General features: G+C 38.4%; 3 protein-coding genes, 1 non-coding gene and 1 pseudogene across 10 annotated transcripts; 3 read left to right on the forward strand and 2 right to left on the reverse strand.

The window, feature by feature from the left end:
• Positions 1-4,518: 4,518 nt before the first annotated feature.
• Positions 4,519-20,993, forward strand: LOC100967624 (pentatricopeptide repeat-containing protein 2, mitochondrial-like; annotated as a pseudogene).
• Positions 20,994-23,642: 2,649 nt separating this feature from the next.
• Positions 23,643-66,942, forward strand: STAMBPL1 (STAM binding protein like 1). 4 transcript variants are annotated; one of them, XM_055093113.1, is made up of 12 exons: positions 24,127-24,340; positions 25,922-26,082; positions 45,105-45,187; positions 48,897-49,114; positions 52,152-52,227; positions 54,372-54,467; positions 56,558-56,915; positions 57,992-58,116; positions 60,148-60,285; positions 64,745-64,857; positions 65,792-65,891; positions 66,623-66,942. In XM_055093113.1, the coding sequence occupies exons 3-12, from the start codon at positions 45,158-45,160 to the stop codon at positions 66,677-66,679; spliced, it is 1,311 nt and encodes a 436-aa protein (XP_054949088.1). In that variant the 5' UTR covers positions 24,127-24,340; positions 25,922-26,082; positions 45,105-45,157; the 3' UTR covers positions 66,680-66,942. The 4 variants fall into 4 exon arrangements, with proteins under 4 accessions (XP_003810563.1, XP_054949087.1, XP_054949088.1 ...); XM_008962854.4 differs by having other exon boundaries at positions 24,192-25,596; XM_003810515.5 differs by lacking the exons at positions 24,127-24,340; positions 25,922-26,082 and adding an exon at positions 23,643-24,099.
• Positions 66,943-78,650: 11,708 nt separating this feature from the next.
• On the reverse strand, positions 78,651-133,563 carry ACTA2 (actin alpha 2, smooth muscle). 2 transcript variants are annotated; one of them, XM_063607793.1, is made up of 9 exons: positions 133,154-133,563; positions 92,375-92,526; positions 90,834-90,962; positions 87,374-87,484; positions 85,358-85,442; positions 84,805-84,966; positions 83,084-83,275; positions 81,638-81,819; positions 78,651-78,943 (listed from the first exon to the last, which is right to left on the reverse strand). In XM_063607793.1, exons 2-9 carry the CDS (start codon positions 92,501-92,503, stop codon positions 78,800-78,802), a joined length of 1,134 nt encoding a protein of 377 aa, XP_063463863.1. In that variant the 5' UTR covers positions 92,504-92,526; positions 133,154-133,563; the 3' UTR covers positions 78,651-78,799. The 2 variants fall into 2 exon arrangements, with proteins under 2 accessions (XP_063463863.1, XP_003810561.1); XM_003810513.6 differs by lacking the exon at positions 133,154-133,563 and adding an exon at positions 96,309-98,836.
• FAS (Fas cell surface death receptor) lies at positions 112,952-157,956 on the forward strand. Of its 3 annotated transcripts, XM_055093114.2 has the most exons (11): positions 125,156-125,247; positions 131,681-131,791; positions 132,421-133,121; positions 145,253-145,418; positions 149,912-150,049; positions 151,101-151,209; positions 152,752-152,813; positions 152,966-153,028; positions 154,193-154,275; positions 155,520-155,544; positions 156,297-157,274. In XM_055093114.2, exons 3-11 carry the CDS (start codon positions 133,092-133,094, stop codon positions 156,626-156,628), a joined length of 1,008 nt encoding a protein of 335 aa, XP_054949089.1. In that variant the 5' UTR covers positions 125,156-125,247; positions 131,681-131,791; positions 132,421-133,091; the 3' UTR covers positions 156,629-157,274. The 3 variants fall into 3 exon arrangements, with proteins under 3 accessions (XP_034786954.1, XP_054949089.1, XP_063463864.1); XM_034931063.3 differs by lacking the exon at positions 132,421-133,121 and having other exon boundaries at positions 112,952-125,247; positions 156,297-157,956; XM_063607794.1 differs by lacking the exons at positions 125,156-125,247; positions 131,681-131,791 and having other exon boundaries at positions 133,113-133,427; positions 156,297-157,956.
• Positions 157,957-203,162: 45,206 nt separating this feature from the next.
• On the reverse strand, positions 203,163-203,263 carry LOC112441104 (small nucleolar RNA U13). The gene has a single exon (XR_003029080.1). It is a non-coding gene; the product is annotated as a small nucleolar RNA U13 (small nucleolar RNA).
• Positions 203,264-288,358: the final 85,095 nt, after the last annotated feature.

The following is a 288,358-nucleotide window of genomic DNA, read 5'->3' on the forward strand; positions in this document are numbered from 1 at the left end:
GATTACAGCGCTAAAGAGGGAGAAAGAGATCTACTCATTTCTATATGCTTGCAATCCTATCGGCCTCATCCCACCAATAGCTCTTCATCCAAGAAAAAGCAATTGATCGAGCTTATTTTCCACATTCCCAGAACCAGCCTATTTATACCTTTCAGAGGTGCCCAGCACAAATTGTTTCTCTCCCCGAACCCAAATTCATGCAATTCCTTCCTTGCGATTCTGAGGTATGAGCAGCTACCAAGAAATGGCCCCTCCTCAAGGCCTGGGGCCCAGAATTTCAAGGCCCTTTTCTCTCCTAAGTTCTAATAACCCCAACCTCACTCTGTTCCCTCAGTCCAAGGGGTGGTAGCTGCTCCTGCAATTCTATCTCTGTGTTACCTTAATGTTCTCTTTTTACTTTCTAGTCTTCCAATACCTACTTAACCAATTCCAGACATTCAATTCTTTGTGTTTAAATAACTAGGTTGTTTTCTTTACTTAAGTTTGACTGACATAGTACTATGGAGATGTTTAGAAGCTAGAAATAACAGAATTATCCATCTAATATAAGATACATGGGAAATGGCAGAACAAGGATAATATGCATGTATCTGGCTTTGGAAATTTGGTAGATTTTTATCTTTCACAGAAAACTCTGGAAGAGCAAGATTAGGGAAAGGCTGGGAAGAGATGATTAGCTCAGGTATGCACAAATTTTATTTAAGGAACATATTTCTAGCACACTAAGTGGAGATGCCAATAGAAAACTTGCTATATGATTCTGGAGTTTTAGAGTAAGGGTTACACTAGAGATTAAGCTTTTTGAGGGTCATTAGCATTAGATTAATAATCCTCAATGTAAGAAATAGAAGAGTTGGGAAACCTTATTAAAGTTATTTTTTCCCTCTAAAACTTTGTAAAGTCGTTGGTTGTACAGAGTTATTTCTTCTTTAACTCACTCAAGGACATTTTTATTGTATGCCTTTTAATGTTGACAGTTACTATTTAATTAAATAAGTACATTTGCTAATCAGGATGTTTATGTTTCTGAGTTTTAAGCATTGGAACCCTGCTATCTTTTTCTATTTTTCTCTTACTTGTGGAGGCTTTTTGATTTTGAATGTTAACTTTAAGTTAAGTACAGGAGTCAGAGGCCAAATTGCAATAGTAATTATTGCTTTACACTAACATAGGGTCTTTATTCCTTTTAAAAGGTAAACTGAGGCACGATAAAACTCTAAAGAGTTGATTTGAACAAACAACAATTCATGTATTAGGCAGCACCAAACCAGAAGTGGTTTGGGATCTCTTTGGAGGAAATGCAAGGGGAACAAAGATGAACATGGAATTAAAGCAAAGAAAATATTTGATTGATTATAGTAATGCAGTTGCCTTATTTGGTTTATTCTGCTGAAAAGTCCCTAGCCATATGCTAATTAGCTGGTGACTTCTGATTAGCTAACTTTAAGTTTCCTTTTTCTTTAATATAAAGATTTAAAAGAAAAAGCCCAAATAAGTTTTGCTTATGTTTGCAAATCAAGCAAGGTTAAGGTCACTGATGAGGCCTGACTGACTTTGTGTGCTCAGGGATTCTTCAGGCCTGGTCTCTAATTTAATTCACTTTAACTCTCCCAAGACTCAAAAAATCTTGTAAAATTTGGAATCAATTTTGAATTTTCTAGTAACTAAGAAACTTGTTCTAATGGAGGAGGAAATGGTATCAGCCAGTCCTTAAAATACAAATATTGGCATTATAAGTTTAAATTAAAAATAAGCCACTTAATTGTTTACCACTTATGCAACACTTAATTTCTTGCTGTGTTCTATTTCTTTGTCATCCTCTACCATGTACTTGCAGCATTAGTTATTATCATTTGCTTTAATGAAAACACACAGAGTACATGTCATGATCAAGGTCCCATAGTCATTGAAATGTTGTATTTGTGTTTCTTAATTTATGAGATAACTTAATATATCTAAGACAAGGGAGTTTACATTTCTTGGTAAAAATAGAATAAGAAATAACTCTATTACTGTTAAATCCTTACTGAGAAATCCTGTTGTGCTCGATGACTGTTTCCAGAAATAGTCACCTGCTTCTGCAAACTGTCCATTACTCCTCCAGTGACTCAGGAATTGTGTAGTAAAACCAGTTTCACAGTATGAGACAAGCTATACTTTTTATGGTATAAGTCTACTACTCTGACCTAAGATGAAGGGTGCTGCCTACTTTAAACTTTGCACTACATTTTTTTTCTTATTTCACGTACCTTTTCAGGTTGAAAAAGAGATGTTGTATCTCAACTCCCTGGCAGGTCCTTAATGTTCATGCATCACATTCCACTCTGAGTCTATAAAATGTAGTCTCACATTTTCACAAGGTTTTGTCTGTTTATTTGTTTTGTCCTTTTTTATATATAATAAAGGGTTATTTGGACTGTGTTGGAGGGAGAAGGTTTGCTTCTCTTTTTAAATTAAGTTGTTAAGGTCATGGCAGTCTGCCTTTAGGTTGGCCAGATGCCTATCCTTCCTCTCTATAATCCGACCTACTTCCCCACTACTTCTTGGTAATACTCAGACCTTTTACAACCAACCTTTTATCATGAAATAAGGCAGCTATCCAAAGAAATACTATCACGTACCTCATCATCAAATCAAAACATTCTTTGTTTTCCTCTATCACTCACAAATCCACCAAAACAAGTGAACAGAACCCATTCACCAACCTGAAAGAAAACATTCTATTCTGTCGACTTTAAAATTGCTTTGAAAGGACTAAGAATTAAGCATCTAAAAGACTTAAAAACTGTAAGACTAAAACTTCATTCATGGCCAACCATTTTATAAGGCACTTATCATACTACTATAGAGAAGATTTTTTCCATGTTCTTAGCCTCTTTTCTCCTCTACTTTACATTTCTTACCCCCACAATTATGTTTTGAGCCAGGTGTATGATGCAGTATTTAAAAAGACTAATAAAACTGTGACAGAGAGAAATTCGGCTGACATTTAGTGTATAAGAGACATCACACATCTTTATTTTTTAAATCAAATTATAAGTGTCTTGAGCCTTTCCAAAGCTTTGAAGAAATCCAGTACTGAACCAGTTTCCTAGGATTTCCTTTTCCTTGAGATGAGCAAGAATTCTTGGTGTCTGGCACACAGTAATCTCTCTATGTATTTTCTCTATCATTGTCATTAGTATCATCCTCAGCATCATTGTGTAATGTGCCTAAGAATAACTTGGGGGCCACACACGGTGGCTTACGCCTGTAATCCCAGCACTTTGGGAGGCTGAGGTGGGCTGATCACGAGGTCAGGAGTTCGAGACCAGCCTGGCCAACATGGTGAAACCCCATCTCTACTAAAACTACAAAAATTAGCCAGGCGCAGTCGGCACACACCTGTAATCCCAGCTACTTGGGAGGCTGAGGCAGGAGAACTGCTTGGACCCAGGAGGTGGAGGTTTCAGTGAGCAGAGATCCAGCCACTGCACTGCAGCCTAGGTGACAGAGCAAGACTCATCTCAGAAAAAAAAAAAAAAGAAAGAATAACTTGGGGGCTTACTAAAATGTAAATACCCTCCTGCCCCCTACAACATGAGAAGTAATGAATCAGAATCTCTAGGTGAGGATGTGGGAACCTGCATTTGAATAAGCATTCCAATAAGTGATTCAAAAGTTAGGGGTACTGGGCCACTTAGAAAAAAGACAATTTTTGATCTTTCCAACACAAAAGCCTAGAGAGGAAATAGCACAATGGGAAATTTCACATTTTATCTGGCTTCAGGTGCACTTTTGCACTTATATTTAAATGTGTTTGGGTTTCAGATTCTGATAATTCTTTACATAAAATTAATGAAGGTGTATAATGAATAACGTTCCTAATGTTACTCTTTCAACAGCTGTACTCATCTTTTGATGGGCATTTTTGGGGCCAGAACTGCCTGCTCATTTCTATTCCAGGCATGAAACTCAAAACAGCCCTTGTGGTAAATAACCCATGAAATATCAACAGGTTTGTTTGTGTATCTGAAGTGCTACTACCAGGATTTTGACCTACTAAACTTACTAGACACTATAGCTTTCTTCCTTGACTATTAATATGGGGTTGTTTTTTGTATTTTAACTCATACATTCTCAATGAGAGTAATATTGTTTTCCCAGGAAATGAAATTTCTTCTTGAGGGGAAAAAAGTCTATTATCCTTATAAACATAGCACAGATAGAAATATAATATGTAGGGGAGGGGGCAAAAAACTTTCTTCTGCCTTCTTTATGTTTAGCCACCAGGGCCCGTGAATCAGACTAACAAAAAACAGATTAACAGGAGAAAATTACAATGTTTATTCATTCATGCAACATGCGTACATGTGGGAGAGCTTGGTGATGAGTAACTCAAAGGGGTGGTTAGAATTTGGGGCTTATATACCATTTTAATAAGTAAAGGGATAAAGGCACTTATGGGAAACAAATGACTTTTTGGAAAAATAAGTGCATTTGCAGGAGAAAAAACAGGCAATAAGAAAGTTTGTGAAAATGTCTACACAGGACAAAATGGTCTTTCATCTCCTTCAGGGTCATAAAACCCTCCTGGAGAAGAGATTTGGGGTAGGTTTTATTTTCTCTCTCTCTTCTGGGAGTAGACATGCCCTGAAAAGGATTTGTGACAATCTTGTTTCCCAGAAGTTGCTCCTTTTGTCAGAAAAGGGAAGCTTCAAAGTTGCTTTTTCTTTTTCCCCTTTTCTAAATTTGTTCAATCACAAATGTCTTCAACTTAAAATTATCTTTTTACCAATGTAGCATATTTTGGAATGGCATATTCTGGTTCCCTTCAAGTACATAAATGGATATACAGTATATATATATGGTAATAAAATTTATGGAGGAAGGATAATTTAAAAGAAAAAGTCTACAAAGATTCCTTGGCAGGGGACAATGAAAAAAGATTGAGAAATACTGCTTCAACTGATCCCAACTGATTTTCTAGTCTTTAAAATAAAAACTTTGAAATTTGGAAAATAGAAAAGAAAAAAAATTCCAAGAATTCTGCCACATACATATAATACACACACACACAGCATCTTCAAATATATAGATAGTATTTGTTGTACCAGAAAATAGTCTAACCCCTTTACGTATACTAACACTTTTAACAGGGTCAACAATCCTGTGGGGTAGGTACTATTACCATCCCCTTTTAACAGATGAGAAAGCTGAGGCACAGAGACATCAAGTAATTTGTCTAGGGTCACACAGCTAATACATGGTAATACAAGGATTCAAAGCCAGGAGATTTAGCTTCAGTATCTATTACTTTAACCATTAAAGTATATGGCATCTCTTTGGGTATATAACCTAATCTCCTTCATATGGATATGTACCCAATTTATGTATTTGCAAAAAATGAGACTTTGTGCACATTTTACAATCTACACTTGCCTTTTAAAAGTATATGACATCCTTCCATGTTATAAAATAGGCTTCAATATCATTTTTAGTGACTACCTAGCATTTACTTGATACTGATGGTAACAGTCCTCATTTACTTAGCACTCAGCATATGCTGAGCCCTCTGCCACGTGCGTAACACATATTGTCTATTCAGTCGTCATGATAGTCTCTTTAGATAATAATGAAAAATAATGGCTTTTTGGAATAACGTTTGTAAAAAATAGTAATAATGGCTAGTATTCATTGAGTGATTCCTGTTCACTGGACATAGCTCACGAACCTTATCCACATGGCACCCTTTAATGCTCTTTTACAGTAGCCCTAGAAGACTGACACTATTATTATTCCCTTTTTACTGATAAGGAAATTAAGACTCTGAGAGGTAAAATTATCTGCTCAAATGAACAGACATCAGGTAAAATTATCTGCTCAAGATGAACAGACATCATCTCAGACTCAAACTCAGATGTTTGCCTCTAAAGTCCTCCTCCGTACTATTATACACTCCTGCTCCCCCTAGGAACTGTAGTTTATTTCATTTGAATGAGCTTTAGTCCTTAAACGCATGTAGACTTTCTGCTATCATTAATGGTATCTCGGCTTCCAGACCTTGACTCGCTTTTGCCTCTAAGAACCATGGAACCATTGACACTCCATATTGCTAATTGTGATCTTGCACTCCCTGACCTTTCTATTATAAAATACAACTTAACCAGCTATTGTCCTGTTGCATTACAACACTGGTGTTATTAACACTATATATAAATGTCATGGTGGGCAAGTTCACAGTTCTTAATCTTTCCCTCTCAGAGCAAAACCCCTCTGACACTGGCCCAGAGGCAAACAGCATGAGGCTGAATCCTTCACAGGTGTTCCAACAAGAAGGCTGAATTAGCTAGGAGCTGATGTGAGATTTTCTGTACATTTTCCCAGTCCTTCACCTCAGGGCTCCTCTCTCCCATGGCTCCTGATCACATAGAACAGGTGGAAACAATCATTAGTTCACCTCTGCCTCCTGGATCGCCAAGCACATCCAAGGGGCTCAACACTCAGCAGGTCATAACACTCAGATGTGATAATGGGGAGCCCTGCAGGCACGGCCACAGATGCTGAGTTATTTGGGTGAGCCGGAGTGGCAGGTGCTTCTCTGGGGCTTTGGATGTCTAAGACCAATATAGGACTTTGGTTCAAGCTCCTGCTCTGATCCCTGTATGAATTTAAACCTACTTAGGCTTCACTTTTCTCTTCTGGCCCTTGAACTCAAAGTTGTTTAAATTTACACCCAAATTGTATCCTAACCAATACTGCAAAAACGAGAAATGCTGTAGGTAACTAAAAAGAACACCAACTTCTTCGAAAAAAAAAAAAAGAGAGAGAGAGAAGAAGATCCCTTCCCTGGCTTTATCATTACAAGATTGATGACTTTGGGCGTTTATTTGACCTACAGATTTCTGAACATCAGTTTCTTCATCTGAAAAGTGGAAGAATAAGCTGGGCACAGTGGCTTATGCTTGTAATCCAAGCTACTTGGGAGGCTGATGGATGAGGATTGCTTGAACCCTGGAGTTCAAGATTAGCCTAGGCAACATAGCAAGACTTTGTCTTTAAAAAAAAAAAACATCAAATTTGCAGAACAGTGAAATAATAGTCATCAAAATTAGATGAACTAATGATTTGAAATGTCAAGAATATGAAGAGTGTAGGAAATTGTCTGCAAAGGTGGCCATCAACAATTTCTCCCATACCTGTGCCTGCAGACTGCTCTTGCCGTCAATATGGGCTAGTCTTGGGACTTGCTTTGACCACTAGGATGTGCCAGAAGGGATGGTATGCCAGTTCTGCACCTAAGTCTTGAGAGGTCTGCCAGTTTCTTTTCTGCCTTCTTTTGAAATCCAGCCACCACAAAAAGAAACCCAGGTTAGGCTACCAAATGATGAGTGGCCATTATCTTTCCCTGTCCTCCAAATTTTTCCCATATAATCAGAATAGGAGAAAGTAGGGATATGACTCTGGTACATATATTCAAAGTTTCTCAACAGATACAACTTACCCTGGAAACAAAGGGAGAAGCCAACCTGATTAAGTGCACTTAATATGAGTTCTCTGGACTCAAGAGGAGGCTAAACCTGGGATGAACAAGGGACCAGCCTTAGATGAGGTAACTCATTGACCTTGAATGTTTCTTTCAGCTCTTAATTCAGTTGCTTGGACCCACAGCTGGATTACCCATATGGTGTAGTCAGGATATTAAATGCTAGGTCCAACATGCTTGGTTGAAATAACTGCCACTAATGTATTTGCATCAATACATCAGCAATTCAGAGAGCCCAGAAAAACATTTAGATTCTCCTTTTAATGGATCTCCTGTCCTTCCAATCTCCATTCATCTCTTGTCTCAATAGCTCTTTATGTATCTTAATCTTGGTGGAGCCTCATCAATTAGTGTAAAAATTGAATTGAACACTTCTCTTCAATAGTACAGTGTAGAAATTAAAAGCACATGGTCTAAACTCAGAGTTGAGTCCACTTGTTGTAGAACAAATTACTTACTTTTATGTATTAATTCTGTCAATAAATATGTATTGAGTATCTACTTTGTGTGAAGCATGCTGGTCTTCCACATTTAACTTCAGTGCAGGTAGGAGTATAAGTTGCTACAAAACTCTGGATTGTTTGGAAGTATGTACTAAATTTCTACACATGAACATCCTATTACCAAGAAATTTTCCTAGAATCTACCCAATCAAAATATAAACATGCCTGCATCAAGACATACAAAAATGTTCAAGTAGCATTATTTGCAGTAGACAAATGTTAGCTTAACCCCAATTCCATCAATTGTGGAACAGATAAATAAAGTTTGATGCACTCATATAATAAAATACTACATAGCAATAAAATTTTAAAAATTATTACCTGCAAAAGCATAGATAAATTGCACAAATATAATATTGACCAAATAAGCCAGACACAAAAGAAGATGTAATTCCATTTTGATAAGTTTTAGAAGAGGCAAACTAATGCATGATGTTAAAATCAGAGTAGTGGTTACTTTTGAGGAATGAAAAGGGATGATAGTTGGAAAACAGCTTTTAGGGAGTTTCTGGGGTGTTGGCAATGTTCTATTTCTTGATTTGGGTTGTGATTTTGTAGGCATATTCACTGTAGGATAATCGGTTGACTTTATGATCTGTACATGTTTCTATATGTATGTTGCTCTCAAATTTAAAATACACACACACACACACACACACACACACACACACAGAGCTCGAGCAGGACAAATGGGATTAAAATTAGTTCCCAAGAACTGTGATTTTCTAGGACCCTCTCCCCTGAGTGCTGCTTTCCCACTCCCACTAACTCTCCATCCTCTAAGAGAATTCCCATCCTCAGTCTTTCCACCTTCTTGCTGTCCCAGGTAGTAGTGGCTCGGTCCCACCTACGGTTATGTAAGGGCTTGGACACCCTTAGCACATGCCTCATCCAAGCTCTGAATCACCCATGGCACTACTGGAAGCAATCTTATTTAAGAAGCGTGGTAGGAAAAACTGGGATGTATCCCTCTACTTTTCCTACTTTTCCTGGACTCCGATGTGCACTGACTTGCCCTCCCATTAATAGGCTATGGGGGATGAAAACACTTCATTCAATTTAGTTAGAAGAAAACAGAAGTAGAATTACAACTTAGAGTGCCATCTGGTGTATTTTTGCCAAGTGACACAAACAACTCTGCTAAGAGCCATGGACTGTAAGGCCTTTCCCTGAGGGATGTTATAGACCTATATTTGTTATTGTTGTTGGAATGAGCCTTTGACAGAGTCAAATTCCAATTATGTATCAATTAAAAAAATACAGAATGACTGCTAACAGTAGACGTTTTCTATGATTTTGGCTGTGGTCCCAAGCAAGCTATGTTTGGAGAATTTCCTGCCATGGAAATTGTAAAAAAAAAAAAAAAAAAAAAAAAAATAGACTTCTCAGATTCCTTTTCACCTTAGACATATGACTTGGGGTCCAACATTGTAAAACAATTAGAAGTACCTGCCATCTGAGCATGGCATTAGAAACTCGGAAGAGAAGAAGTTGATATTCTGCCATTTCCATTCTAGTGTCTGCCTCTAATCTCTAAAAGCAGTAATGGCAACAATTCTAGCAGAAAGATGCAAAAACTGTGAAGGTTTTGAGATTTTACACTACTCATTGGCTACCAGGTTAATCTGCCATTTTAAGGAATCCTGGTAGAAGACATGAGACCCACGGGTCATAGACAGAAGTCTCTACTACTCAAGGCACATCAAGCCACATGAACATAGCATGTACCCTGTTCCCCCGACCTGCATTTTTTTTAGAGAAGATATGGATGGGCTCACATAGATGCCTGAACAAACAATGGCTGTGTTACAAAAGAGGGACCTGAATCCTTTATAATGGGCAGTAAGCATGTCTGCCCTTTGTTCTGGAGGAAAATACTGTATCTTCCAAGGCTTTCGCTACATGAACATACTTGAAAAGTTAATCTGGAACAAAGGCAAACCAGTGCTTCTGCTTCTGCTTCTGCTTGCAAGATGTGAAGAAATGCAAGATACCAATGAAGAATTGTCTCCTAAGACAGGTTTCAATAACCAGTGTTGGCTCAATGATTAGTGACTCAACCTGACAATGGTGCCAGTGGTATATCCACCAGACCAGTTCTGCCGCATAATTTTCATCATTGGCCCTGGCTGCATTGTCTTCAAACCTGATTCTTGGACCCATCTGGAGTTTGTGAGCTCTAGCCAATATTTTCTGCTTGGTTTCTTTCATTCACAACTATTAACCCTGTCTAAAACACTAAAGAAGTGGTTGCTTCTCCTTAGAAAATGCCTATACACACCCATTTCTTGTCCTTTATTTTGGTTGATTAATTTAGCCTCTTAGACATTGGGTAAATCATCTGCCTTCCCATTTACTAAAGCCAGGTGTAATATCTATCCTAGGTTCAATCTTAAAGAAAAAGGAACTGGGTATTTATATCATCCAGAAGGCCTGGACCTGGGGTAAACTCTTCAAACAATACAATTTCTAAAAGTGTTAAATCCCTGACCTGCAAGTTTCTAGAATCTTAGAGATTTTATCTTAATCTATATGAAAAAACACTTCTTCATGAGGACCACTGATGAGAGTAACTGCTTGTTGGTTGCTTACTCTGCAACAATGCTTCCTAGAATAGTGTTTCTCAGTTCTTGTGAGATACAATTTTTGTTCCTTGATTTATACAAGTACATTTATACTAGTTGGGTAATGATCTAAGTTTAAATATTTCTTGATTAGCGTACACTTCAATGCTGAGATTATAAAATAAAGTGTTATACCTGAAGGATTGCTTCTCGAAAAGTTCACAATATAGACTTTCTGATCTAAAAGTGTTCTGCCTCGTCCTTATAGTAAAACAAAATAATATTTTTCTAGCAATTTTCCAAAGTGAATTGTACATATTATATCATCTTCCTTCTAAGATAAGCTGCTTTGATTATGTTCGCATTTCTATGATTTACATTAATTAAATGTCACATTGCACTCTCCCTTAAAGAATTATAGACTGTTAGAGTCAGAAGGGGCCTTATGGATCATCTTCTGGTTTACTGCTCAATTTAAACAGGAGGAGGGAGTTCCACATGCTACAAATTCTTGTTTGTACTCTTATTTTTTTTTAAACATAACATTTGCTAGATTTTAATCAAAGCAAAAAAGTAACACTTACTTATTTTTTTTAATTGGAAAATAAAGAAACATGATTCTAAAAACTTATTTAGGGAAAATTCACTATCAATATCTATGTGCATTTTTTCCAATCATTTTATTTCTCTCTGTGTATATTTTCACATGCTTTGATTTAAAATGCATATTTTATTTGCATCTTGATTGTTTTACCAAGCTGCATGTCACTTTTTGTTATTTAAGTGCCAATGATTCTAAAGATGCAAAGATGTCCTCCCTCTTTCCCCTAAGTGGTGAGAAAAGTGTATTAGGGTTCTCTTAGAGGGACAGAATTAATAGGAGATACACACACACACACACACACACACACACACACACGTATATGTATATGGGAGTTTATGAAGTATTGACTTACACGATCACAAGTTCCCACAACAGGATGTCTGCAAGCAGAGGAGAAAGGAGAGCCAGTCCGAGTCCCAAAACTGAAGAACTTGGAGTCTGATGTTCGAGGGCAGAAAGCATAGCACGGGAGAAAGATGTAGGCTAGGAGGCTAGGCCCATCTGGTCTCTCCATATTTTTCTGCCTGCTTTATATTCGCTGGAGGCTGATTAGATGGTGCCTACCCAATTAAGGATGGGTCTGCCTTCCCCAGCCCACTGACTCAAATGTTAATCTCCTTTGGCAATACCCTCACAGACACACCCAGGATCCATATTGCACCCTTCAACCCAATCAAGTTGACACTCAATATTAACCATCACAAAAAAGTTAAGTTTTATAAAATGATTGTATGATATTACATTGTTTTCAAATTTATTTTTTGCTTTCATATGAATAGTCTGTTGTTAATTTTTTCCTAACAGTAATTTTGAATTGGGCTTCCTTAGATTTGAATGGAATGGTAGGCATACAGTGTATATGGCTATGAACAAATGTAAAGTTAGATTTTATGTGTCTTTACTGATGTAAATGAAGACTGGGCTGGTTATTTCCAGACCAACACAGTGGCTAATGTGCTGTGAAACTATACAACGCCCCAAGAAGGGAAAAGAAGACAGGAATTTTCACTGGAAAATGGACTACTGGGTCAGGATGATCAACGCCTTTGAAAGATATGGTAGAGACAAGCTCAATAATATTATAAATAATGCTAACAGTGATATTTAATACTGACTGTTTACTACATGCTAGGAACCTTGATCAGCACCTTAAGTGCATCACCTTAATGAATCACCCCACAAACACTGAAGTCAATATAATGTTCATTGCTATTTTAGAGATCTGGAAATTGAGACTTAGAGTCAGTAACTTACCTAAGAATAAAGAGCTTGTAAGTGGCAGAACTGGGACTCCTGTAGCATCTCTCAGTGCTGGACATTTAGAAGTCATCTGGTAACAATTTGTTGAGCTGATGTAATTGGATGTAAAGATTATAAGATTTTTTTTAATGTAGGAAAATGTTCTCCATTTGTTAAAAGAAAAAAGTTATTAAGGAGCATGTATATTCTAATACTAATTTGGTAAAATAAACATAGAGTGACATATGGAGTAGTATGTGTGTTTGTATAAATAGATATATCTAAGAGTAGATAAGCCAAAGTGCTGGATCTTTCTGGGTGGGGAGATCACAAGATGATTTTAATTTTTCTGTTTTTAGATCTCTATTTTAAAAACATTCTAGTTTTATATGAAGAAGAGGTAAATAGTTGGCTGTTTGCCTCAAAGTTTGGTTGGGTAATTCGTTAAATGGCATCCTAAAAGTCTGGGGATAAGAGAGGCGAAATGTTTGTCTGATCAGAAAAGGGGCAGTGTAGGAGGCAGATGTGAGTCCCAGCAGTTTTTCCAGAGCCCCCAGGCTCATCCTAGACCTCCTCTGTCAGGAACACCTAGTTTAAGGCAAGTCCTGAGGGGCATGTCCTAGATCCCCTCATCAGAGGACTCACTGGAGGTCATCAGCTCATGAAAATCCTTTAGAGCAACCAGATTTGTCTCCTGCAGCATTAAATATCTTTATTCTTCAATGATATATATTTTTTCTTTTTTTACAGTGAGCAGGAAGACCAAAATGAGAACACATTGGGGAAAGACCTAAGGTTTTACCATCTTAAGCCCAGATGATTGCTTCGAGTCTGTCTCCTCTCCAAATCATCTTGAACACAGTGGCCTGAAGCCCCTTTCAAAATGGCCTTTTACAGTGGTGTATTAGTTAAGAGAGAAGATGTATTTCTTTTACAACTTTAAAAATTTTTATTATTATACAAATAATAGATTTTTTTCAGAAATATTGGAAAAGTAGAGAAATAATACCATTCAAAAAATAAAGGAAAAAGAAGAAACTGAAGATCACACGTAATTCCATCCCCCATCATCCAAGAGCTTCTGGAATTCAAATCATTCTTCAGGCACTGAGATAATGCTAGAGGAAGTTATTTATGTTGCAAAAGCTTCCTTAGGCTAAGTCAATATAGATTTTAATCAAGCTAGTATCAAATCTTAATGAAACATGTGCTAAGAGATGCATTTTGTTTCCTTTGTCTCCTAGCCTGCATTGCAAATGTCTCTTTTTGGCCCTGACATCAGGGCTGAAACAGAAACTAAATACTTAAGTAAAGTGCATCATTGTCCAGAAAAGTAAGCTTGGATATTTGCATGTTAAATGCCCTGTAAATACAAAGACAGATTTTGCTTCCCCCACCACACACAACTTCCTATTGCTGTGTGTGTGAATTAATGAACTTACAGGATAGCTCAGGGATGTCTCTTCATCTGTTTCAGCCTTAACTACTACTTCCTAATTGAGAATTGTCTTTTACTACTAACCATGATGATGATAATTTATTGGGTATCCACACAGGCTAAGCACTTTAGTAGACCAGCTCACGAATATTTACAAACTTTCTTTAAATTAGGATTATTCTCCCTGTCGTATAGATGAGGAAACAGAAATTAATTTACTGGCTCAAAGGCCACAAAACTGCAAAGTGGCAAACTAAGCTTCCCAGGTCTGTCTGGTTCCAGAGCTTTTTCTCTTAACCATTGGAGTAAATAGCTTCACTTTCTGCCAAAGTGGCTTGTGCTCATGGTTCCAATAATCCAAGTAGAGAAGAACATTTTGGATCAAGAGAGTGTAAAGGGTCATCGACTCAACCTTAATTTTCTAAAGATCACACCTGATGACCTAAAATTCAACTGTCTTGGGGCCAATAATGGCTGTTTTGTTGAACACAGGTGCCTATCGAATTTATTTTTTATATATATACTTTAAGTTCTGGGATACATGTGCAGAACGTGCAAGTTTGTTACATAGATATACACGTGCCATGGTGGTTTGCCGCACCCAACAGCCTGTCATCTACATTAGGTATTTATCCTAATGTTATCCCTCCCCTTGCTCCCCTCCCCCTGTCACGCCCCCGTGTATGATGTTCCCCTTCCTGTGCCCATATGTTCTCATGGTTCAACTCCCACTTATGAGTGAGAACATGTGGTGTTTGGTTTTCCCTTCCTGTGTTAGTTTGCTAAGAATGATGGTTTCCAGCTTCATCCATGTCCCTGCAAAGGACATGAACTCATTTTTTATGGCTGCATAGTATTCCATGCTGTATATATGCTAAGTTTTCTTTATCCAGTCTATCATTGATGGGCATTTGGGTTGGTTCCATGCCTTTGCTATTGTGAATAGTGCTGCAATAAGCATACTTGTACATGTGTCTTTGAAGTAGAATGATTTATTATCCTTTGGATATATACCCAGTAATTAGATTGCCAGGTCAAATGGTATTTCTAGTTCTAGATCCTTGAAGAATTGCCACACTGTCATCCACAATGGTTGAATTAATTTACACTACCACCAACAGTGTAAAAGCATTCCTATTTCTCCAGCATCTATTGTTTCCAGCATCTATTGTTTCCAGACTTTTTAATAATCACCATTCTAACTGGTGTGAGATGGTATCTCATTGTGGTTTTGATTTGAATTTCTTGAATGACCAGTGATGATGAAGTTTTTTTCACGTTTGTTGGCTGCATAAATGTGTTCTTTTGAAAAGTGTCTGTTCATATCCTTTGCCCACTTTTTGATGGGGTTTTTTTTTCTTGTAAATTTGTTTAAGTTCTTTCTAGATTCTGCATATTAGCCCTTTGTCAGTTGGATAGATTGCAAAAATTTTCTCCCATTCTGTAGGTTGTCTGTTCGCTCTGATGATAGTTTCTTTTGCTGTGCAGAAGCTCTCTCTTTAGTTTAATTAGATCCCATTTGTTGCCATTGCCTTTGGTGTTTTAGTCATGAAGTCTTTGCCCATGCCTATGTCCTGAATGGTATTGCCTAGGTTTTCTTCTAGGGTTTTTATGGTTTTAGGTCTTATGTTTAAGTCTTTAATCCATCTTTAAGAAACCTAGGTAGTAGCAAGTTAATCATGTTTCCTGATCAGAATGGAACAGATAACTAGATGTAGTACAGTCTTCAATGACTTGGATAAGTTATTGGCACTTTCAAGATCTGTTTCCTCTTTTATAAAGTAAGGAAATTGGACTAAATGATATTTCTGATACCTTCTGATACTAAAACTCGAAGGTTCTTCTTGCTCAGAGGGCACCGTTTTCCACCTCAAAGAATGATAGCAGTTTCTCTGATTAAAATAAAATTATTAAGTCAAAGAAAGACAGTATCAACAACTTATTAGAAATTCTCCTTCTCTTTTTGGAGAGGGGCATGCATTTCTTTGTGTTCACTCAAGCCTCTGAAAATATAAATAATATATTATGACAGAGTGAATTATGATGACAAAGTTTGGCATTTAATCAGAAAAATTGAATAAATTAATGTATAAAATGACCAATCCATGATTACAACTCCTTTGTAATGCTGTAGTTCCTCAGAGACTGGTATGAAACTATGTGCCTTCATCCAAGGTCTATTTTATACTTACTTTCAAATGGCAAATAACAGGTAACCTACCAAAATTCATATGTGAAAGTTCTAGCCCCCAATGTGACTGTATTTAGAGAAAGGGTTTTTAGGAGGTAATTAAGGTTAAATGAAGTCATACGGGTAGGCACCAATCTGATAGGACTGCTGACCTTACAGAGATCTCGCTCTCAGCCTTATGAGGGCATAGCTAGAAGGCAGCAATCTGCAAGCCGGGAATAGGACCTTTACCAGGACTGAATCAGCAGGTACCTTGACCTTGGACTTCTCTGTCTCCAGAACTGTGAGAAACAGATTTCTGTTGTTTAAACCAATCAGTCTGTGACATTTTGTTATTGCAGCCTGAACAGACTAAGACATAGTGTTACAGCATTATGAGCCTGAGTGTTAAGCCCAGAAGCACATGCCCAAATATGTACTTAGGGATTTGCAATTTTTAATATTTGTCCTTGGAAAGGTCACGTCTTTGCTGATATAGCCATAGATAAATTTAAGAGTTGCATTTTAAGATAGCATTATTTACTCCAGTAAAATATCCAGTGGTCACATTTTTCTTTAAACAGATTTTTTTTTCCTGACCAAAGGAAATTTAAATACTGATACAGTGCCATCTTGTATATCTACCACTTTTCTTTTAAAAGGAAGCTGCTCAAACCTACTGTATAGCTGTTAAATAACAGCAAAAGTCTATGATGGAAGGATTTCTGTTGCACCGGAGCAGCCCCAGGGGAGATGCAATTTTTACAGAGTATATTTATATATTTTGATTGTGGGGATCAGATGCTGTTCTATGACCTCCCGCCAGGTCTCCTTCCACCTTTCTGCCCTTGTAAACATATATTTTACATTTGTAAATCAGCCTGCAAAAAAGGTATTTTAAAAAAATCTAACACCCCAAACACTATTAATATTTGGTCCACATTTACCAATGCCTTATGTACCTAAATCGAAGGGGTTAAATAATATCAGCAGAAAAAAGAATTTACATTTTTCATCAAATGTCTGCCTGTATATTGAAATGCTTACTAGTAGTAAGCCTTATATTAATATCTGCAAAGCACACAATTTTTCAGAATGCTTTTTCACTTCCTTCATAACTACCTTAAGACCAATCCAGAGCCATTATTCCCCATTTTCAAATGGGAAAAAATAAGCTCAGGTAGCTTAGGTCCAGGATAATTTGCAAATGGCAGCAGAGGAAAAGATTCCATGTATTTCCCAAACCTCACTCAGTATCTGGATATGGGGACATAATGGATACAAAATTGTCTTAGTTTAAAGTAACAGGAAGAAAGCACCAAAATAAATCACATGAGTGGAAAAAATTAACTGTGCCTGCCATTTCCAGTTTTGGAGCAATTGAGTTGCTTCCTGCATTTAATGACACGGGCTAAATTACCATAGTTATAATTCCTCAAATAAAAAAATAGGTTATTTGGAACTTACTACTCTTTAATAGCATAGACCAGTGTTTCTCAAACGTTTTGGCCTAAACGTTTCTTTATGTTTTTAAAAACTATCTTTAAAAATGATTGAGGATTCCAGAGAGCTTTTGTTTCTGTGGGTTATATCTACCCATGTTTACTGCATTGAAAAATAAAGCAAAAACTTTAAACATATTTTATTAATTTATTTAAAAATAGTAAATTAATGTCGTTAAACTAAATAAATATTCACATTTTTATTACAATTTATTTCCCAAAATGAAACAAAAATTAGTGAGAAAACTGTCATTGCTTTCTATTTTTACAAATATATTTTGAGTCTGGCTTAAGAGATGACTGGATTCTCCTATCTGCATTTGCATTCTAGTTGTGGTGATATCATACGTGTAGCTGACACACTCCACTGCAAATCCATGAGAATGACAGTGAAAAAGCCAAATAATGTGTTTGTGGTTTTTTTTTTTTTTTAAATAGTTTTGATCTTACAGGCTGTCAGGGATCCCTAAGCCATATTTTGAGAACTACTGGTAAAAACAATAACAAAGCCAGAATTTTAAAAATATGTGTTTTCAGTAATATAACAATTTCTGAGGCACATACTTTAAAGTGCATAATAATCTCTGAGAAGGATATTTTTTTCCAATAGAATCATTTGAGTCTTAGTTCTTTTCTTTCCCTGGATGCTTTGTCTTTAGAGATAATCCAGAGCCAGGAAATTCTAAATTTAAAACAAAGAACAAGGACTCCAGCCTATCTGGTGTCAGCAAGAACAATGAGAACCACCACTTTGTGTGCATACACCAAACGATTCCAGTACAGTATATGAAAATAGTTTTAATCTCCTGATTAAGGTAAATTCAACACTAAATATTCTCTTTTTGTATCATCAGTTCCAAGAAATAAGATCCTAGTAGGGCATTGCCAGATGGGGAGACGAGAGATTACTCCAAGCTCATGGCCTTTGGGGTACCTTAAAGATAGAGTGACAGACCTCCATATTAAGACCAGTCAGAGGCAGGAAAGGTCCTCTTTGTCTTGAATACCAACACTTTGAGGCTATGGCAGCTTCTCAGAACAGATCTAGCTCTGATGTTGTAGAACAGAAAAAAATCTGAGTGCTGGCTCCATATTCCCCTTTCAGTGAGAAAGGCATTAATGTCTTGTCACTTGTCATCAGTTGGGAAATGCTCAAATGCAGCATTAGTTAATGAACCAATTTAGAATGTAATGGCCTATTTCCATGTATGGCATAAACTAAGCAAATGACAGGGGAGACGCAATCACTCAATTCATCACTCTTCTTTATGAAATAATGTGCCTTTCCTTCCTTCCTCTCTTCTTTATTCTTACCTTTGTCCATTTCTCAAATATTTATATTGTACCCATCATGAATGAGAGGTACTGTGGCAGATTCCACTTCATATTTATCTGGCTGCCAAATCTGTTTTCTTTTTTTTTTCAATTTTTTATTTTTGGAGACAGGGTCTCATTCTTTTGCCCAGGCTAGAGCCCAGTGGCAGTATCACAGCTCATGGCAGCCTCAACCTCCCAGGCTCAGGTGATTCCCCTACGTCTGCCTCCTGAGTAGCTGGGACTACAGGTGTGCACCACCATACCTGGCTAATTTTTTGTATTTTTAGTAGAGGCTGGTCTTGAATTCCTGGGCTCACGTGATCCACCCACCTCAGCCACCCAAAGGGCTAGGATTACAGGCATAAGTCACCACGCCAGGACTGTTTATTTTTTAATTACTAAATGTTTTTTCTTCCAAAATAAAAGGAAAGCATGTCCTTTATAGAAAAATTAAAATTATAGTATAAAGAAGTCAACCATAATTGCCCATAACCAATCTCTAGGAGGCCATTTAAATAATTTCTTCTGGATTTCCTCCTGTATTCTTATCTATTTAAGATTTACCTACTTGAGATATATATGCATGCAATTTTGTGTCATTTGCTTAACATTGTATCATAAGCAATTTCAACATCATTAAAAGTCCATCATAAACATAATTTTAATACCCAAAGTTGGTGATAAATATCTCAGTGGAGGAATCTTATTCTTTATTTCAGATTTCCTTAGGATAAATTGCTTCTTAGAAGTGGAATTACTGTAGGCGATGGGAAGAGTACATTTTAGAATGTTCCTTGACACACTGACGAATTCCTTTCCAGCACTGTAACAGAATCACACCACCAGATAAGAGGGCTGATTTCATTGGACCCTCACCAGAAATGAAGAAATGTTTATTGATAAGCAACATTTGTTAATATTACTGGTAAGAGAAAAAAAAATCCTATCTTTTAAAAAAGTCTGGAGTTGGTATAGTCTGAGACAGTATGGCTGCGGCATTTTGGTCCTCCAGATGAGCTCTTCTGCCAGCACTGCAGATTTCAGTGTATCCCGGGATGAGAGGCTCCGGCTCCACCTGCTGCCACTGTCCTCTTGGAGCAAAAAGATATCTACTTACAGATAATATTATGAAATTAAAAGAATTTCAGCATAAGAAGGTGGCTGTTGAATATAATCTTCCTGGCACCAAAGAAATCTATTTTAGAAACTTGGAAGAGAAATTGAACTAGAACAAGCTCATCTTGAAGGGGAAGTTGAGAACCCTACTTCATTTGCGTGAGTCCTGGGACCATGTGGAACTGGCTAAAAACATCACTTGCAAGTACCATACAGAAAACAAAAATGTCACTTTGGCGGAATTTAAGTTTGGACCACTTTTCATAAGACTGTGTTACGACTTGAATCTTGAGGAATCTGCAATGGAGCTCAGGAAAGATGAGTATTTACAACGGTTCTCAGACTCCACACAATTTACTGTTTTGATGGTTATGTTATTTATCAAAAGCAAATATATAAGTGCTTTGGAAATATTGACAGAGATGAAAAACCCAGATGGAAAGTTCACCAGAATACCTATGTTCTTGATTTTGCAATTGGCTACAGACTGAATAGCTCTGAATCTTTCAAAGTCTGTACTACATTAAGAAAAGAAGCCCTAATCAAAGGAGTTCTCTCCAGGAGAGCATCCTGTTTCCTGTGACGTCAGAACCAGGTGGCAAAAGCTATGTCCATTTTTTTCTCACATCATGAATCCAGAAAGCATAAAGTTTACTAATTTAAACACAATCATCCATATCCAGTCAAATATGTTAGCAACTGTGATGGAGATACTGAAGAGCGTTGCAGAAGGAAATGTATCAAGATTCGTTGAAAGACGTGAGTTCTCAGAGGAACTGCTGGCCAAAGTGAGGGAAAAAGGGAAAGATGCGCTTGTCTTTGTGGCCAGATTTCATGAGATGTATGGAAAACTGCACATCGTTGTCCAGGTCACCACTTACACTTTGGATGTTCTGCTCTGCGACATCCCTTTAAAAATGTAAGGGACGGGAAATCCCACATGTTGCCATAAAACAACAGGATGGTCACCTGTTAGACCTTCCAGGCGCTCGGCCAGTCCCTGTTGGCTGAGTAAACCCTAGTTTCAATCCACCTGTGGGTATGAAGACCTGCTTCCAGTGAGTTATTGGCTTCCCTAAGAAGCAGGCATCACACTTCAGCAGACACTAACTACAGTGACACTTGATTTCCTCCCTAAAATCACTGAATGGTGGCATGCTGCTCTCTGAGAAGTTATGTCGTGCCACTGTGAAGATCTAGATACAAGCACAGAAAGCTCAGCTCCCTCAGAAAGCAGGCTTCCCCTGTGCACACTACTGAGGATCCGTGAAGGAACATGGTCACTGTCTCCAGTCCAGCTTCCAGTACTGGAGTGGAACCCAGTAGGCACTATCAGGAATGAATTTCACTACAAGTGTGGTGAACTCTGATTTTCAAGGGAGTAATTACTTGCAAAATTATACCCTTGCTGAATTCAGGAGGTCCGAAACCCTGTTCTACCATATCAGAAAATAGCCCAGGATTTCCTCACTGCTCTGCCTTCATGTATTCTGTAACTTGAGCCCTCATTTTCTCATCTGCAAAATAATAGTGCTTATGTGTATTTGCATATAGATTTGAAATCTTCATTCAAGGTTTAGTAGGGTAAAATTGTCTCAAAAATAAGAGAAACAAAGGTTTTGGAGCAAAAAGAAATCTGGATTTTAAATTACTATTGAGATTGAATCTTTAAAAATGCAAGTAAAACTATAGGTCACTTAAAAATTCTCTAAGATAAAAGTTGTATAAATACACTGGTGCTTGCTCTTCATTAACTCAATTAATAAAAGGGAAATAACTTAAATCACACCTAAAGTTGCTATATCAGAGTTCTTGGTCACGACACTGAAATCATTTCTGGCTGACTGAATCAGAAGAGAAATATATTGGAAAGTCATTAAGTAGCATACCAAAGAGACAGGAAGTTTGGCAAATAAGGCTCCTTACACAGGAAGGGAAGCTTAGCAGCTGAAATTAGAACAGGTGGGTCATCACACCATTCAAATAGCTCACTTAGGACACCACTGACATTGCCGCAGTGTTACCTCTGGCACTACTGTCCCTGAACACAAAACCCACTTCACAGATAATGGAGACATTTCTAAAATGTTTCTTCTTGAAACACATAATCCAGATTCAAATAACTGTACAGGAGTCTCTGAGGCTGATGTTGGGTCACAAAATGGTACTCTAGCCGCCGGGGAGCAGGGGACGATGGGTATTGGGCCATTTTGGCTTTTATGAGAATTTGGATGCTAGATAGCAAGACCATGATCAATGACCACTCTAAATACGTATGTGGAATTTTTTGTTTCATAATGCTTTTTAGGAATCTGGCTAACCTTCTTAATTACCACTGAATTTTAAATTGTCCAGTAGGTCATGAGATTATCTGGTTCAATACTGCAAACTCAAATGCCTACCATATTCTCAAATGTCAGTGAGGTGGGGGTGTATGGGAGTGGTGGGGACTGTGGAAAACTGAAGAGTGTCTTCACAGTCTAAAGGCGACACCTGCTATTCAGCTTCAGCTGATGGTTGCTAGAACTCGCCATGGACCAAATGTCTGATGTTACGATTTTACAGAAAATGTGAAAAGTCTGAATTTCTGTGAAATTTCCTAACTTCAACATTTGGAACCAACTTCAAACTAAGCAAAACAACACTGTTGCTTCTTAAAAATCAAGGCTGCAGGCTGCCTCCAACAATCAAACTCTTCATTTAAAATAAAAAAAAAAGAATCCAGGGAGATGAGGCTTAAGAAGGTGAAATGCCTGAGACCAAATAACTTAGTTGGTGGCTGAGCCAGGGCTAGAATTTTGGTTTCCAGAGGAAAGGCTAACTAAGAAAAGCCAGTGTTTCCCCACCCCACTCTGCAGCCATTTCTCTCACTTGGAAGTAAGCTCCCAACCAAGCTCAAGAAAAGCGACTCTATTTCATCCAGCAGCAGCAGTCTCCATAAAATGTTTATCAGTTAATAGAAACTGTGAAGCCAATAGAAACAGCTTTCAGTGTTGGATCAGAGTTTAAATTTTAGCTTCTACTGCTTTCTAGGTGAGTAACCTGGGATAAATTATTTTACTTCTCTGTCTCTCGTTCATGGAAAAAACAAAAACAAAAACAAAAAAATGAGTCCCTTTTATATACAGGGTTGTGGCAGATGGAGTAAGATTTTGTGTACCGACTGCCTGACACAGTGCCAGAACTGTAGTAAGAACACCACACGTGATAGTAACATAACATCCAGGAGATATTCTAATACTTCGTATTTTCCAAGTACACACAAATTGGGGGTAGGGGGAAGAGCTAAGATGCTTAATAGTGGACGTAGCCAGTTGTGGATAAATATCAAAAAGGGAATCCTAACATGAAGTATAAGTGGGATTTTCACCAAAACCCTATCCTTCCCCAGACTCCAGTGACAGTTTAACGGTCAGCTGCATCCAGGCTTGTGTACTGTGCAGTCTTAAAAGGCACCACTCCTGTCTATCTCGGTGAAATTGATGGTGGAGCAAAAGGGAGTTTAGGTGGTTCCGGTCTGGGGAGAAGACGTGCAGGGTTTCAGATGCGAAAGTCGCACCCAACCGCTTCACTCGGGCTCTAGGCCATCCGCAGGGGCCCTGCTTCCTTCCACCTGCGAGCTTTTTCTGCAGAATGCGGGAAGCCGCCGCCGCCGCCACAGAGGAGGGGGCGGAGGCAGAGGCGGAGGCGGCACCCAGGGGCCGGGGCAGGGGAGGCCGGGACCATCGCAGTGACAATTTATTTTCCTGCAGCAGCGGCAGCAGGGACGGTTGCTGCAGGTTCGGGGTCGGCCGGCCTGCGCGTGGGCTTGCGAGGACGCTGTTCGTCCACTGCGCTGGGGTGTCCGACAGCGAGGAGGAGAACGACGCACGGAGCCCGCGCGACTGGAACCAGCAAAGCTCCATCTGTCGGCAGACGAGAAGGGGGAGGAGGCACGGCCGAGGCAAACGAGCGGACGCCTCGTCGCCGGGTGCCGGTATCACCCCGCTGCAACGCCTTCCAGCAAAAGCCACCGCGGCCCGGGTTGCAGCAGCCGGACGGATGCCAAGGCCACACGGCAGGCACGGGGGCAGCCGTCGCAGTCGCCGTCCCACACGGGCTGCGGACACCGAGGGTTGCTAGTGAGTAGCGGCGCGCGCGCGTGAGTGAGAGCGCGCACCGGACGGGGAAGTGCGCACGGCGGGTGCGTCTGCCTCGTGGCCTGGCGCGCGCCGGCCCTTCCGCTGGCAGCGTCCGGTCCCGGGCTGGCTCTAGGGGAGGAAAAAATGCACTTTGGCGGCTGATCGCTTCCTTCCTGCCAGTCATGCAATCGGCCGCCTCCATCGGCGCCGCCTGCATGCGCCCCTCCGCTGGGCCCTCTGGGTTAGTTTCACCTTGATAGGGAGGCAGGAAGCCCTGGCTGCTGGTGGCAGGGCGGGACTCTGGCCGTGACCTATACGTGGGTGCGCCTGTTTTTTTGGTTCAGCCCTGGGTTGCAGCCTTGGAGATGATGTCGACCTTGGGAGAGACCACTGCACTGTCTCTAGCGGCGCGGTGTGGAGGAGGGAGGGGCGAGGGTTAGAAAAACGGACCTTTACCCCGGCCGAGCAGGTGCCATGCCTTTCCAGATGATGTTATTTTTATGCCGTTTATGAGCGACTAAGACATTGCCCCTCACCTGAATAACTTAAAGCTTTCACCGAAAGCCCCCAGTGAGATGCACAAAGAAATGGAATGTCTCCAAAACATATTTTTTTCAGAACTTTCTCTAAAACAACCCACGCTGCTGATACCCCCAGAGCCTAAGGTGCCATAATTGCTGAAGTTTAAAAGAAAATTTATGTAAGGAATAAGTAATTCAGGAAACGGAACCCAATCTAGAGGTTTGAAAAAAAAATCAAGTGCCTGGGAAGTGGGGTGGGGTGGCTTGCTTCCTGGAAATCAGTGTTCGGTAGTAAGTAAAAAAGACAGCTTTCAAAGTAAGCCCCAGTGAGCACACTGCTTTCAAAACATCTTGCTCATTACTGACAATAACATGAAGTCCTGGATTTTAAGCTATTTCCGAAGACATAATAGATATCACTAGGATGCTTGTTTATGGTCTCATGATTTAAGGCCCTGTCAAGGTCAATAACGTAGATTTGTTCCAGCAGATAAATTATACCTGAATGTTTGATTGTTCGTGTCAATTTTTTTGAGGGTGGGTTTTGACGGTTGTTTTACACAGAAATTAAGCCACCGTGTTTTGTTTTTATCCCGACCTTGTTTCCATTGGAAATTTTGTGTTTTCAGGATGGATGCTACATTGTACTTCAAAAATATACTCTGCCACTGGATTATAGTGGGCATTGTGTAGCTACACTATACATATCTTTATTTTTAATACAAGTTAATGTGTCGCTGAGCAGTAGGCTCTTTTTGTTTACCATTTGCACCATGAGAGCTTCTCCATTCAAAGGCATAAAATGTTATTGGAATCTACCTGGAAAATGAATTGGCTGATTGTTTTCTGTTCAGACACAGATACAGCAAATTGCCACTAAGAATCTGCTTTTGCGTATACTTTGGCTGTAATTTATGTAGCAACTGGTTCTTGGGAATTTCAAGAAGAAACTTGTTTTCTTATCCTCACCTATAAAGTAAGCACCAAAATTTAAATTATAAGGCAGATAACCTAAGTCCTTTACCTCTATCTCAACCTTCAAGGCCTGTTTCTTGGTACTCTTGCCCTGTTTAATAGGATTCTTATGGTTTGTGGGAGGCTTGGAGGGAGTAGTAAGGAACCAGTTTCCTGAGGATGTCCTAAATAGAGAGATTTGCTTCTGGTGGAGAGAGTGTCTTTGGGGTTGATTCCTAAGAAGGACTGATAAAAATAGTTATAAAGAATTGTTAGTAATAGTTCTCTCTTCTTACTTTCAGCACATAGGACTTAATTAACACCGTTTGATCATTTCCTTCCTTTAGGACCCTTCCCAGCTGTAAGAATTTACAGCTACAATCCAAGAAATGAGATTGCATTTTACAAGAAAAGAAAACTGATGATTCTTGCCCAAAACATGAGAAGTAGAAGGAATGTGAGAGAAAATAATGTAGATTCCGTCCAGGAAGTGCTAGGTGCTTTCCTGGTGGGTACATTTACGAATTAGAGACATTTTAATTAATCTACTGGATTTGTGATTCTGTCTACTACTGTCATCTTTTTCTTGACCTTATGAAAGATTTATAGATGGCTTCAACTGAAACTACAGGAAATGACTCATGGTTATCCCTGAAGATATTAGAGCCAGCTTTCCATTCCTTAGGGCTGATGCATAGCAGCTCTTTGATAAATATTTGCTAAATAAATGACAAATTTTAGAATGTCTTTTTATTATTATTGTACTTTAAGTTCTAGGGTACATGTGCACAACTTGCAGGTTTGTTACATATGTATACATGTGCCATGTTGGTGTGCTGCACCCATTAACTCGTCATTTACATTAGGTATATCTCGTAATGCTATCTCTCCGCCCTCCCCCCACCCCACGACAGGCCCGGGTGTGTGATGTTCCCCTTCCTGTGTCCAAGTGTTCTTGTTGTTCAATTCCCACCTATGAGTGAGAACATGCGGTGTTTGGTTTTTTGCCCTTGCGATAGTTTGCTGAGAATGATGGTTTCCAGCTTCATCCGTGTCCCTACAGAGGACATGAACTCATCCTTTTTTACTACATCACCTCTTCTGCTATTTTTTAAATCATAACTTTATATGAATCACCAAACATTTCATCAAATTGAATCCCAGTTCATATAATCAACTAAGAAGGCCAACATCCTCGATTGAAGAAACAGTAACAAAATCAAAACAAAACAAAAACAAAACTCTAAAACAAAACAAAAACCAACAAAAAATACTATTGGTACCTGTTGACTTGCTTATTCCACCTATCTGAACATGTGAACTGTCCAATTGAACGTGTGAATGTACATTCAGAAATCCTGAGTTGACATCAGAATGTTCAACTCAGGAATAATCTGGATGTAGCTACATCTGGATGTGGCTTTTGTCAGAAATTATTTGCATTTCTAAGCAAATCAGATTAACGTCTAGTACAATCTTCCATCTCTGCATGTCAAGTGGACAGGCCAATTTAATATTTGTCATACTGCTGAGTCTTCAAAACACATATTGTTTGATGCTCTAACTTTTAAATTAAATCCGTGTTATTTTTTTCCATTGATGTGGTTGGCTTAGAGACATTAATTTGACTGGTGGTTGCTTAGTAACTTGTGTTTATTAAAAGAAGTCCCTTGATATAAACACCAGTAGTTCTTATGTCTTGATTTGCTGTAGTTAACCTTTCAAGGTACTCTTTTGGAAATGGGTGCATTGTCTTGAATATTAAGGATGTTATGACTCCTTTTTTTTGTTTTTGTTTTAGTTCTGACTTTCCATCTCCTGTCATTAGAAAGTCTCCCAGTTATTCAGGTTCCACTTTCAGGATGACAGATTAGAAAGCTATCTGAAATTTACCTGGATATTAACTTTCTAGTGGGTAATAATAATGCAAATTTTATTCCTGAAATTCTTCCTTTTATGTCCTTCTCTGATCAAGCTTGTTTCATTCTGAATGAAAGTCAAATGAGATTCTCAATTTATTTTAAAAAATTGGGCTATGTCCAAAGATAAATACATAAAAGTAAAATATTATGTAAAATAAAAAACTGCTTATCACTGTTCTGAAGTAGCACAAACACAGCTATTCTCTGCATAATGAAAAGTGGCCATTCCTACCAAGTATTTATTTGACAAGTAGGCTCTTGAGCACTTGAACGGAAGTGAAAAGCGGGTTTCCTCCATGTCATATTAAGGCCCTTGAAAGGTGGGGGTGGAATTTTGATTTGAGGTGGTAGCCAATTGTAGGTTCCTTGAAAGGGAGCAAGTGAGGAAAGCATGTTGTCAGAAGAACACTTTGGCAGTTGGGTGGAGAGTGGATTAGTATTAGGGAGTGAAGGCAATAATCCAGTGTCTGATGATGACAGCCTGATCTCAGATCCCATTGAGATGGAGAAAAGAAAACCTTAGGCAGATATCAGGATTCTTTGTTTTATGTGAAAGAGATTGAAAACCTGTGGCACAAGTGTGATCACTAATACCTTCCACACCCACAGAGACATCACCAGTGGATTACAGCATTCTTTCCTGCGGAGCCCTGGTGTAACCTCAGAATCTTGCAAACATTTGACAAATATTTATTAATAGCTGTTAGTTATTGAAGATGTGCTATATGCCAGGCACTGTACTAAGCCTTAACACAAGTTTATCTCAATGATGATGGAGTGGTTGGAAACAGGATACTTTTTCCCCACGTACTAGTAGTGTATCCTTGGACAAGTTACTAACTTCTGTGAGTCTCAGTTTCCTTGCTTTTCAATTGAAACGTTAGTTTCTATCTCAGAAGGTTTTAGGGAGTATTAAATAAATAGCTGTAAATGCAAAGTGTTTAGAACAATGTCTGGCACAAAATTAAGTGCTATATGTGTTCGTTGTTATTCTTGTTACTATTCTTTAAACAACCTTATGCCTAAGTACCATTTTGCAGATTAAAAAATGTGCAAATGAGCTATGTGAATTGCTCAGCATCATAGGCTGGTAAATGATAGAGCTGGCCGTCAAACCCAGGCAATATGACTCCAACACCTATTTTCCTAACTTGTATGGATCCCTGTCTCCTATACTGCATGCCAGGTGCTGGGGATACTGATTAGAGCAAGAAAAGTAGGGGCTTGTCCTCATGGAGCTTCAGTGTTCCAGTCCTCTCTAATGTAGATCTGCCATCTCCAATGTAGAATTAGTAGCCAGATTATAACTGTTTTTCCTTGATGTTTTCGTATTTTGTAAGTAATGTTTTTATTAAGTTCTTTATTAAGAAGTGCTCCAATTTGTGTTTTCATATATGCTTTAAAAATGGATTATTTTCTGGGTCTTTACCCTAACACAGTTGGCATATACAATACTTATGTCTCTCCTTATACTCAAGGCTTCTTATGCCTCCCTCATATAATATATCAGATTCTGGGGCAAGCTTTAGTATTCTGAAAAACTTCTATGCCATCCACTTCCCTCCATACTCCCAGAGTCTCAGGTATCTCCCATTGTGAGCTGTGGTGGAGTGATAATGACATTTCTAACCACCTTTTAATTCAGCTTATTCAGAATATTTTATAGAGTAATGGCAAAGCAAATTTTAGTTGTTCTTTGACTTGTTGAAGTAATTATGTCTAATTATAAGAAGAAAGATTTTATTTATAGGTGGGAAGACTCCTGTGGCAGTGAAGAATAAGCAATTCTTAACTCCTTCAGAGCTTTAGGATGGAATCTGCCATCACTGATTCCAGTATTTTGACTTTATTGCATTAATTCTTATAAATATATGTTCTCATAACTCTCAGAAATCTATAGCTAGTATTGTGTTGTTCTAAGTAAGTGAAACTTTTCTTGGTCTTGTATAAAGTTGAATTTGCCTCCAGCAAAAAATCATTGAGTAGAAGGAGAGATATATGTGTTGTGTATGTCAACAGTGTTACACAAAACAAAAACAAAATAAACAATTTTTAAAAGCATAGGTGAAAACGCAAATTGGAACACTTCTTAATAAAGAACTTAATAAAAAGCATTACTTACAAAATACCAAAACGTCAAGGAAAACTAGCAATCATCTGGGTACTAATTTTACATTGAAGATGATAGATTTACTTTGGAGATGGTTGGAACCCTGAAGTGCTGTGAGGGCAAGCCCCCACTTTTCTTGCCCCAGTCAGTATCCTTGGTACCCAGCATGCAAGTATAAAACACTAATAATTTTGTTGTGGGAAATTTTGAAATCTCACCCTTAAAAATATACTCTGCATCCTTTGATTTACTTTTTTTGTAAGTTACATATTATATTATTTGGCAAAAGTTCAATTCTTTTTAAAGAAACATTTTAAATTTCATGAGTTTAAATTTGATTAAAGATGAAAGAATTTGAGATTTAGTGAATTTGGCTTTTTTTTTTAAACGGCTGCAATGCTTAGGTATAGTGGCATCACAGTAACTGAACCAGATTCAGCAAAAGCTCGAGCAAGAGATAACTGTTAAGAGGCCCATCAGGAATTATTCATTTTAATTGTGTGATTTGATGCTTCTCTGGGTTAATTTAGAAACAGGAGGCCAGTGGTGACTCATTTTTAACCCTTTTTAGCTCCCTGTGAACACTGCCTGCCTGTTTTGCATTTGGCTGTGTTCAGAGACAGGCTCAGGTGCAGGTTCCCCTTTAGAGTGTTACATTTCAAACTTGCCTGCTAGTGCACTAATCAGCTATGCACCTTTAATTAAAAGTGTAGGGAAAACTATAGCCAGGAATGATGATTATGGCTAAATTTGGCTCATCTGAGGACCCTGTGATTCTATTTATCCTGTCACTACAACTGTATCATTTAACACTAGAAATACAGAGAGGCTGTTCTGCCTTTGGGCTCATGCTTCGGTCTTCTGGTGGGTTGACTCTGGCTTTTTTCCCCCAATCTGTTTTGTCCTTGAAAGGTTGGTTTATAAATTGTTCCACAAGATAAGTTTTCTTTAACTATAGGAACAAATGGACATGGTGGATGGAACGAGATTGGGAAAGAGAGGCCTGAAATATGCCCTTCCTATGCTAATGTTCCTGTTAACCTGGGCAAAGAAACTGCTTACTTAATCTATAAAGTACTTAAGCTAAATAAATAAATTGATAAATAAGATGAAAATCACTCAAAATCATTGGTGGGTGTAGAACTTTGTTTTTTTTCAATTCATGAAAAATTTAATAAATTAAAATGTGGATCTTGAAAGAAATATAACTATCATATTCTTATGGCACACATAGTTATTTTTCTTTTGTCAAGTATAATATTACTGAATAACTTAGGTAACTAGGGCAGTGATTCTCAAACTAGGCTCAAAATAAGAAAATGTCCTCCATCCCACCCCTAGAGATGATTATTCAAAAGGTTTGGGTGGAGCCTGGCAGCCTTCCTTTATATCTTTTTAAAACAAGGGTCGTGGTCTGTCACCCAGGCTGGAATGCAATGGCGTGATCATAGCTCACTGCAGCCTTGACCTCGTGGGTTCAAGCGATTAGCCTTCTAAGTAGCTGGGACTACAGGTGCGTGCTGCCACACCTAGCTATTTTTAATTTTTTTTTTTGGTAGAGACGAGGTTTCACCATGTTGCCCAGGCTGATCTTGAATTTCTGGGCTCAAGTGATCTTTCCACCTCAGCCACTCAGAGTACTGGGATCACAGGCATGAGCCACTGCACCCAGCAGCCTTCCTTTTAACAATCTTCTCAGGAGATTCTGATGCAGGTGCTCAGTAAACCACCCTTTTGAGAAGAATCTGCTTAAGAGCTAAATCTAATCTTATATTCAAATTCTTTCTTCTACATTTATGTTTTGAACATTTATTTCTCCTGATTTCGATAGACAGTTTCATGTAATAACATATATGTCAGTGCTGCCTTGGAGTTCTCATAAAGGTACGATATATTGCCTTTCCTAGTCTTAATATGATCTATTTTTTGATGGGTGGAATCAGGAAACCACAGGGTTGGTGGGAATTTTTAGAGATAATGTACATTCTTCTGAGTGACAGATGTTTGGATAGGGCAGAGATGGATTTGATCAAAGGAAAGTAAGAGAAGACATTAGTGAGTAGTGGAAGACACAGAGAAGGGGAAAGGCTCAGATAACAGAGGGCACTGAAGGGCTGGCGAGGGTTTAGACCTCTTCTGGCAGGCGCTGAGTTACTATGGTGCAGTTTTTGAGCGGGGGACTAACTGGATGCAAACAAGTGCACACCTGAGCTAGAGACACACAGTACCTTGTTCAGAAACAGAGGATCAAGGAACAGGTGGGTGAAGCAGGCTGGTTTGTCACCATAAAGGCAGAAAGAAACAAGGGTGAGGACTTGGGGCCCAGAATTTGGCAGGACTGACTTTCAAGGGTTTATGCAGTAGGGTTCTCCAACTCTGTGTTCCTAAAGGTCTATAGCTTTTTGGTAAATTGCTTTTTTCTACTATTGATGTTATGGTGTATACATGAAGGCCACCCAGCTCAGCTTCAGGCCAGGATTTAGGAAGTCCTTGAATAATTGCTACAACTACCAGTACCTTAATATTGTGAGGCAAGGAAGGCACAATTATTCTTAACTTTGGACGAGAGAAATAGACTCAGAGAGTTAAGTAATTTACCAGAATTTACACATGTAGAAATTGGCAGGGCTAGGATTCAAGTTCAGGGCAACCTATTCAAAACTTGTAGGTTTTATTAAAAAGTATAATTTGTCTGATTACATAAAGTGATACATACTTATAACAAATTGTACAGCAATGAATAAATAAAAAGCGAAAGTCCCTCATGATCCCACCCTTGAGAGAACAGCTGAGAAAAATTCAGTAAATGTTGTTCGAGACTTGTTTCTTAAAAAATTCCAGTATACTTAATGAATACATTTGTATTCATATTACAAGGATGGAGCTATATTTTATATGTTATTCCACAGCTAGCTGTTTTCACTTAATGCTCTAACTTGGATGACATCCTGGTTCAGTACAAATAGATGTAAGTCCTTTCTAACAGTTTCATATGCTATAGAGATTCTTTATTTTAAGTATTCCTCTTTTGATGGCTATTTATTTTAAAACCATGCTGCAGTGTGTGTGTATATATTAAATGGTCAAGGAAATCTATGGGGAGATCTTAGAATTGGAATTGCTTAGTCAACAGGAATGCATATTATTTTAAAAACTGACATTTTTTTCAATCCTCATCCATATTGAGTTGGACCAATCATATACATTTTACCAATCAAATACATTAAATACCTGGCTTAAATTCAGTTTCTTAATTACTAGTGAATTTAGATGTTTATTTCTTGTGACTTAACTGTTTATATTTCTCTTATTACTTGCTCATGTCACTTGCCCATTTTTACTCTTTTTCTTACTGTTATGCAAATGTTTCCTATAGTTTAGAGATAATAGATATTATAGCTGTCAGTGGTGCAAACTTTTTTATTCTTTTACTTGTTGAAAAGATTTTTAAAAGTACTATTCAAGCATTTACAAAATATTTTATTTTAAAATAATTTTAGACTTTCAAAAGATTGTGGAAACAGTACACAAAGTTTTTATACAACCTTTACCCTGATTCCTCAAATATTAACACCTTGCAAAACCACAGTAGTCATCAAAATCAGTAAATTAACACTGACACAGTACTATTGTCTAATCTACAGATCTTATTCAAATTTCACCAAAGTCCTTCTGGGCAAGGATCCTATCTGGGATCATACATTGAATTCATTTGTTATGCCTCCTTAGTCTCTTTTAATCTGCAATAGTTCCTAAGTCTTTCTGTCTTTCATGATCTTGACACTTTTTAAGAGCATTGGCTGATTGTTTCCTAGAAAATCCCTTGATTTGGGTTTATTTGATGTTTCTTCATGAGTATGTAATCAAGAGAGTGACCTAGTCTGATGATGGTCAAAAATAACTTGCCTGAAAAAGAGATGCTTAAGCTAACACCAGAAAAATGGGTAGAAAGTGGAAGTATGAACTGAGGATGGGGTGCCTTTGCATTGACTTTGCATAGTGCATCTAAGCAACTGAAAGAAGCCAGTGGAGGAGGTGGTGTGAAAGAAGGCTCTAAGGAGGCAGTCTGGTCAGACCCAGCTTTGTGGGACTTATTAAGGTTGTAGGATATTAACAGCAATAGAACATCATTCAAGGGCTTTAAGCAAAGGAATGGCAATATCTGAATCAGGTTTTTAAAAGATCACTACAGGTAGATTCTTCACCAGGTAGAATTAATGAAAGGGGAGCAAGATAGAAACAAATACAACAACTAGAAGGCAGTTCTAGCAATGCAGGCAGAGAAAAGGGTGGGATGTACATTAAGGAGCCTCCCCACAAAGACGGTGAAAACCTGCAGTTTTGAGAGATGTTTTGGAGGGTGAATCTGAATCTGCACATGCAGGTGATAGATTGGATGTGGGGTTAAGGGAAGGGGTAGGTGCAGGATTGCTAATATCAGCGTTTGCCAGATTTTGTGTACGTGATTGGATGTTGGTACCATCCATGGAGATGAAAGAGACAATTCTTCACCTCTGATAGTGAAGTCAGAAGCATCACCATCTCCAATTCTTTTAGATGCCAACATTTACAATATATCTGCTTATTTATGCTTCTGTATCTCATTATAGCCACTTAGCTTCCAAGTTCTATGGTTTTTCCTCAGAATCTTTCCCAATAACTGTTAGTCCTTCTCCATTTCTTTCACTGCTCTTCAGTTTGGACAAGGGTTTCCTCATTCCAGTGTTGCATACTTGCTTCCTCTCTGGGCTACCAATTCCTCTATTCTCTGTAACTTTATCCATCGCTTCCAGAGTATGTGCGTTTAATAAATATGTACTAAGTGCCTTGTTTGGGCAGATCACTTTGTTGGGAAGAGTTGGGAATTAAGTAAGTTAAGTATATTTCATGGAACTGGAGTCAATTCCGAGTTATAATTGAGGCAGAAGGAAAAAGGCCATTCTGCCTAGCGGTCCAGAAAGGACCATATTCTTCTTTCACTCCTTACAAAAAATAAATTCCACACAGGTCAAATATATTTATCCAAAAATGACTAACCACAGAAGTACCAGAAGAAAAGATCAGTAGATATATTTTAAAATTGTTTATGATGAGTAAGTTTGAAGACCTTTTAAAGAATGTTGAGAAACCTAGATACCACAAAGAAAATAGGTCCACTTGAAAGCTTAAATTTTAAAAATTCCATGTAAAAATTAAACAGCTTTCAAGCAAGAATGTCAGCTGAACTAATAATTATAGAAGGAAAAATGGAAATAGAAAAATGGCCACTTTCAAACACCACAATAATTGTCTCAGGGAAAAAAATCTTCAAATGCTAAAATTAGTGGGCAATGGTATATTTGCATAGTTTCCCTACAAGATACTTTTCAATTATAAAGAGAAAAATAGTATCGTGGAGAAACCTGACAGATATAACTTAAACAAATATCAAGATTAACATCATTAATAATTGAACAAATCAATAACATATGTCTCCTGATACATCATGGAGGATACACCATCACTTATAAGGTATTTTTTGCCAAAAAAATGCATAACTCTCATTGTTTTCTGTATTTCATCTTTGTCACAGTTACCACAATCTTTATTAGATAATTGTGTAGATAATTGTTTATTATTTTTACACCTCTCTGCCCCATTCCTGGTCCCTAGCAGAATGTAAGGTCCATAAAAGCACAAAGTAGGGGCTTTATAAGTAACATTGAATAAATGAATGAATAAATAAATTTATTTGGAGCTATCAGTTTTTACAGGAAAGATTCATTTAGCCTTGGATTGTATTGAATGAAAAATCACAGTTGGATATCCTGGTGGAAATGGATGGAGGACATTTGAAGGTACAATGCTAAAGCTCAAATTAAGCTGAAGCCATGAAAAAAAAAAGGTGTCTTATAGAATAAAGATATATCAAGAGAAAAAGATGAAATATTAATATTTGAGATGCAGGGTGAGGGAGGAGAAAGGAAACACCTCCACTTCAGAGAGGCCAAGGCAGGAGTTGATTTTAAATAGGGAAAGTTCAGCTGATCAGGGCCAGGTGCTTAGTGGGGGTTTGTAACTGTTTAATGCAGTGAGTCTCAAGTTTTAATGTGCATAAAAACATCCTGGGCTAGAGATCCCTGGGGCACCCTTCCCAGAAATTTTGACTCAGTGGGGCCTAGAAATCTGTGGGGTTTGTGTGTGTGTGTGTGTGTGTGTGTGTGTGCGCGGCCAGCACACCCCTCCTCCACCAAGTCATTGTAATGCAGGCAGGTTATCCAGGAACCACTCCCAGAGGGAACATGGCATCCAAATCAGGGGGATGTCAGCTCTAGGGCAGGAAGGTAGGAAGGGGATGAGTGGTGAGCAAATTTGAGCAGCAGATGACCACTTGCTAACAACTTTGCCAGAATAAGGAGCTCTTCAAGAAAACTCTTTAAAATGGATTGCCAGGGAAAGTTAAGAAGGAAACTTTTTTCTGTTTCTGCCTACTGCATTGAAGAGATTGTCCAGTGCAAAACCAAATGTATGAATACAGCCTCTGCTGCGACATGTTAAACAGTTAAGATTCTTGTGGTTGGAGAACACTGGAGAAGCAGTGGATGAGAAGTACTTCAGGATGGCCCTCTTTTGCTTTTGAATAATAGTGCTGGACTCAGTTCATTTTGTAGAAGTACTGTCCTTAAGAAAGTTATGAAAATTAAATAAAATTGATTAATAATGCCCAAGGACTAACTCCATTTCTGAGCTTTCAGGCAACTGGCAGGCAGGAAAATGATGCTATTTCAAACATTTATTTGTGACTCATTATACTTCATTGAACTAAGTATCTTTTGGATAGTATTTTCTTAAAAGCAAATTCTAATAAAAAAGGAAGTATATTAAAAGGTACATTAAAGTTTAGTGCCTTATGGGTAGCTTATCTTTAGAAATGCATTATTTCCAGGAATGTTTAGTATTTTAGCAGGAGGAGAGCACAGTTAGCAAGTTCATATGAATTTGTGGTGAAAAAATATCTGTGTACAAATATGAATCTCTCTCCAGCACCTCAAATTCATTTGCCAAGTGTTTTATAATGCATATTAATTGAATCATCACATTTAGAAAAGAATCTAAAATTAGCACATTGATGAGCATATGAAATGCCTTTGATATAGCACAAAAATGTAGAATTTATATTAAAAACCAGCAAATATTTTGAATTGAACTGTGTCTAGATAGAATAATTATGGATTTGAATTTCTTAACTAGATATACCATGTAGTCAGTCCACAAACACTGAATCATTCTGCCGATGAAAAAAGTGAAGGGAGCTGGGCACGGTGGCTCACACCTGTAACCCCAGTACTTTGGGAGGCCGAGGCGGGCGGATCACCTGAGGTCAGGAGTTCGAGACCAGCCTGGCCAACATAGTGAAACCCCGTCTCTACTAAAAATACAAAATTAGCCAGGCATAGTAGTGCATGCCTGTAATCCCAGCTACTTAGGACGCTGAAAGAGGAGAATCGCTTGAACCTAGGAAGCGGAGGTTGCAGTGAGCTGAGATTGCACCATTGCACTCCAGCCTGGGCAACAAGAGTGAAATTTCCTCTCCAAAAAAAAAAAAGATGTGAAGGGAATGAATGTCCTTTTATTTCTTTGGCAGGGAGGAGATAATGAATCAGATAGTTGTAATGCTGAACTGAAATCTTCATTTCCACAGTAAATTTTTTCATTCTTGTCCAAGGCCCAAGGATGTGACCTTCTCTTGGATTTTCTTGATTATTATGAGAGGCAAGTCATTAGTGTTGCTGTGTGACTGTGAGTATGAGCCCTGAACTCCTGTGCACCTAGAGTCCCTGCTCTGTCATTTGCTTGAGTTACTTATCTCTTCTAGGCTTTAGTTTTCTTATCTGTAAAATGGAAATCATGGTCGTAATCATTTGTCGAGTGTTTACTGGCACCAAGCATTGTGCTATATGTTTTACAAGCATTATCTCACTTCACCTTCTCAGTACCCCTATTCATTATCAACCTCCTTTGCAGTCTGGGAAGCTGCACTTCTGCGGTTAGTGGTTCCTGGAGCCAGAATTTGAATTCAGATGTTCTAACCCTGGAGACTGCATGTCTAATCCCAAGGCTCAACTACCTCCTATTGGAAAAGGCTAACTGAGATCATGTGTGTTCATGCATCCAGTTAGCCAGGGAACGAAAGCATTCTGTTAATGGTACCTATTGTTTTATACAGTTTTTTTTTTTTTTTGGCTATCTTTTTCTATTGAAGGCGACATAGTACCTTGCCTGCCCAGAATTCAGCTCACTCTTACCTAGAAGGCAGTCTAAAAAAAACAAGTAAGATAAAAGGCTTTTTGAGCAGCAAAATTAGAAATCATGTAGCACATTCACTGTAATCAGCAGGTGGTTCACTCACAGAAGATCTCTCCTGATGCACACCTAGTCTATACTTTCATTCTGTAAATAATCTCAAATAATTTTTATCAATGAGAGAAAATAGATTAAAGGAGGAAAAAGACCAAATTCAAGAAGTTTAGTAAATAAGTTGCCTTTTAAGTGATTTTTTTCTAAATGAATGACAGATTAAACGGAGCAAATTAGAAATGGAGGGAAGCATTGTTAATGTTGAATTATGAAGAAAGGGTTAATGTTTCTATTTTAAGTTAAGGAGTAAATAATATATCTTAGAACTGTTTCCTTCAAAAATATTTAAATCTCACAACATTTTATGATTATTATTTACTATTTTACTATTCAGAATCACCTCTTTTGTCATGGGATTCATATAGCTAAAGATTTTCTTATATTTCCAGAGGAATCCTATGCTAATTAGGGAGCATATTACAGAATCCTAAGAGTGCCTTTTGTAATGGCATTTTAAATCTTATATAATAACAATTTAGAAGAGAACAGTTTTAGGGTAAGATCAGCAGCTCAGCCATGTGAGCAAGGAGCCAGGCTCATTCCACCCTTGGGCTCCGCCATCCTCCAGACACTGGCTGTCCTTGGACTTGACCCTTCTAGGTTGCAAAATGGCTGCTGCCTTGTACAACTTATGTGAAGTCACATGTTCAGCTGATGAAAAGGCATATATTCCCTAGGATGTCTCTTTGTATTAGAGAGGAAAATTTCTCACAGAATCCTCCCAACAGATTTCCCCTCAGGTCTCATTGTCCAATATTTGGTTACTTGCCAACCAGCCAAGTCCTGACTACAAGGGAGACTGAGAAAGTGACTATCTCTAGTGGGACTGGGCCCTGCTGGTGAGGAAGAAGTAGTGGTGGCTAGGGGATAGATGACTGTCTGTCAAAAGCTCATTGCAAAGAAGCAAGTAGTTACACATCAACCAACCATCTGATATCTGTAATAGAAGTCAACTTTTAGCAGAGGTCATTAACCTCACCTCTCCAACATTTGCTGTGAGAAAGAACTGATTTTCTTTGAGTTTCTTCCTGCAAGCTGGGAACTATAATGGAACTTTATTACCTCATTTAAGCTTTAGTTGAATTCTTCTGGAAAGCTATTGTTGTACCTATTTAATAGATGAAGATAAGGTGCACAAAAAGGTTAAATAAGCTGCTGTAGCACTCCCAACTAGTGATAGAAACTGGCCCCTCCTAAAGTAGTATATGGCCCCCAAACCTGAGCTCTTCGTGCTAAGGGCACCGAACCACTTCATCTTGGTGGCTGGATAAAAAGTTTGTATTACACTATGCAAAATAATTATTTTATGGCCCAGTGTGTGACTTTCTTGCACTCACAGTAGCCTAGATCTACCTCAAGGTAATTTAACACATGCATCAGGAGTGGTTTGCTTAATCATCTTTCCTGTAACAACTGCATTCTTGCTCATTGATCTAATATAAACCATTCTGTTGTGACTGGTATATTTAATGTGGAATATACCTCTAGAAGTAACAGACAAGCACCTGGCACCTAGTAAATGATAATATATAGTACCTACAAATATAGGGAAAAAATCCAATAAAAGCTATTTCTAATATTATGATCATTTCGTTTTTATCTTATCAATATTTTAGTAAAGATAATTTATCATCTAGGTCACAGCGTATTTCTGATTGCATATATTACAGAAGATAAGTGTAAAAACAAATCAATGTAATCTTTGCTTTTGATGTCTGAATTTTTAAAATCCTTCAAAAGGGACATGAAGGGTGGGCCTAGATTTATTTATTTTTCCTGAAGTAGGGCCCAATCTGTAAGACTGTGACTCAGGAGATCCTTCTTTGTGTCTCTGTCATTTAAGACATGGGAATGACCCTTTACCTCCCTTTATCTAAATCAGATTAGGTCATTGCAGCCTACAGGCTGAGTTACAATAATTTTCTTTGTCTACCTCCAACTGAGTAAATTGCACCATGTTCTTCCTGGAAAACATGACCACTAACCCAGTGGCTGTTGGTTTGGCCAATTAGAAATGAGACTGCTGGAGGTGGTATAAGGTGCTCTGTCCTCTCTTAACTGCCAGTGGGCCACACCTACTTATCCAGGTCACTAGGGCACTCAAGTCAAAAGAAGTGCCTGGGAGAAAATGGCACATTTGGGTGATGGTCTCGCTGGCTGTTTACTGTATGCTGAGTCTCTTAGGAGGCCGTTCACTGCCTGGTAATCACCTCCTTTCTGAATTCTGGAAAATATTTCTCTGTGGATGAAAATGGGTCAGGATTCTGAACTTTGCCACACACACACAAACACACACATGCACGCAAACACACACACACACACACACACACACTATTTTAAGAAAAAGAAAGAAAGAAAAGAAAAGGAAATTAAGGCTGAAAAAATCACAAAATAAGCACCATGCTAGGTCAGATATTTTCCTCTGTTCATTCTTGCATTGTTTGCTGCTGATTTTAAAGGGCAGAATTGTTGAGACTCTTCCATGTTTCCATGGGGGACTTCAGACTTGGAAACATTGCAGGGACACAAAAGCCAAGAGGATTTTGCTATGGTTATGTAGAGAATAAACTGTTACAAGCTCAGAGCTGTGAAATACCAATTTGGAGAGGATACTTACCCCCTCCCAGGCCACTTATGGATGAGACAGCATTTTGGCCACATCCCCTCTGGGCACAGTCGACTGCTCAGTTGGTTCTGGGAGCTACTTGTTAGCTGAATGTCTGGGACAGGGGTTGGCCTCCACGTGCTCATTGTGAATATGTATGGTTCTGACACCATGATTCCCCACATTCTTGTGAGTCGGATTAACAGAAAGCAGACACTCCCCCACTCCTCTATAAAAGGTCAGATTAAAGAAAAAAATGATGATGTCTTTGGAGGTTATGGTCAGGAAAAGGGGCTAGCAATAAAAGCAAGAAGGCAAGAGCTCTGAAGCAAGAACTCTCAAGAGATATCTTAGAGGTTAAACAGATCACAAGGCTGTAGTTCAGATGTTCAGATGTTATCAAGCCACAAGAATGTGAGGTAGAGGTCAGGGAGTAGGCTGAGATTAAAGCGGGCGTTTCTGATGAATGTTTTCCATTAGTTTTAAGCCACTCTAAAAGCAGCGAAGTGTGGCTGTGACAAGCGCCCTGCCGAATGAGTAAAGTAAACCTTGGAGGGGGCTCAGTAAAGGATATTTAGCAAGCAAATGATAGAGCCTAGACTCAACACCCAGGCTTATCTCACTCCAAAGGCTGTTTGCACCGTGTGCTTTATAGCACTTTGGACCTCCACTTTGGAGGGGGAATTTATTTTATTCTTGCATGATACTGAATACTTCCCATTAGTTAGCATCTGTGGATCTCAAGTACTATGAGGTGAAGTACCTCTTACTGTACCCTCAGTTCAAATTTTCTAATTGTTTTAGTAAGACCACAGTAGCACAAATGGAAAGTGGTACTTGCTGTTAATTTTTCCTGTTTTAGATTCTCCTGGCCCACTTTATTTCTGATTAGATTGAGGTAGCATGGTGAGTTTTTGTTTTGTTTATTCATTTGCATTGTTGATCTAGAGCCGTGGTTTTCAGACTTTATTGGTCTTGGAACCCCTTTACACTCTTAATTACTAAGGACACTAAAAAGCTTTGTTTATGTGAGTTATATCTATTTATATTTACTGTATTAAAAATCAAAACAGACATTTATAAGAGTATGCAAGTAAGCATTCCATTAACTCTTGTACCCTCTGGAAATCTCCACTATACAACTGTGAAAGATTGATATTTAAAAAGTCAAATAATGCTTTAGTAATATTATGAAAGTAATATTGACCTCACAGACTCCCTGACAGGATCGTGGGGAACCTGGACCACATTTTGAGAGCCACTGAACTAGAAAACATACCTGTTTATGTTGATCTTGCAATTGTTTATAATGCAACTGTAAGTGCCAGGACTAGGGGGCAAAAGATAAAGGAACTAAGACAGGACCATCAGCTAATAAATGGTTCAAAAAATAAGTTGACTGACCAGTCTGTGAACTTCTTTCATCTTAGATTTGAGGGGAGTTGGCTTCTATTTCTGAATTATTAATATATTCATATGTGGGAGTGAATAGTTTTTATCTATAGTAATTTAATAAACTCTGATGTTTAAGATATGTTTAAACATTTCATACATATAGAAGCTCATTACAGAGATGTTTGTTTCATTGTTTCTGCTCACACTTAGCATTGTTTTCTGGTCACCCAGCCCTGAATCCACCTTTCCTCTCTTGGCATATCCCACTGCCTCCTACAGGAGGATAAAGTGCTAGATATTTACATCTTCGGCCATCTTTTCAGCCGGGCTGCAGGCATGGGACCCAGACTTTGCCAGTCAAACATCTGCATCTCATGCTTTGAAATAGAAACTAGAGACATGCAGAAGTACATGGCGGCTGCACATCGTTCCCAGGGCAGCAGCTAGTTGCTGGAGTTGCTGGTGTTGGTAGTAGAAGCTGTAGAATCCCCTGTTCATCAAGTAATAGAGATAGCAGAGGTGTTTTCACCAGACCAATGCTGCTGTGTAGTCTGGGGCAGTGTTCTTGGATATGTAGCTTCCAAACCTGATTTCTCTGGCCTTCCTAGAAGTTTGTGTTTTTTTTCATTATCCTTCTATGAATTCAAGAGTCAGACCTTTGCCTGCAGTTAAGAATCCTGCTTAATTCATTCTGAAATGCAGTGTCTCTCAAAGTATTGTTTGGAAACCTCATGTATTGGAATGACTGGGCCATATCTGACAACACCTACTTGTGGGCTTAAAACCGATGGATTCAGAATCCTTAGGGTGGGTCTTAGGAGACTGCATTTTAAACAGATCTCAGGTTTATGTGATTTTAGATGCAGTAAAATGTAAAAACCACTATGCTAATATTTTCAACCTTTTAAATTCTATGCTCTCTCTTTATGGATCTGAGCAATCATCAAAAGAAATAATTCTACTTTTTAAATATTTTATTTTTGAGCTGGAGTCTAGCTCTGTCACCCAGGCTAGAGTGCAGTGGTGCCATCTCAGCTCACTGCATCCTCCGCCCCATGGATTCAAGCAATTCTCCTGCCTCAGCCTCCCTAGTAGCTGGGATTACAGGCGTGCGCTACCACGCCTGGCTAATTTTTGTATTTTCAGTAGAGACGGAGTTTCACCACGTCGCCCAGACTGGTCTTGAACTCCTGACCTCAGGTGATCCGCCGCCTCGGCCTCCCAAAGTGCTGGGATTACAGGTGTGAATCACTGTGTCTGGCCAATTCTACTCTTTTATAAGGCTCTAATAAATGACTTACTAGTGTTTTCTTGTTCCCCTCCCTCCCCGGCTTCACATTCCCCATAAGCCTTTGCTCTGTCTTTTTAACGCTTTTAACGTCTTTTTTTCCTGGTTTATTTCTTCTCACTGAGAAGTATTAATTCCTCAGTTGGGATTGCCTACATTCAGTGGTGCCAAAATTGTTAACTCAGTTTCTAAACTACACTGTGATGAACCATGTTTTTTCTTTCTTGGGCATTTTTTAGCCTGCAGGCTTAGAGCTCAATGTTTACCCCAGGGATTACTGGAGACAATGGAGGGGAAAGACTGGAATACAAGAGTAATTTTTCTTGAAGGGTTCCTCCATGGATTTAGGCCAGAAAATAGCACTGGAGCTGTTGATTGATCTACTTCTGAGATTTCTAGAATCACTGAATATTATAACGGAAAAGAATCCATCTTAACCCCTTGTTTCCTAAGTGAGGAACTGAGGAGAAGATCCATGTTCAAAGTCATCTAAGTGATGAGTGGGGTATAAAGGACAAAATAAATTTAGAAGTGGAAAGTGGTGATACAGAGCTTGACCTAAACTAGCATAAAAAGGATGGGAATTACTAATATTTATTGAAGTAATATTTAAACTTGGGTACATTCACTTGACTTCTCTGAGCCTCAGTTGTCTCAACTATAAAATAAAGATTCTAAAAATAGCTAACATTGATAAAATATTGACTATATGCTAGGAGCTATTGATACTCTAAGGACTTTATGTGCTAACTCATTTGATCCTAGAACAACCACATGATGTAGGAACCACTGTTTCTCCCATTTTGTAGATGCACAGAAAGGCTATATAACTTCCCTGCAGTCACACAGCTAAACATATTTGCTTTCTATTGCTGCTTTACAAATTTTTATGAAATTAAAGGCTTAAATATACATGTATTATCTTGCTGCTTTTTGGTTCAGGAGTCTAGGCACAGCTTATCTAGGTCCTCTGCTCATGGTCTCACAAGGCAGCAATTGACTTGTTGACATGGGCTAGAGTCTCATCAGAGGCTTGCAGTCATCTTCCAAGCTTGTTTGATCGTTGGCAGAATTAATTTCCTTGCAGCTTTGGAACTTGTGGTGGCTGAGTCTTTAAGGCCAGCAGGAGAGAATCTACTTCTTTTAAAGGTCTTACCTGATTAGATCCAGACCACTCAGGATAATTTTTCTTTTAATTAACTTAACATTATTAGGGGGATTCTTATATCTACAATATCTCTTCATCTTTGCCATGTGATTCAACATATTCATGGGAATAATATTCCATGACCTTTGCTGTCTTCTATTGGTTAGAAGCCAACTACAGGTCTTAAACACACTCAAGCAGAGAGGATTACACAAACCTACAGATATCAAGGGGCAGGAATCACAGAGCTATCTTAGAATTCTGCCTGTTATAGTTCTAAGGTTGAGTTTAAATCCAGACTGGCTCTAGATTTAACAGTCCATGCTTCTAATCAATATTCTTTATTCCTTTGAAGAAAGCGAACCTACTTTATAACCTTGCATAGAGTTCTAAGTAAGGTATCCCGCAGCAGATTCATACTGGGTGCCAGTCAAATGTGAATTATTTTCACACCTTCACTTTTAAACATCAGCTTCAGGAAACTATAACCACTTGCAGTTTTGTATTTTCAGGAAGAGATTTCCAACAGTCTCTCTAAACACTCAGGTTATATAGGTTATTTCAATTTGTTCCTGTTTGTCTGAGGCAGAGATAACCCTGGGGTTTGGGATTTCAAACTTGGGTCTCAAAAAATAACTTTAGTTCTGCTTCTTGTTTTTGAAACAGATGAAGTGATTGAGAAGAAACAGTGAACATCCTCATTTCACAGATAAGACAACATGGATCAGCCTTTTACTGTGAATTCTCTGGTAGGTCACACCAGCTGATATCTAACATTTGGTTGGAAAGCCCAAAAAGAAGAACAGAAACATACAAATGTGAAATGAGTCACAATTACTTTAAAAGGTTTAGCACTTGTAGTTTTTCATCCATCTGTGTGGTTGTCTTCTTTGAGGAAGTGACTAATAAAGCTATCTTTGTAAGACTTAAAAATAAATTTTATTTTCCACAAAAGTCTAAAATTTTAGTTTATCTAGCTAGATTCCAGGAGTGTAGTCCTTTGGCAAAACACCGGAGAGAAGAATTTCAGAGTTGATATCTGAGGAGCTACTTAAAGCTCTTTGTGCCTCAGCTTCTTTATGGATAAGAATCGGAGGCTCACCTTGTATGGCGTTAACTGAGAAAAACATACATAACACCTAGGTATTGCTTTGGATCCTCGTGTAAATGTCTTTGTACTGGAAGCTCTTGTTCTTCTCACTTTTCCCCTCACTGCCCAGCACTGTGCACACTTTCTCTAGCTGCATCACATGGGCTTATTCTGTGTCCTAGATCAGTCTCTGAGTGTGAATATAGACACATTATGTAATCTCCATGGCCCTGATTTTGTACTTTTTGCCCAGTGACAATTGGAAACAATATTTTTTGATGGTCCTAGCCTACCAGGATGGTACGATAAATGGAAACTGTCATTCCCATTTTCCTCCTCTTGATGACCCTCCCCAGCCACTCATGGTGACCTTGTAGGAGTAGCCCCATGAGCTGCAGTATACTAAATACCCTGTACACACAAAGACTAGCACCAGGACATAAAGAAAGAGAGGGCCTTGTTCTTGTACTGAAATAGGTTGTGACCTAATGTTTTTTCTTTTTTTTTTTTGAGGCAGAGTCTCGCTCTGTCACTCAGGCTGGAGTGCCAATGGCACGATCTCGGCTCACTGCAAGCCCCGCCTCCCAGGTTCATGCCATTCTCCTGCCTCAGCCTCCTGAGTAGTTGGGACTATAGGCTGCCGCCACCACGCCCAGCTAATTTTTTGTATTTTTAGTAGAGACAGGTTTCACCGTGTTAGCCAAGATGGTCTCCATCTCCTGACCTCGTAATCAGCCCACCTCGGCCTCCCAGATTGCTGGGATTACAGGTGTGAGCCTCCGCACCCGGCCCCTAATGTTTTTTCTTGACCAAGAAAGTCATTCACAAAAATTAGTTGTCTTCAGAGTATATTTGGAAAGGTAGACAATTGCAGAAACATTTTCACTTTCTGTCCCCATGTTGTTGTTCCACTATGGTTAATAAAGACTGACCCATTTCCACCTCTCCAGAGGAAGGAGTCATACTTATGAGATGTCTTCTGTGTTTTTATAGAACATTATATAACAATAATTAAAATTTTATTGTATATGTCACTGTAAAAATGAACACAAAGGCTTTTTATCTGGAAAATTTGTGTTTTCATCCAAGAAGTCTGCATGCAAATGAAATATTATAGATTGATGAAGACTTTAGGTTATTTTCCAGCTTATCTTTGAAATCAGTTTTAAATTTGGGAAGGATGGGACCATTCAGAAGAGGAAAAATCAATCTAATTTTCATTTTCAGGGAAAAAAACTAATTATAATCTCTTGTTGCTTCCTTCTCTCACTTCCATCTGTCTATTATTTGATATACCTATTAATCATCACTTATGTGGCAGGGAATATGCTACATTCTAGGGAACAGAGATAAATGGAAAATGATCCCTTTTAAAACCCCAAGGAGTTCATAAGGGATCAGACACACTTGTACAGAAATAATTATAACTCAGTGTGGACTATATAGTAGTAAAATATGAATACATTACTTTTATACATATGAGAGGCTGGAACCCCCTTTAGAGAACATTCTGATTTTCATAGATTTTTTTTCTAGTCATTTTTCTGATGTCATTGAAGCAATTATCTGTGTCAAATGACAATATTTTCTTTTGGTGCTGTTGAGTTCTATAGCCGAGTGTGGTTAGGGAAAAGTGGATGGATTGCTGTAGGTTTTGAGACATCTCAATTGAAAAGACTATATACTGAAGCCTGAGGCTCAAAGTTCAGAAACTCCAATTTCTGTCTCTGATGTGGGGAAGCCACATAATAAAATGTACAAGGGACATGGTATGGTTCTTACTTAATGAAGCCTTGAGAAACAAGTTTATGGGTCTCTGGTTACATATTAAACCTTTAGGACCAAGAATCATTTCAGATCTCTGGGGTTCTATTGGCTGTAAAATTACCACCAAAGTAGACCAGATGGCATTGGAAGAACTCCAGATATCTAATTCACTATACCCTGTCCCTGAAGGTTGGCTCGGTAATTCATGGCCAGACTAAAAGTATGCTTACCTTGACTTCTTTTATAGCTTTCTACAGACTTGAATGAAGTGCTCCACCCACACAGTAGTCAGACTTGCAACCTACCCTTAACTGACCAAGGAGGCCTTGAGAAGCTAAATTTGCTCTAGACTAACTCTGTTCTGGGAGCATCCAGCAATGGTAGAAGGGGTTGGTCTAAAGCCTTGCTTCTCAAACTGTACAGGCATAAGTACCTCTGGAAAGATGGATTAAAACATTGATTCTCCTGCCTGACTCCAGAGATCCTGACTATAGGTCTGAGGTGAGACCTGTTAGGAATTTGCATTTGTAAGAAACTCCCAGTTGATGCTGATGCTGCCAGTACATGGACCATGCTTTGAAACATGCTGGTCTAAAGCAGGGGTCAGCAAACTATGGTGTAAGGGCCAAACCACCCACTTGCTTTTATAAATAAAAATTTAGGGGACACAGCCAGGGTCATTTTTTTCCATATTGTTTATGGTGACTTTCATGCTGAGAGCTGAATTCAAGTTGCAATGGAAACCATATGGCTAGCAGAGCCTAAGATACTTGCTATGTGGCACTTAACAGAGAAAATTTCCTTTCTGAAGCACCGACTTTTTATTGAATAATTATTCTGAATTGTATATGTTCTATGCTTTACCAAAAGTGTATAGATGCTGTTTTTATTAATAAAATTCAAATTGCTATCACTGACATTTCTTAGTAACATATCATTATTTTCTTAGTCAAGGACTAATTTAACAGTGTAATTACTATTATATGGAGGTCTGAGATTCTTTTTATGTTAAAAAAAATGAGAGGGGCATTCTTGTGCTTGAAAAGGCTTCTCCAGGACTTACTTGTGGGTTGTTTTTTTTTAACTCAATGAAGACGCAGAGACGCCCTGAAAATTTCTTACTAAACAACACTTATTCTGGAATAGAATTGAATCTTTATAGTAACTTGAATCCAAGTTACCTCCTTGGAGACCCTTCAGAGTAGACTGACATGAACCCTACAATGACAGGAATTCATCTTATGACCTGCTTCAGATTATCCCAGATAGAAGCATGCACAGGGATATGAGGAGCAATGATATTTTACCTAAAATGACCTGAAACATTTGCATACCCTGAAACCTAAAGTGAGATCCCACTCCAATAAAACTGTATGTTTACCTTGGAGGTTTGTCTTTTTGTTGTATAAACCATGTATTTTTGTTGTATAAAGCATGTTTAAGCAAAAATGCTTTACTTTGATTATATCATTAACTTATGAAAAGATTTCCTTAGGTAATGGTGTTAGGTTCCTCATAAAGAACATATGTCCATAATATTAGTCATATCCTTTTCTTACTATAATCAACAGTTAATCAGAGATTTAAATTTTGCTTTGCAGAAAAAGTTAGCTGCTATGCCTGACCATACAGATGTTTCCCTAAGCCCAGAAGAGCGAGTCCGTGCCCTAAGCAAGCTTGGTTGTAATATCACCATCAGTGAAGACATCACTCCACGACGTTACTTTAGGTCTGGAGTAGAGATGGAGAGGATGGCGTCTGTGTATTTGGAAGAAGGAAATTTGGAAAATGCCTTTGTTCTTTATAATAAATTTATAACGTAAGTGTTTTAAAGGCCTCTGAAGTGAGAAAATTGGAAAAATATTTACATAGTTATTTTGATGTGGCAGTTTGGGTATCCGTAATGTTTTCATATTCAGACCAATTGCACAGTCTCTAGGAGCATTAAATGTTCAAGTTTTTAAATTACCAACTAATGTACTCACAGGCATCCCAACACCATCTCTGAGGCTTAGGGTCAGGGAGGGCAGGAGGCTCAGGGTTATCAGATTTCCTTTCCAAGGCCAGCATAGTAATCTATTTAATACATGTTTCACTCTTCTTAAATATAATTTATTTTTTCATGCGATTTTCCCCGACAGAAATGGAAGCTTTATGAGAGCAGGAACTACAGTGCAGCTCCATTTATAGCACCTAGAACATGCCATCAACATTTAAAAAATTTGATTTGGTGGGTTGAGTCTAGGGGACAAGTTGGGAGACACAGGAAAGATCTGATTCAGGTTCAGGGATAGGTTCAGGAAACTCATTCAAGTTTCATATAGCACTTATTATTTCTTTTTAAAAAACATTTTATTTGGCTATTAAGAACACTATGTACAAAAGAGCTGTCAAAATGTTGAGTAAAAGTGGCTACATCAAAACAGCCATGTCAAAGTATCATGTTTCCTATTAGACAGATATTTGTTGGTGACATATCCTAGTTTAAGAGTTAACAGAAATGGGACTTCGTCTTTCCTTACTATAAATCTGGTAACTTACTAGTTGAAAAGATGTCCTGTCATCAATAATTATATCTTCTAAGATGAACCTTCTTTTTTTTAATTGAAAGTCACATGCCGATTACTTTTGCTAGCTTATTATTTATTTTATTTAAGTTGACAAATAAAAATTATATGTATTTGTGGTATGCAACATGTTTTGATACATATATGCTTATATTGTGGAATGACCAAGTCAAGACAATTAACATATTTATTACCTCACAGACCTTTTATTGAGACAGGGTCTCCCTGTTGCACAGGCTGAGTACAGTGGCACAATCATAGCTCACTGCAGCCTCGACCTCCCTGGCTCAAGTGATCCTCCCACCTCAGCCTCCCGAGTAGCTGGGACTACAGGCATGTGTCACCATGCTCAGCTAATTTTTTATTTTTGTAGAGATGGGATCTTACTATGTTGCCCAGGCTGATCTCCAACTCCTGGATGCAAGTGATCCTCCTGCTTTGACCTCCCAAAGTCCTGGGATTATAGGCATGAGCTACTGTGCCAGACCCAAGCTGCATAATTATGCAATACATTGTTATTAAGTATAATCATCATATACACTGGACCTCCTGAACTTATTCCTCCTGTCTAACTGAAATTTTGTATCCTTTGACCAACATCTCACCCCCATCCTCAACTGCTGGAACTCTGATAGCTACCAGACTACTCTCTGCCCCCCTGTGAATTCAACTATTTTAGATTCCTTCTACATTATAAGTGAGATCATGCAGTATTTGTGTTTCTGTGCCTGGCTTATTTCACATATAATATCACTAGCTTAGTCAGGGGCTTAGCCTGAGAACATTTAAGAAGTTGAAAGATACAATATTTTAAAAATTTCCTTCCATGATTCTACCGAGGGCAAAATTAAAGGCAGTTTACATGGTGTGCAAAAATTGAGATCTGCATTTTATTCAAGTTACTGAACTTGAAAATTTAGAGAATGGTTGGCAACCTTCACCCTACCTGGGAAAATCACTTGTTTTTAGAAAGTTAAGTAATAAATATGAAATTAGAAGTTATTCTCCACCATTGATAGCCAAACTTTTCCAATAATTTTTGTTTCTGAATAAGTTACCAATTAATAATATTTCTTTTTCACCTTCTGCTCTGATCTTGCATATGTTCCTTTGGAATTGTGAGCCTGGTGAAAAGGAAAAGGCCCCTATATCTCAGAATTACTGTGTAATCAAAATATTTGAATTCTCTTGTATTATTAGTTGTATGGTAATTTGTAATTCACTTATTCTTCCTGGGCCTTAGTTCCTCATCTACAAATGAAAGATTTATGGGAGAAAATCTCTGAGGTCCCCTCTGCTCTAAATGTCTTTGAATTTATTCTATTTATAAAGGCTTAGATAGCTAACAACTTTTAAAGCTTCTTTAAGCCTTAATTTTCTCATTTAAAATGGGAATTATGCTAACATTTCTGTCTAACCTATAGCCTTGTGATCAGATGAAATTAAATGATGAGTATATGTGTGTATGATTTGATTTACAGAATCAGTAAGTATAAGGCATATTGTTTGATCAGAAATAGCATTTACAGCTCATTATGATTTATCAAGGAAGGGTTATTCATTCATTTTGCAAATATTTATTGAGCACTTATTATGAGCTGGATGCTATTCTTCAGGCTGAGGATACGTCAGTGCATAAAAAAGAGAATTCCCTGCCTTTGTGGTAGCAGTTTCTTCACTTTACCTGGAAGCGATGCACCTGGTTTGCTGTAGGAATTTCCTTTCACTGCTGCTGTCTCTTGTTCCTCAAACGGTGACGAAAAATAATGAATTCCTAATTAGCAACTCCTAATTCACTAGGGATTCTGGTTGTCACTTTTCTTAGTTATGAGTTTTCGGTTAAGAGTTTTTTGATACACGATGGCGCTGCTGATTCATCAGTGGTCGTTTGAGTTTTTTTCAAGAGTGAGAAGGGATTTACATCACTCTTTCCATGCTCTGATATTTTTATGTGATTCTCTCTGTTGCCAGCAGTATGCTAAAGTAAGGTGGTGCTCTTTTGGGGTTAAGCATGCAGTACCTGAGAAAGATCAAAGTGACTTGATCTGTTTGGAAAGTACCCTGACCTTAATCTTGTTAGCTTTGGTGCTTAGTTTGTTGAGCTTAACCATTAATACCAAAATAATACTCATGCCAGACTTTAGTGAAAAGGCAGATGGCAAGACTGAAGGTAAATGAATAAGTTATTAAACATGTCATTTTTGAAAAAGGATCCTCATTCCCTTATTAGAAAGCATTATTGAACTTTTGCTGTCACATAATGCTAAGGACATGTTTTCTCTTCCTTAGCTTATTTGTAGAAAAGCTTCCTAACCATCGAGATTACCAGCAATGTGCAGTACCTGAAAAGCAGGATATTATGAAGGTATTGTGGGTTTTCTTCTCCACTGTGGAATCAAATGCTCCATAAGTATCCATTATTGATTCACCCTTCCCCTTCCTCCCCTTTCTCTTTCTCTTGAGAGTTTGAGCGCAAGAAATTCATTCCATTAACTATGATGTTTCGATTTTTTCTTAGACATTTAATGATCATCACTGAGCCAGTGTGGTTTGTCTAATTGATTCTGGGGGAAAAGAAAGAAAGAAAAACGTTACCTAATAGTGTGAGGAAGGAATTATTTTACAATAATCTCTCCCAGAGGTTAAGAGAATGTTGTATATTTCTGCGAACTTCTTTCAGATGGTCATTTTGGCTGCTTTTGATTACTTTATACAGCCCTGAACTCAATAACTGTTTGAAAATTAGTGTTAGTTATTAAGGCAGCCACAAAGTTCTAGCTATTTACATCTTATAGAACTGGAATTATAGATTATAAAGCGTTGTGGGGGAAGCAGGAGGTGGTAGACTAAAATACTATCAAGGAAAAAGAGTGTTGCAATTTATCATCAATTTTTTAATGATTTATCACCAATAATTGCTATATCTATAATTTTGGTTATGTCTAGCTGTGAATATATTCTTTTAAATAAACATTTACAATGTTTCCCATTTATTTGTCTTTAATAGTTTGTGTTGGTCTTATATGAAGGAAGATAAAATCATGTACACAAAGCCAATTGTAGCATGAAATTTTAAATAATTTTTGAAAAACACTTTACCAAATAATGAAATAAAGGCTTTCCTATGAGTATTTTCAGACCTGAGGATGCATAAGCAAAATGCAGATTTTGTCAAATGGTCATCTACATTATTTATTTATTTATTTATTTTGAGTCAGAGTCTTGCTCTGTCACCTAGGCTGGAGTGAAGTGGCGCAATCTCGGCTCACTGCAACGCCCGCCTCCTGGGTTCAAGCAATTCTCTGCCTCAGCTTCCTGAGTAGCTGGGATTACAGGCACCTGCCACCATGCCCAGCTAATTTTTGTATTTTTAATAGAGATGGGGTTTCACCATGTTGGCCAGGCTGGTCTCGAACTCCTGACCTCAAGTGATCCACCTGCCTCTGCCTCCCAAAGTGTTAGGATTACAGGTGTGAGCCACCGCACCCAGCCAACTTTTTTAATGTCTGCAGTCACTTACCTGAAGTATCATTTATTATCATGTCTTTGTGTAACATTTCCCCTCAGTTCTCTTGTTCATTCAACCTCAGAGAGTTCTGTTTGGAAACCAAAGGTACCAGGCTGTCACGGTGACTCGTGTACTATAATTTAGGGTTATGCTTATCTTTTTTGTAGGAGAAAAATTCTCCAAAACCATATACATTTCCCTTGTTTATGCTTATTGAATAGATATATGAATAAATACATAAATGAATGACAAAGGATTAAGAGAATAGAAATTTGGTGAAAGAGCTAGAGTCAGGAGACTTGAGTTCCAGTCCTAAATGGGCCGCTAGCTGGTTGCATAATACCGAACAGGACTTTCAGTCTCTCCAGGCCTTTGTATCCTCACCTCTAAAAAAGAAGAGGTAGTTGGACTATATAAGAATTCCCAGATTTTCCTGCCGTTAACGATCTCTGAGGAAGCTGTTTGAGATCCAGATTCCCAGACCCCTTCTCTACAGGTGTTAATTCAGTAGATCCAGATTAGGCTTGGGGGGATCTGTATTTTTATAAAAAGTGCCCCAGCTATTCTTTTTACAGTCTAGCATGTCTGGAAATCCCTATCCACCATATATTCTCTCACATCCCTTCTAATTCTGATGCTACATGATTTATGTACTATAGAACAAGTCATTGATCTCAAACTCACTGCCTAAAAATGGGGTACCACAAAGGTAGCCACAAAGTTCTAGCTATTTACATTTTATAGCATTGGGCTATAACAAAATGCTTATCTAATCAGTGGGGCCAATAAAGGTCTTACAAAAGGGATAATAGTGTTTCTTTCCTGCTGGAAAGTTATATTTTGGACCCATAAAAAAGAGAGATTTATTTTTCTGCCATCATCTTTGGTTACTCATGACTTTATTTGCAATATACCTACCAGCTGTTTTTCTTTCTCACCTGATGATCTGAAAGAGTGTATTGAAAATCCCACTAATCAATATGTATATATATTTTTAAAAGAAACTGAAGGAGATTGCATTCCCAAGGACAGATGAATTGAAAAACGACCTTTTAAAGAAATATAACGTAGAATACCAAGAATATTTGCAAAGCAAAGTAAGTTCAGTTGGTACATTTATTTCATGACTATTTTATGTACAAGTATTTTTTGAATTTCATTTTTATGTGATGAGTTTTTCAAATGTTTTGTGCATTTAAATTAAAAATTAAAGATGCAGTGATATGAAACCAATAAAAAATTTATGCTGATATCCAGGTTAAGCAGTTGCACCAACAATGTGGTATTTCTATTTCCCTACAATATCTAACAAAGCAATGTGTTAGAAAACAGATTTCCTGCAGCGATTTAAGTAGAACTTTTTGATTAACTCTTGAGCCAGATAACCTTGAGCCAGATGGCTGCTCTTTTGCCAGATGAACAGCCAGTAGGAGGTAGGGAGAGCAGTATATGGTTTCTGATGTGCCTAATGATGTAGGCCTTAGAAATGTGAATTTGATTCTTAGAATGTTACAGTCAGTATTGCATTGAGATAGAATAACAGCTAACCTTGTGGTTGAAATGTAATCATATCACCCAAAAGTGGTGGCTTCTGGATTGTTATTAATAAAGAGTGAACATTATGATAATGTCTGAGAGGCAGAAAGGCATTGGAAGAAGAAATTGGCCAGTGAATGTATGGGATACTCACGTTCAACATAGCATCATTATAAATGTTATTTTGCTTTTTTGTTTGTGTTTTATTTGCTTTAGGGGTTACCACCTTCACTGACTCTCACTTCAGTTCAATCTCATCAGCTCTGAGAATGCTCATTGAGCTTTTTGACTTTCTATGGGCATAGGTGGAAGGCTGGCTTGAGTGGAGAGTTTTAACGAAGTGGTAGAGGGAATGGTGAAATTGGAAATGTCCCTCAAGTGTGTATATTAATAATGTGACTTGAAATATGAAAGATAGAAATTATCTTGGAGGGTAAGACAAAGCAACAACAGCAAGGGAGACGAAAGCCCAGTTCAAGTCTCCTTTCCATGGTCAGCAATGTGTATGATCTTCCTCTTCGTGATCTTCCTGGGAGGAACAGGCTCTGCAGCTGTTGCATGTTTTGCCTTTGATACCAGTCACTTCATAGCCTACAGTAGTGTCCCATGTGGGAATCTCTGTGGGTTTAGAATAGCAGGACTGAGCCTAGGAGAGATGAACAGCAATGCCTGTGAGCCCTTGCTTCACCAGCATTAGCATCATTTGGAAGCTTGTTAGACACGCAGAATCTCAGGCCCAACCCCAGACCTGCTGAATCAGGATTTGCAACTGCAATTAGCCCCAGGATGATTTGTATGCACCTGAATGTGCCACTATAAGCTGTGTCCCCCATGCTACCACCATCTTACGGTAGCTCCCAAATCTAGTTTCTATCAAAATCACCTGAAAGGCTCATTAATATTTCATATTATCTGACCTAATAAGCCTGGATATTTTGTTAGAACTGGAGAGCTTGGGACTCCTCCTTTTTAGCAAAACTCTGGGTTAGTGGTGACAGAGAAGGTTGGAACACATTTTAATAACCATTTTTTAGTGATTCCTTCTTATCCATAAATTTCCAGCAGAGTATGAGTTCTAGAGTCAAATGCGAAAGGTTCTAGGGCAGCACTGTTCAATAGAACTCCCTGTGATGATGGAAGTGTTCTGTTTGGCACTTTCCAATATGGTATCCACTAGCCACATGTGGCTTCTGGGTACTTAAATGTGACTGACTAGTGTCCCTGAGGTACTGAATTTCTAATTTTGTTTAATTTTAATCAAGTTCAAATAACCACATGTGGCTAGTGGCCACTATATTAGAAGTGCAGTAGGGGTGAGATATTTTGTTTCATATGGTCTTGTTGGTCTGACTGAGCAAACAACCTTGACATTGATTTTCCAGTATTTAAAAGCATTAGGGAATGAAGGGATCCTGATTGTCATGGCCTGTCTCTGGTAAAATATCAGTGGATTTAGAACTGCTATGTTAATCAGATCAAGGGGCTTTTGCCCTGATGTTATGTATTTCTCTCACTGTTCCCTGAGTGTCCCTGTGGGCATATCACAGTATCTAGCATTTTCTCTGTCTGCTTGAAGACTGAAAATGTCTAATTCCAGTTCAATGTTTCTCCTTGGAAACTAACCTTCTCTTCTGGCTGCCACACTTTTTAGAACAAATATAAAGCTGAAATTCTCAAAAAATTGGAGCATCAGAGATTGATAGAGGCAGAAAGGAAGCGGATTGCTCAGATGCGCCAGCAGCAGCTAGAATCGGAGCAGTTTCTGTTTTTCGAAGATCAACTCAAGAAGCAAGAGTTAGCCCGAGGTCAAATGCGAAGTCAGCAAACCTCAGGGCTGTCAGAGCAGATTGATGGGAGCGCTTTGTCCTGCTTTTCCACACACCAGAACAATTCCTTGCTGAATGTATTTGCAGATCAACCTAATAAAAGTGATGCAACCAATTATGCTAGCCACTCTCCTCCTGTAAACAGGGCCTTAACGCCAGCTGCTACTCTAAGTGCTGTTCAGAGTAAGTGATGAAATGCACCCATGTGAGACACTGAGCCTCATCGGATGGAACCATATTTCTATAGCATCTGGGAGGGTCCTTCTCATTTCATTATTAATTGTAGTAGGACCCCTGCATAATATGGTATGAATGAAAGAATTAACCTTTCAATACTCTCTGGCTTTTACTATATATAATCTTAAAATTCAGGAAATATGATGCCCCCGATAGAGCAGAGACTCTATAATAAATGGGAAGTATTTTGTCATTGAACAGAGGTTTTAAATGAGAAGAATTTCAAGTACTTTTGTCTTCTATGTATTTTAACTAAGAAATACATACATCTTAAATACATCCATCTTTCTGGGGAGAAAAGGTGTGAGAAAATTGTTTACCTAGACCTTTGCTCAGCAATAAATGTTTATACTCAATATGTTTAGCATCATCCTTGGACTGAGAGAATCTCATACACATAGATAATTAACCTCCAAATGGACCGTGTGTTTCCGCAAGAATTAGTGCTGCTCAGTACTGCCAGATCAGTGCTGGCAAGTTTCCAAAACACAGAATTCTTCTTCGCAGACACTGTCAGATAGAATTTGTGTTCCCATTTATTTGAAATGAGCGATAATAGGCAACCATTTTGAAAGTTACTTTACTGCTAATTGTTTACCAAAACGTTGTGCTTTTACTTACTGATCACCAACTTTCATGAAGATAGAAGTAACATGATAAACACAATATTTATCTATGTCTTATAGGATATGAGATGCATTCTATGCAGCCTATGCATTTAACCCTATATTTGCTTCATGCCTAAAGATAACATAACATGTAAATAGTTAACCCAAGATACAAACATGTAAAAGTGCTTGTACCTTCTGATTTTGCTTATAAAATAATTTATATACATAATTTAATTTTACTTCTAGTTAATGTTTACTTCTAAGAGTTTTCAAATAAAATATGGAAAGTGGAACACCTGATACTTTTATTTTTGAAATTTATGTCCAACTGCAACTGTTTGCCAATAACAATTTTGAAAGATGGGACATATAGTTTGTTTTTTAGCCTTTTCTCCCTTTTTTGTTTCTTAGATTTAGTGGTTGAAGGACTGCGATGTGTAGTTTTGCCAGAAGATCTTTGCCACAAATTTCTGCAACTGGCAGAATCTAATACAGTGAGAGGAATAGAAACCTGTGGAATACTCTGTGGAAAACTGGTATGATCTTTTTATATATATAAATATATATATATATATATATCTGCATAGGATACTTTTAATAGTACTAGATTTCTTCTGATAAGTGGAACAGAATAAAACCATGCTAAGAGTTATCAATATTATGAAATTAACGTTACACAGATTAACTTTATAAAACTATTGTCATTACTAATGGAATGATCCTTTTAGAAAATAGATTGTAAAATTTCAGAGACACTATAAAAACTTGTCCTAAAGAATCAACCTATAAATTAAATCTTTGATTAGAAAAATGGTACGAAATATAGGTCTTCAGATTTCCAAATCTATCTGGTTGCCAAATCAAATTTTCATTGCAATTGTTAGTTTCACATACATTCCATTCATATAATTAACTTCATCTGTGGCATGTATTATCTTGCTGTTCTTTTTCAGATACACGTGGAATAAAACTAGGATTTTGTTGTTTCCTTTAGTTTAAGGCAGTAGTTTCAACAAAAGCCTATAAGCACAGGACATACTTAATTATGGAAGATGTCATCATAAGTATGTGATGAAAGACAATGTCATAATAGAAGGGATGAAAGAGAGGAGATGCATTCGATTTCCTATCTACAACAAAGATAACGTTTCTTTGGACGTGTCCTTTCATAGTCTGTTTTGAGTACCAGTTTATGTATCTGGGTCCAGGTATATTTTCAGTTCTCAAAATTTAGCTTAGGAACCTCTGCTTTATTGAATAATAATACATTGTATTCAGTACACAATCTCCTGCTGCATTCCAGTGTTTTGTCATCACTTTCCCTCCGAGAGAAAGGAAGCCATTGGTGGCAGCACAGGAGAATGGGCATCTATAGTCGCCTCTGTTGCACTTAAGGGGACAGTGTGCTATTGAAGCATTCACCCCCACATCATGTTGTATTCAGATTGATTGACTGATTCGTTCACTCCATTGTCAGACAAACATTTACCGAATATCTAAATGTGCCAGGCACTGTGCTGGTTATTAGCATTTGGTATCCTGCAACAGCCACGGTCCCTGCCTCACGATGCTTACGACGCTGTGAAGACCCAGACAGATGACTAATAATAAGTGGGGCTGAGTGCTGTCTGTGCAAGTGTAGGGCATCATGGGAGTGTGTAACTGGGAAATCTAACCTTGTCTGAGGGGTCAAGAAGGGTTTCCCTGAGAAGTGATGTTTGAGCTAGGCCTGAAGAATACATAAAGGAGGAGGTTGGATGGAGGGAAGAGTTGAAATCAGGGCAAAGGAGCAGTGCATAGTGTGCAGGAAAGCCCTAAGGCTAGAGAGAGGATGGTCCTCTGGATGGGAGAAAGGCCAGCCTGCCTGGGGGAAGACAGCCTCTCATTGCACAAACATCTGTTCCTTGAGGATCCCGTGGCACTTCACAACCCTCTTCCTCTCAACTCTTATCTTTTGCCTAAGGGGGGTAATTTGTTTTTTCCTTTCTCTTTATCTGATTGCAAATCCAAAACATTATCTTAATTACAGAAGATCCTAGTAAGTCCTCCCAACATTCGAAGAATGTCTTAAGTCTTGAAGTGACATTAAATATAATTAGTAAAACAGAAACAAAACCATCAACCTTCACAACCCTAAGAAATGCCTTTTGGTAACACCACAAAATTATTTAACTAGTATCTCCCCCTCCAAATAAATCTGTCTTTGTTTTGTTCAGTTTTTCCATTATAGATATATCAAGACATCATTTATTAACTAAACTTCCACAGACCAGCCTGGAATGCAAGTTCCTATTTCTGTTATGTTTTCTATTGTGAAACTGGGTTTCAAGCTACAAACAACTGATTCTCAAAGTTTTGGCAAAGAATCCATTTTTACTGTTGGGACTTTGTTTTTGAATTGGAAAGGGTGGTGTGTCCAGGTACAGGGAGGGATGATGTAAGTGGTCCCTGTACCTGGACATACCCCCCTGCTGGGGGACTCTTTAGTCTTAAACATTTCATTTCCTGTTCAGTTATTTTTTTTTTTCTGTGAGATGCATGTCATTCTTTCTGCTCTTGTTTTTTAGACACATAATGAATTTACTATTACCCATGTAATTGTGCCAAAGCAGTCTGCGGGACCAGACTATTGTGACATGGAGAATGTAGAGGAATTATTCAATGTTCAGGATCAACATGATCTCCTCACTCTAGGATGGATCCATGTACGTTTGACCTTTTGGGTTTCAGTTTATTTTTGTGTGGCATGCTATTTTCCTCCTTGAAGAAAAGTTTAGCTTCATTTAAATAGCTTCTTCTTTTTAATTTTTTCAAATGTAATAAAGGTTGTCATTTAAGTACTGGTTCTCAAGCAAAGAGAAAAGAATAACAGATATTAAAAAAATAAAGGTCATCATATTATAGCATATTTTTCAGTGTTAGACTGTGCCTAAACCTGTCAAATCTGGATTTGGAGAACGTGTATCTTATGCTTTTTTGTATCGTCTAAAGTTAAAAGACATAGAAAGAAAGTGAGTAACATTTGGAAATCAGTGATTTGTTTCAGATGATTTTACATAGCCTAGTGAAGGCTTAGCCAAATTGTTAACTGATTTGGCTAGACAACTGTTAGTGTGGGTCTAAGTTAGATTATTTTAAGAAAATATCTGAAAGTGTTTCTTTTAAACATGTGTTTGTATATATCAGCTACACTCCCTGACACCCCTCAGACAGGCAAACGATGTATGGGATCACTGTACAAACAGCCACATAGTAAGGCAAGAGGATAGGGCCCAAAACATTGAATTCCAACATCCACCAGGCCATCATAGGAACAAATCAAGTAGACATGAGGTTAAATCTTGGCTCTGGTAAGAATTCACTATAGGAGCATTGGCAAGTTATTAAGCAATCCGAGCATCAGTTTTATCATCCATAAAGTGGAGATCATAATAATTGACTTCACAGGATGTTTCATATTAAATGAGATACTATTGGTGAATTTCATAGCACATTTTTTGAGGGACTCAGAAATTGTAACTGTTATAATTGGTGATAATAATCTATCCTTTCTAGCCATAGTGCAATCCAGCTGAGGGAAGTTTTTTCCATTCGGTCTTACATAAGCTGGATCTAGGATAATGTCTTGGTGTGTTTTTGCTGCTATAACAAAATGCCTAATACAGGATAATTTAAAAAGAACAGAAATTTATTTTGTCTGGTCTTGGAGACTGGAAAGTCCAAGATCAAGGCACCAGCATTGATGTCTAGTGAGGGCTGCTCTCAGCTTCCATGAGCAGCCTTCACTCAACACCCATGGCACCTTGTTGCTGTGTCCTCACAGGGTGGAAGGCAGAAGGGCAAGAGAGCACTCCCTTCAACCTTGAGCCCTTTCACAAGGGTCTTAATACCATTCACTAGAGTGGAGCCCTCATGATTCATCACCTCCCAAAGACCACACTTCTTAATACTGTTGCATTGAGGATTAAGTTTCATCATGAATATTGGTGGAGACCCCACCATTCAAACCATAGCATGTTAGGATAAGCCATCCCACTGAGATGGGATACTGGCCAAGAAAATTTCCAGGACACATTCTGGGGACCTCCAAGTGCCCTTGAGGAATGATACATGATCATTTTGTATTTTACTTGCTTTATAGAGAAGCACTGGGGAGGAGCAGCATGCACGCACACACATACACACACACACACACACACACACACACACTTCCTAAGCATTTGGTATTATGCAATTCTGGAGGGTACAGGAGACTTTAGTCCCAACTCTTCCTGTAAATTACTATGTGCTATCAGTTAGGACTTCTAGCCTCATTTCCAGATTTCCTCATTGACTGAGTGAGGCTAATGAATACCTTCTCTCCTCACTGGATTTCTGTGAACAGGAAACAAGATACCAGGTGTGAAAGCTCTTTGAAAAGTATAAACTGCCTCTCAAATGCAAGAAATTATTTATAATGAAGAGTTTGTAAAACTCTTCATATGTCTATTTGCATTACTTAACAGTAAGTAATATGCATTACAGTTTGCCTGGAAATTGCTATATTATTTACCTTAACATGATTTCTGTAAAAAGAATGCCTTATTTAGCTTAACATGATTTCTCTAACAAGAATGCATTTTAAAGCAAAACAAATTCTAGCAAGAATGACAGTCCATTAAATTATGCATTTACATTGACAAGTCAATGTTAGTTTATCTAACAAAACATTTTCCAAATTAGAAACAAAAATTTTCCCCTTATGACCTACTGTGGACATAATGCATGCAATTATGAAGGTAAGTTGTTTAATAAGTTTAGCATAATTCTTGAATCTTAGGACTTTTTGTTAAACTCATTTCACCGTATCAAATTATTGTGGTTGGATGAAAATACAAAAATGTTACATTTCTAAACCTAAGTGATTGTAATGACTTTTTATGATGGTTTTTATTAAGTATAATAATAGCAACAAATTCCAGAGCTGGCTTTTTTCAAATACAAATTAGTCATAGGAATAAAAGGTCTGATACATAGTCAGACAGACATGTATTTGACTTCAGACGTTTTGGTTTAACTAGTTTTATGAGCATCAGCAAGCTACTCACTTTCCTGCTTACCTCAGTTTCCTCATCTGCAAAATGGGGATAATAATAGTACTTATCTTGTTGCTGTGAGAATTCAATGATATGACTCATGGAAAGTGATTAGTTCACATTATACAGTTGCAATAAATGGCATCTGCTGCCATTGTTATCATCATCATCATCATTTTCATTTCTGTAGAGTGAGGGAATGGGAACCTCATTCTCCCATGGGAAAACTGTCCTAATTGGAATAGACATAATTCCTTTTGGTAGAAATGAAGGACTCAGGTCATGTGGTGTGCATTCTGTGTGGAAATAACTTGACAAGCAGAGTGATTTGTCTGTTTAATAACCTGCTTGCTGCCTCCACAGCACTATAGTTTCTTTGAACAATTTTTAATTTCTCACGAAGACATAGAAGGCTCTGTTTTACAAAGAGAAGGTATTCCTTGTAAGATAACAGGCTGTCAGATACTCCCACTCATACCCCCTACTGAAGATTTGCATTTTAAAAGTTAGGATAATTTCCATTCCTTTGTTGATCTCAGTTTTTATATACCAAGTGTTATTTTTTCCTTGCAGAACATGTACCTTTCTGTAAATCATCATCTGATTTTACCTTCATTCTATTAAAGCAGAAAAAAAACGTTGTCTTGCTTTTTTTTTTTTTCAAGACAGGGTCTTGCTCTGTTGTCCAGGCTGGAGTGCAGTAGAGTGATCACAGCTCACTGCAGCCTCAACCTCCCTGGCTCAAGCACTCCTCTCACCTCAGCCCCCTCAAGTAGTTGAGACTACAGGCACATGCCACCATGCCTAGCTAATTAAAAAAACTTTTTTTTTGTTTGTTTTGGAGAGATGGAGTCTACCTATATTGTCCAGGCTGGTCTTGAACTCTTGGGCTCAACTGATCCTCTCACCTTGGCCACCCAAAGTGTTGGGATTACAGGCATGAGCCGGTATGCCTGGCCTAAAAATAGTTTTAAAATCTTACATTTCTTTAATAGAATATAGTTTTGTGTAAAGGCATTTAGCTACTACTATGGCTCTGTGCCTTTTAGTTAATAAAGACATTAACATAACAATAGCAATAACAACAGCTAATGACTTTTATTTCTATGTGCTAAGCACTGTTCCAGGAATTTTAATGGACTGTCCTATTTGATCTTCATAACAAACCCATGCAGAAAATATTATCCCAATTTTACAGATGATGAAATGGGCAAGAGAAGGTTAAGAAATCTTCAGTGTCATATAGCTAGTGAGTAATGGAGTCAGGACCTAGACAGTGGTGCCAAGAATCTTTGTTTCATGATTAAAATAGTCACATTCTTTTTTCCAAGAGTAATTAGGGTTTAATATGAATTTCTAAAATAACTAGGCTTGCATTTATTTTTTATATTCAAATATGAACCTCCGATTGGCCATGCATAAACACGTTTGTATATAGCCAGAAACTTGACAGATTTCTTGTAATTTATAATCCCCCTTTTTTTCTCCCCATGTATTTAGTTACTATGCAAGATTAGTCCCAAATACCTTCAACAACTTGGAGTCTCCCATTCTCCCATTTATAGGAAATGGCAGTCCACAAACGGATACACAGCAACATGTGTTCTGTTTAGTGAAAACTTTCTTTTAATGTTCATAATGTTGTATATATGTATCTTGTGCCCAGGGTTTCCAATCACAGCTCTGCTCCTTACCAGCCGTGTGACCACAGGCAAGTTATGTAACCTCCCTTAGTTTTGGGATCCTTGTATGTAAAATTGAGATAATAAAATAAGTATCTCATAAATGAGTTGTGATAATTATATGAGAATCTATTTAAAGCCCCTAGCAAATTAATTTCCAGCTCCTTCTTTCCCAAAAAGAAGAAAGTACACTAACACTTCTAGGAGCCTCTTCTCAAAGTCATAGTTATTCCAAAATAGCAAATAATTGGCATAAAGGGAAGGATTATGTCAGCAAAACCTTTTTAAAAATCCTTATTCGATTAATGGTGGTAAAAAATAAAAAAAACAAAGTTTTCTATTAAAATAGCCTATGGCCTTGGCTAAGACAGCTATCCTAGTAAGATTATCTTATTTTCTATTTATAGACGCATCCCACTCAAACTGCATTTTTATCCAGCGTTGATCTTCACACTCACTGTTCCTATCAACTCATGTTGCCAGAGGCCATTGCCATTGTTTGCTCACCAAAGCATAAAGAGTAAGTGTAACTCTTCAGGGGAGACCAAAGAAGGCTTTGTCCAGGGCTGCTGGGTTCCTGTGTGTCCAGACACCAGGTTGTGGTACTTGGATTGGCAAGCACAAAACGCCCTCAGGAAAAAGAGATGGGTAGTAGTCAGCTGCCATAGACCTATAGCTCTGCAGTTTAAGGTCCTTTCAGTGGCAGAATTACTGATTTTCTTTCTTCAGTTAGCGTGACTTTGAAGTGAATAACATTTAAGAAAGATGCTATCCCAGTTACCCTTTTTAGGACTTATTTCTACTGTATTATGTTCTACCATAAGAAATGTTCTTGCCTTAGCTGAGAAAAAAACCTTTCTAGCTTTGGGGAACAATGATTATTGTAGAGTAGTTATGAGCATGGGAATCAAAAAAACATATTGAAATCCTGGCTCCACCCCTCAAGTGGTGTGTTAGGCAGGATACTTGACCACTGTGGGTCTCTGCCTCTTCATCCCTGATACCTGCCCATCGGGGATGGATGTAAAGATGAAATTAGATAATAGTTTATGTACAGTGCTCAGCATAGTGCCTGGTACCACAGCAGGCACTCAATACATATTTGCTATTGCTATAATCTGTATTAACATAATTAGAAGATTCGAAATATCTGCCACTTGTAATTTCCTCTCATGAGACTCTCTGGTGGGGCTTTGGCCTTTCCTCTGGGGTCACACACGATAGCTTATTTGCCTTGTCCCCTTAATGGTCCGCAGGCTCTTAGCAGCAGCATTGCCTCTTCCTGGGTTTCTCTCCGTAGTCATTGGTTTAAAAAAAAAATCACTACGGAATTCCTAGTTTGTGATTTCTCAATCCCATCTGAGGAATATGTATGTGTGTGCTGTTCAAATAAAGCATCTGGAATGCCCAAATGATCCTTAATTTTTCTACCTTGTTTTTACTCTGAAATTTAGCACTGGCATCTTCAGGCTCACCAATGCTGGCATGCTTGAGGTTTCTGCTTGTAAAAAAAAGGGCTTTCATCCACACACCAAGGAGCCCAGGCTGTTCAGTGTGAGTACATCATATTAGTTATTTTTCCAGGTATTTCTTGTTCACTGCCCCCCCAATCTGTTTTTAAATAAATAGTAGCAGTCTAATATAAGATAAAATACTGTACTGCTTAGTTTGGAGTTTTATCTCAGAAGATTAATCTATCTGAATACTTAATTTCTGATTTATTCTCAAAATAATTGTATTTACAAGGAAACATCAATATTTCTGTAGCAGAATTAATGGTGCACAAAGTTACCTTTCCACTTATGTATATGTATGATATTTAAAAGTTTTCTTCAGAGTCCAAATAAGTAAACAATTATCATAGAAAATGACATTTAAAATGTTGCATGAATTCTTTCTGCTTGATATGGCCAAATTAGTTTTTTCATAGCAATTGGATGGAAACTACGATCATACTTCTTGATTACCTTTGCATAGTCCAAAAGAAACATTTGACTACGCCTTTTTTTTTTCTAATTTTCTTGGAGGTTCTGTGGCTATAACATCAGAGAACATTATATTGACGTTAGAATTTACTTAAAATGAAAATTATTTGGCAACCCCTGTAAATATTTTTGTTGTTGTTGAAAATGAATAAATGTGATTGTATTTGTTCTGATTGGAAATATTTTAAAAATCAGGAACAAATTAAAATTAGGAAATCTATACTTCCTCCTAAAGAAAATCATATGGTAAACATTATGGTGAAATCAAACGTATGGTAAAACTAATTTTTTCTTTCCTAGATATGCAAACATGTGTTGGTAAAAGACATAAAAATAATTGTGTTGGATCTGAGGTGATATGTTCTGAATGTAAGCACCGTCAACATCAGACACCTACTCATGGACATGTGGTTGCCGGATTTTCTTAAGATGTTTCCAGAAATGACTGATATTTTATATTTATACATTTTAGATGACAAAGCTTGATATTTATTGCTGTCGCACATTTTGAAGTTTTCTTTTTGGGTTGCTCTGTGTCAAGAGAGGTTACATGGTGTTAAATCGGTACCTGATAATGTACCCAAATACTATGGCCAGATAATAAATTGTGCTGCAAACAACATGTCTGGTATTTATAGAGGTCTCTGCATACATTTTTAGAGCTTTAGATGATTTGCTGTATTTTTTATTCATGTAAAATGTAATTCCAAATAAGAAATTCTGAGTGTATATAGTCCCCAAAGCAGACCATCTGTTTCTGAAACCTTCCCCTGAGGTAGGTGAACAGCTTCCATGTGTAGATGAAATATGGCTGCCATTGATAAAGCTTGTTCTGTGTTTTCAGTGTCATGAAATCCCAGGCTCAGAGAGATATCTCTGCAGTGAATCATTGTGTAAGATACAAGAACAACAGGCTTCTATTCAGGGATCAGGTGTCAGAGGGCCTGGGATAGCAGACAATTCATTAATTTGATTTAGAAGACTAAAAGTAGAGAAGCTTGAGAGGGGATTTTTTTTAAAAAAGACTCAGATAAAAGTACAAAGCCTGTTACTGTGAAAATGATCAGGGGTGATAGGAAGAAGAAATGAGACATAAGAAATAACTGATAATTCTTAGTCAAAAAGAATGAATCAGAAAATAATTTGGAAAGTTTTGTCATTAAAGGTATCTCTATATAAGTTAGTCCCCAGAGAGTGAGAACCAAGTAAGTTTGAAACTGAATAGGGTGACATAAATATAATGTTTACTAAGGCTTGAAATGGCATTTGTGGCTATTACCTAGATAGTACAAGCATTTATCTGGATAAATAGACAGATTAAATAGAAGGAATGAGAAACTTGGATACTCTGTTAGCAAGTTGAATTGGTAGGAAAAACCTGAGGATGGAAATAGTGTGGAGAAATCTTAGCTGCAGATACACAGAGGGCAGAATGGAAGTGATATTGTTGAGTTATTTGAGAATAGGTCCTTCGGGACACTGAAGACTAGTTCTGCAGGTGAAATCTTTATCTTGGAAGACATTGCTCCCGGCACATTGGGAAATCCTGGGCTGACAGCCCTTTCCTTGATAGAGAAACTTGTGATCACTTCTTAGTCTCCCTTCTCATCCTTCAGGGCCTTACCTTACTCTAGTCTAGCTTTCTTCTTTTTTCTTTTCAACGTTTAAATTTCCTTCTCCAGCCATCTCTCCCTGGATCTCCACGACTTTTCAACAGGGCCAAACTAATCCTATGAAACCTTCTGTCTTCCCAATGTCTTCTGTGCCAGCCACAGCTGTCCCTGCCTTTGCTTTCCTCATGACATTGTATCTGAGTTGCCTAAACAACTCATGTTTCCATGTACTAGCTTCCACTGCTTAGTTCAATGATTTCCATATTTCAGAGTGGTATTTCCTGTACTCTGTGCTTGGATGGGTTAACATATGATATGGTTTGGCTGTGTCCCCACCCAAATCTCATCTTAAATCATAGTAGGAGGGACCTGGTGGGAGGTAATTGAATCATTGGGGTGGTTACCTCCATGCTGTTCTCATGATAGTGAGTTCTCAGGATATCTGATGGTTTCATAAGGGGCTTTTTCCCTTTTGCTCAGCACTTCTTCCTGCCATTAGGTGAAGAAGGACGTGTTTTGCTTCCCTTTCCACAATGATTTTAAGTTTCTTGAGGCCTCCCCAGCAATGCAGAACTGTGAGTCAATTAAACCTCTTTCCTTTAGAAATTACTCAGCCTTGGTCAGTTCTTTATAGTAGCATGAGAATGGACTAATGCATCATCCCTCCCTGCTTGTCTAGTCCTCAATTCTGGTATCATGTCACCTGAATTCTGTTCCTGTTCTCATTTATACAGAACCACCTACCATGGGCAGGTCAGTGGCTTGTTTCTGTTTCATGGAATCTTCTAGCTATGGAGAGCTTAGGTATCAGACTTCAGAAGTAGAGCTTGGCTTGCCTTGTGCATGGAGACTTTAGTCTATGGCCACCACTAGTTAAGAGCAGATTAACTCTGCAAGGCTGGCTCCATAGACACCTCACTTTTTCCTGAGTGGTGCTGTCCTCAGTGTCCTAACACTTAAACACACCATGATATTCTGATATGCTTGATCAAAGGAAAATGTTATATACTTTATTCAAGTAAAAATAATTGTTGGGACAATGGATAGTTGAGAAATGAGTGAGATCCTTTGTATAGAATTAAAAATTATAGTAATACACTAAGAGGATGTAAAATGAGAGTTGTCCGATGAAAAAGCTATGGACATTGAATGGTGCCTAAAGATAGAAAGGACTCAGTTGAGGGCCAAGAACATTTGGCATCTTAGATTTCCAGAAAGACTAGAAAGAGAAGCTATGAGTATGCAAAACCATTATGTCCCTTCTGAATAGCAAACTAGAAGAGAACTCATTTTCACTAAGAAAGTATATTGTATTTCCTAAATAAAGGAGACATTCTTGGCACTTTTTTTGTAGGTTTTTTTTTTTTTTTTTTTTTTTTTTTTTGCCAAGTACAAACCAAATTAACCAGGATCTCACAGAGTGGGACTGTTGGAGGCGGCAAACCAGAGCCTGACTTTGGCTGGCAGAATGAGGCCCTGGGGCTGTGTCTGAAAGAACCAACAGAAATGTGACCACATCACTAAGTAATGGACTGGTCGTGAGGCAGAGACCCTGTTAACCAACCTGGAGACGCCACTACACACACATGTGCATGAGCACCAGTGTTCATTGGATAAACTATCTATGGAAGGTCTCTTTCACAACAGGCAGACAGCACCTTCTCTTATTTTGAGACAAGGTCTCACACTGTTGCCCAGGCTGGAGTGTAATGGCATAATCATGGGTCACCGCAGCCTTGATCTCGTAGGCTCAAGCGATCCTCCCATCTCAGCCTCCCGAGTAGCTGGGACTACAGGCACTCACCACCACACCTGGCTATTTTTTTTCTATTTTGTAGAAATGAGGTCTTGCTGTGTTGCTAGGGCAGGAGATCCTTCTTTTGAATATGAATCAGTTCCAAAGCTCCATTTGCCACATCCTAAGGCAAAGATGGTTCTTCATTTCTTTTCAGGTTTGTGTTTCTGTAGAAAAAAATGAAACAATTAAGAACTTCCTTTGATTTTCAGTGCTAGTCGGTTTGCACACAGTGCCTGACACCTCATATGTATTTGTTATAGACTGAATTGTGTCCCCCAAATTCATGTGTTGAGGTCCTTAACCCCCCAGTACCTCAGAATAGAACTGAGTTTGGAGATAGGGCCTTTACATAAATAATTAAGTTAAAATGAGGCTAGTAGAGTGGGCACTAATCCAGTATGAGTTGTGTCCTTATAATTGGAGATTAGGACAGACATACACAGAAGGAAGACCATGGGAAAACAGAAAGACTGCCATCTGCAAGCCAAAGAGAGAGAGATCTCAGAAGAAACCAACCTTGCCAAAACCTAGATCTCAGACTTCCAGCCTCCGGAACTGTGAGAAAATAATTTTCTGTTGTTTAAGCCATCCGGTCTGTGGTATTCTGTTTGGCAGCCCTCACAAACTAATGTAGTATCCGGTAAATATTTGCTGAAGTTGTTTGTTTCCTTTTCTCTTACAGACTGAATTGGAAATGGCTTTCTTTGTTGTCATGCAGGGCAGAAATCATTCTTTCCATAGGCCTTGTCAGTTGTAGAAGAGCAAAGCAGAATGTTTGTGGATTATTCTCAGCTACTCAAATTGTTCCTAGTTTCTTTTTAGTAGGATTTTGCTTGTGGAAATTTGACATTTTATTTGGGGCCACACTGGTTCACTTCTGTTTTCTCCCAATTCATTTCACATTGCAACCACATCAACTGTGTTGGAGACTGTGTTATTACAATGATTTGACCTTAGGTTGAGGTTTCTGTTGCAAAACCAGCTGAGGAGGTCCTAAATGTGGAAAGCAGATGTTTCTCTTCTGGCATGTCTTGCAGAATTATCTGGCAAGAGAATATCTTCTGTGAAAAGAATGCTTGAGAAATGTCATGCATTTGGCAATGATTAAGAAAGAAAGGTAAACCTTCAACTCTTTGTTCTTAAAAGAATTTGGCTTGTTATTTACTGGGAAGACAACTAAGATGCAAAGAGCTTTTCTGCTCTTTGCAACAAATTTCTTAAAATTTGTTTTCTTTTCTACTCTTTTGTTCTTCATAAGGCCAGAATATATTTTCTCGGGGAGAGCTGATGAAAACACGACTTAGTGGCTCTTAGAGATTTAGCATACTGATGTCCAAGAAGATGTTGTTGTTTTTTAAACTATCAAAAGGCAGGCCTTCATTTGGACTGCTACAACAAAAATACCATAAACTGGGTGACGTAAACAACACTGTATTTCTGTCACCCAGTTCTGGTGGCTGGAATTTGATATCTGGGTGCCAGCATAGTCCAGTTCTTGATGAGGACTCCCTTCCTTATTTGCAGATGGCTACTTTCTTGCCCTACCCTCAAATGGGGGAGAGAGAAATCATCTCTTATAAGGACACAAATACTATCACAAGGGCCTGACCCTACCTTCATGACCTAATTATCTCCCAACGCCCAACGACCCCACCTCCAAATACCATCGCAACGAGGATGAGGTTTCAGCATATTAATGGCGGGGGCACCCATATTCGATCCGTAACTATGCGAGTGCCAACTAGCTAGTTTCTTGTCTTTTTTCAGTGCCATATGGAGGCTCTGCTGTACATCTTCTGAGATCCCATAGTTACTATATTAAAAAGTACCATTCTGATGAGAATGTGAATAGCTTTTATTATATTACCTTTGATCTGGTGTGAAGATGCCTTCAAATAGATTTAAGAAATTACTCATTAAAAGGATATTTTTCAAAAGGAATTGCCAGTTGATTAAATAATACTAGGTATTAAATTTTACCTCATGGAAGAACAAACTTGTTTGACAAAAAAAATTTCTTAATTAAAGCCATATATTTTCATATTAGTAATGTTGCTATATAATTATAATATTTTTAATTTTGTAATGTTTTTATAATTAAAGGACTTAGTAAAATCCATATTCCTGTATATGTTTGAATAACCAGACAGAGAAATGGAAAAGGGAAAGAAAATCCAGGGAAGGGAATATTATTTAGAAAGGAAGCCTGTGATACTCTTAAGGTCTGTCACTACAGCTTGCTGGACTTCAGGATGGGGATAGGAGATGCAGAAGACAAGAGAGGAAAAAACAGAGAAGGACTCTGGGGGAGGGAAGGTAGATTAAGAGCATTGCAGACTGGATTTATTTAATTTGTTTGTTTGAAGTAAATGCCTTGACATTATCTCGACGACAAGACATTCTAAAACCAAATGGAGATAATTAGATTTTTTTTTCTCAATCAAGGAGCATTACCCGTGCGTCTCTATCAGGTAAACAAGAGATGGCAGTGAAAAATTACAGTTGTTTACATGAATTATTCATTGTCTCACTGGGTCCCAGATGTACCAATGGAATGCATGGTGAATTCATATTCTTGAGCCTGAAGAGGAGGTTTAAAAATTCTCCTTTGCAATTTTTCCAAGAGAAAAAGGCATTTACAGATTGATTTAAAAAGAAAAAAAGCTCAATTATGTTTCCTCCTAATATAAAGGCTGACAGACAAGGAAAGCAAAGCAAGCAACTAGAAGACATTTGCTGTGCTCTTGACTTTGGGAAAGACCATGGGCAAATTATATCACTTTTAGGAAATTTAATTTCCTTACCTACAGAAATAAGGCATGTGAATCAACTGATTCTTTCCAAGGCAGTATGTTTTTTATTTTTAAAAAATAACTTATGGAAGCTCAATTCACATAACTTAAAATTAACCATTTTAATATGAACAATTCAGTGGCATTTAGCACATTCAGTGTTGTGCAACCACCATCCCTATCTAGTTCCAAAAGATTTCTGTCACTCCAGAGTAAAATCCCTTGTCCACTGTACTAGTCTGTTTTCACCCTGCTGATAAAGACATACCTGAGACTGGGTAATTTATAAAGAAAAAGAGTTTTAATGGACTCACAGTTCCACTTGGCTGGGGAGGTCTCACAATCATGATGGAAGACGAAAGGCGTGTTTTACAGGGCAGCAGAAAAGAGAGAATGAGAGCCAAGTGAAAGGGGTTTCCCCTTATAAAGCATCAGGTCTCGTGAGACTTACTACCACGAGAACAATATGGGGGAACCACACCCATGATTCAGTTATCTCCCATTGGGTCCCTCCCACAACATGTGGGAATTATGGTAGCTACAATTCAAGATGAGATTTGGGTGGGGACACAGCCAAACCATATCACCCACTAAGCAGTTGCTCCCCTTCCCTCCCTCTCCCCCCCAGCTCCTAGCAACTGTCAATCTGCATTCTATATGGATCTATTTTGGATATTTCATACAAGTAGAATTGTACAATATGTGAGCTGTTGCGTCTGGCTTCTTTCACTTAACGTATCATTTTGAAGGTTTATCCATGTTGTAGTATGTATCAGTCCTTTATTCATCTTTATGGAATAAAATTCCATTTATGTATATACCACATTTTGTTTATTCATCCGTTGATGGACATTGATGGACATCCATTGATGGATATTGATGACATTTTGTTTATTCATCCATTAATGGGCACAATAACCAAAAAGACATTTCCTTTTGGTTATTGTGAGTAGTAGTGCTATAAACATGCATGTACATGCATTTGTTTGAGTACCTGTTTCAATTCTTTTGGATCTACACCTAGAAGTGGAATTGCAGGGTTATCGGTAACTCTAGGCTTAGGTTTTTGAGAGACCTCCAAACTGTTTTTCCCAACAGCTGTACCATGTTATATTCCCAACAGCAACATATAAAGTATCTGATTTCTCTACATCCTATTACAGCCATCCTAGTAAATGTAAAGTAGCATCTCATTCTCCTTTTGACAGAGCAATATGTGATCAGCTTAATTCCTCTAAAGTCAAATTTCAGTAGTAAAATAAAGTTGATGATGAAGATGTCTGAGGCCTCCAGAATTCACTCACTCCAGTCACTCTCTTAGTGTTGTGGGACACCTGTCCTGACTCTTTATCAAGGTCACTAGCACCATGTTTAGAGGGAGAATTTATTTTTATCAAAGATAGTCAGGTCAGCTGTTTCAGCTGGGTAGGATTAGAAATACAAAGAGAGAGCAACCAACAAAAGGCACTAGTCATGGCACTTTAGAATACTACTCTCGCTTCCCATCAAAGTCAGTGGTTTAAGCATTCATAAGGAAGAATACTATGTTGAGGCATCTCTCTGAAATCACGGACTTTTTTAAGTCTTAAGAGCAAGAGCTCATGTTAAATTTGAAAAATAGAATTTACTTGTTTAATATATTTTTGCCTGAGTAGGCGATGTCATTTTTTTTTTAAAGGAAGGCCTGAAGTTACATGATTTTAGGTCATTTTGTAGGGAATTTCAGGTTATGGCATATGCAGAGAGGTCTTAAAGGAAGAAAAATAATTGATTCAATGAAAGGACAGAGGACTAAGGCTCAAAACTAAATGTACAGGGAAAGAAACAGAAGGCAAGAACTAAGAAGAGTATAAAAAGAACACCTTTTGATGTGGTGTGTCTGCAATACCACATACTTTTCTCCAAGGATAAGGAAATCTGCTTAAGGACCCCTGAGTTTTAGGCCTCTGGAAAACTGTCATTAACCTCACGATACGGAAGCCTGTTCCATCATCAGTTTTCCTTGAGGATAGCATTGTTTCAAACCCAGACAGATAGTAATCATTTTTATTCCCTTTAGCCAAGAAGGGGCTAGAAATTGCTCTAAGGAGGACATTCTGGGAGAGCTACAGCCTCCATGAGTAAATTAGACTGAGAGGTGGCGATGTTTGCATGTTCATTTCCCAGATGTGAGATGAATAATTTAACCTGAAAGGTGAAATGCTCAGGAAAAGCAATAATTTAACCTAAAAGGTGAAATGCTCAGGAAAAGCAGATGGTCCAGAGATGCCATACTTCTCATTCAACATTGCTTCCATTGCTTGAAATTGGTGTCTGATTTTTTCATAGAAAAAATGTTATGAATATTACTTTGGAAAATTGTAGTGAAGTCATGGTCACACTTGTGTGTGTGGTCCAGTTCTTTGGGGTTCTCTTTTTCCCAGGTATGCAGCACTCTTACATCTCTGGGCCTCTGCTTGGAACACATCCCATGCAGGTCCTACTTTCCCTTCCCAAACCTTAACCCCTTCTAGCCCCCAGCCCTTTTTTTTGTCTACTCAATTCTTACCCTTTAAGCTTCTGCTTAAGCACTATCTTCTCAGGGAGGCAGCCTCTCCTGAGCCCCTGGCTCAAGTTAGAGCCCATGGCTATAAAAGCCAGTACCCCATATAATTCTTCTTTTGAACCCCTTACAATGTACCCAACTGCTTATTTAGTGCCCATCTTCCTCACTTGGCTGCAGGTTCCATCCAGGCAGAACCTTGCCTAGTTCTATTTCCTTGACACTGCTCTCTGTCCTAGCTCATAGTGCTCTTCAGACATTACTTAAGTTGACTCTGCTCTCCCAGGAATAAACATTACTTCATACTCTGATAAGGAAGAACCCTGTCTCAGGCTGCCCCATTTTCTCTCCCTCTCTTTTTTTTTTTGGCTGTCTCTTTCTGAATAAACTGAGCTGCGCTGCAGCAATGGCTTCTGGTTGCCTGCAAGTGTGTGTTGGTCCAGACAGCCTCCTCCCTAACTACAGTCAGACGTTCTTCTCCAGGCTGTTCTGTCAGAAATTCTTCTAAAGAGAATTTCCTAGCTGCACAAATGATACCACATTAACAACAGAGGATGATGATTATTATTATTATTATTATTATTATTATTATTATTTTGAGGCGGAGTTCCACTCCTTTTTGCCCAGACTGGAGTACAATGACGCGATCTTGGCTCACTGCAACCCCTGTCCCCGGGTTTCAAGCAATTCTCCTGCCTCAGATGCCTGAGTAGCTGGGATTACAGGTGCGTGCCACCATGCTTGGCTAATTATGTATTTTTAGTAGAGATGGGGTTTCACCATGTTGGCCAGGCTGGTCTTGAACTCCTGACCTCAGGTGATCTGCCTGCCTCGGCCTCCCAAGACAACAGAGGATTATTTTTAAGTAAATAATGCCTCTTCCCACACATCTGCTCACAGTAATATCTGCATGATGTGAATTAATGTCATTAGAAACCCATGCTGTCCTCCAGAGTTGCAAAAGCCTGTCATAGGAAAATTTTGTAGTCATAGAAGGATGTTCCCCTCCTTTGAGAGTCTGGTTTGCTATTGTTAGAGGAGAGAAGAGGATTCAGAAGGCTGCCAAACCTGTATGTTGCTGGTTTTGTCTCCTCTGGAGATTGGTGTGACGCTCATGAAGGGGACTCAGCCACCTGTGCAAAGCCCAGCCCTTTATTAAGTCACTGGGCATCTCGTGGAATCAGGGGATGAATTACTGATCGACGACTGGGAGGAGGGTGCTTAGGCACTGCAGTTGAGTGGCTCACAAGGAGCTAACATTTCACTAATGCGTATTCAGTGGGTGGTTCTGGTTTGCCTGATTTTTGCCTCTGGGCATGGCTGTTTCAGCCTGAGAAGCTGTTCCAAGAATGTTACTTTACTAGGAGCTCATGCCGCCTGGTGGTAAATATGAAGTACAGCAGTGCAGCAGACCAGTTTTACTCCAAGGAAACCCTGTAGAGATGACAGCAATGGTTGGTGATTTCTGCCTCAATTATGAAAGTGATCTGGTGGCAAGTATCTGCACACTAATCCTTAAGTTTAAATCTAGTGGCTATGAGGTGCCCCTGCATGGCAAGCATGAATTTGCAGCTGGAAGATTTCCCTCGATCATATTCCAGTGGTTCTTAAATTTTGATGTACATAAGAATCACCAGGGAAATCTGATTGAAGTTCAGGTTTCCAGCTTCAGCTCCAGAGATTCTAGCTCAGCGGGTGTTAGATGTGACCCAGGGCTCTACCCATTTAAAATGAGCTTCCGATGAGGTTGGTCCATGTAGCCTATTCTTTGGGAAATGCTGGCCTAATGGCTAAAAATATGAATTGGGAACCAAGCACAAGAAGGAGCAAGCTGATACTTCTGCCAGCAGCATGACATTGGGCTGCTGCTAGCCTCAGTTACTCTTCTGTAAAAAGGCAGTAATGGCCAGGTGCTGTGCCTCACGCATGTAATCCCAGCACTTTAAGAGGCCAAAAAGTGGGAGGCTCGTTTGAGCCCAGGAGTTCAAGACCAGCCTGGGCAACATGGCAAGATCCCATCTCTATTTTTTTTTTAAAGTCAGGCAAAATTCACAGGGCTGTTGTAGGAGAAAATGGGATCCTAATATAAAGAGCTTGATTCAGGCTCTGGTCATGGCAGGCACCAGTACATCCCAGCTCTTATTATTTGTAGTATTAATCCTAATTATCTGCAAGTTACAGGGCCAGAGAAGACTAGGGGAGTTCGGGTTTTCTAGACCAAACAGACACTCAGTCCTGGGCCTGGAGGTCTCTGCAGTGAGGTGCTGCCACAGACAGAGCCACCTTAACTTCTCAGGACAACCAGTGGCTGCCGACACACACTATGCACTGGAGGGCAAGCAGCTCCCAGCTTGGGAGCAACTGAGGATGGTGAACAGCCTGGGCAAGGAGTGCTCTGAGGCTAAGACCCTGAACGGCAGGGTCAGTATTTTTTTATATCTTTGTGCCTTTCAGGCCAAATGGAAGTTGGTAGCTCTCCTATCCCATTGCATTTCTAGAGCAATCTCTGTCTCCTCATCTATAAAGTGCACTGATAATACTTCCCCAGATAGTTGTGAAGAACAGCTGAGAGATGATATGTGTAAAACCCTTACCTGATGATTGATGCTAATGGTCCTTGGAAAGTATTGTTCTCTCTCTCATTCCTTCTGGCGTGAATATATCCATAGTATCCTTTTCAAAGACAGATAGATCAAGAGAAGGGAAACAGATGGTCCAGATGTGTAGTGAGATTTTAAGGCAGTGTTTCTCAACGTTTTTAAAAAAATCCATGTTTCCCTCAATAAACATAAAAGTCAGACCACCTGTTTCTATATGTATATATGTATGTGTATATATATATGTATATAAGTTTAACACATAGTATATGCATTAAAAGTCATATCTTGTATATTAAAAGTCACACACATATATATGTGTATATGTATGGGAAATGTATCTATATGTGTGTGTGTGACTTTTAATATACAAGATATGACTTTTAAGATATATAGGCACAGCGGCTTATGCCTATAATTCCAGCATTTTGGAAAGTCAAGAGGAGAGAATTGCTTGAGCCCAGAAGTTCAAGGCTGCAATGAGCTATTATTACATCATTGCACTCCAGCCTGGGTGACAGAGTGAGACCTTATCTCTAATACACACACACACACACACACACACATATATATATACACACATACATATATATATGTACACACACACATACATATATATGTGTGTATATGTGTATATATACGTGTGTGTGTGTGTGTGTAATTATTTTCTTTTCACCCATCAGGTTACCAGTACTGGGGTTATGAGTGTAAAGTAATATAATCACTTTGCAAGTTGTGAGGTACTGTAGATTATCCCATTGATACACTTTAATCCATGTTATTTTTTAAAATCTCCAATGTATTCTCAAATTATTCCTCTTTACAGAACCGAAGTGCAGCTCCCCACTTCAGGTAATGTGATTCTACCCTTTGCCTGAGAAACATATCCATCCTAATTGCCATGTGCTCAGCTGGACCACTAGAGGGAGCCATCCTGTAACGGGTGAGGTCAACCTAACAAATGGATCGGAGGCCAACGCAAGAAGTTACCAGTAGCCTATTTCAGATTTATTAAAAAACACATAGGTAACGAGTCAGAGCTTTGGCTAGGAATGATTTGGAAAAGAACTGAAGGCATAATTCCACAGAACATTCACAGTTGTGTGCTAGAGACAGAGAGGAGCAGGAAAGTGTTTTAGAAGCATTTGCGGTGGACAATGGAAGGCCCGGCTTCATCGTATTCCTGTTTGCTGATCCACATCTGCTGGAAGGTGGACAGAGAGGCCAGGATGGAGCCACCGATCCAGACAGAGTATTTGCGCTCCGGAGGGGCAATGATCTGTCAGTCAAGATGAAAAAGAATGGTCATTAATGTCATCATTAGTGCAGTCGTTAGTGCCGTAGGACAGAGCTTGGATGTTCTACCATGGCCTAGTTTCTTGTTCAGCAGGGACACAGGCTTGTCTGTTAGATGCCAATTGTGTCCTAATTGTGTCATGTTCTTGGCAGGACCGCCAGAGGGAGCCATGGATTTAGAAATTCTTCAGTAAGCACATTCGTTTTTCTCACCTGTAACTCTTCGACCACATTATTGAGCAAACTGAAAGTTGGCTCCAAATCCAGCCATGGCCCCCACTTAAGAACCCTGGCAATGCCTCTGATTTCCATGAACTCTGCCTCAGAATTCAACACGACACACTTTCTGTAGAAACAAACCCTAGCCTATTCAAAGGAGAAGTTTTAATTGTGCTAGGACTTAGTATACAAATGTGTTTCCACGTGGTGAAGTGAACTACCACTTTTCACCCAGATGCTCTGTTTAACATTGGGGGACTCAGGGTCCCCTGCTGGGGACATTCCCTTGCAATAGGTGCCTCTTAAGCTGCACTGGTTGGCCTTTCCCAGTGCACAGGCCTAACCTGCAAGGCATGCTCATGTTTCTTAAATAAATGAATGGTTTAGGCACAGAGAACAGTGAAAACTGGCTAACCAGTTTAATCTTTATCTTCTGAGCATTTACTTCTTAATACAAAGTACTGATATTTACTGAGCATGTAATTATATGCCAGACACTATGCTAAGCATTTTACATGTATTATCTCATTTGATTCTCATAAACATCTTGAAGAATAAGTCTTAAATTACTCCCATATTACATATGAGGAAACAGAGGCTGAGACAGTTTAAGTAACTGGCCCAGGTAACACCGGTTATATCAGTGTCAGATCTGATATTCAAACCTGGGTTCTCCCAGGTGGTTTTATGTTTTGGTTTGGTTTTAAAAATAACCTTTTTATTTTGGAACAATTTTAGATTTTCAGAAAAGTTGTAAAGAATTTAGTATAGTTTGGATATCTCCTCCAAATCTCATGTTGAGATGTAATCCCCCGTGTTGGAGGTGGGGCCTGGTAGGAGGTGTTTGGATCACGGGGGTGGATCTCTCATGAATGGCTTAGGACATCTCCTTGGTGATAAGTGAGCTCTTCTTCCGAGTACACATGAAATCTGGTTATTTCAAAGTGTGTGGCACCCTCCCCCCACCCCTGCCCTCTCTGTTGCCCCTGCTTTTGCCATGTGAGGTGTCTGCCCCTGCTTCGCCTTCCACCATGATTCGAAGCTTTCTGAGACTGAGGCCTCCCCAGAAGCTGATGCTAGAGCTATGCTTCCTGTACAGCCTGCTGAACTGTGAGCCAGTTAAACCTCTTTTCTTTACAAATTACCCAAGTCTTAGGTATTTCTTTATAGCAACGCAAGAACAGCCTATGACAAATTCTATGGGAGTTCCCATAGGTCTCTCATCCAGTTTCATTTTTGCCAAATGTTATCATCTTATTGTCCCAGGTTTTTCTTGGTTCTCTATACTATCTCATTACATCGGGGCCCAGAGTTTCACATTCATTTCTATTCAAGAAACCAAGTTTAGAGAACTAGGAACTGCCCAACTCTAGCAATAGCCTCTTTCTGTTATCGACCCTCATGAGATCAACTCAGTAGTGAGCCCAGCTACTGGCTTCATTCACCTCCCTCTTGTGTGGAAGTAAGGGGGGTAAGAGCTGATCAGAATGGCATCCAAGAAACACAAACCCTGTTGGAAAACAGTCTCTCTTCTCTCATGCTGAAGTCTTTTAGGGCAGGACTAGCCAGAGCCTATCATGGAGAGAGAAAGTGTGCATGTTTCAGTCTAGCACACTCTCTAGTGTTAGCTGCATACTCCTTCTAACAACAGAAGGGAGTGCAAAGAGGAGAGAATTTGTTTAAATACCCACGTGTGTGAACTGCACTAGAATTGCCCCTCTACTTCCTGTGACATGGGTCAGAGGGTCCCAAGTGTGGCCTTCTGACTTCAGAGAGTGATAATAACCTTTGAGAAGTGACCAGCCACAGGCTAAGTTTGCCTCCAAAGAATTATCTCCATTTAATCCCCAAGTTCCCTTCACTAGGGCTCAACATTCACACCACATACAGGGGTCCTGGGTGGCTCAGGGACTGAGCTTGGTCATCCTGGAGTCATTCTGTGCTTTTGAGCACCTGTACCAAAAGATGTGCTAGACAGAGGAATGAGGATAAAATTTGAATTCTTGGCCACAGGATTGAGGTTAGTAGTGGAGGAAGAGTGTAAGCTCCTCCTAAATCTACAGTGTTTGAAGTTCTTCAGAAATAAGTCTAGGTCATCTGTATTTTTGAAAAATGTGTTACATGCATGATGCACTATTTTTTGTGTCGAGAAAAACAACAAAATGCATATTTTAAAGAGAGATGAGCATGTGGGGAGCTCTGTTGACCTTGACTGCAGCTACTGAAAGTAGCTGATAGACAAGGATAAATAGAGATCAAATTTTATATAAAGTAACTCAATTTTTCTTATGAACTAGATTGACTTACATCCTGTAAAATATGAGATTTGTGTCCACTACCTACCCCTAAAACCCACAATTGCATGTCACCAAAATACAGTCTCTGAAGAGTTCTTATCTGTGGTTATAGGGCTGACACTGCTGGCGACATTGCCACTGGGTCTGTCACTGAACAGTACCTTGATCTTCATGGTGCTGGGTGCTAGGGCCGTGATCTCCTTCTGCATTCGGTCGGCAATGCCGGGGTACATAGTGGTGCCCCCTGATAGGACATTGTTAGCATAGAGGTCCTTCCTGATGTCAATATCACACTTCATGATGCTGTTGTAGGTGGTTTCATGGATGCCTGCAGACTCCATCCCTGGAAAAGAGACACAGGCCATGGTCCTTAAGTGGAGAGTAAAACCCAGGCTAGACATGGAAGACCATACTTGAACGTCTGGATGATCTTGCAGTGGACTGAGGCTGGGAAGACATAATAATCTAGGAACCACCTGTCTGAGAGACAAAAGGGCCTTGTTATGCTCTATGTCTTCCTGCCTGCCTTCTAATGAGGAAGGCCTGCTGCAGCATCCTGAGGTGCGGGCTACAACAGGTATCACTGATTTTTTAATAGACTCACTACTCACTCCATGTGGTTTAAATAAGGGGTGAAGCCTTCCGATTCCCTGCAAAGCTTCCACGCTGAGCCAATGTTGCAACAACTCTTCAGAGCTCTCCCAGGTCTCCAGTTAACAGCTACGTTGCATCTGCCCCAGCCCCCAAAGCTAATGGGGCTGGATTATCAGGGAAACTTATTCTATTTTTTATCCTATTGGAAAAGGCTCGTTTTTCCAATCTTGCTAACATTTTTTTGGGGTGGGGGTGGGGGTCTGGACTTTTGTTAATTTCTGATGCAGGTGTTTTCAAAAAACCTCTAGGTGCCCTTTCATCTTCTGCAGTGCTGTGATGTAATGATAACGTTAACAATAGCACTACCTGATTATTAATTACTAGTGATATCTGATAATTATTGAATGCTTGCTTTTGCCAGGCAGTGGGCTAAGTGCTCTTTATCTATCTCCTGTAATTCTCACAGCCATCCTAGGACATAAGTAATATTACAGTCTCCACTTTATACATGAGGAGACTAGTTGGGAGGTTAAGTGACTTTCCCAAGATCAAGAGAACTAAGACTGAAACCCAGGCTCACCCCTCTCAGAGCCTGCCTCTGTAAACAACTATGCAAACCTGTCTCTCCAAGACAATGTGAATGTAGGAACAGACTCACTTTGAGTGCTCTTCTATTTTTCTCTCCCCCAGCATTCCCGAATTCTCAGCATTCAGCACACCCTTGCTACCCTTTCCACTGTCTCCAAAGCACAGGCATTATTTAATTCTTTCATCATACACCATGAATGCTTTGGGCTTAACTGCAACATAGGTAGTGTTTTCTTAGGAAGAAAACCTCTTTCCTGGCCTCATTATGTCTTCTCACCTTGAAAATGTGGCACTTTCCCTTTTTCTGGTTTAGAAATGCTTTTGGTCTTGGGGCAACCGTCACTTGTCTCCATGTTCTGGAGGCTGGCTTGATATGGAAGAAGACAATGACTCCCCTTCCCAGGAAAAGGGCGTTTGTTGCCTACCGATGAAGGATGGCTGGAACAGGGTCTCTGGGCAGCGGAAACGTTCATTTCCGATGGTGATCACTTGCCCATCAGGCAACTCGTAACTCTTCTCAAGGGAGGATGAGGATGCGGCAGTGGCCATCTCATTTTCAAAGTCCAGAGCTACATAACACAGTTTCTCCTTGATGTCCCGGACAATCTCACGCTCAGCTGTCAACCAGATACAAACATTGTGGCAAACATTAGGGTCTGCACAGGTGGCAAAGATTCACCTGCCCTACTGCAGTCTCTCCCTCAAGACATGTGCCATCAAAAAATGTGTCAGTTCAATAGTCTGCAATCCAAAATCAACAATGATAATGACATAGTAGGGCCACCAGGGAACCACCTCTGTTCCCAGGACAGTGTCTCATGCATAGTAGGCCCTCAGCATGCATTGTCTGGGAAATGCATAACAACAATAAAATGAGCTAGCTAGAGAAAGGCACACAGTAGGGGATCCTTTTGTACCATAACATTTTTTGGGGTGGGTGGGCAGGATAACTACTCTGTGTTATAATTATTTTATGACAGAAAGTTTGTTATATTGTATTTTCAGTTAACCAGGGTATCTTATGCTGAATCAGCTCCTCAGGGGCCTCACAATTTTTGAAAAGTCTGAGATCCTGTTGCCTGGGCCAGTAGATAGCAGTTCAAACCTTTGGCACATTTCTCACCCTCCAGGAAAGAGGTGGTGCTGTCTCAGGACCAGGCCTAGTCCAGAAGGTTTCAGTGGTGCATACTGAACGAGATATGGAAGAAGTGGGCAGGGAGAGACCTTTCAGACTTCTGCTCTCTGAATTTCTAGGCTATTAGTTATATCTGAGGCTCTGGGAACCTTTTACAGGCATCTTGGGTTTCTTTGTAGGGAGCAGAGGAGGAATGCAATTATTCAACTTCATATTGCAAGTGGAGACTTTAACATTGGCAGGGTTCAAGTCTCAAGCCTCAAATTTGGAGCATAAAATAAGCCTCAGACATGTTCAGAAACCTAAATGTTTGGACAATACCAAATTGCTAAGGGGAGGACAGGTAGCTGGAGCCACCAGCACTGAGGACATACAATGTTTCTGGCAATGCTGACACCTTCCTCTTGCGAGGGAGGACTGGGTGCACCGGCTTAGAATCTGAATACACATATGTCACTGTGTTAGCTATTAATATGTATCACTGTTAATAGCTAACAATTATTGAATGCTTACTCTGTGTCAAGTATTCCACATGCATTCTTCCATTTAATACTCATAACAATCATGTGATATAGGATCTATTATTATCCCCATTTTACAAATAAAGAGACTATGGTTGGTTAACTTGTCCAAGCTCACAGAGCTACTGAGTAGCAGAGTTGGGACTCGAGTCCTATCACAATGTCTCCTGCCAATCACCACACCATGCCATCTTCAGTCTCTGCACAATCTTCTTCTATTTGCTAATGGAGGGGATTAAAAAAAGATCAATTATACAACACTGACTAATGCATAACACTGAGTGTCTATAACTGTTCTCCTCAAGGAAATAGTGTAATCATTTTGCAACTTCACACAGCAAAGAAAGATGTGCTTTGCTCTGTGCATTAGAGCCAGGCCTTGCCATTTGCAAATCTTCATCCCATCATCTCCTTGGATAGTGAGGATGGTCCTGGAAGTTACTGAGCAACACACTGCTCCCCTCTCCCCCTTATCTCCCACAGGCCTCACCAGTAGTAACGAAGGAATAGCCACGCTCAGTCAGGATCTTCATGAGGTAGTCAGTGAGATCTCGGCCAGCCAGATCCAGACGCATGATGGCATGGGGCAAGGCATAGCCCTCATAGATGGGGACATTGTGGGTGACACCATCTCCAGAGTCCAGCACGATGCCTGGGAGACAATTGGGCGTGATAAGTCACCATGGCAGCTGGCATGTGGTTACTTGCTGGCCAAGTAGAGGGAAGCCTTGGGGGAGAGGGAATTTCCGAGCCTCTTATTTAAAAAGAGAAAACAGGGCATGTGATAGGAGAGGTGAGGTGGGACAGGGCTCGGGGAAGATGAAAAAAAGTAAAGAACAGGAAGACGAAAACAGTAGAAAAAAGTTCTGCTAGAAATATGAGATCAAGGGCTTATTTTGAACACTAGAAGATCTTTTAGGGCTGGGTTCAGCCATGTCCATTCTAACTCAACTCCAGTCCGTCACCCCCACGTGTTAATGACCATTCAATCCCATCTCTGGCAGTGCGCTCCGACCAGCTTGCTGTCCTGCCCAGTCACCTACCAGTTGTGCGTCCAGAGGCGTAGAGAGACAGCACCGCCTGGATAGCCACATACATGGCTGGGACATTGAAAGTCTCAAACATAATCTGCAAAGCAATCCAAAGAGCTGAGTTAGTGAAGGTGCCCATCTGACAAAGAATGGTCAGGAGAGCACACCTGGTTGATGGATGCAGAGGGGCCTGACCTGTTCTGGGCAGAGGAGGCCAAAGTAAGGAGGTTCAGAACAGCCTTGGTCACGTTAAAGAGGAGAAACGAAGGTGTGAATGGGGAGCCATCACATCAATGGCCTGACAGGGTGGGGAGGGGAAGAAGCAGTGTGCACACAAGGTTTGGCCAGGGGAAAGGAAAGTCTAGCTTCTGGCTCTGGTCCTGGCTTTGACTAATAGTCACCAAACTAATAGTTGATTAATAGTGGCTTCATTCCAGGTCTCTTAACTATAAACAGAGGAGGAGTTTGGACTAAATGAGATCTCCCATTTTCCCAGTGCAGACATCCTAGGGCTTGTTAACTATGTCAAAGCCAGAAGAAAAAGAGAAGACAACATCCAGGTTTCGATTTCTCTGGTATAAAGAAAGAGAACTTTTATATCTGAAGCTCAGGCTGGCTAGGATTAGCCCCATTTCTGTGATTTGTCTGAGGTTCTATTTAATCTATTCCACTTTTTTATGTAGTTGCTGGGTCAATGCTAACCCTAGAATCTGAGGCCATTCTGGTTGCAGTGGGAGAGGCCCTGATTCCTGGAAGACAGGACCGGCCCAACGGTAATAGAGGACCATATAGAATGTCAGTGCCCCAGTTGGTGCAGTCCAGGGACAAGATTAGAACCAAGCCCCTCCAGGTCACTTGTGAGAAGTTTGTGCATCCGGAGATGTCCGTGGGTCTTCATTTCTCCATCTGTAAGACCCTTCCTACTCTGTTAACTAGAATGTCTGACATCATTTGCTAGTGAGCCATAATTTCCAACCATTTTTTTTTTGCCTTCACACCACTGACAGGAACAATAATTCATCAGAAGCAATATCTCTTGTGACACGCAGTGATTCCCAGGCCCACAGATGTTCCCCTGTAGAGAACAAGTGCTAGTGGGTTGGTGCAAGCACCAGGAGCTCTTCTGAGGAAAAGGCCTTGCAGTTATTTACATTTATGATTCTTCAATGCTGGAAGATCGTGGATCAATCCCAGGCTCTGCCAGTTCTAGCTGTGTGACCCTGGGAGAATTACTTAATGTATCTGAGCCTCAATTTCTTCATTTATGTAGTCAATATAATCATAGTTCCTGCTTCACATTGCTAGAACTTAAAGAGACAATGAATGTAAAACGCTGAGCCTAGTACTTGACCATAACAAGTATAGAATTGACACTAGATGTTGTTATTTAATAGCTCATCCAAACTAGAAAACTCAGAGCTCTGTCTGGTGGACTGGATGGGATTCTATTGTGAGGTCTTTAGCTTCAAACAAGTAATAATAATGACAATAGTAACTACTATATTTTGGATGTTTATTAGGAACCATGATACACATCTGTCATTTCACCTCATTAATGTTCACATCAATCCTTGGAAAAATGATAGTATTAATATTACTCCCAACTTATAGACAAGGAAACTGAGGCTCTGAGAAATTAACGGAGTTCTTTAAGGTCACATAACTGATAAGTGGCAGATCCAGTTTTCAAACCTAGATATGTCTGACTCTAGAACCCAAATTCCTATTGTATGTGATGCTGCATTTTGAAGTGACTTCTCCTTAGACATTATAACTTAAACGTGGCCCCTTCTCAATGAAATCTTTTAAATTTCCTATTGCTTTTGGAGGCAAAGGGCTGGTCCCTGCAGGAAACATGCAAGTACTTTCAAGCTGTTCCTGTCCTTTGGGATCCCTGAGTTCACTGAAGGCTGTTAGTCTGTTGGTGGACTCCTAGCTCCGGCCTTCTCTCTGCTGTCCTGCATAGCCTCCTTCTAACAGAAGTTTCCCCAGACCCCAAAGTGTTGTGTGCTGGGGTAGCATACTTACTTGAGTCATTTTCTCCCGGTTGGCCTTGGGGTTCAGGGGTGCCTCCGTGAGCAGGGTGGGATGCTCTTCAGGGGCAACACGAAGCTCATTGTAGAAAGAGTGGTGCCAGATCTAGTGAGTTGGGGGACAGGGGAGAAACACAATGATGTGCTGTCATGAGGTCCTGCATTTCCCAAAAAGGGACCAGAAGCTACTTGAAACCAAGACCAAAGGAAATGCTACAAGTACTCATGCATGTGTCCATGGTTTTATAGATGCAGAGACTGAAGCTCAAAGTGTGTAAGTACCTTCCCAAAGGATTCACATCTACTAAGTGACTGAGCAGAATCCCTAACCCAGATCTGTGAGGCAGGATGGTGTAGCGGTTAAGGGCACAACCCTTGATCAAACCTTGGGCTCAAAGCCCAGCTCGGACACTTCTTAGTTGTGTGAGCTTAGGCAAGTTTTTAACCCTTCTCAGCTTCAGTCTCATGATTGGTAATAGGGAGATGAAAATAATTAGTGTGTACCTCATTGGGTCTTTGTGTAAATAAATAAGGTAACCCTCGAGTTATTGTCCAGCCCAGTGTCTGGTCCAGAATCAATGTTATTATTATTCAACTCTATTTTCTTTGTTCTCTCTTCCCATTTTAATGTTCATGGGAAAATGATTTAATTTTGTAAATAAAAAGACGAATGTATATATGAATAAATGACGCTTACTTGAAAACCTAATTGACACTTTTAATGCTTCTAGAGAAGTTGCCCTCTGCAGTGTACATGAAGAAGAGAACAGGGCTCTCTGACTCTTGCCTCCATCACCCTCTTTGCTCTCGAGGGATGAGAAAAGCTTCCTCTATCAGCACACTCTGGATCTTCCACTCACAGTCAGACATTTGGCCTTCAGGTGTTTCCAAAAGGCCCACACCTGTGTATAGTGTGTCTATGTGAAGGTACTTTGGACATAACTACATTTATTTATGGTTGAGCACTTTCTTTAATTCCTAGATGCCGAAAAGAACAAACCATTGCAAAAAGGACTAAATTAATTAATCTTTAAAAGCATGAAAATTCTCCACCAGAGCCAGGAATATGAGATTCACTCAAAATCAAAACAGAGCAAAACAAGAACTGCTGGTGAAAGCTTATAAATTAGCAAAACCAAGATTAGCTTTAAAGACTATCTTATTCCACTTTCTTTTGTTTTGGATTTGTGGTTTATAGAAGGGAAATGAAACTTCTGAAAGTTTTGTTTCTTTAGTGGAGTGAAAGCAGCAGACTGCTCAAAAAATCCTGCCAGTCACAGCAAGCAACCTTTCTCCTCTCTCTCTCTTCGTCCCCACCAGAAGATACTTTGAATTTAAATTTTAGAAATAAGGAAAGTTTTTTCTTCCAATAGTCTCTCTCTAGGACGATACATTCTAAGATGTTGTCAGCTCCATGGAGAAATTCTAAAAGAATATTTTCCTATTGATATTGATATCTTTTTCTCTGTGCAAACTGCAGTCTTACCAAATCTAGAATCCTCAAGCAAACCTACTGATATGAAATTTTTGTAGAAAGACAGAGCTTGAAGCATTACTGCTGATAAATTCTAACAACATTATGTATTTTTCTTTTAAGTGATAAATTGTGTGTGTAGTAGTAGTAGTGAGCCGATAGATAAATAAAAGGCCAGATGTTGTGATTCTGATATATCTTGCTGCATTTAAAATTTTGTATGTCACTTTCTCATTATTTCTTCTGTTTTTTTCTCTGATCACTGGTGTCTGTAATGTTTAATGACCAAACATCAAAATCTTAGAATTTAGCTCTTCTTCTCATTAGCTCTTTTATTAAGTGTCTGGGAGATAAGGCCTCATGTAATGCAACACAGATAAATAATTTTTAAAATATTTATCATATAGCTTTTTTCAGTGGCTCTTGTGCTTCAGTGTGTGGAGAGGCATTCAGAAATGTACCAAATCTGCAATGTTACACTCCTGTTTACTATAGTTAAAACAAAAACATTTTTAATTTAGATGTTTAGAGTGAGTTAATGAAAACCTTTCAAGAATGGGCTGTTTAAGGCTACTCCCAGCATTTCAGGCCCCTTTAGCTGTATTGCACTGAGAGGGATAACCATGCAGCCTCTGATGAAAATGAAAGGAGGGTTTTTATTCTCTGAGCTGCTGCTCATGCACTGCTTGTCCTAGGAGGGCAACAGAGTTGACATGAGCAACAGATGATTAATTCCCTGCAGTGGCAAAAGGCTACTCTTCTCATCTACAGAACTATCATCCTCTAATCAGTTAATAAACCCTAATAGGCAAGGACATTTTTTTCCTTTTCTTTAGAGACAGAGTCTTGCTCTGTTGCCCAGGCTGGAGTGCAACAGCTGATGGTATGATCAGCTCACTGCAGCTTCGAACTCCTGGGCTCGAATGATCCTACCACCTCAGCCTCCTGAGTAGCTGGGACTACAGTTGCATGCCACCACACACTGTTAATTAAACCTTTTTTTTTTTTTTTTTTTTTTCAGTAGAAACAGGGTTTTGCTATGTTGCTCAGGCTGGTCTCAAACTCCTGGCCTCAAGTGATCCAGTGTTGAGATTACAGGTGTGAGTCACTGTGCCCTGCAGGATTTTTTTCTTCTTTTTTTTGAGATAGGATCTCACTCTGTCACCTAGGCTGGAGTAGGATCTTGGCCCATTGCAGCCTCCATATCCCAGGCTCAAGTGATCCTCCCACCTCAATTTTCAAGTAGCTGGGACTGAGGTGTGTGCCACCATGCCTGGCTAATTTCATTTATTTTTTGTAGAGACAGGATCTTACTATGTTACCCAGCCTGGTCTCAAACTCCTGGGCCAAGTGATCCTCCCACCTTGGCCTCCCAAAGTGTTGGGATTACATGTGTGAGCAACCATGCCTGGCAAGGGATTTTTTTTTAAAGAAACATTTTAGGATTTTTTTTTCTTTTTTTTTTAAATTTTATTATTACTATACTTTAAGTTTTAGGGTACATGTGCACAACATGCAGGTTTGTTACATATGTATACATGTGCCATGTTGGTGTGCTGCACCCATTAACTCGTCATTTACATTAGGTATATCTCCTAATGCTATTCCTCCCCCTCCCCCCACCCCACAACAGTCCCCAGTGTGTGATGTTCCCCTTCCTGTGTCCATGTGTTCTCATTGTTCAATTCCCACCTATGAGTTAGAAAATGCGGTGTTTGGTTTTTTGTCCTTGTGATAGTTTGCTGAGGATGATGGTTTCCAGCTTCATCCATGTCCCTACAAAGGACATGAACTCATCATTTTTTATGGCTACAAGGATTTTTTTTTTCAATGGGTAATAACCCAGAATGAACATTAACAAGTAAAAGTACAGTTGAGCAATGTGATCCAGTTATTTCCCCAGCAGTAGTGTGGTGTTCTGTATCAGAGAACACAGGGATTATGCATCCTGAGGGCCCAAGCTGCAGCAAACCTCCCATACCTTTTCCATGTCGTCCCAGTTGGTGATGATGCCATGTTCTATCGGGTACTTCAGGGTCAGGATTCCTCTTTTGCTCTGTGCTTCGTCACCCACGTAGCTGTCTTTCTGTCCCATTCCCACCATCACCCCCTAAAAAGGTTCAACACATTATGAGTCAGCATCTCCCAAAACTTTTACAATTACAGCCAAGCCACAAAAGGTTAAATCATTGAGATGAAAAGTTCCTCTTCTGATTATCAGCAACAATAAACATATTGAGTCTCATTGCCACTATGCTCTTAAGCAAAATTCTGCAGTTGATTGGAAAAAGACCTGAATTGCCTCCAAATAACAGGAGATGTTGGGGGAAAGTCAACTTTACTTTGTATTTTTATCTCCTATGTTCCTTGATGAGCTTTTTTAGGGCAGAGATCATGTCTGTCTTGTCCATCACTATAGCAAATTGCATGGCACATATGTGGCACTCAATAATTATTTGTTGAAAGAATGTATACAATTTTACATATTTGTTAAATGGCATTTTGTGTCTTATAAATCCTTTAAACTGTACTTTTAAAGTCATCACCTACCCAAAAGAATATGAGCATTATTTTCTAACTATTATAAGCAAAAGCATTGCATCTACAAATAACCACTTGAGGCTTGATTTCTAATGGATAAGTTCATACCAATCAACTGTTAAGACATTTGCCTAAATTAGTCAGCTGCATTTAAAAAAAATCATTAAGGTGAAGTTCTTAAAAAATTATTGTTACTAGATTTTAAATTGCACTGCAGTGACTATTTTAGAAATACAAAACAGCCATGGCTACTATGGACCCATAAAATAGCGGCTTGTGCAGAATATCTCCACTGCATAAAGATCAATGAATTCAGACAGACTGCATTCATTGGGAGAGGTTTCTATTATTTATTCTCGTGAATATATCCCAAGCAGAGAGGCATAAACATCAATCAGATAGCCTCAATGCACAAACTACATTTCTGATGTGAAGGAGAATTTCTGAGATGAAATTACTGAGTTTTTACCATGTGATGCCACCAATACTTTGTTTACACATAATGTGTAAAATTACCATGCGGCTGTCCAAATATATTTTGTTGACAGCTAATATTATGTAAAATTGCATTTGGTATCAATGCTTGCTTTCATCTAACATCAGCCCTGTATGGTTAAGTGACCTGGACTTTTATTTTAGTTTCTTTCCAAACAGTAGCTTTGGTATACATCAGGATAATGTATAAGCATTTCTGATGGTGATGAAATGATTTGATGATGATGATGATGATGATAATGACTATATTTAGACAAAAAGGACATGAAAAAGGGGCAGACTTTGTATCTGATAGACGCCCATCAGATAATCTGTCTACATTATATGTGAAATTGGCATTTACTCCTGGACCTTAATCATTAGAGGTCTATTTTTAACAAGGTTACATAACTTCTGGGCAGAAAGAGATAGACAATCTGGGGATAAACATGAACACAGAGGAACCTAATCTGTGTCCTGTTATGTTCCAATCATTATTTTCCTCACCTGATGTCTGGGACGTCCCACAATGGATGGGAAAACAGCCCTGGGAGCATCGTCCCCAGCAAAGCCGGCCTTACAGAGCCCAGAGCCATTGTCACACACCAAGGCAGTGCTGTCCTCTTCTTCACACATAGCTGGAGCTGCTTCACAGGATTCTATAGAAAACAGGGAGGAAGCAGCCTCAGCTGTAATTGGGCATTTGTGGCACTTACCTGACAACTCCCACCTCCAAGGCTGGGTTTGGGGGCCCTCCTCTGTGTCCTAGTGCTATCCTCTGACCCTTATCTAATATAGCATGTATCTGGAAGTACTTTAGTTACACTATAAGCTTTCAGTAAGCTGAAACTCTGACTTCTGAAACTCTGACTTCTATGTTGATACAACCTTAGTGTAGTGACTGGCATATCATGTGTTCTCGTGAGCACTTTAAAGGTGGATAGAGCCAGTGAATGAATAAACAAACTGCAGAGCACAGATGGGAAATCCAGAGTCTGAGACCAGATCTTTGCAGAGACAAGTTGCCTACCTTATGTTAAAGAAGCATCTAGATTTTCCTCTGTATCAACCCAAATGCACATTTTTCTAGATATGCTATACCTTTTTGAAATTTTTTCAAAAAGCTAGATTTTTGAGGGACAGGCAGCATGTAAAAATTTAGAAATGTTAAAATGGTCAAGTGTTTAATGGAAAAATCTTTTTGAATCATGAGGACTTTTACTTTACCCTCAGAGAAGCTTTGAAATAAAATTTTCTGAGAAGGTGCTTTAAATTTTAGGGGCTGCAATTATCCACCGTTAATAAAAGTCACTGTTAAGCTAACAGTCCAACAAGTGAGGGTGAGCCTGATGGATTATATGTCATATGGTAGAATACTTTACTGCCATTAAAAAGGTAGAGTAAGAGGATAAGCAAAAGGTAGCTCTTATGTAAGAATAATAGGTCAGAAAAAGTAACATTGTAAATCTCATTAAAAATGTATTTTTTATGCATTGCAAAAAGATTAATCATATTTACCAAGATGTTGACTGAGGTTATTATGAAGTGGTGGGTTTTATAGGTGTTTTTAATTATTTTCCCATGGTTCTGTCATTTTTTAAATTTTCTATATTGAATGTGTATTTCTTTGGTAATAAAACAAAATTTTAAATAACCCATTTTATACTTGGATCTTATACTTGGATCCTTTCATAAAATTAGAAAGGCTGGAGCAGCCTATCAACTTACAAATTTGAGAAATTGAAGGCATATTAGAGGACATTTTCATCCAATGCTCTCATTTTCACAAATAAGAAAATCAGGAAGTGATTGCTCAAGGGCACACAGGGCATTAGAGGCAGAGCTCCAGCCAGACATCAGGTACTCTTTAGCCACCCCTTGGCTTCCAGTTCAAGACCTCTTCCACTTTTCTAATCACAATTAGGTCGAAATGTTCCGTTAAGAGAAGGACACCCAGAGTTATCTGCCTGGCATTGAGATCTCAATTAGGATTTCAAATTGAGAAAATTTCTTCTTCTAAATGGGTAAACTGATTGCACCTCCAAATCCATATAAAAAAGGCAGTTCTTTTAAGGAAACGTCTGAGAAGTAGGGAAATAAAATAGCTATTACAGAGTTGGAGTTCTGCCAAAACATTTCCACAAAATCAAACCTGCATCTTGCCAAAGGCCTAAAACTTCCTTAGCAGTGCTTCATGTAAAATAACTCTTTGCAAAGAACATAAAACTGCAATTGAGATGACATATTTTAAAGTCAAGGCATGTAATATTATCTTCAACTGACAAGGAAACCAAGGCTTAAGGAGTTGAAGTGACTTGTCCAAGAGCCTTGAACTGATACATATAGGACAACAAAGATTTCAGATCACAGTGATTATGAGCTTAGACTCTGAAGTCAGACTGCCTGGATTTGAGTCCAGGCTCCAACAGTTAAAAGCTGTGTGATTTCAGTTATTTAACATCTCTAAACCACAATTTCCTTACTATAAAACAGTAATGATATCAGGACATACCTCATGGAGTTCTTATAGAGATTGGGTTTTTTAAAGTGTTTAAAATAATTTATAGTGGCAGAGATACTCTAAGTTCTCAATAAATACTAATTTCATCATCATTATTATTACTATCACTGTGTGATTATTTTCATTATCCAGATCTCTTTGTTTCTAACCTTTGCTTTCTTTCCACACTGCTCCAGGCTTAGAATAAAAATAATCAACGTGTGGATTCCACTTGCAAGAATGGACATGAGACTCATGAATGGCTTGCCCTTTCCTTTCCCACCCTTCTTTTCCCTTTCCAGATGCTGAATTATTTTGGCATTCCTGTGATTTGGCTTCCCTCATAGCAGATTAAGAAGCTTTAGAAAAGAGGCGAGAACTATAAAGGAGACAAAAGGGAAGAAGCCTAAGAGCCTGGGGTATCTGTCAGAAGCAGCCAGCCCCAGGGGATAAGCAGGCACTCTATGGATGTGCTAAGTGCATTTTCCAAACCAAAAGTAAGGGCTGAAAAGAGGATAAAACATTTCAAATTAGGATGGTCTCTGAAAATGGGAAGGTATGGTTACCATGAATGCTGGGATATTTTTAATAACTGTTTTGTTGGGCAGTGATGGCTTGGGAGGAGGGGTTGACTATACTCAGAAAAAGTAGACTGGCCCTCAGCATCAGCAAGAATGCAGAAAAATGTTTTTTACTTGGCCAAAAAAAAAAAAAGAAAAAGAAAAAGAAAAAGAAAATCTAGGAAGAATGTTATAATGTCCAAAAGGAGCACTGTCATTGAAGAAGTCACTGTGTCCCCGGAAAGAGTCAGCTCAGTGGTTTACAGCTCCTCTCTAACCTGAATGAGCAGTTCGGTTTGGAGCAAAGCATTTCCTAATTAGGTAAAACACGCTCGAGTGTCTGCTTTTGGAACTGCACCCGGGTCAGGGGGTTTGCTCCAACTGACTAGAGTGCGTCTTGTGCCAAAAATGAGTTGATGGGAGGGGAAAGAACAGTACCGTTCCCAGCTCATTGGTCTTGAAATACAAACCATATTTAGTCATGAAACACAAAATGCTAGGAAAATCTCAGCATGAAAACTCCAGTCTGGGCTGAAGCTGCCAAACCTTGATTTGCAGTGAAACTCAGCCCGGGGTGGCAGGGCTGGCTGCACAATCACACTTGCCTCACCAGGCTGAAGGGAGCTTTAAGCTGAGAGAGATGCAAACCAGATATCCGGCCGGGAGGCACACACAGCTGTCAGATGCAGGCTCTGCTCCCTCCCTTTTTCTTTCCAGAGAAAAATTCAGCAGGTCACCTGCTGTGCTCTGCTGCAAATGACCAATGATGTAGATCCAAACTTGTAAGGTCACACATACACATTTCCAACAAAAAAGAGATATACATTTCCGACAAAAGACACTACCAGTTAGAGCCAGGGAAACCCAGAAGGGAATACACAAATTCAGGCACAATCAAAGACTAGGCAACTATTCTTCTGTTCACTTCCAAAATCCACTTCCAGACACCTTAGCTGCACCAAAAATACAGCCCAGTGAAAGAAAACCCCTACAACAAATCAGAACCAGAAAGAAATCTGAGTTTCCAGTGCCTAAATACAAATAAATGTATAACTTACTGCACACAGCTAACCTGCATACCTGTATTGTGCTGCAAGATCTGGGCTGTTTGTTTAGGATGAACATTTTACAGAAGACATGCATTGATAAAATTTTCATATTCTTCTCTACCCCTTCCATCATACCAAACTACATATTAGCCCTGTCTTTAACGTTAGATCATTAAAGCCAAAAGCTACAATCATTTTAGTAGTACAATCTTCATTCAGAAGTATCAGTGCATGAACCCAGCCAAATCCCTGCAGATGATGTCTTATTATACCGAGTAATTAAAAGAGCCACTGGAATCTATAAGTCACATCCTTGGGCTGGCGCCACTTACCCTGACAGTGCTTGGCTGGGCTGCTCCACACTGGGTGGTGTTCAGGGAAGCTAAAAGCTGAAGGGTTATATAGCCCCTTGGCCTGCTCTCCTCCCACTTGCTTCCCAAACAAGGAACAAAGACAGACTTGAGCCTGTCGTTCAGTCTAACACAACCATATAGGGACCTCAGCACAAAACTCTCTAATCTGGGTGGCCGGAGGCCTGGGTCTCTTCCACTGCATTCCACTGGTCTGCTCATGAAACGGGAGGCGGTTCAGCTGCCTGTGGGAGATAAACACGCCAAGCCTTCAGAACAACTGCAGAAATGCCCAGAGACACTGAGCTAGGGTAATGGGCAGATGCAGGCATGGTTTGCACATTCCACAGAGGATGCCAGCTTGCTATCATGCTGGAATTTCAGGCCATTTCCTAATAAACTGAGAACAGAAAGGGGCAGAAAGGGCTGCCTCTGCCTAGCACGGACTTTTAAAACTCTTCTACCACGGTAGCATGCAAGGAAGAAAGATACTCCTTCAGTCGTCTATAAATACATAGAGGGAGTGATGATTTTATGGTAGGCACACTGTTTATAAATCAAGTTCTTGAGGGATGTGAGTGGAAATAGGAATTGAAGTATGGAGACAAGGTTGACAGGCCTATGTCTTACAAAGAGGAATTTGGATGTTAGCATTACTATAACTACATTCATTTTTTTGGTGCATTAGCTTTGTCTACTAATTTGTCACCGAGCAATTTAGCAGCATAAGTAGGGACCATCCTTTGACCAGAGAGTCTACCCAGCAGCCTGTCAAAGAAGTAGTTTGGAAAAGAAAGGAGATTGTTCAAAGGAAGTCTCTGTAGCCCTCCTCTCTGCCCACTAACCTCCTTGACAGGAAGTAGAGAGACCAGGGGATATGGTTTGGTTCTACGTCCCCACCCAAATCTCGTCTCGAATTCTAATCTCCATAATCCCTTGTCCAGAGAAAGGCTAGGTGGGAGGTGACTGGATCATGGGGGCGTTTTCTCCCATGCTGTTCTCATGAAAGTGAGTGAGTTCTCACGAGATCTGATGGTTTTATAAGGCAGTTTTCCCTGCTCTTGCTTGCTCTCTCTCGCCTGCTGCCATGTAAGACACGCCTCTTCCCCTTTTGCCATGAGTTTAAGTTTCTTGAGGCCTCCCCAGCCATGCAGAACTGTGAGTAAATTAAACCTCTTTTCTTTATAAATTACCCAGTCTTGGGTATGTCTTTATAGCAATGTGAAAATGGACTAAGATACCAGGTGACCCTCTCATTTCTCAAAGATATAAGCCCTCATCTCAAGCATCAATGAATAGCTTCAGTGATTTTATATTTGTCTACTAGGTTCTCACTAAACTCATAAAGAAATATTTTTGTGGGTACTGTGAGTATTTCTGGACTGTGGACATGTGAGAAAAATCCCAAAATGAGTGGCTTTATTTTACAGCCATGACCAGCTGTTCACTCATGTTACTATGTCAGATCTGTTTGATTAATGGTGCCCACACATATACATACATATATATCTTTGAAGAATTGCACTATTGATTAGAAAATTTTAAATAGCTTAAGACTAAATCATAACAGGATTTCTCTATACTGCTCGGGATTTGTCTAGCTTTTACCAACCAGAAAACACAGCCATTAGAATGTTAAAATATAAAATCTACACAGTACAACATAAAGTTGGGCATTTGGGGTTAATTCATTAATTTTCATCACAGGAATCATGTGAAGCAAAATTTCCATATTTTCTTGAGTAGGAGGGCAATTTGAGTAGAGGAAGGATTCCCCTTCCTCCTGCTTTTGACTCACGCAGTGTCTGTGTAGTCCTTGCGATCTTTATGAAGTGACTGTTCATCTAAACACCAAAGAGAAGAGTTTTTGCATTCACTTTTATGATTCTTACATCATTTCTACCATTAGTGTATATCCAAAGCTCTGATAATAATCAGACTATGATGAAATAAAGAGACACACTGGAAGAGGACTCAAGGTTTAGTTTTTCTTGCAAGATTTTTTTTCAAATAATCTATGACACTAACCAGGAAAGACTTATAATTGAAAATAAATTTCTAAACAAGTGATTAAATGATCTTATTGCCTGGGTTTGAGATTTATAGTTTCACATCCCATCCAAGTCTCTTCAGTGAGAGAAACCAGCACTGCATGGGTATGAGTGTGTGTGCAAAGATATCTCCAGCCAAGCGGCCAGATACTTCCTGGGGCCAGCAGCCATGTATCCAAGGGGTTATGGAACTATTAGAAAAACAGTAGTGTCACACACAAAAAAAAAAAAAGAAGAAGAAGGAAAGAAAGAAAAACAGTAGTGTCGGATAACTTGGTTGCAGTTCAGGGACACTATAAAATAAATTCCAAGCTAAAGAACATATCCAACAATCATTTCCAGACACGTTGTTCTGCAAACATCATGCACCATCTTAGTAAGATTATTTAGTTATGATTTATTGTAAATTCCTTGAGCACTGGGGCAGCACTCTGTAGATTTAGATTAGGCCATGTAACTACTGGCAAATAGCCGTATAATATTGATGTCTGGTAAGGAAAATGATTTTCTGCTGGTGCCGAAAAATTGGGCTGTAGAAATTGTTTTTTTCTAGACTGATCATATGCATTGGCTATTTTGTTCGGTTCATAAAATTCATTTTTCTGAGAAGACACAGTGAGAGCAAGGAAACCTTTCCATTTCCCACCTTTGGAATTCCCCAGGAGAGTCACAAACAGTTCTCCTAAGATAGCCCATGAAGACAAAGGCATGGAGTCTACGCTGGCACAATGGCCATCCCGCCACATCTGCAGGGATTTGCCAGGCTCTGCTCTGTTCCTCATTTGAGCATAATTAATATTCTTTATGGGAAATTTGATTGGACACTTTCTATGAAGGTCTAAAGGCTGGTATTTCAGGGATTTATTTTCATAATGTTTTCATTTATTTCAAAATGTGAGAAGATCAGAGAGAAGATACATGGTATATTAAATGTGAGAAAAACCATGCAACATAAGGATGCGAGGAAGGAATGCAGTGACAATTGGCCCTTAGACCTTGACTTTGTGTAAAGGCAAACATTTTGGATCAATACACGGGGGTTATGATTCAGAGTTGAAATTCCAAAGCTATCATTTACTACCACTGTATCCCCTCTGTGCCTTAGCTTTCTTATAAGAAAAATAGGGTTAATATTCATGCCTTATCACAAGGTGGCAATGAGATATGAGGTGTTAATAGGTTAGAAGCACCTAGAACACTGCCTGGCCCATGGTGAGCACGATGTAATTATTAGCTATTATTATTGTCGGATGCTCCATAATGAGGAAGTTAGTTCTAGAGGTGAGACAGACACTTTTTCAGACAAAAGTGCAGAGGTAAACTCTTACCCAGAAGACTCTGACACCCTGTGTTGGTTTCCTATTGCTGCTCTAACAAATTATGAAAAACTTACTGGCCTCAAACAACACAAATGTATTCTGTTACAATTCTTGAGGTCAGAAGTCCAAAACAGGTTTTCAATGGGCTAAAATCAAGGCATTCCTTCTGGAAGCTCTTGTGGGGGTCTATGTCTTTGTATTTTCTAGTCTCTAGAGTCCACTTGACTCATGGCTGCTTCCTCTTTCTTCAAAGCCTGCAGCAGAGCATCTTCAAACTCTCTTTCTGACAGTAATCCTCCTGTCTCCCTCTTAGAAGGACCTTCGTGAATATATTGGGCTCTAATGGATAATCAAGGATAGTTCAACATAATCTTCCCATTTTAAGATTATCGATTTAATCATATCTGCAAAGTCACCATTTTGTGTGTAAGGTAACATATCCACAGGTTTAGGGGATTAGTAGGTGAACATCTTGCAGGGAGGATTCATTATCCCGCATATTACATACCCCCATCTCACCACCCAATGTGTTTCCCATTACATGTCAAGGCTTTTATACCAGTTTCTCAGTTTCCAAAAAGTATTTCTACCAATGGTGTTGGCATCAGATGTACTTACTATACTTAAATAAACACTACCTTAGACTGTTTGTGCTGCTGTAACTAAATAGCTGAGACTGGATAGTTTATTTAAAAACGAGATTTATTTCTCACATTTCTGGAAGCCAGGAAGTCCAGGATCAAGGTGCCAGCATCTGGTGAGGGCCTTCTTGATGTGCCATCCCATGGTGGAAGAAAAGGTGAACCTGCTCCCACAAGTCCTATTTACAGTGGCATTAATCCATTCATGGAGGTGGAGCCCTTATCAATTAAACACCTCCCATTAGGCCTCATCTCTCAACACTGTTGCCCTAGGGTTTAAGTTTCCAACACATGAATTTTGGGAGACATATTAAGATCATAGCAGACACTTAAGACATGGTACACAAGTCTTATCTTAGGAAAGGGATCAGAAAACTGTAAAGCTACATGCCGATGATCCTGTAATGGCCAACTAGGAAAGTGGAATAAACTTGTATCACTCATTTATGCTTTTCAGAATGTCTAGATAATGTAATGTATTTATAAGATTCACGAGGCACCTTCAAGAACTTTACTGCATTTTATTTTTGTTTATGAAAGAAAAAAATACATGTCAGATTGCAGAATAGCACCTGTTAGATTTAGGAGACAGAACAACTTTTATCATTCTCTTTGTCACCAAAGATAACTTGAGAAATTAGGTTTAACTATGAAGAACAGAGAGCTTTAAAAGATGTTTTAAATTCCTGGAAAAGAAGGAAAATACCTATTACTCCTTTGTCAATTGCACTTACATTTTTTCCTGCCTCTCCTGCCTTATCTACCCCAGCTCAGAACTAATATGTGCCAACATTGCCCTGGTGATATGGAACAATGGACTTTCCCATTAACAAGTCAGACAAGCTCTTAACTGAGGACCTTTGCTCATGCTGCTCCTCTGCCTGAAACAGTATTTCCCCCTTTTACTCCTCTAACTCCTTTCCTAATGCCATCTCTTCTTTTAGCACACTTTACATATCCTCCTAAACTCAGCTTAAGTATCCCCTTCCCCTAGGAAGCCCTCTCTACCCACTTCTTTTTTTTTGAGCTGGAGTCTTGCTCTGTCACCCAGGCTGGAGTGCAGTGGTGCGACCTCGGCTCACTGCAACAACCGCCTACCGGGTTCAAGTGATTCTCCTGCTGCAGCCTCCCAAGTAGCTGGAATTACAGGCGCCTGCCACTGTGCCTGGCTAATTTTTTGTATTTTTAGTAGAGACGGGGCTTTACCATCTTGGCCAGGCTGATCTCGAACTCCTGACCTCGTGATCTGCCTGCCTCAGCCTCCCAAAGTGCTGGGATTACAGACGTGACTCCCTACCCACTTCTACCCAACTAATTTTGGTTAAGGGTGCCTCCTCTGTTTATCCATACTACTTTGTGTTTGCCTCTCTCATAGCACTCACTATATTGTTCTATAATAATATGTCCAACTATAATATGTTTGAAGGCAGACTAAATTGATTTTGTCTTTGCATTCCTAGAACCTGGAACATTCAGTAAATGTTAACTGAACTGAACTGAATAAAGCACAGAAAATGCTTAGCAAATGGTCAAGGATATTCTGAAGTGAGGGCAAATAAAAATAAGTCAACTAATAGTTATCAGACAATGCTATGAGCTATTTGCTCTACATACATAAACTCATTTAATCCTCACAGCAGCCATAAGGAATACTATTTTTCCCATTTACAGATGAGGAAATGGAGGATCAGATAAGCCAAATAACTTGCATGGCCCCAGAGCTGGTAAGTGGTAGAGCAGGGATTCAAACCCAGACCCATCTGACACCAGAAATTGAGTTCAAGCACATGCACAGAGGTGTGGGTAGTGGCCTGTATGTCAGGCTCCACCCAGGTAGTAGGGAGCATGAGGTTAAATCATCAAGCAAAAGCAGATGACTTCACTATTCAACATCCCTGCCTCATGAAAGCCTGGGCACACAGGACAATATTGGCACCAGCTAGCTCAAGTGAACCCAGTATTAGCTCTTTTCTCTCAAGCTGACTAGACCCAACTGCCCCAGCTTCCTACCGATTGAAGCTCTCCTTCACAAAAGACTTTGGATCTACAGGATGACCAAGGTTCCTGGTGTACCCGACGGGTTTCCTCGGTCCTCGGGGGGAAGGGAGGATATGAGACTTTCAGTGCCTTAAAAGTCCCAGGAAATCTAGGATGAGTTGGTTATTTGAATCATCACCAATGATTAGAGCAGCCTGTCCTGTATATTACTCATAGGGACTCTTCCTTTCAGAAGCCTTTGGAGAAGACCACAAACAGCCATTTATACCAATGGTATTGACCAGCGTTGTCCAACAGAACTTATTGCAGTGACGGAAATATTCGACATCAGTGCTGTCCAATACAGTAACTACTAGCCACATGTGACTATTGATCATTGAAATGTCTATAGGCTTTTTAAATTTTATTTAATCTTAATTACATTTTAATTTGAATAGCCACATGTGGCTACTGACTTCCATATTGGACAGCACAGGAGTAATAAGTTTTAAATTTGGCTGCAACTGAAATTGCCTAAGGGGCTTAAAAAATCCCAATGCACAGGCTACACTCTAGATCAATTAAATCAGAGCATCTGAGATGGGACACAGATGTCTAATGTGTATCCAAGAATAAGAACCTTCAGAATAGACCAGGGATCCCAAAATATGGCCTACGAATTGACTGCATCAGAATCAACAGAGGAGTGTATCAATAATATGCAAAGCTGACTCTCTTTCCCCTTAAAAATACCTCCTAAATTACAATCCCTGGAGAAGACCTTAGAGTCAATTTTCCAAAATAAACTTTTCATATTAGAATAGAAAAGTTGTGAAGATAATACAGAGAGTTCTCATGTACCCTACACCTAGTTTCCCCTAATATTAACATCTCACATTACTGTGGTACATCTTCCATAATTAATGAACTGATATTTATACATTTTTAAGGAATCTTCAGAATTCATTCTGATTTCCTCAGCTTTTACTTAATGTTCCTTTTTTGTTCAAGGATACCATGCTGCATTTAAGTCAAGTCTCTTTAGCCATGTCCTCTTAGCTGTGACAGTTTCTCAGACTTTTCTTATTTTTAATGACCTTGACAGTTTTGAGGAGTATTGATCAGATGTTTTGTAAACTGTCTCTCAGTTTGGATTTGTCTGATGTTTTTCTCATGATTAGACTGAAATCACATGTTTTTGAGAAAAAGACCCTAGAGGTAAGTTGCTATTCTCATCCCTTGATATCAAGACAAGATGCTACCAGGATGACTTATCACTATAGATGTTCATCTTAATCACTTGACTAATGTTTGCCAGGTTTCTCTACTGTAAAATTATTTTTCTGTCAGTATCTTCCATACTATACTCTTTGGATAGAAGTTACTAAGTACAGCACACACTTAAAGAATGGGGAGTTACACTTCACCCCCTTGAGGACAGAGTATTTATATAAATTATCCAGAATAAAAATCTATTTTTGATACAATCCTCAATGATTCTTATTCATAACAAAATTTGGGAATCACTCAGACAAACAGCTGAAGGAAGCAGAACCACATGACATCCAGTTTGACCCTGATTCTCTGAGTGTGGATGACATGGTGAACTGGCGGATTTGCTAGACTTCTGTGAAGACTAGCTGATAGTCACTTATTTAGTTTAGAAACCAGATCACTGCTCCTCTAAACGCAAAACAGTGAATAAACATAGAATTGTTGATATTACCACCGAGTGTTTTGGAGTTGGAATCCAGCATATTGGAGGAGAAAAAAGCCATACCAAGAAGGATACATATAGTGCTTTGGACCAAAATCATAGCGACCAAGAGGCACTCCCTAAAGAAGACAAAATATCAGTGGTATCAGGTAGAGAAATAGGGAACTGGTGGCCCGAAGGTTCCTGGAATATATGGCCATGTGAAGAGGACCACCATGACCCATTGGCATGTACAGGACACTTTAGAGCTACAATACCATTATTGACAACAATGACAAACATTCACTAAGTCGTTAGCAGAGTTAGTTTACGGTGTAAAGGGTGATTCAGAAACTCATTTGTCACTAGTGGATTCCTTGAACTAGTAACAAAGCTATCTTACCAAGGGGAAATTGTTTTACTATTGCTGCTTATAAGCCACAGAAAGTCTCTGTTCTCTGGATCCCTGCTTGGCTTTGGTAAAGCTACAGTTAGAGACTCAATCTCTTGGTTTCTCAGAACATTAATTAGTGCATTGTTCAATTTTAGTAATCAAGGAGTGTGTGTGTTGAGAATTGTGGGAGGTGTAGAAGCCTGGTCACACCCAGGAGCAGCTCTGAGTAACTGAGAATGCTTAGTCAGAAGTGATGACTACGGGGAGACACTTAATGCACTGAAGTGATGTGAGGTAGAAGAGTGAGCGTCTTTCATGTTCCCTGTGAAAATATAAGTAGCACTCATGGGTTATGTCTGCAAAGAAATAGATTTCCTTCACCTTCACCTAGAAACATAAGTTAAAGTTTCTAACAACCTAGCAACACAGAGGACAGATTGCCTTATGGGATAGTGAGTGTTTTGTCCATTGAATTAAGTAAGTGGATGCAAGATGACCTCAGGGCTATTATAGAAAAGGTTTGTGTACTATGTAGAAAATGTGAAGAGACTTTTAAGTATCCTTTAATTCTTTCACTTTCCATCCTCTTGATATAGTATGAGTGACACCTTGCCAACTGTCTGCGATGTCACTGCTCATCTCTGTTTCTTCATCAGTGTCAGCTGTTACACATATGCAATGTGCACTTAGAAGAGTGTGATGCTTTTCTTTAACTGGCTGATTTATACACATCAGAGGAAGACATAACTTAGGCAAGAATAGCCACAGAGTAAGAGAGAGACCCTCAGTGTAGAGATCCACAGTCCTGACTTTGCCATCAAGATGCTATTATGAAAGAGGACAAGATCTTTACATCTCTGAATCTCAATAATCTTTCCTAAAATGAAGACTTTGTGCTAATTCACTTCTCAGTTTTCTTCTAGTTCTGACATTCTATGCAGTCTTCCCTTTGTCCTTATTCTCTGATGTTGTTTGCTAGGTTTCAATGAAAAGGTACTAGGCTTTATTATTCAGTGAAAATCACAAACCTTAGTGTTTACTGATGGTGCCTTAGAAAATATAAATGACAGGATTATAATGGCTGCATTGATTTGCCTTTCTACTTCTTAACTTCTTAACTTCTCTGTGTGCACACCCTTTATATGATATTTTTGCCATGCATCAGTAATCTATATTCCAAAATCTAAGACAAGTTTTGCAAATTCAGATGCCTATTGGGGCAAGGATGACTGAAAAGGCCAAGTGGTACTTCTGATAAACAGAGGACCTAGGTCTCCTGCAAGGGATTGGCCACCACTCAGCCCCATCTGTTGTTGTAATGCTAGTTCAGAGTTGCCAGATCTTCCACTTTTTATGAGAAGGTAGAAATTGTAACCTTTGTGCAAAAATCCCTTCATTTAAAATGATGGCAATTAACTAACATTTTTTAAAAAGGACAACAGGTTAAATCAATGTTTGCTGTGGGTCTTCAGTTTGTAAATTCTGATCTACAAACAATAACCAATCCAATCACAGCTCCAGTGCTTCCTGACAACCCAACCTACAGTATTTCAATAGGTAATTAAATAATAAGAAAACAAAAGTATGAAATGTCATCAAGGATTAGTGGTTTAAAAAAAGAGAGGAGATAGTCTCAGTTAGGATATTTCAGACAGGCATCTGCCTGCCTTACTTTGTTATCAGCTTCTTAGATGTGGTTCTGTAAGTTTTGTTTAGGAAGGAAGTAGTAACAAAAGCTCTTGGCTAATTGTCTTTGGTGACAAATACCACAGATGGTGTTATATCCCAAGTGTATGAACATAAGAGTGTCACACACTATTTCAGTGTCTAAAATAAAAAGAAATGACCATTTTATCAGCATGTGATTACCATGATGTGGAATAAACTTCATAAGTGTATTACTCTGTTCTCATGCCGCTAATAAAGACATAACCTGAAACTGGGTAACTTATAAAGGAAAGAGGTTTAATGGACTCACAGCTCCACATGGCTGAGGAGGCCTCACAATCATGATGGAAGGTGAAGGAAGAGCAAAGGGACTTCTTAAATGGCAGCAGGCAAGAGAGTGAGTGTAGGGGAATGTCCCTTTATATATATATATATATATATATATATATATATATATATATATATATATAATTTTTTTTTTTTGCAAAAAGGCACATGGATGAAGCTGGAACGCCCCTTTATAAAACCATCAGATCTCATGAGACTTATTCACTTTCACGAGAACAGCACAGAAAAGACCCACCCCCATGATTCAATTACCTCCCACCAGGTCGCTTCCATGACATGGGGATTATGGGAGCTACAATTCAAGATGAGACTTGGGTGGGGACACAGCCAAACCATATCAGTAAGAAAATCAGAAAATTTCCAGGATGCCAATTTTCTGGGAAGCTTTTGAGCAGCATAGGTTTGGAGCAAATGCCTACTAATGTCTTAGTGTAAATTTATTTCCAGAGATTCTCAGAGGGGAATGGAACTTACATTTATTTAATGCCTACCATGTCCCCAAGTATAGTACTTATTACATAGATAATAAGATGAATAAAGTAGTTTATTTCTTACTCGTCAGGAGTAAGGGATTAAACAGTAAGTCTGACTTACTAGGAAAGGGATGACTAGAATCTCATGAGAATTTTACATTTTTTACACTCACCTTATTTTATTTAGTCAAGACATTTTTGTCCCTCTCCTAGAGGTCACTCTGGGAAGTTCAGCAGTTTCAGCAATGCTTTCCAATGCTCAGATCTCTGGACCTATTTAAACCAATAGCAAATACTTTTGGATCACTGTAGTGTTGGCACGTCTCTGTCCCTGGAGGGTGAATTTGATTTTTGTCTGCAGCCAAGTGCCATTCTCATTGGAGGCTAGTGAAGAAGGTGAGTTGATAAGCTTGGGCATTACCATTTTGGGTCAAAAAAGAAGTAGGTTCTGGAGTAATCAAACTAATATCCGTGTTTGGCTTGTAAAGAACCAGGATGGGATGTACAGTCTTCGTTTAGCTATACATTCTGGCAGGTTTTCTTACACTTGTCTTTTTTTCTGCATGTCCACACTTTATTACAATGCTACAGTTTCTAATCATCTTTTAGCTAGACTAAAAGGCTCTTTCCTACTTTGGCATCTAATTTTGTATTCCTATTTTTCCTAACAGGCCCTATCTAAGTTTAGTTCTATATTAGTTTACTTTACTTTGGTTTAGTTTCATATGTTTTTATATTTTTTTATTTTATTCTATAATTTGTGTATTTTGTTATATATTTTAGTTTACTTTAGTTTCATATATTTACTTTAGTTTAATATATTTTTGTTTAGTTTCACATATTTTGCATTGTATGGGAGGAAAAAAGAATTCTCTCTCTATTCTTCTGAATTCTTATCTGGAACCCCTGCAAAAAAAGGCAGATTAAAAAGAAAAAAGCGAACAGAAGTTTATTAACAAATAGGCTTCACGTATATATGGGAGATACCCAGGGAACGAGCAATTCTCAAAGAAGTGGCTTAGAACTCTGGTTTATGTGGCATCATCAACGAAGAACAACACATTGGTGGGGAAGTAACAAGACAAGGGGAAAGGATCTTGAGTTTCTAGGGGTGGCAAATTGTGGGAAAACAAATACATGGGAAACTAATGATAGACAAAAGGTTATATAGTAAAGTCTGTTATGTAGATTTCCCTGTGCCATCTTCAGGCAAGCAAGGGCCTAAGGTCATCCCTGGTGATCAACCTTTGTCCTTCTTGGTAGAGAGGGAAGGAGGGACACCTTTATAAGTGTATGTCCTGCTTTTAAGCAAATAGGGGTAGGGCAGAGAGATTTTTTGTATCTACTTTTCGATTGCTTTCAACCCAAAATAATCCTTATGCCAGAGAGGCATATTTTGGGGTGGCATATTCAGCTACCCTTCAGCAAAAAGTATCTACATATCTTGTACCAACTGGTCTCCTTCCCTGTTTGCAGCTGTACAAATTAAGCTATTATGAAAGCATGATCATTCAAAGGAGGCACCCGTTTTGCTGCTCCTTTGCAACTTTCTTTTGCCCGCCTGTTTTTCCTCTGCCCTCCTGTTTGCTGCTCCTTTGCAACTTTCACTCCAAGCTTTACAAACATTTTTAGTGTCTTAAGTTTCCTCCTTCCCCACAACACACAAATTCATATAGTCCAGCCCTGTGTATTCTATTTCCAGAGCCGGGGATAGCTTCCCTTTTCTTCTTCTGCCAAATCATGTTTCTGCCTTATTTTAAAAGTCTATTCAAAATTCATCTACAGCAAACCTTCTTAGATGCATTTTTTCTACAGGGAGAATGCTCCAATCGCTCCAGTGATTTCATCAGCACACTTACTTGATGTAAGCTCTTATATTTTCTCACATTTGCAGTATATTCACCATTAGGTTGTAAACTTTTGGAGGCAGCCAGTGTGTTCATTTTTCCCTTAGGGCACCCTGCCCTTCTACATATAGTAGAAACTCAGGAATTTGGTTAAGCAACTTTCTATTTTCCCCAAACCTTAAAAGAGCTGTCTGCAATGACCATCTCAGACGTTGTTATTTTCAGAAAGTTTCCCTAATTTATTTTAAGGAAAGAACAGATAAGATGCGTAAGATAAGGGACATTCTCTGGCTGTAGGCTTTCTTTAGCACATTTCAGGATTATTATAACATAAAAACCTGGCCCTATTTTCCTTAAGCAGCACGCGGCTGCCTAGTGTACTTGCTTTAGGAGGTCAAACACATTAGGTATACCAACATATCCACCACCAAAAGCCAATGCACAGAACAGAGGTCCTCGGGCAAGCAGGTTGAACCATATAGTTGCAAGGTCAAGCCATTAAGCAAAGCATCCAAGGGTGACCATCATGCTTTCCCCTGCGTTTCTGCAAAGCACAGATTTTCCCAGGGATTGCTGAGCAAAGAGCCCCTTACTAAAGAAACAGCAGACTCCATGGAAGAGTGTCAATTTTATGATCCACTGCTGGTTTGGGCTGATTTGCTTTTAACTAATTATTGATCACCGTAATGACTAACTTTTGAGAGAGCCCTGCCAAAAATAAATATTCCTTAAATGAGGTACACCAATGTTTTTTTCCACTCCAGTCCTTGAAAATGGTGAGTTAGAGCAGAGTTTCCTAAAGCATGGCCTGAATTTACGGAACCATGGTCAACAGAATCACTTGGGCAATTTGTTAAAATGTATTAGGTTGGTGCAAAAGTAATCACGGTTTTTGCCATTGAAAGTAAGGGTCCTAATACATTCCTGGGGCTCACCTGAGCCAGGCTTTCTGGCATGGGGCCTAGAGATCTGCATTTAAACAAGAGCCACACAGAAGCACTTGGACAGAGGGTAAGAAGGGAATGTGATATTGAAGTCTCAAAAATACAGAAGAATAGTGAGGAATGATCTTCATCAATATTATCATAGCTTTTTCTTGTTAGATTATAGGATCCCAGGCTTATGTCCTCAGAGAACAGAATGGAGAGCAGATTTATAGACAGGGAAGGGGATTGGACAGGACTGTGGGCCTGCATTCTATTTTAGGCCCTGCCTCTGATTGTCTGTGTGGCTTTGAAGAGTTCACTAAGCCCTTTGGCCCTCATTTTGTAATCTATAAGTGTGTGGGCCTATTATTTTAATATCCTGTCTACCTCTAACAATTTCTGATTGAAATATTGAATTTGAAAATATAAATAGGCAGTATAAACTCTTCTGTTTATCTGTGGCGTCTGTGAGGTAATAAGCAGAAGAGGTTGATAGTTTCACAAAAGGAAAGCATGACTTAGACAGAGTGCCTAAAATTCTGTCCCGGGAACCATGACCTCCTCATCTACTGGCTGTCTGTGTTTGGGCAATCACCTGCATATCAGTTTCCTCATCTGCAAAATGACAATGGCACTTGCCAGCCACCACTTTTCAGGGCTCCTGAGCAGGTCAAAGACGTAACCTGCTCAAATGTTTTGAAAACTATTAAGTGCCAATCAGATTATCAGTTGTCACTCAAATTTGGATTAATTAGGTCAGATATTAGGTGTCAGGTGGTGTTTAAATCCTTGTTGTCCAGAGTGACATGGGAAGCACTGGAAGCTTAGGATACCATTAGGAGATCCTGAGGCTTGAGTGAGAAGATCCCATAAAAAGCAACACGGCTCAAACAGCGCCAAGAGGGCAGGCTGTGTGCCAAGATCAGCCTGGGAGTTTATACAACACTTATTTTAGCGTCAGACATACTTTAGCCCCTAGAAAAGAAAGTGAACAGGAAGAGACCCTCGAGATATCTTTGGATGCATCAAGAATTTTAAAAGCTGCAACTTGGAATTCAAAGCATTCACTTCCTTTTCCAACAAAATTGAGACCCTATAGGGTAATTTTATATTGAAGAGCTCCCAGTTCTTTAAACCTGATTGGACTTTGAGATAGTTGGAACAGGACAAGACTCTTATTACCTATGATAAAAGGCATCATCAGGTAGGGGCAAGAGTATGGACTCTGGAGGTAGGTTGGATTCATATCCCAGTTTTCAACAATTTATTTTGAGTCCCTTGGCAAATCATCTAGCATCTCACCTCAGTTTTTTCATCTATAAAATGAGAAGGATGTAACACCTGCTTCATCAGATGGCGATGAGGACAGATGCGAGAATACAGTGGAATACTGAATTCTGGTGACTTTCAATATTCTATTCCTCAGCACTAACCCATGCTTACATGCATTTTATGACAATCCACGTTACCTAAGCCCAAATTATTACATGCAGCGCAGCTTGGCAACCTTCAAACACTAACCAAATCAGGTATCAGAGCCTTTGTTTCTTGAACTTTCAAAGACAGAAGATGAACATATAAAATAGAATATTTTGTTTCATGATTTTGTTACTGTAAGCCATGTCTGGTAAAGACCAATACAAGGAAAATGGGCTGAATCTGTGAATTACATCAGCATGTTCAGAATAAATGATGGCTCACACACCAGAACTCATTTCAATCATCCCTAAATTTAAAACAGGAAAATGGTTGGCAAAGTTGTTCCCTTTCTTCCTCTGGAGAAACTACTTGAAATAAATATGAATTTGAATTTTACATGAATGATATCTCAAGAGTTTGTTAGTATGATTATCATACTTCAAGTTTATGGCTTATCCAGAAATCAAACAACTATAGTAACCAGATAAAAGTCCTTTTTTTTTCCTGTAACATATAACAGTAATTAGAGTTTTCTACTTGTGACCTTAAGGTGTGTTGTCATGGTCTTGACATTTCTGCAGAAGTAAACTATTCAATTCAGTAGTTTCTGTGTTTGCAGTTATTTGTATTTAACTTGTATTTTGCATATTTAACTTGTATTTAAATCGCTAAAAACTGGTAACTCAGAAATGTTACGTATAGACATCCTCATTTATCCAGAATATTTGACTAACCAGACACCTAATTATGTTTTGAGTTGTCCTATCTATGCATTTAATGAATGTTCTTATTTTGTAGCCAGCATATGTAATACAGGTGATTCCTTTCAACGATGGGAGCTGGACAAATCTATATGCAGGGTTTTTGATCATCTTGGGTTTAAAACTCATAATGGAGCAATTAAAACCATGTTTGTTTTCCTGAATCCATGACAACAATAACTTTATCCCAAAACCAGCTGTGAATGTTGGTAACACGGGCACTCTGCTGACCTGAAGGAATGCAGGCACAGTGCATTTTGCACACATGTTTGTCGGTAGAGTACTTTTTTGGTAGAGAGGAAGAGAAAATTCTGGCTTCTTTAGAGAAGTGGATGTAGGCAATCCCTCCTCCAAAAGTAGTCAAAATACCACTCCAGAGAACCTTGACTTTATAAGGGAAGGCAGCTTCTGAATCACTGAAAGCCTTTTCCTCCTTAATTCTCACTGGCTGGCCTGGAATGAGGCTCTGCTAAAAATGTTACAGGCAGCTGTTTATATAGGCATTTCTGTCCTCTTTTCTAGTACCATAATGTGTGCACGTTAAAGAGATTCTGCAGGTCTCTTATACCTTACTCATCCCTTTTAAAGCCTTCTTCTTGGAAAGTAGATGTGGAGGATCTAGAATTGGAAAAGTTTCTGTCTTTCAGAACTTTGTGTAGGTTTGGTATTCATAAAACATTACATTATTTGATGTCTCCCCCCACCCCCCACCCCGCAATACTACACAGAGATGAAAAATGTGTTTAGGTAGAAGATCCTCCTAAATAAGAAGGAAGGGTCTGGAAAGCTGTTATCTGGGTTGTATTACAACTTTGTGTTTTTTTCTCTCTCTCTTATTAAATAATACTCAAGACAAACACTTTCATAAGTAGGATCTTGATTATTGAGGCAAGAAGTATAATCTTAAGCAGTGAGAATGGGGGAAATTGGAACACATTGTTATTTCCATAAGATCAGCATAGATTTCTGTAATGTCCAAATTACCTTGCCATTTCTTTCATTTCCCAAAAAAAGCTCTTTAGTGTCAATTTTCCATCAAAAAAAAATCTTTGGAAGAAGTGAGTATTTCCACATTCTGCTATGCCTTAGGGCATCAGCTGTGCCCAAACTCATGCTTGTAAGGCTGAATGGTCACTCTGCTTTTGATGTCTGTATTTGAAAAAGCCTACAAATCCAAAGAAAGCATGCCCCCATTGGCATAGTCTCTGTTGTGCAAAGGAGACTTTCAGAGCTTTAGGCTCCATCTGTCATGATCATTTTTCAAACAGACTATTTTTTAGATCAGTTTTATGTTCGCAGCATCAAGATCACTTTTTTTTTTTTGGCTGGTTTACTCCTACTCAAATTGTTTCTGGCTCTCTGGGATGACCAGTTTCTCAAGGAAAGAAACCTCCTCTGACCACCATATCATCCTCCCAACTATATCTTTTCATATACGTTAATAGCACTCTATCTTTCCTTCATAGTACTTACTGTAGTTTGTAGTAATACATTTGATACAATTATTTCATTCATATACATCTTCCTCACCAGCCTAGGGAAGGGACACTGATTGTTCACCATCGTATCCCAGTATCTAGCACAGTGCCTAAGGGATAGGAGGGGCTCAGTAAATATCTCTTGCAAGGATGTTGTTAAATTGTAAACTCTGCCAAGGCCTTTATGTTCAATGAATGAATGAACAAATGAATGAATGCCTCTAACTCTTCATAAAATAAACACTTTTTGGAAAAAATTGCTCATGGCAGACGTCAGATGTAACCACACTGATAACTGGAAAGAAAAATGAATTTAGATGGGTTTTAGAGATAAAACAATGTTTCTAATATTCAAGCAGTCCATAAATCCCTTATACTTAATGTTAAAATTCAGGATATGATACCTAAAGAAAGGTTTTACTGTACCTGGATCAAGGCACCTACCAACTTTTTCTCTACTCATAGGCAAAGTCACTACCCTGTTTAAGGAGGTCTTTGGACGTTTCCATCTCAAGAAACATCTCTTCAATCTCTCCCTTGTATTCCAGAACCACCCAGAAATTCCAGTAAAGTCTTATTGACCTGATTGTCTGTCCTCTTCACTGAGTTCCTTTTGAATGCAGCAAATTGCTGTGCCCTTTTCTGACTTCCATTTCACTTTTATCCAGCTTCATAGGAGCTTAGGCCCCTGCTTGTTGAGGAGGGCGTTCAGTTAGTGCTGAGACTACCTGAATAGGTCTGGTTCTAGCTACTCACAACTCAGAGGGGTAGTGAATGCTAGGAGGTAGGAAGAAGGACATTCAACCAGAATACTAAAATTGCATTTAGATAGTCCAGAAATTAGACAGCTTGCACAGCATTAGAATTCTCCATTTATCCTTACAATAGTTTGCTGAGAATGATGGTTGGGAATTGAACAATGAGAACACTTGGACACAGGAAGAGGAACATCACACACCGGGGCCTGTTGTGGGGTGGGGAGAGGGGGAGGGATAGCATTAGGAGATATACCTAATGTAAATGACAAGTTAATGGGTACAGCACACCAACATGGCACGTGTATACATATGTAACAAACCTGCACGTTGTGCACATGTACCCTAGAACTTAAAGTATAATAAAAAAGTGTGTGTGTGTGTATATATATATATAAAGAATTCCCCATTTAATATTTATACATCCAAAAACTGACAAAAATAATGTCTGAACTCATGTCTGACATTCAGATTCCTCCGCCCAAAGGCAATAAATAAAATAATACTAAGATGTAAAGGCAAACCTTGTCTTCTGTCATGATCTACAGATGGCACAAATAATAGACATTTTCCCGAATAATGGCGTCTGATTTTCAAGCAATGCTTAGCCAATTGTAGATTTGGGCAGAAAAGGTTTGTACCGAGCATTTGAGCTGGAAAAGGCAGATATTTTTCTTGACCTCACTTTTCCTAAAGTTCACAACTTCTGCTACTTAAATGAGTATCTCATCTCTAAGTGTGTGAAGTAACAGATGATGTATCTGTTTTCCATCCTCAAAGAGTTAACTTGATAAAATAAGTACAGCTAAGGACAAACACAAACACAAAATGAGAAAACTTCATGCAGTATGTTTTGTGTTTTGTAAAGGGTGCCAATGGCATGGAGCCATCTGATTCTGTTGCAGTCTTTGGCAACGCGGCCCATTTAAATTCAAGTTAGGATCTGAGTGTTTGGGTAAACAGAATAAGCTAAGAATGAGTGGCAGACATATTTCCTCAAATCCCATCTGATACAGGTTTAGATCCAGATTTTGTCATTTGACTAACTCCTTCCTTTTTTAGATGATTTGGATTTGCCTTTTTTTCATATAATAAAAGTCATAATGCCAACCACTTTAAGAGTTCTTTTGCTGCTCTTTTTTGTTGCTATCTTTTTGTAACTAATAGCACACGTGTAAGACTATAATACAAACAGGAGTCCTAGCATGTAATGGCTTTAGCAATTTGTGCAATATCCCTCTTTTTGTCCTTCCTGCATATTTTCTCCCTAGAAAGCAGCCAAGAATTGGTGTTCAGAGGGTGATGCTCTGATGGTGAGCAGATCTACAGTTTGCCTAACAGTTTATTTAAGCCAAATTTATAGTTTCTGAAGCGCTAGAAGGCTGCTGTCCAAGGGGACTACTTTTTTTTTTTTTTTTTTAGATGGAGTCTTGCTCTGTCGCCAGGCTGGAGTGCAGAGGCGTGATCTCAGCTCACTGCAACTTCTGCCTCCCCAGTTCATGCTATTCTCCTGCTTCAGCCTCCTAAGGAGCTGGGACTACAGGCTCACACCACCACGCCCAGTTAATTTTTGTATTTTTAGTAGAGACAGGGTTTCACCATGTTGGCCAGGATGGTCTCAATCTCTTGACCTTGTGATCCACCCGCCTCAGCCTCCCAAAGTGCTGAGATTACAGGCATGAGCCACCACGCCCAGCCAGGGACTACTTATTAACTGGCCATTTAAAATGAAATGAAACAAAGTCCTCAATTGCTAACGATTAAGGGGAGAGGAGTGTAAATTCAGCTATTGTCTTGTCTTCAGGCAGCAGGAAATTAAGGGATTGGTAACTGTTATTTGTAATAGTAATTGATGTCACAAAAGGAGTTTTGAGAACAGGGAGTTTAGGAAAAAAATTGATCTCCTTTTATTTTTAGTCTGTTAATATTTAATGTAATATTTGATACAGTTCGATTTAGATTTACTGTTCTTTGATCTATTTTTATTTTTTGCCTTTTTTGTTGTTCTCTTTCTTCTCTCCTGCCTTCTTTTATATTGTTTAATTTTTTTCTAAATTTCATTGTAATTTATCTATTAGCTTTTTAACTATATCTTTTGGCATTATTTTTACAAAGTTGCTCTAGGGATTACAATATACATCCTTAAATACTCACCATCTACTTCATGGAAATTAGTGTAACCTTACAAATGTATAAATCGATTTTACCCTTGTTCATCCCATTATAATGTATATTATAAGCCTCATACAATGGTATGATTTTTACTTTTTCTCTGCGTTGTTTCTAGTTAACTATATGTGCTATCAAAGTGAGACCCCATTTATCTTTTAATCTGTTTCTGATTGTTTTTCCAGTGTCTACTTAACTGAGACTCTTACAGGTAATTTTGTAGGATACTAGGTGTTTTAGATGGCAAATATAAAGATTGTGTTTGTGTATGTGTATGTGTTTATATGTGAGGGCCAATCTATTGAAAAGAAACACTGCAGAATACTAAAGCAAAATTGAAACCATTTAGAGTTTGTAGTTGTTTTATTTTAAAAGCTAACCTTGTAAGTACTTAGTCTTTCAAAAAATAATTTTAACTTCTATGTTTTATTTTTCTATTTTAATTTTTCCTGGGCCTTGCCTCCCAATCCTCTCACCTTCCCTTTCTTCTGTGTGACCTATAGATTCAGAAATTCCTTTCTGGGATAATTTCTGGCACTGCTTTGGAGATGGAGCCCCTGAAAATTGGCTATGGACCAAATGGATTCCCACTCTTGGGGATCTCTAGGTCATCATCACCATCTGAACAGCTCTGAGAGAGACAAGAAGTGGAAAGGAGAAGGTGATTAGGTAATCCAAGAATTGCCAGGCGAACAATTGTGAAAATCTTTCATAGAGTTCCCGATGAAAACAACTCTTTCTTGTTAGCCATTATCTCTGCCTTTCCTTTCTAAAGAAAAACACGTCATTTCATCTTGATTATCAGTTTCTCAAGTACTCATGGATGTGAGGCCAGGTACCCTGTCACCTTGGCTCTGTTTGGGATGCAATGTTGTGTTTGTCACCATTTCCCATTCCCCAAAAGCATCTTTAACATATACCATTCATTCTTCAGATTCAAAATGCTTAAGCTGAACTAACCTCAAAGGGCCCTCATTAATTTACAGACATTTGAATAACACCCATATTCATTTCTGCTACTGAACCAAAGCCTTTTCCAAAAAAATCATCTAGCAAACTGTTTTTGCCAGGCCAAATATTAACAGGTATATATATTTGCATACATAAATATTTACCTCTATGTCTTGTGTGTTTTTGTTATGAGACAGAGTCTCGCTCTGTCGCCCAGGCTGGAGTGCAGTGGCACAGTCTCAGCTCACTGCAACCTCCACCTCCCAGGTTCAAGCGATTCTCATGCCTCAGCCTCCCGAGTAGCGAGGACTACAGGCGTGCACCACCACGCCCAGCTAATTTTTGTATTTTTAGTAGAGATGGGGTTTTACCCTGTTGGCGAGGGTGGTCTCGAATTCCTGACCTCTGATGATCTACCCGCCTGGACCTCTCAAAGTGCTGGGATTACAGACATGAGCCACTGTGCCCTGCCTCTGTTTTGTGTATTTACATAAATACATGTCTCCAGAGCTTTAAATTCTTCTTAAATTTTAAAACTAGAACTAAACCACACATTGAGAGGACCCAGAAATATACCCTGACTAATGTGGGTGGAATTTCATTTGGCTTGACTCTTTGGTGAAAAAAAAAAAAAAAAAAAATCAGGCTCTCAAGGACTCAATTTGGTGAACCAATGCCAAATAGAAAAATGTTCTTGACATTTTCCCCAAAATAGATGTCTAAAGATTTTGCACTTTAAATTGGTACTTTATGTATTAAAAGTGATATTGAAACTAAATTCCTACCCAATTAGTTGAAAAATATGAAAAAAGCAATTGCTAGAGAATGCAATTTCTTAAATGTTGGTGGTCTTTTAAAAAATGAATTCCTCTTGTAGCCAGTGAGATCAGTTATTTATTTATTTATTTTAATAGTAACAAGGTCTCACTATATTGCCCAGGCTGATCTTGAACTCCTGGCCTCAAGCTATCCTCCCATCTCAGCTTCCCAAAGTGCTGAGATTATAGGCATGAGCCACCATGCCTGGCTAGTTAATGGTTATTAAGTAATACAAACATTTCTGTGAATTCCACCAGATCATTGACTTTGGCATAGTTCACTTAAGACTTTGTTTGATAAAATAAATCTCTTTCACTCTAATTAGGAAGCATTTTTGGGAACCTGATTAATGCTCTAATATTGTGGGGCCAAAAAATATGTGGAACGTGGCCCTGCAGTTAGATGAGCTGAGATCATTATAGTACTATATAGCGCTCTAAATCCTAAATCCTAGATCACTGTAATACTGTACAGATCAGCCACTTGCTGGCTTTGTGACTCTGGGCCATTTACTTCACCTCTCAAAAGGCATATTTAAAGTGAGGAAAATAATAAGTTTATTTTGGAAATTCAGTTAGATGATGCAAATTGTTTACTGTAATTTCTAGCATGTAGTTCGTGCTCCATGCATTTAACTGTTATTACAGGTTGTATTAGTATCACATTAAATTACCGACTGAAGTGAAAGTGAAACCAGAATGCTGTCAACGATTAAAAAAAAAAAAAAAACTCTCAAGCAAGAGCAAACAATGATACTGCCTCTACATTTTCCAAATCTTTGAACACTTGGCTATTTTAAGGTTTGTGAGGAAAAGATTGCTAAATTTATACAAAAGGAAGGAGATAAATCAGAGGCGGAAGAAACCGTGTACAGAGCAGTGTGTGCATTTGAATGAGGTATTAGCTCCATGCAGAAAAATTAGTTGAGAAGGACAATAGTACTGTCATACTTTTTAAAAACTGAAAGTACTGAAAGTGTTTGTTTTTTTCTTATTACAGACTAGACATAATAACAATTTTCCTGTCATTCCTGCTTTCCCAGTTCTCCAATACGTAAAGAATCAGGTGGAACAGTAGAGATGGTACAGGAAGGGGCATGGAGAGCAAAGGGAACTATCAGCAAATAAATGTGTGGGCTCTGGGCTTAGGAAAATGGGGCCCTGACTACTTTTCCACTGGATCATAAGTTCCATGAGAGTAGGATTTTTTTTTTCAATGTTGGTCAATGCTGCGCCTCCAGGTCATAAAACAGTGCCTGGCACATATTGGCCTCTTAATAAATATTCGAGAATTAAAGAAAGGCCACAAACCAGGAGATACTTGACAGAGCAGGAGGTGACTTGATGACTTGAGCTTTTGAGGCTCACCTCCATTGAATCTGTCCTCTATGCTTAGATTTGGGGAGTTTTTAGTGCACTATCAGCATACAGTACTACTCCCATTGTGTTATACCATAATACTATGCAGTGAGATTAATAGAAGCCAAATTTCATTCCTCTTCATTTGGCTGACAAATTAATTGTCACCAAAATCTGATGTCTCTTTCAAGTTTGAGGCAAGGTCAAATGACCCAGCCACTGAATCTTATGTCCCATCCCGATTAGGACCCAACCATACATTACTATTATCAATTAATTATAGTGATAATATAATGTGTAATACAGGGGTGTCCAATCTTTTAGCTTCCCTGGGCCACATTGGAAGACTAAGAATTGTCTTGGGCCAAACATAAAATACACTAACACTAACTATAGCTGATGAGCTAAAAAAAATCGCCAAAAATCTCATAATGTTTTAAGAAAGTTTACAAATTCGTGTTGGGCTGCATTCAAAGCCATCCTGGGCTGTATGTGGCCCACGGGCCGTGGGTTGGACAAGGTTGGTATAATAGATAACATATAATTAATATATTGATATTATCACAAATGCCAGAGTAAACAAGGGGAAACTATTTAGTCTCTAACAAAAGGATTGATAGGCCAAGGAAAATATATTGGTTCATTATGAGGATCACGGAAAATGGAGAAAATTAGTACATTAATTACATTTGAATAGTCCTTCCATTGTACTGAACTAATTCAAGTGTTTTGACCCTAAAATTTTGTAGTTCTATAGCAAAAACCCACTTCCTTTCCACTAAATTGAAAATGACTAACATATCTCTAATGTACCCTGAACATAATGAGCAGCAATTCAGTGATATTGTGTTATTTTAAAATACACACCAACTATTGAGACAGATGATTATAATTTTAAATTAACAAAATTGTATTCATAATTAAGAAGCTATGATAGAAATAAAGTGTTGAACAGAATTTCTTGAAAGTATTTTTACTAAATAAAACCAAATGTAAAGGTCCAGGTGTTGGGTAGAGTTGAAGTTTGAAAATTAAATAAAATAATTCTTTCATTGAATATTATTAGAGCTTCTTAGAGGCTCAAACCAATGCTGATGTTTGTAGAGAAGTTGCATTGTGCTTGAGATCCTTATATCTGGTGAAGGTAATTTTTGCCCACATTCCCCAGATTCCTTTAGATTAGCAGCAAAATGTATGACTACATATCCCAAAGGAGAAGCTTATTTTCTGCTATTTTGACATCTAATGAATTAATGCTTGTGTGGACTGAATTGTTAAAAAATTTAAGATAAGCTCTTGACTGTCCTTTTCACATAAGTGGGTGAAGTTGAGAAAACATAACTGTGAATACATTTGTTGTACTCTGCTCAGGCTTTCATCACCCCTGCTCTGACCTGTCGGAAAGTGGTAAGAGAGAGAAAAGATTCTGTTCTATTGAAAGCCAATCTCAATGGAAAGAAGTGACAACCAGTCAGGCTCATGCTGAGAGATGGGTCTAGTCATGAGCCAGGCTCAGTTCATTTGCTCCACGGCTCCAGCTCACCCTACTTCAGGGAACTGAAGATGTCTAGGTGTCTGGGTCACCCTGAGAGGGGGAGTTTATTAAAATGAATCCTCTCTTCTACAAATTCACGCTAAATTGTTCCATGTCTAGTGGTAATTTCTCCAAAAAGCCTTCTATGACACCTGAAGCTATTAGAAGCAACCTTCCTTATTCTTTCTGTCCTTGAATTTGATCTCTTCTCTATTATTATTATTATATTTTTATTATTAATGGGAACTAATATTCATCAAGAATTTACTGTTTCTGGCACTGCATAGCATCTTTTCTATGAATTACCTCCTTTCATCCTCCTAATAAGCATATAAAGTTTATTCTGTTAATATTTGTTTTATAAATCAGAAAACTGAAAGCTCAGAAAACCTTTTTATGTTTAAAAACACTGTCCACTGCCTGAAACACTGAAAACAAAATGGATAAAAATTAAGTACAATTAAAATTATAGATTCTTTAGCTTCTACTAAGCTGGTTTTAATGGGTTATGATGTTGTGTGTGAGCGTAGGGATCTGGGGAGGAGAGATAAGGAAGGGAAGAAAGTGAGTACTGAGACAAAAAAGCAGAAAAAAAAAATGAGGTCAGCGAGTTTCCCGGCTCTGCAGCAGGGTGCCTTGCCAGCCTTGGCTCCTAGGAAGGGAAGACTTGTGGCTCACCACAGACCAGATTCCTGCTGACTTCAAAGAGAGACGTTCACAAGGAGAAGATGCCAGCATTCAGGACAGATGAGAGTCTGGCCAAATAATTGTCAGGAACCCTTAAAATGCAGGCTACTCATCTTGGGATGATTTTAAACAGTAATAAGCGTAGGCAGCAATAACCCTAATGAAGTATGGGGAAAGAGAATGTGAGAGTCTCACACTAGGGCTGTTCTCTCTCACTCTCCCTCTCTTTTAATTGTTAATGATGACTTTTTTTTTTTTTTAACAAGTCTACATAACCTGAGAGATGGGGCGAGAACAGCATAAATGCCATGGTTTTGATCCTCCTATCAAAAATCAGGACAAAATCCAAACTCAATTCAATCAGAAAAGGTTACATGTGCTTGACTGTATAATTTGCTAGCCATTTGTTTAGTCCTGACTCTCTAATCAAACGCCAGGAGGATCCAGAGAGCAACAGCAAAGGTCATTTCTAGTGCCTGTGTCCTCACTACACACCTCCTCACACATGTGTAAAGCACCTACAAAGGCTTTGGGGTAGATCCTGGCAAAATGGAATAATAGAAGATATAGTTCTTACGTTCAAAGAGCTTCCAAGCTATTTATGGAGCTTGACAGATGCAGAAAATGCAAAGCTAATTTGCAAAGTCTAGTTTCAGAAGATGGCCAGCTGAGCCGAAAGATAAAGTGGACTTCTTTCCACTTGAAATTTTATTTCATTTATTAATTTTTAAGTTTTGTTCACCACTTCTACTTTTCCCACCCTTCTGGTCTGGACAGAAATGAAACAGTTCAGTTTTAGGCACGATAAGAATTCAAGGTGGTGAGTGGAACATGAGCAGGAATTAAACATAATGCACTTTAAATGTAAAACTAAGTCAGGGCATGAGGTATAGATTTGAAGAGCATCTGAGAAGAGGTGATGGTTGACACTTCAGGCGTTCTTTGAACTTAGGGGACCTGAGGACTGAGGAGAGCACATTAGCAAGCATCAGGACGCTGAACATAACCACAGTGGAGGTGACAGGGAAGCAACAGCCAGGGATAAATGAGAGCCAGAACTGTGGTGTCTGGTGAGCCAAAAGAGAGACGCATTTCACAGGCAAAGAGAGGCCAGGCCTGATGCTTATAATTACTCTAATTTGTCATCCCCAGTAATCTGTAGAGTCCAGGAAGGCAAGGAATGTTCTTATCCTGCCTACTGCTATTCCCTGAGGCCTAACACAGTCCATGGTACAAAGTAGGTACTTGTAAGTATTCGTTTAGTTAAGGAAAATTGTTGGGATCTTAGACTTAAGTTCAAAGCCTCCATTCAAAGAAAGTGGCCAAAATGTCCCCCCTCTGGAGCAAGTTGCATTCTGATTAGGAATGAGACTCAAGCCATATAAAGTCAAGTACAGTTACAAGGCAATGATAAGAAAGAATGAGATAGCTCAATTCCAAATGAATCTGGATTTATCTGATGTGTAAATTTAAAAAGAGAGAGATAATTTTCCCAGACTCCAAATGCCAAATCAGTTTCACTCCCTCCTCAAAAGTGCTAAGAAAGTTCTAAATTTGGAAAGGTCACAAAGGGATAAAGTGAGTCAGAGGAGGCTTTGGTTTGCCTTATATGAAAAGTGGGATTTGGACTATGGAGGAATAGGGTCCTTCCAGAGGGGATGTTTGAATGACAGAGTAGGAACAGGGCATGGGGAGGCCAACTGCGAGGAAGTCAGCACAAGCAAAGGGCAGGCCCAGCAATATCCAAGAGAGAGCGGGGCCAGTCCACAGGGTGTTCAGTGTGGAGCCTCCAGACCTGTGTCCCAACTCGAGTTCTGCCACATACTAGCTGTGTGCAAATTACTTAAACTCACCTAACCTATGTTTCTTAATCTGTAAAATGAGGATAATATTAGATGTTAAGATTAGGTGAGGATCAAATGAGACATTGTGTGCATAAAGCACTTTTCCTGTGCAGTTAAACCCTTGATAAATATTAGCCACTTGTTAACCATCGAGTTAAGAGAGAAATGTCTTTTTTTTTTTTTTTAAGAACTGGCCATTGCTTTATCTTCCATCATTGTGATTTATACTTTTTAACTATATTCACACCAGGAAAAGTTGATAGTAAATTTCATTTTGGGTGAGGTCTAGACTAGTATCCGTGGAAAGGAAGGCAAATTGAAGAGGTATGATCCTAGGACAGAGGAAGAACCAAGGTCAAAACAGGGACATTTCCCAATTCAATCCAACAGCTGCTTTGTTAACAGTGCCACAGGCAGTGGGGTGGGCAGGGTGGGAGACGCATCGTGTCCTGGGAAGGGAACACTGTAGGGAGGGAGAGAGAGGCTGGATGGGGGAAACGGTAGATAAAAGGTTGGGCAAAGTAATTTAGTCCCAGTCCCAGATACTACGTGTTTCAGTCTGTGCTCATGGGTATGTAAAGGTTTCAGATGGGCTTTCCATGAAAAACAGCAATGAGGCAAACCGTCCCATTCACTAAAAAGACAGGAATTATCATGATACTGTGCAAAGAGCCCAGGCTTTAGAGTCAAGCAAATCTTGATACCTTTACTTGACACATGAACTTGATCGAGTTACCTCTATGTGAATCAGGACAGTTATTCTTTCCCTGTAGGTGTGGGTATGAGAATTAAATAAGTTAGTATATATAAAAGGGTCTAACACATAGTGAGTGCTTGATTAACTGGTATGTGTTGGTTCAAGAAGGCAGTATGTTGTTATATGCGAGAAGCAATTGCTTTGGTTCAAACCCCAGCTCTACAGTTTACTGGTTGGGTGACTACTGCAAGATCAAGATCCTCAAGTGCTTGGGCCCATGTTTGTTTCACCTATATTGTGCACACAATAAGAAGACCTACCTCCCAAGATTTTTATGAGCATTGAATGAAATCATATTTATAAAACCCACTAAATGGTACCCGGCTCATATTAAGTGATCTAAATGAAGAGGTATTATCATTAAGAAGCAATTAAAAGTTGCATGTGTATGAAGTTAACAGCTTTTAACATAAAAGACAATGGATTATTTGGTAAGAGATCTCACCGAGCTTAAATGTGTTTTTTTCTTTTTTTTTGAAATGAGGAAAGGAAGACATAAATGGCAGAATATGTGGTACAGAACTGTAAGATACATGTCCCACGACAGAAATAAAAAAGGCAGAGATTCACTGAGGGGGGAATTCATGGACATTTATGGTCACATTATCCTGATTGGCTGAGGGAGTCAGCAGGCTTCTAGCCAGTTTTCTTGCTGTTCACAGAAATAAAAGCTCAGTGTCTTTGAAAATGAACTAAGTTTTTTTTTCTTTTTCTTGATAGGAAAATGTATTTATGTAGTCAAGTAAGACTTGTTTCTGCTAAGTAAAAATTCAGCCTAAGTAGTATAATATGAAGCTAAATGGAGACTGGATACAAATATGTTTATAATGAGATTGCTGAATTTGTTGATTTCCCTACATTTCCCATCTACTACCACTAAAGAAGTGCTGTAATAATAATATAACTGGCCAAAGTGGCAAAAGTGGGGTTAATTGGTCCTTATCTGTTTGAGGTAAACAACCGAACTGATGAGTGGTTTCCCTGAGCAAAGACTCTTGCTACTTCATGTGTCCTTTCCAGAACGTGGCATCAACATCACATGGGAGCTGGTGAGAAATTCATAACCTCATACTTAGACCTACCGAATCAGAATCTTAATCTTAATAATATTGACAGGTAGTTTATATCCATATTGAGGTTTGAAATGCACTGAGTTAGAGTGTGGAGTTATGGCCACACTGTCTTAATTAGATTATCTTTATTTCAATCCAATTTGCACGGCTATGTGAGCTATGATTCTTAGAGGAGTGAACATAAACAGCAAAACTTCTTACTTAGCAGACTTACCCAGTGCAAGAAAGAGTTCCCTTATCTCACTGTATTATGATCTTAGTCAATATGACCCGGAATTTAAGAAAATAATATGACAAGAGTATGGTTTTAATCAACCGGAAACCATGTGTTCAACAGAACAACAAAACAAGAAGGCTTTGTACTTACTTAGGGAGTTTACATCTTGATGATAAGGCCACTGAGGTAACTGAAGAGGAAATGGATTCAGCATAGGCTTTGGAAGTTCACTTCTGTTACCTAGTAACTGTGTGACTTTGGGCAAGTCTTTCCAAGTTTCTTTTCTATAAAATAGGATGGTAACAGGACCTACTTTACAGGGAGTTGTAAGGTTTAGATAAGTTAACAGGTTATGCAAAAAAAAAAAAAAAAAAAACACACACACACAAATGTTCTGGACATTATATAAGCATTAGATATTACTGATATCTTATTTTTGTTTATTTTTAAATGTCTGTCCCTTTAAACCATTCCTTTCAACATATTTGTATGATTTAAATAAAAATAGGTTTGAAGAAATTTCAGGTAGAACTTTGATAAACCCATTGAATGACTTGGAAATTCCAAAGGGATTTCAAAGCCAGGTGGAGGAATGCCTGCTTAGTGTCTTTCCTCAGTGCAAAGGCTGATAAAGGCCTCAATTTCTCCGTCAGTTTACTGTGATCAGAGACTCAGGCTGCCTAGTTATCCTTGTTGCCTGGACAAAAAACTCTTTAGATACATGCAGGTTTGTGTAGAGTTTGTGGGGAGGTTTCAGATGGTAAAATGCCTCTTCCTACCTCAGGTGACGGGAGGGTTACTATCATTCCTTTTTCACGGAGCTATTCTAGTTCTGTTTATAAGTAGTGTTCTTTGTATAGTGGATGTTGAGCAAACACTTGTTAAACTATAGGAAGTTATAACATCGGGAGAATTTCTAACCACTGCAAAGTGTTCTGATATGTAATAAATTGCCTTGAGAAATAGTAGGAGCCAGTGCTGGAAGGAGTCAAGCTAAGGCTGGCGTAGTCTCCTAGGGCTGTTGTAGAGAAGAGTCTAAAGTGGGAGGTGTTGATCTTATGGTCCCAGAGGTCTCTCCCACACTACCTTTCTGCCTGTATAGGTCAGAATCTATTAAGAGTGAGTAGGAATGGATTACACCCCACAGCCATGAAGGGCCTTAAATGATAGTAGCACACTAGTGTCATATGTCAAGTGGCAAATGACACTAGCACCAAATGTGATTCTGCATTTAAGTTCTAAGTATTAAATGCATCTATTTGCTATATGAAAACATAAGATATCCCAGTGTTTGCAAACTGGTTCAATATTGTGTTGATTTTTGTTTTGCTTTAATACACTAAGGGAACTTCAAAAGGCTGATGTGGTCCATGCTCTCTGAGCCAGGCCTCTCTTGACTTCTTATGTTTAGTTATTCGTGCAACCACTGGGCCTGTATAAATGGCCAAGTCATATAGGAAGAGACAGAGTGAAAGGGAGAACAAGAGCAAGAGCTAGAGTGAGAGAAAGAGAGAGAGACATCTTCTCACCTTCAGACCTGATCAGAGGCAGTAATGGGAGACCATGGGAGGGGAGAGCCTGATCCAATGATTCCTTTTCAGTTATTTTCTGGAAAGTTTAAAAAATATGGTATTCTTCATGGAGAAGCCAAGATGTTAGGCTGCAGGCAGTGCTTATGCTCTCTAGCCTAGTGAGGAGGAAAGCAGTATAGGTAAATAAAATGGCATTTAGTTGGTAATATAGGCAGGGCCTATATCCATTGTCACCTATAAAAGGCGTTGGTGATGGTCTTTAGGGGGCCATTGGCAAATTGCTACAACAAAATAATAAAATAAATAAAATAACAAAATCCAAGTTTATCTCCCAGAATCTATCTGGGCATATCATTACTGTTGGAAAGACTTATGTTTACCAGGTGAGAAAACTGATGCTGAGAGGGGTTAAATATTATGCACAGCTTCTCACATCTAGTGAAGTAACTGAACTAGGATTTATATCTAGGGACTCTGTCCTTCATAGGACAAGTTGCTAATTTGGGGGTGTTCTCAGGGAGGGGAAAATGTCTATATGCTCATATGCACAGATTATCCAAATCAAAACTCTTTCTCCCCATTGTCCTTTCTCAGTTGAACTAGATGTTAATACCACTATTGTATTAGTCGACTAAGATTGCCTTCTGCAGAAAACCACCTATGTCTCCTTTCTACCCAAGTGCTCTGGGGCTCCTCCCCTGCCCTTTCTCCTCCAACATCCCATTCCACATTCTCTTTCTATCTCTGCAGGACTCCCTGTAGTCCTCCCTGCCCATCCATTATCTCCCTCAAGCTGTCCCCTCAGCCTTTTCTAACAGGGAAAGGCTGGTGCCCTGGTAAAGAGTCCCCCACCCCTATCCCACTCCCTGGCACTAGATGGGCTTGGGAGACAATGACTGCCCCTCCCTCATGCTGTTCTGATGTCTCTTGTTCCTTCCAGTCACCTCCCTTCCAGGCCCATGAGGAGGGCCTGAGGCCCACACTAGCTAGTCTTTTCTCTGGAGGTTGTTTGGGGGCAGGGAGGAAGTCTAAAGTAGAGAGAAAGCACTGCCATGCCTTAAGCCAACCTTTCCAGAAGTATAATGCCCTTGCCACTAGTAGTTTGGGAAACAATTTTTATTGGCATGCAGGCAAATATTTTGTTTCAATAGTGGCATATTTATTTTTATGGACACCTTCTATTTTTGGCAAGGAATGCTGATTTTCCATTTATGGTTATAATGTAATGTTTTATTTTAAAAACAAAATGACTTAGGGAACAAAATAAGTTGACTTAAAAATAAATTATTAGTTAAATATATATTTAGTATATACAAGTAGACTACAGAAATGGCAAAATAGATTGAAGTTGAAGAAACATTGCCTTAAGCTAAGCCCACTCAGGATGAAATTTTATCTGCCCCCAAATCAACATCTCTTGAAAAGTGGTCCCTATCTTTCCTTGTGTCAGTTCTTAACACCCAGGGGGTAGGCATGCTTCTCATGTTTGGTTTCATAGAATATCTGTGTTTTCAGGGGACCACCACATGCAAAAATGTCAGGGGAGGCGTACTCAATTGGATTAAGAAGCCAGGGCCCACAGAACAGATGTTTTCACCCTACTAACCCAATTGCTGTCTGCTTCTTAGTTGCCACAGTCTAAACATTCTTTAATGCATTGTCTTTTTCAGTCATTGCTCAAGAGGTAGGTTAGTATACCAGTTTTCATAGTGGGAAAAATTAGGAGACTTAATAATTTGCTGCATATCTTGGTGGCCAAGTTTTCCAGCCCTGGTCAGTTAGGCTTTAGGACACTTTTCCTAGCCTTCAGGAATGTGAGCATGGAAGTAGTACAGAAAGGAAGTAGTACAGAAAGGAAGTAATACAGGAAGGAAGTAGTGCAGGAAGGAAGTAGTGCAGGAAGGAAGTGGTACAGGAAGGAAGTGGTACAGGAAGGAAGTAGTGCAGGAAGGAAGAAGTATAGGAAGGAAGTAGTGGAGGAAGGAAGTAGTACAGGAAAAGTGGTTGTAAGCCATTTAACTTACTTTTTTTCATCTGAACTTTGACCCCCAAATTATCAATTTGTCTTGTGAAGTCACTTCATTTAGGAAAAGCAATGTAAAAGTAAAAATTAGTATTTATTGTGTGTACTAGGTGCTTTGCATATGTCATTTCTGTAATCCTGTAGGAAATAATATGTTCTCCAGGAGGTGAAAATGTCTATATGATTAGATTCACAGATTACCTATCCAAATCTAAGATCTCCGTCCTCTCTCTTCCTTTCCCAAGAACCCATACATATTTCTATTAATTGGTAGAAATAATTATTAATAGACTTTGTCACTTGGCCACTGTGGGCTCTGACGCTCTCTAGTGACAGAAAAATTCTTTGGTAGAAGAAGTAATATCCCTAGATAGCAGTCTACAGAATTGTTTAAGCAATTATCTTTACTTGAGCTTGAAACTAGAATAGCTAATTTGTAACAATTAACTTTTGTAACAAAAGAATTATTATACTGATCAAAGTTCTGATAATTTATCAGTTAAGATTTTTTCAGTTGTAAGAATCTAGCTTAAGCAAAAACTAAGAATTTGTAGAGTTGGGTAACTTTGGGTGGTCCAGGGTTCAATTTCAGAACCAAATGCATCCAGAACTTGGATAGCTCTACCAACCTTGATCTTTCAGCATGGTTTCCTCTCAGTGTGGTTTCCTCTCAGCATGAGTTGACTGTTTTCAGCTCTGGCAGGGCCACAAGCTCCCTTCACAACCAACCACATCAGTTTCACATCTCACATATTTCTACTTCAAATCCAATGAAAAAGAAAGGGTTTGTGTCCCAGTGTTTCCAGTAAAGATCCCAAAATCTACTCCAACTGAATGTGATGTGCTGATTGGCTTAAGCCAAGTCATGTTTCCCACCCACTACCTCCCTCCACCTACATGTATACCCAAGCCCTGGGATTGGTACCAATGCCACTGTGATGGTTAATTTTATGTATCAAATTAGCTAGCCCATGGCACTCGGCTATTTAGTCAAACACTATCTTAGATGTTTCTGTAAAGCAATGTTTTGGATGGGATTAACATTTAAATCTTTACACTTTGAGTAAAACATTTGCTTTCTATAATGTCAATAGGCCTTATCCAGTTAGTTGAAGGCCTTAAAAAAGAAAAAAAAAAGACTGACTTCCACTGAGAGAGTGAGAATTATGCCAGTAGACGGCCTTTGGACTTGAATTGTAACTTTTTCATGGGTCTCCAGCCTGTTGGCCAATGCTAAAGTTTTGGACTTGCCAGCCTCTACAATCACGTGAGCCAACTCCTATCTATCTATCTTTCCATCTATTCATTCTCTTGGTTCTATTTCTCTAGAGAACCCTGACTAAAAGAACCACTCACATCAAATAGTTAAGAAGAGGGGAGAGGGACAGTTTTTCTAAAGACAACTTGGAAGTACTATTACCAGGAGGAAGAAGAAGGAGAAAGGCAGGATAAACAGTCATGGATATACACTATAGCTGGGAGTTATTAAAATCAACTTATTGCAATTTAGTAAAAACAATTTGGTTGACAACATTTTTTAAACATTAGGTCCAAAGGGGAAAAGAACAAAAGTCTTAGTGGTAAAAAGATGTAGAAGTTTTTTGTTTTTTTTTTTAATCTTAACTCTTCCTGTTTTTTTACATAGTCAAGATTCTTGTTTAAGTGTTATTCAGAATGTTCAGAAACCAGGATATCTTTTGAGTAGAAGCTTTAACTTATATGGTATGGTTTGAATAAGGATGGTTGTCCAAAATATCTCCAACATCTGTTGGAGTGCCTGAAATTCTATTATTAAAATATTATTTCTTTGCCCTTGAAGGCCTGAGGACTCTCAGGAATATGCTGGTAAAATAAAAATAACCTTTAGAGATGCCCAAACTGTTTTCCCCAGAACACCAGCATTCATTAGGTGTTCATTCAATAGATTCTTCAAAGGATTCCAAAGGCAAAGAAGTTTGGGGAACAGTATATATAATTACCCAACCCTTTGACATTAGCATACTAAGGGCCCTGAGAAGTTTTGGATTAAGAAAGTTTTCAAATTAAAGTAACCCAGAATTTTCTAAGATTATTTGACCATGAAACATATGTCTATCAAAGCACATATTCCTATCTCCTTGAACTTGAGGATAATTAGACGTACGTGGGTAGAGGGTAGGGGAAGGGGGTATGGCATAGAAAGAGCAGGACCTTGGGAGCAAGAATATCTAAGTTTAATTCCTGACTCTGCTATTTATTAACTAACCATCTTTGCCAATGTTGCTTAAGCTTTTTTGGCTACATTTTTTTATTTGTAAAGTAAGTTTAATAATCACTCATCTCACTGGGCTATAATGATAAGTATTAAGTAAGGAAGATCCACATATGTGAGTTGCTGGCTTATAATTCACACTCAAGAGATACTGATTTTGTCAATTGTCCTTTCCCCTTTTTTTCTCTCTTCCCTCCTTCCATTCCTTCTTCCCTTACCTCTCCTTTCCTTCCCTCACACCCCTTTTCCTTCCTTCTTTTTACATTTTTTATTTAAATGAACTTTTCATTTTGGAATAGTTTTAGGATTTCAAAAAATTTGCAAAGATAATACAGAGAATGCCCATATACCATCCTCCTTATCCCACTTCTTTTTGTGTCTATTAGATGCTCAGAGTGTGTGCACAAGGCTGGCACGCCCAGGGTCTTCCTCATGGCACTAACAGTCTACTGAAAGGTGGAACAGAGACAAGCCTATCAACACCTACAAGACTGGTGGTAAGTGCAGTGACAGATGCAAAACACAGGGTGATGGAAAGCCCTCAGGAGGGTAACCTAACCTAGATTTGAGGGCCCAAACAGGCTCCAGAAGAAAATGTCAACTGAGAGGAAGCCTGAAGGATGAACAGTGGGCTAAGCAAAGGGTTATTAATGTGTTATTAATGGGTTGAATCTAATTGGGAAGGGAGAGAGGTTGCAGAGTGAGGTGCAGAGCTTGGTGGACGATGCCAAAGGAATACTGAAACCTTTAGTGTGTCCAGTCTGGAACTGCATCCAAATTCAGGTTCAGTAATGATGTCATTATCCAAACATACCTTCTGTAAAATTCATGCTAAACTACCTAAGAGCTATCTACCGTTCCAAAACAATAGTGACTTTGAACAGTGTTCACCAGAGCACGAAAGAATTACAAGATTTTTTTTTTTTTAAGAAAATTGGCCAGGAAATAATGAGTAACGAAGGACAGGAAGTAATTGTGAATGTTTAATATAGCTGGGGCTGTGCGATTTGCCTTAAGTTGTTAGCTTTGTTTTCCTCTTGAGAAATAAAAACTAAGGGGCCCTCCCTTTTCAGAGCCCTATGGCGCAACATCTGTACTTTTTCATATGGTTAACTGTCCATTCCAGGAACGTCTGTGAGCCTCTCATGTTGCAGCCACAACATGGACAGCCCAGTCAAATGCCCCGCAAGTCTTCCTCTGAGTGACTCCAGCAATTAGCCAAGGCTCCTGCACCCAGGCAGGACCTCTGCGCTCTGAGCTCCATTCTCCTTCAAGACCTCCCCAACTTCCCAGGTTGAACTACAGCAGAAGCCTTTAGAAAGGGCAGGAGGCCGGCTCTCGAGGACCTCACCTGAAGTGAGCATGCCAGCCACTGCAGGAACGCCCCGGGACAGGAATGCCCATTTGTGCAACGAACCCTGACTCCTTCCTCACCCTGACTTCTCCCCCTCCCTACCCGCGCGCAGGCCAAGTTGCTGAATCAATGGAGCCCTCCCCAACCCGGGCGTTCCCCAGCGAGGCTTCCTTCCCATCCTCCTGACCACCGGGGCTTTTCGTGAGCTCGTCTCTGATCTCGCGCAAGAGTGACACACAGGTGTTCAAAGACGCTTCTGGGGAGTGAGGGAAGCGGTTTACGAGTGACTTGGCTGGAGCCTCAGGGGCGGGCACTGGCACGGAACACACCCTGAGGCCAGCCCTGGCTGCCCAGGCGGAGCTGCCTCTTCTCCCGCGGGTTGGTGGACCCGCTCAGTACGGAGTTGGGGAGGCTCTTTCACTTCGGAGGATTGCTCAACAACCATGCTGGGCATCTGGACCCTCCTACCTCTGGTGAGCCCTCTCCTGTCCGGGTGGAGGCTTACCCCGTCTTAGTCCCGGGGATAGGCAAAGTGGGGCGGGCGCGGGACGCGTGTGGGATTGCGGCGGCAGCGGCCCACGCGGGCACCTGGGAGCGGCGGGCTGCTGCGGGAGGCGTTGGAGACTGGCTCCCGGGGGCTGTTAGGACCTTCCCTCAGGCCTGGGTGCTCAGAACGCTGGAGGACTTGCTTTTCTTGGGCCTTGATGCGAAGTGCTGACCCCGCTGGGCAGGCGGGGCAGCTCCGGCGCTCCTCGGAGACCACTGCGCTCCACGTTGAGGTGGGCGTGGGGGGCGGACAGGAATTGAAGCGGAAGTCTGGGAAGCTTTAGGGTCGCTGGAGGGGGACCCCGGTTGGAGAGAGGAGCGGAACTCCTGGACAAGCCCTGACAAGCCAAGCCAAAGGTCCGCTCCGGCGCGGGTGGGTGAGTGCGCGCCGCCCCGCGGGGGCGGGGAGAGAGCCTGCAGCCTTCAGAACAGATATTGCTCATTTTCTGGCAGTTCTCAGACGTAGGAAATAAGTCAGCACCGAAGCAGTGGTTAAGCCGGAGGGCTCGGAAGAACGGCACCTTTTCTTTCTCGAAAAAGTTATATGGGGGCTGAATGAGCTTCTGGAGGCTTGTTTACCGTTTTTTATTGTCACACAGAAAAAGAAACTGCCTTGTCTCCCTTCCGGGAATTCTCTCTTTAAGACTGTAAGTCGCTGCCTGAGTGGTTTCATTTTGTTTTGTTTTTCTGCCCTTCTCTTTCTTCTTTTGCCCTTTCTTAGCTTGCACTCCCATGGTGATTTCTGCTTGGTCTCCTGCTGGGGTTGGTGGTACTCGTTCCCACCGCACAGAACCCGGCGCCTATTATTGGCCAAGAAACTTGAGCAGCCTGTTTTGAAAAGTCCCTCGCTCAGAAATGCCAGCTTGCAGATGGCTAATCAAAGAGACGTGGATCCAGGAGGCTCATTTGAGTACCGGAGCCTCTGAGAGTCCATGGATTTTTATTTTACTGGGCCCCAACAAAGTGCCAGGCATAGCGAGAGAAGTGTTTACAAATGTGATCTCCGTGGATTCTCACGAGAGCCATGTAGTGGGGAAGATGACCACATCCCCATTTTACAGATGGCGAAATGAGGTTCAGAGAGCTTCAGTAATTCAGCCAAGATCACACAGCTAGTAAATGGGAGATATGGGATTGAACTCAGATCTAATTCCAAAACTCAGGCTGTTCGCTGATTGCATCTGATATCCAGATTACACCAAGAGGCTGAGATGTCTGGGTCCATTTTATGATTAGAAAAAAAAAAATCCTGTTCCTTTCAGAAATAGTGTGCACTATTTGGGCTTCTTTAGAAACTTCCTTGGAGAAAATTAATGATTCAAGATTGAGAAAACATTTATACAACCTCAGGCCACACTCTTCTCTCTCTTGTTATTAACCATTGCACCACTGCAATGTTGGCTGCTTTGAAAATCTCATAGTTATTGGACAGCAGTATTAGTAAAGTGTAAGAAAATTGTCAAAGCTTGGAGCTATGCTTGTTGAACTTTTGTACCAATAGCACCTTTACCAGAGGCTGCGTGTTTAAAGCCCGAAGAAAACTTTGCTTTTCTGAAAGAATACACACACACACGCATATATAAATATTCATATATTTATGTATATATACATATTATAATACCTATAAGTTAGGTATAACTTATATTTGTATATGATATATGGCCTAGGAAATTAAGGCTTATTAAATAAAATTTATAAATGCAGATGAGTCAAATACAAAGATCAGACATAACTCTATCACCTAAGTAATCATTGTTTACGTTTTGCAGTTTATCTTCCATTTCTCCCCTCTAATATGACTCTTTTAAATTTAGTTACACAGAAATTGGTTTTGCGCTCACGACATGCCTAACATCAGGCCTTTATCCTTAAAGAAGTTTCGACACTCTTGTGTCACCTCATGTGTCTACAGAAAATGTTTGCTTCTACGCCTTCACGGTTGTTTTCTTAGTAGTAGCAATAAATAAAATAGATGCAAAGTGCTAATTACTTGGAATACAGAAGCAAATTTTAATTCTATTAATGGTCTGGACATAGATGGGTGGGGAGCTGTTTTCTGCTTTTCCCCTCTTCCCCTAGTCCTCTGACTCTGGTGATAACTATAGTCAACAAGTATCCCCATCCTTAACCCCTTTTGCTTCTCTTTCTCTTTCCTTCTCTCAACCTTCCTGGTGTTAGTTTCCTCTTTCCTATTTCTGAGTGTTTTTACTCCGACACTTACAATAAAAAAGTTTGAAATCCCAAAAAGTTGACAAATTTCTAAAGGAGACAGAAAAAGAGTCAAACTTACTTTACAAATTAGTTTGAGAAATAGCTGTGGATTGCATTTTTTTTTTTTTTAATTGTGCATGACCCTGTTATTGGCCAAGAAACTTGAGCAGCCTGTTTTGGAAAGTCCCTCGCTCAGAAATGCCAGCTTGCTAATCGAAGGGATGTGGATCCATGAGGCTCATTTGAATTCCGAAGCCTCTAAGAGTCCATGGATTTTTATTTTATTGGGCCCCAACAGGTTTTGTCTTGCATTATTTAGGACATTGGCCAGGCAATCACTGGACAACCAGTTTGCTCTCCTTTACATTTTGTAGAATGGTTATCTTATGGTCAAAGGAAAGGGAGAGGGCCTTTGGAAAATAAAGCTGTGTATTTACAAGCAGTCATACAGAATAGTTTTGTGGGGAAAATAAAGAACAGTTATTTAATTTGTAATTTAATCATTTTTCTTAAACCAACCCAAAGAACATAAAATGGAATATTTAATCATTTTTGTAGCTTAATTTGTAATTTAATAATTTTTCTTAAGCCAACCTAACGAACATAAATTGGGCTATTTATTTTCATTTTTAATGGGCCATATTTACATCACAAAGGACTTGAGAAGTCTTACAAATACAATAAAATGATAAAATATGAATTAAGACATTAGCAACCAGGATGGAAAAAACACAAATTTGTAAATGATGGCCAGGTTTGCAAGCAAAAATTAAATTGATAAATGGCAGCACCCCCACTACCAGCTACAATTAGACTAATGAAAAATCCTCTAATGTTCATGCCTGAAATACAGTTACCACCCTTAGCAGCAAATTAGAGGCAAAGAAGTTCTGGAATTTGGACGTTGTCTCTGAGTAAGCTCTTTGAGACACTGGACAAGTAATTTCCTTCTGAATACTCTCATACTGACACATAGGAGAAGTGTCAGTGTTTCAAAGGAATCTCTTTGAAGGCTACTACAATGCTTTAGGGGTGCCAGATTACCAGAGTAAACTGCCAGTTTGAGAGAATGACTGTTTCTTAAGAGATGGTCTGAAACCTAAGTAAGGAAATCCCCCCACTTGAAAGCCCCTAGGAAGTTAATTGCTTTTGGCAAATTATCTTGGGCCCCAAAAGTCCCTTGATGAGCACATGTTTTGTAATAGGTACTAAAGACTATTTACTTATGATGAAAAATAAAATAACACAATTTAAACCTTGAAATTGATAAAAAGCAACTTGAAACCAAATTTAGGACAGTGAACCCAACCCTTTCTTCTTTTTAAATAGGTAAATATAGAAAAAATGACCACATGATGTGAAACAAAAAGCAAATATTTAAAAACTACATTTATACTTTATCTCACCACACTAATGTAAAGAATTTTTATTTTACTTATAAATTCTTAGCCTTGTCTACACATATACATAATTGCATGTTTAATTTGAGCTATATATAGTCTGTTTTTTGTTCCTTTGCATGTTACACAAACCTTTTTCTATTTCTACATAATTTTTATCTCATATTTTTTATTGGATACATGATAGAGCATTTATTAAATGAGCTGGGATTACTATAATTTTTATTATTTATTTTTTAATTTATTACTTATTTTTATAATTTACTATTAGAAAAAAAGCATTTCTTAAATGTACTGGGATACATATATATATATATGACTTTTTCTTGTTACTAAAAAATTACTCATAGAACTTACATATTAAAATTTTAGGACTTGTGATGAAAAATAATAAAATAATTTAAAACGATAAAAAGCAACATAATTTTATATGTTGTACCTTGTACTTCCTTATAAGGTACAACACTACAATAGCCTTAGTGTGTAGTTTTCTTTTTGCTATGTATGTATATATATATTCATAAAAGTGGAAAAATAACATTTAACAAATCCTCTTTATTTTCTGGAAAATCCTTGCTTTAAAAAAAGTCTTTAGCTTTTTATATAGTTCGACTTCTAACACCAATTAAATATCTTCAATTCAGTCTCAAGCAGGAACAAATCTTCAGTCCACTTGCCTACCTTTATTGTCTTTGAAGTGACAGTGTGAGTAGTAAAGCCCAAATCAGAGAGAAATTGACTTTTGTAAGATTGGTAACTTCACCTTCCCCGGAAGGAAATGAGGTGGTTCTTCCCTTTGATCACAACTGCTTTCTTGATTTGAAATAAACTGTTGTACAGCCCAGTCACCCCATCTTTAGACATTTAGAAATGGCAATCATAGTTATATAGGACAACTAGCCTGAGTCCCACTAAGTAGAAATGATAGTGAATTTAGTATAAGATTATACCTTTAGGCTGGGCGGGTGACTCACACCTGTCACCCAGCGCTTCGGGAGGCCAAGGTGGGTGGATCATGGATCACTTGAGATTAGGAGTTTGAGACCAGCCTGGCCAACATGGCAAAAACCCAACTCTACTGAAAATACACAAATTAGCTGGGTGTGGTGGCGTGCCTGTTATCTCAGCTACTCGGGAGGTTGCGACAGGAGAATCACTGGAACCTGGGAGGTGGAAGTTGCAGTGAGCCAAGATCATGCCACTGCACGCCAGGCTGGGCGACAGAGTGAGACTCCGTCTACAAAGAAAACAAAGAAACAAAAAATCATACCTTTAGAGCAAGGCCAGCCTTGTGAATTAGCAAATCTGACTACAGATTCAATCAGCAGATATACTCAGCCCAGCAAAGTGAGCAAGCTTACTATAGGTTGTGTTAAGGCATGGACTGGGATAAACTGGCAAAATTAGAGTAAATTTGACAATTTGACATTGGATTCATTAATGATAGCCTGTCCTTCAGTGAAGTCAGGCAGCATTGTGTTTCTATTCACCTCTGTGTTTTGTGAGGCTATAAAAATATAAGATATGAGAAATGTGAATACTTTTTATTTGTGAGGGCAGATATCTTGAAAAAGAGAGCGAGAGGAAGTCAGAGTATGCGGGTGAAGACTCTTGTTTTTTTGCTGAGGATTTAGCTTTGGTTTTTAGCCATTCTCACAGAGATCATTGGTCCTAATTAACTGGTTGTTGTTGTTTTTTTTCACGTGAATGTCTGTAAGGTTTTAGGCTTGATTTTAAAAATTGGGCCTATACTCACAGAAAGACAAATACTGCATGATCTCGTTTATATGTGGAATCTAAAAGGTTTGCATCCATAAAAGTAGAGAGTAGAATAGTGGTTGCCAGAGGCTGGTGGGGGGCAAAGTTGGGGGATTTAGGGAGATATTGGTCAAAGGATACAAAATTTCAGTTAGGAGGAATAAGTTCAAGAGATCTAGTGTACAACTTGATGTCTATAGCTAATAACAATGTATTGTATACTTGAAAATTACTAAGAGTAGATTTTAAGTGTTCTCGCCACACACACACAAAAGAAAATGATAAGTATGTGAAGGAATGCCCAATGTAATTAGCTCGATTTAGCTAATTATCTTCCAAAATATGTACATAATTATCTTCCAAAATATGTACATAATTCAAGACATCATGTTATATACCATAAATATATACAATTTTTTTTTATTTGTCGAATAAAAATAATACAAAAAAGCCCTGGGCCTATACTGCCCACAGGTAGTGCCCACAGGTAGTGGCCACAGGCAGAGCTGGTCCCAAGCCCCTCCCTCTCTCTGTAGCCCCTTATCCCAGGTTGCTTTATTCTTGTATGACCCACGTGGCCCCTCTGGGCTTGTAAGGGCTCTGGGGCTGTATTTTAGGACTCTATAGCCCTTACATTACCCATTTCCTCTACCAAAGGTCATTTCTCTTATCTTCAAGCTTATTTTTGGAAGGGTCATTATTTCTTCATGAGAAGTCAAATTCTGATTTGCAAGTGCTGAACACAGATGCCATTAGTCTATAAAACTCTTATATTCTCACATGTAAATGTAGTAACCTGCTAACCTCAGATTCTGCTTCCTCTAACCTAGTTGCCCTGCAACTGTGATGAACCTCAAAATCACCAAGGGTACTTCCCCATTCTCAGAGATCCTGATTCCTTAGGTCTGTGTAGGGGCCTTAGCACTTTTTATTAAATAATGCATCACTAAAGGATTCTGATGTCTGTCGGGGTCTTGAGAACTATTTTTCTGACTCTAGCACTAAACTCAAAATGTAATTTCAGATGGAATTTCTTAGGCTCATTCATTTTATTTTATTTATGGCTTGGCCAGTCATGGATCTAATCAGTAACTTGCAACTGTTGCTTCAACTACCTCTGTCCTGGACTTTCCAGAGATTGGCTTTAAGAAAGAAAGAGGACATCCCTGGGATAAGATTACCATGTGTATTTTTATGTACACATTTTGAAAAACATACAAACGAATGGGATCTTTGCTTATCTCTTCCATGTAGAAAAATTTATTTTACTTCTATTTCAGGTTTTCAATAATGTAGTAGGACAAGATGACATCACTATATCCCTGTTTTTTACACAGATATATTAGAGATGCATTATCTTATTGGAAATTTTAAACTATTCAATAATAAACTGTTAGTCTTTTAGAATTTCTTTTTCCTCAGGTGTTGACAAGTAACTGAAAGTCTACAAGCAGACAAGCAGAATTAGTCGGTGGAACTTCATTTCTTGCTCCATTTTTGTCCTCAGCAGTAGAGGGTGGTGAGATTTCAACCTAGCCTAGCAGGACCAATAAGTCTGGAAAGAAGTAGCTCTAGTTCATATTGGCACCTGCTAATTCTAGCTCTGAAGACCATGGGAAATCTCTTGCCTATTTAGCTCAGTGATCATCCAAGATGGGAAATTCTTGGGCTCAGCTGTGAGGGATCCCAAGTTTATATGTACCACTAATGTCTCACAAATCAAGAATCCAAGAGAATCAAGAGACTATAGTTCATTCCTTATATTAAATTCTTAGGACTGCCAACTGGGTGGCTACAGTTTTGGGGGCTAGAAGTCTGATATCAAGGTGCCAACTGGACTGGTTCCTTCTGAGGACCACGAGGGCAGGATCTGTTCAGGCTTGTAGATGGCCTTCTTTTCCATGTGTCTTCACATTATCTTCCTCTGTTTGTATGTGTGTCCAAATTTCCTCTTCTTTTTTTTTAATTTAGAAATTTATACTGTCTACAAGCTTTATATAGCTTTAGTTAAAAAAAAAGCAAAAAAAAAAAAAATCAAAACAAAAACAGTGAAGCCAAGACACTCTTCCAAAGTCTGGACCCTTCCAGCCTTCCAAATACAAGAGCTCTGGAAGTTGTATATACCAAATTTCCTCTTCTTAAAATGTCACCAGTCACATTGGATTAAGGCTCACCCTATTAACACCATTTTAACTTAATCACCTTTGTAAAGACCCTATCTCCTGATACAGTCCCATTCGGATGCTCAGGAAGTTAGGGTATCGGTATCACTATATGAATTTGGGAGTTGGGGGAGGACACAGTTTCGCCCATGATAGTCCTGAATCTCCTTTGCTAGATGCATGACTGGGCCAGTCACTTCACCAGTTGGGATACACTGCCATCTCTATCAGAAAAGGGGTTTGGGCTAGGTCATCTATAAAGTCCTTTCTGCTCTAAATTGTAAATATAATGAGATACCAACATTTAGTTTAATTGTTTAAAATTTTAGAAGCTAACTGGATGCTTTGCTGGTGTCAACACTCCCCTTTACAAAAAAAAATTCGGCCGGGCATGGTGGCTCACACCTGTAATCCAAACACTTTAGGAGGCAGAGGCAGGCGGATCACGGGGTCAAGAGATTGAGACCATCTGGCCAACATGGTGAAACTCCGTCTGTACTAAAAATACAAAAATTAGCTGGGCCTGGTGGTGCACATCTGTAGTCCCAGCTACTCGGGAAGCTGAGGCAGGAGAGTCACTTGAACCTGGGAGGCAGAGCTTGCAGTGAGCCGAGATCGCGCCACTGCACCTCCAGCCTGGCAACAGAGCGAGACTCCGTCTCAAAAAAAAAAAAAAAAAAAAAAAAAAATCTCACTTTCTGTTTCTACTGTTCTCTCAAGTACCCCTCTGCCTTCTGTTACTTCTTTGCTGCATTCTGAGAGGAATGGGGTGGGGAGCACTCTTTCCTGTAGAACCCCATAACCCATCTATTTTCATCAATTTATTTGAAATTCAAAGCCAGGGGTTAAAATGTCCACTTTCAATTTGAGATGTCTAACTTTCAGATAAATCTATTAACATGCATTTCTAAGTGACTTTTAAGCTAAGCATTTTATTTTATTGAGCTCGTATGGAAGGGTAACTATTATACTTGTATAATAAAGTGCACTTTCAAAAATACTCGGTTCAAATGTAAAATAATATTCGTAATATTTTAAGACAAACCTCCTAGAACTTATATGTGTCTTTCTTCCCAGAGCAGTCTCTATGGGTGCCTAAACAATACTGCATTATTAGATTTTTTTCAGTTTATAAGCCACACAAGAAAGTTAACCCATGTCATCTCTAGAGGCATAAAAATAGACAGTTGTTCTGAGAAACATATCTGTTTATTCCTAGTTCAGTAACAGCTCAATGAGATCCTAAATTATGAGGTACTTTTTGTTTATCTTATTGTCTCATTGGCAACCAGCAACTCCTGTTGCATTTTTGACATGGGAATCTATCAGGGTGTGGTTAATAAAGTACATTTCCATGGTAAGTATTCTTTAAGAAAAAATAAACCAAGATTTCATCAGAGACAGAAATTACTGCAAACTGTACTTACCAGTTTCTGGTGATTTGTATAACTGAGCTTTCGATTTCAAAAATTAAAAAGTTCTCTTTAGTGTAACATATTTTTGTGTCCAGTAATTTTACTTCAAAAATAAAAGAGAATTTTCTTTACCATCAAACAACGTTGCTGTAATGAGTGGTGATATAGTTAGTCCTAGAGGACCAAAGAGAAATAAAATGGCTTTGATTATGCTGGTTTAAGAAAATATATCCGATTAAACAGAGGTTAATATTTGTGATGTTTGATTTAGTAAAATTATAAGACTACCAAAGAAAACTAGAAGAGCAAAATAACCAAAATTTATATAAAGAATTCAATGTTGATAATTCAAAGGTTTAGAATTTTTTCCACCTTTCAAATACTAAGTTGCTGTTATAGATTTACTACCATTATTACCCAGATTTTCCATTTTACTAAAAAATAATAACACAGTTTGTTATGATAAATCAGTATAGATCTTTAGGCTCAACACAACCCTGCTACCTTTTAAACTTTTTTATTATACAACAAACACATATGCATTATCAAGAAAAGATGAGTTTAGCAAAATGAAGAAAAATAGTCTTAGCAACTAGAAATAAGCACCATTAAAATTTCTGTGTGTTAAAAGATAATATACTGCTGAAACTTTTTTTTTTCTTGAAATGTCCCTCTTTTCTTTCACTTTTCATTTTCTTAATCCCTAACCTTCTACTGTTGAATTTTCTGGACCACCGTTATACCCCCTCATCAAGAGGGCATTTTTTTCTGCAGTAGCTGAGCACAATGGTCATATTGAAGAAATTCCCTTGTGGGGGCTTTGCCTAGAGGTAAAATCCTCTTGGCCGGGTGCGTTGGCTCATGCTTGTAATCCCAGCACTTTGGGAAGCTGAGGCGGGAGCATCTTCTGAGGTCAGGAGTTTGAGACTAGCCTGGCCAACATGGTGAAATGCCGTCTCTACTAAAAATACAAAAAATTAGCCATCATAGTGGTGCATTCCTGTAATCCCACCTACTCGGGAGGCTGAGGCAGGAGAATTGCTTGAATGCCGGAGGCAGAGGTTGTAGTGAGCCAAGATCTAGATTGTGCCACTGTGCTCCAGCCTGGGTGACAGAGCAAGACTCCGTCTAAAACAAAACAAAACAAAACAACAACAACAACAAAAACAAAGTAAAACCCTCTTCACTGTGATGACTCTAAAGCTTGCTTTTGTCTCTCTAAATCACAACAAACCGTTTGCAGTGTGATGCTGTGCTCAAAATTGAGAATTCTCACTGACTGTTCCAGGCATCTGTCTACTCATTCTTGCCATGCTGAGGGCTGTCATTTCTCACCACTGAATGCCTTTTTTTTTTTGCTTCTTTTTAAAAGTCTTTTCCTGTTTGCTTTGAACTTCAATAAAAACAGGGGGTAAGAAGGCAATATGCTTTTATTTTGTCTGTGGGGTTTTTTTTTTTCCTTCTTCTTTTGGTTCCTTTTCAGATCCTAGCTCATCAAGGCCATTTGCCACACTGACACTGGAATAAGCCTGAATGGGGGTCTATATTTCTTCCAGTAGTTAGTTTAATTCGGTCATTGAGCTGTTGCTCTATTTGTAACCGTCATGCTAGATCCGAGGGCTGACTATTCCTGAGAAAGTGTGGAGATCCTTTCAGACTGCCATGGTGCTAGGGCAGAGTTTCAGTCATTATCTTCTGTGTCTGCTAATTCTTGCATCATTTCTTCTACTCTGTAACCTGGTTGGCTATGAAAAGTGATTCTTCCTCACTGATGCTGCAGGTAATGGGTGAATATCCAATTGTTCTCTCAGGTTCTTGTCATCGGATACAAAGAACAAATTTCATGTGTCCCTGTTTCTGAGAGGTTCAAAGGGAGCAAATGCACAGATTCTAGCTTAGGATGACTTCCAGCTTCTAACTATTTGTCTGTGCATTCCATTTCCTCACCTCTGCGAGAGGTTGCAGTCATGGTCACGGCTGTTCTGAGAAATTCAGTGCCCAAACTGGAGGGAGGGGAACACAAACTCAGCTTCTTCCCAAGCTTCAGGGCAGGGCTGGCAAGTTTTGCCTTCCCCGCCAGCAAGAGCCCTGGCTTTAGGGGTCTTGCTACAGTTTTCCCAGACTGGAGGTCTTGGGGCTGGATTCTGGTTCTTAGCGAATTCTTGCCAAACACCTCCCCTTTCCCCAGTATCCATTTGTTTTGAAGGTTCTTTGCAGGCTTCTTGCCAATAATTGTCTCAAAACAAATGGAGTTGTTTGCATGCCTAGATGGAGTAAAATATTTAGGAAACTATTCTACAAATATGAAACAGCCCAGATTTGGGCCAGAAGTCCTGGTTCTGAGTCTCTTGTTAGCCACTCTTAACTGTGAATTATTGGACAAATCATTTCTCGCACTCTGTGTAATCTGTCACCTGGGTACTTGATGATTTAAACCAGGAACTGTGGCCCTTCTCATAATAAGGTCTCCTAAATATTGGGTGAATTTAGTATATCAAGGAGGGCAGGGCATTATACCCATAGGGGACTCTCTGTCTCCCTCTGTCTCTTTGCCTTTCTCAGATACTCATCTTTGGTGGCAGACCTGGGGTTCAAACCACAGTTGTTTTGAAATTTCTCTTTCCTTCTCCACTATGCTCCCCCTCACTGAAACTTTAATAATAAAAGTAGCACACTTATTGGGCATGTATTTGTTATGTGCCAGGTTCTGTGCCAACAGCTTTAAGTGCATTATTCCACTTATTTTCACAACAAGCCTGTGAGGAAGAGGTTATTTCCACTTATAGATAAAGAAACTGAGACTTGGAGAATGTAAGTGATTTTACCCACAAACACAGGGCAGTAAGTGGGAGGCCCTGTTCACCTTAGAACACCTGGCTTCTATCATCCATGGTGCTGTTTCTAGTGTGGTTTGAAGAACCTGAGATCCGAACTGCTATACAAGTGACCTGCTGCTTTCTTGGAGAGAAATCTGAAAGACAGTGGAGCCCTCAAAGACAATGGTCTTTGCCTGTGCACAGCAGATACTGCCAATTTTGGGTAGGTTACACTTGTTTACCACGTTGCTTACTTCAGAAATCAATAAAATTCTCTTCATGCTTTTATTTTACAGGTTCTTACGTCTGTTGCTAGATTATCGTCCAAAAGTGTTAATGCCCAAGTGACTGACATCAACTCCAAGGGACTGGAATTGAGGAAGACTGTTACTACAGTTGAGACTCAGAACTTGGAAGACCTGCATCATGATGGCCAATTCTGCCATAAGCCCTGTCCTCCAGGTATGTTACACAAAACATCCAGAGATTACAGTGAAAGTCACAGTTAGGAGTAGCACATAGTAATCATGACTATAATAATTTTACAGTTTTTGGTTCCCCTATATTATATAACATAACTGAGAGAAAAACAACTATGAAATTATTTTCCAAAGATGAGTTTTATTTATATTTATCATGCTTATTTGATGTGGTTACGGATAAATTTAATTTACAAGTGACATGCACCTCTGAAATGAGAAGATTGGTCTATTTGGCTCCATTTTTTTCTAAGCAAAAATGACTCATTTGTGAATATGAAAGCTTATCATGTCAAAACTGATTAGGATCTACCATAACAATAGTGGAACTCTGAAAGCAAGAGACTTCTACTCTTAAGGGATATGTCTCAGCACTTCCCTTCAATCAGAAGGTCTCTAAGAAAGCTGTCCTGGCACTGAAGCCTGCAAAATATATTTGCATTTTGCAGCTGAATAACAAGACGAATAAGAAAAGCAACAGGCAGAAACCAACAGCTTTTTTTTTTAAATCAATACTTTGAAGGGCAAACTAATTTCAGATCACAAATCCTTCAAACACTGGTAAATTAGAAGCTAAGCAAAATGCAATTGTGCAAACATTTCTTCAACTTTGAGTAGAGTTGAAAAAAGGAAAATAGCACATGGGTTCATGTGATAGATTAATAGAACAAAAAAGGACTGTAGTATGTTTCATGGTTGGCCTCCCAGGCTTCCAGCACTCAAGCTGTAAAACAGGATGGGTCCTGTTTGTGAAAAGATTCTACCAGTCTCCCTGTGCTTCATGTCCAGATTTTAATAACCCTTATGGAAAAATCTCCCCTATAACCCAACCCATTTATACTTAAACCTATTTACACTTAAATCTTCTCCAACACGAATAAAGAATGGCTTCCTGGCTTTATTATAACCTGCTAAACACAATCAATTTGCTCTATGAATTGAAATCTTTGTTCATAATTTTAAAACCTAAAATGTAAATTAAAATGAACAAAATATGCTTTGCACATCAAACTGTCAAGGATTTTTGTCTATTGCTTTTTCGGTTTCGCTTTATTTTAATTTAAGAAGTGAATGTAAATTGTTACAAACTTTTAAGAAAGACATTTGGATATATGAGTCAAAAATTTGAAAAAAATTTTTTTTAACTTTTTTTTGTTATTATTATACTTTAAGTTTTAGGGTACATGTGCACAATGTGCAGGTTAGTTACATATGTATACATGTGCCATGCTGGTGCACTGCACCCACGAACTCGTCATCTAGCATTAGGTATATCTCCCAATGCTATCCCTCCCCCCTCCCCCCAACCCACTGTTTATACTTGCTAAGATAGCAATTAATTTATATGAAAATACCCTGAGAAAATAATCAAAAATAAAGGAAAATATTGTACACATGATATTTCATTATCAATATGACGTAGCTTCCTTACGTAAATTCTGGAATATTTAAAGACTGAAATAGTATGTATCAAAGTCATGTTTTCTGATATATTTCTAATATAATCCTCAATTATATAAACCTTCTTAAGTGATTTCCAACTGATCTGGCTGGATTAACTGATTCTCCCTGATCCATCTATAAAATATCCTGGATGGCATCCAACCATGTTAAATACTCTTCCCACTTCAATTCCCTCTTGTTGAATTTTAGGCTTATCAATATCTAAGTTGCTTCCAAATCTGTTTATGCTCATTAGTGTTGTGATATTCATATGTAATTTGATTGAATATTGCATAAATTAATGAAATACAAATACAGAGAAAAGACAGATTTTATTTCTAAGAAAACTAGGTTGAGTGCTTTGGAGAATTCAATAAAGATGAGCTGCTAAAATGTTGTTGATGAATTTTGTGAGGGAAAAATAAAAGTTAAGTAGTAGGAAAAATCACAAAAATCTCTAAAGCCATTCATACAGATTATTGGTATGTTTATGTTTTCCTTTCATCAAAAATGAAGGGAGGGAGGGAGGGAGGAGAAAAAAAGAAAGAAATGAAAAAGGAAGAGAAAAATAGACAAACAGGAAATTATAGGTGATGCATTATGGATGTGACTTAAGAAAGAACCTGGGATTATAATAACTTCTATATCACAAAATTGTCAAATGATTATATAGTTATATTTTATAAATTAAAACAAAATATTTACAGTATTTTTAAGTGATTTCCTATGTAAATTGACATTTTTGATTAAATGATCAAAGAAGTCCTCCCCACATCATCATATTCAATAAGAAGGATTCTATGGTATACTGCATACATATTTCATATATACACATTGTACATATATATATACACACCTGTTATATATATGCTCATGCATATACATGTATGTATGTATTATATGCATAGGAATGCAACAAAATAACGGCAATATCTCCAGATTGTTGATATATAGTTTTTTGTTTGTTTGTTTGTCTGTTTTTTTGAGATGGAATCTCACTCTGTAGTCCAGGCTGAAGTGCAGTGGCATGATCTCAGCTCACTGCAACCTCTGCCTTCTGGGTTCAAGCAATTCTGCAGCCTCAGCCTCCCAAGTAGCTGGGACTACAGGAGCACACCCCAACACCGGGCTAATTTTTTGTGTTTTTAATAGAGGCGGGGTTTCACCATGTTGGTCAGTCTGGTCTCAAACTCCTGACCTCAGGTGATCTGCCTGCCTTGGCCTCCCAATCTGCTGGGATTACAGACATGACCCACTGTGCCCGGCCTGATACATAAGTTCTTATTATACTTTCCTGCCTTTTCCAACATTTCTATAATAAGCATATGTACCATTATACTAAAAAAAGTATTTTAAAATCTGATTTTCAATAAAACAACTACTTATTTTCTTATTTTAATAAATTTTGTTTTCATACTTTGGAGGAACGAAAGAACCTGTGGTTTACTGTATCTCCATTATACCAAGGAAGTTGTGCTAGGCACATTCTGCAAGATAATTCATTAAAGAGACCAATTCATTCAGAGACCAGTATAATACCACTAGCAAAAAATAAAATTATACTTGGACTTGGGTTCTGTTTTCTTTAAATATTGCTACAATGTTATATAGCCCTATGCACTATTTTTGAATTTTGTTCTGGGAATCTCCAGTTTGTTTGTTTTTTACTATTGACAGACTATTATCTTTACTTACTAAAATCGCATATATATTTACATGTCATAATTTGCTCATGTAGTAAATATTTTGTTTTATCAAAAAGAATATATGAAGTTATTAAGGAATTCATGTTCCTAGGAAACACAGCAGAAATTAATTTTGCTGTATAGGTGAGCAGAGCAGATTAAACTGCTTATATTTTTAAAACTAGTTATACCATTAACAATTAGAGTCACTAGTAATGTTTTTCTCACACTTCCCTTGATATTTTCTGTCACTTTCTTCTTAATTCTCTATTCCCTTACCTTCATCTAGCTTTCCCCATAGCATTTTTTTAGCACTTGATATCAATATATTTATTTGTGTATTGTCTGCCTGCATCCCAAGAAGGTGAAGTCTTTGGTGATGAAGGCTTTATCTTATTTCCTGCATCATATCAAACTTTTAAAAAGTTCCTAGGACTCAATAGGCATTTAATAAACACCTATCAGATAAATGAATTTTTTAAGAGAACACATTACATAATGCTTTCTAATAGCAATACAGTGACAAACTTTATTTTTAAAGTAAATTAATGCAAATATGTATATTATTTAAAATTGTTTGTTTTTAAGATAACAAGCCTGATAGACAATAAATTTTGGCATAAATATGTTAATGCTTATCAAAACCCATCCGTACATATCCTGTCTTTTGATGAAAAAGTAATAGAAAGGGGAGAACAAAGAGAACTCTCATGCTCACTAGGCAGGCCGAGTGCAGTTCTGACAGCAATGCAAGAGAAATATTACTATCTCCATCATATGCAGGATGAAATTTAGGCTTGGAGAAAACAACACTTTGTTAAAGATTTTATAGCTGCTCAAGATTTGACCAAGGCTTTTAAAACTTCAAATGTTCTTTTCCTTATTACACTGTTTCTTATCAGGATTTGTGGACTTTGGAAAGTAAAATGAAAAGTCAGAGCAATGTGAGTTAGTTTGATAATCTCAGTGGCCAGTAACAGCTATCCCCACTCTGAATATATACCAACCAACCTCTCCCCTTTCTCCAAGGAAGTTAGTTCTTGGCAAAGGCATTTCATGCAGTGTACTTTGTCATTCTAACCTTCCTTTTTTTTTGTATGCTCCTGTTGCTAATCATCCTATTTCTATGGGCTTCAGTCACTCTTTTAGCTTTTGTCTTGGGAGACTTTCTGTCTGTTGACATGACTTTTAAAATAATCTTCTCCCCCATTGTATTTATATCTCATTAGCCTACCCCCCCTCCCCTTGTGTTTTAGAAGAGTTTTATTGTCTGTCATCCCTCTATACTTCCCACCCTGTTACCTGCCCGTGTCCTGTTCAAACACTTGCTCCTTTTTTCCTTGGGCAGGTGAAAGGAAAGCTAGGGACTGCACAGTCAATGGGGATGAACCAGACTGCGTGCCCTGCCAAGAAGGGAAGGAGTACACAGACAAAGCCCATTTTTCTTCCAAATGCAGAAGATGTAGATTGTGTGATGAAGGACATGGTAAGAGTCTTAAAATGCAATTGAAAGAGGCCAATCTTGGAATTTCATGTAGAACCATTTATAAGACAATTTGAAATTGGGGCCTACTGTGGTGCTATGTTGACACACAGGAAAGGGAAGGACAGGTGGCTAGGGTACCGCAGGACCAGGTGCCGAGCTAACTACTGGTCTAGACCTTTATGAGTAAGTCTAGGCAATTCTTCCAGATATAGGAGAATGAGTAAATATGAACCCTAGGAACAGGGTTCATCAGCTCAAATCAAAAGCTCAGAAATTATTTTTTTTCTGGCCTCGACTTACGCTTATATAATGGTGCTCGTTCATGGCCAGAAAAATTCAGAAGCCTGCAGATACAAGGACACAGAAATCCAAAAGGTAGGTAGGAGTGCTCCCCCTTTCTTTGGGGATTTAGTTTGTCCTGATAATTCCATCTGGGGACCTGAATTTTCATGGATATCTCAATGTATTCTAAGGACCCAGATTGAAGTATAACAGAAGTGTTTCTAGTTTTGTTTGACATGAAGAAACCTCTGGACATAAAGCTTTTCCCATCCCTATTCAGCCTATAAAGCAATGTTTCTCATCCCTGGCAGTGCATTAGAATTGCTTAGGGAGCTACTAAAAATGTTTCATGTTTAGGTCCCACCTCAGGGCAATTACATCAGAGTCTCTGAGTGAGGACCTTGGTATTGGCCTGATGGAGTAAGTCTGGGGTAGAGCCTAACATTCTACATTTTTAACAAGCTCCCAGGTGATGCTCATGCTGCCAGTCCCCAGGTCACCCTTTGAGTGTTAAGGCTAGAGACTAGAGGAACAGGGGAGACGTCTAAGTATTGGTGAGGTTTGTCTTGGTTGCTGCTAAATGATTGCTGGCCATTTCAACCTGGGGTTTCCTGTTCTGTGTTTAAACACTGACTGTATTACTGGTGTCATGCTGTGACTGTTGATATAAGCAGTGGATCTCAAAAATCCATGCAGCTCTTGCCCACCATTTTCATAGTCTGCTTATAATTAGCCGCTATAACTAATAGTTTCCAAACTGATTTTCTAGGCTTAGAAGTGGAAATAAACTGCACCCGGACCCAGAATACCAAGTGCAGATGTAAACCAAACTTTTTTTGTAACTCTACTGTATGTGAACACTGTGACCCTTGCACCAAGTAAGTTTTAGTCTTTCTCTGATTAAAACACTAGATATAACATGAGAGTTATCATTTTCCTAGGGAAGTAACACTGACTGAGAGTTAAGAATTAGGGTTCTAGTCCTGCTTTGCCTCCAAGCAACTAGATGACTGTTTGCTCATTTAAACACTGGTGAAACTTCCTGTGTAGGTGACACTTTGCTGGCCACTTAAGCTAAAGATATGAGCCAGACATATGCCTGGCATCAAGGTATCAGTCCAGAAGCACAGACAGTCAAGGAAAGCAATGGTTATTGTGTTTCAACAGCATGAGAATAGCATCAGAAGAGACTTATGTTCCAGGTGTTACAAATTATACAGAAAAACTTTTCAACTCTGCCTGAGGAGATGGAGGTGAAGACATGAATGTGTCTCATGACTTGAATCTTGAAGAAAGAAAAGAAAGAGCATTAACAGGTGCACATGGATGGAATGCACATTATAGGCAGGGAAACAGCAGCTGCAAAGAGACAAAGGAAGCTCAGGAAAACAGAATACCTGGCTTGAGTGTAGGAAAGACTGAGAAGGGTTCAGGGCTGAATCATGAAGGGCCTTGTCTTTTAGGCTAAAGAGGTTGGTTTTGACCCAAAGTTAGAGAACCTGCCTTGTAAGTAATTTTGGGACACTTTTAGGAGTTCATCTAATAGGCTTAAGAAATAAGGACATGATGCCTTATGTTTTATTTGCTAGGAAAATTTTATGTACAGTTGTCCCAGGCTCTCCCCTGGCCACAAGTGTCTGAGAGTGCCCCTATGATGACAGGCTAGATAGGCATTGGGGAAGCAGCTGACTTAGTGAAATAATAACAATAATAGTAGTTCCAAATATTTCATAATCTTGATTTAATTTTCTTGTCATCATAACCTTTTGAAATAGATAATATTATTTCCATGTTATTGATGAGATAATAGGCTCATGGCAGTGTGACCTCCCAAGCTCACCTAGTCAGGTAATGGGCAGAGGCTGTGAACTCAGACAACCTGATTGTGAATGTTTGTCTGTCTGAAGGAAATCACACATGCACCTCTTGAGTCTCCTGATCACCACCAGTTGCTAAAAGTGGCAGCCTCTAAGGGCCAGCTGAGTACCCTCCCTGAGCTACATCATGGGCGTGGCTATCACCTGGCCATTTTCTTGGTCTATAGGAATTTTTTGAAATTACTTTTGGCAGTTTATTTTAAGAGCTAGTTTAAGCTATAGGATTTACATGTTCAGTTTATTACCAGGTTTAAGTTTATTTTTGTATCCACTTCATCTCTCTTCTGTGTCACTATTTTCCTATCTTCCTTTAACTCTTGAAATCTTAAGACAGAGTCATTCCTTATGATATTTTTCATCCAGCCATCCAAATTATATTAACTTGTGCCAGCTTTAGGTACTAATTTAGAAATATTTGAAGGAATACGTTTGCCAGAGATGCAAAGATGAATAAAATGGCCCCTAATTTATAAAGTGCCATTGAAAATTATAAAGGAATTATTCTGCCAGGCTTTTGAATTTCTCCTGTATTTTTTTTTCTAGATGTGAACATGGAATCATCAAGGAATGCACACTTACCAGCAACACCAAGTGCAAAGAGGAAGGTAATTATTTTTTTACGGTTATATTTTCCTTTCCCCCAACCCCATGGAAAGATGTGAAGAAAAACCAATCACTCTTGATTACTAGAAAGTCCTTTATTTAATCTTAAAGATTGCTTATTTTCATATAAAATGTCCAATGTTCCAACCTGCAGGATCCAGATCTAACTTGTGGTGGCTTTGTCTTCTTCTTTTGCCAATTCCACTAATTGTTTGGGGTAAGTTCTTGCTTTGTTCAAACTGCAGATTGAAATAACTTGGGAAGTAGTTCACAAAGATTTGCCTCATTCTTACCTATAAAAAGCTACCACTTTGGTAGATTTATGTATTGTTAATTTCTTGCCCCTGAATGCAGCCTTGAGAGCTGACTGATAAGAACAAATGAAATTATTCCTCAGCTAGTTTCTGAGCAACAGTTTTGGGGCATTGAGTGGTATTCTCATCCTTCCTATGAACAGGTGTTCTCTGCAGCAGCAGAATTGGCCAAAAATCAGAAGTAATTCTTCACTATTCATTGAGATCTCCCTATGCAAAAAGAGAACACAAGAAGCAAAGGCATTCCCAGGAAACACATTGCAGGGAACACTTTAAAAACTTGTACTTCTCTGCCTCCTCTTCCTTGGCCTAATTGCTTGTTTTCAATTATTTCTCCTTCTTAACTTAAAATACTATGGGGACACATGTTATACAAAGGTGACTTAGTAGAGTCAGTAGAAAAGCCAAAATTAGATATTATCATAATTAGTCTAGAAAAATCCCTTTAAGTCATTCATCAACTACAGGGTCACACCAACTTTCAGTAACTTAGAAGTTTTCCCTTCTCCAATTTTCCCTTCTCAGAACAATTATCTGTTTCTTCAGTTCAGTTGAAGAAGAAAGTTTGCCTTGCCTTTAGCGGTTGTTTAGCTGAAAATACATTTGGGATATTTAAGCACTGTAATTGTGCTCAGAGACATACAGATTCTTCTATCTCACATTGACTTTAATGCATACACCTATTGAGTATGTATGCTTGAGTTATTTGTGTGTGTATTTCATTTCTGGGCATCCATAGCAAGTTGATGTTGACTTGCTTGTCCTACGGCTTCTGCATCCTGCCATAGTCTTGCCGTCCACATCTTTGCTGGACAGAGAGTGGTGCTTGCCATATGGTAAGTCAAAAGCCATCTCCTTGCTAGGCCAGCCTGTGGTAATTAGATGACTAATTAAGATATGTCCTTTCACTAGAACACTTGACTTAGTAGTACGAAAGTTCCAAAATCAGCGGTCTCCTGCGAATTTCTCCTTTTTCCTTCTTATATTTCTCTTAGTGTGAAAGTATGTTCTCACGTGCATTCTACAAGGCTGAGACCTGAGTTGATAAAATTTCTTTGTTCTTTCAGTGAAGAGAAAGGAAGTACAGAAAACATGCAGAAAGCACAGAAAGGAAAACCAAGGTTCTCATGAATCTCCAACCTTAAATCCTGTAGGTATTGAAATAGGTATCAGCTTTCCTTGAAAAGAAAAATAGAGAAATTAGTGATTTGGCTTTTTGTTACTTCCTTTTACTTTTTTGTTTCTTGTTTGTTTGTTTCATTTTGTTTGAGATGGAGTCTTGCTCCATAGCCCAGGCTGGAGTGCAGGGGTGCAGTCATGGCTCACTGCAGCCTCAAAGTCCTGGGCTCAAGTGATCCTCCTGCCTCAACTGTGACCCTGGGACTACAGGCATGCACCACCATGCCAGGTTAATTTTTTATTTTTATTTTTTATAGAGACAGGGTTCACTTTGTTGCCCAGGCTGGTCTCAAACTTTTGACCTCAAGCAATCCTTCTGCCTCAGCCTCCCAAAGTTCTGGGATTATAGGTGTGAGCCATCACATCCGGCCTGTTACTTTCTTTATTTAAACATTGCTTGTGTTTGTGTGTGCATAGGTTAAAGGGGCCTCACAGATGAATTATGATATGGTACCCAAATTCAAAAACCGCAAGAATCAACAAAGGAGGGAATTGAGAGTGTGCTGAAAATGAGCTGAAAAAAGAACTTGGCCAACCTCCATGTTCAGTGTTGTTGTTATCCCTGCAGAGAAACAGCCTTTACCAGGCATGGGTTCAGTATCCAAGCCTGAGCAAAGAGATTGCTCTTAAAGTTTGTCATAAGGGCACAGCTTAACTTTCTCTGGCTGCCGGTTGACCTTATGTCTCACCATATCTTTTCCCAACATGGTATCAATATATTTCAGATAGCAAGAAATACACCGAGAAAAGAAACCAGTTGCACTTAATGGAATTATTTTCTTATTTGGGGCCAGGGCTCAGTGGGAGTTAGGATTCTTTAAATTAATATGGTAAAAAAAATTTCAATTTGAGCCATTTTCTGGTATTAAGAATAAGAATAGTTACAGGGAAGAAAATTTTAGAGTAGTTATATTTTTTATTTTAATAAGTCTATATGAAAAATAACCTCAACCTATTTTATGAATTCTTTAGGTTTCTTGCCTTTAAAAACTAGGACAATATTGCTTAGTTTCTGGCAAGGCCGGAACCTTTCAGAATAAAAATTGAATGGTAAAAGTAACCTTCTTAATCACTTAATCTAGCTTCCTAATTTTATACATCAAGCAACTGATTGTACTTCTTTCTGAATTAAGGAAAAATTAGAAGTTCACATTTAGAATATTCTAAAGATATATTTTTATTTGTCTTTCTCTGCTTCCATTTTTTGCTTTCTAGGAAACAGTGGCAATAAATTTATCTGGTAAGGCATTTATCATTTTATTTCATAGAGATGGCATCCTTTAGAGTAATAGGCCAATTTCAGAGTAAAATAATGTTACTAATTTCAGTGACATATTATGGGATCTTGTTATTTCTCATACAGTTCTACCTGCTCAGCATAAAGCATTTATCAGGCAGTTTGTTTAAATTTATAATGAATACTCATAGTTAAAAATAATCAAGTAACAATAGGACACAATAGTCTGAGGCTTAAGAAACTTTTCCTTCATAATCAGCTAGATGTATTACAGAACTCCTGCCTAAAAAGATCTAGAGGTTAAAGTGTACTGTAGATCTCAGGTATTATCAGTGTACCCAACTCTATAACAACATACATGATTCCATTCAGTTGTTCTTTGATCTGTGATTTAGAGATAAGATGGTCATAAACTCTTTGCTTATACTTTTAGATTTGTGGGTCATTGATCATTGGATCCATAAGAGATGTTATAGGTGATCTTTTCCAATCCTCTTATTTTATAAATGAGAAAAGAAGATACAGAAATGTTATGTATTGTGGCCCAGGTTATTTAACAAATTACTGGGTATATGGCAGGATTTGGAGTTAGAACTCAAGGTTGTCTTGTTTCTGTATTCCCCTAGTCAGCTCTTCATAGACCTTTAGGACTTAGCTATATTCTGAAGTACTATAAAAAGAGAAATAAACATGGTTTTCACTAATGGGAATTTCATTTAGAAAAACAAATTTTCAGACTATTTTCTATTTTTCAGATGTTGACTTGAGTAAATATATCACCACTATTGCTGGAGTCATGACACTAAGTCAAGTTAAAGGCTTTGTTAGAAAGAATGGTGTCAATGAAGCCAAAATAGATGAGATCAAGAATGACAATGTCCAAGACACAGCAGAACAGAAAGTTCAACTGCTTCGTAATTGGCATCAACTTCATGGAAAGAAAGATGCATATGACACATTGATTAAAGGTCTCAAAAAAGCCAATCTTTGTACTCTTGCAGAGAAAATTCAGACTATCATCCTCAAGGACATTACTAGTGACTCAGAAAATTCAAACTTCAGAAATGAAATCCAAAGCTTGGTCTAGAGTGAAAAACAACAAATTCAGTTCTGAGTATATGCAATTAGTGTTTGAAAAGATTCTTAATAGCTGGCTGTAAATACTGCTTGGTTTTTTACTGGGTACATTTTATCATTTATTAGCGCTGAAGAGCCAACATATTTGTAGATTTTTAATATCTCATGATTCTGCCTCCAAGGATGTTTAAAATCTAGTTGGGAAGACAAACTTCATCAAGAGTAAATGCAGTGGCATGCTAAGTACCCAAATAGGAGTGTATGCAGAGGATGAAAGGTTAAGATTATGCTCTGGCATCTAACATATGATTCTGTAGTATGAATGTAATCAGTGTATGTTAGTACAAATGTCTATCCACAGGCTAACCCCACTCCATGAATCAATAGAAGAAGCTATGACCTTTTGCTGAAATATCAGTTACTGAACAGGCCACTTTGCCTCTAAATTACCTCTGATAATTCTAGAGATTTTACCATATTTCTAAACTTTGTTTATAACTCTGAGAAGATATTTATGTAAAGTATATGTATTTGAATGCAGAATTTAAATAAGGCTCTACCTCAAAGACCTTTGCACAGTTTATTGGTGTCATATTATACAATATTTCAATTGTGAATTCACACAGAAAACATTAAATTATAATGTTTGACTATTATATATGTGTATGCATTTTACTGGCTCAAAACTACCTACTTCTTTCTCAGGCATCAAAAGCATTTTGAGCAGGAGAGTATTACTAGAGCTTTGCCACCTCTCCATTTTCGCCTTGGTGCTCATCTTAATGGCTAATGCACCCCCAAACATGGAAATATCACCAAAAAAATACTTAATAGTCCACCAAAAGGCAAGACTGCCCTTAGAAATTCTAGCCTGGTTTGGAGATACTAACTGCTCTCAGAGAAAGTAGCTTTGTGACATGTCATGAACCCATGTTTGCAATCAAAGATGATAAAATAGATTCTTATTTTTCCCCCACCCCCGAAAATGTTCAATAATGTCCCACGTAAAACCTGCTACAAATGGCAGCTTATACATAGCAATGGTAAAATCATCATCTGGATTTAGGAATTGCTCTTGTCATGCCCCCAAGTTTCTAAGATTTAAAAGCCTTCTTACTACTATCCTACATTTAAATATCTTTGAAAGTTTGTATTAAATGTGAATTTTAAGAAATAATAGTTATATTTCTGTAAATGTAAACTGTGAAGATAGTTATAAACTGAAGCAGATACCTGGAACCACCTAAAGAACTTCCATTTATGGAGGATTTTTTTGCCCCTTGTGTTTGGAATTATAAAATATAGGTAAAAATACGTAATTAAATAATGTTTTTGGTATTTCTGGTTTTCTCTTTTTTGGTAGGGGCTTGCTTTTTGGTTTTGTCTTCCTTTTCTCTAACTGATGCTAAATATAACTTGTCTCTAATGCTTCTTGGGTCCCTTAGAAGGTACTTCCTTTTTAACCTTAACCCTTTTAGTAGTTAAATAATTATTTCCATAGGTTGCTATTGCCAAGAAGACCTCTTCCAAACAGCACATGATTATTTGTCAAACAGTTTCGTATTCCAGATACTGGAATGTGGATAAGAAAGTATACATTTCAAGGGGTAGGTTTTATTATTAAGAAAACCAAATGAGGATTTCGAAATATTCTTTCCTGTGTATTATCCATTCTAGCTACATACTGGCCAGTAGGCCACCTTTCTTTTCTACAATTTAATGCTAGTAATATATTCTATTTAACCCGTGACTCCCAAAGTATTAGCATTTCAACATGTAAGCATGTCGGTAAGATAGTTGTGCTTTGCTTAGGGTTCCCTCCTGTGTTATGGTCTGGAAAGTGTCTTTAGGCAGAAAGTCTGAGTGATCACAGGGTTCGCTCATTAATTTCTCTTTTCTGAGCAATCACAGTCTGTGCTGTCTGCTCTCCAGTTTTCTATTTCTAGACAGAAGTAGGGCAACTCAGGTACTAGTTATTCTTCATGGCCAGAAGTGCAAGTTCTACTTTGCAAGACAAGATTAAGTTAGAGAACACCCTATTCCACTTTGGTGAACTCAGAGCAAGAACTTTGAGTTCCTTTGGGAGGAGGACAGTGGAGAAGTCTTTGTACTTGGTGGTGTGTTTTTTTTCCTCCTGGCTTCACCTAGTGGCCCCAAGCATGACTTCTCCCATGTCAATGAGCACAGCCACGTTCCCGAGTTGAGGTGACCCCACGGTCCAGAATCATCCTCATTCTGGTGAATCTGGTTCTCTTTGTGGTGGGCATACTGGGTAGGAGAATCACCCAAAGGTCACCCATGAGCTGCAGAAAAAAAGGCTATTTGCAGAAGGAGCTCACAGATCACATTGAAAGCATTGCATATTCAAACATCTTGGTCTTCTTTATTGGCATGCCCACAGGGTCTTCTGACCTCTGATTAGATCAGACACTTTTTAGATATTGAATCATCAGTTTCTGTACAACTATCTGAATAAGGCATATAATCAATGAAATTTAGAATTTTTCCTATGCTTACTCCTGATTGGTAATTTGTTTGTGTTTAGAATTCTATACAAGGCCATTTGTAATTTTCCTCAGCACTTTAAAAATATTAAACCATGTTTTCTTAACATCTGTTGCTGTTGATTATGTCTGCTCTTGGTGTAAATATCATTCCTTTGTAGGTAATCTTTAATTTTTTTTCCTCTGGTAATTTTTAAAGCTTCCCCTACTACTTTCCTATGTGTTCTGCAGTTTCACAACAATGACTTTCAATGTGTATTTATTTTTACTTAATCTATTTAATAAGATTTAATTAGAAAGGCAGGGCTTTCATCATTTCTGGAAAACATCCCAGCTATTTTCTCTTTAAATAGTGTTTCTTTACCATTCTCATTCTCTTCTTCTGAAACTGTTATTATTATCTGTTGAAGCTTCTTGAGTTATTTTCTAGGTCTCTTAATTTTTTTAAAAACAATAATTGTCTCCGTATGTTGCATTTTAGGAAATTTCTCATTACTCTTTTTAAATTAACTGTTAGTTTTTACTAAGCCCGGCTAGAATAGTCTATCCACTGAGGTATGTATTTTGTTTTCTATATTTTTCATTCTTAATGTTTCTTATTGTTCCTTTTACATTTTTACTTGTATATGTTTCATTCCTGCTTTTTTAAATTTTCTTTCTTCTTTCTCTTTTCTCTTTTTTTTTTTTCTTCTTGCAGTGCAGACAGACTTTATTAGTACAGCAGAGGTGCCCACAGAGCAGGCAGAAGGGATCAGTGCCTGGATCTGTCCCTTCCTCCTTCTGCCCTCGCTGAGCCCTAGTGTGTCCAGAATTGGTGGGTTCTTGGTCTCACTGACTTCAAGAATGAAGCCGCGGACCCTCACGGTGAGTGTTACAGTTCTTAAAGGCAGCGTGTCCAGAGTTCATTCCTTCTGATGTTCGGATGTGTTCGGAGTTTCTTCCTTCTGGTGGGTTTGTGGTCTCGCTGGCTCAGGAGTGAAGCTACAGACCTTCGCGGTGAGCATTACAGCTCTTAAGGCGGCCCGTCTGGAGTTGTTCGTTCCTCCCGGTGGGTTCATGGTCTCGCTGGCTTCAGGAGTTAAGCTGCAGACTTTTGCAGTGAGTGTTACAGCTCATGAAGGCAGTGTAGACCCAAAGAGTGAGCAGCAGCAAAATTTATTGAAAAGAGTGAAAGAACAAAACTTCCACCCTATGGAAGGGGACCCAGGCCGGTTGCCACTGCTGGCTCCGGCAGCCTGCTTTTATTCTGTTATCTGGCCCCACCCACATCCTGCTGATTGGTCCATTTTACAGAGAGCCAATTGGTCCATTTCACAGAGAGCTGATTGGTGCGTTTTGACAGGGTGCTGACTGGTGCGTTTACAATCCCTGAGCTAGACACAAAAGTTCTCAACGTCCCCACTAGATCAGCTAGATACAGAGTATCAACACAAAGGTTCTCCAAGTCACCACCAGAGTAGCTAGATACAGAGTGTCGATTGGTGCATTCACAAACCCTGAGCTAGACACAGGGTGATGATTGGTGTTTACAAACCTTGAGCTAGATACAGAGTGCCGATTGGTGTATTTACAATCCCTTAGCTAGACATAAAGGTTCTGTAAGTCCCTACCAGACTCAGAAGCCCAGCTGGCTTCACCCAGTGGATCCCGCACCGGGGCTGCAGGTGGAGCTGCCTGCCAGTTCCCCGCCATGCTCCCGCACTCCTCAGCCCTTGGATGGTCGATGCGACTGGGCGCCTTGGAGCAGGGGGCGGTGCGCGTTGGGGAGGCTTGGGCATGGTGGGCTGCAGGTCCCGAGCCCTGCCCCATGGGGAGGCAGCTAAGGCCTGGTGAGAAGTCAAGCACAGCAGCTGCTGGCCCAGGTGCTAAGCCCCTCACTGCCCCAGGGCCGGCGGGACTGGCTGGCCGCTCCCAGTGCGGGGCCTGCTGAGCCCACGCCCACCTGGAACTCATGCGGGCCCACAAGCACGATGTGCAGCCCCGGTTCCCGCCCATGCCTCTCCCTCCACACCTCCCTGCAAGCTGAGGGAGCCGGCTCCGACCTTCACCAGCCCAGAAAGGGGCTCCCACAGTGCAGCAGCGGGCTGAAGGGCTCCTCAAGCACGGCCAGAGTGGGCACCAAGGCTGAGGAGGTGCTGAGAGCGAGCAAGGGCTGTGAGGGCTGCCAGCACACTGTCACCTCTCACTAGGAGGATGGGGCCTGGCCTGGACCAGTTTCTCTTGTTCCACCTGAAACACATGAGAATGGAGAGCTCAGGGCTGGCCTTGCTTCTGGCTCCTATTGTCATAACTCTAATGTTATCACTTCATTGAAAAGATTAGACCTCTCCTTCCCCAGTCCCTAGGCAGGGAACCCCAGCCACTGGGGAGAGACAACTTTGTGGGGCCTGGGCTTAGGTATATCCTCTAGACACTTCCGACCCCACCCCACACCCTTTAGTTCTCTGAGGCTCAACCCACTTTCTTTATTTTATTGACAATTTATCATAGTTTAATATATCTTATTCCATTATTTATCTTCTTGAAGATCCTACTGAGTTATTTTAGAGTCTTTTTTAGAGTTGCTCTATTATTTTAATTTTAACTGCAGTGATTTCATGCTGACTTTGTAGGCTGGCTTTCCTCATGTGATTTTCCTTATGAATTTTTGAAATTTGTAGGCTCATCTTGAATAGCCCATTTTTTTCTCTCTGCACTCACCTCTCCATATTTAATAGTTCTGTGTGTTCTTTTGCCAGTTCTTCCAGAGTCCCCAGTTCTGAGCCAAGATTTACTGAGATAATCTTGAGGCTCATACATCATGGTGATATCAGGACTATCACAGATTCAGTCATGCATTTGGGGGCAGCTTGGCTCAGCCACTGGTCATAGGCTGTGCCGAATCTTCTCAGACCCTTAGGCCTGTAGCTTTCTAGAAGCCACAGTCCCAGGGAGTGTTTGGCAGTAGCTCTGTTTTAATAGCTCTGTCTTAGCTGTCTTCCACAAGACAGAAAGTTCAGAGAGAGAAGAAGGAAAAGAAACTGGTTAGGCAGACAGTTAGGAGGGGTCCTTGGTAAAACTCCTTCAAACAGAGAAATAGCCTGAAAAAATCAAAGCTACAGGCACAGATAGAGCAGCCTGGGGAAAAATTTAGCTTTAGCTGCAGAGATAAGGGAGCAAGGCCTAACAAAGAAGCCTTTGTTCTTTGGATAATCAGCGGGCTCCCCGGAAAAAGTTTCCTCCCCTTTTCAGACATGTACATTATGGGCTCCATGGGAACTTGCACAGGGAGAGGGGCTTACCTAAAACATACCCACAGTTTCATAAACAAGAGAAGCTGTACTTTGTGCTTACCTAAGACATACCTGCAGCTGCACAGGTAAGGAGAGTTACACAGACAGCTACTACACAGTTAAGGGAAGTTACACAAACAGCTACAGAGATGAAAGGAGTTTTTTCTTATAAAAGCTTTTGGATTCAACTGTAAAAGTGGCAACCCTCTTTCGGCCTCCTCTTTGCTGCGGAGAGCTTTCTTCTTTCAATTATTAAACTTTTACTCCAACCTCACCCTTGTGTCCAGGCTCCTTAATTTTCTTGGTCATGAGACAAAGAACTCCAGGTACTACCTCAGACAACAAGACTGAAACATTGTGGTGCACTGGCAAGACTGCAACAGTTCTACATCAGCCCGTGGTTTTAAGAAGGGAGCCTGGTTCCTGTTCTGCCTCAGGTGGGGCACATTTATTCTGTACCAAACCTAAAAGCAGGCTTTGCTTTGCTTCCAAGCATTGATCCAACTTAGCTTTGGCTTGTTGTGCCCAAGTCATCATCTTGTAGTTGTTTCCATTCTTATACCATGAAAGGATTGATCTTATTTTTGAGCTTGGCTATGCCTTTTTATTTTCCTTTAGAGACGTTCTATGTATCATTGCTATTTGCTCAGATTGGTAGGAGGTGGCCCTCAAGAAATGAACTTACAATTTGGTATTAACCCCAGGGCCCATTAGATAACTAGAAACAATGTTTTGTTTTGTTTTACATTTTTAAGTTAAAACTAAGGATCAAGTTGTTTTTCAGTTATATAGGGCCCTTTGACAGGACTTGATATGGTTTGGATCTGTGTCCCCACCCAAATCCCATGTCGAATTGTAATCCCTAATGTTGGAGGTAGGGCCTGATTGGAGGTGATTGGATCATGGGGGCGGAGTTCTCATTAATGGTTTAGCACCAATCCCTTGGTGCTGTTCTTGTGATAGTGAGTGAGTAATTGTGAGATCTGGTTGTTTTAGAAGTGTGTAGCAAAGGCCGGGCACAGTGACTCACACCTGTAATGCCAGAACTTTAGGAGGCTAGCGCGGGCAGATCACCTGAGATCAGGAGCTCGAGACCAGCCTGGCCAACATGGTGAAACCCCGTCTCTACTAAAGATACAAAAAATTAGCTGGGCGTGGTGGCACACGCCTGTAGTCCCAGCTACTATGGAGGCTGAAGCAGGGAGAATCACTTGAACCCAGGAGGTGGAGGTTGCATTGAGCTGAGATCGTGCCATTGCACTCCAGCCTGGGCAACAGAGCGAGACTCCATCCCAAAAAGAAAAAGAGAAGTGTGTACCACCTCCCCTGACCCTTGCTCCTTCGCTGGTCATGTAAGACATGCATGCTTTCCCTTCACCTCCCACCATGTTTGTAAGTTTCCTGAGGCCTTCCCAGAAGCAGAAGAAGCTACATTTCCTGTACAGCTTCCAGAACCATAAGCCAATTAAACATCTTTTATTTATAAATTACCCAGTCTTGGCTGGGTGCGATGACTCATGCCCGTAATTCCAGCACTTTGGGAGGCCAACACAGGCAGATCACAAGGTCAGGTGTATGAGACCAGCCTGGCCAACATAGTGAAACCCCATCTCTACTAAAAATACAAAAAATTAGCCGGGTGTGGTGGCGGGCACCTGTAATCACAGCTATTCGAGAGGCTGAGGCAGGAGAACTGCTTGAACCCAGGAGGCAGAGGTTAAAGTGATCCAAGATTGTGCCATTACACTCCAGCCTGGGCGACAGAGCAAGACTCCATCTCAAAAAATAAACAAACAAACAAATAAAAAATTACCCAGTCTCAGTTATTTATACCAATGCAAGAACAGACAAATACAGGACTCAGGAGAAAAGAAAAGAGACTGTAGGGTTTCCCACATAGATCTGCATCTTATGATAGTGGTGAATTGAGAGTCATACAGATCTGGGATCAAATATTTATTTTCCTCATAAAGGTAGAAACAAATGGCTTAATCTCTTCGAGTCTTAATTTCCTTATTTTTTGTGAAGATTAAAGTGTATATGAAGTATCTACCAGTGTTTAGCTCTGTACCTTGAGAGATGGTAACAACAACAATAAAAAACCTCAGATGCTTAAGCAAAATGGAAATTTATTGACATATGTTACTAGATGCTCAGATATGGGGTGGGTTTGACTAACCTAAACCAGTGCCTCCAGTCAAGATTCCTTGTTATTTTCTTGAATCTACCCTCTTCATTTATCTACTTCTTGTCCATCTCTTCATATATTTGCTTGCCAAACTGGTAGTGACAAGGTGCCTGCAACCATTATCGACCTATCTAAATACCACAGTCCAGAAGAAATGACACTTATGCCCCCAGTCCTCCAAGCACCTCCCCTGACCCTTGCTCCTGCTGGTCCTTGCTGCTGAGAGCCATTCTTATTCAACTGTTTAGATCATAAACGACCTCTGAATTAATGACTTATGATTGGAGAATTGGATATGTCGATTGGCTTAATCCACAGGCCCCATTCTTGGAGCCTGGCATAGGATCAGCTTCCCCTGAGTGTCAAAAGATTGGGAGTGGGGAGGCAGGAGGACTTCTGTTAAGAGGATGATAGAGGGTTCTGGGTAGGAGTGTCAGGATGTGTTTAGGTACTCAAGCTGACTTAAACTGTAGAAAAAAATGTATTACCTCATATGACAGGCAGTCCAAAGGTGTGGCTCACTGAAGCCTACTTGTACCAGCTCACAGAGCTAATTACTAAATTCTTAGGAATTTTGAAAGCCAGTTGTTAAATCGTTGATAGCTTGATATTGTCATACTGGGAGTATTTACACTATAGAAATTGTCAAAGGCTACAGATCAGGAATCTCCCCCGACCCCCACAAAGACAGTTACTGGCTACTGGGCAGAAGTCAGTGTTGGTGGCTGATTCAGTGTCTCAATGATATTATCAGGGACACAGGATTCTTTTCTAGTTTTCCAATCTGTAGCTTCAACTAGAGTTGTTTGTTTTTGCATGGTCATCCAATGGCTTTATCAGTGAATCAACAGCATGATTCCTTATCCATATTCAATAGCAAAGAAAAAGAGAGAAAAACATGAAAAAATTCTCCCCTCAGATATGGATCATATACCTGGCCTTTTAGTATGATTGAGCCAAATTTAGTCGTCTGCCTACCTGTGTGGTCTGCCATATACTGATTGACTCAGGCAACTCAGGAGCCACCTCTGGAGCTGTGGACAGGATCAGTTTCTCCTAAGCTTTATGAGTTATGGGAAAAAGTAGATCAGAATGGAAATACTACTAGAAAAACAAAAGGGTGAAATGGATGCTGAATAGTTTCCTCTGTAGAAAAGAACAAACAATATCAACTACACATATTCTCCATGTCCCTCACAAGTTGAGTAAGCACTTACAGAGAAAATCTAGATCCTAGGGCAAAAGGAAGTTCATTGTTATTGGCCTTACTGTTTCAGAACCCCCAAAACAGACACATGGACTTTTTTATGAAGTAAAGAGATCTTCAAGAATCTTTACACCTTTTAAATGACTCTCAACTGAGTCTAGGTCAAGTCATGGCTGCTGGAGAATGTTTTTGATTGGATTTCTTTGAAAGAAGCCTTGAGGCAAGGTTTGGGTACAGGTGGTTCATTTAAGAGGTGATTCCAGGAAACATGGTGATGATGTAGTAAAGTAAGACAGGGAATAAGGAAAAGCCCATAGGGCAGGCCCTGATAACTATGCTATTGCTATAGACAAGTGGGGCCCAATTCTACTGGGGTCCCTCTGAAAGGCTATGTAGGACAAACCTCCACATTGTACCAACAAGGCACAGGGAAGCTGAGTCTTGACGCCAACTCCAGTCTTTCCTTGGTTGAGGGGCCTTTCTAGGGCATTAACTCCCTAATATCCCTAATACTTCTGGCCTGTCTTCTTCCCTCCAGCTTTGGTATCCTGAGGACAGACACCTTTAAGCAGAGAGATGGAGGAGGCCATGTGTCACATTTGTTAGCAGGTGATCTCTTGATGATCCAGGGTCCAATAGTGTCTATGGCAAACAGCAGGCTGCTGAGATGTCTAAGTATAGAAGGACTAGGGTATCTCATGGGATAACTCATTCTGCATGAAAAAGGTAATGGGCATGGTGAATTTTGTTTATTAAGAACACCTTAGTTGGTGACATTAATTTTCAGTATAGATTGGCGTCTGTTGCTTAAATCTCTTGCCCATGGATGAAAGCAAAGAAAAATCAATAAAGAAAGTTGAAAGAGCTATTTTACAAAGCTTGGAAAAACACTGGTCTCTCATCCCTGTGTCAAAATATAGTGCAGATTTATCCAGACATCCAATCTTCCTTTCCTTTCCTCCCTTCTCCCCTCTCCTCCATAACACATGCATATTGTCCAAACCACCATCTTGCTTTGGTATAAGGGGAATTCCACTCTTGTGGGTGTCCAAAGGCCACTCCTGTGGAATTCTTACCCTTATGCCATCTAAACCATGCACCTCTGATATGCACTCACATATAATTGTCTTCTGTAGATGTTTAATTATCTCCCCTTTGCTAGGCCATAAGCCATCTGAGGGCAGAAATCATGATTAGCACAGAGTAGGTGTTCAGTCAACATTTCTTGAATGAATCAGTTAATGAAGGAACATTATGTATGCAGCAGTCATTTGTGTTCTGTATGACTGGCATTTGATGGAAAAGTCATAGCGAGTGTTAGGGAAGCTGAACTTTTTTTTTTTTTAAACATTGTATCATTAATTTATCACATGTATCCAAGCTCTTCTGAGTTTCCCAGCCCCCATCCCTGTGTCATTCCAGCCATATCCAGCTACTCCTTCCATGATTTCCCCATTCTTGTTTCTGACTCTATTACTCCCAGTCCAAATCTTGCTCTTCACTGCACCTTGTGCTCTCCTCTCTCTCAAAAAAATCTACCCAAATTCCACCCCTCTTCACAGGCCCAGGGAAATCACTAGTTCCCGCAGGAGGCTGTAGGCTGTAACCAACTCTCTGAAAGCTTTGAGTCCTCTCTGAGGTCATCTGTGCTTGTCCTCATTCCATCAAGCACTCCTATGTTACTTGACCTGTGGTCTGCATGTATAGATCTTGTACCCCATATACATTGTAAGGTCCTTGAAGGCAGAAAAGGAGGCATAAGGAAGTGGGTAGGAGTGTAGGCTCTGAAGACTGTGCATTTGAATCCCTGCCATTCCTAGATTTGGGACCTTGTCACCTTGGTCAACTTATTTACCTCCTCTGGGCTTTAGTTTTCTCATTTCTAGAAGAGGGAAAATGATAGTATCTGCCATGTAGTGCTGCTCTGAGGATTAAATGAGATACTCCACTTAGAGCCCATGGAATGGTATCTGGCATGTGATAAGCGCTAAGTATAGCTTTCCTATAATTACAGTAATGCCCAGGGCTCCACAGGCCCAGTCCAGCACCAGTACAGGAATAGTATGACATTGATGCTAGAGTTGGCAGATTGAGGAGAACACACAAAGAGCTAATGATATTCTAATACACATCAGATTTCACACAGAGCTTTGGGCTTGACTTCCCCAGCTGCAGGATTCTTCTGGCTATCTGCTTTATAAATAAAAAGCACAAGTCTGCAGTAAAATGCAGGGAAGTGACAAGAAGGCTCATTCAAAGGTCATGGCAAATGAAATAGCCACAGGTAAAAGTTTCCCTTCATTGTATGCTTTCCGTCCATTCTTGTGGATGCTGCTGCAGCAAGGAATTTGGGAAAGGGCCATTGGTGGGAGCAATGTGTCCTAGTCACCTAAACGAAAGACACTGAAGTGAGTGCAACAAAATGGACTTTCTTTTCCAGGGTGGCACCCTCCCACCAACCATCCAAACCCCTCTGTCTGAAGAGCACAGCTTAACCTCTGGATTATAAGGATTTCAGATTTGTTTCCTAAATCTGGAACTCAAAGCTTTCTCCTCCTCAATCTACCCCCAATAACCTTGTCTCTTTTGGAAGCCTTCCCTGCAGTTCTAACAAACTAAATGGTTCATAACTTGACCTCATGAATGACTCTCTTCTATACGGTTTTCTTAGCTTTTGACCTGGAATTCCCTTCTTCCCATCCATGAAGGTCAAATGCCACCCCTCTTTCAAGTCTTAGTTGGAGGCCACCTCTTTATGAAACCTTCTCTGGCGTCTCAGGCTAAAGACACTGTAGGCCACATCTGTTTATTAGGGCCAACAATGCCTCCCTCATTTTTTGTGGTATGGATTAAAGACAATTCTGAAAAGCACCTAGAACAGTGTCTGGCTTACTCAAAAATGGTAGACATTATTATCATTATCACTCTCATCCTAATTAATTATATATAGAGCTTATTATCCTAAAGGCAGTGGAAGGGAGTAAGGATTATGTTTGACTAATTTTACAGGTCTAGGCATCAAAGAAAAATTTGCTGTACAAATGATCATACAAATTAATGAGGGAAAAGATATCTAACTCATCTCTGAGACAACATGAGGTGCAAACGACTGTGTGTTTATAAATCTGCAGTACAACCCAGCAAGTATATCATTGTTTTTCCTCCTGATTATGAAGCCAGTACATAGTCATCTAGAAAATTCAAGCAATACAAAACAGTTTTAAAAAGAAAGTGCAAAAGGCCGGGTATGGTGGCTCATGCCTGTAATCCCAGCACTTTGGGAGGCCGAGGAGAGTGCATCACCTGAAGTCAGGAGTTCGAGACCAGCCTGGCAACATGGTGAAACCCCGTCTCTACTAAAAATACAAAAATTATCTGGGCTTGGTGGCACGTGCCTGTAATCCCAGCTACTCAGGAGGCCAAGGCAGGAGAATCACTTGAACTTGGGAGGCGGAGGTTGCAGTGAGCCAAGATCATGCTACTGTACTTCAGCCTGGGCAACAGAGTGAGATCTGTTTAAAAAAAAAAAAAGTGCAAATTAATCCCAATCCCACTGTTCAAAGGTAACTCTTGTGAATTTTTAGATATCTACACACACACAAAGTTAAAGAAAGGTGATCACACCATACACGCTTATAACATGCTTTTTACTCAACAATGGGTCATGGTTGCTATTCCATGTTAATAAATAAAAATAATTTCTTTTTAATATTCCTTTTAAATTTAATTGTTATGGTTTGGCTGTGTCCCCACCCAAATCTCATCTTGAATTGTAGTTCCCATAATTCCCATGTGTCATGGGAAGGACGTGATGGGAGGTAACTGAATCATGGGGATGGGTCTTTACCATGTTGTTCTTATGATAGTGAATACGTCTCATGAGATCTGATCGTTTTATAAAGGGGAGCTCCCCTGCACATACCCTCTTGCCTCCTACCATGTAAGACATGACTTTGCTCCTCTTTTGCCTTCAGCCATGATTGTGAGGCCTCCCCAGCCATGTGGAACTGTGAGTCCATAAAATCTCTTTCCTTTATAAATTACCCAGTCTCAGTTATGTCTTTATTAGCAGTGTGAAAACAGACTAATACAATAATATTCTTTTTTGGTACATAGTATTTCACTGCTTTGGGGTATCATATGTTGGTAAAATACAAATGTTATCATAATTTATTTTGCTGAAATACAAATGCCATTAAAGAATGTGAAGACATTTAACCACTATGGGTCATGAACACTTTAGTTCTTACTTGACTTATTTAACCTTAAACTAAAGACTTGGTGGGGGAGGGCAAGGAGGCAATGCCCCAGGAATTGGGCATAAGTCTGCTGTGTTAGCAGGCTCAGGTGAACAGAGTGTCTCCAGATGGCTGAGGAAAGGGAGAGCTCTGGACAAAGGATAAAAGAGAAGAGGTTGATGTTGAAATAGACTTCTCTAGGTAGATACACTTGGGTTGGCCCTGTCTGGGGCTTTGGGCCTCTCTAACTCTCAACTTCCAGTATAAGCCTAAGCCAAGTTCAAAGGTATAGGTTCTGGAGCTGCTCCCAACAGAACAAGGTCGTTTCCATATGACTCAATACTGGCCAAACAGCTAGCCAGTAAGTTATGGGGAGGAGGGAAAAAAAAAAGAAAGTACTTAATTAAGGAGGGAGGAAATTATCTTTATTGAGTGCCTACTATGTACCATCGTATATGCTTACACAAAAAAGTGTTTGGCAAAATTCAATATCTACTTATGACGAAAATTTTTATGAAACTAGAAATAGGAAGGAACATTTTCAATTTGGTGAAAGGCATCTAGGAAAAACCATTGACTAACATCAGACTTAATGGAAAAGAATTGAATGTATGTTATCTGACTACTCCATCCAATGGTTCTATTATGCCCACTTTACAGATAGAGGAGACAAGGGCTGAAAATATCAATTAACTTGTATAAAGTTATACAAAGAAAAGTCTAAGAAATCAGGAGGCTATTGTTAAGAACATTTGCAATCTTTAATGTCCTGCTAGAACTATAAAATTGTGTCTATCCTCTTCCTACTTTGAAATTTGAGTTTGATAGATAGGGTTTCAGCAGCAACTTGGAGATGCTAAACAACAAATAATATCAGATTCACTCTGGAGGCTGCAGCAGAAAGATCATCAAAGATATGGTTTGGAAGATGTGACTTGAGGGGAATAAAAATGAAGTTATTGAACCAAAATTAGCCCTGTTTATGGGTTTGTTCATTCATTCAATAAATGCTTATTGTATTTCTACTCTGTGCCAGGCACTGTACTAGGTCTGGCTTATATACATGGTTACCTCCTGGAACCATTAGTCAAGAGGCAGACACTAATGGGATAGTGACACAGTTAAATGCTAAACACAACTTTGGCAGTTGTCATTAGAAGAAAATGTAATGTGGGAGCATGACAGGAGGACTTGACTTAGTGTGTGAAGTCAGGAAAGTGACCAAGGATCTGAAATCTCACGAAAGGAAGGGCTTGCTAAAGGTTCCCTGGCAGGAGCAAGAAAGAGGAGCAGAGAGATTGGAGGAAAGGAGATCAAGAACAGCCTGAAGCCTGTTCATGTGGGGTGGTCACTGACTGTGGCTTTACTTATACAGCAGCTTGGGAGGTTTGACATTCAAGGCAGGAGAAGCACTTGTAAAGATTGCCCAAACTGAGGACTTATTAATAGCTGACAACTTCCACAGATTCCTGGGATGGCTTGAGCAAACTTTTTTGTTATCTTGAAGGCTGAATGTTTCATGTTTCATGTCCGCCTAGCCATACAGCACTAGCTGTGTTTGGGGCCCTCCACGTAATTCTGTGTTCTGTATCATGTGTCTGCCAAGTGAAACCCCCCATGAAGATTTTCTTGTGAATTTCCAGATGTTAGTGTGTTGAAATTGAATGGAGAAGAGTCCCTCTTATCTCTGTATATTCCTGGGAATTGAAAGGGATGGCGGTCCCTCTTCCCAACATTGAAATCAGCCTTGGCTTCTTCAGGAAGATTTTGTAACTATGACAAATATATATATATATTTAAAATTTTCATTTTAAGGCCAAAGTTCTAGAAATCTAGACATGCGTCAGCTGCAGAAAGTATCCACCGAGATGAATGGTCTTGGCTCTGCTGGCTATTGCATGGCATGATGACCTCGTGTTCCCAGCCCTAAATGAGTAAATTAACCTCAGCTAGGAGAAAAAATCTTAGCCACAAAACCAAAGGCCAAAGTCCAAAGGACTCGTCAGCTTCATCAGTAGAGAGTGAGGATAGCTCAACACAAATCCATCACTGAAAGCAGTGCAACCAAGGCAGCGGCGAGGTTGGTGGGGGCGGGGAGGAATCAACTTCTCTAATGACGGACAAGGCTATGCTTCACTTCCACATGGCCACAAGGTGGCAGTGTTTCTCCTGGTACTAAAATTTGCCCCTGCTTGTATAAAAAAGACTTATTCCCTATGGAAACAACGTCTGTCATTTCACATTTTGGTTCATTTTTTTTCCTCAACAGAGAAACAGGCCAGCATGGGGTAAGGCAAGGATTAAATGTGAAATCGGGTAGTCCAGGTTCTAATTCTAGCTCTGCCGTGAACTAACTGTATAACTTTGGATTTACCATGTCTGAGTTTCAATTTGCTCATCCACAAAATGGAGATACATCTCGCCTGCTCTTCTTATAATTGTCAGGCACAATAATAAACTATATATGCAAGTGTGATCAATTATAACGTACCATAACACTGGTTCTTAACTTTTAATATAAGAATCACATGAGGAAATTTTAAAAATACACACCCTCAAGGCCCAGCTTCTAAAGATGTTTCAAGAAGTCCAGGCCTATGCCTGAGAGTTTGTATACTACTACATATTCATCTGCAGGTATCAAGATGATGAAGGCCTAGGGACCACAATTTGAGAAACTACACTATGCAAATATATACCAGTAGAAAGTGGGAGGTTAAGGCACAGAAGTTTCTCTTACCTTTTCATGTAATGGTATTTATTTTTCTCTATTTTGAGTAAAAGTTTTACAAACACTCCACTACCCTTAGATTAACTAACTGAGGGCAGAATTCTATATTTTATTCACCTCCTTATGTTCACAGCAATTGTTAGGATGTTAATTGGATAAGAATCAGATAACAATGGTTATCTGAATCTTTGATGGAGGTAATCTGTAGAGCATCCCTAGCAATGTCACTCCATTTACAGGGATATTTGGTGATAGGACCTGGCAGACTCAATAGAATTGACCTGAGCTTTGCCTTTGTACCCCCATGGGCTCATTTTTGTCACCTAGTAAGTGACCAGTGCCATTTAGCAATTGCTGAATCATGGGCTTCACTCTGCTGAAACAGTTGTGCAGGAAATTTAGCAATGAGGCTCCATAAACCTCCCGGAGTTTTCTGTCACTATGGTTATCACAGATCACCAGGGCCTTTCAACCAGCACCGGCAGCATTTTCAGGGTCTTTAAGAGAGATTTAGCCCCCTTACTCCTCAGAGGGTGCTCCCTGCTGAGCTGTTGCACTAAGAGAGGGTCTAGTTCAAAGGTGAATATAGCAGGAGAGATGTGCAGTCTGGCACCTTGGGCCTGTGGCCAGGGTACAATAGCTCGAATGTGATATCCCCAGCACCTGAATGTGGATATTCAAATCTCCTCTTAGGTAACAGCAAAGAAGACTCTTAGCAAAGTTGTCAGAGGCAGCTACGGAAACTTGCTGTATTCAAATTTCACATTGATAGAGAAAGGAAAGTGCTTAAATTGAACCATGGGCTTTTAAATCTTTCAGCAAATATTTATTGAGCAACAATTGTTTTTCAGCAGGAAACATTCTAGGCCTTTGATTAAAATGTGAGTAAAATATCCAAAGACTCTGCTATTGTGAGGCTGAGATTCCAGCAGCAGGAGATGGAAAAATAATAAACATAATGATTACATAAAATACTTTATGTTAGGAAGGGATATATGATCTGGTAAGTAATGCAGGGTATAGGAGATTGGGGAGAAGTCAGTGAGGGGAAGAAGCAAGGTGTATTATTAAATAGAATGGTGAGGAGAGGCCCCTGTGAGATTGGAATAAAGACTTGAAGAAGAGTTGTTCAAACAGAGAAAATAATTAGAGCAAGGGTCTAGGGCCAGAGCACGCCAGGCACTCAGGAGGCATAGCAAAGAGGCCAGTGCAGCTGCAGTGGATGAGCTCAGGGAGATCACGGGAATCCAAACCACACAGACTTGGTCCTACTGGAGGACAAGGATTTTGCTGAAGGTATTTTTGTATCTTCAAGGACGAATATTGTGTTTTGCTTGCACCAGATGCTCAAATGGATTGGCCTCAGGATAGGATAAAGCCTTGGGGGAGGTTGTGCCACAGGAAAGAGCTGAAGGGCTAGCCTTCAGGGAATGGGCACCCCTTTGGGAAAAGAGATAATTCATGAGAAGTGGGTATAGTATGCATGCTGGACTCAATTGCAGTGTGGAGAGCTGCAGAAGAGCACTTGCTGAATTAGTGGGACCCTAAATCAGTATGGGGAAAGGTCCCCACTGCAGCACTTTCTACACCCCATCCTCCCATATTCTACTTGTGCCTGTGGCCTTTTCTCCACCCTGCCCCCTGCCCACTCAGCACTCAACTGACCTATGCATAACACCTTAGTCATCCTTTCACTGAGAAAGGACTTTCTTAAGAACTTAGAATGCGGAAAGTCCCTTTCTCCTTTTCCTCTTTTTGTTTTCAATTGAGATGAAGATCACATAACATAACAATTAACCATTTTAAAGTATACAATTTCATGGCATTTAGCACATTCACAATGTTGTGCAATCGCCACTTCCATCTAGTGCCAGAACATTTTCATCACCTCAAAAGAAAATCCATTAAGCAGTCACTCCCCACCCCTCCCTCTCCTCAGTCCCTGGAAACCACTAATCTGATTTCTGTCTTAATGAGATGGACTCTTCCAGATATTTTATGTAAATAGAATCATATTCTGTGTAGCCTTGTGTGTCCAGTTTCATTCACGGAAATGCGTTCCTTAACTCTAAAAACAATCCAGTAAAGATGCAAATTTTAATTACTGCACAGTCAGGAAGGTAATGCAGTGGCAGCTAGTTATGTCTGATGGCAGCAGTCCAAGGCTTTCAAGATTTCTTCAGCTTCTGAAGGTGAAATTAGGAAAATGAAATGTACATAATGCTTGTCAGACTTCTATTTCCTAGAGCCAGTAAGCTTTGGATAAAGATCCAGAATATGGACGACATCAGTAATAGCTCTGATAGATCACCTCACAGCCTTACCTCATGTTCCGCCCTTAACTGTCAATAACAGCAAGTGTTAGAACAGGTAAGTTTACTGTGCTGGTTTCCTGTGGGGGGTGGGAGTGAAGAGAGGTTTGAGGTTGTCTTATTCTTCAGTCTGGGTGTATTATCATCAGTCCATGCAAGGACACTTGAAAACATTTTTTCATTTATGTATTTTATTCCCAGACTTCACTTCTATTGGCATTCCTAATAGGTAGCCATTCTAATGTATTTAAAATGCACGTTTCTCTTCGTGTGTAGTAATGTGAACTATTTATTGCTGTCTTGTGTACCTACATTTTTTTTTTTTTTTTTTTTGAGATGGAGTCTTGCTCTTGTTGCCCAGGCTGGAGTGCAGTGGTGCGATCTCGGCTCACCACAACCTCCACCTCCCAGGTTGATTGTATGTTAACATATCTCATGATATTTCCACTCAATATGATGTTTTGAAGATCAATCCATATATATGTACGTAAATAAGTCAATAAACTTTTGTATATTAACCTGTATATATAATTCATATATTTGTAAGTATCATGTATATCACACACATGCATACACATATATCTAAATATGCATCATATATCATATATCATATGACATCATATACATCATATATATCACAGCACCTTGCACAAACTTGGTGTTAAATAAATTAGTATCAACGGAAGGATCAAGTTTTGCTTTTCATACCCACAAAATAGTTTCTTTCTAAACTAATCTACCTTTTTGAACTGCAGGATAAATATAATACTATTATTCAAGATAATAAAATCACTTCATACACACACGCACACACACACATATATATATATACACATATACATACATATGTATGTATATGTATGTATATGTGTATGTGTATATATATACTGGAGGACAAGGACTTTGCTGAAGTCATCTTTGCATCCTCAAGGACAAATATTGTATTTTACATGTACCAGATATATATATTCCATTTTGCAGTGGGTCTTATTACCCTCATTTTAAAGATAAAGAAACTGAGGCTCCAAGAAGATGACTTTGTACATATTCACACCTCTTTCTGCTGACAATTCAAACTGAATTCTTGTACTCCAGAGAGACTCCTGATATCATGAGTAGTGTCATTTGTTGGAAATCATGGTCATGCCTTCACTGGAAGCCTAATGAACTTTCACTGAACACCAACAGGCATCTGGCCTGAGATCTAGAGTTAACTGAGTGGGTGCTTTTCCCCCACCCCGAGTCAGTTCTCAACTGATGCTTTTTTTAAGGTGAACAGACCAGGCTCAGGTCAGCCAGGTACTTTCTGTGCCTCATACTGTCTTTCACAAATGTGGGGTGTGTGTGTGTGTGTGTGTGTGTGTGTGTGTGTATGTGTTGTGAAGTCCCTATTCTGTATTCTGTTTCCAGCTTACAAGATCCAGTGGTTTCTAACAAGAGCTACAGTGGCCTTGTTTGTTTCCAGGTGATTCTTTCTTGATGGCATTTGGCAATATGATTGAGACGACAGCTCGCTGACTTTAGAAACATATGTACACACCTGTAATGTGACATTTTGTTAACTGAAAAAATATGTATTGAATATCTGTCCAACTACATCCTAGCACTCATCTAAATGCTGCGCATATAGCAATGTACTCAATGTTATTACCACAATGAGTTTACCTCATGATGAAAATATACAGCAGAAAATAAATATAGTAATTAAATATTTTCTACTCTAATAAAGAATATCAAGAAAAAGTACAGATGCTATGAACTGATATAGCAAGAAAACCTTATTTAGACTGGGGCGTGGGTGGAAGATCAGGGAGAGGCTTCCCAAGGAAATGACCTATGTTTCCTTCCATGTCTAAATGTATCTCTGTATAGACATGAACGGATAATCATGAAAACTTAAAGGTGACTATCTCCAGGCAGTGGAATTATGTGGGATTATTTTTTCCATATATATTTATATAATATGGGAGGAAGGTTTTTCTCAACCCTCTTAGGGTCCCTGAGAGAGCTGACACAGACAGATTAGCAGGAGAGAAGCATTACGAATTTATTTAACATAAGTTTGATGTGACACAGAAGCCTTCAGAAATGAAGATCCAAAGACCTGTTGTCCCAGCCACTGGGGAGGCAGAGGAGGGGAGATCAATTGAGCCCAGGGGTTTGAGGCTGCAGTGAGCTATGATTGCAGCACTACATTCCAGTCTGAGAGACAGAGCTAGACTCTGTCCTAAAGAAAAAAAAAAAGATCCAAAGACACAGGTAAACTTGTTTATTTTTAACGCTGGGTTTGATGAGATGGATGGACATGAGCAAGTAGGATTGGACAACGGTGGTATGATCTAACGGTAGTAACTGAGAAGAACTTAGCAAAGCCTGTTTGTTCAGATTCCTCTTGACATTTCTGTGTCTTTGAAGATAAGAATGCTTCTTTCCTCTGGGTATAGGGAAGGTACCTCTTGAATGAGGGTCTTATGACCTGCTTAAGGGGAGAAGGGCAGTGTAAGGTGAGAGTGACCTTCCCGCTTCTGCTATTTTTTCAAGTTCCAAGGTGCCATATTTTGGGGCAGAATGTCCTGAATCCCAACAATATCCACAAGAATTATATTTCAAAGGCATTTACTATGCAGATAAAGTACATAGGCATTTGTTGAAGGCACAATTGATTCAAATCTATAGGGGATTTACCCTTTGCCGATTTTGTGCCTTTGACTTTGTAGCATTGACTTATTCAGGAACTATTTGATACTTATAGAGGGACTTGGGAAATCTCAGAGACTGCATTTTTCTCAAGGGACAGATTGCAAAATATTCATTACAAACTTAAATATAGTCAGTGTCTGCTGGACTCTAATAGAAGCCATCACACATGGCTAATTTTCCTGCAGCACCAAGAATTGAACCTCCTTGATGAAGAAGCCACTCAAGTCAGAGCACTTATACCATGTGTGCATGCAAAGGAAGATGTTGAAGAGAGTTTGCACTACTTGGGAGCTTGCTGTCTAGTGGAAAAGCCAAGCCAAGCACATATAAACACATTCTGAGTGCACGTTGGTAGCATTCTTCAGCAACCCAGGATGGCAGGTTGGTCATCTTAACTGTGGTCATTTAACATACGGCAGTGAGCGTGCATGAATTACTTGGTGGGAGGGATGTTTAAAATGTGGAGGACTGTACTCATGCCTGAGATTTTAATTCAGAGGTGCAGCACAGAGATCTAAATCCCTAATGTGTTCCCATTGATAACCCCTTGAGAAATAAGGAACCCGTAGATGGTCTTCAAGGGGCTTGGAATCCTCTAAAATTATATATTAAATTTGGCTTGCAAATAAATTTGTCTAGGAAGCAATGCCTTTTGTTCATCAGCTTTTTAAAATCCATGTTGAAAATAAGTTAAAAATCACCACCAAGAAGAATAAATATTGCTGCACAATTACCAAGTGACTGGCCCACAGCTGGACACTTTAGACACATTGTCTTATTCCAACAAAAACCGGTGAACTGTATTTATGTCTCCATTTTACAAATTATGAAACTGAGGCTCAGAGAAGTTAAATATTTCTTCTTCTCCCAAAACCCCCACCCCCTCTAGTTACATAGCTCATAGGTAAAGACAGAATTTGGACTATAGTCTTTTTTTCTTCTATCTCTTTACTTTGTATGTGTGTGTATGCATGTACACATGGTTAATTTTTAAAAAATATTGTGGGTACAGAATAGTAATATATATTTATGGGGTACATGAGACATTTTGATACAGGCATGCAATGCATAAAAATCATCACATCAGAATAAATGGGGTATTCATCACTTTAAGCATTTATCCTTTCTTTGTGTTACGAAAAATCAAATCATACTTTTAGTTGTTTTTAAATGTACAATAAATTATTGTTGATTGTAGCTACACTGTTGTGCTATCAAATACTAGATCTTATTTATTCTTTCTAAGTATAGTTTTGTACCCATTAACCAGCCCCACCTCTACCTTCCCACCCCCACCCCCACCCCCAATACACTTCTCAGCCTCTGGTAACCATCATTCTACTTTCTATCTACATGAGTTCAATTGTTTTCATTTTTTTAGCTACCACAAATAAGTGAGAACATGCAAAGTTTGTCTTTCTGTGCCTGGCTTATTTCAGTTAACATAATGGCCTCCAGTTCCATCCATGCTTTTAAAAATGGCAGATCTCATTCTTTTATATGGATGAATAGTATTCCATTATGTATATGTGCCAAATTTCTTTATTCATTCATCTGTTAAGGAACATTTAGGTTGCTTCCAAATCTTAGCTATTGCAATTAACATGGAGTGCAGATATCCCTTCAATATAATGGTTTCCTCTCTTTTGAGTGTATACCTAGCAATGGGATTACTGAATCATATGGCAGTTCTTTTTTTAGTTTTTTGAGGAATCTCTAAACTGTTCTTCATAGTGGTTGTGCTAATTTACATTCCCACCAACTCTGTATAAGAGTTCCTTTTCTCCATGTTTTCACCATCATTCGTTATTGCCTATCTTTTGGATAAAAGCAGTTTTAGCTGGGGTAAATGATAACTTATTGTAGTTTTGATTTGCATTTCTCTGATATTGAGCATAACTGTTTACCATTTGTATGTCTTATTTTGAGAAAAGTCTATTTATGTCTTATGCCCATTCTTTCATTGGATTATTAGATTTTTTCCTATAGAGTTGTTTGAGCTGATTATATATTCTGGTTATTAATCATTTGTCAGATGGATAGTTTGCACACATTTTCTCCCACTCTCTTGATTGCCTCTTCACTTCATTGACTGTTTCCTTTGCTGCGCAGATGCTTTTTAACTTGATGTGATCCCATTTGTCTATTTTTGCTTCAGTTGCCTGTGCTTTTGGGGCATTACTCAAGATATCTTTGTCCAGTCCAGTATCCTATAGAGTTTCCCCAATGTTTTCTTTTAGTAGTTTCATAGTTTGAGGTCTTATATTTATATTTTTAATCCATTTTGATTTGGTTTTTGTATATGGTGAGAAATATGGCTCTAGTTTCATTCTCCTGCTTATGGATAGCTGGTTTTCTCAGCACCATTTATTGAAGAGACTGTCCTTTTTTCATTGCATGTTCTCGGCACCTTTATAAAAAATGAGTTCACTGTAGATACATGGATTTATTTCTGGGTTATCTATTCTGTTCCATTGGTATATATGTCTTTTTTTTTATGCCAGTACCATGCTGTTCAGGTTACTGTAGCTCGGTAGTATAATGTGAAGTCAGATCATGTGATTCCTCTCATTTTGTTCTTTTTGCTCAGGATTACTTCACTATTCTGGGTCTTTTGTGGTTTCATATAAATTTTAGTATTATTTTTCTATTTATGTGAAGATATCATGGTTATTTTGATAGAGATTGCATTAAGTCTGTAGATTATTTCTTTGGGTAGTATAGACATTTTAACAATATTGATTCTTCTAATCCATGAACATGGAGTATTTTTCTCTCTCTTTTTGGTATCCTCTTCAATTTCTTGCATCAGTGTTTTTTAGTTATCATTATAGAGATATTTCACTTCTTTGGTTAATTCTTGGGTATTTTATTTTATTTTTAGCTACTAAATGAGACTACTTTTTTGTTTTTCAATTTGTTAGCTAATGGCATATTGAAATACTACTGATTATTGTATGTTGATTTTATATCCTGCAACTTGACTGAATTTCAGTTCTCATAGTTTGTGTGTGTGTGTGTGAAGTCTTAGGTTTTTCTAAAAACAAGATCATATCATCTGCAAGCAAGGATAACTTGACTTCTTCCTTTTCAATTTGGAAGCCTTTTATTTCTTTCTCTTGTCTGATTGCTCTAGCTAGGACTTCCAGTACTAGGTTGAATAACAGTGGTGAAAGTGGGCATCCTTGTTGTGTTCCAGATCTTAGAGGAAAGGCTTTCAATTTTTCCCCACTTGATATAACACTAGTTGTGAGTCTGTTGTATATGGTTTTTATTATGTTGAGATGTATTTGTTCTGTACTCAGTTTTTTGAGGGTTTTTTCCATGAAGAGATGTTGAATTTTATCAAATGCTTTTTCAGCATCAATTGAAATGATCATATGATTTTTGTCCTTTACTCTGTTGATATGATGTATCACACTGATTGATTTGCATATGTTAATTATCCTTACATTCCTGGAATAAATCCCACCTGATCATAATGAATGATCATTTTAATGTGTTGTTGAATTTGGTTTCCTAGTATTTTATTGAGGACTTTTGCATCAATGTTCATTAGGGATGTTGGCCTATAGTTTTCTTTTTTTGATGTGCCTTTCTTTGGTTTTGGTATCAGGGTCATATTGGCCTCATGTGATAAGTTGGAAAGTATTCCATCCTAGTCTATTTTTCAGAATAGTCTGAGTAGGATTGGCATTAGTTTTCCTTTAAATGTTTAGCTAAATTCAGCAGTAAAGCCATTAGGTTTTTTATTTTTATTACAGGCTTCAATCTCATTACTTGTTATCTGCCTGTTCAGGTTTTGGATTCCTCATGGTTCAATTTTGGTAGGTTGTGTGTACCTAGGAATTTATCCATTTCCTCTAGATTTTCCAATTTATTGGAATATAGTTGCTCATAGCAGCCATGAATGATCCTTTGAATTTCTGCAGTATCAGTTGTAATGTTTCCTTTTTAATCTCTGATTTTATTTATTTATGTCTCTTTGTTTCTTAGTTAGTCAGGCTAAAGGTTTTTCAGTTTTGTTTATCTTTTCCAAAAACCAACTTTTTGTTTCATTGATTATTTGTATTTATTTGTTTCAATTTCATTTATTTCTGTTCCGACCTTCATTATTTATTTTCTTCTACCAGTTTTGTGTTTGGTTGGCTCTTGCTTTTCTATTTCTTTAAGATGCGTTGTTATATTGTTTATTTGATGTTTTTCTACTTTTTTGATGTAGGTGCTAATTGCTATGAACTTTCCTCTTAGTACTACTTTTACTGAATCCCATAGGTTTTGGTATTTTTTGTTTCCATTTTGTTTTGTTTCAAGACATTTTTAAATTTCCTTCTTAATTTCTTCATTGGCCCATTTGTCATTCAGGAGCATATTGTTTAATTTCCATGTTTGTGAAGTTTCCAAAACTCCTCTTGCTATTGATTTCTAGATTTATTTTATTTTGGCCAATGTTTTTGAATGTTTTAAGGCTTGTTTTATGGCCTACCATATGGTCTATCCTTGAGAATGATCCATGTGCTAAGAGGAAGAATGTGTGTTCTGCAGCCATTGGATGAAATGTTCTGTAAATATCTATCAGGTCCATTTGTTATATAGTGCTGATTAAGCCCTATGTTACTTTGTTGATTTTCTGTCTGGATGATCTGTCCAATGCCAAAAGTGGGGTGTTGAAGTCTCCAGCTACTATTGTATTGAGGTCTATTGTTCTCTTTAGCTCTAATAATATTTGCTTTATATATCTGTTGAGTGAATATATATTTAAAATTGTTTCGTCCTCTTGCTGAATTGACCACTTTATCATTCTATGATGACCTTTTTTGTTTCTTTTTATACTTTTGGTCTTGGCATCTATTTTGTCTGATATCACTACAGCTACTCCTGCTCTTTTTTGAATTTCATTTATGTTGGATATCTTTTTGCATGACTAATCTATAGTTTTGTTTATCTTTTCCAAAAACCAAAAACTATTTTATAGTCATGCAAAAAGACATGCTTGTATTTATAGGTAAAATGTGTTTCTGGTAGGCAACAGATCATTAGGTCTTGCTTATTTATTTATTCACCCACTCTATGTCTTTTGATTAAAGGGTTGAGTACATTTACATTCAATGTTATTATTGATTGGTAAGGACTACTCCTGGCATTTTGTTATGTGTTTTATGGTTGTTTTGTGGTCTTCTCTTCCTTCTTTCCTTCCTTCCTGTCTTCTTTTTTGTGAAGACAATTTTCTCAGCTGGTATGTTTTAATTTCTTGCTTTTTATTTTGTGTGTACCTGTTGTATGTTTTTTGATGTTAGGTTACCATGAGGCTTGTAAATAATATCTTATAACTTATACTATCTTATTACTTATACTATCTTTAAACTGATTACTTATAATTTATACTATCTTTAAACTGATGAGAACTTAACACTGATTGCATAAACAAACAAACAAACAAAGAGAAAACTAATAAAAACCCCACACATTAACTTCCTCCCCCCGTTTTTAAACTTTTTTGTTGTTTCTTTTTATGTCTTATTATGTTGTGTATTTCTTGAAATGTTTCTGTAGTTATTTTTTATAGGTTCATCTTTTAGTATTCTACTCAAGATATGAGTAGCTTACACACTTCAATTACAGTTTACAATATTCTGTGTTTTGCATACTTACTATTACCAGTGAGTTTTGTACCTTCAGATGAGTTCTTAATGCCCATTAAGGTCTTTTTCTTTCAGATTGAAGAACTCTCTTTAGCTAGCACTTCTTGTAGGACAGGTCTGGTGTTGATGAAGATTCTTTGTAATTATGTCAGTCTCTTTGTTACATTTATCTGACAGGATTCTGAATTCCTTCTCTGTGTTATCTTGGAGTTCATTGGGCTTCTTCAAAATAGCTATTTTAAATTCTCTGTCTGAAATGTCACAGATGTCTGTCTCTCCAGGATTGCTCTTGAGGTCTTATTTATGCATTTGGTGAAATTATGTTTTCCTGGGTGGTCTTGATGCTTGTGGATGTTTGTTGGTGTCTGGGCATTGGGGACTTAGGTATTTATTGTAGTCTTCACAGTCTGGGCTTTTTTGTACCCATCCTTCTTGGGAAGGCTTTCCAAGTATTTAAAGGGACTTGGGTGTTGTGATCTAAATCTTTGGTCACTGCAGCTGTATCTGTTTTGGCCACTGCAGCTGTATCTGTAACACTGTGGCTCTTGCAGACTCATAAATGTACTGCCTTGGTGGTCTGGGATAAAATTCAGGATAATTGCCTGGTTTACCAACAATTATTCTTCTCTTCTCTTACTTTCCCATTGATAAAGAGTCTCTCTCTCTCTCTCTCTCTCTCTCTCTCTCTGTGCTGACCTGCCTGGACCTGTGGGAGTGGGTGACACAGTACCCCTGTGGCCTCCATCCCTGGGACTCCACCCAAAGCCAGCACAGCACTGGGACGCATCAAAGACCTGCAGTGACAAATGCCTGGCTATTGCCTATGTTCACTTTAGGCCCATGGGCTCTACAATCAGCAGGTGGCAAGACCAGCCAGGCTTGTGTCTTTCCCTTCAGGACAGTGAGTTCCTCCCAGCCCTGCGTGGATCTGGAGATACTTTCTAGAGCCAAGGCCTGGAGACAGGAACTTTAGGAATCTACCTAGCACTCTATTCTACTCTGGCTGAGCTGGCACCTAAGCTGCAAGACAATGACCTCCCCACTCTTCCCTGCCATTTCCTCAAACAGGACTCCCCATGGCCACCACCACTCAGGCCCATGGCAAGTATTGCCTGGCACCGCCAATGTTCACTCAAGGCCCAAGGACTCTTCAGTCATTATTTGGTGAATGCTGCCAGGCCTGGGACTCTCTTTAGGGAAGTGGGCTCCCCTCTCACCCAGGGCAGTTGCAGAAATGCCATCCAAGAACCAAAGCCAAAAGTTGGGGACCTCAGGAGTCCACTTGGTGCTCTACCCCACTGTGGCTAAGCTGGTACCCAAGCTGCAAGGCAAAGTCCCCTTTACCCTTCCCTCTCCTTTCCTTAAGCAGAAGGAGCCTCTCCCTGTAGCCACCACAACTGGATTGTGCTGGGTCACACCCTAAAGCCAGCACAGCTCTGAGTCTCACCCAAAGCCTGCAGCAAGTACTACCTGGCTACCATTGCTGATTATGGAATGCCCAAGGGCTCTTTAGTCAGCAGGTAATGAATTCTGCCAGGATTGCCTCATTCCTTTCAAGTCACTGGCTTCCCTTCTGGCACAAAGTACATCTGTAAACGTTGTCTTAGGAGCTAGGGCCTGGACTCTGGCTGGTGCCGTATCCTACTGTAGCTTAGTTGGTATCCAAGTTATAAGACAAAGTCCTCTTTTCTCTTGTTTCTCTTCTCAAGCAGAGGGAAGGAATCTCTCCCATAGCTATGAGCTACACTTTTGGGGGCTGGGGAAGGGAAACACAAGCATTCCCTTGGCCACCTCAGCTGGTATCTCACTAGGTCATGTGTTCCCAAAGTCCACTGTCTCTGAGCCAGCACAACACCAGAACTTGCCCAGGAATTGCAGTCCTTGTGGACTAGACTGGTCTTTAAGTTTATTATGACCCCGGGGAATTTTAGCTCACAGTAGCAGGGCTTGACAGAACTCAGGTTCCACTAGCTGGGATGGATGATTTGCCTCTGGCTAGGGCTGGTCTAAATTCTTCCTCTGTATATGCTGGCTAAGTTCTGCCTGGTATTGCTTTCCGCTGTGACAGGTCCACACTGGGCTCCAATGCAAAGTCCTACAATCATATACTCTCCCTTCCCCAAGTTCGCAGATTGAACTTGGCTCTGTGCCATGCAGCCACTGTAGGGGAATCAGGGAGGGGTGGTATAGGCAATTCAAGACTACCTTTATGCTCCTCTTCAGTGCCTCTTTCCTTAATTTGATGTCAAAACCAGGTACTATGATTGCTAACCTGATTTTTGGTTCTTATAAAGGTGTTCTTGTTTGTAGATAGTTGTTAAATTTGGTGCTCCTGTGAAGGAAATAATTGCTGGAGACTTTTATTTGACCATCTTGTTTTGCCTTTTCTGCATAACTTTTTAAAAACAAACAAATTTTATTTTTTTTCAACTTTTATTTTAGATGCAGGGGGTCTTTGTGTGGTTTGTTAGATGGGTAAATTGTGTATCACCGTACTTTGGAGTACAAATGATTTCATCACCCGGGTAGTGAGCATAGTACCCAAAAGGTAGTTTTTTGAACCTCATCCTCCACCTAGCCTCTCCCTGTAAGTAGGCCTCAGTGTTTATTGTTCTCACCTTTGTGCCCATGTGTACTCAATGTTTAGCTTCCACTTATAAGTGAGAACATGTGGTATCTGGTTTTCTGTTCCTGTGTTAATTCATTTAGGATAATGGCCTCCAGCTGCATGCACGTTTCGGGTAAGAACACGATTTTGCTTTTTCTGCGGTTGCATAGTATTATATGGCTGTATATGTGCCACATTTTCTTTTTCCAGCCTACCATTAATAGGTATATAGATTGAGTCCGTATATTTGCTATTGTGAATAGTGCTGCAATGAAGATATGAGTGTATGTATCTTTTTGGTAGAATAGATATATACTTTGAGTATATACTCAGTAATGGGATTGCTGGGTCAAATGGTAGTTTTGTTTTTGTTCTTAGAGAAATTTCCAATCTGCTTTCAACAGTGGCTGAATTAATTTACAGTCTCACCAGCAATTTATAAGTGTTCACAACCTCACTAACATCTGCTATTTTTTGACTTTTTTTTTTTTTTTGAGATGGAGTCTCACTCTGTTGCCCATGCTAGAGTGCAGTGGCGCGATCTCGGCTCACTGCAAACTCCACCTCCCAGGTTCAAGCGATTCACCTGCCTCAAGGCCTTCCAAGTAGCTGGGATTATAGGCGCCTGCCTCTGCGCCCTGCTAATTTTTGTATTTTTAGTAGAGACAGGGTTTCACCATGTTGGCCAGGCTGGTCTTGAATTCCTGACCTCATGATCCACCCACCTCGGCCTCCCAAAGTGCTGGGATTACAGGCGTGAACCACAGTGCCAGGCCTGACTTTTTAACAATATCCATTCTGACTGGTGTGAGATGGTATCTCATTGTGGTTTTGATTTGCATTTCTCTGATGATTAGTGATCGTGAGCATTTTTTCATGTTTGTTGGCCTCTTGTAAGTCTTCTTTTGAGAAGTGTCTGTTCATTTTCTTTGCCCATTTGTAATGGGGTTATTTGTTGTTGTATTTTTTTTTTTTTTTGCTTGTAAATTTAAGTTCCTTATAGATTCTGGATATTAGACCTTTGTTGGATACATAGTTTGCAAGTATTTTCTCCTATTCTGTAGGTTGGATACATAGTTTGCAAGTATTTTCTCCTATTCTGCAGGTTGCCTATTTACTCTGTTGATAGTTTCTTTTGTTGTGCAGAAGCTCTTTAGTTTAATTAGGCCCTGCTTATGAATTTTTGGTTTTGCCGCAGTTGTTTTTGGAGTCTTTTTCATGAAATCTTTGCCAAGGCCTATGTACAGAATAGTACTTCCTAAGTATTCCTCTAGCATTTTTATAGTGTTGGGTTTTACATTTAATTTTTTAATCCATCTTGGCATAATTTTTGTATATGGTGAAAGGAAGGGATCCAGTTTCAATCTTCTGCATACAGCTCGCCAATTATCTCAGCATCATTTATTGAATAGGGAGTTCTTTCCCCATTGTTCGTTTTTGTCAACTTTGTCAAAGATCAGATGATTGTAGGTGTATCACTTTATTTCTGGATTTTCTTTTCTTTTCCCTTGGTCTATGTGTCTGTTTTTGTGCTGGTACCATGCTGTTTTGGTTACTGTAGTCTTGTATAGTTTTAAGTTGGGTAGTATGATGCCTCCGACTTTGTTCTTTTTGCTCAGGATTGCTTTGGCTATTTGGGCTGTTTTGTGTTCCATATAAATTTTAGAGTCTTTTTTTCTAATTCTGTGAAAAATGATGCAGATTGTTTGATAGAAATAGCATTGTGATCACTTATTTACTTCAGTAGTATTTTGTAATTCTTGTTGTTGAGGTCTTTCATCTCCTTGGTTAGCTGTATTCCTGGATATTTTGTTCTTTTTAAAGCTATAGTAAGTGGAATTTTGTTCTTAATTTAGCTCTTAACTTGAATGTTATTGGTGTCTAGAAATGCTACTGATTTTTGTACACTGATTTTATATCCTGAAAGTTTACTGAAGTTGTCTGTCAGTTCTAGGACCCTTTGGGCAGAGACTGTGGGATTTTCTAAGTATAAATCATATCATCTGTGAAGAGAGATAGTTTGACTTCCTCTCTTCCTATTTGCATGTCTTTTCTTTCTCTTGCCTGATTGTTTTGGCTAGGACTTCTAGTACTATTCTGAATAGGAGTGATGAGATTGGAAATCCTTGTCTTGTTCTGGTTTTCAAGGGGAATGTGACCAGCTTTTGTCCATTCAGTATGAACATGATATTGGCTGTGAGTTTGTCATAGATGGCTCTTATTATTTTGAGGTATGTTCCTTTGATGCTTAGTTTGTTGATGGTTTTTAACACAGAGGAATGTTGAATTTTATTGCAAGCCCTTTCGGTGTCTATTGAGATGATCGTGTGGTTTTGGTTTTTAGGTCTGTTTATGTAACGAATCACATTTATTGATTTACGCATGTTGAACTAACACTGCTTTTCAGAAATAAAGCCTACTTATCATGGTGAATTAGCTTTTTGATGTGTGGCTGGATTTGGTTTTTTTTTTTAGGATTTTTGTGTCTATATTCATCAGAGATATTGGCCTGAAGTTTTATTATTATTTTGTTGTTGTTTTGTCTCTGTCAGGTTTTGCTATCAGAATGATGCTGGCCTCACTGAATCAGTTAGGGAGGAGTCCCTCCTCCTAGATTTTTTGAAATAACATCAGTCAGATTGATACTAGCCCTTCTTTGTACGTCTGGTAGAATTCAGCTGTGATTCGATTTGTTTCAGGGTTTTTTTGGTTGGTAGGTTTTTTATTAACAATTCAATTTCAGGACTCATTATTGTTCTGTTAAGGATTTCAATTTCTTCCTGATTCAACATTGTATGTAGTTTTTGGGATACCATTAGCTTCATAATTCTTTAATAACTACAGAAGCCAAGAATCATTGCATATGTAAAGTAACTCTTTTATTCATACTATGTAGATTCCTACCTACTTCATTTGGAGAAAATATGTGAGAATGGGCAGGAGATTTTAGTTCAGTTTTCTGAGACATTAAATTTTAACATAGGAAGTATGTTATAATGTAGCCTATAAGAGGACAAAAGCATAGAAGTTTAACCCTCATAAACAACTTTTAGTTATCTACTAGATCAGTGTGACCTATAGAAAAATCTCAGGTGTTAGAACCAAGCAAACTGGGTTTGAATTCTAGCCTCAACACTTACTAGCCATGTGGGCTTTGTCAACACATATTATGCCTCTGAACCTTAATGTCCTTATGTGTAAAACGTGTATAGGGTTGATGTGAAGATCAGGTGATATGTATCAAACACTTAGTGTGATGCCTCCGCCAGTGCAAAAGAAGGATAAATTATGTATGGGACATGGATCTTATGACCCCTTCAGTTTCCTCCAACTCCACCTATCTTCACAACTACTACCCCACCTGTCACTACCCTAATTTCTCCTTAATCCTCATTGTTCTGCTGCCTGAGAACACTCAGTAACTTTCCCTGAGTGTGTTGGATCTTTTGCCTTGGCTGAACACATGCACACCTGGAGTTTCTGGTTCTTACCATCAGTTCTGGTTTTAAATAAACACTACACAGCAAAGTTTGGGACCTAGCATCTCAAGATGTCACTGAAGAGACTGGATGACACAACCCAGAAGTGCAGGGACATTATCTCCTTGTGGGACAAAAATTTGACCATTGGGAAACAGCAGTTGGGAAGAATCTTGGCAGACAAATACTCTCTACATCCTGTTTTCTTACAGGATAGTTTCTCCTTGCCACCCAAAAGGATACTATCCAATTAGACATGCCTTCTGAGCAATACTTGCATATTTTCATCACTTGCTTGGAGCAGTAGGCAGCATCATTTCAGAGCACATCGTTCCTGGTCAGGAATACTTAGACATGCATTTCAGAAGAGTTCAGGTCTACATAGTATTGCCATCACTTCCCATCTTGGGCTAAGATGTTTTTATGCAGATTCTGGGCAGGAAATTGCTAAGGCCTGTGACACAAACTGATAAACTAATAGAAAACTCATTTCTTCATCATAGTGTTCCTGGAAACCTCTTTTGCAGAAGATTAGTCTATCTGGAAAGCTGGAAATAGTAACACAGGGAAGAAACACCCCAGCTGTGTGTTTCATCTTAATGAGGAATTATTTAACCTAGAAAACTCAAGCATCCTCACCATCTTTTTCTCTCTCACCTTCCACATCCTATTTATTACGTATGCTAGTCAATGTAACTTATTAATACTTTCCCTGTTCTTTGTCTCCTTATGGTTCAGACTCATCACTTTCCTGGACAAAATCCTCAGACCTTCTGATCTGCTAGCCTCCAATCTCACCCTACTTGAACCCTTTCTCCAAACTACTGTCAGGTCAGTCTTCCTAAAATATAAGGCAGATTCCTTTACCCCTCTACTCACAAATCCTCAATAATCCCTCACTGCCTTTTACAGAAAGCCTCCGGTTAAACTCATTCTATGACCATTCCCCAACCCCCGACCCCCTGCTATTACAGAATAATTCTGAAACAGTGTAATAAATATTGCAGAGGGAAATGCTAAGTGCTGTTCTCTGTTATGTATCATAACAGTATGCACTCATGAATAGGATTAGTGCTCTTAATAAAAGAAACTCCAGGGAGCTCTCTCACCCCCCTTGCACCATGTGAGGGTGCAAAGAGAAGATGGTCATCTATGTACCAGAAAGCTGGTCTTCACCAAACACTGAATCTGCTGGCCCCTTAATCTTGAACTTCCCAGCCTCTAGAACTGTAAGAGAAAAATTTCTATTGTTTGAAAGCCATCTAGCTTATGTTACTTTGTTATAGCAGCCTGAACAAAGACAATAACTTCAATTCCACCTGAAAGTAGTGTCAATTCATCTTATCAGGTAATGTCATGTTAATAGTATTACTCTGGTTTTCTTTACACAAATAGTTTTTCATCCCTGGGAAATTAATAATAAAAGGTAAACCAAACTTGTAGATTTACAGTTTATGTGCTAGGTTTAAGAATAAGTGACCAGCCTGGCCAATATGGTTAAACCCTGTCTCTACTAAAAAATACAAAAATTAACCAGGCATGGTGGCGCTCGCCTGTACTCCCAGCTACTCAGGAGGCTGAGGCAGGAGAATTGCTTGAACCTAGGAGGCGGAGGTTGCAGTGAGCCGAGATTGTGCCACTGCAGTCCAGCCTTGGCGACAGGGTAAGACTCTGTCAAAAAAAAAAAAAAAAAAAAAGGAGAATAAGTTTTGGATAGTCTCCCAATATTTGAATTTAAAATGTTTGTAGTGTTTAAGAGATTGTGACATATAAAGCTTGCAATTCCTAATAAACTATGTGATTAATTTTAGAGTTTTGGAATTAAGCTGAATGTTATAAAATAATTTGCCAAAATAAATAAACTGTATTGTGTGCTTAAGGTATTTGAGATTAACTATATTTGTAAGTTAATTTATTAAGTGTATGATTAAGTATTTAGGAAAAACTTGATAGGGCTCCAAATTTTAAAGTATTTAAAAAGAAAATTGAATGTAATTAGGAATGCATTTAAAATATTTAAATAATTTAATTTACTAAATTTGTAAATAGTCTAATTTTTAAAAATTGAGGTAATTGAACACTTATCAAAGCCTCTTCCAGAAGTAATAGTTCTGATTTGTAAAACATTGACTCAATACATAAGTTTATAAGATTGACAAAAGACATAAAACCTTGAAAAAACCTAGGTTTTAAAATTTCTACTGTAATAAATGAATATTAATTTAAAACCCAGGTAGCTTCAAATAGTTTATTTAAACTTGAAAGCTTTCCTCCGAAGACAAAAACTGGAGATCAGAAACTCAATTTCCATTTTTAAAAGTATAGGAATTTCAAGTCAGAAACCATTACAATTAGAATTAACGTTCTTTTATTTATGGGGACAAGAAAAGAATAGTCTGAGAGATTTTGCAAAGACTCAAAAAATACAATAGCCGTATACACTTTTTAGGAAAAAAAAAGGTTCAAACGTAAACTTTTAATGGCACAGAGATTTATTAAAATTAAAATATCAGGAATAAAAATGCGAATGTACATATTCCTTACAGGTCTTCATCTTTACCATCAATTTAAAACTAAAAATTCCAGACCCTGCTAGTAAGATTCTAGAGTTTGGGGGCCAGTGCTTGGCTGTGTAGTGTCTTACTTAGTTTTCCTCTTCTGCTTTATTCTCAGTACTGAGAAATGTGTTTTCTGGAAACTCATTCTTCATTCCATTAGTTGGTTGGAATCTCTTGCCATTTTTTGAGTAAAAATCATAATCATCCTACCGGTAATATTCTATTAAGTAGCTGTACATCAACAATGGCTTAGCTCTTTATACTTTTAGGTATTGGTCTGTATGAATTACAAAGAAGGGATGTATGATAACCATTTTAATTGCCAAGTAATTTGCAAAATTATTTTTTTAATAAAAATGTTATACTAAGTGATTTGAATCATTGATCACATCTTACAAAAAAACACTTACAAAACACACAAAAACTTCCATTCTAAGAGTTTATCCTTGTGCCTTGAATAAAGTAGGAAGTTAAGATTTACAGCCTCAGGAAAATTAAAATGACAATTACAATACAAAATTCTAAGAAATAGGAACTTATTAAAAATTGTGTGCTTAAGAGAAAAGAAAAATATATATATTTCTCTTTTTCTTTTTTTTTTTTTTTTTTTTTGAGACGGAGTTTCACTCTTGTTGCCCAAGCTGGAGTGCAATGGCACAATCTCGGCTCACTGCAACCTCCATCTGCTGGATTCAAGCGATTCTCCTGCCTCAGCCTCCCGAGTACTGGGATTACAGGCGCGCATCACCATGACCGGCTAATTTTTTGTACTTTTAGTAGAAACGGGGTTTCACCATGTTAGCCAGGCTGGTCTTGAACTCCTGACCTCAGGTGATCCACCAGCCTCAGCCTCCCAAAGTGCTGGGATTACATGCCTCAGCCACCGCGCCCAGCCTATTTCTCTTTTTAATTAGGAAAAATCAATAAATAATTCAGAGACAAATATTCTCTTTCATCAACATATTTTCCATATTGTGTTCCTTTGAGGACCAAAGAATGTGTTAAGTAAGCTTAATATGTTAAAATGTTCATACTGAGTTATGTGCTCTATATGACTTTAGCTTTTTATGCATTTTGTATTATTAAATCTATCTCTCATAGCATGTATTACTTTTATAATTTGAACAAATTGACATTTAAAAATGAATATATACAACAGTCTGAATGTCATATAAGATAGCATACTTATATAAAAATATATGCCCTGCAGGAACTAACTAAAAGAGCTGCCAATGGCTAAAGCTGGAACAATTTGAGCAACAAAATAACATAGTATTGGATTATAACTTAAAGTAGAAAATAAACATCCACAAGTCCACACTGATAGAAACAGATAATTGAATAAATTAATAAATAGGGGAAAAGAGACAAATTCTCCATGCAGAAAAATTCCAAATAATTGATGTAGACACTCCCCACTCCTTAGGCATGGGCTGTGCAGGGTGACTTCCCTTGCAAAGAGATGAGAGTCAGTGGGGGTGGGGGGAAGTAACTTTACAATGGAAGAACTGAACAAACACTATCACATCCAGGTAATTGAGGCCAACATCAAAGCCATCAAGCATGTTGATAGTATGAACCCTAGATATGATGTGGTGAGAATGGCACTTTACCTATGTGATCGTCCTTCCGAGACCCATAAACCCAGTATAATCAAGGGAAAACATTAGACAAATCCCAGTTGAGAGACATTCTACAATATACCTGACATGCAGTCCTCAAAACTCTCAAAGTCATTAAAAACAAGGAAACTGTCATAGCCAAGAAGAGCCTTAGAAGACATAACAACAAAATATAATCCAGTAACCAGGTGGGATCCTGGAACAGAATAAGACAAATGCTCCCTATTCCTGAGACCAACTCTAAATCCTGTTAATATTTAGATATGTAAATTCATGTTGATGCTGGGTGCAGGATGTTACTGTGAGGAGTGTTCCTGCTGCCAAGAATTTGGGAGTACAATAACTTGGGAAGAGTTTGTGTCTATTTTGAAAAATTTAATTGTAATACAATACTATATATTTCATATGTTTACAGTATACAGAAGTATAATATAACATTATACAATATAGTGCATTAATAAAATATTTATGTTCCCATTACCCAGGTGTAATAAATATCAGCAGTTTGTCATATTTGTTTCAAATTTTAACAAAAGAAAAAATTAAAAATATCTTCCAGAAAAAAAACACTTATAAAACACACAAAAACTTCCATTCTAAGAAGTTTATCCTTGTGCCTTGAATCAAGTAGGAAGTTAAGATTTATAGCCTCAGGAAAATTAAAATGACAATTACAATACAAAATTCTAAGAAATAGGAACTTATTAAAAATTGTATACTTAAGAGAAAAGAAAACTATCACATGCGTTTCCTCTTAGAGTATTAGGAAGTCATTTACTTGAAAAAAATGCGGAAAGACTAAAACACAATGTTAGATCTACCTTTCCTGGAAAAACAACAGAGGTGCAAACACACACACACACACACACACACACACACACACACACCGGCACATCCGCACACACCCTCTCTCTTTCTTTAATTTGCTCCAGTGATTTTTTCTTCCTGGAACTTCCAAAATCATCAAGAGGTCACATTTACTTTGTTTCTAATTCCTTTGGCTCTTACTGTTTAGACAACCATCATCTTATCATTTATTATGACATTCCTTGATTTAGACAGCTAAATGGTTTATTACATAACTCTATAATGCTGTTAGGTCTCATCACTAATTATTTTATAATTTCATGTCTTATCTCTTCAACTGGGTTATAAATTAATAGGCGCTTGAATATTATTATGATTTTGGAGTCTCAGAGTTTACTGATTTAAGAAATTGTGCACATTGTATTTATTGAATCAACAAATACTGCTTAAGTGAACTGGTATTTTTGATCTACGTGTTCAATGGGTTCTTTTTAAACTTCCTGTATTAACTCAGAGCAAATGCTTTCTATTCCTGAGACCATCTCTAAATCCTAAAAGTCCATCTCAAGCCCATACTTCTGTATGAAGACTTCTAAAGTCCTCCAAAACCACAGACATTGATATTTTTAATCTGTACAGTTCATTTGGAAGTTTATCATGTACTTTTGGGGGATAAATCTTATATTTTAGTTTACTTAGTGCATTATAACTTATATTTTCATATTTTGTAACCATATTGTGAGCAATTTGACAGCAGAAATACCACATTATAAAGTCAGAGGCCTGGCTTGGAACCATGGTTCAGTCACTGATTGGTTACAGAACCTCGATTTGATGCCTAGTAGGTGCTCCCTGAATGTTTGTGGGACACATGGATGCATAATTTAGACCATCTGAGTCTCAGTTTCTTCATTTATTAAGCAGGTGTAATTGTACATAACTTAGAGGAATGTTGTGAAGACTAAAAGACATACTGTGTTAAATATAATCATCTATAATATAAAATATGTTTATTTCAGGACATACTACAGGTATTTACCTGCCTTTACGTTTTCCACAGACTTAGTGTGTTTTCTTTGTTAGGATTCCCAAGACACCTTTCTTTTTGCCTTTGAAAGAAAATAAACTGAATTCATCTTTTATTTCTTCCCTCATTGTGCCCCATTTATTGCCTTCATGACATTTACCCTGATGCATATTTTTTGGTGTTCTTAGGACTTTATTGTTAGTGTGCTTCTCTAAACATCCAACCACACTGTGTGTCGTTCACATCTATGACCCATGTGCCTCTTGGCCAGAGCCTGACAACCCACTTGGACCTTCTTCGGAGGCTTATCACATTCAGGCTGATTAAATATAGACTGTACTCCCGGGTCACTTGTGTGAGTCACCCTCAGGATAAGAGGAAACAATCTCTGCTTCCAGCCCAACCCTATGGTGAGACACCGAGAATGAATTATCCTTCCCTAGGAGGCTGTGTTGGAGGGTCCCTGGCGGGAGCTTGTGGAAAATTCCCCACCAAGGCCTAGAAGTGCATTTGCTCACCAGAGAGGTCTATTAACTCAGTCAGAACAGACTCATTCCCTAAGGACCATTTTAGCAGGAGTGTTCTAATATTTGAGTGTATAAAAATATTTGAGTACATAAAAACCACCAAAGGAATTTGTTTAAAAATTCAGAGGAGTATCACCCGGAAATCTGCATTTAACAATAACAACTCTTTCCCCTGCCCATTATGTTGATGCAGGTGGTCCCAGTTCAGGAAGGGTTGTCAGGCTACCAATAATTCTTTTCTCCACCTTGCTCAGCACCTTCCTTGGCAGGGCCACATCAGTCCCAAAACCACATATAATACTAATTGTGCTGGTAGGATGATTTTTTTTGTGTGTGTGTGTGACAGAGTTTTGCTCTTGTTGCCCAGGCTGGAGTGCAGTGGCACGATCTCAGCTCACGGCAACCTCCGCCTCCCAGGTTCAAGCGATTCACCTGCGTCAGCCTCCTGAGTAGCTGGGATTACAGGCATATGCCACCACACCCGGCTAATTTTGCATTTTTAGTAGAGACGGGGTTTCTCCATGTTGGTCAGGCTGGTCTCAAACTCCCGACCTCAGGTGATCCGCCCGCCTCGGCCTTCCGAAGTGCTGGGATTACAGGTGTGAGCCACCGCACCCGGCCAATATGATATCTTTACTGCTTGACTGGTTGCTTTGGCAACATTAATTCTAGCAGAACCAGAAGCAATCAACAGACTTAGCCTTTCGGATTTTCAACAGTTTAAAAGATAGACTCATGACTACCTAAAAATTGTTTCCAGTTCTAGATGACTTCCGGTATATGTTCAGAAAAAAAGATCAAGTCATACGTGGAGTGGCTGGCAGATCTGAAGGGCCTGGGGACCATGGGAAGAACATTGTCTTCAGGTAGCTAAACCAATGTTCTCACAATGTTGTGAGAAGTTGGGGTGGGTGGTGGGGTATTTGTCTGTGCAGCACCAGGAACTCAGTGAGCCCAGCAGAATGCATCCTGATCTACACCCAAGTCTCACTGTGTTCAGCTCAATAATTTGTCTCACAAACACTGCTGTGACTACTATGGTATCAGTTTATAGCCAAAACAAATTTAAATAATGATCAAAATTTGGTCAACTCTTTGAAGTTGAGAATACTATTTTACTTTCTAAGGAATTTCAAATTGTCCTTATCCTTTCCTCATTCTATCTCCAGGTCTTTGCTGACTGAGTTTCCACTTTCTGAGATGTCTTTCTTTCCGCTTCTGTACCTGGTGAATTCCTACTTATTTTTAAAAATTAAACAATTCCTCTGGGAAACCCTCCTTAATTTCCAGGCAGAGCTAATTCTCCATGGGTCTTGTGTTTCTGCCTGCCTAGTGAGTGAGGCACCAGCTGTCCTTTTGTTCCTTTCTTTTTAAGAATGTTTACGTGGCAAATAGCTTTGGAAGATAGATGTAATGTCTCTCTCTGAAGGAAATGGCAGATTTGCTTACCGTGTGGTATGAAAGACACAGGCTCCCTAAGCTCAGGGGCCCTCAGCTGTGAAATAAATCTACTGCTTGTCCAGCATCTATCTAAAGCGCTCTTGTGGGAATGGTTGGGAAAAAGGAACTGAAGCAAAGAGGACACTTACGTTTGTGTCATGAGTAATAGAGTCCTTCGTCTTTGATGCTATATTCTTGTGTCTTTTGCCAGCTTCTATGAAATTGTGTTAGATTAATTTGTTAGCCTGCTAAGAAAATAAAATTCCAGATCCTTCACAGCTCTTGATAAGTGCTCCCCCTTTTGAGTGCTTTTATGATAGTATTGTTCATCTTTTTTGTGGAAATACTCAGTTTATATTGTGAGATCCTCAAGGGAAGTGGATGTTTTATTCATCTTTGTACTTCCAGCATCTAGTACATGATAAGGTCTCTCATTATACAATAGAAGGTCTTCTGGGCCCGGTGCGGTGGCTCAGCCTGTAATCCCAGCACTTTGGGAGGCAGAAGTGGGCAGATCACTAGAGGCCAGGAGTTTGAGACCAGGCTGGCCAACATGGTGAAACTCCGTCTCTACTAAAAATACAAAAATTAGTTGGGTGTGGTGGCGGGTGCCTGTAGTCCCAGATTCTTGGGAGGCTGAGGCAGGAGAATAGCTTGAACCCAGGAGGCAGAGTTTGCAGTGAGCCAAGATTGTGCCACTGCACTCCAGCCTGGGCAATAGAGAGACACTTCATCTCAAAAAAAGTGGGGGAGAGGGAAGGCTTCTGCTTAAGAACAAGGGAAGCTTCATAAGGCTGTTTGTTTCAAAGTTTAAAGTGACATACTAGTGAATGAGAAAACTGTTACTGGTAGAAAGGGTTGATATTCTTTTGCTTGTATGTATTCCTTGTGTGAATGTTTATAAATTTAGAAATTTATAACTAGAGGAATTTGATTCACCTCAACTGACCAATGAATTGTGTTGAATTAAATTAAAATATTATTTGCAATTCCTCCCTTTAAATGTACTCGTTGAAAGTAAACTTCTTAGAATAGAGAAGACTAGGAGGAGTGAAAATGAGGGTGAAGTTATAAAAAATCAGGAGCAATTTAAGGACACATATTTAGGGCTAGGAGAAAGGTCCTTCAGAGAACAAGAAATGGATTGGTCCAAGGGAGCATTATTAGATTATTACATCCAGCCAGCCCAATGTTCAGTCAGGATCTTCCTGCTAATATTTTTCACCTAATTTTTACCCCTACTTATTTCCAAATGGTTATCATCTATCTCCCATGCCTTTTCTGATTCAGTACCATAACCTACAGGAACACATGACCCAGGATCAGAATTGGTACTTACCCCAACACACATCCATAGTGAACATCTTAGCATTCTTTTCTGCTAAAGCAGGAATCAGTTTATTAACCTAGTTCTCCAGCTACCCATACTCATCAAGAGGAGTTGATACATGCATTAAATCAATATGCCATTCCAGACAAATCTCTCAGGGATAATTCTGTGGAATGTGGTATACATAAACGATAAACCCACCCAAAAAGGTAACTCTGAACTAATGATAAACCTAGGCACTAGGCCCAGAAGAAGTGCAAAAAATAATTTTCAGAATGAAGAATCAAACACCCATGGAGATAAGCACCATATTCCATAAAAAGCACAGACACCCTTGACCACAGCAGCTCCATAGCTCTTTGGCTCACTGTTGTCCTTTGCCCTGTCAGCTGCTTTTTCCTCACAGAGAAAGGAGGAGTGAGGTGAGGCAGGAGGAGTTACTGTCCTGCCTGCTCACCATGTAACTAAGCCATAGTCCTTGGAACCCAACCATTTCTTCTCTCTCAAGGGTTCTTTCCCCAGAGTAGAACTTATATCCCTAAGCTGCACCAACATTCCCAGCATAGCTCCAGCTCTGTGATTGCTGTCTCTCACTGCATGCCCCTCAAGTTTCCCTGCGGCACTGGTATTTGGCCTGTTACAGGCCTACACAATCTAAGTCAGTCTCTCTGTGCCTTCAGTAGGGCTAATCTGATTTAATCCATCTATGGTACTATACTTTTGCCATAGGGCCTCACTCTCCTCAGAGGTTACAAGAGTATTTTAGCAACAGTCTTCCAAATGAAAGGCCAGCAACTTTGTTGTCTGCTCAAAAGTGTGAGTCTTTGGAGACAGTTCAGTATAAGCAGGATTATCTCTGGATTGTATAGAAGGTTCGCTGAGTGAGGAGGAATAGTGGAACACAGCATTTAAGAACTTTGGCTCTCCCGTCAGATGGACTGCATTGAAATGCTAGATTTGCCACTTATTAACTGTGCGGACTTCAGCAAGTCATTTGGTTTCTTCCAGTTTCCTTTTCTATAAGGTCAAAATGAAAATTACAGTGAATGAAGTCCTGCATTATACTTGGCCTACTGCCTGGTACATAGTAAGCACTCAATAAATATTAACTGGTCTCACTACTTTTATTATTACTTATGTCACATCTCATTTCACATCGCAGAAATAGCAACATATCTGATAGTATAACCTATCCAGATGGATCTTGTTCAGGAAGTCTCCTCCTCAACATTTCTACTGGTTGCTAGAAGCCAGAGATCTTGCCATTTTGTTTGTCCTTTCTTTTCCCATGGAATATGCATAGTAGAATTTTTTAGTAGACCCTACAAAAATTGTGGATGATGGATTTGAGCTTTTTCTATATTGTTGGTTGGTCCAATGTTTTCTTTGAACTACTTGGGAAATCATACAGATACCAAGACTTGAAGATTTAAAATTTGCTTCTCGAAGTTTTACTTGATCTGCTCAGACAGCTATGGTGCCAGATAAATGACTTCAGACTAGGAAGGTCTTTTTCTTTTATGACAGAGCTACCATCTTGGCATCTGAATTTGAAATCCTAGTAGCTTTTGCCTCTTTTTCTTCCCCTTTTTCTTTATTTCATTTTAGGAGTGACCTTTTTATCTGTAAAAGTATCCTTATGAAAGGAATACATGTTCACTGTAAGAAAGCTGAAGCGATGAAAACATACATAAGGTGAAAACAGAAGTTCACTTGGCTCAACAATAATTCCACTTCTCCTGTATTTCCCTCTAGCCTTTTCTCTATGCATATATACATGAAATCATGTATAGAAGTGTTGGTATAACTAAACATTAATTTACCTTTGCAAGATAATGGAGTAATATTCTAGATATTGTGGCAGGCACTGCCAATTGCCCACTCAATGTCTATTATCCTTTCTTAACTAACATAAACTCCAATTTTGTTCAAAGCAGCTTTGTATCCAATTCAAAAACTACTTTTCCTAACATTACTTATAGCTACGGATCATCTTGTGCCACAGTTCTAGCTAATGAGATGGAAGCAGAAATCTGCTGAAGATTTCTAAAAGTTTTGCTCTCCTGATGTAGGTGCCATCCCTGCTTCTTCATTTTTCCTTCTCACTCCTACCTGAAAGGAAAATGGAAGACCAGAGATGGAAACTTGTGACCAAAGCTTCCTGTTAAGGATCACAGAGAAGAAATATAGGAAGGAGCTGGGTCCCTGATGAAATTTGTGGTGCTTTACATTAAGTTCTCCCTGGGTTTATGCCCTTTGATTCCTTGTTACAGAAGAAAAGTAAGTCTTATTATGTATAGCAGGGCCACAGTTGTGTAACAGCTATGCGGAGATATTGATCCTTGCAGCCCTCTGAGTTGAAATGTAAAAGAGAGGATGAAGGGGCCTGGGAAGAGATGTCCTTAGTTGACTCCTTCAGTCCACAAATAGCCCTCCCCTCCCATATTTTATAAAAATATATTTTATATGATATTATAAAAATATAATTGTGTATGAGTATCATGATGGAAAAAAGAAATTAAACCTGCATGTGTAGATTTCTGTATTAGATTTGAATCCATCCTAATTGATACAGCTATTGGTCTTCATTTTCCTTTTTATACTACAGAATATCTTAACTATCTATTCATTCATATATATAGCATTTTCTTTACATATCAATACAGTATTCTGTGCCATAGATGTTCTATGGCATGGCATTCTCTATATGATAGTTGTTCATTTTCTTTTTTCTTTCATTCTCTCTCTCTCTTTTTTCCTCATTTCACCAATACTGCACTGAGTATTTCTATGAGTATTTGTGCACTTTTATAATTTTCCCTTCAGAAAAAATTTACAAAAGTGGAATTGCTTGGTGAAGAATATGTATCATTTAAGTGTTTAACTGCTCACAGATACTGACATAATCAAATTGCCTTTCAAACTGATACCAATGTACATTTCCACCAACAGTAAATCTGCTTGTTTTCCCAACCCTAGCCATTATGGGTTGCAATCCATCTTTTTATTCATTATCAATCTTATTTTTTCTGTTTTGCCGTCTTTGGTCTGAAGGTTGAAAGCAGAGAGAAAAATAGAGATTGAGATATCTAAAATCTTCATCCCATTATATGACTGTAATATGAGAAAAACGCTAGAGGAAAACTAACCATGAAGCTATATCTCCTAAAGAGCTTATGTGGCACTGAAGTTTTCAGGGGAAATTTGGGAAAATGCATTTTATATTTCTGGGGAAAATGACCAAATGTAGTTTATTGCCAACACCATTTGGTGTTCCAGAGAAATGGGCCCTTTCTTACAATGTTGTGGTTTATATCAATTGGTGTTAACATTTCATAGTAATTTTGCAATGAGAATTAAACATTTAGAAGTGTATCCATCTCTATTTCAATATTTTAAAAAAGCTCTAATAGTCATAAAATCAAATATTTATTTACAAGGATGTTTGCTATAGCATTATTCGGAATAGAAAAAGTTATCTGAAAATAAAATTTGAAACTACCAATAAGTACTTTATTAAATAGTTTATTTGATACCCACACATTTGATGCCCATAGTATTATTTAGTAATTTAAAAAGTCATGTTTAAATGATAATTTTTGAGTGAGAAAATATTTCTGAAATATCAAGAGACAAAGAGGGATACACAAGAATATATATATATAATATGACACCCTTTTAATGGTACTTATGGAAGATATTTACACCAAAATATTCACCATGAGTATAAAAGATATGATATGGCTTGGATCTGTGGCCCTGCCCAAATCTCATGTCAAATTGTAATTCCCAACATTGGAGGTAGGGCCTGGTGGAAATTGATTAGATCATGGGAGCAGTTTCTCATCAATGGTTTAGCACCATCTCTCTTGGTGCTGTTCTCATGAGAGAGTTCTCATGAAATCTGGTTGGTTAAGTGTGTCTGTGGCACCTCCCCACCTCTCTCTTGATCCTGCCCTGGCTGTGTAAGAAGGGCCTGCTTCCCCTTTGCCTTCCTCCATTACTGTAAGTTTCCTAAGGCCTCCCTAGAAGCCAAGCTGGTGCCAGCATCACGCTTGTTGTACAGTCTGCAGAACTGTGAGCCAATAAACCTGTTTCCTTATAAATTACCCAGTCTCAGGTATTTCTTCATAGTAATGCAAGAATACACTAATACAAGATGGTTGAGATCGTGAATTAAATTTTATTGACTTCCTCTCTTCTTTTTTAGTAGTTTAAAGTTTTATACTTTAAATAATTATTCTTTATGCAATCAGAAAAAGGATATATTAACAAAATAGTGAAAAACTTAAAAATAGTAGTGATGTTCCTTTAAATTTCCTAGGGAAGATGGTGTGGCCTTTTTATTTTCACATCACACAGGTAACATGCCACAGTCACAACAATTTTTGAGGGAAGCACATCTCACACATGAGCCTAAAAACCCAGTCACACTTGTGAGATACAAAAGAATCAATGTGTTCTTTTGAGAAATACAAGTAAGGTTGAGAAATAAAAGTAAGTTTGAGAAAAAGCTGAAAGCCTAATAAATAAGTACTAAAGCCATGCTAATGAATAAAGAGACTCGACATGGTAAAAATGTCTACAAATTTAATGAAAATTCAATCAAATTTCAAACAAGTTTGTGTGTATGTGTATGTGTGTGTAAGTGTGTACATGTAGAAATTAACAAGATGTCTCTATAATTTCTATCAGAAATGCAAAATCTAAGAAATGCAAAAATCTAAGACAATATTACAGAGGAAAAACAAACCTTACTAGCTTATACACTACTAGATGTTAAGAAATGTTGTAATTAAGCAGTTTCAGTGTGGTACTTGTGCAAGAATAGACACACAGACCAATGAAACAGATAGAGGGTCCAGAAACAGACCTACATATTCAAGGTCACTTGATTGTTGGAGTGCAGTGGGGTCACGGAAAGGATGATTTTAATAAACGATGTTGAGTCAAGTGGATATACATATTGAACAAAATAAAGTTTCATTCCTAATTTTTGTTTTCACTGGAAATAGAAATTAATTTCAGATGGACAGATGGTAGACTGAAATACGATAGGTAAAGCAATGAAGTTCCTAGGTTAAAACTTAGTAAGAATGTCTTTATGACCTTGATGCAATCTAGAAGCACTAACCATAAAGAAAAAAAGATACATTGGATGCTACTGTAATTAAGAATGAGAGTCCATCAAATCATATTTTTAAGGCAGTGATAAGACGAGCCACAGAATGAACAAAGATATTGCAATACAGATATCACCAAAAATTTCATATACAGAATATATATTTTAAAACTCCCAAAAGTGAATAGAAAAAAAATCAGATAACATAATAGATAAAGTAGGCAAAAGAAATGAAAAGACACTTTACAAAAGAAGATATTCAAATGACCAACCAACGTAGGAAAAAAGTTCAAATGCTGATTGAAACCAATATCATTTCACAATTACAAGAATAGCTAAAATAAATAAGCAATCCCAAGTGTTGGTGATTTTGTGGATCAACCAGAACTCTCCTAAATTCTTGGTGGGAGTATGGGTTGATATAAATACTTTGGAATACTGTTTGACTGTATCTAGGAAAGTTGACCATGACCATTCTCTATGACTTGGCAATTTCGTTTGCGAGCGTATGTCCAGAAGAAATGCATACATATAGTCACAATAAAACATGTAAAAAAATGTGCATGGCAGAATTTTTTGTGCCAGCACCAAACCAAAACTATCTCAAATGTCCATCAAGAATAGAATGAATGCCTAAATTGTGGAATTTTCATACAACAGCAGAAAAACAATGCTACATGTAACATATATAATTTTCACAAATATAATGTTGAACAAAAGAAGCCAGTATAAACTGTATTATTTCACTAGTATAAATAAAAAGCAGGAAAAAAGTAATCTATGTGTTATATATGAGCATAGTGGCTATCCTTGGAAGAGTAGTACCTCGTAAGGGGCATAAAGGTACTGATAATGTTTTATGTATTGATTTACTTGCTGATTATCTGGTATGTTCACTTGTAAAATTTCACTAAGCTGAACACTTGAATGTGTGTTATACTTTAATAAAATGTATACTTTAAAAGAAGCTGCTAAAGAAACCATTTGTATGTTTATATCAAGTTACCTGGTGGAAAAATTAGTTAGAACATGATTTTAAAACTTTTTTTAAGTTTAAGATAAACCTAGTTGCCAAAAACCCAGTGTGGCCTCAAGCTTCTATGTGTGTTGAAGTCTTGAGACCTAGACAGGATATAGGTTCCAAACATATTTTCTTCTTCAAGTTTCCTGATCTCTGAATTGGCTCTTCCAGTAAGTTCTTGAGTTGGCCCCTCTTGGTAATTGTCTGATTTTGGTGCTCCAGTCCTTGGCTTCCTGCCTGACTCCAGCTTGGCTCAGCCCCAGTGTGTGATACCAGGTCCCAGTCCATGACTGACTTTTTGTCTGAATCGACTCATGGTTTCATCTCCCCAGTTTTTGCCCCATACCAGCAGTGTCTGATAAGCTTCCAACATGGGTTGATGAAATCACTTTTCAGATAAACCTTGAGAGAAAAAATTAAAACATTGAAAAAGATTTGTAGACAAAAATAGATTTTCTCTCCATTATGACTTATATAAAAGAAACAAAAGCAGAAACAAAAACTTCTGCTTTACCGTCTTTTTTCTGTGATAGAGATTCTTTGCTTTGTTAGAAACAAAAAGCAAAGAATCTCTATCACAGAAAAAAGATAGTAATAAGCACAGATGCCCAAAGAAGCCAGGCAGACTTTTTTTTAAAGGTTTAAGTTTTATATAAAATGAACTTTTCTATTAAAAGAAAAACAGATGATTTTTTTTCCATTTTTTTCTAGAATTATACAGCTCTCAGTCTAAATTTGTAACACAGAGAAATATGTGCTTACTATATATATGAAAAATAACAGTGCCAATACCTATTAATAGTAATCCCTTTTAGGGCAAACGTGGACTGTAGTAAGTTGTAGAGCCTATGTCTTATCTACAGCAAGTAGCTGCTATTCTGTTCCGTGTGTGTGATATTGTGGAGATGTGCAGACCTAGTGCAAGAAGAGATAGAACCTATGCTTTTAGGTAAAATCTCCTGGTTTGTAAATTTAAATTAAAACAATTTAAAAGACTGTGAATGTCAAATAAAATATGTTTGGAGCTGGATTTGGCTCAGAGACAATTAGTTTGTAACCTCTTCTAAGGGTTAGCTGTGTATTCAAGATCTCTTCATTAAAGAAATTCCGGAGGACTATTCACGATGAAAATAACTAGAGATTTCAGTGTCCTGTAAAAGTCTTGGACCAATCAAGGAAGAGTCCATTTCAACCACTTTTTTTTTCTCAGATTCAGAGACAGAATCAGATTTAAGTAGATTAGCCCATTCATTCACTTATTTATTAACTCAACAAGCATTTATTTGGCAGCTGCTCTTTCCAGATGTACCTCAAGTTGTTTCAATTCAAATTATTTAATTAGTTTCAAGTAGAAAACCAAATGAAAGCAAATTCACAAATAACAAAAGATTTTGCTCAAATGATAGCCCTAGGCTTAAGTTTCAAAACCATGACCTCTCTCTGGAAAAATATTTGTGCATCAATTGGCTTTTATGGTAGTAACTTAGAGGTCATTCAAGGAATCTAGAAGAAAATTAAAAGCCTCTGAAAGCTGACTTTTTCAACCAAAGGGAAAAAAAGACTCAGTAGGCACAAACAATTCAATAAATGAATGCATGCAGAATGATATTTAGAAGTGAAAATAGCAATTAGGGCTAAGGTTCTAAGGGTCAAGGAGAGTTTTAAGAGTAAAATTTTGTACATATCTAAGTGGTCTCACTATTCCACTTCCAAGTCTATTTTTGTTTTAAAGGGAAAGGCATAAAGAATAAAATGTCAGTCACCCCAACATTTTTTTTGTACTTTTTTTTTTGTGTGTGTGTGCTTTCTCTTCCCTAATAGGAGGAGAGTTGAGATCACTACTCTTTTCTCTTGTTATTGTCTCTGGGGTCTAGTTTTTCCTTCTACAGGCCAATCTTTAATAAATATTTTTCTTCTCACAATGTCACTCGAAGAACCCAAACACTAATTCTTTTAAATGACAATGATTATCCATTTATGCAACATCAATTCTCCAAGCTACTCGGGGGCTTCCCAGAGAAGATGTTGAAGCTGCCAACTCAACTCTTATTGAGTGGAGTCACTGTGAATTCTTTCCTGGAACCAAAGTGCGTCTTTTCCAAACTCTGTTTACAAAATTCAATTTCTTCACTCTTCAGTTCCAATACAGCTACTGACAAAGAAAAACGAGCACATTCTTTAGCAATTCCAAGGTCAAGATCATGGGACAAAAGGGCTCTGTGGTTTGTTTCTTCTTACCAATATCTTGTGCAGATGAAAAAGGGCTGGTAAATTTCCCTATAATAAGGTCGTCAAACTCATGTTTGATTCAGAGAAAAAAACTGTGGACTGTATTTTGTTTGCTTAGCCCTCATCCTAAGTAGAAAAGAATGGAAATGCTTGGAAAACTCTCCCTGGCAAGCTCTCCCTGTCTGCCCGTAACTTTCCTGAGCCTGTATTCCTTTCTCCATACCTGCTTCTCCTGGCCTCACATCTGCTGATTTATGAGCATAGGATGATGCCTTGGTGACAATAGGATATGGCTCCCTGCCTCCTAGATTTCTCTGCAATGACATTTTCTAGAAGAAGACAGTCTGTGAAGGTTACCTAGCACGATATTTTAAAAGTCCTAGATTTAAAGTCAGAATTCTAGCTGGATAAATCAATCTCGATAGCTATAGTTTCCTTATCTATATAATGGTGTTAAATATCCACATCACACAATTGAAATAAAAATTAAATTAATTGAAAAATATAAAATATCCAGAATGGTGCTTTGTGCAAAGGAAGTTCTCTATTAATGATGGCTGAATTTGAATTCCTAAGAGAAATGGCATCTTGAACATTGATCATGTATTATTTGCAAAACTTTAAGAGAAGAGGCAATGCAAATTATCCACAAATATGTCTGTTTTCTTTCTCCAAAAGAATTGAATATATTACAATATTAGTAAACTAAACACAAATTATTTTGTCAAAATAGATGCAGACTTCCAAGTTGTATAGTTAGTAACACTATCACTGGAAAACTCACATTTTTCCCCAAAGAAACCCCTACAAGCTTTGAAATTCCAAATTCAACTATCCAGAAAATTAATATAAAGGTCAATATGGGACAGTCTTTCTAGTTGAAAATACTATTGATTTTTTTTCCACTCAACCATTTTCGAAATCTAAAAAATAGGTTAACTATATTTTAAACATTCACTTTGGTCTATCTGGTTCTTTATGGTTAAAAGTTATGGGATCTGGCCAGGCTTTTCTCTGGAATCAAGGATCATTGTCTGAGAAAGATCAAAACCACTCATTGTCTTGAGAGACTGACAGTTTGCCCTCTTCACTGAGCCTCTGCAGGGAAAACTGCATACATGTACTTTAAAAGCATTCTATTGAAGTACAACATACCTGCAGAAAAGTATGTACATCGTAAGTGTTCAGCACAACAAATTTTCACAAACTAATCACATTTACATAACCAGAAGCCAAATAAAAAATCAGGATAACAACAGGATCTCAGAAACCCCCCCAGGCTCCCTCCAGCCCTGCCCATCCAGGGGTAACCTAGCAGCATAGAGGAGTTCCACTAGTTTTTGTGTTATATAAAATGGCTCATACAGTATGTACTCTTTTTTGGTCTGGCTTTTTTCGCTCAACACCATGTCTGTGAGACTCCTCCATATTTTTGCATGTATCTGTAGATCAGTGTAATATTTCATTGTGTAGATATATCACATTTGTTCACCTATCATGCTGATGGGTATTGGGGATTGCCCCCCACACCCAGTTTTTGACTTTTACAACTAATGCTGCAATAAGCATTTCAGTGATTGTATTTTGAGGAGCATATTGCATGTTATTTTGTTGGTTATATACCTAAAAGTGGAATTGCCAGATCAAAAAATAAGGATGCCTTTAGCTTTAGTAGATAATAAATACTAACTGTACAAAGTGGCTATTTCAAATTATACTCAACTGAAGTATGTGAGAATTCTGATTGATCCACATATTCATTAATCCTTACTATTATCAGTCTTTTTAAATAGCCATTCTTGTTTGTGTATAGTGATATTATATAGAAATCTCATGTGTATTTATTTTCAAATACATTTATTTGAAGGAAGAAAAAAGTGATATATCATCCTGATCCTGAAGAAGTGTAATCAGAGAAGGAATTTTTAGAATCAATAACCAAACTCCCACAGAGATGAACTACCAACATATTCACGGAGACATCTGAGCACAGCACAGCTGTGTAATATTATCCAGCTTCCTAATTTGGCCAGTCTAACAAGTAAGGTGACAGTTGATTTTTTTTTAATTTGACTATTAGACTACTTATCTAGTAGTCTATTATTGTTTTTCTTGTTGATTTGCAGGAGCTTCTTGTATTTTCCAGATATTAATCCCTTACAAGTTTTAAATACCAAAAGCTTCTTATAAGCAGCCATACTTATGAATTATTTACAGTACTCATTTAATATATCTAAATTTGTGTTGTGTCCAAAATCCTTTTTCATTCTGTTTCACTTATACCTTCCCTTTTTATTATTGATCAGTCTTGCAAATAAATAAGAATGCTATTTATAAAAGGATAAATGTAGTGAACCAGAGTCCTATAAATGTATCATTTCTTCTCAAAATAATTTCCAAGTTTAATACAATCAATTGAAAATATCACTAGATGATTTTTTAGAAACCTGGTACAATGATTTCAAAGTTCATCTGTATGAATAAAGATAATGGAGTAGTTAGGAAAAAAATTGAAAAATTAAAACAGTGAGAATTGACCTCACAGGTATTAAAATGCATTTGAAACTACCAAAAGAAAGAAAGAAACAGAGAATGGCATTGATTCATGACAGAACAGGAAGACCAGGATAGCAATTAAAATAATTGGAGTATATGTACTCACATACACATTAAAGGAAAATCACACAACAGCAAGAAAAGTGTAAATTATTAAATAAATGAGATTGAAAGGCAGTATAGCAAAGTGCACCATGGACTCTGGAGCCCACCTGCCTAACTCCAAATCTGGGCTCATCTATTTACTCCCATTTTTTTTTACCTAAGATAAGTCACTTAACTTCTCTGTGTCACTGTTTCCTCATTCGCAAAGTGAAGATTATTAGTTATTACATGAAAAAATGCTTTGAATAGTACCTGGCATATACAAAGTAAAGTATTTAAGTGTTAGCTATTATTTTTCTCTTTTAAGATGCCAAATTAAAGTTCTAATCATTTCCTTCTTTGTGATTCAATACAAAATCACAAAAAAGGGACAATGAAACACAGAATCTGTAACCCAAGCCATTACAGAAGAAAGGCTGTCAAGCGTAGGGAAGATCAAACTAAGCTTTGAAATGCCACTGAAGGAGAATACCTAAAGCTGGCAGAGAAGGGGCTGCAAAGAAAGTGATACAACCCAGGAGGCAAAGTCAGCAATTCTTTGTTTGGAACGGGGCATGAAGGCCAGAAGCTGAAGTTTCCTTGGTCTTATTTGTCTCCATGGAAGAGCAGAGAAGAGATAACTGAAGGGGGAAACTCACAAACCCACAATCTTTGTAGGAAGTAGTCTGTCAGTGAGACAAGGAAAGGAGAGAGACTAAATTCTGAGCAACTCTGACGTTGCTGTCCTTGTTTTCTGGGGAGAAGTAATATTAATAGCTAAAAGAATTCTCTTTTAATGCTTTTTTATTACGATTATGAAACACAATGGGAGATTAAAGACCATTAAGACCATTAAAAACCATTAAGACCGTTAAAAACATATTAGGTGTATGTTTATTTAACAAACACAATTTGTTGATTGTGTTTGGTGTTTAGTTATCTTCACTAAATAAAGCCAAACACAGATAGAGAAAGATTTTTTTTAAAGCAGTGAAAAAAGAAAGCACAACAAAATTAAGACATAATATATCTGTATTATCAAAAAAATGTAAATAGGGTAACATTACCTACTGCAGGGACAAGTTGATTTCCAAGCAGAAGACATTGGAAGAGACAAATAAGTGTCCTATATAATGATAAAATGTCAAATCCATGTAGATGAATAATAGCATCAATATTCATAAAGTGAAATTGTAGAAAACACAAGAAATAGAAATATAGTCACAGTTGAAGATGTTAATTTGTATCTACTGACCTACAACAGGACAAATTCAAAACTCTGAGAAACAGAGAACAAAATAATTTAATAGATTATATGTTCATACACATTCACAAACACATAAACATTCACAGAATTTGTACATTTTTTAGTGATTATGAAACACAATAAGAGACCATATATTAAGATACAAATAACACTGAATAAATTCCAAAAAATAGAACATACACATGATATTTCCATAATATAATACAATTAAAACATAAAAACAAAACTAGGGGGAAAAGCTTATCACCTGGAAATTAATTTTCTTAAAAAGCCCTCTTTCTTCAAATCTAGGAACAAAATAAAAGTCAACACCTAAATTACAAAATATCTAGAAAATATTAGTTAAATTTGTCTATAAGAGAACCCATGGAGGTGCAGCTATTCTGCTCAGAGTGGGGTCAAGTGATGTTGGGGAATTCAGATACTTTGGGATAAAATTTTTTAACCTCTTAATCTGAAACAAAATAAGTTTGAGATGGATTGAAGAATTAAATGTATTAAGAAGTTGGAGAGAGGCTACAAAAGAGAGATAAAAAGGAGTATAATGGAATAGTATACAGCTGACAAACACTCACACTGAAAACAATTAGAATAGAGAAAAACTAGCAGAAAACATCTGCTTTAAGCCACCAGAAAGTTTTCAAAGTAACTGGAACCTAAGACAAAATACAGAGAAGGGATCACTGCAACAGAGATGAGCTGCCATTCTGAATCCATTTTTTCATTCAAGGCATTTGCTACTAAAAGAAATTGAGTATGTGGGTAGAAGGCTCAGGCCACCTACCAGGAAGCAGAAAAGCCAGCAAAGCTTTTGGCTGACTCTTTGGGTTAGACTAACCAAAATTAGAGACCTTGAGGGCCAAGAAGTCTCCTGAAAAGGAAAGGGTAGCGAACTGAGTCCAATGTTCTGCTATCTTTCTCCTTAAGACATTTGTTGAATTCTGAAGTTGCACATGGAAGGAGGCTAAGAAGTGGAACAGAAAACCTCTGAGAAGCAGAGAGGCATTAGGGCAGTTTCCAAGCGTTGATACGACAGCTAGAATGCAGGATCCACCTGTAGCAAGAGATCCCAGAGACCAACTCTGGATTTCAAGTAGGACACTGGGAGGCCATATTGTGTTAACAGGGTGCCCGAGTCCCTGAGAAATAAGCCCCTTGCCTACCTGGTGTTCAGTCTCAGGGGTTAAGAGGTAGCCGCTATTTCCTGGTTACTTAGGGTTTTAGCCCTAGTGACCAGGTGTGATAGCTAATTTTATGTGTCAGCTTGGTGAGGCAATGGTGCCCAGTTATTTGGTTGAACACTAGCCTGATGTTGCAATGAGGTATTTTGTAGATCTGATTAATCTTTACAATCAGTTGACTTTACAGACAGGAGATTATTCTTGATAATGGAGTGAGCTTCATTCAATCAGGATTTAAGAGCAGAAACTGGGGGTTACTGAAGAATAAGCATTTTTGCCTCAAGACTGAAACATAGAAATCCTGCCTGAGTATCCAGCTTGCTGGTCAGACCTACAGGTTTTAGGCTCAGGACAGAGACTTCCAACTCTTGCCTGAGTTTCCAGCTTGCTGGTCAGACCTACAGGTTTTAGGCTCAGGACAGAGACTTCCAACTCTTGCCTGAGTTTCCAGCCTGCTACCCACACAAGACAGTTCAAACTTACCAGCCCCACAATGATATGAGCTAATTCTTTCAATCTCCCCCTCTCTCTCCTCTCTCTCTCTTTCTTACCATATATATTAATATATGATATACATCGTACATCCAGCCACCAATCCCAACAAGGCCTTCACATAAAGGAGATCCCTTAAAACATGTCTGAATTCTGAGGGCCCACAAATAATGGTACTTTATCAGGGGAAACTCAATATATTACTTGTAACTTATAAACTCACTGAAGGCAAATTTGTTAAAAGAGACTGACAGTACCTTCATTTCAATATGAGGCTGTGTTAGGCTGTGATTAAACAGGTCAAATTAGGCACTTTTAAATGACATATTTAACAAACCCATTTATTGTAGCTTAAAGGACCAGCTGTAGACACTTCTAATATAGCTGCTTGAACCAGCTGCAATACCACAATGATTATTTTCAGATTGAATTGCTTATGTTTTAGCCTAGTTTATGAAATATTTTAAGGTCTTAATTTGTATTAAAGATAACATGCATTGTATTTAATGCTATAGCCCACAGAACATATTGCAGGGATGGATTTAATTTAAGCTAAAAATTCTTTAATTACTGCATAAGGAACCACCATGTTGAGTGCAGAAATTGAACTTGCATTCTGGGGCAAAATTTCCATGAGAGTAATAAATTAAAGCTGAAAAAGTGCCAATGATTCTCTTTAATTACTGCATAAGGAATAACCATATTGAGTGCAGAAACTGAACTTGCATTCTGAGGCAAAATTTCCATGAGCGTAATAAATTAAATTAAAGCTGAAAAATGCCAATGTTTCTTTATTGAGTCAAAATATAATATTTGTTTTGAAGGCATCTATGTTTTGTATTAAGCACCCTCTCCTCTATCTCAGCAGCTCAAGTAACTCAAGTATGTCAATCATGGGAAGACCCTTTTGGACCTCTGTCCCCTCTCTCCTTTCCCACCTTCCGCCACACCACAATCTCCTCCATCAGCCTCTCACAGTCTTTCTCATCTTCAATATATGAGATGGGTTCCACTTAATAGCATTTTCAAATCAGTTAAAATCAGTTAAAATCATTTCAAACATACACTAAGTTATTAATCTCTCATTCTGAAAGTCCACATTCAGAAAATGGAAGTTAGCTAAAATATATTTTCATTGATATACTATTTTTCTTTGTTAGAATCAGAGGTAGGATTCTAGCCCAAATATAAGTTCTCTGAAGGCAAAAACTTATTCATTACTATTTAACAAACATTTGAATTTTCCTCTGTAATACAGACACGACTTTATTATGGATTTTAATCACTGTACAGCAGTATTTTTGAAATATTTATTTGTGATAGAAATACACGTAACATAAAATTGACCCTCCTATTTTTAAGTGTACAGTTCAGTAGTGTTAATTAAATTCACATTATGTGCAACCAATCTCCAGAACGCTTTTCATCTTGCAAAACTCAAACTTTGTATTCATTAAACAAGAAATCCTCTTGTCTCCTCCAAGCCCTTGGCAACCACCATTCTACTTTCTGTCTCTATGGATTTGAATATGCTAAGTATCTCATATACGCAGAATCATATAATATTTGACTTTTTGTTACTGGCCTATTTCACTTAGCATAATGTCCTAAAGGTTTATCCATATCATAGGATGTGTCAGAATTCCCTTTCTTTTAAAGGTAATTTTATAAATAATATGCCATTGTATGTACCTGAGGAGATTTTTTGTTTTTATTATTATTTTTCATTTCAATAAGTTTTGGGGGAACAGGTGGTGTTTGGTTACATGAGTAAGTTCTTTAGTGGTGATTTCTGAGATTTTGGTGCACCCATCACGCAAGCAGTGTACACTGTACCCAGTGTATAGTCTTTTATCTCTCACCTGCCTCCAACCCTTTCCCCAAGTCCCCAAAGTCCAATGTATTATTCTTATGCCTTTACGTCCTCATAGCTTTGTCACACTTATGAGTGAGAACATACGATGTTTGGTTTTCCATTCCTGAGTTACTTCACTTGGAGTAATGGTCTCCAATTCCATCCAGGTTGCTGCAAGTGCTATTATTTCATTCCTTTTTATGGCTGGGTAGTATTCCATGGTGTATGTATACCACATTTTTTTATCCGCTTGTTGATTGGTGGGCATTTGGGCTGGTTCCATATTTTTGCAATTGCAAATTGTGCTGCTATAAATATGCATGTGCAGGTGTCTTTTTTGTATAATGACTGCTTGTTCTCTGGGTAGATACCCAATAGTGGGATTGCTGGATCAAATGGTAGATCTGCTTTTAGGTCTTTAAGGAATCTCCACACTGTTTATCATAGTGGCTGTACTAGTTTACATTCCCATCAGCAGAGTAAAAGTGTTGCCTTTCCACCACGTCCACACCAACATCTATTATTTTTTTATTTTTTGATTATGGCCATTCTTGCAGGAGTAAGTTGATATCATATTGTGATTTTGATTTGCGTTTCCCTGATAATTAGTGATGTTGAACATTTTTTCATATGTTTGTCAGTCATTTGTATATCTTCTTTTTAGAATTGTCTATTTATGTTCTTAGGCCACTTTTTGAAGAGATCATTTGTTTTTTCTTGCTGATTTGCTTGAGTTCCTTGTAGATTCTGGATATTAGTCTTTTGTCAGGCACCCCATTGCAGTAGCCATGTTCTCTTTATTGGAAGTGAGTTACTAGGTCCTGCTGACACTCAGGAAAGTGAGATTACACAAGGACATGAATATTAGGAGGCAGGGATCAGGGGCCGTTTGTAGAGGTTGCCTACCACTGTACCCAAACATGGTAGCAATAACAGAGCTAGCATTTAATATGAGTTTACCACCTGCCAGGAAAAACACACTGTACATATTATTCTCACACAGTCCTGTGAGGGAGGTAAAGTTATTAGCCTCATTTAATGAATGAGGAAACTGAGGCAAATGAAGGTTAAATAATGAAAGTCCCACAGTTTGTATGTAGCATCCTCAGGCTTCAAAATGTGATAATCTGACTCCAGATACCATGCGTTTAACCTCAATGCTAAATTTTCTCTGATTAAATAGCTCAACAAATGGTAGCTGTTGTCATTAAATGCAAGGGCAATTGATGTGGCAAAGAATATTAAAGGAGGGAGCAGTGGGGAAAGAAAATCCAGGAGATGGGTTCACCAGCTATCCTGGGTAGCTCTACTCAAGAAACTGAGAAAGGAGATGAAATTCCCTAGCCAGGAGAAAATGTGGCAATTTCCTTTGTGTTAAGTCCAAGAACCACCATTAAGTCTTGGAGACTAGGGTTATCAGGAGAGCATCTTTAAGGCTAAAAGGCAGGGGTCTGACTCAGAAAGAAAAGAGCCTTGCTAAAGACAGCATTGTAGTCTCAAGAGACAGGATGGCATCCTAGACATGGATACTTGGGAAAGAGCTTTAGAGCCTTAAACATCGGCAACCAAATTGTGATTTTTATTTTCTAACTCAGAGGCCTTTGGGGTAAAAGTTTTGGTCTGGGACTCCCAGATAAGGTTATTGTTTTTGGCAAGAGAGAAAAAGAGAAAAAATAGAGCATTTACTGAAATAACATGTACTCTTTCATCTGTTTCCTTATATTTGAAAATGTTGTTTCAAAAAAGATTCATGATTCAAAGGCTAAGATTGCATTACATCCCTGGAAAGGAAATAATGGCCATGCACGTGACACCTGGCAAACAGTTCCGCCACCCAGGGCCTTGGGAGCACTTATCATTCTAGCAAAAACTGGCTTTTAGGGAGTGAAATGACAGCCTCTCCTTTCTAAGCCAAACATGTGGTCAGAACATTTGGTTAGAGGGCAGGAAACAGCAAATAAAGGTAATTTCATTTGGACTCTTGCTCACTAGTTACATCCAAAAAGAGATTCTTAATGGAAGTCACAGCTGGTGCTCAGGTAGTTAGTCAATGGTGCTAGCAAAATCGTAACAGACAGTGGCATATGTTACTGGGTTTTTTGAGGAAAGAGAAAAAAAATCACTTCTTCACTACTGTCCAACTCAGGGCCAGAATACGGAGTGGAGAAATGTGAATAGCATGTAACAAGCTCTTCTCATCTTGAGGTATGGTTCACTTTAAGAACGCAATGTGAGTTTTTTTTTTTCAATTGGAGAATGAATTATTTTAAGGATAACTACTTTGCATTTATAAGTATTGTTTAATTTAGGAAAAGATTCTATTAAGACTTCAGAGTTCCCATCCATCAAAATTTTGTTTGGAAGCATGCTTGAAATCACGGCCTTGTAAAATTTTGAAGCTCAAGGAGACACTGGAGGTCAGCATAGATCTGGGAATCTTAGCGATCGTTGTTTGGGGAATAGAGACCGGGAAGGAGATCACATTGTTACTAGCAAAATAAAACTTTCCTTAACTTGATTGTGACAGGTCGGAAATAAGGTTGGGACAAGAGGCAGCCTGGATGTATCCATGGAATTTGTTTCTTTCCCTAACTAATGGCTGTAGTTTGAAAGAAAGATGCATCAAAAAATTGTCTTTCTGAAGTTTTTGCTTTGTATTTACTGGATTTTCTTCATCCCAAAGCAGTTTAAAGGAATCTCTTTATTCCTGAAGAGAATCTGATATCCAAGTTCTATTAAAGGGGTGAGATCTCAGATGTGTTGAAAATTGTGGAATTCTGTTATTTTCTTTGATTACTATTATACCACTAGTTCACTCTTCACCACCTCAATCAGTATAAAACATCTAAATATAAACTATTTTAGGTCTTTAGGTCAGACTTCACTCTATGTCATCTTTGCATTCACCATTCTGCCCAAGATGCTCAGCGTGTTGCTGTGAACATTGGGTAAATGGTAACACTTTCCAGTATGTCAGTAGTGAAGGCTCAGATCAGACACAATGCCTGCAGCCTAATAACAACAGTCTCTGCTTCTCACAATCTGAGCAAATTATACCCAAATACAAAGGTTGAAAGCATTGAAGGAAAGTTTTTTAAAGTCCTAGTTGATCCACAAGAACATGCATCCATTAATTAACTTTTTAAAAAGTTATTGAGCACCTGCATTTCAGGCACTCTCCTGGGTGCTGAGGCTCACAGTATAAGCAAGACACAATACTTCCTAGAAAAGGACTCTTTCTCTTACATTAAAAACATAATTTGATTTATACAAATTCTGTTTACATTTCACTTATCAAAAATATGTCTATTTTTACCTACATCTGTGTATATCTGTAGTATCATTTATTATTGAAAGATGCCAAATAATATGCAATCTGGCCCTGGAATTACCTCATCATCCTTCCTTAAGGATGGGAAATGGTGAGAGCTATTACTTTGGGAAATGATCCCAGTTTCATCTGAAATAACTTTGCTTCTTTTTCTTCTAACCCTTTTGTATCTTCCGTATATAGGTTGGTCAAGCCAACGGCATTGGAATACTTATTTTCAGGATAACTTTCAAATATATTTTACAATCAGTATAGCTCAGGCAACAATGGGACATAGGCCATGGAGCTGAAGCCCTATTCTGAGTGCCCCTTGTTAATCTGGATGTACTTTCTTTAGATTCTGGGTCTTCAGGGAATTCAGAGAAAGGTCCTGTGGAGGGGGCTACAGTGTTAGAATGATGGAAATGTTCAGGCTCAGGACAGTACCTACCTACCAAGCTATAAGGGAGTATCTCAACATTTCCACAAATGGCAGAGACACACCAGATGCTACATAAAGCATCTTTATAGCTAGTCTCTGGCTACTGCAGAGTTCCATGTAATGCTGAGTTATAGGAAATCTTACTGTCTTTCCACATTCTCTGCAAAATGAAACTGGCCACCACTATAACCCACATTTCGAAGTGTCATATGCAGACTTCTACATATATATACAAGCCCTTTACTTTTTATTAAAATGGCAACTTTTATTTTGTGCCTACCCCAAACGGCTCTTCATGGGGTAGAAATTGCAGCATAGACCTAGTACTACATCATGTGGATTTCCCAGACTGGCAGATCATGCACTGAAAGTTCTAAGATGTTGACATTTCAGTTGCTGCTATACCTTGTTTATGCAGATTGTTATTTGTTTTTTAAAAATTGTATGGGTTTCTTCTGGTTGTTTGGAATCAGAGGAAGAATAAGGAAGGCAAGGAATAATTGTTCTTTTCCAGTTCAAAACACAGAGATGAGCTCATTTTGCTGTAGAGGTTTGGGGGATACCTGGAGAAGCCAGAGAGGTCAAGTGGAGGCCCCTTGCAAGGTGGCTGCTCCTGAGACGTGGAGAAAAGACAAGGGACAAGGGCAAAAACGTCCCCCCGCCCCGGCCCCCATGAGGAGATGCAGCCTGGTGGGTGCCCTGCTTTTTGCAAAGTTTGAGGAAAAGTTTACTGTGCACTAAACTGAGAAAGACCAAGAGAAAAAGAAACAATTCTGAGGAATAACAATGCAGAAAACGAAGGAGTGTGATGGCTCACGCCTGTAATCCCAGCACTTTGGGAGGCCAAGGCGAGTGGATTGCTTGAACCCAGGAGTTCGAGACCAGCCTGGGCAAATGGTGAAACCCTGTCTCTACAAAAAAGACAAAAATTACAAAAATTAGCTGGGCATGGTGACACAGCCTGTGGTCCCAGCTCTGTGGTAGGCTGAGATGGGAGGATTCCCTGAGCCCAGGAGACAGAGGTTTCAGTGAGTCAAGATCATGTCACTGCACTCCTGTCTGGGTGACAGAGTGACACATTTCAAACAAAGATAAAAATTAAAAAATAACAATAATGCAAAAACAGTCTTGTTTTACTTGGACTTCTGGCTTTTCCCAGATTAATGATCAGTTGTAATATCAATTCATTTAGCACAATGAAAAAGGTTTTAACAATGTTAACAAAATAAAGAGAGTGGCAATTTTGACCTACGGAAATAAATTATTCACCCTCTTTCCTTTTCCTCCCCCTTCTCTATTGTTTTCTTCCCTCCTGTCTACTGAATCCCTCACCTCTTCCTGTCTTCCTTTCCTTTCTTTTCTCCTCTTTCTTCTCCCATCCTTCCCTGAAGGAAGAAAGGGACTTTTTAGTTGGCTTCCACAAGGCTTAACTCAGAAATGCAGTATCACCTGTGCTGTCTAAAAATTAAATCTCACTAGTAACCAATGTGCATCTAGCACCTAGTATGTTTAAACAGATAACTGCAATATTTGCCAAGGTTTTCCTGTTTTCCAGCTTTACCCACACCCCACTCTCCAACCCCAACCCAACACACACACTAAGACAACCTTCAAGTGTCAGCTTAAGCTGAGAAGAAATCCATGACTTGCTGATTTTTGGAGTACAGCAGACCATCAATGCCCTCACACTGTTTCTCCATTTCCTAGCATAATACCTAACACAAAGGAGGCATCCAGAGAAAACTTCTCAAATAAATTATGACAAAGTCATAAATATTGTCTAAATACAGAAAGTCTAAAATGTAAACTTCCTACAGTGCCACATTTTCATGAAAAATCTTCAGCGTTTCCTGAGCAATTTCACAACAAAAGTTAATTGATTTTAGCAAGTTTTACCCCTTACCTCGAGGTCATTTTTACAACAGAGAGTGTATTACTTGACAAGAATTATATGGTGGCAAGCAATAAGCAGCAACGTCAGAATTCTTTTTTATTCAGCAGGTATTTATCATGTTAAACACTGTGATGGGTGCCAGGGATAAAATCATGAAAAAGAATCAGTTTGTGTCCTCATAGAACTTATTTTCTCGTGTGTACTTAAGCTGCCCAGACTGGGAAATGGCCCAGACTCTTCAGAGCTGGGTGATTCTCTCCAGCATATTATTTAAAACTTTTAATTACTACATGTGACAGATAGTCACTGGCAGAAAACTGTAGAAATTAAGGTCATGAATGCTAAGTTATACCACATGTACATCTAAGCACTTAGCACATCCAGTGCCTCTGGAAGACGGTCTTCTCTTTCTCTTAGAATCAATGTCACTTCCTTATATGAATCAGGGAAGTGCTTTAATATGCATCTTAACTTTTTAGCTCAGAAAATAATAATTTAGAGTTTGGAATTTGCTCCCTTTTCAAATTGTCTGAATGCTCAGTTGTCAATTGTCTTAATGCCAAAGTTTCGACAACTGACCTATATTCAGTCCAGTGTACAAGTAGAGTTATTTTTTCCAAGATTGACATAGATTAGTATTATTTGCACCACGTCTTAGGGCAAGTTTCCTCTGCAAATAATTGTTAACATGTGAAAGTCAGACCACGAGTGTAGCTCATCTCCTGGAACAAGTTTTTGCCAACCCAAAGTGGGAATGGCTTGTGGTGGGTTTAAAACCACTGTGCAATCCATTCCTGGGCCCAGCTCAGGGCCAGGCCTTGCCCATGGAACTGCCTGTGTGTGCAACACACAGTGAGACATGGCTTCGGTCCCGACCAAAACAAGCAAACAAGCATCATTACTCACAGAGTTGTTCATGGAATAATTAAACCAAAAGCAGAAATCCACGGTAAAAAAATGTTTTTAAAGTCGGAAGTATGGAGACCAAACTGAAATAAAAATGGTGGAGTAGGAGGAGTCTGAATATCAACAGTCCAATATTAGAAAGAGGAACAAATACAGAAAACTGTTTCAAAACGAGAGACAGGATATGTCAGGGTCGAGGCACAGCAGTAAGAATTCAAGAATAAGGTCTTGAACACCAAGTATTTTTAAAAATTCTTGTGCCCTGACACAAAATGCAAGTCATGGCAGTATATAAAAAAGTAGAAGCAGGCTAGAAAATAACTTACATAGTTTATATGGATATGACTTGCTCTAGGAAAAAAATCTGCTTTCAGTATTCCATTCATTCTCAATTACTGAACCTCCCAGACAAGACCTCTTCTGTCTTCTCCCCTTCCTAAGGCACATTACCCCCACCGTAATTACATAAAAATGTCTGTTAACCAAATCTTGTCCCTTTGCCTTGAGCTCCTGATGTGATTAGAAATCGTGGTGAAAGGACAGAATAATATGAATAATTGCAACGGAGATGAATAGTTCTCTTGGTCATCCAGATGCTTAAACATATCTAGATTTTTGTCTCCATGCCAAGAAAACATTTGAGATAATTTAGTGCATTTTGCATTTTTCCTCCATGGGTGAAATCACAAATAATTTGTGCCTATTAGCCACATTCTTTCCAAGAAATGGAAAATTGTATCCCCAAAATTAAGATTCCCAAGATACCTAACACCTAAATCTAATTATTTCCAAATTCCCAAAGAGAATTTTTCTCCAAATAAATTTGTTCAAATAAATGTCTTTTGATGTACCATCCATTTAGAGAAGCTTGTGATGAGCACGTTGCTTGATGAACAAGTTTTAAATAGACCAGTCTTCTTAATTCTCTGACAAAGACACAAACAAATAAGTCAATAAATAAAAAATGAAGATAAAGTTGCATTAGGTGAACCAGTGGTCTCCAGTCTTATAACTTAAGGGGGCCTGTTGATCTTAAAACTTGACCTAATATGTAGCATGTGATGAAGTTATTTAAAGAAACCTAAAACACTAAAATTGATTAATGTTTCCTGGCTCTCTCAGTAATGTTCCAAATGATCTCTTACATGTTTCTATTATGGCACATGACACTTTGTCTTCTAGCTATTATTTACACATGTGGCAGGAAGCTACTCCAAATGACTAACAGACGAGCTCCTTTTCCCCCTGCTTCCTCTCCTTCCAAATCCTGAGGTTATCCCAGTCCTGTTCTTGCCTAGGACATCATGTGTCACCTATTGCCTTAGGTAGGGTAAAGTCTCAGAGAAAAACCACAGAAGCAGCATCTCTGGGCTGTGAATTTAAAAACTGAGGGGAAGCTGTAAACTGAAAGATTTGGAAGAATAGAGGAACTGTTTCCTCCTTCTCCTAACATCTACTAGACCAAGAATGGGGAATGGGGAGAGAAGAGAGATTCCAAGAAAGGGGAAAGCATAAATCGAGAAGAGTGAAGTCAACATGAAGAAGCAATCTACGTTCATGCATTCATGCAACTAAGCATCACTAATTGCCAACACCAGGAAATTTTGTGGGGGTTGAATTTGAAACCATCAACCTTAGGATCTCCATTTGAGGACATCGCATGTATGCAGCTGGGGAGCTGCATGGGTTTTCCTTCGCATTGTACTCCTTCGAGAAGCATCCATGGGTGGTAGCCAGCATCTCACCTGTTGACCATCCTACAGTATGAATGCCTATCTATGTTTCAAAACTTTGCTTAGGACCTACCCCACCCCCCACCTCCAGTCTACCTACTTCCTGTTGATAGCTCTTTATTCTGTGGCCCAAGTTGTTCATAGCTATCTCTTACCCTCCAGAAACTTAGATTGGAGTTGATATTGTAAGAAGAAAGTGCTCTTACACATAAAAAATTTGGAAATAGATAAACATTTGTGTTTCATGTTGAGTCATTTCTGATTTATCATACTTTTCTAGTAATTTCTTCATTTTGTTTAAGTTTTTAAAGTTGTTCACTTATAATTGTTAATAATATTACTTTATCTTTTTTAACTCTCTGCTATATCTGTAGTTGCATATTCTCTTTTTTTCCATTTTATTAATGTGTGCTTTTTCTAATTTCTTGTGATTAATCTTCTCAGAGTTTGGTCTATTTTATTAGTTTCTTTAAAAAAAAACCACCCTTTTTCTTTTGTGTTTTTTTCTATTATATATTTATTTTCTATTTCATTGATTTCTACTGCTATTTTAATAATATCTTTCCTTCTACTTTTGGGGGTTTATTCTATTTTTTTTCTTTTCTTGTCTCTTAAGGTGCACATTTAGCTCTTTTTTTTTAATTCTTCCTTTGGTTTTCTAATACAATTATTTATGGTTACATCTTTTCTTCAAAACACCATTTTTTTCTATATCTACAAATTTTGTTAGTCTGTTAAAATATTATACAGTACTGTCTTTGAAAATCTTTATTATAATTTATTTTATAGACCATGAATTATATAGAAATTTGTTTTTTTTTCTAAATATGTGAGGTTTACCTATTAATATATTTAAAATGAATTTGTAACTTACACTTGTGGTCAGAAATCATGCTCTATGTGATTCTGATTCTTTGAAATGTGTGGAGGCTTTCATTATGGCTTAGTGCATGATCAATTTCTGTGTGTACTTGAAAAAAATGTATTTTCTCTATCAGATGTAGAAATCTACACGTGCCTATTAGATCAAAAATGGTTTTTTTGTATTATTTAGATCTTCTATATCTTTGCTGATTGATGTGTCTAACTTAGTAATGGAGAGTGATATGCTGAATCACCTTCTATGATAATGAGTTAATAATTTTATTCCTACAATTATATCAATTTTGCTTTATCTATGGCAATACTTTTATTAGATGCATATATGCTTAAGATTGCTCTATATTCTTAGTAATTTGAAACTTTCATTTGTATATAATGATGGTCTTCATCACTAATAATATTTTTGTTTTAAAGTCTATTTCATCTGATATAAGTAGAGCCACACCGCTTTCTTGGGCAGCTACACCAGTTCAAGATCTTGTCCCTACCACTTACCTTCCGAAGAAAATGTTTTGGAAATAATCCCCCAACAAATGCATATACACATCCACACACAGACACACACAAATACATCCACATCCACATCCACACACACACATCCACACTCATAGACAGATATATACCTCCCCACTGGACAAACCGAATTTTAACTCTGGAAAGTTTAGAGAGCATTTGGGATGAATCATGTTAGGCAGGTTTATGTTATGCTATTATTGTGCTTCCTTGTTCCCGTTACTCTCCTTCCTTTTCTAGAAACGAAGTGCTTTTAATACTATTGTATGCTATTAACAAATAGTTTAACTCTCACATATGCATGTTCCAATTCACCAGCTAGACTTTTTGATAGGAGTCCTAGACAGTCAGATTCTATGACCTGATATTCCCCATATATTCTGGCATAATAATATGAGCAGGTGTTCCCCTCTCTGACCAGAGTTGAGGCTGCTGATACCCTGTTTTCAGCTGAAAGTTGCTCCAACTTCTGCCTCTTTGAATTGTGCTCCCTTTTTAAAGGTCTTTCTTCTCTTCATCCTTTCTGTTTCGTGCCTATAAACTCACCTTCTGCCCAGCTATTTTTTTCTTTATGTTTAATGTTTTAGTTTTGAAGATAATTTTAATTATAAAATTATGTTAATAATGAATAATGTAAATAAGATATTTTAAATACAGAAAAAATTTAATATATCCAGCAATCACACCTCTTAGAGACCACCATTACTAATATTTTGCTATATCCCCCCAATGATTCATATATATATGTACTTATTTTTTTCATTACCAAACTGCCATTACTTTCTACGTTCTGCTTTATGGCTTTCTTCTTACTTAAGATTATATCATAAGTATTTTATCATGGCAATAACTACAGTTAAGGACATGTCTTTATGTTAGCATTTGGTTGCAATTCTTTTTCAGTCATATAGCTATACCAGAAGTTATTTAATTTATGTTCTATTCTTGGACATTTGGGCTGTTACCAATTTATTGATATTACAATGCTGATATGAACATGCTTGCTTGTAAATTCTTGCATCCATCTCTGATTGGTTCCTTATGACAAAGTCTTAGAAGTGAATGTTAACCAAGTGTTTTTCCTTTTTTAAATTTCACCGGGTTGCTATGTTTTATATCATTCCCTTTGACAAGTGACCATCAACCTAGGCTTCTACAATATTGCATCCCAGCCACAGTCTATGGCCCCATCAGGCTTCAGTTTGGGAAAAGAGAAGAAATGCATAGCAGATGCTCCTTTAAATTTTATTCATGTGTAAGTCTTCTCGAGGTCATAAATGTAGCCTATCCATTTACAACATCAAATTCATAGCAAGAAATAGTGAGAAAAGATCCTTTATAACCCTCCTTGACTAGCACCTAATGATATGAGAGCACTGGCCACTTTTTCAGTCATCTTGTGCCTGGTTATGAAAATTATGGTTAAACGTCATGACTTTGAGATAATTTGAAGCATTTGGAATCCAAGTTTGTTTCTTCTTTTAATCTAGGTACCTTTGCTGGCATCTCCTAATGTTCTATCTTTCCATAGTTAAAATTTGGGCTGAGCTTTAAGGAAATTAAGGAAAGACTACTTTCACCTTTTGAGGCTCCCACTGTTCTGATAGGCAAGCTTGAATAGCTAGGCTACAGGACAGCGCATTTTTCATTTTCCCATTTAGGACCAGAATTGCAGCCTATATGCAATTACCAAGACTAGTCTCTGAGGCAGTAGTCTCTGACCATCCACTTCAACTGCACTCCTGCATGATGCCCTTACATTTCTGTTGTCTGTGTTGAGGAAAATCTGGGACATGAACGCATGTGGTAAACTACAGAACAATAGTAATAAAATAGTTTTCATTTGTGAAACCCTTCTTTGTTCTAGAAGCTGTACTCTATAGTTTACAGGCCATCTCCTTCAGTACTGTCATCACCAAGAGGTGGATATTATTGTCCCTTCCATTTTACAAGTGAGAAAACTGAGGCCAAGTTAGGTGGGTAGTTTAATATAAGACTCTGCCTCAGGAGAGGTATGTAGGATTAAAAATAAATTTAGAGGCCCAGCGTGGTGGCTCACACCTGTAATCCCAGCTCTTTGAGAGGCCGAGGCGGGCAGATCACAAGGTTAAGAGATCAAGACCATCCTGTCCAACATGGTGAAACTCCATCTCTACTAAAAATAAAAAAAATTAGCTGGGCAAGGTGGCACACACCTGTAGTCCCAGCTACTCAGGAGGCTGAGGCAGGAGGATCACTTGAATTCGGGAGGCAGAGGTTGCAGTGAGCCGATATCACGCCACTGCACTCCACCCTGGTGGCAGAGCGAGACTCCGTCTAAAAAAAAAAAAAGAAAGAAAAAAGAAAAAAACCAAAAATGAAAACAAAAAATAAAAATAAAAAAATAAATTTAGAAACTCACAGCTCACAGCCCACACAGATACCATGGACTTTCACTTTCCATGGTTGCATCAGAATAACATATGAAATAGAAAGTGAAAGAACTAAAGACAGAACTTTGAGCAACATCAATATTTAAGTGGCAGGAGGAGATAGATGAGTCAATGAAGGTGACTACAAAGAAACAGTCACATTAAAGAAGAACTGGAAGAAAATGAAAAAGGAGCGGTGGTTTTCAAAAAGGGAGGAGATGTCAACAAATATCACCAAACACCAGAGTAATAACATAAGGTCTAGAGATGTCTTTTATTCAAATGTCCATCAGTAGGAAAATGTATGAATAAAATGTGTTATATTTGCATATATTTGACTAGTTATTATATAGCAGTAAAAATTAATGAAATCAATTGACATGCAACAGTATGGATGAATCTTAGCCATATAACATTAATTGAAAACAGTTTCTAGGAGAATTGTATATAGTATGATACTCTTTTAAAAAATGTTCAAAACTAAAATAAAGGAGTGATGAACATAGCATTTAATATAATGAGTTACCTGGGTGAAGGGAGTAAGGGGAATGAAATGGTGGTTTGAGCATAGTTAGGGGTAGGTTATTTTTGAGGCCTTGACTTTTATTTCATTGCTATATTTTAAAAATACTTTATCAAAATTAACTAAAGGTAAATGGGCATTGAATGACCAATAATAAATATGGCATGAACCAGGATTATGACTGACCTAATTCTGTGCATTGAAGGGACAAGAGAAAGGGTGAGCGAGTGGAGAGGAAAGGGAAAAAACATGTCTCTTGGATTGAGTAAGCTGGAAGTTAGTCACCAGTGTCCCTAAGCAACAATTTCAGAGGACTGCAGAAACAGAAGACAATTTGCAATGTAGAAAGTGTAAGTAGTGCCCATGTTTTGAAAAGGTTGGTTGAGAAGTAAAAGGAGGAGGTAGAATGTTGAAGGGGGAGTACGGAACAGCCCGGTGGCCTCTAGGCCAGACTTCCTGGGTCCGATTCCTAGCTCTGACATTAATTAATAAACTAGGTGACTTCAGGAAGGTTACTTGACTTCTCTGTGTCTCAGATGTCTCAAATATGAAACTGAGAAAGGGAATGTTTAATAGTGTCACTAGGAATATTAAATGAGTTGTGAAAAAATTGGAACAATACCTTATGTGTTTGCTAGACAAGCATGGCTAGAGGAGATGCAGAGTAAAGGAAGTTTTGTTTTGTTTTTTAAATTTCAAAATGAACGATATTGGAGAAAAAGTTTGACTCTAGAAGAGAAATGAAGTAATTAATGGAGTAAGGTCCTGGAAGAGACAGGCAGGAATGGAGTCTAGAGGACAGATAAAGAGATTTTTTTCTGGATAGGGAGAAGATCAGAACTTGTCCTAAGAATAGAGAAAAGGAGTGGTGAGTGCAGGAGGAGAGACTTGAAGAGGCAGCATAGGAGAGAGGTTCTAGGATAGGAAGTTTGCCCCTAGAGAATAGTCATTATTATTCTCTAGGACAAGTGTGCAGAGACACTTGCAGCTAAAAGAGAGGATTTTAAATGTTCTCACCAAAAAGAAAAGATAAATATATGAGGTGATGGATATGCCAGTTTGACTGATTTAATTATTCCACAATATATACATGTATTGAAACATCACCTTGTGCTCCATTCCAGAACTTGCTGGAATGTCCACCATGAGTACTGAGAGAGGAAGCTTATTAGGGGCACACACATTCACACACAAAAAGATTGGGGAGTGGTGGTGAATATCTACTCAAGTTGGATACAAGCAATTATACTAATACCAATGCCCATAACTCTGTGTGCGTGTGCGTGTGTGTGTGTGTGTGTGTGTTTCAATAAGTGGTTGTAGAAGGCAGACAGTTGGATGGCACCCAGGTTTAGTACTTACAGGTTGGATATTTAGGGCAGAAAAGAGAGCTGGGATGTTGGAGATTCTGGCAGGAGGATGAAGTGGATTAAACAATACCTCATGGATAAAGCCTGCACACATAAAGAAGTAAAGTAGGAGGGGGTGGCATTTGGGCAAAAAAGGCAGTTGCAGAGGGACTAGAAAACTTCATTTGCTTAAAGTGACATCTTACGAATAACAGAGTTAAAGGGAGAAGAGGCTATGATCAGAAAACAGCATACTAGTTTCTGCTGCAGAACATCTCCAGTTGATGTAAAGAACAAGTATGACCATAGAAAAATAGAGAAGAATGAAAGTAAAGGCCATTGTAATCATGAAAATCAAGGAAACTTGAAGTGAGGAAGTTGCTTCAGTAATTCCTCCACCATCTTATATACACAACAGAGGACTCTACCCTGCCTACCAGCAGGGTGCCAGCTGCTTACTGGTAACAGCCGTGGTGGTAGAATGGACCTTTCTCATGGAAATAGTCATTGTCTTCTCAGTAAGCTAATGACATGATGCAATCAAAAGGAAATGGAGTGCGAGCTTACAGTCTGATGAATCTTCAGACCTCTTGGATGAGGACAGCTAATGATGCAAGTCAAGGGCGCAGCTGGAGACCCACAGAAGGCACAGCAGTGAGTCACGTGAGCTCCTCAGAACCGGCCACCAGAACTTCACCACCCGCCCTCACACATGGCGGGCGGAAGTTCTAAAAATGTCCCAGAAGGGGACTCAGTCCCAGAGGCAGAACCGCTTCTGGCAGACTGCATCGTCCCTCCCTAAGTGCTTTTGGAAATGTGGGAACAAACATTTTCTCTGGTCTCCGGAAGAACGTATGAAGACTAAACTGCCGTGGGTTTGGGAAAAACTGATGTCAGAGATGCTTATTTTCTCCAGTCACTGGAACTCATTCAAATCAGTAAATGCTTTTTGCTGAGCTTTTCCCATTTCCTTGAACGTGGGAGATCAAACCTCACCAACACGACTGCCTCCACCCAGCTACACAATGCAGCCCTCAGAAACAGATGTTCTCAGTTCCGGTTAAAGTTAGTATTTAGTAACCCTGCTCTCTTAAAGACACCAACTGTTGCCACCCACAGAGCACACAGATTTTCCACCCATATAAGAAGATATGGAGGGAATACTGGGGAGAGGGGAAGGGCAATGTTTTATGCTTCTGTGCAATGGAAAATACGAATCCCAGAACCTGTTAGATTTGAATGTGAATCCTGGCTCTATTATCTTAGGAAATTAACCTCTTTCAGCCTCAATTTCTTCATCTGGAAAATGGAAACAATCATATTTTATAGAATTAATGACAGGATTAATCATGATAATATGTGTAAAATGCTGTGTATGGTAGGAAGAGTAAGTTCTGATGTTCTATTACACCACACAGTGACTGCAGTTAACAATAATGTATATTTCAAAATAGCTAAAAGAGAGGATTTTTTTTTTTTTTTTTAGACAGAGTCTCGCTCTGTTGCCCAGGCTGGAGTGCACTCGGCTCACTGCAAACTCCACCTCCCAGGTTCAAGCGATTTTCTTGCCTCAGCTTCCTGTAGCTGGTATTACAGGCACATGTCACCACATCCGGCTAGTTTTTGTACTTCTAGTAGAGACATGGTTTCACCATGTTTGTCAGGCTGGTCTCGAACTCTTGACCTGGTGATCTACCCACCTCAGCCTCCCAAAGTGCTGGGATTACAGGCATGAGCCACCGCGTTTTAAATGTTCTCACCAAAAAGAAATGATAAATATTTGAGGTGATGGATATGCCAATTTGACTGACTTGATCATTCCACAATATATGCGTGTATTGAAACATCACCTTGTACTCCATAAATATATGTAAATATTATTTGCCAATTAAAAATAAAACAGATTAAAAATAGTAGGTGATCAGGTAATGAGCCTACATATTCTCCTCATATTACTTTTTATAAGTGGCATGTCCTGGGGACAGTGACATGGCAGGATATAACATGTCACCTTATATTCTGCTATTAAATTCCTAAGACTGTAATATACTCATAATTTCTCTCCTGCGAGTTGATTTTTACATTCTTTCAATTGTTACTTATTTCCCAGTTGACCTCTACCTCCTTGCATGATTCTTCGTCTTCTGTCTTTAGATGGTGTTTACCATAGGAAGACAAGCTCTTTGGGATACCAGTCTCTGGAATACTAGCCAACAGCAATGCTAGATACTATGTCACTGCCGAACTCATGCAGTGCACACTCAAGGGTTTTTGAGTTATTAATCCTTTTGAAATTACCTTCACAATATCAAAAACTCACTAGAAATGCATGTTAATATAAGACTAGCTTTTTAAAAATATGTGATCTTGTTAGAAATCTGAGCATCATATATGCAAACAAAGTTATTTACATATTATAGTTAATTATCCTTCAGAGTTAGAAATCAATTAGGACAGGAGTTCTCAAACTTTGCTGCACACTGGATTCACATGGGGACCTTTAAGAAATACAGGTTTCTCTTTGCCACTTTCAGACATCTGTAACTCAATTATTACAAGGCATGACCTGAGCATCTGGATTTTTCCAGATAACTCTAACATGCAGCAAAGTCTGGGAACTGCTGTTAGTGGCTATTATGCACCCAAGGACCATCATTAAAAGATGCTTACATCTGTACACGTGTGTTTATATTAATGCTACTCAGCTTGCATTCACTGATTCATTCAATAAATATTTGTATAAGACATTAGGAGATACAATATTGTTAAAATATATTGTTTTTAAGAGTACTGCTTCCTCACAGTTGGTTACGTAATTAGGGAAAACACCTTATTCAAGATGTAGCATAAAATTTATTAGCCAAGAAGAGGACTTTTTTCAGTAAAAAGATAAGCCTTACCAACTATATGACAAAATAGTCTGCTATCAGACTTACCTCTTTCTCTCTCTCTCTTTCTAACTTTTAGGTTCATGGGTATATGTGCAGGTTTGTTATATAGGTAAACTGCATGTCACAGGGATTTGGTGTACAAATTATTTTGTCACCAGCTAATAAACATGTACCTGATAGGTATTTTTTGTGATCCTCTCCCTCCTCCTCCCACCCGCTACCCTCACGTAGGCCCCAGTGTCTGTTGTTCCCCTCTTTCTGTTCATGTGTTCTCATTATTTAGCTCTCACTTATGAGTAAGAACATGTGGTATTTGGCTTTCTGTTCCAGCATTAGTTCACTTAGGATAATGGCCTCCCTCCAACTCCATCCATGTTCTCTCTCTTTTTTTTTTTTTTTTTGAGATGGAGTCTCTCTCTGTCCCCCAAGCTGGAGTGCAGTGGTGCCATCTTGGCTCACTGCAACCTCTGGATCCCGGGGTCAAGCGATTCTCCTGCCTCAGCCTCCCAAGTAGCTGGGATTACAGGCACCTGCCACCACGCCCAGCTAAATTTTTGTATTTTTAGCAGAGATGGGGTTTCACTATGTTGGCCAGGCTGGTCTCGAACTCCTGACCTCAAGGGATCCACCTGCCTCAGCCTCCCAAAGTGCTGGGATTACAGGCGTGAGCCACCACGCCCGGCCTGTCTCTCTCTGTTTTAACTCTGCTTTTAGCCTTACAAAAGTATAAAGCCAAGTTGAGTGAAGGGTAGTGTGTTTGTGTGTGTGTGTGTGTGTGTGTGTTCGCTCAGGTACAGCAAGGCTTACTTATGGCTTATAAAAGCCACGGTGACACATTTCCCAGTTTCCTCCTACTCTACCTGTCTCTATTTTCTCCTCCTGTGCTACTCATCCTCAATCCCTTTTCACCTTCCATTTCTCTCTGCCTCATCCCCACTTTCCATAGAAATGAGAGAGCACTCATCATGCACAAGATTATGGAATGAATGACTGTCCACATCTTTCCACCTTGTGTATTTGCCTGGAGATGTGGCGGGAGATTAAAAAGTTGGAATAAACTGAAAATGGGCATTGGAGCAAAAATAGCTTGTTAATTTAACATGCGATATTTGTATTTTTGTGCATGACTTATGTCACTTAACATAATGGCCTCCAAGCGCATTCATGTTGCTGCAAATGACAGAATTTCATTCCTTTTTATGGCTGAATATTATTCCATTGTGTGTGTATATGTTATTATATATATGTTATATATATTATATACATATATGTTATATATATTATATACATATATGTTATATATATTATATACATATATGTTTTATATTATATACATATATGTTTTATATGTATTATATACATATATGTTTTATATATAATGTACATATATGTTTTTTATATATATAATATTTTCTTTATCAATTCATCCATTGACAGACACAAGTTGCTTCCATATGTTGGCTGTTGTGAATAGTGCCACAATAAACATGAGAAGTAGTTATCTCTTTGATATACTGATTTTCCTTCTTTTGGCTGTATATCCAGCAGTGGGATTGCTCAATCTTATGGCAGTTCTATTTTTAGTTGCCTTAGGAACCTCCATACTATTTTCCACAGTGGCTGTACTAATTTACATTCCCACTAACTGCCACAAAGTATTTTGGCTGCTCGTTTTGGTGTTGTTAGGAAGGAGAATACTAGTAGAGCTTAAATGTTGGCATAACAGATGAACCAGTGAAAAGCTTAGGAATGTTATGACACAGAGAGACCAAAAGCAAGTAGCTATGGTTGTTTTTAAGAGCCTACCCCTATTCAATCCATTAGCTGTGGGTTCACATATCAGTACAATTAGCTTGATATTTAGTTCCCTGTTTTCAGGACCTCTCATTCTCCAGTTCAAGGAAAAGTAGGCTATAAAAAGCAGAACAACGCATTTTCTTAGTACTAACTTCCTTTGTTCTAAGAATACTTTTGTAATACTTTCGTTTAATCAAGAGTATGTGACCTTTCATGTTAATTATCAAGAATGGAACAAATAACTTTTTAAGTAAATTCAAATCATTTCGGTATACTTTTCAAAGGAGGAATCTGGGTTGTTTATAATAGCAGTTATGCATATCCAGAGATACCTTTTGTCATTCACACGAATCTGTAGGCTAATCTTTAATTTTCCCTGTCTGGAAAGAACACGTAGAAGATAATGCTGTCATACTCTGGTTTTCTTTTTTACATAAAACCTATGGGAGGCAAAATTTCTGAATTATCCAAAGAGAAATAACCAGGTCGACAGAACACTACCATTTAGCTTGAAAGGCATTACAAGTATCCTCTTGCATAATTTAGATATTTCAGCTCAAGCAGGCTTGGTGATCTTTCAAATATGAGTCATGCTTAGGAGAGAGATGTCAAACATAAATTTGAAGGGGTCCTAAGGACACATAGTTCGCAGCCTAGCCATCTCTGAAAACAATTATTAATTTAAAACTCAAAAAACCTTTGGAGCTTCTGTACCAGCAGAGCCTCTGCAGGGGTTGCTTTCTTACTCTGCTTGGTTGCTTAGACATGAGGACAATATCTCCTTGGCTTTCTAAACTGGACTGCCAGCATTCAAATCCGGCTATTCAAGGGGCTAACTGGACTAGTACATGTCCGCAGCGGGCCCTGGGAGGCTGCAGAATGGGAAGTTGTTAAAACATCAACTGCAGCAGAGATTCCAAAGTGACCTAAAGGAAATTCGAATTTCTTCTGCTCCATTTCCTATATGCTCAAAGTCAAGGCCCTGTTCTGTGTCACTGTCTCCTGTCTGCAAAGAAGCATCATTTAGTGGTGGCCCTCTCGCCTCAGCTTCTCTCTTCAAGCTTTCTCTCTTACAAGTACTGCCACAGCTTGTCACGCCAAAGCATTTCATGGTCATCTTTTTTGAGGAGCAAAATAGTTTCCTACACATGTACGACCTGCCAGAAGATGCTAGTCCTTTCCTATAACCAAAACAATTGGGTGTTTTTACTCATAGAGTGCTTTTTTCACTTGTCCTTTTAAAAACAAACAAACAAACAAACAAAAACTTGCTCCTGTGTCCACACCAAACATACTTGACATACTAGGCTATACTATATGTTAGAGAGTGTGCTGGTTTTTTTTGTCTCTACGAAATAAACTATTTGTGCCCATATATATATATTGTTGTTGTTGTTTTTGTTTTTTCAACTTCTATTTTACTATCAGGGTGTACATGTGCAGGTCTGTTACAAAGCTATAGTGCATGATGCTGATGCTGAGGTTTGGGGTATGACTAAACCTGTCATACGAGTAGTGAGCATAGTACCCAATAAGTAGTGTTTTAGCCCTTGCTCCCTTCCCTCACTTCCCTGCCCTGGGAGTCCACAGTGTCTATTGATCCCATCTTTCTGGCCATGTGTATCCAATGGTTACACCCACATCTTTATCTCTGGGTTTGCTCTGCCTAATCATCTGGCTCTGCCAAGTCCTCCTCACTTGGGATCTTGGTTAGGGCACTTTTCTCCATTTTAACTCAGTACTTTTTCACTCCTAACCTTTCTCACTGTCTCTATCCCTGGCCCTCCATGTCCATAAAGAGGCAGGAGTCCTTAGTTTTGGGCTCCTTAGCAGCGAGGTGACTTTTCCTGTCTGAGCTGCATGTCATCTGATCCTCAGCAGTGTCCTTCCTTGAAGAAAAGTGGAATACTGAGGAGCCAGTGCTTCTCTTTTGGACAGCTTGCTTGCATTGCTACAGTGAGTTTTAAAAGGCTTGATTGTTACTTTCAGTTTGGTTCATTGTCTTAGCTGAGCACTTTGACACTTGGAAGCTTGGCAACATTACCTGGACCATCGTGGCTGTGCAGAGGCACTCATGTCCAACAGCTTGGCTGTCACAGTGAAGGTATGCTCTTGGCTTGATTCCGATTCCGAGTGATGGAATGTTGTTGTCAGAGATGTGGCAAGGAAATGCACCTCCATTTAAATATCACAGTCGTGATTCCAAAAGATAACCCAGGTATCATGTGAAACTTCCCTAGACTTTGGTGAGTTTTTTTTAAACTTGACTCCAATCCCCAGTGTTTTAGTTTGTGTTAATTCAACATCCATTTTTTTTCTTCTTCAACTTCTATTTTGATAGAAATAGATAATGATATCGATAAATCCCTACTCTTACTTCCCCAGGGCACCTTATCTCCTGTGCTGCCACGGGGCCTAGGCACTTTTGATCTGAACACAAAATTTATCTGTTTGCCATTTTCCACTAGAAATTCAATCTCAGTAAGCATATTATAATTTTTTGGCTTTACTAGTAATTATGAGATCACAGAGAGAGAGCTCTTCACTTCTTTTGGGGACCCTTCCACTATACCGTGAGATAAACATTTTAATCTCTTATTCCAGAGGTTTCTTTCTTGGGGAGCAGCTCTGGCTTCCCAATCTGAATTCTCCAGCTCCACTAGGAATTCTACTAGATAAAAACAGCTAAACTTTATGATATTATGTTTATTCTCCGTGACCCACATGCAAGAGTCTCCGTGGGGACACTGTGTCTCAGGAGACACAATCCGGCAACCAAAAATACTCCCAAGGAAATTCAAGATGGTTTCTTGAGTTTTTCAAATACCACAAGGGTGATTCTTGCCTTCTTTTTCTATCCAGCTATCCAGGTTCCCCACATGCCACAGATTCTCCCATTTCTCTTTCTCAAAACTCTTTGAAATGTTTCTCCCATATCCAAGCAGCATGTTCCTCTTTGTATTCTCCATGTTTTCCAGATCAAAGGTGATGGAACTAAAGAGGTAAAACTCTTGTTAGTGGATGAGTTTGGAAAGGATGTGGCAAAATCTTGTAACAGTTTTTGTCCTCTCACAACTATAAAAAGTGACCCAACGCTGAGCAAATCACCATCAACTAGAAGAGCACTGGTGTCAAGACAACAATGTTAGTTTAAACCTCACCTTGACTTTCTTTTTTTTTTTGAGGCAGAGTCTCACTCTGTCGCCCAGGCTGGAGTGCAATGGCTTGGCTCACTGCAAGCTCCGCCTCCTGGGTTCACGCCATTCTCCTGCCTCAGCCTCCCAAGTAGCTGGGACTACAGGCGCCCACCACTACGCCCGGCTAATTTTTCGTATTTTTAGTAGAGACGGGGTTTCACTGTGTTAATCAGGATGGTCTCGATCTCCTGACCTTGTGATCCACCCGCCTCAGCCTCCCAAAGTGCTGGGATTACAGGCGTGAGCCACCGCGCCCGGCCCACCTTGACTTTCAAGGTATTTGATAGTGGGAAATTTACTTAACTTCTCTCAAAGTTCCTGTCTTCTTTTGTAAAATGTATGTTAATACCTACTTTATACCTGCTTTACAGATAAGGTTTGTAAAATATTTAGCTTTTGGGCCTGGCACACAGTGAGCTCACAACGATCTGTAGCTACTGTCTCCCTGAAAAAAGTTAAATTGTTATCTGGAGCCAGATGTGGTGGCTCACACCTATAATCCCAGTGCTTTTGGAGGCCAAGGTGGGGGGATCACATGAGGCCAGGAGTTTGAGCCATCCTGGGCAACAAAGCCAAACCCCCATTTCTACAAAAAAAAAAAACAATTGTAAAAATTAGCCAAGTGTAGTGGCACGCACCTGTACTCCCAGCTACTCGGAAGGCTAAGGCAGGAGTATAACTTGGGCCTGGGAGTTGAGGCTACACTGAGCTATGATCATGCCACTGCACTCCAGCCTAAGTGACAGAGTAAAACTTTAAAAGAGAATTTATCTGGAATCCCTTATTCCATGTTTCTGGTGTCCATCCAGTGTTCATAAAAACACTGTTTCCCTGCAAGGTTATTAGTGGCTCAAGTAATTCTGTCCTCTTAGTCTGCTCCATTATATGAACCACAGGGAATCATGTGGCCCCTTCCTCAATTATTGAGAGTGCTTCTAAAGGAAGAGTCAGTGTGGAGGGCAAGCAGATAGCAGAAGATGAAAGTTGTACCAATTTTAAAACCTTTCTGCCTGGATGGAGGTGACTGATTTCTGTTTAGCTCTTTTTTGAACGTGGTTTTGTTGTAAAACACAGTTATAGTAGAAAGTAATTAAATAAGATAGGACCTGATATACTAATTTAACACTGAGGTTGAAGGCAATTTTGTTGCCATTGAATCACAAGGTAAATTGTCCTCTTAGGTGAGATCTAGTTGTTGTATAGCCTTTTTCCATTATCTGAGGAAAATGAAGGGGAAATTCAAGTGGAAAACCTATGCCCGCTAAAATTCTCCATGGATTTGGTTAGAATTTTAACTTTCTTCGTAGCATTATTAAATCACTGCTTCAGTTCATTTCTCTAGTTTGCGTGCATTGACAAAATGAAAAAGAAGATTTCAAAGACAGTGAAAATATCCTTTAAATAAATTAGACCTAGTGAATTTAATAATTGTAGGACATCCTGTAATTTCCATAAAACACAAGTGTTAGTATAAGTCTCCAAAACGGTATTACAGAAATGGCAATATTGTGACATAACAGAGTAACAACAAACCTAGCCTATGCATGGATGATGTATAACATGCCCTCCTTCATTCTTTGAAATATTTTCCTCCCATGTAACAACAACAATCTCTGACATTATATTCATTATACTCATGATATTATATGCATTCATTAGCTTTTATCTGAAAACTACCAGATATCTGGAATCCTGAAAGCAGCACAATGATAGTGTACGATTAGTGAGAGAAGAGGGAGCAAGTCAGGAAGGAAAGCCTGGCCAGAATTCAGACAATAAAAGTTAAGATTGGAGCACAGTAATAAAAGTGTCATTCCAGAACAAAGCATGATCTGAAATACCCACACAGGTTTTCTACTTAGGTCTGGACTGACAGGTTAGGTCTAAAGATTTATAGTTGCAACCTAACTCTTTTGTCATAAGTATCATTCATTCATAGTTAAATCAACATTTGGAGTGTACTGCTCAAAGCCCCTTAAGGCCTATTGTTAAAAATATGGGAAAGATACATTCCTTCTCAGTCTAATGTATTAAATACCATGATGAAATGAGTTAGTATCCAGGATCATTAAAATGTAAAAAGAAAAGAGAGACACACCTCAGAAATAAAGGATGCCAGCTTCCTTGGTAGCTGGCCTATGTAGGTCAAGCCACTTTCATAGGAGGCTCTGAACTACTCACTTGACCTTTTGGTTCACAGACATTTCCGTATATGGAACTATTTTCTGTTGTCTAAAGAGATAGAACTATTTTCTGTTCTCTAAAAAGATAGCTTTTTCTCCCAGAGCTTTCAGTCTGTTCCTTATCCCAAATATCTGGAAGCTGGGTTCAGCTATCTTTGCCTGGTATTCTTTCCCTGATGGAGTGTAATATGTAGACAGAGGGGGGCAACTGGCGACTCTGGGCTGAGGAAGCTCTCCAGCCCTGGGTGTAAAGCAGCCTCCACCTCCCACACTCCTACTGATCAAGGATGCCTCAAAAAAAAAAGATGCCACTGAAATCACTCCTTAGAGTTAGTTTTCACCTGTTTCTACCTGACTTCAGAGGGTCAACTCAATAAGTCTGACTTTATTTTTTTCACTCAGTGTGATGGAAACTGGAAATAGGTGAGGTTGTGGCTTGAGGACAAGAATCGTCTTTCATCCATCTCGGTATATGCAGGGCCTAGACTGTTGCCTGGCAGGTGACAGGCGCTTAGTAAAAGTTTAGTAAAATAAACATAAATGAAATGAGAATATTTAATGAAGGGATGCTAAAATGGAAGGAGAAAAGTTCCAGAAAGTGGAGATCAATAATTCATCTTCTCTCTGTCTTTGCTAAAACTGATCCTCTAGGATCATCTCACTTGCCAGAGGCCTCTATACACTTTCTGCTAACAAGCTCCCAAGACAGACTTCCCTGCTCTCTAGTACCATTCCTCCCTCCTCTCTCATCTAGAGGTCCTTAATAGTGGAGACGTCTCTCCAGGAACTTGAATCTGCAAATCTTTGCATTCTCAGAAGGTACATTCTATATGTTCTGGGAGCAGGAAGACAACAGCTTAACCTACAGTGCATGAGAAAGGCAAAAGCAAGAAAGTTAGATGTTTGGATGGCAAGGTTAACTGTGCACCTCTGGGGTACTTTAAACTTCACAAAGAGATATAGACATGGGTAGTTTTAAGTGAGACAGTTTTCAGATCCTTGCATGCTTCTACCCACTTTTAATATTTAAAAACTTCAAAAATGCAGAATAAAATCCGTATGACCTTTACCTAGATTCAGCAATTGTTCACATTTTGCCACATTTCTCTGGCCCTTCTCTACACAACACACACACACACACATACACACACACACTTTTTTTGTTCAAGAATTCAGAAGTTTCAGATACCATAATATTTATTCCTAAGTACTTAAATATGCATCACCTAACAATAAAGGAATTGCTCTATATAACCACAATTTCTCGATATGACCAGCCCAGGCTCCTGATTGCTTTGTCGCAACTTTTTACCAAAAAGAGCACTAACAAAGGCCTGGAGGTAAAGAGTAGAAGCCCAACATCACATCATTATCTCACCTAAGAAAATTAATGCTAATTTATTAATTAAATTAATACTAACTTATTAATATCATCTAATATTCAAAATTTTCTATAGTTGTCCCCCTAAGCATTCTAACTTCATAGTTTCATTTTTTTAAAAAAAATCTTAGATCTAATTACAGTTTATTCTCTGTAATCATTTATTATGTGCCTTTCACCTAAACACAGTGATTCCCTCTTATCCACACAGGATATCCTTCAAGACCCACAGTGAACACCTGAAATTGTGGATAGTACCAAACCCTATATATACTGTTTTTTTCTGTATGTACATACCTATGATAAAGTTTGATTCATAAATTAGCTACAGTAATAGGTTAACAATAACTGGTAATAAAACAGAAAAATTATAACAATATACTGTAATAAAAGTGAATGTGGACTCTTTCAAAATATCTTTTTGTACTGTACTCACCTATATCAGACAGTGGTAATCCACAGGTAATTGAAACCACAGAAAGTGAAACTGAACTGAGGATAAGTGTGGACTACTGCAGTTGCCCCAACTATTCTTTTTATGACATGGATTTTTATGTCGTTTTTAATAATTCATGCCACCTGACTTCTAGAACATCCCATTTTCTGAATTTGTATGATTGATTGTTCCTCATGATGAGATTTAGGTTAAACTTTTCTGGCAGAAATACTACATAGTTGGTATTGTGTCTCTCTTCTGATATCAGAAGTCACATTATGTCAGATTGTTTCATTATTGGGGATGTTAAGTTTGAGCACATGGTTAAGGTAGTGTCCCCCAGATCTCTCCATAGTAAACGTACATTTTTCCTTTTGTCATTAATAAATAACCTGCAGGGTCATTGCTTAGACCACATAAGCCGCTGCTCCCCATCTGTTAGCCAGCGATTTTACCATCCATTGATGATTCTTGATGCTTGACACAAGAAACCTTTGAACCCAAGACAGCCAATGGGGTGTAGGCTGTGACAGGGTTAGCTACATGGAATGAGCATAGTAATATCCATGGTGGTGGGATAACCAGAGATCTACCATTACTACTGCCAGCAGTTCCCAGCTCAGGTGCCAAAAGAGAGAGAGAGAGAGAGAGAGAGATGCACAGCTCTGATCAAGCTTCATGCTGACCCTGGCATCCTTACAGACTTCTGCTGACTCCCTCAGGCAGTCATGCCCCTGAGACATGAGAGAGACTCTCTTCCTCAGTCCTCTCCCTCATCCCTATCTCCATCACCTATTCAAGTGGAATCCCGCAGCAAAGTCGCTTCAATCCTCAAGTGTTAACAAAATTCGCTGAGAGAGCTCTTTCAATTCAGTCACAGTCCACTTTCTCCAAGATGTATGTACTCCTATTTCCAGGTGTGTCCATCTCAACTATAGGCAGTAGACAGAACTTAAAGCTCTCTCAGCCTTAGGCCTTGACCAGCCCAGGCTCCTGATTGCTTTGTCACGACTTTTTACCGAAAAGAGCACAAACAAAGGCCTGGAGGTAAAGAGTGGAAGCCCAACACCAATTGCCCCCAGTGCACATGGTAGCACAGGGAGAAGAATGTTGTCTCTCTCCTGTCATCAGTACTATGCAATCATAGCTCCAGCTCAAAGACAACAGGGACCAGCTGACACAAGAGTGTATCCAGAATGATAATCAGTGGACCTACACTTGTCAGATTTTAACCTCCACCTAGACATTAGGGCAGAATCATTTGGTTCATTCCCTCACTTTATACATAAGAGAACTAAGGTCCAAAGAGAGGAAAAGACTTGCTGATGTTGATACAACTTGCAAATAAGAGAGTTAGTACTTGAATAGCAACTTTCCTGGGCCAAGATAGGTGCCTTGTCTGCCAGACTGATCTCTCTCTCTCTCTCTCTCTCTTTTCTTAGCAGATGGGGTCCTGTTCTCTCTCCTAGGTCTGGAGTGCATTGGCACAATCACAGCTCACTGCATCCTTGAATTCCCAGACTTAAGTGATCCTCTCACCTCAGCCTCTCAAAGTAGCTGGGACTATAGGTATGCACCACCACACCTGACTAGGCCCTCTCTCCTTTATAAGACTTCTTTAAAAATTCTGTTTTGATGTTCTGCTAAATAAGGGGCCTGTGTTTTGTCTAGAACAAATTATCAATTTACAAATAGTCCATGAGTCAGTAGTCATAAAAGTTGGGGAAAATTTAAAGACATGAGACCAATCTAGTAACAATTGTTTTAGGTCAATGACTCAAAGGAGCAAGGACATAATGTGGTTTCTAAATTAATTTTAAATGGGTCCTTAAATAAATTCTGGGGCTAATGTTTTGAGATGTTTCCCCCCATGCATTAGGTGGTGACTCAAAGGTACTAGCAAAGCCACTTTCATTTTAAGAGGATCTAGACAATATACTAGAAAATTAGCCCAAACCTTCTCCTTGCCCTACTCCTACCACAATCAAGGAAGAGGGACAAGGTTTTCCGTTCCCTTCATCCTCTGCAGTGATGATTTTGTGGCTTAATTCTTTTCTTCAATGCTCTTGCTATTCAGCTTATATTGATATCACTTGGAGAGATTTGTGTTGTAGGCACAATGGATTCATTCACTTGGAATAAATCAAGCGAAACCTCCCTGCTCTTAGTTCCCAAACACCCTGTTGCTTCTTCTCTCTCGACTTCCAGAAAGGATTGAAGTACATGAAATTTTAAGTATATAAAAAGGAATATTTAAAACATGGCTAATGTCCAAAGAAAGACAATCAAATAAACATAGGTATACCTACCACCCGGCTTAAGAAAGAGAATATTGATTGGGATTCTGACCCCTGCTTGTCCATCCTGTCTTTGTCCTTCAGCCACCCTCCCCCAACAGAGTATCAGCAATCTCAAATTTTGTGCTAATTATTCCTGGCTTTCTTATTGTTTTATTACCTATGCTTGTATTCCTTGCTTTATTGTTATTTTACCACTCATATTCATATCTCTGAACAACAAGGAAACACCATGTATCTGAAATTTTTATAACTAGAGTCATATTGTGTTTATTCTCCTCCTCTCATTTTTGTTCAATATTATGTTTCTGAGATTACTTATAACTAATATGCAGTTCCAATTTAGTCCTTTCTGCCATGATATAATGTTCTACTTTACGAAAATACTACAGTTCATCTACTCATTCTTCTAAAAATGGACACTAGGACTCTTTCCAATCAAGAGTTATTTTAAACACTACTGTAGTGAATGTTCTTACGCATCTGATAAACATGCACAAAAGCTTCTCCACAGTATGAGCCCTGTGGTGAAATTCTTGGATCATAATTGGCCTTTTCAAGTACTATTGCTATTACTACTAGTAATAGCTGAGATTTTTAGAGCACTTAACAAAAGCTGGTCTTAGATTAAGCCTTCTGTTTCATTCCTTTTTAAAATTTATTTTTTACTTAACAAATACAAATTGTATATTTATCATGTATAACATGATTATTTGAAATATGTATACATTGCTTAAAGACTAAATTTAACTAATTAACATGTAAAATTACCCCGCATGCTTTTTATGTTTCTTTTGTAGTGAAAACACTTAAAATCTACTATCCAAGTAATTTTCAAGGATAAAATACATTGTTATTAACTATAGGCACCATGTTGTACAATAGATCTCTTGAACTTATTCTTCGTGTCTGTCGGGAATTTTGTATCCTTTGACCAACATCTTCCCAACACTGCCCCCTCCTCCTTGTAACCGCCATTCTCCTCGCTAGCTCTGAGTTCAGCTTTTTAATTTCTATATATAAGACCACATGATATTTGTCTTTCTGTGTCTGGCTTATTTCACTTAATATAATGTCCACCAGGTTCAGCCATGTTGTTGCAAGTGACAGGATTTTCTTCTTTTTTTTTTAAGGCTGAATTCTGTTGTGTATGTACCTGCTTTATTTCATTTAATTTTCACAGATGACTGACATAGGTGTTATATCATCTTCCATTTGTTAAAATAATAAGTTGATGGCAAAATATAACACACAAGCAAATAGATGCATGAGACATAATGGTATATCCTGTTGAGTAATTACAAACAAAACACTTGTTTAACCACCACCCAACTCAAAATATAAGAAATGGCCAGCACACAGAAATACGCCCTTCCTGCTCCTGCTGTGCAGATATTAAAGTCTCTGCTCAGTTTGTTTGATGGTCAGCAAATGATTGGACAGAGATTTCCTTAAATTCCTTGAATGAATATGCTTCCCAGCATTTGCCAAGGGAGTTGGGTTATGTTGGGTTATGCCTTCAACACTCGGGCAGACAGTTTACAACTATTCCTTGCGTTTACTTTTTGCTTGCACTGAGCCACACAGTCAGGCAAGGACGAGAGATTAGGGCCTTCTGCTGTCTTGAGCATATGCACAACCCTGAATATGCTGGTAGCCTTGCAGATTCCCAGGAGTATATATGAGCTTTTCAAAGTCTAGTATGATGTGAATGTTTGTGTCCCTCCAAAACGTGTGGGTTGGAACCTAATACCCAAAGCCATACTATCAAGAGGTGTGGCCTTCAGGAAGTGAGTAAGTCACGAGGGCTCCACCTTCATGAATGGGATTAGTGACATCAAAAAAATGCCAGGGAGCTGTTTGCCCCTGCCACCTAAGGAGGACACAGCTAGAAGGCACCATCTACAAGGAATGGGGCCCTCACCAGATGTGAAATCTTCCTGCACTTTGATCTTAAACTTTCCAACCTTCAGAATTGTTAGAAATGAGTTTTTGTCTATAAATTACCCAGCCTATGATATTTTTGTTATAGCAGCCCAAACAGACCAAGACGAAGCTGATTATGGACATCTCATTTCTGTTTTTCAAGTTTTCTCAGTCAGTCTCTTGTTAGCCCCACCTGGTATCCTCAGTACAGGCACCTGTGGTGTTAAACAATTCCTGCTTCTTGTTTTCAACAAAAACCCTGGGAATAGGACTTTTTGCACAGAAATATTTCTAGTCAAGTCAAATAAAGCCAGGCCCTGAAGATGGAGTTTTTCAGGAAGCTGCCAGACAGGTCAAATGGTTACAATTCTCTTGGATGCAGCTTTTTTAGGGAACTCCAAACTCATTTTCCCCCTTTCCCACCTCCAGTGGCTGCTAGGCTTCCGGTTGTCAGTTATCATAGGCATGGGGAGGATAGTTTTCAAGACTACCATGGAGATGGGGAGAAGGTGATGGGAGTAGGGCAAGTTAAAACTCCACACAGCTCACTCACTCTGCTTACTGATATTTAGAAATTTTTCTCGAATAAAGACTCCTTGGAGTGTTGCAAGCCTTTGATTATTTCTGGAGTTCTGAGAAGCTGATGTTGGCAGTCTTTACCAGTGCTTCTGTTACTTTTATGGAGCAGATTTTGAGACATTCTTACTCTACTATTTCTGAAGTGCTTCTGTTCCCTTCTACGTTAGTTTTCTAGGGCTGCCACAACAAAGCAGCAACAAAAATGTATTTTCTCAGTTTGAGAGGCTAGAAGTCTGAGACCAAGGTGTTGGCAGGGTAGGTTACTTCTGAGGTCTCTCTTCTTGACTTGGGGATGCTCATCTCCCTGTGTCTCCACATCATCTTCCCTTGGTACATGCCTAGGTTCAAATTTCCTCTTCTTATAAGGACACCACTTAGATTAGTGGCCATCCCAATGAATTCATTTTAACTTAACTAACTCTGTAAAGGCCCTGTCTCCAAATAGTCACAATTCTAAAGTACTGGGGATTAAGAATGCAACAATGAATTTTTAGATGGACATATACATGCAGTTTTGCATAGATATAGTTTATTTTTGCTACTCTGTTGCATTCTTGGTATGATTATACTACAAATTATTTATCAAATTTCCTGTTGATAACTTTTTTCCAAGTTAGTGTTCACTGTGAATTATAATGCATGAATATTCTTGTAGATGTCTTTTGTGGTCCATAAACTTTTTTTTCTGGATATATATCTAGAAGTAGAATTCACAGATCATAAGTTAAGCATATGCTCAACTTTAATAGATAATGTCATGTCTTTCCAATGTAGTTGTACCAATATTGGAGCATTATTACACTGCGGTTGTAATTTGTTTCCTTAACAAATGAACTTTATTGCCTTTTAATATGCCTACTCGTCATTTTAATAGCATTATTTGTGAAGATCTTGCTGAAGTCTCTGAGCATTTTTTATTGGGTTGCTTGTCTTTTGCTTATTTCCTGTATTGTGAATTTATTTTGGATCTTAACCGTCTGTCTATTATATGTATTGCAATTATCTTCTCCAATTTTGTGGCTTAGATTTTCACTCTATTTATATTTTGAAGTGTTTGATTTTAGTGTGATTAAATTTATTTATCTTCACCTTTATTCGTGCTTTTAGCTTCTTTCTTTAAAAATCTTTGCTTGCTCTAAGGCCTATATTAGTATGTGTGTGTACACATATATTTGTGTGTGTATACATATATATACACACATACATGTATACATACATGTTAATATATAAAAAACATATATAGAGTATTATATATGTATATATATGTGTGTGTGTATATATATATATATTTCCTCTTCTAGAATCTTAATTATTTTACTCCCACACTAAAATTCACAACCACTGGAATTGACTTGTCTATATTTTGTGGTAAGGGCTTATTTTTTCATTTTCCATATGAAAATTCAATTGACCCAGCATCATTCCTGAATATACCATTTCTTAATAGAGCCACAGTTCTCATAAATCAAGTATCTGTATTTCTGAGGGTCTGCTTCTGGACATTTATTTTTTTACATATTTCTATTTGTTCTTATTCCAATGCCACATTTTTAACACTAAAGCTTTACAAAACCTCAATAATTAATAGAGCCATCTTCCCACTTCATTTTTCTGCTTCGTTATTATCTTGGTTTTGGCTCTTTTTATTTCCACATGACTTTATCAACTGGTTTCTCGATTCTCACAAAACTGTCGTATGGATTTTAATTGGTATTCCATTGAATCTGTAGATCACTTTGAGGAATTTGATACCTTTATAGTAAAGAAGCTCACAATACATTAACCTGGCATATCCCTCCATTTATTTGTCTCTCAATAATGTTTGATGGATTTTTCTGTACCTATCAAAAGCACATTTTATCAGATTTATTCCTAGCTATTTTATATTTTTGATATTTAGCAATTGATAAAATATTTTACTTCATAGTTTGCTTGTTATATGCAGAAATGCAATAGATTTGTCAAGGTTATGCTTATATTTAACATCTGTGAAACTTACAAATTCTATAATTTATCTGTAGATTTCTGCTCCACGTGCATACAATCATGTAAATAATGGCAGTTTTATTTTTTCCTTTCTAATTTTATTCTTTTGTTCTTTTTTGTGCTTTATTGTGCTGGTAAGTTTATCAAGAGGACAAATTATGGTATTGAATATCATTTTCTTATTTCTTATCTTGGAAATTTTTCGATGTTTCACTGTTATGTTGTATGTTTCTTGTAGGATTTTTATGCGTATTTTTTCATATTAAGGAAGTTCCTTCTACTCTTAGCTTACTAAGAAATCTTATCATGAATTGATATTGAACTTTATCACATGCTTTTTCCACATCTATCAATGCAGAAAATTATATTGCTCTTTGTTTTGTTAATATGGTCAATTATATTGATTGAATTTCCAATATTGAAACCCTTGCATTTCAGAAATACCTTACTTTATTAGTCAGGGTTCTCCAGAGGGACAGAACGATCACAAGGTGAAGTTCCCCAGTAGTCCATCTGTAAGCCAAGTCCTAGTCCCAAAACCTCAAAAGTAAGGAAGCTGACAGTGCAGCCGTCAGTCTAGGGATGAAGACCCGAGAGCCACTGGCAAACCACTGGTGTAAGTCCAAGAGTCCAAAAGCTGGAACTTGGGGTCCGATGTTCGAGGGCAGGAAGTAGCCAGCATGGGAGAAAGATGAAGTCCAGAAGACTCAGCTAGTCTGCTCTTTCACCTTTTTCTGCCTGCTTCATTCTAGCTGCACTGGCAACTGATTAGATGCTGCCCACCCAGATTGAGCGTGGGTCTGCCTCTTCCAGTCCACTGACTCATATGTTAATCTCCTTTTGCAACACCCTCACAGACACCCAGGAACAATACTTTGCATCCTTCAATCCAATCAAGTTAACACCAATATTAAACATTAGACTTATTTTAACATTTTACTCATTTTAATTTTCCTGCATTTCATTTCTATATAAGAAGGTATTAATTTTTATTCAATTTCTTTAAGAATAAAGAACTCAATGTTTTTCTGTTTCTTTTTGAGTGAGGATTGTGTTTTTTTCCTTTACATTTTCAAGTTAATGTCATATTTGACGTTAATTTATTCATAATAATCCTTTACTATTTTCTTACTATCTGAGGGATCAGTAATAATGTTTCCTTTTTATTCCAGATACTGATCATTTTGTGACTTTTAATTTATTTTGAGAATTCTCAGTAGGGGTTCACCAATTTTACTCATTTTTTAAAGAAAGATTTTGGCTTTCTTAATCCATTGACAATGCATGTTTGCTTCATATTTGATTTCTGTCTGTCCAGTTCACACTAGTAACTTCTCTCTACTTTCTTTGGGCTTAATACTAGCTTTTTGATTGATGTTTAGATCATTGATTATTATGCTTTTTTCATTTTTAGTATCCATTTAAGGACATAACATTTTCTCTAAGTTCTTATTTAACCGTATAACACAAGATTTTAATTTATCACATTGCCATTGTCATTCAGTTAAAATATTTTATAATTTGTCATAGTTTCTTTTTAAAGCCATTGGTAACTTAGAAGTGAAATGCCTGATTTTCAAACATAGGTAGATTTACTAGTTATCATTTTGTGATTTACTTCTAATTGAATTACAAGAGGTCAGATAAATTTGTAATGAGTTATTTTTGTGGCCCAGAATTTGGCTAATTTTTGTAACTTTTGTCTGTGTTCTTGAAAATATATATTTGGAAAATAGACTCTGTTTGGCATATCCTTACTGATTAAACAGTCCATGTGTGTCCAAGCAAGAAAATTAATATTAAATTTGATTGAAGATGGAAGAATATTCCGGAGGTGTATTCCCACAAGTGTTTCTCAGGAAAAAAAAATAATAACAAAGATGTGGTCAGAATTTTAAAACATTTTAAAATTATTCAGGAGAAAAATGTACCATGACAGAGTCAGCGAACATTAAATAGTGATTAGAGCCCCACAAATTTTAGATGATGGAGTTTTTCAAAATAAAATAAAAATGAGCATGTTTAAAATGATTCAAGGCAAAAACTTAAAAATCAAATTTCCAAGAAAAATACAGGCCATTTGGGAAATAATAAAGTAAAACTTCTAGAAATAACAATTTAAGTGAATAATTCAATGGATACTCCCCACAGTAAGTGTATAAAAGTGGTAAATTCTCTTGATCTTTATCCAAAAATGTCTAATTTGTCTTCACATTCATGTAATTATTTGGCTGGTATAGAATTATAAGTTGACAATTGTTTTTTCCCAGAACTTTGAAAATATTATTCCATTATTGGTCCAATGATTCAACACTGTTAAAGAGAGAATTGGCTATCTGGAAGGAAAACTTCCCACAAAATTAATCAGAAGAGAAAATTAAAGCTATGGAGAATATTTAAAAAATTTTTAAATATAGGCCGGGCACGGTGGCTCACGCCTGTAATCCCAGCACTTTGGGAGGCTGAGGCGGGCGGATCACCTAAGGTCAGGAGTTCAAGACCAGCCTGGCCAACATGGTGAAACCCCGTCTCTACTACAAATACAAAAATTAGCCAGGTGTAGTGGAGGGCACCTGTAATCCCAGCTACTCGGGGGGCTGAGGCAGGACAATTGCTTGAACTGGGGAGGCGGAGGTTGCAGTGAGCCAAGATCGCACCATTGCACTCCAAACTGGGTGACAGAGCAAGATTCTGTCTCAAAAAAAAAAAAAAAAAGTACAAGTTAAAGTAAAAACGTTGAACATTTTACTTTTATTTGTCTAATATAATTTCTAAAAGAAGAAAAGGGGACAATAGTGAATAGATCATATTCAAAGAGATAATGCTGAGAGTTTTCCAGAATTATTTAAAAAAAATTTCTCAGATTAACAAAGTTTTTAGAAGAATAAATGTAAGTAAATCCATACTACAACTGACCCTTGAACAACTCTGGGATTAGAGATGCCGATCTCTATGCAGTCAACAATCCATGTATAACTTTTGACTTTCTGAAAACATGACTAATAGCCTACTGTGGCGTTACTGATAACATAAACAGTCAACTAATATGTATTTTATGTTATATGTATTATTATATACTGTATTCTAAAATAAACTAGATAAAAGAAAATGGACCAATGACTTTCTTTGAAGAATTGTAAAAAACTACTTTAAAGTTCATATGGAACCAAAAAAGAGCCTGCATTGCCAAGACAATCTTAAGCCAAAAGAACAAAGCTGGAGGCATCACACTACCTGACTTCAAACTATACTACAAGGCTACAGTAACCAAAACAGCATGGTACTGGTACCAAAACAGCGATATACACCAATGGAACAGAACAGAGCCCTCATAAATAATACCACACATCTACAACTATCTGATCTTTGACAAACCTGACAAAAACAAGAAATGGGGAAAGGATTCTCTATTTAATAAATGGTGCTGGGAAAACTGGCTAGCCATATGTAGAAAGCTGAAACTGGATCCCTTCCTTACACCTTATACAAAAATTAATTCAAGATGGATTAAAGACTTAAATGCTAGATCTAAAGCCAAAAAAACCCTAGAAGAAAACCTAGGCAATACCATTCAGGACACAGGCATGGGCAAGGACTTCATGGCTAAAACACCAAAAGCAATGGCAACAAAAGCCAAAATTGACAAATGGAATTTAATTAAACTAAAGAGCTTCTGCACAGCAAAAGAAACTACCATCAGAGTGAACAGGCAACCTACAGAATGGGAGAAAATTTTTGCAATCCACTCATCTGACAAAGGGCTAATATCCAGAATCTACAAAGAACTCAAACAAATTTACAAGAAAAAAAAACAACCCCATCAAAAAGTGGGCAAAGGATATGAACAGACACTTCTCAAAAGAAGACATTTATGCAGCCAACAGACACATGAAAAAATGCTCATCATCACTGGCCATCAGAGAAATGCAAACCAAAACCACAATGAGCTACCATCTCACACCAGTTAGAATGGCCATCATTAAAAAGTCAGGAAACAACAGGTGCTGGAGAGGATGTGGAGAAATAGGAACACTTTTACACTGTTGGTGGGACTGTAATCTAGTTCAACCACTGTGGAAGACAGTGTGGCGATTCCTCAAAGATCTAGAACTAGGAATACCATTTGACCCAGCCATCCCATTACTGGGTATATACCTAAAGGATTATAAATCATACTGCTATAAAGATACATGCACACATATGTTTATTGTGGCACTATTCACAATAGCAAAGACTGGGAACCAACCCAAATGTCCATTAATGATAGACTGGATTAAGAAAATGTGGCACATATACACCATGGAATACTATGCAGCCATAAAAAATGATGAGTTCATGTCCTTTGTAGGGACGTGGATGAAGCTGGAAACCATCATTCTCAGCAAACTATCGCAAGGACAGAAAACCAAACACTGCATGTTCTCACTCATAGGTGGGAACTGAACAATGAGAACACTTGGACACAGGAAGGGAAACATCACACACTGGGGCCTGTCATGGGGTCGGGGGAGTGGGGAGGGATAGCATTGGGAGATATACCTAATGTAAATGATGAGTTAATGGGTGCAGCACACCAACATGGCACATGTATACATATGTAACAAACCTGCATGTTGTGCACATGTGCCCTAGAACTTAAAGCATAATAAAAAAATTATAAGAAAGAAAAATATATTTGCTATTCATTAAGTGGAAATGGATCATCATAAAGGTCTTCATCCTCCTTGTTATTGTTGAGTAGCGCTGAGGAGGAGGAGGAAGAGGAAGGGTTGGTGTTGATGTCTCAAAGGTGGAAGAGGCAGAAGAAAACTTCCTTATAAGTGGACCTACTTAGTTTAACCCTGTGTTATTTAAGGGTCAACTCTGTGTATATATTGAAGTGATACTGTAGAACAATAAATGCAAAGAGAAATTTTTTAAAGCAATCACATACAAAGATAATTTACCTACAAAGAAACAAACATCAGGCAACAGCAGATTCTCAAAAGCAACAAGAGAAGTAAGGAAAGTAATGAATATTTTCAGATTGTGGAGGGAAAGTAAATGTGACTTAAGAATTCCATACCATCCAAACTATTATAACAGAATGAAGGAAAACAATCGACATTCTCAAACAAAGACTGAGACTGTCTATCACTCTCCTACATTTGCTGAAAGAGCAATAAATAAATATATTTCAGGAAGAAGAATTTGATGGTGTATATTATTTTGTGCTTATGGTTAAATGTTTCAAAGTTAAAACTTGAGGATAGAGATGCCTTCATACCACTAAATTGCAAGTTTTCATAATGTCTTTGTTTTATTAAACTTTGTATGCTCAATCTTGTCTAATGCCTGTCATAAAATCATGCCCGCAAAACATTTTTTGTTTGTTTGCTTTCATTGAATTGACAATAACAGAAAGGGTAAGACTGATGGAAAAATCACTGGATTTAAGTTATGGTAGTCCCTCAAGTTTTCCTGGAAGTTTTTTGTTTTATGACCTGCGTGCCTTTGTGCATGCACACACACACACCCACACACATTAATGTGGGATAGTTATCACTGAAATAGTCTATTGTATGACTTGTATTTGTTAAGCTGGTAGGGTGGATTGTTTACTGCATTAGGATATCCCATTCTTATTTCCCTTGTGCATCTCCACACCTAATTGCCTGAAACAATTATCAGTCTCACAACAAACTGCCCTTTGTTTCCTGTAGAAAGAGGCATAATTTGTTTCAGCTGGTTCCTTTTCCTGCCATCAACCTGCTCTTAGTATATTCGGTCTTCTGCCAGTCCTGGGCAAAGTCTTTAAACGTTCATGATGTAAAACTTTGAAATTTTTCAGAAAAATTTTTTTGTAAATGTGAGTTTATATCATGTATCTGAGAGTTTCTCTAAAAATTCGAAAGAGCAACCTGGTCATAAGTCATGTGTCTATGTCCTAAGAGAGAATTCTTTTCATGTATTGCAGTTGTAGAATGTGAAAGAAATTATTTTGGTGTCAATGCCAACATATTCAAATTTAAATTTAATTCCTTAATTTAAAATAATATTTTTTAAGCAGAAAGGAAATCAAGGTTATTAAAGGGATGTAAACTTCAATGGGTAAACTTTAATGGAAAAGCAATGTTGTCTGTTTAATAAGGGGTAATTTTATTTGTATAGTATTTTTAAACTCCTGAAGGAGGTAACTTTTATGAAAACCCACAGGAAGTAAATATTTTCTCCTCTGGTAATGAAAGTTCAAATGAGGTCATCTATGTATGTGCCTGGTGCAGAGGCTGGCACGTGCATATTGAATGTGATGGACAATCAATAAACTTTCATTCTCAACCCTCTGCTCTACTTAAAATTGACTAGGATAATAGCTAACAATTATTGGGCACTTATACATTACCTACGATTTTTATTTAAATTATCTCATTTAATTTCCATAAAAACTCTGTGAATTAAGTACTAGCTTAAATCCATTTTAGATCTCTGAAAGTTTGAAGCATCTAGCCATTTGTAATTTGCCCATGGTCACACAGCTAGTAAGGGGTAGACCAAGAATTTGAACTCGAATCCGTCTAGCTCCAGAATGTGTACTCTTTTTTTTATAATTGTCTATAGCTGTATGGTACAATATGTTTTTTATATAAGTATGCATTGTGGAATAATTAAATGAGGCCAATTAGCACATCTATCACCTTAAATATTTGTCATTTGCTTGCAGTGAGATTATTTAAAATCTCTTTTAGCTATTTTGAAATATACATGATTATTACTTACAGTCACTGTGCAATATAATAGAACACCAGAATTTACTCCTCCTATTTAACTGAAATTTTGTACCTGTCTACTGATGTCTCCCTTTTCTTCATTCACTCCCCACCCCCAGCCTTTGGCAAGCACCATTCTACTCTCTACTTCTATGAGTTCAACTTTTTCACTTAACATAATATCCTCTATGTTCAGACATGTCAAAAATGACAGAACTTCTTCTTCTTCTTCTTTTTTTTTTTTTTGAAACAGAGTCTTGCTGTGTCACCCAGGCTGCAGTACAGTGGTGTGATCTCAGCTTACTGCAACCTCTGCCTCCTGGGTTCAAGCAATTCTCCTGCCCCAGCCTCCTGAGTAGCTGGGATTACAGATGTGTGCCACCACGTGGCTAATTTTTGTGTTTTTAGTAGAGGCAGGGTTTCACCATGTTGGCCAGGCTGGTCTCGAACTCCTGACCTCATGATCCGCTCACATCTTTCTTCTTTTTTAAAGGCCAAACAGCATTCCATTGTGTATATATATATCATGTTATAAAATTCATTCATCCACTAATGGATTCTTGGGTTGTTTCCATATCTTCCCTGTTGCGTATAGTGCTGCAATGAAGATGGAAGTGCATATATCTCTTTGACATACTGATTTCAATTCCATTGGGTATAGAACCAATAGTGGGATTGCCGGGACATATGGTAGTTCTATTTTTAGTTTTGCAAGAAATCTCCATGCTGTTTTCCAAAATGACTGTGCTAATTTACAATACCACCAACAGTATACAAGTGTTCCCTTTTCTTCACCAGCACTTGTTTCCTCACCTATACAAGTGTTTCCTCACCAGCACTTGTTATCTTTCATCTTTTTGATAGTGGCCAATCCATTAGGTATAAGGTGATGTCTCATTGTGGTCTTAATTTGCACTTCTCTGATAATTAGAGATGTTGAACACTTTTTCATATATTTGTTGGCCATTTTTATGTCCTCATTTGAGAAATGTCTATTTATGTGTTATATCCATTTTTATAGGGTTATTTTCTTGCTATTGTGTAGTTTGAGTTCCTTGTATATTTTGAATATTAGCCCTTTATCTGGTGGATGATTTACAAATATTTTCTCCTAATCTGTGAGCTGTTTCTTGACTTTATTATTTACTTGGCTATGCAGAAGCTTTTAGTTTGAGGGAATTTCATTTGTCTATTTTTGTTGCCGTTGTCTGTGCCTTTGGAGTCATAACCAAGAAATCACTGCCCAGACCAATGTCATGCGGCTTTTCCTAAATGTTTTCTTCTAGTTATTTTATAGTTTCAGGTCTTATATTTAAGTCATTAATTCACTTTGAGTTGATTCTGGTACAAAGGGTGAGATAGGAATTCATTTTCCTTCTTCTGTATGTGGATATAGTTTTCTCAACACTGCTTATTGAAGAGACTGTACCCACTGTGTTCTTGGCACATTTGTCAAGAATTAGTTGACTGTAGGCAAGTGGGTTTATTTCTGGGTTCTCTACCCTATTCCATTTTTTCAGTGTATCTGTTTGTATGCCAGTGGCACATTTGTCAAGAATTAGTTGACTGTAGACATGTGGGTTTATTTCTGGGTTCTCTACCCTATTCCATTGGTCAGTGTATCTGTTTGTATGCCAGTGTCATATTGTTTTGAGGACTATAGCTTTGCAGTACATTTTAAAGTCCAGCAGTGTGATGCCTACAGCTTCATTCTTTTTGGTAAAGATTACTATGGCTATTCAGGACGTTTTGTGGTTCCATACAAATTTTAGGATTGTTTTTTCTATGTCTTTGAAAATGCCATTGGGATTGTGTTTTTGTTATTGTTGTAGAGACAGGGTCTCACTGTGTTGCCCAGGTTGGTCTTGATCTTCTGGTATCAAGCAATCCTCCTACTTTGGCCTCCCAAAGTGCTGGGATTACAAGAATGAGCTACCACGCCCATCCAGCATTGGAATTTTAATAGAGGTTGCATTGAATCTAAAGATTTCTGTGGGTAGTATGGATATTTTTACAATATTAATTTTTCCAGTCCATGAACAAGGATATATTTCCACTTATTTGAGTCATCTTCAATTTCTTTCATGAATGTTTTATTGTTTTCAGTATATAGCTCTTTCACTTCCTTGGTTAAATTTACTACTGAGTTGTTTTTGGTGTTTTGGTTGTCGTTGTTGTTGTTGTTGTTTTTTGCTGCCATTATAAATGGGATTGTCTTAATTTCTCTTTCAGGTAGTTGATTGTTAATATTTAGAAACGCTATTTTTGTAAGTCAATTTTGTATTCTATAACTTTACTGAATTTGTTTATGAGTTCTAACACATTTTGTTGTGGAGTTTTTAGGATTTTATCTGTAAGATGAAGTCATCAGCAAACAGAACTGTGCTCTTTGTGTACTATGCCTTTCACCTCCAAGCTATCATTTTAGCTTGGAATGGCTAGGTAAAAGCTTCAAAGAAAAGAAACCATAATGTAAGTCTGTACATCAAGTCTGTAGTACATCATAACATTTGTATAAATATTCGAAAGTTCAATCAGTAAGGCATGTTGGAAAACATACAGCCACTGTAAGAAATTCAGTTTTTATTTATACTGCCAAAAATTAAAGAGACATTGTCTAAATTTCCAAGTTGGAATGTAAAACTTCGGCCACTGGATTTCCAGTTGACTCTGACAAAATTCATACCAGAGAAAATATAGTAAACTTCAAGAGATGAGAATCGTGTGTAATATACACTACCATCTTTAGAAAATCAAAGTACAGTAGTAAAATTCAGTACTTTAAAAATCCAACATGGCTTTTTATCTAGAACTAGTAATATAGATGCAGTTGCCTAAGATTTAGTTGGGTAACAGAACAAATACAATTAGATGTTATTTTTTCAGAAAACATCTGGTCATCACTAACCTAGATTAAAGTACTGTGTTTGGGGAGACCCAGTAAACAAAAGTAAATTAAATAGATCTGCATGCTACACAAGGAGTTTGTAATCTTAAGTTTATAATAAAATGAATTCACTGATGGCAGCAATCCAGAGAAGTATGCTAAATTCATTGACATGTTGGTAATTATCACCAAAGTTGTACAAAGAACAATAGGAGTTCAAAGAAGGAGGAGAGATCACCTAAAGTTCAGATAATCAGAGAAGAATCAAGGTAACATCTGAGCTGAGCATTGAATGGATGGATAATATTTGGGGAGGAACTGTCGGAATGAAAATCCAGACATTAAGAAATAATGCAAGCAAATCATTCTGGTAACTAACTACCAGGCCTTGAATGTACCTGAATACACCCCTATTAAAGATTTCACCACTTTTTTATTAGTTTACTTTACGAATGTTTTACAAATCTAAAAAAAAAATTGATCTCTACTGAATGTACGTTAATGTTCATAAAATGTATTCATTCAATTATTTCTTCTATGTGTCAGAAACTGTGTTATGGCTGAGAGGCAGAAGAAAGCCTATCTCCTGTCTCTAAGGAAACTGGTTTGTTTAGTAGCAGACAAGTAAGCACATTGTTAATTAAATATATGTGTGTTTATATATATAATTAAATATATATGTGTTTATATATATACACACATATATATACACACATATATAGTAATAACACAATTTGAGATTTTCTGGATTTGGGAATAAGAGATCATGTCAAGCTTGTAGAAAAATAATTTTTAATGACTCCCAAAAGAATCTACTAATCTCTAAGTTAAAAAAAACTATTTTTGTCTAGAATAGAGAACAACGGGGAGGAAGAGCAAAGGGACTCAAATATCTGCAGTTAAAGGAAAAGGAAAATGAGTCAGAAAAGGTATTAAAAGAATTTGAAGAGAGTTTTGGTTTGAGAAGAATAGCATTTTGGAATAGCAGAAGATTCCTGGGATCAAGGCAAAGATGGCATCCAAAGAAAGAATTCATGTCAGGAAACCTGGTAAGAGCCAAATTAAATGAAATAACTACCAAAACTATCTATTCCAGTAGCTGCTATGCATGTATCACCTTATAATGGATTTGGGGGATGGAAATTTCAGATTAAAAATATGAACTCTATATTACTATATGATCATACATTGACAATAAAATTTTTCTCTCTCCTCCTGATGACAGAGCTGAGATTCACTAGTCTCAAAATGTTGAGTGTTTTAATCTCTAAAGTTGTTGTATTTTTAAGCCATAGGAACCTCATCAAGGCATAACGTTTGTTGTTGTTGTTGTTTGAGATGGAGTTTTGCTCTTGTTGCCCAGGCTGAAGTGTAATGGCATGATCTCAGCTCACTGCAACCTCTGCCTCCCAGGTTCAAGCGATTCTCCTGTCTGTCTCCCAAGTAGCTCGGATCACAGGCATGCACCACCATGCCTGGCTAATTTTTTTGTATTTAGTAGAGATGGGGTTTCACCATGTTAGTCAGGCTGGTGGTGAACTCCTGACCTCAGGTGATCCACCTGGCTCAGCCTCCCAAAATGCTGGGATTACAGATGTGCGCCACCGCGCCCGGCCGGCATAACGTTTTAATATATACTATATAAAGAAAATGGTGACTAAATAAAATATATAGCATTTTATACCAAATTATCCATATTGGAGAAGAGAAAGTATTGAAGGGTAACTAATCAAAATACATATTAAAATAATAAGGTTGGACACTGGGAGAAGACAAGTTTGGCTGCCAATCTGACAATGGCCCTTGGCATTTGCACTGTATAGGGTCCTGTCCTCTAGTCGCAGTTCATTAAAATAGTGATGACATCTGACTCAAGAAATGCCAAAGAGTCTTTTCAAGAATTTAAATGACTCATTGACTCCAGGGAGTCAACTCCTGGAACTTGAACTAAGAAGCCCTGTTGGGAACTGGGGTAACCATGAGCAAGCAGAGAAAAGCACCAAGATCAGACAGAAGCAGGGAAGGGTAATGAGAGAAAAGGAGAAGCACAGAAAGAAGTCAGTACACACCATTTGGAGATAGGGAAGTCAGTATAGGAGAAGGTGGTGAAGAGAGAGGGGAAAGTTTCTGATGGCTTTCCTTCTTTTGCAGATGGTTCTTTGTGTAGTTCAAATGTGCTTCCTGCCTTGGATTCTACAAACCACTGCATTGAAAGTCCCCTTTATTTCCAAGTAAGCTATTTTGAATAACTTTTTAAAAATTAAGTTAGTGTGAATAAAAAGAAGTAGCCCCCGAGAAACAGAATGTCCTATATTTCAAAGTCATACGATTTTAAAATATTTGTTCTTATTCATCCAGGTCATAGTGTCACTATCTCTGATATCACTAAGGATTTCATATCTCTGCTATTACTAAGGATTTCATAGTTACTTGCTACTCCTTTTAAAAAGGGTGGATAGAAGAACTTCTCTAAATGTCTAGTAACTTTAGGGTTTTTATATATTAAAAGATGCCAGGTGAGAGAAGACAAAGAGGAAACAAGTGGAAATATGGTTTTCTGTGGAAGGTATAATAGAATAATGCCCCACTTCCAACCCCAAAGATGTCTACATCCTAATCCCCAGACACTGTGACGTGAATGTGTTACTTCACATAGTCAAAGGGACTTGCAAATGTAAAAGTGAAGAACGTTGAGATCGGGAGATTATTTTGGACTATTCATGTGATTCCTACTAGGGAAGAAGAATGTACCAGAGAAGTGAGATGAAAGGAGGAAAGATTCAAATACAAAAGGACTTCAAATCACAGTTTCTGACTTCGAAGATGGAAGAAGGGAACCATAAGCCAAGAAATGTAGGGGCCTCTAGAAGCCAGGAAAGGCCCTCAATGGATAACTGCAATAAAAAAGGAGACCTCAGTCCTAAAATCACAAGGAATTGAATTCTGCCAACAGCCCAAAGGAGCAAGAAAATGAATCTTGTCCTAGAGCCTACAAAAGGAATGCAGGTGCCCTGCCAATGCCTTCCTTGATTTTAGCCCAGTGAAATTCATGCCAGACTACAGAACTGTAAGATAATACACTTGTGATGTTTTAAGCCACTAAGTTTGTGGAAAACTGTCACAGCAGCCATAGAAAACTACTATACCTTTTAAATCAAATTCTATGATTCTCAGTCTAGTAGGATATGACAGAAAAATGAAGTCAGACTTTTTCCTCAAGAACTGTTTTATCTTCAGTTGCTTTAACGATCACGTTTTCCTACTATGGTGCTGATTAGTTTTTTGGTAAGATTCTTGATCACAGAAGATATCAAATACACAGACTGAAGTTCAACACTTATTTTGAAGCTAGAAAATAAAAATATATATACATTCTTGGAATAATCTATTGCATACATACAGTATGAAAAAAATGAAGTAACTTCATAAAACAATATCCATTTGTAAAATTCACTAGAGAATTCCAGTGTATTTCCATGGAACTATGCATTGTCAAGTTTTTAATTAGTCACACTAATTTCCTCCTTTGGTGTTAACTATCAAAGCATACTCAAATCTTCCTCATTGGCATTACACATTGGAGTTGCTCAATAAATGTATGTTGGACTTCAGTGTGGTGTTCTGGTAAGTACTTAAAATTCAATAGGGAAAAATAATCACAAGAATTTCTGTTAGGAGTTTGAGATAATTTGGTGGATAATTATGTGCCTTCCTATTACTGCTGGAGGGTAACAGCTGTCATGTATGACCCAAGCGCTGTTGTGAAGTGTGGTTTTGTGCATTCTTCAAAGATAACTAAGCATCTTTCATGTGTTATGACTTGTGTAGTCCTGAGTGATTAATCACTTTGATCCTTGAATCAAATGGGCTCTTAGGTGAAAGAAATATAAACACTTATGCAATGGGACAAGGGCTATAATTCAGTTATCTATAATTCACTTATTAAGAATCTACTATGCACTGGGTACTGGGAAGGGGGGTAGGCCCTGGGGAAACATAGATTAATCCCCTTGACTATGGGCCAGGCTTCGTGACTCGTTTCTAATAAATGGAAGCTTCATGGATGAGGCTGCTGACTTCCAGTTCAGGTCATAAAAGACATCCTGCTTTCACCTGGTTCTCTAACCCCTCTTCCTGCCACTGTTCTTTAAGGAAGCCAAACAGCCACATGGAAAGACCACATTTAGGTGTTCTGAACACAGTCCCAACTGAGCCAATATCAGCTGTCAGACATGTAAGTCTGTGATATCTCAGATAATTCTAGCCCCCAGTCTGGGAACTGCCACAGGTGGCAATGAAAGGACCAGAGATGAGTTATCATTGGTGAGCCAGATCCATACTGCAGATTTTTAAGTAAAGTAAATGTTGCTTTAAGGCTCTAGGCTTGAGACAGCTTATTACATAGCTATAGATAGTAGAAACATGCTTTTTAAGAAAATATATTATTTATACCTACATTTATTTATGTTCTGTCTTTTTCCGTTTAACTTTAAGTTGCTTGAGGACAGAGAACCCATCTGTTTTCAGTGCTTGGGACAGTAGCTTGCTTGCGTATAATGGTTGGTTAATATTTCTGAAAAAAAAAGAATGAATTTATTGTATGATATACATCTTAGAAAACACTATTCTGGCTTTGGAAAAGATAATTATATAGATCCAAGACAGGAAGACAAGCTGGGAAACTTGCAATAATCCAGGTAAGAACTGACAGTAGAAACTGTGGATACGATTGAAATCACTAGGCAGAGAATGTAGAATGAGGAGGAAAGAAAAAAAAAATCCAGATCAAAGCTTCAAGAAAGACAAAGCAAGGAGCAATTAATGGTTAAAGACCTTTTTAAAAAGTTTGTTAATTATGGAAAATTTCGGATATTCCCAAAAGTAGAGAGAATAGTAAAATGAACTCTTATGTATCCATCACCAAAGTTCAAAATTTAGCCATTTTGTGCTGTTTGTATTTTGTCTACAATTATATTATTTTAGGCTGTTCACAAGGATGTAAAAGATTCAATCAATATTTCTTGGTGCCTACTATTGAGAGGGACTACTTAGTGGTTTAGGATGATAAAAGTATGAATAAAACTGGGTATCACAGATTTTGGATTGCTGATAGAGAGTTGGGAAAGTGTACCATATCAGCAAGTCCAAGAAGAAAACACATACACAGGCAAGCAGCATATCTAAGGAGTGTTTAATAAAGAAATTATTTACAAAGCTGTGAGTAAGGTTAAAGAAAACAAACAAGGAATGGTAAAATACACCAGTAAGGGGGTGTTTCTATCCTTAGGCCTGAAGAAGCAAAGGGAGAGAGCTCAGAGAGGGTAGCTGCAGCCTTTGACAGGGCCAGCTAAAAGAGCCATGGCCTTTAATAGAGGGAGGGAGCCAACTAGGAGCAGCTGGCAGAGAAGGAGGGGGTAAGTAAACACTCCCTCCTCACCCTCCTTTCACTCTGCTCTTGCTGGTGCTTCCTCTTGGTTGAACCCAACTGGAGTAAAAGTAAGCTTATTGACACACTCAATCCAGGAAAGTTTCCTGGAATACAGAGTGTGCCAGAGAAGGAAGCAAAGGGAATCTAAAGGGGCAAACAGAAAATATCCAACAAAAAGGCAAAATATCCAACAAAAATGTAGCCCTGTACATTTCAATTCAGTGTGGCCAAAGCAACTACAAAGAAAAAATGCACACAATACAGAGATAGCTAGAAGTAAATAATTCCCTTTATCTTGCAAAAATAGTGCTTGAGTTGGCTTTGGGTTTTCTTTCAACTTTTTGTTAAAACATAATTCATAAAGGTTAAAAAATCATAATACATCTCAATAAATTTTCAGAAAGTGAGCACACATATATAATTAGCACCCAGATCAAAAAAGAAAACACTACCAGCATCCCAGAATTCCCCATATTGCCTCCTCCAGCCATTATTCTCCTCAAGGGACACCACTATCCTGTCTTCTAATACCACAGATGAATTTTGTATGATTGTTGAACTTGATATGAAGTGAATTAAGTAGCATGTATTCTTTTGTGTCTGGCTTGTTGTGCTCAATTATTTGTGACTGTTACCTATGTTGTTGTGTGTAGTTGCATTCTGCTCTATTTCATTGTTATATAATATCCTATTGTGTGAATATACAATAATTTATTCATTCTATGGTAGTGGAAATCCATAAGATTCCCAGTTTTTACATATTAAAAATAATACAGAGATGAACATTTGGGTTTTGAACAAAGACTAGGAAGTGACATTTGTGAAATGGACACAGAAGTGGGACTTTCTCGTGAAGGACAAACCGTGAACAATGGGATGGAGGCATGAAGTAGCACAGTGCTTTGGGGCACCTCTAGGAAGTTGGACATCGCTGGGTTGTGGCAGGTGAGGTGAGAGTGACAGGACCTGAGTCTGGAGAAGCAGGAAGGGTCCAGATTCTTCAACAAGGTATGGGGATGGGCTTCAGTGAAGACTGAAAACAAAGGACTGGCTGTACCTGATAAGGATTTTAGAAAAATGACTGTCACAGTGATACTGAGAATGGATTGGAGTAAGAATCAGTCAGAAAACAGGAGGGCTATTTCGTGGGTTTCTTCCACATTCCAACACGGATAATTAACTGTGCTACAATGTTTAAATACTGGAATTTCCCCAGTCTTTAGAAATATCTTCCTTAGGAATGCTGCATTCTTGTGTCCTCAACTTCTGAAAGACTTTGGTTCTAGGTCAGCTTGCGTTCTCTTGGGGCTTTGATGCAGAAATCAGCAAAAGCCACTTGAGTCTCAGCACAAAGTGGAATCTTCACTACAGTTTTATATATTTATTTAAGTATTTATGAGGAAAAATCTGGCTTCTTATGTATATAAGAATACATGCTGGATGGGGAATCTAATCAGGCTAGAGCAGGAGAATCTTGTCCATCATAAAGAGTAGTCACTTCCCTTTTAAGATGCAGCAGGATCCCAATGGCAATAGCTGAAGTTGAGCAAAAAGGCTCAGTAAGTCACATGGGGGAAGTGGTTCCTGTAATAATTTGGGGGTAGTCAGCAGGGAGACGGTGTTGTTGTTGCCTCCACTACATTTTGTTTTGCTTTGTTGAAAAATAGCACTTATATGAAGATTCATCTATCAGCAGTAAAATATTAGGTTCATGCCTCACACCTGCATACGTTGTAGTTCAAAGAAAGTACTGGTGACATATAACCAAAGGACACAAAATATGACACTTTACTTTCATGAGTGCGCAAGAGAGAATGAGAGAGAGAAGTAGATGGGCAAGGATATAGACAATATCATTACAAATAATGAAAGTGCTACTTACAAAGACAAAGCCAGTTAGTGCTATTTTGCAAGTCAATGCTAAACCAGACTAGGATTAATGAATTTAGTGAATTTTAAGAAGTTAGGAAGGGTGATGTAATCAATTTAGACAGAAAACAGAACAAATATTTTTGATGCAGACTGTTCAGAATTGGTGCATAATTCTGGACTTTCCATGCAATCAAGCAATTTCATGGCCATGTTGGGTATGGGGTCTATCACCAGCCAGAAACTTGCAGAGCAGGCAGCCATTCAGAAGTATTTAATAAAATCAAAATTCTTTAAAAACTATAATATTTAACTTTGTGATCTGATTGTACCTGTAGTTTTAATAGGATCTGGGGCTCAGCAAAGGAACCCATGACCAAAGCTTGGCACCTCACCACATTCAGAAGAATGATTGAGACAACAAGTGGTTTTTGAGTTTGATTATGTATCTAGCTCTTAGCAAAGAAAGAAAAATAAGGGAAAAAATAAGACATGTGTCCTATCCCTCTCACATACACTCTGTTATCAAATATCAAACTCCATAGAAGGGGTCATAAATGTTCAATAATAAGAGAGATCAATTAGGATGAAATGGAGAAGGCTTTTGGAACAGATATGAGGCTGGAAGTACTGGTAGAATTTGGACATGTGAAGAGGAGGAAACCAGTTGTTCTGGAATAGAGTGTGTATATATATGTATGTGCTATGTTCTGGGAGTTTTAGAGGAACAGTAACAGCACCAATGTGTCTAGAAGAAATGAAAAGTGCTCAGCCTTAGACAGTGCTCAGCCTCAGCAGAGGTTCAGATGATGAAGGCCCTGAACAATAAAGCAGAGGGGTGGGCCTTGTTAGGCCGGGCAACAATGAGTCATTGTAATTTACCAGCTAGGAGGAAGGTATGGTGTATTAGTTTCCAGTGGCTGTATAACAAATCATCACAAATTTAGTGGCTTAAAAGCAACACAAATTTATTATTGTACAGTTCTGGATGTTAGAAATCTAAAATGAGTCTCACCGGCCTAAACCCAATGTACAGGCAGGACTGTACTCTTTCTGCAGGCTCTATGAAGTAATCTGTTTACTTCCCTTTCCAGTTTCTGGAGGCTACGTACATCTGTTGCCTTGTTGCCCCTTCCTCCAGCTTCAAAGCCAGTAATGACATCACTCCAGCTTCTGCTTCCATCCTGACTTCTCTTCTGACTGTCTTGCTTCTCCCACCTTTTGAAGATCTTTGGGATTATACTAGGCCCACCTATATAATCTAGGATACTCTCCCTATGTTAAGATCCTTAACTTAATCACGACTGCCGTGAAAGGTAACCTATTCATAGGTTCTGGGGATTAGGATGTGGACGCTTTTGGGGGACCATTATTCTGCCTGCCACATATGATCTAGTGACCTAATCCTAGCCCTGAATCAGTAAATAGATGTCAGCTCTTTAAAGTTGTCACTGATGCAAAGATACTAAGGTGGAATGTATAACAGGTCTTAATCTTTATAATGACTGCTTTCATCCCCCTGTGTTTCCAATGCACATAAAAATTCCAGAAACCACCTACATAGAAGAGAGTACTGTGTGCCTAAAAAATACACCTTTCTCTCCATTCCTCACCACAGGGAATTCAGACTGGCCTACAACGTGAGAATTCTGCAAGCACAGACAACTTGGAAAGGACAGAACCCCCAGCAGATGGAAAATTACAGTACTCTGAGACTTTAGGAAATGGTACAGTCATATCTAAAATGAGTGACCGTAGGAAGGAACCAGATCACGTTAACAAATCCACTGAGTCCTAGATTTCACTTCTTCTTTTAACATTAGTTTTATTTCCTTCATCGGTTACAAATATAAATTGTTATTTTGGTCACATGAACGGAGGAAATGTCCATGTGTCTACTCCATTGCAAGGAGAAGTAATGACGTTTCTTTTCTTTTCTTTTTTTTTTTTTTTGAGATGGAGTATTTCTCTGTTGCCCAGGCTGGAGTGCAATGGCGCAATCTCAGCTCACTGCAACCTCTGCCTCCCAGGTTCAAGCAATTCTCCTGCCTCAGTCTCCTGTGTAGCTGGGATTACAGGTACATGCCACCATGCCTGGCTAATTCTTGCATTTTTAGTAGATGCGAGGTTTCACCATGTTGGCCAGGCTGGTCTCGAACTCCTGGCCTCAGGTGATCCTCCCACCTTGGCCTCTCAAAGTGCTGGGATTACAGGCGTGAGCCACTGTGTCCGGTGTAATGATGTTTCTAACTTATTTCATAGTAATAGCTGAGAGCCAACTCAATCATTCTTTTAACAGATACATATTACAAACTAATATGTAATATTACATATTAGTGCCAGACACAAAGGACAGAAAAATGAGCATCAGTCAATCAATTTCCTCATGTTTCTAGTAATCCTCACAATAGTCATGTGAGGTAGTTGTATTACCTCTCACTTCCAGGTAAAGGAAAAAAGCCTCCAAAAAGTTAAATAACTCATCCTAGGACATACAGCTAAGAAATGAAAGGACAGGAATTTAAACAGGTCCCCTCGTAGCTAAAACCCATCTTATTCCTACCATACCATACAGCTTTCTCCTGGCCTCAGACTCTTGTAAATCCTCACGTTTTTGGTTCATATTCTGCCAAATGCTTATATTCACTAACGTGGAGAGAGTTCATAACATTGCAAAAATTTACAAATCTTTTTTTTTTCTGTCACTCATATGTAACAGGGCCCTGGAATTCTGATATCTATTGACTCAGATGTCAGTGGTGTTTATGGTATGTTCACCCCATCTTAACACTGATACACACAGTTGATGATTAAAAAAATACTTAAGAGACCTTTATTGTCGGCAAATGCTTCTGGAGCTCAGAGGGGGCACATAGAGCTGTGGCCTGGAGAAGGTCAGTGAAAGTTTCAGGAAGAAGGTCAGATTTTGGCCGGGCACGGTGGCTCACACCTGTAATCCCAGCACTTTGGGAGGCCGAGACGGATGGATCACAAGGTCAGGAGATCGAGGCCATCCTGGCTAAGATGGTGAAACCCCATCTCTACTACAAATACAAAAAAATTAGCTGGGCGTGGTGGCAGGCGCCTGTAGCCCCAGCTACTAGGGAGGATGAGGCAGGAGAATGGCATGAACCCGGGAGGCGGAGCTTGCAGTGAGCTGAGATCTCACCACTGCACTCCAGCCTGGGCGACAGAGTGAGACTCCGTCTCAAAAAAAAAAGAAGAAGGTCAGATTTTAACTGAGTCTTAAGGAGTGGTTCAAATTTGGAAGGCAGATGGGGTAAGAGCAACCAGATCACAGAAGAGTAAAAGGCAAGAAAGATGGGAAGCCCATAGCCTTTTCAAAGACAATGAGACAATTAGTTTGGAAGGAGAAAGTGATAGGCAAATATGGAATGTAACCTAAAGGGTTGTACAAAAGCTCTTAATCCTTCCAGACAATTAATCCCTTCCTTCTCTATGTTCTTATAACATTCTGAAAACACATTTCTATTGTAGCATTTAATACTTTGCATCATAAGTATTTTTGTGTGATATCTTTTTTACTATTAAATCCATGGCATGAAGCTCAAAGTAGGGCAGCAATAAATTATTAATTGATTAATCAAATCAGTGAATGAATGAATGAATACCTCTTCCATTAGTTGTGAACTCTAAGAACAAAGCTTGTGTCTTACTCATCTTTGTATCTCTAGCTCTAAGCCAATGCCTATAGGTTCTCAATAAATGTTCATAGAAATGAACATTTATTCAGTCTAACTCCTACTCATTCTTTAAGGATTCTCCATTCTTTCCTTCTTACTTTCCTCCATTTTCCCCCTTTGAAGTCTTTTCTAATGACTAGCCAGACAAATGTAACACAAACCCACAAAGTAGGCAACCCTCCCCTCTGCACCAGTAGTTCCCCATGCACAAGGGTGCTATTTACAATGGTGTGCTGGAGCCACTGCATATCAGATCCTGAGAGCCGATTATAAATCATCAGGAATTTTGCAAACCAGTTGTTAAACCTAACCACTCTACAAAAGCAAATTGTATAAGCTTAAAATTAATTATATTTTAAAACTCATTACTTTGTGATTATCTTACTATATTTTACTGTTATCTATGTCCCTGTGATTATTTATGCTGATTATAACTATATGGCAAAAATATATAACCATGAACTACTGTGCATCTCTTCCCAACTCCATGTTCAGTGATGTCATGTCAGTAGCTTGAAATTGGCCTTGGAGCATTTACAATATGTAAATTGGCAAGCACTACAGAACGGAGTGTGATATATCATTTTGTTGATTGTCTATACCATGGATTAGTAAATTTTTTTATAAAGATCCAGGTAATAAATATTTTAGACTTTATAGGCAATCTCTATTGCAACTACTCAACTGTGTAGTTGTAGCTTGGAAGTAGCTACAACTAAAAACAGAGACAATATAAAAACAAATGGGTATGCTTGTGTTCTAATAAAACTTTTTTATACAATCAAGGTGGATTGGGATGATGGGGTAGTTTGGGTTGTAATTTGACCTTACTTGGTCTATACCTAAGAAAGCAATGGAGATACATTAACTATGCAGATTAAACTTAAAAGTGGATCATAGCTTTTACATTGTGAATAGTACCAACAATTAGGAAATATTCCTCTATTATTCTAAAACCAATTCAGCAACAAAGCCACACACAGAATTGGTGAATGAGTGAGGTTCTAACATATGTCATTGTTTTTTCACTTTCATCTTATTCATTAATGTACACAAAGATATCAATAACCATTCATAGCAAAGCTACCTTCTTTTTTCAGTTGTAACCAGAAGTTGATGATGGATACAAGAGTTCAGCAAAAAAACAATAAAAACATTATTAGTAAAATTTATAATAATTGTATGTATGTATATATGTATTCCTCCTGCCCCCAGATTGCTGGTTGGTAAGCATTTACCAGCAGACACTGGTACTATTATTCACATAGTAATTTCCAATGGTTTATATACATCTTTTTATTTATCTCAAGACTTTGAGCATCTTGAAAATAGGGATCATGTCTTACTTATTTCTTTGGTCTCCAAGTCTAAGACAAAGTTTAGCCTTTATTAGCTCAGTAAAGATGTATTTTTGAAAGTAATTATATTAATGATCATGACGGCACTGTCTTATGTATACTAAGCCTTTATGATTTGACAGGAACTGTGCAAAGTACTTTATATGTTCATTTAATCCTCATAACAACTTACGAAGTAGGTGGTATTTTCTCCATTTTACAGCTGAGGAGACTGAGGATTTGAAAACCTAAGTGGCTTGTTCAAAGCAATACACTTAGTAAACACTGAAGCTAGAATTTGAAACCAGACAGTGTCACATCACAACCTGAACCCTCAATGATGGCTGTGGAGCTTCCACACCACCTCCCATTTGTATTAATATTTGCTGAATATTTTTTAATTGATTCACTTCTTTCATTTAAATGTGGTCAGTCTCATTTGTGAAATCACAGGTTTGATAATCTGCCCATATATTTCCAAATATATTAAAATATACATGCAACTATAAATAAAAATGTTTCACCTTTCATGGCTTACTTTTAGAAACATTAGTCCTTTCTATACTGCTCTGTAGGATGACATCAGTGAAAATGCCTGTTAGAATACCCTAAGCCATCACCCTATGCCACCCCAGTAGTGAGTTAGCTGGCTAAGGTTTCTCCTGAAGGACAGTGGCCTCTGTTTGTCAGCATGGAAGACAAATATAATTTGGGGTGTTAGACTGGTATTTGGGTTTAGGAACAATAAAGAGGTTGTTTAGCACACTAGCCAAACCACTTTCTCAAGTTTAGGTTACCAGGGCTGTATGGATTATGGTTTTGGACCCTAGATGAGATTAAATTAAACGGTATTTTGTCTTTTCCTATCCTTGGTCCTCAGTTGTGATTCAATCTTTGTTACTTAAGAGGTAGTATATAGTTATATCTGAGTCTTCTGGTCAAATGACACTGCATGGAACCCTAATCTCAAATTAGTGTATAAAAGACACATTTTCTGAAACCAACTCCGTGCCGACACAGACACTCTATGGAGAATTAAATTAAATTTTAAAGAGAATTAAAGATTGTTTATGAAATGGCTAAAGTCTTTAAACAAAAGTCCCATCTAAACAAGTTTTATTACTATTTAGTCTGACATACGTAATCCAGTCATCTTTTATTTTGTGGAAGCACAACTGACTTGATTAAACTCCACTCCAGAGTGGGTTTAAAAATAAGAGACAACATTCTGAGACAGGATGGCTTTAAAGGGGAGAGATAGTGTTTGATCACTTGCCCTGTCCCTCTGCTTTAACAAGCCATTATCCCTGCCAAGAAAGATATTTCTAGTTTGTTTAAAGCATTGAAGATTAAAAGATTATATAATAGCTTGGAATCAAAATGTTGTTTTGATGAAGGAAACACAGTGGTTGAAGAAAAATTCTCACCATATACAGTTAGTAGAGAAAAGAAAATTATGCTCACTGCTGCGCAGCTTCAGTGCTCAAATATGTCTTCAAATGAGTGTGTGTGACCAGTGTGATCAGCTCAGAGCCCTAAGCATCTGAGAACAGGCTTCCCTGAGAAGACTTCAGTGATGCTCCCAAGGAAACTCAGTCCCCTTAGCTCGATCATGTGGGGAGCACAACCCTAGGCTGGCAGTACCACGTTGGGTTGCCATTGTTTCTCTGGCTATTGCTCCATCTGTGAACAATTTGGCATGAAAAATTATATCCTATTACCTTTGTAAACCAATTCCTAAAATATCTGTGGATGCATAGTCAATGTCCTATAAAAATGTTATTGCCTGGAGGCATGAAAGTAAGTTAGAGAGTTTCTGAAAAGGTTAGGTGTCTTACTACCAGTTTTATGTCTTGTCACAATTGATAAGTCTTACCAAATAATACTGTGAGAGTGAGAAGGCGGAAATAATTTAAATTATTTGATGAAAAAACAGAAACACAGGGAGGTTGAGTTTGACTAGTCACAAAGATGTTGGCTGGAAGATCAGGAATAAACTTCTAGGCTTGATGCAAAGAGTTGAGTTATAATCATGACAGACAGGAAATTTAGGAGGCCAAATAGGGCATAAATTTTGATAATCAATGGATTATAGAAGTTGTAGATGAGATGCAAGAAGCTTGGCTTAAAAAGAACATTCAATAATGCTAGAAAAAATAATGATGAGTAGTTTTGTTTGGGTTTGTTCAGGCAGTCAGATACTTGAAAATTCCAATAATTAGAATTATTCCATAAAGATCATCTAAAAGAATAGGTTCCCTTTGCCTTTCCTTAAGGCAAAATGATTATTTTATCCTTTTAGCAAAGATTGATTTATCTGATTACCACACTCCATTGCTAACATTCTTTTTAGCTTCAAATATAAGCCAGGTATAATCAGAAAAGGGTTAGGCAGGTGTGGATCTGTTTAGGGCAATAATTCTCAATATTGACTATACAGCAAATCACCAGAGAGGCTTTTAATAATAGAGATTCCCAGGCCACAGCCAAAGAATTTAGATTAGACTCTTTGGGAATTACACCTCAGGCATCTGTCTTCTGAAAGCTTTGCGGATAACTATAATGCAGAGGTGATCCAGGTTTGTGGGTCAGTCGTACCTCAGAAAACTAGATTCGCAGGGCTAGAAGGAGCTTACTTTTTAATAAATTACGCTAATTTCATGGATTAACAAATTTTCCTAAAACAATGGATTTGTCTTTAATTAGTAGTATAAGAAAAAACATGTGTTTCAACAGAAAACTACATGTTGTCTACAGCACACTGTTCCGGGTTATCTTAATGTAATTCTGCAGAAACTACTTCACAAGTCTGAAAAGGATGAATAACTGACAAATAAATTATTGTCTATAGACTTGCAATTTTGTCGTGTCTAGTAGAGGCTTAATGGGCTTCTCTCTCCAACTAGGAAAAAATTAGTGTTGCCTCCTCATGCACATTCATTTCAGCATTCCTTTACTTAATATAAAAGTGTGCTTTTGTGACTTCTCCTTTTAACTGCTTAGAACATGTCCATAGTTATAACTGTATGAGTTAAATATTTAAGTTCATTTTTCATCCCTATAAGAGCGATGATCCTTTTATCCATTATCATTTATCCTTTTTTTGAAAATTAACTTTTAACAGTGATAATTCTCTTTAGAACAACATGGCAGGTCTTTTTACTTTCTGGTATCTTTCTGTGGGCCAGATTGCCACCACTTCCTGATCCCATACCACCCTTACGACCGGCCATGGTCCAGCCACAAATAGGATCTGAACTCACCACAGATGTTGGGCCTGGACCTAACCCAAGAAAATCATGTCCATGGCTAAGGTTGAGTAACACTATGGCGTGTCTGTGGTTTCATGTAAAACAGAACGCATACTGATGAAATCTTGGAAATCAAATTATATATAAAACTAGCAAACTGCTGAATTTGCTAATTCCTCTTTTATTTTTTCCTAACAGATTCAATTTCCAGTATTTTTTCTAGTCATGTGCTGCATTCATTTCAATAAACATTTTTAGGGGACTTTCTTTTCTAGCACCATGATGAAGTAGATATACTGAAAAACTCCCCCTTTAAAATAGCTGGAAATGACGGGAAAAATCAAATAAGGATTCTTTTAAATACGCAGCTAAGCTTAAAAGGAAATAGGATGAATAGTGCTGAAACAATTGAACATCTACATGAAAAAAAAAAACCTAGACCCACATTTTACACTCTTCATAAAAATAAACACCAAATAGATCATAGACCTAAATGTAAAACACAAAATGATAAAACTCCTTAAAAGATAGCATAGGAGAAAATCTAGATGACCTGAAGTATGGTGATAATATTTCAGATACGACACCAAAGATGCAATCTGTGAGAGAAATAACTGATAAACTAGACTTCATTAAAATTAAAAACTTCTCTGCAAAACACACTGTCAAGAGATTGAGACAAGCAACAGACTAGGAGAGAATATATGGAAAAGATATATCTGATAAAGAATTGTTATCCAAAACATATGAAGAACTCTTAAAATTCAACAATAAAAAAAATTTTGGCCAGGCTCGGTGGCTCACGCTTGTAATCCCAGCACTCTGGGAGGCCGAGGCAAGTGGATCACCTGAGGTCAGGAGTTTGAGACCAGCCTGGCCAATATCGCGAAACCTTGTCTCTACTAAAAAGTGCAAAAATTAGCTGGGCATGCTGGCAGGCACCTGCAATCCCAGCTACTTGGGAGGCTGATGCAGGAGAATAGCTTGACCCAGGGAGGCAGAGGTTGCAGTGAGCCAAGATCAAGCCATTGCACTCTATCCTGGGAGACAAGAGCAAAACTCCGTCTCAAAAAAAAACAAATTAATAACAAAAATCTGAACAGACACCTCACCAAAGAAGATATGTAAATGGTAAATAAGCATATGAAAAGATGCTCAACATCATGTCATTAGATAAATACAAATTGAAACAATATTAAGATATTAATATCATTACCTATCTATAATAATGGCCAAAATTCAAAGCACTGACAACATCAAATGCTGGCGAGGATGTGAATTAACAGGAGCTCTCATTTATTGCTGGTGAAAATGTAAAATGGTACACCTACATTAGAAGACAGTTTGGCAGTTTCTTATAAAACTAAACATACTCTTACCATATGATCCAGCAATTGTGTTCTTTGCTATTTACCCAAATAAGATGAAAACTGATATCCATACAAAAACCTGCACATACATGTTTAGAGCAGCTTTAAATGGATCATTTAGCAATTATAAAATCACCAAAACTTGAACACAACCAAGATGTCCTACAGTAAGTGAAGAGATAGAAATTCTGTGATGAATCGAGACAACGGAATATTTTTCAGCACTAAAAAGAAACGTGCTATCAAGCCATGAAAAGACATGAAGAAACCTTAAATGTATATTACTAAGTGAAAGAAGCCAATCTGAGAAGGCTAAATAATTCCAACTATATGACATCCTGGAGAAGGCAAAACTATGGAGACAGTAAAAAAAAAAAATCAGCGATGGCCAGGCATGGTGGCTCATGGCTGTAATCCCAGCACTTTGGGAGGCCAAGGCAGGCAGATCACTTGAGGTCAGGAGTTCGAGACCAGCCTAACCAACATGGCGAAACCCTGTCTCTACTAAAATTACAAAAATTAGCCGGGTGTGGTGGTGCACGCCTGTAATCCCAGCTACTCTGGAGGCTGAGGCAGGAGAATTGCTTGAACCCAGGAAGCAGAGGCTGCAGTGAGCTGAGATTGCACCAGTGCAATCCAGCATGAGCCACAGAGTGAGATTCTGTCACAAAAGAAGAAAAAGAAAAAAAAAAAAAGACCAGTGATTACCACTGCAAAGTAATTACCAGATTATCAGAATAAGAGAGCACGGGGATTTTTAGGGCAGTGAAACCATTGTGCTGGATACATGTCATTATGCATTTGCCCAAGCTGTAAACTATGGACTTTGGGTGATAATGATGCATCAATGTAGATTCATCAATTGTAAAAAATGTAGTACTCTGGTGTGTGTTGTTGAGTCCAGGATGTGGATGGGATTGGGTCCAGAGGATATATGGGAGATTTCTGACTTTTCCCCTAATTTTGTTGTGAATCTAAAGCCACTCTAAAAAATAAGATCTATCCTGGGAGGTGGAGGTTGCGGTGAGCCAAGATTGCACCACTGCACTCCAGCCTGGGTAACAGAGTGAGACTCCATCTCAAGTAATAATAATAATAATATCTATTTTTAAAAAAGATTAAAGAACAGAAAACATGAAAATTAAATCAAAGCTAACTAATCTTCCTACAAAGAAAACACCAGTCCTAGACAATTTTAAAAGGGAAGTATTCACGAATACTGAAATAATACATAATTCTAATTTTACACAAAATATGTCATACTGTAGAAAATTAAGGAGAACTTCACAGCTCATTTTATCAATTTTGTGCAATCTTGACAGCTAGCTCCAAAGAATAGACACTGTCTATCTTACATTCAGCCTGGACACTATGAACCAAAACCACACCTCATGGGCTATGTTATCATGACTTGGTGGTATCCTTTTGTCTTCATTAGCATGACTTTTGCCTTCTAGGAGTATCTTGCTCAGACACATAGTTTTCTGATTCTTCATTATAGAAAGTTCCTAAAAGACCCAATAAATCTTCGATGGTAAACATCAACAAACAGTTTGCACTCTACAGTTGTTTAATCCTTCCCAGTATTTTCCCCTATGCTGAACAGTTACATCTTGATGTTTACCCAATCCTAATTAGCCAGCCTCTACCACCTTTGAAAGAGCCTTCTTTTTTTTCTACATATATATATATTTTTTATTATACTTTAAGTTCTAGGGTACATGTGCACAACGTGCAGGTTTGTTACATATGTATACATGTGCCATGTTGGTGTGCTGCACCCATTAACTCGTCACTTACATTAGATATGTCTCCTAATGCTATCCCTCCCCCCTCCCTTAAATCAAACTTCCAATTCAATAAATTTGCCCTTACCTCCGCTCTTCAGAGACATTGCTAAAGCTCTGCAGAGTTAGTATTCTCTTACTGCTGTGAGCATTTGTCTCATCAAACTGTCATCTTTGTCGCATCAACAGGTTGTGTTGGTAATGTTTGGGGAGCCAGCTTTTGACATTTCAAAACAGTGAGCTACGATCACACCACTGCACTCCAGCCTGGGTGACAGGTCAAGAATTACAGGTCAATCCTACTTATGGAGATAGACACAAAAATTCTAAATGAAATATTATATAACTAAATATAGTAATGTATAATGTATAACTGATTATAATGCAATAACAATTAATATGTGATGACCAAGTTCTATTTATCCCAGGAAGGTAAAGTTGGATTAATATTAAAATATCAATTAGTGTAGTTTGCTACATTAATAAATTAAAGAAGAAAAATTATTTGATCAACTTAATGCAGAGAACCTTCTGATAAAAGTCAACATTCTCACACATAATTAAAGTAAATCTAAAACCAATTTTTATCACAATTACAGAAATTTATTAAGCAAATATATATTTATAAGTGACTCAAAACAGCTTATATAACCTGTCCTAAACCTTGTACCTGACCAAATAGACTTAGGTAGGTCCATTACTAAGGATAGGTAAAGTAAACATATTTAATAGTAAAGTGCTGAAAACTTTTCCTTTTAGATCAGCATGAGACAGGGGTACTTTCTATCACCATCTTTTCTTTTCAACATTGTATTAGAAGTCCTAGCCAATGCAGTAAGAAAATAAAAGGCTAAAGATTAGAAAGGACAAAATAAAATCTCTTTAATTGGATGATAAATTTATAATCTTAGAAACCCAAGGAATCTTTAAAATGATTTGAATTTATTGGAGTTGGACTGATTAAGTGGCTGGGAAAATTTAAAAAGAGGGGAAAAAAGGAATTTATAAGAGTTTAGCTAATTTTAAAATCAGAATAATAAATTGTTTGCATTTCTATACAACACACAGAAACTATAATTTTAAGAAAAAAGACTGTCATTTACAATAACTTCCATAAATGTAAAGTACATAATAGTACAGCTAACAAAAAACGTGTAAGATATTTACGGGGGAAAATTAAAACATTATTCAAAAGTGGTTTTAAAGACCTATATAAATTAAGAGAAAAAACAGGTTCAATGTGTTAGAAGATGTAATACTATAAAGATATTCATTCTTCCGCAAATTCATCTAAGAATTCAAAGTGATTCCAATCAGAATACAAACAGGCTTTTGTTTTTTGTTTTGGGGGCATTTATTTTTTAGAAACTGATAATGTAATGTGAAAAGTAAAAATGCTACAAATGCTCAAAACATTTCTAAAAATCAAAGAACAAGGAGGGGCAATGGCCCTTACTGGATAGCTAGAATTATTATAAAATTGTAATTATTAAAACCATGTATTATTAGTGGAAGAAAACCATAAAATTGTGAATGAAACAATAGATTGCCTAGAAAACAAATGCATATGTATATGTACCCTTGATGTATAATATACGTGGCTGTGAAAATCAGGGAGGATAGTTTTTTTAAGTGTGCTGGGAAAATTGTTATCTATACTTTTAAAAGGTAAAATTGGATCACTATCTCAATCAAAATTAAATCAAAATTCTAGCAGGGTTTTTTTTTTTTTTTTTTGTAGAAACTGACAAGCTGATTCTAAAATTTATATGGCATTTAAAAAGGCCCAGAGGAGCCTAAACTGTTTAGAAAAAGCAGGACAAAGTAGCAAGATGTATATACCTGATTAAAAGTTAACTATACAATTACAGAAATAGAGTGTGGTGTTGATGTCAGAATAAGCAAATAGGTCAATGGAGCAGAAGGGAAGTCCAGAAATAGATGCACACATATGTACAGTCATTTAACTTTAGACCAGTTGGGAAATGGGGAAATGGAGAAAGGACTGTCTTTTTAACAAATGGTGCTGAAAACCTTAAATCTCTATATAGAAAACAACAAACCTCAACTCTTACCTCACACCATGCACAATAATTAACTCAATAGAAATCCAAAATATACACTTAGAATTTAAAATTATAAAGCTTCTAGAATAAAAACTGTAGAAAATCTTTGCAAAGTTGGCTTAGAATTTCTTACACAGGACCCGATCACTATGAATCATAAAATAAAACACTGATAAAATTGACTTCATCAAAATATAAAACTTCTTCTTCATGAAAGACACCATTAAGAAAACAAAAAGGCAAGTTACAAAGACAGGTAGAAAATATTCATAATAAGAATACTCAAATAATCTTTACAACTCAAGAATAAGAAGAAAACCAAATTTTTAAATATACAAAAAAATAGAATAGACACTTCATAAAAGAAAGTACATGAGGCCGGGCATGGTGGCTCATGCTTGTAATCCCAGCACTTTGGGAGGCCGAGGAGGGGGATCACGTGAGGTGACGAGTTCGAAACCAGCCTGGCCAACATGGTGAAACCCCGTCTCTACTAAAATACAAAAAATTAGCTGGGTGTGGTGGCTTCTGCCAGTAATCCCAGCTACTCGGGAGGCTGAGGCATGAGAACCACTTGAACCTGGGAGGCAGAAGTTACAGTGACTGAGATCATGCCACTGCATTCCAGCCTGGGAGACAAAGTGATACTCTGTCTCAAAAAAAAAAAAAAAAGTATATGAATGGCCATAGGACACAAAAAGATTCTCCACATGACTAGTCTTGAGGAAATTTAATTTTAAAAGGGCAATGTACCACCATACAGCCACGGAACAGCTAAAATCAAAAAGACTGGTAATTCCAAGGATTAATGAGGATGTAGAGCAACTGGAACTCTCATATTTTGCAGATGGATACACAAAATGGTACAACCAACTTTTAAAAACAGTTTAGAAGTTTCTTCTAAAAATAAGCAAACATTTACCTGACTTACCTCCACACTCTTGATATCATAGTATATAACACAGCTTTGAAAATATTTGTTTTTTAAGGCATATTTAATATTAATATGTGAACTGATTAGAATTATAGTGATAATGTTTTTTAAAGAAACATACACTTACCATAAAACTCAACAATTCAACTCCTAGGTAATTATCCAAGAGAAATACTTTTGCCCACTCAAAAAATTGTTTATAAATGCATAGCAGCTTTATTCATAATATCCCCAAACTGGAAATAACGGAAATGTTTATCAATTGATTAATGAATAAAAATAGTTGTGATATTGGTATTTCCATATCATGGAATTCTTGGTAATAAAAAAAATTGATACACACAACATGGCTGGCTCTCAACAACATTAAATTATGTGAACGGAGTTAGACATAAAACAATACATAATGTTATTTAATTTTTGTGAAGCTCTGGAAAAGACAAATCTCATCAATAGTGGTAGGAAGCAGATCAGTGGTTGCCTGGGACCATGATGAATTGGTATTGACTGCAATGAGCATAAAGAAACTGTGCCAGGTAAAGATATATTCTATGCTATGTCTGTGGCAGTGATTAAATGATTGCATACATTTGTAAACTTGTATACTTAAAATTGATAAGTTTTATTGTGGATATATTATATATCAATAGATGAACGGAACAAAATAGAAATTAAACCCATTCATATATAGTCTGTTGCTCTTTGGCAAAAGTAAATTTCATTTTAAAATAAACATACAATGATTATAAAATGAACTGCAATATTAGGCAATGATATGCAAAATTAGAGTGACGAGATCTAAAGCATCATTGCATTAAGATACTAAGGGCATTGAACTGTTTAGGAAGAGTACAGGTGTTCATTTACTTGACTTTCTAAAGTGAAGCATACATTTTTTAAATGTTAAGTTTAGCCACCAAAATAGACCACAGTAGAAATAAAATGTACAGCTTCAAGCCACAATGAGAAGTAAAAATAATTTTTTTAATCAGGAAGATTTTTAACTCAGGAAGATTTTTTAAATAAGGAATAGAAAAACAGTTTAAATAGAACAAAACAAAACTATAGAAATAAATCCAAATATGTCCATTAATCGCAGAATATACATTTGCCCAGTAAAAGACAGATAGTGTCAGATTGTGGTGCCTGATATGTGCCAAGCAACACAGAAGGGGTAGCAAAGGTCAGGAGCTCATGATACAGTAAGAAGTCAGGCAATGATTACTCCATCTTTAGTACCATAAGGTTAGTCTGAGGGCAGACATCATCCCATGGTGTTACAGGAGCACGGACAAGAGGGGCACAATTCTCTCTATGAAGTCACGTGTGTTGGCAGGTAGCCACTAAGTTGAGTTGCCCAGGTTAAGAAGTAGGGGAAGGCCATTAAAAAGTGGGCAAAGGACATGAACAGACACTTCTCAAAAGAAGACATTCATGAGGCCAACAAACATATGAAAAAAAAGCTCAACCTCACTGATCATTATAGAAATGCAAATCCAAACCACGATGAGATACCACCTCACACCAGTCGGAATGGTGATTATTGAAAAGTCCAGAAACAACAGATACTGCTGAGGTTGCCCAGAAAAAGGAATGCTTTTACACTGTTGGTAGAAGTGTAAATTAGTTCAACCATTGTGGAAAACAGTGTGATGATTCCTCAACGACCTAGAGGCAGAGATACCATTTGACCCAGCAATCCCATTACTGGGTATACACCCAAAGGAATATAAATTATTTTATTATAAAGACACATACATGTGTATGTTCATTGCAGCCCTATTCACAATATCAAAGACATGGGATCAGCACAAATGCCCACCAGTGATAGACTGGATAAAGAAAATGTGGTACACGTACACCATGGAATACTATGCAGCCATAAAAAGGAATGAGGTTATGTCCTGTGCAGGGACATGGATGGAGCTGGAAGTTATTGTCCTCAGCCAACTAATGCAGGAACAGAAAACCAAACACGCATATTATTACTTATGTGTGGAAGCTGAAAAATGAGAACACATGGACACAGGGAGGGGAACAACACACACTGGGGCCTGTTGGAATGGGTTGTGGGGGAGACCATCGGAAAGAATAGGTAATGGATGCTGGGCTTAATACTTAGGTAATGGAATGATCTGTGCAGCAAACCACCATGGCACACGTTTACCCATGTAACAAACCTGTATATCCTGCACATGTACCCCAGAACTTAAAATAAATGTTGAAGGAAAAAAGAAAAGTAGGGGAAGGACATTCTTGGCAGAAGGAACAGCCTGAGCACAAGCACAGAGGAGAGAAACAGCTTGCTGTTTTGGAGACAAGTACTATCATGTCACCAGAGGTGAGTTTTGATGATGATAAACTGATACGCTCTTACGTGCGCATGTCAGAAATTCATTTCATTCTCCATCTCAGAAGGACAGCGTTCCAGAAGATTATTCTGAGCCTAGTACCTAACTCAGTGGAATTAAATAATGATCTTTATCTTCAAAAACTCCTGGGCCTCAAAGAGTTAGTCTAATTAGTACACATAAATTCATAAATCCAAGTTTGCAAATTGAGTGGATTTTGATGATTCATTTCTGTATCCTCTCTAACCCTTAAGACTGAAGCCACCTGTTTATCCTCTCTCTGAATTTCCTTGAAAAAAATTTTCTCTGAGCTGTTAGTGTCTTTACATTTGGCTTAAGACATTTTCTATTTTCTACCTCATTCTGTACTTATTCGTTACCTCTACATTTCTGCAATTTCTTGGAAGACAGAGCCCATGTTCATTTTATTTTGGTTACAATGACTTGCACATAATGTCTAGGCACTTTAAGATGATGAAATAGTTGATAAAGTTTCTGCAACTATGGAGTTATTAGTAGAGAAAACAATCAGCAGTGCTTCTAGCCCTCAGGGCCCTGGGGATGCACTGAGAAGAGTTTTTGAGTGCATTTCTTCAGGGATTATTTTTAAAGGTAGTCCTGGGCTTCTGGATCTTTGTGAAAAGGATCCCTTTGATACCTTGGCAACAATGACTGACCAGCAGTGTGAAGACTTCACATCCAGTACACAGTTTGCATTCAGACTCCTTGCATTCCACCAGATACACAAAGTTATAGGCATGGATCCATTACCACAAATGAGCCAACATTTTAACATCCACGACAACAGGAAATGAAGAAGGGATAGTGATGGAGTTGATGGATTTGAAGCTGAGGAGAAAAAAAAGACAAAAAAAAGATTATGATAACTTTTAAAAGGTGTCTGCAAATCTTCAGTGTTAAAAAAACAAAAAGTGCCCATTTGTTGGCTGTTTTTCATTCATAATAATGTCTACATTGAAACATTTATCAAGAATTTAAAGGATTTCATGGAAGAACCAAGTTTTTCTATGACATTAAAAAATGTACAGTGTTATGTATTATTTGAATGGGAAGACACCAAAGAAAAAAAAATATGCTCCGACTAGGGGGAAAACAGTGGTTCCAATTTTTTCCCATTATTTTGATTTTATTTTCTGGTTGCCTTAGCTTCCCCACCCTATTTTTGTGTCTTCCATTAACCAGTGCATTGTCATATTAAATCTTTACTGTATTTAATGCAGGATTTGTGCTTCAGTTGTTCAGTGTATTTTGATATTTTTATTTATAGATTTTGTTTGCTTTTTGACACCAGTTGTTAGTTTGTTATAGATGATATCCTTTACCCCTTCTTAATGTTGTACAGCAGTACTTTTTTTTGTAACGTGAGACTGCAGATTTTTTTTTTCTATATGTGAAGGATTACAACTCAAAAAGTTATCCTGTCATTCGAGTGCTCAGAATGGAATGTTTCTGCAGATCTTGTGGCATTTGTCTCTAGTGTGATATATAAAGATGTAATTAAGACAGATTTCTGTTAATTTAATTAACTTTGCTGTTAGTTGTGCATTAGCAGTATAAAAGCTAATATATACTATATGGTCTTGCAACAGTTTTAAAGCCTCTGCATAATTGATAGTAAAAAATGCATGACATTTTGGTCTTTAATAGACTTTTAAAATTATAATTTTAGGTTTAACATGTAGATCTTTGTACAGTTGACTTTTTGACATAGCAAGGCCAGAAGTAACTTTCTGAATATTTTTTTCTTGTGTATAAGTGGAAAGGGCATTTTTCACGTATAAGTGAACTAACCAATATTTTCAAAAGAACTTTATCATTGTGCAACTAACAACAGTAATTAGCCCTTAATTATGGTGACAGTTCCTTATTGGTGTGTGTGTGAGATTATCTAGCAACTATTACAGTATAACACAGTTAATCTTCTCCACACACCCTATTGCCCAGATAATTTACAATTCTGTTAACAGTGAGGTTGATAAAGTATTACTGATAAAATAAAAAGATTAAGAAAAAAACAAAAAATTATTTGCTGTGGCCATCTTACATGCTTATGTGTCTTCTACACAAAGCTAAATATTCTAGCAGTGATGTAATGAAAAATTACATCTTACTGTTGATGTATGTATGCTCTGGTACACAGATGTCATTTTGTTGTCACAGGACTACAGTGAAATACACAAATAAAAAATTAAATTAAAAAAAAAAAAAGATCATCTGAGGGCCAGGCACGGTGGCTCACGCCTGTAATCCCAGCACTTTGGGATGCCAAGGCGGGCAGATCACGAGGTCAAGAAATCAAGACCATCCTGGCTAACATGGTGAAACCCTGTCTCTACTAAAAATACAAAAATTAGTTGGGTGTGGTGGTGTGCACCTGTAGTCCCAGCTACTCGGGAGACCGAGGCAGGAGAATCGCTTGAACCTGGGAGGCGGAGGTTGTAGTGAGCTGAGATCGAGTCACTGCACTCCAACCTGGTGACAGAAGGAGACTCCATCTCAAAAAAAAAAAAATCTTAAAATGATATGTTGCTTATAATTAGTGATAAAATCAGATTATGCTCTTACATGAATTTTAATGGTGTTTAATTCTTCAAAGTAGATTTTTAAATGCTAAATATGTCTTTCCATATAATATTTGGAGACCTAAGAGTTGAAATAGTGGTATTTCAAGGTAGCTTGAATAAAGTGCATTGACAGACACTTCTGTAAGATGGCTTTACTTCATCCTTCTGGTATTCCCTATTGCCCAAGAAAAAAAATCTTTATGGTTCATTTGAATTTCTTCTATTCTTCGGTTATGCTTCAGACTGAAGGCTAAATTAATTTTATTTCTAGATTCTGGATACTTAAGATACTTCTTTTAAAATTGTTTTCTATTAGCAAACTTCATCCAATAACCCCAGAGATTAGGGGGAAAGGAAAATAAAGATGTACAGGGTGCCTCCTCCATGAAAGATGCTGTACTGTGTGTTTTCACATCTGTGTCTCAATCACTTCTCACAAAAGCCCTGTAAAAATAGCATTAATATTAATAATAAGAGCTGATTTTATTGATTTCTACATAGAAGATCTCATTTGTTTGAACACTAATCTTAGGAAGTAAGGTTAATCTCCCAGTTGTACAGATGAGAAACTCTAAAGCTTATGGGAGTTAGAAACACAACTGGGAAATGATAGTATTAAGATTTAAGCTCTTATATTAATTCTTCCAATGGCTATGCTTTTAACCATGAAGCAGTACTGCTTATCTGTAAATTAGAGAGCACAATCTCCATTTTAGAGATGAGAATATATTAGGTTGGTGCAAAAGTAATTGTGTTTTTTGCCATTGAGTGATGGCAAAACTGCAATTATTTTTGCACTAGCCTATAGGTTCAAAATGTGCTCAGATCACACATTTAATAAATAGCAGGGCGCAGATCAGATTTGAAAGTGACTACATCTAACTCCCAAATCCGAGTGCTCCACCTTGCACCACACCTTGCTGATGCAAAGAGCAAGTTTTCAAGGTGGACTACAATAAAGCTACTTTCCATTTAATTCTAGATGTGGGACTAACTTTTATATATTATACTACCAAGGCAGGGAATGAACTGAGATGAGCTGACACTTCATCATGACTAGAAAAGCCTCTCTGGCCAGGAGTGGTGGCTCATTCCTGTAATCTCAGCAATTTGGGAGGCCAAGATGGGGGGATTGTTTGAGCCCAGGAGTTTGAGGCCATCCTGGGCAACATAACAAGACCTCATTCCTACCAAAAAAAAAAAAAAAAATTTAAAGAGTATCCAGCTGCACTGGCATATTCCTATAGTCCCAGTTACTCAGGAGGCTGAGGCAGGAGAATCACTTGAGCTCAGGGGTTTTGGGGTTGCAGTGAGCTATGATTGCACCACTATACTACAGCCTGGGCAACAGAGGGACACTGTAGGAGAGAAAGAGAGAGTAGAAAGGGAAAGGAGAGGAGAGGAGAGGAGAGGGGAAGGGGGAGGGGGGAGGGAAGGGGAAAGGAGGGGAGGGAAGGAGGGAAGGTAGGGGAGGGGAGGTGAAGGGGAAAGGAAAGGAAAGGAGAAAGGAAAGGAAAAGAGAAAGAAAAGGAAAGGAGAAAGGAAAGGAAAAGAGAAAGGAAAGGAAGGGAAGGAAAGGAGAGAAGGGAAAGGAGAAGAGAAAGGAGAAGGGGAAGGGAGGGAAGGGAAGAAAAAGCCCGTCTGGCCCAGACACTTTTCTGAGATGGCCCAGTGGGGGAATCATGATCCTTCCAATGGGCCAATAATGAGCATATGCTTCAGTGTGCCAAATCTGCCTGTGCCACTTTCCTCAGGACTTTTCCTACAAGACAGCAGGGAAAAAAAATGGTGGTTTTCCTTCCTCCCTGGGTTTCTCTTTGGGTTTCCTTGGGTTTCTCTTTCACTTTTGTTTTTCTAATTTGTAACCCAACCAAGATCATGGGAGGATACACAGCACTGTTAAAGGGACTTGGGATTTTTGTCAAACAGGCCAGGAATTCAGTACTGTCCACATGATCTTTTCTAGACTCCATTTAGTCTTCGTGTGGTCCAGCAGCATCAACATCACCTGGGATCACATTAGGAATGCAGATTCTCAGGACCCCGCTCAGACCTACTGAATCAAACTTTGCATTTTAACAAGATCCCCTGGTGATGTGCACACACATTGGAGTTTGAGAACCCTTGCTCTAGAGCATGATAACTAACATTCCAAGCCCCAATTTTCTTGTCTGTAAAATGGGAATGATAAGCAGGGCATTTTAGAGGATAATAATAAATGCAAAGGGCCATGTACAGAAACCTGACTCACAGTAGGTATTTAATTTAAAAGATCAATTACAATTTTATGGTTATTATTATTATCCCAATTCTCTCCAGATACTATTTCATTTTTCAGAAACCTCATCTGTTTTTCCTGCTCTACTGGATTTTTTCCACTAACATACAAACATATTTGGGACTATTTTCCCCATCAGAATAATACATAGACAGAACTCCTCTCCTGATGCTACTTTGTCTCCATCATAGCCACATTTCTCTCTCTCCTTCCCTTGATATCGAAGCATCTCAAACAAGTTGTCTAGACATACTCTTCGTTCTCTCCTTCCCTTCTCTCTTGAGCTCAGTCCAAGCAGGATTTTGTCCCCAATACTCCACCAAAACAGCTTTTCTCAAGGACATCTGTGACCACCATGTTTCTGAATCCAGATTTCCTTTCTCAGTCTTCATCTCACTTATTTAGTGTATCAGCAGCACTTTTTGCCTTAAAATACATTTTCATTTTGATTCCAGGATACCACACTCACCTGACCATCCTCTTACATCCCTTGCTATTCCTTTTCAGTCTCATTTACAGGTACTTTCTCTCTTTTATACTTGTACATAGTGACATGCTGTAGGGCTCAGTATTTGGACCAAATTTTTTTTCTGTCTACAAATCACTCCCTGATGACCTCATTCCATCTCAATGACTTTAATTATAATATCATCTATGAGGTAATAACTTCTAAATTATATCTGTAGCTTGGAACTTTCCCCTAAACAATAAGCTCGTCTATATAACCAACTACTGTCATCTCCAGCCATCTGCATAGCTTGTTCGTTCACTTCCTTAGTCTCTTCACTTAAAAAAATCACTTTCTCATTGAGACGGGCCCTGGGCATCCTAAAATTCTAACTACCCTTCCTCCACATGAAAATACACATCTTCCTTTCCTTTTTATTTTTTCTTCCTAGCACTTATCACTATCTAATGTATTACATGTTTTAGCTTTATATGCCTTACTTATTATTTCTCCCTCCTCCCTCACTTGAATATAAGCTCCACTAGAAAAGGATCTTTGTTTTCTTTTTTCTCTACTGTATGCCCTGTGCCTAGAATACTGCATAGCATATAATTGTTGCTAAACAGTCACTAATCAAATGTAGGATTCCACTTTACAGCTAAAGGAACACAGGCTCAGGATGGGCGTTCCCAAGGTCACAGAGCCGGATGATGGCAAAGCTGTGAATTGAATGCTAGTATGTCTGACACCAAATCTCCATGTCAAATACTACCGATATTTGAAAGAGTTTTTCCATGGCCGCTTTCATTCTTCAGCTTTTGTTTTTGTAAATGATATGTTTTGTTGGACTCAGTGCTCTCCTCTTCAGCAGGACTACATTTTCTATTAAGACATGTTAACACGCCATCAAATAATTAGGAAGTATCAGGTTATCTCACCTGAAGCACCATGTTTCCAAGTAATCTGTTTCAGAGAACTTGAATCAAAGCAAAACGGGAAATGAATAATGCTTCCTGTTAATTTCTTCCTGTCACCTCTTCTTTCCTCTGCCTCAACAAACAGTACTTGGATATTCTCACAGAAACAGTATAGGAAGGGGAGGTTTATCACATTCTATGGCTCCTCTAAAAATAAGGTCTGATTTAAAACATCAGGAAAACACACTTCTTTTCTCTGACTACAGAGTTAGCAGTAAATATCCTTTCCTCTTCCTGCCACTGCAGCCGCAACAATAGGACTTGTGGAAAGTGAGTCTAACTCATGCAAAAGTATGACTCCTAGCTCTGCCATTTTCCAGCAGGGCTGTCTGGATTTCTTCGAGTTTCATTTTCCCTGTATAAAGTGGGAATAATAGCATTACCTTGGAAGGTTGCTGCAAGTAAGTATTAATAAAGATAACACACACAAAAAGCTTAGGCTGAGGTTTATAAGCTGTTATAAAAGTCAACTTTCTTCTGACTTCAATGAAACCAGCTCATATTTGTAGGACTTGTTGCTGCTTATTCACTCCAGCAGTATAAAGCAGATGGATTGGGTCCCTTAGCAGGAAAAGCAAAGAACCAGCTTCCATGTAGCTGTGGGGGCACTTGGCACATATTATCTCTAGTTCTCATAATGACACTATAAGGTGAGCAGAATTAGCTCCATCTCAGAGAGGAGGAAACTCAGGTTCAGAGATGGTAAAGAATTGGCTCTGGGTCATGGATCCAACCAGGAGCATAACAAGGATTCAAACTTGAGCCTAACTCCAAAGAGCCCATTATTTCCACCAGAGCAGCACCTCCATCATCCCTCAGGCCCAAGTAACCCCTTTCCCGGACACAATTTGCCTGTAATGGACTCTCCCAACCTTGGAAAAATAACATCACCCAAACAAGCCCGGCCATCACCCAAACAGAAAAATGTATATCTAATTGCATTTTTTTACTTTCCTAAGGCATTTCATATCCATTTTGTCCTCTCCATCCCTGATGGCACTGCCTGTTCAGATGTCTACATCTCTCACCTGAGTCATTATAATTTCTCCCTAACTCATCTCTGTGCCTCCAGTTTCCCAGCTGCATA

The sequence above is a fragment of the Pan paniscus genome, chromosome 8 (assembly GCF_029289425.2).
Source record: "Pan paniscus chromosome 8, NHGRI_mPanPan1-v2.0_pri, whole genome shotgun sequence".
NCBI classification, from domain to species: Eukaryota; Metazoa; Chordata; class Mammalia; order Primates; family Hominidae; genus Pan; species Pan paniscus.

Coding starts and splice junctions, on each gene's coding strand:
- FAS (XM_034931063.3), top strand. CDS start 125,167: ATGAGTGGTTTCCCTGAGCAAAGACTCTTGCTACTTCATGTGTCCTTT. Junction 125,248..131,680: donor TCAACATCACATGGGAGCTG/GTGAGAAATTCA, acceptor TGTGTCTATTAG/ATGCTCAGAGTGTGTGCACA. Junction 154,276..155,519: donor AATCTCCAACCTTAAATCCT/GTAGGTATTGAA, acceptor TTTGCTTTCTAG/GAAACAGTGGCAATAAATTT.
- STAMBPL1 (XM_003810515.5), top strand. CDS start 45,158: ATGGATCAGCCTTTTACTGTGAATTCTCTG. Junction 54,468..56,557: donor AAGAATATTTGCAAAGCAAA/GTAAGTTCAGTT, acceptor CACACTTTTTAG/AACAAATATAAAGCTGAAAT. Junction 64,858..65,791: donor TGCTCACCAAAGCATAAAGA/GTAAGTGTAACT, acceptor TCTGAAATTTAG/CACTGGCATCTTCAGGCTCA.
- ACTA2 (XM_063607793.1), bottom strand. CDS start 92,503: ATGTGTGAAGAAGAGGACAGCACTGCCTTGGTGTGTGACAATGGCTCT. Junction 90,963..92,374: donor TGGGACGTCCCAGACATCAG/GTGAGGAAAATA, acceptor GAACCTTTTTAG/GGGGTGATGGTGGGAATGGG. Junction 83,276..84,804: donor CTATTCCTTCGTTACTACTG/GTGAGGCCTGTG, acceptor TCTGGTTGACAG/CTGAGCGTGAGATTGTCCGG.